This window comes from Oncorhynchus clarkii, chromosome 13, assembly GCF_045791955.1.
Source record: "Oncorhynchus clarkii lewisi isolate Uvic-CL-2024 chromosome 13, UVic_Ocla_1.0, whole genome shotgun sequence".
Taxonomy (NCBI): Eukaryota; Metazoa; Chordata; class Actinopteri; order Salmoniformes; family Salmonidae; genus Oncorhynchus; species Oncorhynchus clarkii.
Genome location: NC_092159.1, coordinates 29,304,505 through 29,592,862, shown reverse-complemented (window position 1 = coordinate 29,592,862; position 288,358 = coordinate 29,304,505). Strand labels below are relative to the sequence as shown.

General features: G+C 42.1%; 6 protein-coding genes and 1 pseudogene across 10 annotated transcripts; 3 read left to right on the top strand and 4 right to left on the bottom strand.

The window, feature by feature from the left end:
• Nucleotides 1-35,974: 35,974 nt before the first annotated feature.
• Nucleotides 35,975-45,184, bottom strand: LOC139424736 (zinc finger protein 271-like). Its single transcript, XM_071176844.1, has 2 exons — nucleotides 44,640-45,184; nucleotides 35,975-38,063 (listed from the first exon to the last, which is right to left on the bottom strand). The coding sequence occupies exons 1-2, from the start codon at nucleotides 44,998-45,000 to the stop codon at nucleotides 36,505-36,507; spliced, it is 1,920 nt and encodes a 639-aa protein (XP_071032945.1). The 5' UTR covers nucleotides 45,001-45,184; the 3' UTR covers nucleotides 35,975-36,504.
• Nucleotides 45,185-56,063: 10,879 nt separating this feature from the next.
• LOC139423539 (zinc finger protein ZFP2-like) lies at nucleotides 56,064-149,726 on the top strand. Its single transcript, XM_071175136.1, has 7 exons — nucleotides 56,064-56,190; nucleotides 56,277-56,356; nucleotides 56,489-56,628; nucleotides 58,309-58,426; nucleotides 66,814-67,081; nucleotides 128,401-129,459; nucleotides 149,563-149,726. The coding sequence occupies exons 1-7, from the start codon at nucleotides 56,064-56,066 to the stop codon at nucleotides 149,724-149,726; spliced, it is 1,956 nt and encodes a 651-aa protein (XP_071031237.1).
• Nucleotides 149,727-155,887: 6,161 nt separating this feature from the next.
• LOC139424742 (zinc finger protein ZFP2-like) lies at nucleotides 155,888-168,167 on the top strand. 2 transcript variants are annotated; one of them, XM_071176855.1, is made up of 3 exons: nucleotides 155,888-156,155; nucleotides 166,261-166,861; nucleotides 167,366-168,167. In XM_071176855.1, exons 1-3 carry the CDS (start codon nucleotides 155,888-155,890, stop codon nucleotides 167,640-167,642), a joined length of 1,146 nt encoding a protein of 381 aa, XP_071032956.1. In that variant the 3' UTR covers nucleotides 167,643-168,167. The 2 variants fall into 2 exon arrangements, with proteins under 2 accessions (XP_071032956.1, XP_071032955.1); XM_071176854.1 differs by having other exon boundaries at nucleotides 166,261-168,167.
• A 13,287-nt stretch (nucleotides 168,168-181,454) lies between these two features.
• On the top strand, nucleotides 181,455-205,242 carry LOC139424747 (zinc finger protein 271-like). Of its 4 annotated transcripts, none has more exons than XM_071176862.1 (3): nucleotides 181,455-181,883; nucleotides 185,121-186,114; nucleotides 205,223-205,242. In XM_071176862.1, the coding sequence occupies exons 1-2, from the start codon at nucleotides 181,502-181,504 to the stop codon at nucleotides 185,666-185,668; spliced, it is 930 nt and encodes a 309-aa protein (XP_071032963.1). In that variant the 5' UTR covers nucleotides 181,455-181,501; the 3' UTR covers nucleotides 185,669-186,114; nucleotides 205,223-205,242. The 4 variants fall into 4 exon arrangements, with proteins under 4 accessions (XP_071032963.1, XP_071032964.1, XP_071032962.1 ...); XM_071176863.1 differs by lacking the exon at nucleotides 205,223-205,242 and adding an exon at nucleotides 203,661-205,188 and having other exon boundaries at nucleotides 185,121-185,619; XM_071176861.1 differs by lacking the exons at nucleotides 181,455-181,883; nucleotides 185,121-186,114; nucleotides 205,223-205,242 and adding exons at nucleotides 201,031-201,261; nucleotides 201,304-201,367; nucleotides 203,504-205,188.
• A 6,044-nt stretch (nucleotides 205,243-211,286) lies between these two features.
• LOC139364512 (acidic leucine-rich nuclear phosphoprotein 32 family member B-like) lies at nucleotides 211,287-224,002 on the bottom strand. Its single transcript, XM_071101302.1, has 5 exons — nucleotides 223,512-224,002; nucleotides 213,176-213,240; nucleotides 212,948-213,078; nucleotides 211,639-211,804; nucleotides 211,287-211,409 (listed from the first exon to the last, which is right to left on the bottom strand). Exons 1-2 carry the CDS (start codon nucleotides 223,837-223,839, stop codon nucleotides 213,179-213,181), a joined length of 390 nt encoding a protein of 129 aa, XP_070957403.1. The 5' UTR covers nucleotides 223,840-224,002; the 3' UTR covers nucleotides 211,287-211,409; nucleotides 211,639-211,804; nucleotides 212,948-213,078; nucleotides 213,176-213,178.
• A 2,217-nt stretch (nucleotides 224,003-226,219) lies between these two features.
• On the bottom strand, nucleotides 226,220-228,884 carry LOC139364506 (zinc finger protein 436-like; annotated as a pseudogene).
• A 40,264-nt stretch (nucleotides 228,885-269,148) lies between these two features.
• Nucleotides 269,149-276,559, bottom strand: LOC139424738 (zinc finger protein ZFP2-like). Its single transcript, XM_071176848.1, has 2 exons — nucleotides 276,154-276,559; nucleotides 269,149-270,536 (listed from the first exon to the last, which is right to left on the bottom strand). Exons 1-2 carry the CDS (start codon nucleotides 276,557-276,559, stop codon nucleotides 269,149-269,151), a joined length of 1,794 nt encoding a protein of 597 aa, XP_071032949.1.
• Nucleotides 276,560-288,358: the final 11,799 nt, after the last annotated feature.

The following is a 288,358-nucleotide window of genomic DNA, read 5'->3' as shown; positions in this document are numbered from 1 at the left end:
GACATTCAAACGAGCCTTACAATTATAATCCAAAGAAGTGTGAAATGTACTCATAAGCAACCTGGAAATGGAGGTTACTCCCCTGAGTTTTCCCACATTCACATTCAGAATACATTGTAAAAAAGTAAAATCTTTGCTCACAATTTTTGCTCCATGAATGGATCAGTCAGTCAATAAAGTGGGACGTCCCTAGCCCATTGAAGTTGATTTTTTAAATGGTTATGGTAGGGGTTAAGGTCAGGGTTTAGGGTAGAGATTTCCCAAGGATCCCTGATAGCATTGACCATTGTGCATTATTCTGTCTCTTTTACATAGCAGGTGTAAAATAAACAGACACAGCAAGTAGACACGCAGTGCATTATGGTCATTGTAGTGTTAAAATAGCATCTAATTTTGCCAATTTGTTTGTGGGGTTTGAGAATAATGTGATTGTCAGCCCTAACAAACCATTCTAGCATCTCACCAGGCTCTGTAAATGGCTTCCTTTGATGAAGTGTTCCTTCTATTCCAGGGGACTGCAGAGGAACTTCATTGATTCCACTCCTTCATCAATACAAGCAGTGAACATCTGAAATTCACCCTCACCTTTGATGGCATGAAACAAGTTATCTGGACAATTGTATTAAAAGGGAGGGGGGTGGCTTTAGCACAGACCTATACAGGAAGCCGACGGGCATAAATTCCCTGTTACGCCGGGACAGCTTCCACCCTACACCCCTAAAAAAGATCCTCCCCATCAGCCAATACAGTCGCATACACAGGATTTGTAGTACACATAGTGACTATGACAAACAAGCCGACTGTCTGGATGAGTGTTTCAGTCAGTTGGGTTACCCAGAGGAACGGCTGGATGAGTGTTTCAGATAGCGGGGTTACCCAGAGGAATGGCTGGATGAGTGTTTCAGACAGCGGGGTTACCTAGAGGAATGTCTGGATGAGTGTTTCAGATAGCGGGGTTACCCAGAGGAATGGCTGGATGAGTGTTTCAGACAGTGGGGTTACCTAGAGGAATGGCTGGATGAGTGTTTCAGACAGCGGGGTTACCTAGAGGAATGGCTGGATGAGTGTTTCAGACAGCGGGGTTACCTAGAGGAATGGCTGAATGAGTGTTTCAGTCAGTTGGGTTACCCAGAGGAACGGCTGGATGAGTTTCAGACAGCGGGGTTACCCAGAGGAATGGCTGGATGAGTGTTTCAGACAGCAGGGTTACTCAGAGGAATGGCTGCATGACGCAAGTGATCGTTATAAAAATACAGTGGTGGAAAAAGTACCTAATTGTCATACTTGTCATTTTAATTTTGTAACTATTAAACAAAAACATAACTGTTTGTACTCATATGTAACCAAATCGTGGCTACGACTAAGTTAATAGGTCTTTACCCACACTGTGTTGTTACACTGGTGAGTAAAAACTCATGCTTCCTACACTTTAACTTTTTGTCTGAAAATAAAATATACATTTTACTCACCTGCGTCCAGTCAGCAGATGGACTTTTGGCCGCCCGTTGTGACTCTGTCAATAATTCAGCAGAGCAAGTTTGTATGAAGGTCTGGTTATTAAATGGGTACATAGTTCAATAGTACTATCCTCTAAAACGCTCTGGTGACAAACTTTGCTGCCCTGTTTCCAGTTGTCCACATTGCTGGGAGAACCTATTCAAGTAAGTAAGTAAATAGATTTTGGAAATGTAAAAAAAAAACGATGTATTATTAGCTAACTAGCTACAGTGCGGGCTAACTCAAATGAGCTGCTAAATGAGCTATCTAGACAACTTCACATACTGTATAGATAGATAGCTAGCTAAGTGAATTAAATATCAGCAACTACCTAACTTCAAATTAGCTAGCTATCTATTTATCACAGTAAAAAACAAACTCCAAATGCATTTGTAGGTCGCTAGCTAACAGCCATGGAGGAGGGTGAAAGGATAGCAGCCCCAACTGTCAGTGAGAGAGGAGGCTATTCTGGATAGGGCAGGTACTTTTGTTTCGTTCCTGTCCCTAGAAGTGAGAACGGAGATAATAGTAACATAATATTCAGTGTGGTGTAATTTGACTATAATGAAGTCTGTTTCTTGTGAGGTTTTCTGTCCTCAGATAAAGAGCGCTATGAATGCCAGTCAACATATGAAGAGGTCCCAATGAAGAGCAGAGGTTCTCAGTCCTGGGGACTCAGAGGCACATTGTTGTTTTTGCCTCAGCACTGCACAGCTGATTCAAATGATTAACTCATTATCAAGCTTCAAGAGGTATTTATGTACTTATTTGTGATGCCATCCTTGATATGATCCTGTTATTGTCAAATACTACACATGCATATATGTGTGCTCATGTGTCTATCAATCCAATGTCATGATTTGTTTGTACACCATAGACTACACTATGCACAACCAGAGGCTCTTTTAAGAGCAATTCACATTGCAATAAGAGTTTTCTTCCATTTACTTAACTATGTCAACTGCAGTTATTCAATTCCCAGTTTCTCTCGCTTTGATTTCTATGTCTCATGTGAGGTTGCTGTTTAGGTAAGGGTATTTTAAATCACCCATATAGAAAAAATGTAGAACAATTAGACACCCTATAACCCACACCTACACACTCATGTATCAATCTGATTGATGGATTGTGTTGTGCATTAAGCAGGTACAGTAAGCAGGGTTGTGTGGCCCCTTCCACCTTCAAAGAATAGGCAAGAGGGCCAACCATGGAGAATAGTAAGACACTTCATTATTTCTATAACTACGCTATATTGTTTGTCCGTTCATTTTTTTCAGCATAAAGTCCTCTGCAGCCACTTAGTGTGGTGTGGACACCAGGTGAGGCCACACACAGATTCCTGTTGAACACTGTCACTTTAACTACCTTATTTTCTCAATAACAGTCTCTCTTCTTCCCTTCATCCCTCTCTCCCCTTCTCCCTAAATCCTCTAGGTTACATCAGCTGTGTCGGTGAACCCCTCCTGCATCTGAACTGGCTACATAGAGGACACAGCATGATCAGAGGTGAGAGGTCACTTGGTCAGGTCAACAGGAAGTATTATTAAAGAGATGCTTTACATTGAAATACAGATAGATGCAGTAGTCCCAGAGTTAATGATCCCAGGTCAGTTTATATTATACAGGAAGTATGATTAAATAGATGCTTTACATTGAAATACAGATAGATGCAGTAGTCCCAGAGTTAATGATCCAAGGTCAGTTTTGCATTTCACCTCCTGATTAATGACTAACAATGTCAGAATAAAAAATAAAAACACATGCTCTCTCTCTCCATCTGCATCTGTTTTGATGTGTTTTGATGTGAGAGGATGCCAACCCCCAGTCCCATCATCACCACCTCATCTGCTTTTAAGATAACCTTTGGGCCGACTAGAGACACTATTATGTAATTGTGATGAACTGAGAGACTATTTAGGTAGCACTGTGATTCATTAATCATGTGCTGCCTTCCCTGCTCCTATGTGCTTACCTCTTTCCCTTTCTGTCTTTTACACCTCTCTCTCCACCTCTTTCTTCCTCTGTTTTTATAATGCACAACAGATGTGCATTGAAGGACATATTGAACTTGTATTTTTTTATATTTTTTTATATTTTTATTTTACCTTTATTTTACTAGGCAAGTCAGTTAAGAACAAATTTTTATTTTCAATGTCGGCCTAGGAACAGTGGGTTAACTGCCTGTTCAGGGGCAGAACGACAGATTTGTAGCTTGTCAGCTCGAGGATTCAAACTTGCAACCTTTCGGTTACTAGTCCAACGCTCTAACCACTAGGCTACCCTGCCACCCCACACTCGGATAATGAACTTTTAAAGCGAACAATAAAGCGTTTCACATTCTCTACTGGTTGAAATGAAGTGTAATTTGATGAAATACTCCACCTATCCTGTGTTTATCAGATCAATGCAGATGAAGGGCATTAGATGTTGCAATGAACCGGTGTTAGAGTATTTATATGATGCATAGGAAGTGTAGTGTTTTTTTAACATTATATTTCTGTATAAATGAATTAACTAGTTAAATCCTGTTTCTAGTCTATTAGTTACAATGTGTAACCATTGATGTCCCAGAACCAAGATTGGTAAAGTGTATAATTGTAATACATACATGCAGACACGGCGTCATTCAAAGACTGGAATTTGATGCTCCTGGTATTGGATATGACTGACAAATAATCTCAAAAGACATTCATACCTAAACTGCACATTAATTTGCCAAGGTAGAGTACATGATCAGTGAATATGTTAAATGTACAGGCTACAATGTGGGGATATCATGGTAATAACTCCATGTATATACGACTTGAATCCTTGGCACAACATGATATTATATTCTACTCAATCCATAGGTTTAATTAATGTAATTCAGGCTGTTTTGAAGTTGATACAACTGGCTATGATAGCTGAGGTTCATGGCTAGGTTCTGAACTAATATGTATACCAAACGTTTGGGTCCATACACAGATCGGCTAGATATCTAGCTACACATCCATGGGCATACAGGGATTTTAATCATCCACTCCACACAAAAAAGCAAGAACATAGCTAGCTACGTTATTTCATCTATCTGCATGGCAAATATCAGCAAGGCAAGCTTACAAAAATGTACATTTAATTTGCAGTAAATTCTTCAGGTAGCTAGATTCTATACATCCACTGTTTCACAAAATGACAGCCTGGTTTGCTGGTCGTTTCAGGAGTTCCTAAAACAACCAGAAGTACAATTTCATACTCATGTCACAACACCCATAATGCTAGCTGGCTAATGTTAGCTTGTCAGCTAGCTGGCTAATGTTATCTCGTCAGCTAGCTGGCTAATGTTAGCTAGTCAGCTAGCTGGCTAATGTTAGCTAGTCAGCTAGCTGGCTAATGTTAGCTAGTCAGCTAGCTGGCTAATGTTAGCTAGTCAGCTAGCTGGCTAATGTTAGCTAGTCAGCTAGCTGGCTAATGTTAGCTAGTCAGCTAGCTGGCTAATGTTAGCTAGTCAGCTAGCTGGCTAATGTTAGCTAGTCAGCTAGCTGGCTAATGTTAGCTAGTCAGCTAGCTGGCTAAGCATAATCGTTTGTCTCTACATTAACTAACATTCCTGTCAACTGTACATGTTTTTTTGCATGATTCGTTATGACGTTATAATCCCTTACATTTGCTTCCATCCTAGTATTTCTGTCCGCCATCTTTGGTTCAGTTCTGTGTAGGGGTACCCCTCTCTCCTAGTATTTCTGTCCACCATCTTTGATCCAGTTCAGTTCTGTGTAGGGGTACACTTCTGTCCTAGTATTTCTGTCCGCCATCTTTGATCCAGTTCAGTTCTGTGTAGGGGTACACTTCTCTCCTAGTATTTCTGTCCGCCATATTTGATCCAGTTCAGTTCTGTGTAGGGGTACCCCTCTCTCCTATTATTTCTGTCCGCCATCTTTGATCCAGTTCAGTTCTGTGAAGGGGTACCCCTCTCTCCTAGTATTTCTGTCCGCAATCTTTGATCCAGTTCAGTTCTGTGTCGGGGTACCCCTCTCAAAATATTGACTGGAATTTATTTATTTAGGGTTGCTAATGAATATTTTCGGCCTAGTGACGTCTCTGATTCGTCACCGAACCAATAAAGCTCTTTAAACGCTTTAGTGTATATTAGCCTCTGTGTTTTAAACCCACTTCTGTCGTCTAGTTTGTTATCCGATTTAATTTCATATTTACGATGTTGTTATTATTCAGCTAGCGGGCTGGTTAAGTTAGCATTAGCCTAGCTAGCTAGCTAACACCCCTGACTATGCGGTCACTAAGCTACTCTCCTTCTAAAGACGGAGGAAGAGGGTCTGTAGCTAAAGAGGGTCTATGGCTAAACGTTGTCGTGAAAGAGGAGGCAGAGAAGGATGTCCCAATACATAAACAAGTAGAGGATGAGACTGTTAGAGTGAAAGAAGAAGAGAAAGACGTTTCAGTGAAAGAAGAGGATGTTGTTACAGTAAAAGAAGAGGAGGAAAAGAAAGAGGAGGATGCTGTTTTTGGAGTGAAAGAGGAGGGGGAGATTACTGACACATTGGAAGAAGAGGAGGATGAAGAGGAGGAAACTGGATATCTGGACCCGGTTTCCCAAAGGCATGTTAAGGCATCCAATGGTTCTAATGATGAACGGGCCCTGGTTAACACTAGTAAGTACTGTCTTAAAAACAGAGGCACAAACTCTGCAGTTGTTGAACTGGTGTTTGGTGTTAAAGGGGAAATATGCAATAGCTACATCCATATTTAGACTTATTTATTTATAGCAATTGATTCTTGAAGAATATAACACATGTGAGCTTAGTTCAACTGTTGTACCCCATCAGAACCCCAAATAAGCTTTTTTTACTCCAATGTTTAGAAACAATGTAAACCAACACTGTATAGCCTCAACATGGTTAAAACTATAATTGATAGTTGATATCATGGATGGTCAGTCCTTTCATCCATAGGTCTGTCTATGAATTTGAAAGTAGTTACATTTCTCCATCCCCATCATCATCTTATTACCAAAACAGTGGTAGAATTACAGCTTTGTTATTGTTTGAACTGCAGATTGGTTGATTTGATTATGTGGCTTTTTTAAAGGGGCAACTTAGGATTTTAACAGCAACAAAATGGCTGCCCAGAGACTTGGTTTGGCGAACAGCTGAGGGATGGGTGAAGGAGAAATGTAACCACTCTCAAATTCATAGAGAAAGCTATTGTATCAACCGTAACCTAAAACCTAGCGACCTTGTCAAGAGGTTCAGACTTCTTGGCGTAACAGTTATAAGGTGTTGGCTTGACAGTCGCTGGACCCAGGTTTGAGTCCAGCTCAAGAATTCACTACACTAGGATACACTATGAATACAAGGACTGGCCATCCATTAGGTCAAAATGATAGTTTTACGCATATGTCAAGGCTATACAGTGCTTGTTTCTCAAACAGTGGCATAATACAAGCTTATTTTTTGGTTTCTGGTGGGGTAATACAGTTGAAACATTTGAGTCATTTATAAGTTATATTCTTCAATAATCAATGGTTATATAGCAAATGGGTCTTTCTGTAACTGCCAGTGTAGATTTCCTGTGGAGGTCAAAATTGTTAGAGCTGTTGATAAGTCATTAGTTGTGTTAGAATATTCATACTAACCGTACTATTTGCGACGTGAATTGAGTATATAGTATGCTTATTGGTCATAGTAGAGACAGTTAGTATGCCAAAAGTTCCCGGATGTCGTACTAAATTATCCACAATATGACGTAAACAGGCAGTACATTAGGGCCCATAATGCAATTCTTCCGGAAGTGGGCGTGACTTCACATCATTTTTCAGATTTGAAGAAAATGGCGGAAAATCTGCAGCCGAAGTCCGAGAGCCGATACAAATTCATTGCTTTAACTGATTATAACAAATATTAAGAAAATGTTGAGCAATGTAATAAAGTAATGACTTTTCAAATAAGTTACCATACACGTTATTTTGTCTGACAGTTTGTTAGCATGTTATTACAGCAGTATGTACTGGTATGTTAAGTAGCTACATAACGTTAGTTGGCTACTTATACATCAAACTTGCCAGTATATGAACTATATTCTAACTAACTACCCAACGTTTATTGACTTGATTATTCCCGTCAATCTTATCTAAGTTGTATAGTCGTTGTGCTTTCTCAATGGACATTCGGGTGCTTTCATAAATTCGCTCTGGCTATCTACTCCGATTTCAGAGCTCTCTCATCTGAGTACCAGAGAGCAGAATAATTCATTTACTAGCGCTCAACACCCGTTGAATATGTCCAGGTGTCGGTAAACGTAGGCATTGTTTTAAATCCTTCTCAAAATTGGTGCCTTGATGGATTTGTGATTTTTTTTATTTATCCTAAAACACTACTTGACGTTCCTTGTATTTATGGCAGTGTAGTTCCCTTAAGGGTCAGTCATCTTTGGTACAACATACTATGGGGAGTCACGACTTCGGTTGAATGATCTAAAATCACACCTGAAAAGGACAATGAAATCCGCGCCTGGCTGGAAGTCCCACCTTCCACAAGTGATGAGCGTCAGGCTCGGATTCATTCCTTCAATTATTCCGCTTTTCACCTCGGTGTGAACAGGAACGATTCATGCTACTGAAACATACAATTGGAACACGAGACAGTCTTACATTGCACCAACTAAACTGACCCCTAGTGGTAGAGCATGATCACCGCCTGGACTTTGTGTGGTTCTCATAGTTTCCTAATCACAAACAATGTCCTGGCTTTAGCAATGAGTAAGTTGGCTAAAAATGAGACCTAGACAATGAAAGTTAAGACCGAGGTAAAGTTGGATTTATATTCACACATTCAACAGACATTAGCAGACAGTTAAGTTGTGGAATTTCTTTCCTTAATGTGTTTGAGCCAATCAGTTGTGTTGTGACAAGGTAGGATTTTCTCACTTCCTAGTAGGCTTATATTGAAGTTATGGCAAATAGGAGTGGCAATGTCGTCCGCTATTATCCGCAGTCATTTTCCTTCCAAGTTGTCAGACCCCGGTGGCCTGAAAAGGAGAACCTCACACTCTAGGAGCTCAGATGCAATAATTGAATAACCTAATAACCAACGTTTTTCACAGACAGGCTGTCTTCATCAGGGTATAATGACAAACACTGCGGGTCTCTAGTTTATATTGTGTCAAAGGACACACACAGGTGTCTGTAATCATGTCCGAGTGTGGCCTTATATCATTGGTTAATTTACATATATAAATAGAACATATAAAAACATAACAGGAGAGCATACGGTCTGAGATACAATTTGGCTCCATAGACCTCCAAACATTTACAAGGAACAGCAATATTACAATAATGGCTACGTTGAGACTGATGGGGGCAAGGCTCTTTAAATTAAAGACCCAGGCAGCCTCTTGTTTTGAACAATAAATTGTCGAGGTCACCCCCTCTCCGAGGGAGGGTGACGTGTTCGATGCCGATATAATGTAGGGACGAAATCAAGGGGTTCGTTTCCATAAAGTTATAAGATAAATAACTGCCTAGTGGTGCACGTGATAACACCTTTGATTGGGATCTGTTTCCCTGTTTGGGGGTGTTTGAAGGATCTACATTTGTAAGTTCCATTGCATTGAGCGCAGCCATTACACTTGTATTTTCCATCCGGTAGAGTTGCAAATAGACGTTGTGCAGGAGTATTTTGGGGTGGTAAATCAGAGTTTACCAATTGATCTGGGATTTCTGCCCTGTGAGAGGGAGGATCCGAAAACACATGACCGATACTGTCATCGTATCTTTATGTGGCAATGTTTGTGAACGACTCCCTTCATTTGTTCACAGCACTTTGAATAGCAGGTAGTAAGAATGCAAGAATGCTTGGTTTTTGCGAGACTGTCCTTGAAAGAGATCATGTCTTGATTTTTGTACCCCCTCTCCTCTGTCGAAATCTTACTGTTTTTTGCTAATTATTTTGATTCGAGAGTGTGAGACTCCTTTTCTTTTTCAGGTGTTCTACTCCGCTAGCCAGCACCTCTCCTAAACAGGTGTTCGACTCCGCTAGCCAGCACCTCTCCTAAACAGGTGTTCGACTCCGCTAGCCAGCACCTCTCCTAAACAGGTGTTCTACTCCGCTAGCCAGCACCTCTCCTAAACAGGTGTTCTACTCTGCTAGCCAGCACCTCTCCTAAACAGGTGTTCTACTCTCCTAGCCAGCACCTCTCCTAAACAGGTGTTCGACTCCGCTAGCCAGCACCTCTCCTAAACAGGTGTTCTACTCCGCTAGCCAGCACCTCTCCTAAACAGGTGTTCTACTCTGCTAGCCAGCACCTCTCCTAAACAGGTGTTCTACTCCGCTAGCCAGCACCTCTCCTAAACAGGTGTTCTACTCTCCTAGCCAGCACCTCTCCTAAACAGGTGTTCTACTCTGCTGGCCAGCACCTCTCCTAAACAGGTGTTCGACTCCGCTAGCCAGCACCTCTCCTAAACAGGTGTTCTACTCTGCTAGCCAGCACCTCTCCTAAACAGGTGTTCTACTCTGAAGGAGGGAAACGAGGTACAACACCTGATTGGCCCCGCCCGTTCCTGGGCCGGTGAAGAGCGATATTAAATTGAAGGAATAAATCCAAGCCTCACGCTCATCACCTGGAGAAGGCGGGGCTTCTAGCGAGGCCTGGATTTAATAGTATGTTGTACCTAGTTTCCCTCCTCCAGGGAACAGTAGTTATAGTCATAACGTGTGGATTTAATAGTATGTTGTACCTAGTTTCCCTCCTTCAGGTAACAGTAGTTATAGTCATAACATTAAGCTTGTCATATGATGAACTTCAACTTAAATACTGGATCATGCCGTGGACCAGTTTTTTGTATTCAGATCTCCGAAATGCTCTCTAACTACGTATCAGTTAGTGTCTCCTTATGTTATGCTGGGAAAACAGTTTTCATGGGCAGAGAAATCCTAAATAATTTCAGAGTTTCCTAAATCTAATGGTTCTAACTGAGAGTCACCTTAACTTTATTGACAACACCCAAATGGATACTGTCATTGACGCGGTTCTTCAATAATTACACACAATACTTAATACTGTAGCTGTTTTGTTAGTCACATGTTCAACTATCATCAGCTGATACAGATACAGTCACATGACAAACATCACGACATGCAGCCACCACCAAAGTGCTTCTTCATTCATTACACCGGAAAAGACCGTTATGCCGTGCTCAAGTATGTCTGTAATTACTGTGGGTTGGTGAAGTTATGGGTCCTACAGTAGGTCTATGTTATTGTTAGGTGAAGTTATGGGTCCTACAGTAGGTCTATGTTGTTGTTAGGTGAAGTTATGGGTCCTACAGTAGGTCTGTTATTTTTAGGTGAAGTTATGGGTGAAGTTTAGGTGAAGTTATGGGTCAAAATATGACTATAGTTTCTGACTTGACTGTCAAATAATTTTAACATTCATTACAGATGTCAATTGTTTGTACAACATCATGTTTACGCTGTTGGCATCACCTTTTACAGTGGATTTCTGCTTATGTGGGCCTTACACCATCTGTGTGACTTGTTGTTCACACAGGAGAGAGAGGTGACTATCGTGGATCCTCAACAACATCATGATGCTGACGAGGCAGAGCAGAGTCTCTCCACATCAGAACACCTCAAGAAACACCAACAGAGACCCACAGGGGAGAAATCTATTTGCTGCTCTGACTGTGGGAAAGGTTGTAATCTTCAACAGAACTTAAAATACACCAGCAAGTACACACAGGAGAGAAACCGTACTGCTGCTCTGACTGCGGGAAACATTTCTCAAGATCAAATTCACTAAAAGTACACCTGAAAATTTACACTGGAGAGAAATCTCACCACTGTTTTGATTGTGGGAAGAGTTACTTAAGATTAAAATCACTAAAAGTACACATGAGAATTCACACTGGAAAGAAGCCTTATAGCTGTGATCAATGTGGGAAGAGTTTTACTATATCTAGCTGTCTGACTATACATCAGAGAACTCATACAGGAGAGAAACCATATAGCTGTACTCAATTTTGGAAGAGTTTCACTACATCGGAGCCAATGGATTGTACACCAGAGAACACATACGGGAAAGAAATCTCTTAGCTGTACTCAATGTGGGAAGAGTTTTAGTAAATCTAGCAGTCTTATTGTACACCAGAGAACACACACAGGAGAGAATCCTCATAGCTGTGATCAATGTGTCAAGAGATTGCTGATCAAACATCAGAAAATACATACATGAGTTGTTTCATGATATCAATGAAATAATTTTACAATGTAGAATGTTTTAACATTGTAGTAGGAGTATTTGAATAATGTCACAATGTTTAAACATTGTAGAAGTATTTTAATGATGTCACAATGTAGAATGTTTAAACATTGTAGTAGGAGTATTTTAATGATGTCACAATGTAGAATGTTTTAACATTGTAGAGGGAGTATTTTAATTATGTCAATGTAGACCCCTGAACGTTTCCCCCTGTTCTATTGATTTCAGAGTGATATGGATATGAGCTTCATCAGTAGAAACATCTTTGTACTTTGCTCTGTTCATCTTTCCCCCGATCTTGACTAGTCTGCCAGTCCCTGCCATTGAAACACATCCCCACAGCATGATGCTGCCACCACCATGGTTCACCGTAGGGATGGTGCCTGGTTCTCCAGACGTGATGCTTGGCATTCAGGCCAAAGAGTTCAATCTTGGTTTCATCAGACTAGAGAATCTTGTTTCTCATGGTCTGGAGTGACTTCCACCTGGCCACATAAAGGCCTGATTGGTGGAGTGCTGTATAGATGGTTGTCCTTCTTGAAGATTCTCCCATCTCCACAGAGGAACTCTGGAGCTCTGTCATTGTGACCAGGGAGTTCTTGGTCACATCCTTGAACAAGGCCCTTATCCCCTGATTGCTCTGTTTGAAGAGTCTTGGTGGTTCCAAACATCTTCCAGTTAAGAATGATGGAGGCCACTGTGTTCTTGTGGACCTTCAATACTTCAGCCATTTTTTGGTACTGACCTCTTTTTGGTACTACTTACTTTGTCAGCTCGAGATTCGATCCATCAACCTTTTGGTTTCTGGCCCAATGCTCTAACCACTAGGCTACCTGCCAGCCCATAGGTGTGTCCAATGCAGACATGATGGATTAGTATTGACCTCATAGACATGTCCAATGCACTTGTTCATGTGGTTTGTAATTTCGATACTGAAACAGGATTTGCTAATCCTCCCACATTGTTTCCATGTTGTTGATGTTTTCTCCATTTGAAATGATACTGTTAGAAATAGGGAAAGACCTCACACATCTGAGAACTTGTGTGTGCTAATCATTAGTTAATAACTTGAAAGAAAACAAAAGGCTGATTGATACTGATCAGTGTGTGGGTTTTCTTTTTCATCAGACAATTAATGAGGCTCATAATCAGGCTTATCTAGAAGAAAAAGAAACGCACACCTATTAATTAAAACGAGGTGCTGGCTAGCGGAATAGAAACTTGAAAATAAAAGAGAGCCGCACACTCTAGGAGCTCAGATGCAAAAATGTAATACCAACGTTTCGACAGCCAAGCTATCTTCATCAGGGTATAATCACAAACACTGCGGGATGACTTGTTTATATAGTGTCAAAAGACACAGGTGTCTGTAATCATGGCCAAGAGTGGCCTAATATCATTGGTTAATAATCAAGTATTAAAATGTCATACAAAGAACAGCATACAAACAAATGGATAGCATACGATCATAGATTAATTTGACTACACAAGTTTACAAACAATTACAATGGCAAAGTCACAATAATCACAAGAATGGATTAAGATCAAAGTCTACGTTGAGACCGAAGGGCTCAAGGGTCTTTAAATTAAAGATCCAGGCAGCCTCTCGTTTTAACAATAAATTATCAAGGTCACCCCCTCTCCTAGGGAGGGTGACATGTTCGATGCCAATATAACGCAGAGACGAAATCGAGTGGCCTGCCTCCAAGAAGTGGGCCGCAACTGGATAAGTAAAGTTTTTACACCCAATGGTGCTACGATGCTCTGAGATACATACTTTTATTTCGCGCTTTGTTTTACCTACATACTTTTTACCACAAGGACAAGTTCTAAGAAAAATAACTGCCTTAGTGGAGCACGTAATAACACCTTTTATTGGGATCGATTTCCCTGTTTGTGGGTGTTTGAAGGATCTACATTTATAAGTGCCATTGCATTGAGCACAGCCATTACATTTGTAATTTCCATCCAGTAGGGGCGCAAATAGACGTTGTTCAGGAATATCTTGGGGTGGTAAATCAGAGTTTACCAATTGGTCTCTGAGATTTCTGCCCCGCGAGAATACGACCAAGGGAAGGTCCGAAAACACATTGCCGAGACTATCATCGGATTTTAGGATGTGCCAATGTTTGTGAACAATTCCCTTAATTTGTTCAGAGCACTTTGAATAGCGGGTAGTTAGAACGCAAGAATGCGTCTTTTTGCGAGACTGACCTTGAAAAAGGTCATGTCTCGTTTTGTTTTAGGTGTGCGTTTCTTTTTCTTCTAGATCGTTCTGTTAACCAGTAAACAGCACCCTACCGACAAAAAAAGCTCTTAAACGATGCCGAATGATAATTATTTTCCTGACACTGGTCATAGACCCATACAAGATTACTTTGAATATAGCCAAAGGGAGCGTGATAAGATCATTATTTCGGAGTCCCTTTTTGACATGCCGGGAGGTAATTCTGACCTCTCGAAAGAACTGTTACATTTATCTAAGCGATTTTGATGTTAAGGTAGACATGTTTAAGTTTTTTAGAAACATCCGTTTAAGGGAATACTTTAGCTCCCCTAATTCTGACACTTCTATTGAACCAGTAGGTTGCTCTCCTGCACATACTTCGACTCCTTTTAGAAGCAAGAGTTATTTTATACCTCCAGCCAATCGCAATCACTCTATTGAGACATATTGCAGACTTGTGGAAAATGATGTTGGACTTCTCCTTATTAAGAATAAACAGGGATCCAAATCTTTCCATAATTTACCCAAGAATGAAAAACAAGCTTTGCTTGATTTACAATCTGATACGTCAGTCCTTATTCGTCCCGCTGATAAGGGTGGGTCGGTTGTACTCATGGATAGGACCGCTTATGTACATGAGTGTCATAGACAGCTGCTTGACAACACCTTTTACAAGAAACTCAGAAGTGACCCCACTTCCCAATTTCAGAATACTATCTTGACTGTCCTAGATGGGTATTTAAGTTCTGGTCAGATAACCAAAAAATAACATGCTTTTTTTGGCTATTCAACACCCTAAAATTGCCACTTTCTATACTTTGCCGAAATTACACAAGAATGTAACACAACCTCCAGGGCGCCCTATTGTAGCGGGCATTGATGCAGTAACGGCCCCTCTACTATCTACTTTTGTTGACTTTTTTATTAGACCACTCGCAGAACAGCTCCCCTCCATTGTAAAGGACACCAGCAGTATGATCTCTATCATTGAATCTCTTGATCCTCTCCCTGAGAATACCTTGTTAGTTACTTTTGATGTTGAGTCATTATACACTAATATTCCACACGAGGGCGGTATTGAAGCTATGGAACATTTTCTTCTGCAACGTGACCCTAATGAACTACCTTCCAGTGCATGCATTGTAACATTGGCTGAAATAGTACTCACGTATAACTATTTCATGTTTCTAAATGATTTCTTTATTCAGACGAAAGGTACTGCTATGGGATCCCCCATGTTTCCAAACTATGCTAATTTGTATGTGGGTTACATGGAGAAACAGTCTATTTTCAATCCTCTCAAAAATGTTTTCTTGCCTAACATCATTATTTGGAAACGGTATATTGATGATATTTTTGTTCTATGGAGGGGTGATGCAAAACAGCTCCAGGCGTTCCATGCTTTTCTTAACTCCTTTTCTGAGCATCTGAGATTTACTATACAATCTGATACACGTCAAATCAGTTTACTTGATCTTCTGATCTTGTGTGAAGATAATGTTCTATACACTGATCTTTACAGGAAGCCTACTGATCGTAACAGTTTGTTGAGGGCTGATAGTTGTCACCCACTTCCCTTGAAAAATAGTTTGCCCTACAGCCAATTCTGTCGAATCAAAAGAATTTTCAAAAAACAATACGATTTCGACAGAAATATGGCTGAGACGCAAAGAAAGTTCAAGGAGAGGGGCTACAAGAATGATCAGATTAATATTGCCATTGAGAAAATTCAAAACAAAACGAGACATGACCTTTTTCAAGGTCAGTCTCGCAAAAAGACGCATTATTGCGTTCTAACTACCCGCTATTCAAAGTGCTCTGAACAAATTAAGGGAATTGTTCACAAACATTGGCACATCCTAAAATCTGATGATAGTCTCGGTAATGTGTTTTCAGACCTTCCCTTGGTCGTATTCTCGCGGGGCAGAAATCTCAGAGACCAATTGGTAAACTCTGATTTACCACCCCAAGATATTCCTGAACAATGAGGCTCACCATGTTTAAGCAAACCCGATTAGACTCATAATGAGACTGACCATGTTGAAGGAGACCAGATTAGACTCATAATGAGGCTGACCATGTTGAAGGAGACCAGATTAGACTCATAATGAGGCTGACCATGTTGAAGGAGACCAGATTAGACTCATAATGAGGCTCACCATGTTGAAGGAGAGCAGATTAGACTCATAATGAGGCTGACCATGTTGAAGGAGACCAGATTAGATTCATAATGAGGCTGACCATGTTGAAGGAGACCAGATTAGACTCATAATGAGACTGACCATGTTGAAGGAGACCAGATTAGACTCATAATGAGACTGACCATGTTGGAGGAGACCAGATTAGACTCATAATGAGGCTGACCATGTTGAAGGAGACCAGATTAGATTCATAATGAGGCTGACCATGTTGAAGGAGACCAGATTAGACTCATAATGAGGCTGACCATGTTGAAGGAGAGCAGATTAGACTCATGTTGAGGCTCACCATGTTGAAGGAGACCAGATTAGACTCATAATGAGGCTGACCATGTTGAAGGAGAGCAGATTAGACTCATGTTGAGGCTAACCATGTTGAAGGAGAGCAGATTAGACTCATGTTGAGGCTCATCATGTTGATGGAGACCAGATTAGACTCATGATCAGTGGTGGAAAAAGTACCCAATTGTCATATTTGAGTAAAAGTATAGATACCTTAATAGAAAGTTACCCAGTAAAATACTACTTGAGTAAAAGTCAAAGTATTTGGTTTTAAATATACTTAAGAATCAAAAGTAAAAGTATGAATAAAATTCCTTATATTAAGCAAACCAGACGGAACCATTTTCTTGTTTTTTTATTTACGGATAGCCAGGGGCATACTGCAACACTCAGACATCATTTACAAACGAAGCATTTGTGTTTAGTGAGTCCGTCAGATCAGAGGCAGTAGGGACGACCAGGGATGTTCTCTGTTTAGTGAGTCTGTCAGGTCAGAGGCAGTAGGTACGACTAGGGATGTTCTCTGTTTCCATCAGACTCTATTCTAAAATATTATTTTATTTTTGGAATGTAGTGAAGTAAAAGTAAAAGTTGTCCAAAACAAAAATAGTAAAATAAAGTACAGATTCCACAAAACAACTATGTCAGTAGTTCTTTTACTTAAGTACTTTACACCACTGGTACTGTTACAGCTGCTCTCTCCTTCTCAATGCCATGAACTAAACCAGGTACTGTGTTACAGCTGCTCTCTCCTCCTCAATGCAAGGAACTAGGTCCAAATCCCTATCCTCCGTGGTTTCCCCAACCTAAACTCACTGAGATGAGGTCCAAAGCCCTCTCCTCCAAGGTTTCCCTAAACTCACTGAGATGAGGTCCAAGGAGGTGAAGTCTATTAGAGGTGGTTTGGTTAACCACATCAGTATCCTTGCCTGAAGACTTGTTAGGTTTCCAAGCACTTTAATTTGTTGTCCATGTTTCTTGGAAAGAGACAGCAAAGTTAAGCCCAGTGTGTACCAGGTGGACAATGGGTTTGATCCAGACCCTGTCAGTGTGCCAGGTGGACATTGAGTTTGATTCAGACCCTGCTAGTGTGCCAGGTGGACATTGAGTTTGATTCAGACCCTGCCAGTGTGCCAGGTGGACATTGAGTTTGATTCAGACCCTGCCAGTGTGCCAGGTGGACATTGGGTTTGATTCAGACCCTGTCAGTGTGCCAGGTGGACATTGGGTTTGATTCAGACCCTGCCAGTGTGCCAGGTGGACATTGGGTTAGATTCAGACCCTGTCAGTGTGCCAGGTGGACATTGGGTTTGATTCAGACCCTGTCAGTGTGCCAGGTGGACTTTGGGTTTGATTCAGACCCTGCCAGTGTGCCAGGTGGACATTGGGTTTGATTCAGACCCTGTCAGTGTGCCAGGTGCACATTGGGTTTGATTCAGACCCTGCCAGTGTGCCAGGTGGACATTGGGTTTGATTCAGACCCTGCCAGCATGGCCAGAAATGTATTCCAAGGTCAGTAACTTATAACCACAGAACCATCACAGACCTTTCATGCGTAACTAAAAACACCTAAGTATTAGATTTACTGCCATGGTCTAGTATGTCACCGCCTCAGATACCATTCACAATGCTGGCTGAGGTATGAGTAAAACATGACATATTATTTCCTAATCATTCACAATGCTGGCTGAGGTACCAGTAAAACATGATATATTATTTCCCAATTGTAAAAATTGGTTTTATCTCAGTGGGCTTTTCTATTGTTGTTTCTATTGTTGAGTAACATAACTGCCTGATATGTGGGGGAAGGGAAGCTGCTCACCGATTGGCTGTAGTGAAAAGGGTCCCTCCAAAAATCTATCACTATTCCAACTGACATATCAAATTCTCTCCCAAATCTACCACTACTATGCCAAGCCTCCACAGACCCTGTGAACAAATCATTTAACATTCAAATATGTCATTTTAAATATCTCAATTCAATCCAGCTGGGCCTTTTTAACACAGACAGCTGTTCCTGCTTTAAATGTCATGCCTTTGTACAGATCTAGGATCAGTTCTCCTCCACAATGCATATACAGTACCGGTCAATTGTTTGGACACACTGTCGTGGAAATTTCCTGTATTTACCAAATCATGAGAGCAAACCACACACAAGTCAGAGTTATCACAAAGTCCATCTTTAATTATATGAGCTCCATCACAACCCTGTGACTCTCAGATCAATTCAGTGTCTATAAATGAATTCTCTGAGAGTCCTTACACATTGCAACTGAGATCCTTTATAGCAAAGACACACATAGCCAGACAGCATTGGCCATAATTTATCGTTCAGCTTTGTCTCCTAAATTATGTTATTTTCTCAAACTCAGAACCATAAAACAAATCCTCATATCAACAGGCATATATCACATCCACCCTATCTTGACAAGATCACAGAGACACATTGACTGGCACACAGACATTGTGGAGCTAAGAGATACACGCTTGACCTCTCCCCTCTCTCCGGCCCAAGTAACTTAGTCCTGACAGAGAACAGATAACTGCAAACCCGGCCACAGTATTATACAAAAATAAACATTCTGATGAGAAGTAACTTACAAACATATGATGAATATAAAACATCTTACCTATATTACCAACTAATTCTGATTATTCCCCAACACCACCTACAAATTCAATATTTATTCTTTATTTTAACTATTTTCTACATTGTAGAATAATAGTGGAGACATCAAAACTATAAAATAACTCATATGGAATCATGTAGTAACCAAAAAAGTGTTAAACAAATCAAAACATGTTTTATATTCTTCAAGTTCATCATTTTAAAAGGCTAATTGATCATTAGAAAACCCTTTTGCAATTATGTTAGCACTGCTGAAAACTGTTGTTCTGATTAAAGAAGCAATAAAACTGGCCTTCTTTAGGCTAGTTGAGTATCTGGAGCATCAGCATTTGTGGGTTAGATAACAGGCTCAAAATGGCCAGAAACAAATAACTTACGTCTGAAACTCGTCAGTCTATTCTTGTTCTGAGAAATTAAGGCTATTCCATGCGAGAAATTGCCAAGAAACTGAAGATCTCGTACAACACTGTGTACTACCTTCACAGAACAGCGCAACCTGGCCCTAACCAGAATAGAAAGAGGAGTGGGAGGCCCCAGTGCACAACTGAGCAAGAGGACAAGTACATTAGTGTCTAATTTGAGAAACAGATGCCTCACAAGTTTTCAACTGGCAGCTTTATCAAATAGTACAACAACAACAGTCTCAACGTCAACAGTGAAGAGGCGACCCCGGGATGTTGGCCTTCTAGGCAGAGTTGCAAAGAAAAATCCATATCTCAGATTGTTTAAAAGAAATAGGATTAAGATGGGCAGAATAACACAGACATTGGGCAGAGGAAGATTTGAAGAAAGTGTTATGGACAGACGAATATAAGTTTGAGGTGTTCGGATCACAAACAAGAACATTCATGAGATGCAGAAAAAATTAAAAGATGCTGGAGGAGTGCTTGACGCCATCTGTCAAGCATGGTGGAGGCAATGTGATGGTCTGGGGGTGCTTTGGTGGTGGTAAAGTGGGGGATTTATACAGGGTAAAAGGGATCTTGAAGAAGGAAGGCTATCACTCCATTTTGTAACGCCATGCCATACCCTGTGGACGGCGCTGAATTGGAGCCAATTTCCTCCAACAACAGAACAATGACCCAAAGCACAGTTCCAAACTACGCGATAACTATTTAGGGAAGATGCAGTCAGCTGGTATTCTGTCTATAATGGAGTGTTCAGCACAGTTACCAGATCTCAACCCTATTCAGCTGTTGTGGGAGCAGCTTGACCTTATGATACGTTAGAAGTGCCCATCAAGCCAATCCAACTTGTGGGAGATGCTTCAGGAAGCATGGGGTGAAATCTCTTCAGATTACCTCAAGAAATTGACAACTAGAATGCCAAAGGTCTGCAAGGTTGTAATTGCTTTAAATGGAGCATTCTTTGACGAAAGCACAATTATTATTCCAATTATAAATTATTATTTATTACCTTGTCAACGTCTTGGCTATATTTCCTATTCATTTTGCAACTCATTTCATGTATGTTTTCATGGAAAACAAGGACATTTCTAATTGACCCCAAACTTTTGAACGGTAATGTAGGTTCAACAGGTTTGAGCAACACAGAATTTAGAACAGTCACATTATTATAGATGACGTCCCACGCGGCCTAGAGCGTGCGCAGCGTAGCCTTTATGTCATCTACTAAACCACTGGCCATGTTCGAGAGCATGAAATCCATGCTGAATTGTGGGTAAATGGTGACTGGCTTATAAATAATAATGAGTGGTTATTTATGATGTATAGTGATTTGTAGATCAGTCAGTTGGCAGTCGCCTGCAGTGTCGAACAAGCCCAATACCAAACCAATCAGATGGTTGTTCGATGAAATGAATCTCCAGAAGTCATTGATACAGGCATCAGCACACTGCTTTGAAGTTGACTGCTTAGCAATTTGGACGCACGCCTCGTAGCTCCGGTATCAAACGTAACATCCTACCGAAAAGTTGACCAAACAAAAAGGAGCAAGCAGGTGTGATTTTCTCATTTGTTTTGAGCCCACTGCAAGAAGGCACCAGAGCCTAACATGCTAATGCGTTCCCACTAGATAACACAACCACACAGTACATGGAAAGCATGAGGTGTGGCTGACATCTGCAAGCTTGAGCCAGCTACCGAGTTGGAAAACAAACTCTGTAGCACAGAGTAGATACTCAATATGACGTTGAGAAAAAGTGCATTGTGGGTAGTTTAGAAGATATCTGGAAATAAGTGAATGAATATGTAATGACGCAAAAACATAACTGTTTGTGCTTATAGGTAACCAGATCTTCAATACAACTAAGTTACTAAGGCTTCAACCACACTGTTTTGTTACACTGGTGAGTAAAAACTCATGCTTCCTACACTTTAACTTGTTGTCTGAAGATAAAAATGTACATTTTACTCAACTGCGTTACCCACTCCAGTCAGCAGATGGCGGTCTGCGACTTTAAGGTTATGCTGTTAGTGTGACGTATAATCTAGTGGACGGAACGCTTCTTTCAACAGCAGCAACAGTTAGTCAGACACCTCGGTAGCTTGCTCGACAAAATAGACAAACCAATAAAGCTCTTTAGACGCTTTAGTGTATATTAGCCACTGTGTTTTAAACCCACTTCTGTTGTCTAGTTAGATATTCGATTTAATTTCATATTTACGGTGTTGTTATTACTCAGCTAGCTGGCTGGTTAAGATGCGTTTGGGAAACCGGGCCCAGATATCCAGTTTCCTCCTCTTCTTCTTCCTCCTTTTTCGATGTAACAGTCATCTCATCCTCCTCCTCTTTAACTCCATAAACTGCATCCTCCTCTCCTTTTACTGTAACATCCTCCTCCTCTTTAACTCCATAAACTGCATCCTCCTCTCCTTTAACTGTAACATCCTCCTCCTCTTTCACTCTGAACGCGTCTTCCTCCTTTCACAGAAACGGCCCCACTCTCTACTTCTTGTTTTACTGTGATATCCTCCTCTCCTTTAGCAGGGGAGTTGCTTCGTGACCGCATGGTCGGGGATGTTAGCTAGGCTAATGCTAACTTAAGGCGTCCGATGGTTCTAACGGTGAACTTAGCAATAAGATGGTTTTGAGAAACCGTTTCCTGATTAACACTAGTTAGTACTGTCTTAAAAACAGAGGCACAAACTCTGCAGTTGTTGAACTGATGCTTGGTGTTAAACGGGAAATGTGCAATTGCTACATCCATTTTGTGACTTTTAAATAATTTATTTATAGCCATTGATTCTTGAAGAATATAACACATGCCTCATGAGCTTAGTTCAACTGTTGTACCCCATCAGAACCCCAAATAAGCTTTTTTTTACTCCAATGTTTAGAAACAATATAAATCAACACTGTATAGCCTCAACATGGTTAAAACTATAATGTTGTTATCATGGATGGTCAGTCCTTGCATCCATCCAGGTCTGTCTATGAATGTTGAAAGTAATTGCATTTCTCCAACCCCATCATCATCTTATTACCAAAACAGTGGTGGAATGACAGATTTGTTATTGTTTGAACTGCAGATTGCTGGGTTGTGTGGGTTTTTTAAACAGCAACAAAATGGCTGCCCAGAGGCTTGGTTTGGTCAACAGCTGAGGGATGGGGAAAGGAGAAATATAATCACTCTCAAATTCATAGAGAACGCTATTGTAGCAACCGTAACCCAACACCTAGCGACCTCGTCAAGAAGTTCAGAAATCTTGGCGTAGCACCCCTAAATTCACCACACTATGAATACAGGGACTGGCCATACATGAGGTCAAAATTATAGTTTTAAACAGATTTTGAGGCTGTATAGAAAATTCTAGAATTCATCCATGATTTCATAATGATAGTTTAACCAGGTTTCTAGGCTATATAGTATATTCTAGAATTGCCAATGTAGATTTCCTGTGTGGGTCAAATTATTAGAGCTGTTGATAAGTCATTGTATAATATTCAGCCAATTGTTTTTATGCCATTACATTAAAGACATACCTAGATTCAATTACTTTCATGAATTGGTTTGAAACCTTTGTTTTAAACCTTCCTCAAAGTTGGTGCCTTGACGGATTTGTAGAAAATGGTTTGTCATGAAACACTTTTTTATTTATTTAAATGTAACCATTATTTAACTAGGCAAGTCAGTTAAGAACAAATTGTTATTTACAATGTCTGCCTACCCTGGACGACGCTGGGCCAATTGTGCGCCGCCCTATGGGACTCCCAATCACGGTCGGTTGTGATACAGCCTGGATTTGATCCAGGGTGTCTGTAGTGACGCCTCAAGCCCTGAGATGCAGTGTCCGCTGCGCCACCTGGGAGCCCCAAAATCATGTTCCAGTGCTGTCCCCCACTAAAATACATCTTGGTCAACCAAGAGTCATCTGTTCTTTCTACCAATCGCCCCATGTGTTTTTATAAAATCAAATATACGTACTGAACTTGTCTGATGCTTTAACCTGTCTGGCACCAGTGGGACAGTAGCGTCCCACCTCGTCAACAGCAAGTGAAAATGCAAGGCACCAAATTCAAAACAACAACAATCCCATAATTAAAATTCCTCAAACATACAAGTATTATACACCATTTTAAAGATAAAATTCTCGTTAATCCAGCCACAGTTTCCACCATAAATGTTTGATTTGTTTGATAATGTCCATTTATGTCCAAATAACTTATTTTGTTGGGCCGTTTAGTACACAAATCCAAATGCGCGTTCAGGTCCAGCTGAACGTCGGACAAAAAGTTCAAAAAGTTGTATTACAGGTCGTAGAAACATTTCAAACTAAGTATAGAATCAATCTTTAGGATGTTTTTATCATAATTCTTCAATAACGTTCCAACTGGAGAATTCCTTTGTCTGAAGAAATGCAATGGAACTTAGGTCCCTCTCATGTGAAATGTGCGTGATCAGCGCGTGACTCTCTGCCAGACACCTGACTCATTCAACGCTCATTCAGTCCCACTTCACAGTAGAAGCCTCAAACCAGTTTCTAAAGACGGTTGACATCTAGTGGAAGCCTTAGGAAGTGCAACATAACCAATATCCCACCGTGTCTCCAATAGGCGCTGAGCTAAAAAAAAACTACAAGCCTCAGATTTCCCACTTCCTGTTTGGATTTTTTCTCAGATTTTTGCCTGCCATATGAGTTATGTTATACTCAGAGACCCCATTCAAACAGTTTTAGAAACTTCAGAGTGTCTTCAGAGTGTTTTCCAATAATACTAATAATATGCATATATTAGCATCTGGGACAGAGTAGCAGGCAGTTTACTCTGGGCACCCTATTCATCCAAGCTACTCAATACTGCCCTACTGTCAGTTTTAAAAAAATCATAACTTTATTGACAACACCCAAATGGATACTGTCATTAACGTGGTTCTTAATACTGTAGCAAACATTATATTAAGCAGGACATTCAAGTTAGCCTTACAATTATAATCCAAAGTATTGTGAAATGCAGTCATAAGCAACCTGGAAATGGAGGTTACTCCCCTGAGTGTTCCCCCATTCACATTCAGAATAGTTTGTGAAAATCAAAATCTTTGCTCACCATTTTTGCTCTAATCAGATATAGTACATCCTTAACTATCGGTTTCCTCATTAGCAGGGAGGAGTTTCTACAACAAGATATACTACATCCATAGCTAGTGGTTTCCTCATTATCAGATATACTACATCCATAACTAGTGGTTTCCTCATTAGCAGATATACTAGATCCATAACTAGTGGTTTCCTCATTACCAGATATACTACATCCATAACTAGTGGTTTCCTCATTACCAGATATACTACATCCATAACTAGTGGTTTCCTCATTACCAGATATACTACATCCATAACTAGTGGTTTCCTCATTACCAGATATACTACATCCATAACTAGTGGTTTCCTCATTACCAGATATACTACATCCATAACTAGTGGTTTCATCATTAGCAGATATACTTCATCCATAACTAGTGGTTTCCTATAACCAAATTGCCTGTGCATTGCCTTCGTGCCGCAATTTTAGGAAACACAGAAAGGGGCTTATATTGGAGACCAAAAGTCGTCTGGCACACTGCTTAGAGTTTCAACAACACGAATAACTTATTTCTAGCCTACAATCATCGATGTTACTACTAAAATATGACTATTCTCGCTCATTTTAAGACAATTGTAACTTTCATTACAGACTTCAATTGTTGTACAACATCATGGCTACACTGTTGGCATCACCTTTTACACTGGATTTCTATTGTTGTGGGACTTTAACCATTTGTCTGACTTTGTTGTTCACACAGGAGAGGGACGTGACTATCGTGGATCCTCTGGGGAGCCTCAACATCCTCATGATGCTGAAGAGGCAGAGAAGAGTCTCTCCAGATCAGAACACCTCAAGAAACACCTGCAGAGATGTTTTAACAGGACGTGCAACCTCATCTTCCTACTTTCGGCACAATTGATTTCAACATGATATCGATGAGTGATGACAAAAAAGTGGTGTGTTCCTTTGTTTAGCGACCCCTAAATTTAAATGCATCACTCCAAAATGTAGCTGACTGTCTTCTGCAGGTTGTCCTCTAACCAGTGAGGTAAAAGATATCTCCCATTTCCATATGTTTTTTTTAGTTGTGTTAATTTCAACAGCACGTACAACCTGATTTCCCCCCTAATCGATATCAGTGATTTATTGCTACTTGTTAAAACAACAGCATTTTTGGTGCTTGTGTCCATGGTGAAGACCATTTGGTTTCTGATTGTCTCAAGGTAGGGCAGGCAAAAAGATTTGTGTTTTGTGTTTAGCGAGTGCGTTCCATGGATCACAAATTATTTTGACTTTCCATTTTGGAGATGAGTTTTGTTTGGGCTCGTTCCAAGGGGACGAGAGTTCTAGAAGCTAGTGAGGTTTGGGAAGACCGATTTAAAATGAAAAATACACGTTATTCTTTCTTGTTTTTAATTATTGACAGCCAGTAGACACCATGTTTATATTGCAGTTGATTATAATGTGAAATGGAAGTTGTTTTCTGTTGGTGGCGCGCATTGGTGTTACAGTCTTTGCTTTTTCCATTTATGTTATAGGTTGGACTTTAGCACGTAGGACGCACTGATTGGTGTCACCTCGTTAGTATGTGTAACACCTGTGCTGGCTTGTCCATCTCGTTAGTGGGAAGGTGTTTCACCTGAGCTGGTCCGGGTTCAATTTAAGAGTGTCTGGCCCAGTGCTCCAGTTGTCTTGATAGATGTGGAATGTCAACACCTTTAGTTGATCCACTTTTTTGTTTTTTCTTTTGTTTGCCTCTTCTTGGGCAGATTTAGTGGGTCTCATGGTGGGTGTCTTATGTCCCAGTTGTTGTTACTAGTCAACTTTCAGTGGACACAGAGCAAAACTGCAACATTGTTATAATACTTTTATTTGATAAAATGGTTGTTTTTGCAACAGAATAGAGGGTTCTTAGAACCATCTGTGTGTTCTACTGAGGATGGGCCTCTGGGAGATAATACTGACAGGAGAATTACAATGTCTTTTGGGTGATAAAACCTAAAGAGACCACATTCCAGAGCATGAGTTAATGTTCTATATGGTACCAGAGAGAGATGACCCCAGGGCCAGAACCTGGTCTCTACACAAAGAGTACTGTTTTTACATGAGATACTGTCTGCTGTGAATTATAAATTACATTTATCATAGTGTACAATTTTCATTAAGCCAAGTTGGCTTTATGGAAACGATATACAATATATAGGAAAGAATATAGTTGAGGGAAATAATCCAAACCTAGTTGTGCCTAGTTAGGACATAACGTTATCTAGCTAGATAACGGTACTGTACTGTAGCTCATACAACCCCGACGGTCACCCGGCTTTCTAATATTTACGTTAATTAACTATAGTAACGTTATGGAAGATATTCACAGAAAACCATCATTGTCTTCGTTATTCATTATTAGTATGTTATATTATTATAATAAATTATTTTGAGACATATTCAGAGCCAAACATCAACCCAACTTAACCTTTTTAACTTGTTGTCGCATCCAAACTTGTCACCATCGTTTTCAGTTGTAATTGCGAAGTTCCCGGAAGAAGTCCAGCAACAACGGAGGTTCCTCGATGAACCCACCTTCTAACAAGTTCTTTGAAGAAACTTTTGGGGCTGTTTTTCATTGACCAAGAACCCTACGGTTCTTAGGGGATCTGAGAACAACTCCAGTTGAACCCTATATTTTTATAGTTGTAGTCGGATCCATTTACTCTCATATTCAAACATGATGATTAGCATCAACGATCAAGTCAGCTGCTGCTGATCCAATACAGTATGAGGTGAGACGGTGAACTGACGTTGAATCATAATAATTAAGTTAATTAAAATTAATTAATTATTGAAACTGTTAGTATATAGCATATTAAATATATTAGGCTATTGTTATCATATAGAAACATCATGGAATAATTGTACATCATATTTTTTTATTTTTTTTATTTATTTCACCTTTATTTAACCAGGTAGGCTAGTTGAGAACAAGTTCTCATTTACAACTGCGACCTGGCCAAGATAAAGCATAGCAGTGTGAACAGACAGCATAGAGTTACACATGGAGTAAACAATTAACAAATCAATAACACAGTAGAAAAAAAAGAGAGTCTATATACATTGTGTGCAAAAGGCATGAGGAGGTAGGCGAATAATTACAATTTTGCAGATTAACACTGGAGTGATAAATGATCAGATGGTCATGTACAGGAAGAGATACTGGTGTGCAAAAGAGCAGAAACGTAAATAAATATCAACAGTATGTGGATGAGGTAGGTAAAATTGGGTGGGCTATTTACCGATCGGTTAGCTGCTCAGATGGCAGATGTTTGAAGTTGGTGAGGGAGAAAAAGTCTCCAACTTCAGCGATTTTTGCAATTCGTTCTAGTCACAGGCAGCAGAGAACTGGAACGAAAGGCGGCCAAATGAGGTGTTGGCTAAAGGGATGATCAGTGAGATACACCTGCTGGAGCGCGTGCTACGGGTGGGTGTTGCCATCGTGACCATTGAACTGAGATAAGGCGGAGCTTTACCTAGCATGGACTTGTAGATGACCTGGAGCCAGTGGGTCTGGCGACGAATATGTAGCGAGGGCCAGCCGACTAGAGCATACAGGTCGCAGTGGTGGGTGGTATAAGGTGCTTTAGTAACAAAACGGATGGCACTGTGATAAACTGCATCCAGTTTGCTGAGTAGAGTATTGGAAGCTATTTTGTAGATGACATCGCCGAAGTCGAGGATCGGTAGGATAGTCAGTTTTACTAGGGTAAGTTTGGCGGCGTGAGTGAATGAGGCTTTGTTGCGGAATAGAAAGCCGACTCTAGATTTGATTTTAGATTGGAGATGTTTGATATGAGTCTGGAAGGAGAGTTTACAGTCTAGCCAGACACCTAGGTACTTATAGATGTCCACATATTCTAGGTCGGAACCATCCAGGGTGGTGATGCTAGTCGGGCGTGCGGGTGCAGGCAGCGAACGGTTGAAAAGCATGCATTTGGTTTTACTAGCGTTTATGAGCAGTTGGAGGCCACGGAAGGAGTGTTGTATGGCATTAAAGCTTGTTTGGAGGTTAGATAGCACAGTGTCCAAGGAAGGGCCGGAAGTATACAGAATGGTGTCGCCTGCGTAGAGGTGGATCAGGGAATCGCCCGCAGCAAGAGCAACATCATTGATATATACAGAGAAAAGAGTCGGCCCGAGAATTTAACCCTGTGGCACCCCCCATAGAGACTGCCAGAGGACCGGAAAACATGCCCTCCGATTTGACACACTGAACTCTGTCTGCAAAGTAGTTGGTGAACCAGGCAAGGCAGTCATTAGAAAAACCGAGGCTACTGAGTCTGCCAATAAGAATATGGTGATTGACAGAGTCAAAAGCCTTGGCCAGGTCGATGAAGACGGCTGCAAAGTACTGTCTTTTATCGATGGCGGTTATGATATCGTTTAGTACCTTGAGCGTGGCTGAGGTCACCCGTGACCGGCTCGGAAACCAGATTGCACAGCGGAGAAGGTACGGTGGGATTCGAGATGGTCAGTGACCTGTTTGTTGACTTGGCTTTCGAAGACCTTAGATAGGCAGGGCAGGATGGATATAGGTATGTAACAGTTTGGGTCCAGGGTATCTCCCCCTTTGAAGAGGGGGATGACTGTGGCAGCTTTCCAATCCTTGGGGATCTCAGAAGATATGAAAGAGAGGTTGAACAGGCTGGTAATAGGGGTTGCGACAATGGCGGCAGATAGTTTCAGAAATAGAGGGTCCAGATTGTCAAGCCCAGCTGATTTGTACGGGTCCAGGTTTTGCAGCTCTTTCAGAACATCTGCTATCTGGATTTGGGTAAAGGAGAACCTGGAGAGGCTTGGGCAAGTAGCTGCGGGCGGAGGGGGGGGGGGGGGGGGGGGGGGGGGGGCGGTGCTGTTGGCTGAGGTTGGTGTAGCCAGGAGGAAGGCATGGCCAGCCGTTGAGAAATGCTTGTTGAAGTTTTCGATAATCATGGATTTATCGGTGGTGACAGTATTACCTAGCCTCAGTGCAGTGGACAGCTGGGAGGAGGTGCTCTTGTTCTCCATGGACTTTACAGTGTCCCAGAATTTTTTGGAGTTAGAGCTACAGGATGCAAATTTCTGCCTGAAGAAGCTGGCCTTTGCTTTCCTGACTGACTGCGTGTATTGGTTCCTGACTTCCCTGAACAGTTGCATATCGCAGGGACTATTCGATGCTATTGCAGTCCGCCACAGGATGTTTTTGTGCTGGTCGAGGGCAGTCAGGAGTGAACCAATGGCTATATCTGTTCTTAGTTCTGCATTTTTTGAACGGAGCATACTTATCTAAAATTGTGAGGAAGTTACTTTAAAAGAAGGATCAAGCTTACGGGATGAGGTCAATATCCTTCCAGGATACCCGGGCCAGGTCGATTAGAAAGACATGGTCGCAGAAGTGTTTTAGGGAGCGTTTGACAGTGATGAGGGGTGGTCGTTTGACTGCGGATCTGTAGCGGATACAGGCAATGAGGCAGTGATCACTGAGATCCTGGTTGAAGACAGTGGAGGTGTATTTGGAGGGCCAGTTGGTCAGGATGACGTCTATGAGGGTGCCCTTGTTTACAGATTTAGGGTTGTACCTGGTGGGTTCCTTGATGATTTGTGTGAGATTGAGGGCATCTAGCTTAGATTGTAGGACTGCCGGGGTGTTAAGCATATCCCAGTTTAGGTCACCTAACAAAACAAACTCTGAAGCTAGATGGGGGGCGATAAATTCACAAATGGTGTCCAGGGCACAGCTGGGAGCTGAGGGGTGTCGGTAGCAGGCGGCAACAGTGAGAGACTTATTTCTGGAGAGAGTAATTTTTAAAATTAGTAGTTCGAACTGTTTGGGTATGGACCTGGAATGTATGACATTACTTTGCCGTTCTATCTTGATGGAAAATGTTATAGTTGGGTATAGAAATCTCAGAATTTTTGGTGGCCTTCCTAAGCCAGGATTCAGACACTGTAAGGACATCAGGGTTGGCAGAGTGTGCTATAGCAGTGAGTAAAACAAACTTCTGATGTTGACATGCATGAAACCAAGGCTTTTTCGATCACAGAAGTCCACAAATGAGGGTGCCTCGGGACATGCAGGGCCTAGGTTTACCTCCACATCACCTGCGGAACAGAGGAGGAGTAGTATGAGGGTGCGGCTAAAGGCTATCAAAACTGGTCGCCTAGAGCGTTGTGGACAAAGAATAAAAGGAGCAGATTTCTGGGCATGGTAGAATATATTCAGGGCATAATGCACAGACAAGGGTATGGTGGGGTGCGGGTACAGCGGAGGTAAGCCCAGGCACTGGGTGACAATAAGAGAGGTTGTATCTCTGGACATGCTGTTTGTAATGGGTGAGGTCACCGCATGTGTGGGAGGTGGGACAAAGGAGGTAGCACAACAACAGCAGGTAAAATGGCGTTGACTAGGCAGAGGGTCGGATTAACTACACACAGAGCCTGAGTGCGGCTGGGGCCGACAGATAAAAACATAAACAAACAGAATGGAGTACCGTGATTAATGGACAGTCCAGCAGGCATCAGCTATGTAGCCAAGTGATCACAGTGTCCAGCAGGCATCAGCTATGTAGTCAAGTGATCACAGCATCAACATACATTATTGTTTCATTCAATTTCACATAAGGATATTTCATATTTTCAAGTTCAGAAGTCAGAACCCATCACCTGCTATGTAAAAGAGACAGAAGAATGCACAATGGTCAATGCTATCCGGGATCCTTGGGAAATCCCTACAATAACCCCAAACCTTAACCATTTTAAATGTCAACTTCAATGGGCTAGGGACGTCCCAAGGATGTATCTATACCTGAAAATACATGATCTAAGTGATTGATAGTTGGTATTCAGCAGTCATTAAGCCTTAATTACTTTAATGAACTACTAAAATAGTGATTTTGTCAGAAAGCAGCTTTACACTTTATTGAGTGACTGATCCATTCATCCTTCCATCCCTCCTCAGCCTTCCTCTCCTCTGAAGACCCAGTGAGGGTGGAGCTCAGTCAGAGAGCTGTTGAGGGACTGGTTATGAAGAACACTTCTACAGCCAGAGAGGTGAGAGGTCGCAGATGGTAAATATTTATGTCCCCTTAGCGGTTCATCACGTAAGAAAAAGTTAATATGTTCCATCATCCATGTTTATTTACATTAGTCCAAATTGTTCACTGATATTGGTGTAATTTCTCACCCCTTTTGGCTGTATGAAAGTTAATTTCCCCTCAGACACAAACATTTGTTATTTGATATTTTGAAGGTAATTTGTGTACAATTTACTTTTCCCCACATCTCTTTACATTGCTTATGCATATTTGGTGGCCTGATTGCATCCAGACTATGTCAAAGGCCCATCCTGTTAGATCTTAACCTAATGGAGCTTAGTGATCAGATGACAGAAATCACATTTAGGTGCCAGGTGTAACTGAGGCCATAGATGCTCCATATCCATTACTTTGAGAGCTTTATATAATATGACTAAATATATTTCATTCTGTGTTGCAGGGGCAGTCAAGAAATGGAACGGCAAGGCCACAGAACATGACATAAGCAGAGCTGTGGGAGACCACCTCAAGCCCCTGGTAGAGCCGGGGGTGGTGTTTACCACTCCACCACTCCTTCAGCAGGCTGGAAAAGTGGGATTGATCCATTTGTTTGCTTCTGTTTTCAGTAGTTGAATCCTTTTACGTATTGTTGATTTCAAAATTTTTCATCTTCAACAAATGCACTGAATTTATACTGTTTTTCATACTAAGATGGAGCAAGAATCTGTTGATTGGTTGGTCATTGGGTTAATTTATTTTGCAATATGTTCAAACCAAGCTTTAATTAAACAGCACATTTCAGAAATGGATGCAATGCAATTCACAGAAGAAAAAAAACAAATAAAAACATACACAGCAAACAGAAGAATAACAACTGAAAGACTAATGAACATTTCAAGGAAATGCCTTTGATGAACAAGAACTGGATGCTAAAACCCAAAATATAAGCTTGTTTTACTACATTGTTTGTTGTTACGTTCCCCAGCAAGAAAACCAAAAATGTCCCTTTAACAGAAGAGGGAACTAACAAAGAGTCACTGACAACAACCACAACTAAACAGGTGGGTTTTAGGAGGGGTTCTGAATGACACTATGGTGTCCACTGGAAGTTGACTAGTAACAACAACTGGGACCTAAAAGACACCCACCATGAGACCCACTAAATCTGCCCAAGAAGAGGCAAACAAAAGAAAAACCCACACCAAACTTAAAGACAGGAAGCAAACCAAAAAGGTGGAGCAACTAAAGGTGTTGACTCTCCACATCTATCAAGACAACTGGAGCACTGGGCCAGACACTCTTAAATAGAACCTGGACCAGCTCAGTGAAACACCTTCCCACAACCGAGATGGACAAGCCAGCACAGGTGTAACACATTCTGATACCAATATGTGCACCCAAGACACATTTCAGTTGAATGCATTCAGTTGTACAATCAATCAATCAAATGTATTTATAAAGCCCTTCTTACATCAGCTGATGTCACAGAGTGCTGTACAGAAACCCAGCCTAAAACCCCAAACAGCAAGCAATGCAGGTGTAGAAGCACGGTGGCTAGGAAAAACTCCCTAGAAAGACGAGAACCTAGGAAGAAACCACGCTCTGAGGGGTGGCCAGTCCTCTTCTGGCTGTGCCGGGTGGGGATTATAACAGAACATGGCCAAGATGTTCATAGATGACCAGCAGGGTCAAATAATAATAAACACAGTGGCTGTCGAGGGTGTAACAGATCAGCACCTCAGGAGTAAATGTCAGTTGGCTTTTCATAGCCAACCATTCAGAGTATCTCTACAACTTCCATTTCACATAATCATCTACAATATAAACATGGTGTCTTCACATACATTTCATTCTGTAATTGGTTACATTTTTACAATACATGTCAACAATTAAAAACACGTATTTCTGAATAATAATATACAATCTATAATTTTTTAATGCTTTTTCTTTCCATAGAATCCTAAAACTCACTAGCTTCAAGAACTCTCGTCTTCCTAAAACTCACTAGCTTCTAGCCCAAACAAAACAAAACTTATTTTGTCACATGCGCCGTATACAACACTGGACGGCTTACACTACGAGCCTCTAACCAACAGTGCAGTTTCAAAAAATACAGAAAAGAATAAGAGATAAAACTAATCTCCAACACGGAAAAACGAGTCGAAAATAAATTGTGATCCATGGTGATCCACACTGGCTAAATGCAAAACACAAATCTTTTTGACTGCCAACCCTTGAGAAAATCAGCAACCAAGTTGTCCTTACCACACACGTCTGATTTCAAGAGGAAACACCTGCGAAATACGTAGTAACCTTTCACCTCACTGCGGAGCTTCTCTCTCTTTTCAGGGTTCACTCGATAGGTACAGTGGGGCAAAAAAGTATTTAGTCAGCCACCAATTGTGCAAGTTCTCCCACTTAAAAAGATGAGGCCTGTAATTTTCATCATAGGTACACTTCAACTATGACAGACAAAATGAGAAAAAACATCCAGAAAATCACATTTTAGGATTTTTAATGAATTTATTTGCAAATTTAGGTGGAAAATAAGTATTTGGTCACCTACAAACAAACAAGATTTCTGTCTCTCACAGACCTGTAACTTCTTCTTTAAGAGGCTCCTCTGTCCTCCACTCGTTACCTGTATTAATGGCACCTGTTTGGACTTGTTATCAGTATAAAAGACACCTGTCCACAACCTCAAACAGTCACACTCCAAACACCACTATGGCCAAGACCAAAGAGCTGTCAAAGGACACCAGAAACAAAATTGTAGACCTGCACCAGGCTGGGAAGACTGAATCTGCAATAGGTAAGCAGTTTGGTTTGAAGAAATCAACTGTGGGAGCAATTATTAGGAAATGGAAGACATACAAGACCACTGATAATCTCCCTCGATCTGGGGCTCCACGCAAGATCTCACCCCGTGGGGTCAAAATGATCACAAGAACGGTGAGCAAAAATCCCAGAACCACACGGGGGGGGGGGGGGGGGGGGGGCTAGTGAATGGCCTGCAGAGAGCTGGGACCAAAGTTACAAAGCCTACCATCAGTAACACACTACGCCGCCAGGGACACAAATCCTGCAGTGCCAGACGTGTCCCCCTGCTTAAGCCAGTACATGTCCAGGCCCATCTGAAGTTTGCTAGAGCATTTGGATGATCCAGAAGAAGATTGGGAGAATGTCATATGGTCAGATGAAACCAAAATATAACTTTTTGGTAAAAACTCATCTCGTCGTGTTTGGAGGACAAAGAATGCTGAGTTGCATCCAAAGAACACCATACCTACTGTGAAGCATGGGGGTGGAAACATCATGCTTTGGGGCTGTTTTTCTGCAAAGGGACCAGGACGACTGATCCGTGTAAAGGAAAGAATGAATGGGGCCATGTATCGTGAGATTTTGAGTGAAAACCTCCTTCCATCAGCAAGGGCATTGAAGATGAAACGTGGCTGGGTCTTTCAGCATGACAATGATCCCAAACACACCGCCCGGGCAACGGAGTGGCTTCGTAAGAAGCATTTCAAGGTCCTGGCGTGGCCTAGCCAGTCTCCAGATCTCAACCCCATAGAAAATATTTGGAGGGAGTTGAAAGTCTGTGTTGCCCAGCAACAGCCCCAAATCATCACTGCTCTAGAGGAGATCTGCATGGAGGAATGGGCCAAAATACCAGCAACAGTGTGTGAAAACCTTGTGAAGACTTACCGAAAACGTTTGACCTCTGTCATTGCCAACAAAGGGTATATAACAAAGTATTGAGAAACTTTTGTTATTGACCAAATACTTATTTTCCACCATAATTTGCAAATAAATTCATAAAAAATCCTACAATGTGATTTTCTGGATTTTTTTTCTCATTTTGTCTGTCATAGTTGAAGTGTACCTATGATGAAAATTACAGGCCTCTCTCATCTTTTTAAGTGGGAGAACTTGCACAATTGGTGGCTGACTAAATACATGTTTGCCCCACTGTATGTTGTTGGATATAAAAGCAGGGTAACAATGTTAATATAATTGTACCCAAAAATGTTAAGTTGGTTGCATGAATAACTATGATTACTAAATGTTACATAATTGTAAATATGAAATATCAAAACCAAATGTACACACCCCTTTGTTTATATGTATTGGCAATAATGAACTTAATGGTGAGGCATGGAATAATAAAACATGTATCTTTTGTCAGGCTGGATGTTTGAAATATGAGGTGATTTGAGTCATGCTTCTTCAGTAGTGGAATAAAGACAATGAGCACTTGAATGTTGTCAAGAAATTCTAGGGTGATGTAAGATTGTTAATAAAATTGATTATAGGTGTATAGGCTGCAAGTACGTTGAAATTAAGCTGTTTTCAAGTCATTGAAAAAACTACCCGGAAATACATCTTTTCAACTTTCACTTTCAACTACAACCGAACATATATTGGATGTCGGGCATAGTCTTATTTTCTACGTCTTTTGAATTACATTTTGCTAAATGGGAATAGAGCAATGTCAAAACACAGTTTTAACGTGTCCAAATCAATAACCAATATGCAGAAACAGTTTGGGATATATTGAAAACCTAAACATTTGAGTGTTTCATTGCGATTCCAGTGGGTCACCAACGTGGTAAACTGCTAGCTACATTGTGATTCATTTTGAAGTGTTGCATTTTGATTGAAGTGGGTCACCAACGTGGTAAGTGTAACAAACTCTTTTTTGTTAGTCACTTTTTGTTCAATCACATAAATAGTAACTCTTTCAATTCAGAGCCTGGATTGTTTCCATGAGGCTAAAATCAATTGAACAGGGGGCAAACATTTAGGGTTCTATGTTGACATTCATTAAAATACTACTGTTAAAATAAACTACATTGTGACATTATTTCATTGATATCATGAAACAACTCCTTCATGTATTTTCTGATGTTTGATCAGAGATCTTTTACCAGAGTATCTCTTCCCACATTTATCACAGCTATAAGATTTCTGCCCTGTGTGTGTTCTCTGGTATACAGTCAGTTGGCTAGATGTAGGAAAAGTCTTCCCACATTGATCAGAGCTAGAAGGTTTCTCTCCTGTGTGTCTTCTCTGGTGCACTGTCAGATTGCTAGATTGACCAAAACTCTTTCCACATTGAACACAGCTATAAGGTTTATCTCCTGTGTGTGTTCTCTGGTGTAAAGTCAGCTGGCTATATTGACCAAAACTCTTCCCACATTGATCACAGCTATAAGGTTTCTCTCCTGTGTGTGTTCTCTGGTGTACAGTCAGAGAGCCAGATGTAGTAAAACTCTTCCCACATTGATCACAGCTATAGGGTTTCTCTCCTGTGTGTATTCTCTGGTGTACTGTCAGCTGGTCAGATTTGACAAAACTCTTCCCACAATGATCACAACTATAGGATTTCTCTCCTGTGTGTCTTCTCTGGTGCACTGTCAGATTGCTAGATTGACAAAAACTCTTCCCACATTGACCACAGGTAAAAGGTTTCTCTCCTGTGTGTATTCTCTGGTGTAATGTCAGCTGGCTAGATTGACCAAAACTCTTCCCACATTGCCCACAGTTATAAGGTTTCTCTCCTGTGTGTGTTCTCCGGTGTAAAGTCAGAGAGCCAGATGTAGTAAAACTCTTCCCACATTGATCACAGCTATAAGGTTTCTCTCCTGTGTGTATTCTCTGGTGTAAAGTCAGCTGGTCAGATGTAACAAAACTCTTCCCACATTGATCACAACTGTAGGGTTTCTCTCCTGTGTGTCTTCTCTGGTGCACTTTCAGATTAATAGATTGACCAAAACTCTTCCCACATTGTCCACAGCTATAAGGTTTCTCTCCTGTGTGTGTTCTCTGGTGTAATGTCAGCTGGCTAGATTGACCAAAACTCTTCCCACATTGTCCACAGCTATAAGGTTTCTCTCCCGTGTGTGTTCTCCGGTGTAAAGTCAGATGACCAGATGTGGTAAAACTCTTCCCACATTGATCACAGCTATAAGGTTTCTCTCCTGTGTGTATTCTCTGGTGTATAGTCAGCTGGCAAGATGTAGTAAAACCCTTCCCACATTGATCACAGCTATAAGGTTTCTCTCCTGTGTGTGTTCTCTGGTGTAAAGTCAGAGAGCCAGATGTAGTAAAACTCTTCCCACATTGATCACAGCTATAAGGTTTCTCTCCTGTGTGTGTTCTCTGGTGTAAGGTCAGAGAGCCAGATGTAGTAAAACTCTTCCCACATTGATCACAGCTAATAGATTTCTCTCCTTTGTGTGTTCTCTGGTGTATTTGAAGTTTTACTGAAGAGTTGAATCTTTTCCCACAGTCAGAGCAGCAGTTAGATTTCGTCTCTGTGGGTCTCTGCTGGTGTTTCTTATGTTCTGATCTGAAGGGACTCTTCTCTGCCTCTTCAGCATCATGATGTTGTTGAGGCTCCACAGAGGATCCAGGATTGTCACATCTCTCACCTGTGTGAACGACAAAGTCAGACAGATGGTTAAAGTCCCACAACAGCAGAAATCCAGTTTATATGAGGTAAAAGGTGATGCCCAGAGCATACCCATGAAGTTGTACAACAACTGAAGTCTGTTAAATTTGACAATTAAGACAATCAAGTTAGCAACAAGTCATATTTTGTCTTGTTTTCACATTAGTGGTAACTAGAAATAAGTTATTCAAGTTGTTGAAATCCGAAGTAGTGTGCCAATATAGGCCCCTTTCGGTGTTTGATAAAATTGCGGCACAAGGTCAATTTGATTGCAGAAACTCCTCCATGCTAATGAGGAAACCGCTAGTTATGGATGTAGTATATCTGCCTGGAGCAAAAATGGTGAGCGAAGATTTTAGTTTTTCACAATGTATTCTGAATATTACAGAGGAAGATCAGGAGTGCTACTCAAGGAAACTCACATTAAGCTCTGTGTCTATTCACTAATTCACCACCGTGGGGGAAAACTCAGTGGAGTTCTCATAGGCTGACTGCAAATATAGCCTCCATTTACAGGTTGCTTATGAGTGCATTTCACATTACTTTTGGATTAAAATCGTAAGGCTCGTTTGAATCTCCTGCTTAATATGTTTGTGTTATCGGCCCAAATTAACAGCATACTTTAAAAACACTTCAACCAGTAAAATGCTCTTTGGCTAGCTTTGTACACTAAGTATTTAACAAATTGACCCATAACTTCACCTAACAACAACATAGACCTACTGTAGGACCCAAAACTTCACCGAACCACAATAACTACAGACATACTAGAGCACGGCATAATGGTGTAATGAATGAAGAAGCACTTTGGTTGCTGTTGCATGTCGTGATGTTTTTCATTTGACTGTCATTCAGAAAATGATTTCCTGGATCAGCTAAAGATAGTTAACATGTGACTAACTAAACAGCTACAGTATTTTGTGTATTTATTGAAGAACCATGTTAATGACAGTGTCCATTTAGGTGTTGTCTATAAAGTGAAGGTGACTCTCGGTTAGAACCATTGGATTTAGCAAACTCTGAAATTATTTAGGATTTCTGTGCCCACAAACTGTTTTCCCAGCTTAACATAAGGAGCCACTAACTGATACGTAGTTAGAGAGCATTTCAGAGATCTGAATACAAAAAAAACTGTCCCACAGCAAGATCCAGTATTTAAGTTGAAGTTCATCATATGACAAGCTTAACGTTAGGACTATAACTATTGTACTCTGAAGGAGGGAAACGAGGTACAACATAAAATTAAATCCACACGTTATGACTATAACTACTGTTCCCTTAAGGAGGGAAACTAGGTACAACATACTATTAAATCCACACGTTATGACTATAACTACTGTTCCCTGAAGGAAGGAAACGAGGTACAACAAAAAAAATAATTTGTGCCTCGCTGGAAGCCACGCCTTCCACAGGTGATGCGCGTGAGGCTTAGATTTATTCCTTAAATTTAATATTGTTCTTCACTGACCCAGAAAGGGGAGGGGGAAAACAGGTGTTGTACGTCATTTCCCTCCTTCAGGGAACAGTCATTTTAGTCATAAGGTTATGCTCCCTTTCAGTCGGTCAACTTCGGTACAACATACTATGGGGAAATTCAATCATTCCCCATGCCGACCCAAGCAGATACAAAATGAAATGGCCCATGGCAGACCACCCAGACCGTACCCCGCAAGATGCGTCAGTTTTGTCAATTTATTCATTGTCTTTTGTTTGAAACACTCCTGTCAATGTTGATTAAGGATGCACAGCTAATCACGCTTACAGAAGTAGGACTAGTCTACCTGACAACACATATAGTAGGACTAGTCTACCTGATTACACATATAGTAGTAGGACTTGTCTACCTGATTACACATATAGTAGTAGGACTAGTCTACCTGGTTACACATATGGAAGTAGGACTAGTCTACCTGGTTACACATATGGAAGTAGGACTAGTCTACCTGACTACACATATAGAAGTAGGACTTGTCTACCTGGTAACACATATAGAATTAGGACTAGTCTACCTGGTAACACATATAGATATTAGGACTAGTCTACCTGACTACGCATATAGATATTAGGACTAGTCTACCTGCCTACACATATAGTAGTAGGAGTAGTCTAACTGATTACACATATAGAAGTAGGACTCGTGTACCTGAAAACACATATAGTAGTAGGAGTAGTCTATCTGGTTACACATACAGTGGGGCAAAAAAGTATTTAGTCAGCCACCAATTATGCATGTTCTCCAGTTTAAAAAGATGAGGGGCCTGTAATTTTCATCATAGGTACACTTATTATTAGGAAATGGAAGACATACAAGACCACCGATAATCTCCCTTGATCTGGGGCTCCACGCAAGATCTCACCCCGTGGGGTCAAAATGATCACAAGAACGGTGAGCAAAAATCCCAGAACCACACGGGGGGACCTAATGAATGACCTGCAGAGAGCTGGGACCAAAGTAACAAAGCCTACCATCAGTAACACACTACGCCGCCAGGGACTCATATCCTGCAGTGCCTGACGTGTCCCCCTGCTTAAGCCAGTACATGTCCAGGCCCGTCTGAAGTTTGCTAGAGAGCATTTGGATGAACCAGAAGAAGATTGGGAGAATGTCATATGGTCAGATGAAACCAAAATATAACTTTTTGGTAAAAACTCATCTCGTCGTGTTTGGAGGACAAAGAATGCTGAGTTGCAATCAAAGAACACCATACCTACTGTGAAGCATGGGGGTGGAAACATCATGCTTTGGGGCTGTTTTTCTGCAAAGGGACCAGGACGAATGATCCGTGTAAAGGAAAGAATGAATGGGGCCATGTATCGTGAGATTTTGAGTGAAAACCTCCTTCCATCAGCAAGGGCATTGAAGATGAAACGTGCCTGGGTCTTTCAGCATGACAATGATCCCAAACACACCGCTTGGGCAACGAAGGAGTGGCTTTGTAAGATGCATTTCAAGGTCCTGGAGTGGCCTAGCCAGTCTCCAGATCTCAACCCCATAGAAAATCTTTGGATGGAGTTGAAAGTCTGTGTTGCCCAGCAACAGCCCCAAAACATCACTGCTCTAGAGGAGATCTGCATGGAGGAATGGGCCAAAATACCAGTAACAGTGTGTGAAACCTTGTGAAGACTTACAGAAAACGTTTGACCTCTGTCATTGCCAACAAAGGGTATATAACAAAGTATCGAGATAAACTTTTGTTATTGACCAAATACTTATTTTCCACCATAATTTGCAAATAAATTAATTAAAAATCCTACAATGTGATTTTCTGGATTTTTTTATTCTCATTTTGTCTGTCATAGTTGATGTGTACCTATGATGAAAATTACAGGCCTCTCATCTTTTTAAGTGGGAGAACTTGCACAATTGGTGGCTGACTAAATACTTTTTTGCCCCACTGTATAGTAGTAGGACTATTCTACCTGGTTACACATATAGTAGGACTAGTCTACCTGACAACACATATAGAAGTAGGACTAGTCTTCCTGACAACACATAGAAGTAGGACTAGTCTACCTGACCACACATATAGTAGTAGGACTAGTCTACCTGACATGCACACAAATGTGACTATAAATGTTCCCATTTGGGAATGTCTGATAGTATTTCTCATTGTCTTAACGCACCACCACTAATGAGTTCTGGAGTTTCTCAAAGTAATTTTTCTTCACCTCCACAAACAGCAAGTAAACAAAGTCTAATCAAAAGCAATTGCGAATGACAAGTTCCTCAAAGTATTTTCGTAAAATATTTCCATCCCTCACCCTTTCGATAACCACTCAGCAGAAAATGGAAAAATGTAATGCTCTGATCCAGTGGAAATGTCATAAAATACCTGATTACTGTCCAGAACTCACTGGAACAGGAAACTGAGGGCATAGAATTTTTTATACAATGTTGCAAGCTTGCTACCTGAGTTTCCTGACCCAGTTGATAGTTAATACCATGTTTAAAGTTTGTTGTAGACAGGCCATGTGCAGCCAATGTGATTTCTAGGATATTTATTTTCTACCTGCAGAATACGTTTTCATTTTTTGGCTTTATGTAGGCTATATTATTTAACATAGTTGGCAATGGCAATAAAATATACTTTTAGATATCTATAATTTTCATTTAGATTTAGATAGAACGTAGATGAATCACAGACAATGATTTTGAGATACTATTATAATTTAAATGAAACTGTTCCATGAAAATGTGCATTTGAAAATCATTACTGGCACACAGATTGGTAGAAATGGTCAGATAAATTGGCACTCCAACTGGAAAAGGTTGCAGACTGCTGGTGTAGTCTATTACTGAAAATTTCAGGAGCAAAACGGCAGAATTTACGAAGTCCAGCAGCAGAGGGGGGAGGCTCCCTCTGGTCAGGTGGTGTGTTGACGACCGGCTCCCTCTGGTCAGGTGGTGTGTTGACGACCGGCTCCCTCTGGTCAGGTTGTGTGTTGACGACCGGCTCCCTCTGGTCAGGTTGTGTGTTGACGACCGGCTCCCTCTGGTCAGGTTGTGTGTTGACGACCGGCTCCCTCTGGTCAGGTTGTGTGTTGACGACCGGCTCCCTCTGGTCAGGTTGTGTGTTGACGACCGGCTCCCTCTGGTCAGGTTGTGTGTTGACGACCGGCTCCCTCTGGTCAGGTTGTGTGCTGACGACCGGCTCCCTCTGGTCAGGTTGTGTCTTGACGACCGGCTCCCACTGGTCAAGTTGTGTGTTGACGACCGGCTCCCTCTGGTCAGGTTGTGTGTTGACGACCGGCTCCCTCTGGTCAGGTTGTGTGTTGACGACCGGCTCCCTCTGGTCAGGTTGTGTGTTGACGACCGGCTCCCTCTGGTCAGGTTGTGTGTTGACGACCGGCTCCCTCTGGTCAGGTTGTGTGTTGACGACCGGCTCCCTCTGGTCAGGTTGTGTGTTGACGACCGGCTCCCTCTGGTCAGGTTGTGTGTTGACGACCGGCTCCCTCTGGTCAGGTTGTGTGTTGACGACCGGCTCCCTCTGGTCAGGTTGTGTGTTGACGACCGGCTCCCTCTGGTCAGGTTGTGTGTTGACGACCGGCTCCCTCTGGTCAGGTTGTGTGTTGACGACCGGCTCCCTCTGGTCAGGTTGTGTGTTGACGACCGGCTCCCTCTGGTCAGGTTGTATCTTGACGACCGGCTCCCTCTGGTCAGGTTGTGTCTTGACGACCGGCTCCCACTGGTCAGGTTGTGTGTTGACGACCGGCTCCCTCTGGTCAGGTTGTGTGTTGACGACCGGCTCCCTCTGGTCAGGTTGTGTGTTGACGACCGGCTCCCTCTGGTCAGGTTGTGTGTTGACGACCGGCTCCCTCTGGTCAGGTTGTGTCTTGACGACCGGCTCCCACTGGTCAGGTTGTGTGTTGACGACCGGCTCCCTCTGGTCAGGTTGTGTGTTGACGACCGGCTCCCTCTGGTCAGGTTGTGTGTTGACGACCGGCTCCCTCTGGTCAAGTTGTGTGTTGACGACCGGCTCCCTCTGGTCAGGTTGTGTGTTGACGACCGGCTCCCTCTGGTCAGGTTGTGTGTTGACGACCGGCTCCCTCTGGTCAGGTTGTGTGTTGACGACCGGCTCCCTCTGGTCAGGTTGTGTGTTGACGACCGGCTCCCTCTGGTCAGGTTGTGTGTTGACGACCGGCTCCCTCTGGTCAGGTTGTGTGTTGACGACCGGCTCCCTTTGGTCAGGTTGTGTTGACGACCGGCTCCCTCTGGTCAGGTTGTGTTGTAGTGATTGTGATTCATGACAAACCATTTTTTACAAATCCGCCAAGGCACCAACTTTGAGAAGGGTTTAAAACAAAGGTTTCAAACCAATTCATGAATGTAATTGAATCTAGGTATGTCTTGCCTTTAATGTAAGGGCATGAAAAAAAATTGGCTGAATATTATACGATGACTTATCAACAGCTCTAATAATTTGACCCCCACAGGAAATCTACACTGGCAATTCTAGAATATACTTTATATCCTAGAAACCTGGTTAAACTATCATTATGACCTCATGGATGGCCAGGTGTTGTATTCATTGAATTCAGGGGGTAGCCCTGAGCTGAACTCAAACCTGGGTCCAGCGACTGTCAAGCCAACACCTTATAACTGTTACGTCTATACTTCTTGACGAGGTCGCTAGCTGTTGGGTTAAGGTTTCTACAATATCGTTCTTTATGAATTTGAGAGTGGTTACACTTTTCCTTCCCCCATCCCTTAGCTGTTTACCAAACCAAGTCTCTGGGCAGCCATTTTGTTTCTGTTTAAAAAAAAAAACACAACCCAGCAATCTGCAGTTCAAACAATAACAAATCTGTCATTCCACCACTGTCTTGGTAATAAAATGATTATGGGGTTGGAGAAATGTAACTACAGACAGACAGACCTATGGATGCAAGGACTGACCATCCATTATATCAACATTATAGTTTTAACCATGTTTTTACCATGTTGAGGCGATACAGTGTTGATTTACATTGTTACAATTGCAGATTTCCCCTTTAACACCAAACATCAGTTCAACAACTGCAGAGTTTGTGCCTCTGTTTGTAAGACAGTACTTACGAGTGTTTATCAGGGAACGGTTTCTCAAAACCATCTTATGGCTAAATTCATCATTAGAACCATTGGATGCCTTAAGATGCGTTTGGGAAACCGGGCCCAGATATCCAGTTTCCTCCTCTTCTTCCTCCTCTTTTTTCGATATAACAGTCATCTCTCCATCCTCCTCTTTCAATCCATAAACTGCATCCTCCTCTACTTTTACTGTAACATCCTCCTCCACTTTCACTCTGAACGCGTATTTTTCTTCTTTCACAGTAACAGCCTCACTCTCTACTTCTTGTTTTACTGTGATATCCTCCTCTTCCTCCATCCAGCAGACCTCATCTTCTATAGCAGGAGGAGAGAAGCTTAGTGACCGCATGGTCGGGGACGTTAGCTAGCTAGGCTAATGCTAACTTAACCAGACCGCTAGCTGACTAATAACAACAACACCGTAAATATTAAATTAAATCGGATAACTAACTAGACGACAGAAGTGGGTTTAAAACACAGTGGCTAATATGCACTAACGCGTCTAAAGAGCTTTATTGATTCAGCTATTTTGTCTGGCAAGGTACCGAGGTGTCTGACTAACTGCTGTTGCTGTTGAAAGAAGCGTTCCGTCCACTAGATTATACGTCACAGTAGCAGCATTGCCTTAAATTCCCAGTCCGCCCTCTGTTGCCTGGAGTGGGTAACGCAGTTGAGTAAAATGTATATTTGATTTTCAGACAACAAGCTAAAGTGTAGGAAGCGTGTAGGGATGTCACGTAGGGACGTTTGATTCCGGGACTACGAGGCATGCGTCCAAATCGCTAAGCAGTATACTTCAAAGCAGTGTGATGATGCCTGTATCATTTTATCAGCAGCACATCATCAATGACGTCTGAAGCTTCATTGCATCGAATAACCAACCACCTGATTGGTTTGGTTTTGGGCTGGTTCGTTTCGTTTTAAAATAATCTTTGTCTGAAAATAAAATATGATCCTCAACTGCGTTTCCCCTCCAGTCAGCAGACGGCGATGTGAGTCTTTCAGGCGACGCTTCCAGCGTGACGTATAATCTAGTGGACGGTTCTTCAGAAACAGCTCGTCAACCATTTTGGTAGCTTGCTAGCCAACATAGCCGAAAGATTCAAGCTATTTATACGCTTTCGGTGTATATTAACAACTGTGTTTTAGACACACTTCTGTCGTATCTACTTGTTAACCTATTTAATATTACGTTATTTTGTGATAGTCAGCTATAGTATCTGGCTGGTTTAGTTTGCACTAGCCTAGTCGCTAATGATAGCTAGCTAACATCCCCGACCATGAGTTCACTAAACTACTCCCCTCCTGTTAAAGAAGAGGAGGTCTGCTGGACGGAGAAAGTGTCTGTGGCAGAACATTGTTGTGAAAGAGGAGGAGTATGTTACAGTAAAACAAGTAGAAGGTGAGGCTGAAAGAGAAAGACGTTTCAGTGAAAGAAGAGGAAAACGCTTTCAGAGTGAAGGAGGAGGATGTTACAATAAAAGGAGAGGAGGATGCAGTTTTTGGTGTGAAAGAGGAGGAGGGGGAGATCACTGTCACATTGGAGGAAGAAGAGGAGGTTGGGGATCGTCTCTGCAGTCGTTGAACCAATATGCAGTAAAGGGGTTCTACACTTTAATGTTGTTCTGTAGGAATGGCTGAAGCTACACTGTAACATGTAGAACATCAAGAGTGGACCATCAACAAAACGTTAACAATTGATCAAATGCATCCAATGACAATGCCTGTAATACTGTAGTCCTCAATATCTCCTATTAGATTAGCCCAAGATGTAGTCTTAAAGGGGCAATCAGCAGTTGGTACATCCATTTAGGGACTTATACATTAATGATATGTACCCATTGATTCTTGAAGAAATCACTTAAATGCTTCATGAGCTTAGGTCAACTGTCGTACCCCATCAGAACCCAAAATATAAGCTTTTTTTACTCCAATGTTTTTCAGTAAATGTAAACAAACACTGTATATCCTCAACATGATTAATTGATTTAATTTAGTCTCAAGCATTTCTAAAACATTTTCATTTAATTCTTATAAAAAAATCTAATTTAGAATAAGTAACGTAACAAAATGTATAAAAAGGGAAGCGGTCTGAACTTAATGAATGCACTAGGGCCCCAACTAAAAACCATCATGGGTCAACCAAGAATCATCTTTTCTTTCTACCAACCGATTGGTAGAAATGTTATAACGTGTATTTTTCCATAAATAGACACACCCCATGTGTTTTAATTAAATCAACTATATGTACTGAACTGGTCTGATGCTTTAAGCACGCTGTTTGATTAAATAATTAAGACACACAAATGACTCGGGAGCCAGAGATCAAGATAGCCTAACCACCAGGAAAAAAAAAGCAATTTCGAGTCTCATAGCAAAGGGTCTGAATACTTATGTAAATAAGGTATTTCTGTTTATTATCTGTTGTCATTATGGGCTATTTGATGACACCCCTCTGAAACAAGATAGCCTAACCATCAGAAAAACCTCTTCCTTAGCCTACTCCTCCCGCTGTTGCTGGCCTTTTTTTTTTTTTTTTCTTCTTTTTTTCTGGAGGGTGGATCAGCTTAATATTGCGGAAAGAATGTTGCTTCCAATGTAATTGTCTGCATCATTTCCAATCCCCCATATTTTTTGGGTAAATATATATATCCATACACGCATGCATATATATATATACACATATATATACACATACCTGTATAGACATACATACTTTTTAAAAGAATATACCTTTATTATAATTCCCCGCAAACCCTTCCGCCGATCCCCCAATTGGAGTAAACTAATCAACACTTCTGCTTCTACCTTCAATCCATACATCTTATACACAATCTACAGACACAATCTACTTTACAATAGTTCTCTCTTGTTTGTTCTTAGTCCTTCCTCTATTTCTGATGTCCATCCAGTTTGATTTCTATTTGTAACTATGCTATTTCACAAAAGCTCCGAACCTATATACATTCTACAGATCCCTTATGCCATTGTTTATCAGCTGCTGCTGGCCTTTGTAAATTCTGATGTTATGCTCCTATAGTTTCTGGTAAAAGGCTACACCAGCAGTCGTTATACTCCTATAGTTTCTGGTAATAGGCTACACCAGCAGTCGTTATACTCCTATAGTTTCTGGTAATAGGCTACACCAGCAGTCGTTATACTCCTATAGTTTCTGGTAAAAGGCTACACCAGCAGTCGTTATACTCCTATAGTTTCTGGTAATAGGCTACACCAGCAGTCGTTATGCTCCTATAGTTTCTGGTAATAGGCTACACCAGCAGTCGTTATGCTCCTATAGTTTCTGGTAATAGGCTACACCAGCAGTCAGCAACCTTTTCCCTTTGGTGTGTCAATTTATCTGACCATTTCTACTGATCTGGTGCCAGTTATGATTTTCATATCCACATTTTATTGGAACAGTTTCCTTTCATTTATAATAGTAATAATAATTATTAGTCTTTATCTCAACATCATTCTCTTTAAATGAAATTATAAATATTTTTTTATTGCCATTGCTAAGTTTTTTTTATTTTATAACCTACATGAAGCTCAAAAATTAACATTGCAGCCTACAGGTAGAAAATATCCTGAAAAAATAAAAATCATATAAATCACATTGGCTGCACATGGCCTGTCTACAACAAACTTGAAAACATTGTATCAACTATCAACTGGGTTTGCCCAAAACTCAAGATGGCCCAGAAGCTTGCTCTCATTGTGAAAGGGATAAGAAGTAATCAGGTATTTTAACATTTCCACTGGATCAGCGCATTACGTTTTTCCCTTTCGTGCCAAGTGGTTATCGAAAGGGCGAGAGCTGGAAATATTTTTCAAATACTTTGAGGAACTATTCTCATTTGCAATTGATTCTGATTAGACTTTGTTTATTTGCTGTTTGAGGTGAATAAAGCATTACTTTAAGAAGCTCCAGAACTCATTAGTGGTGGTGCGTTAAGACAATCAGAAATACTATCAGACATCCCCAAATGGGCACATTTATAGGCCTACATTTGCGCTCAGGCCAGGTAGACTAGTCCTACTACTATATGCATCATCAGGTGGGCGTCCTTACTCAACATTGACAGGAGTGTTTCAAACAAAATACAATAAATAAATTGACAAAACTGACGCATCTTGCTGGGTCAGGTCTGGGTGGTCTGCCAGGGGCCGTTTCATTTAGTATTCGTTTAGGTCGGCATGGGGAATGATTGTATTTTCCCATAGTATGTTTTACCGAAGTTGACAGACTGAAAGGGAGTGTAACTTTATGACTATTGTTGGAATCGGGCTACACTTTGAACATTGAGATATTAAAGACATGATAGATCAGATACAGAGTATATAAAGGAGTGAGATCTGTAGAAAGACAGAGTGGCTGTGCTGGGTGGACGGGAGGAGATCACAGGATTGCTATAGGGGAAGCGGATGGACATCTGTGGATTAGGCGAAGGAGGGGTTGAGGTCAGGTCAGATCCCCTGAAGGGAGTTATAAGAGTTCCTTCCTGGGTCGGTGAAGAGTGGTATTACATTTAAGTAAGAAACCCGAGCCTCACGCTCATCACCTGTGGAAGGCGGGGCTTCCAGGGAGGCGTGAATTTAATATCATGTTCAAATCAAATTTATTTATATACAGTATATCACAAAAGTGAGTACACCCCTCACATTTCTTTAAATATTTGAGTATATCTTTTCATGTGACAACACTGAAGAAATGACACTTTGCTACAATGTAAAGTAGTGAGTGTACAGCTTGTATGACAGTATACATTTGCTGTCCCCTCAAAATAACTCAACACACAGCCGTTAATGTCTAAACCGCTGGCAACAAAAGTGAGTACACCCCTAAGTGAAAATGTCCAAATTGGCCCCAAAGTGTCAATATTTTGTGTGGTCACCATTATTTTCCAGCACTGCCTTAACCCTCTTGGGCATAGAGTTTACCAGAGTTTCACAGATTGCCACTGGAGTCCTCTTCCACTGGTGGATGTTAGAGACCTTGCACGCCTCCACCTTCCGTTTGAGGATGCCCCACATATGCTTAATAGGGGTTAGGTCTGGAGACATGCTTGGCCAGTCCATCACCTTTACCCTCAGCTTCTTTAGCAAGGCAGTTGTCGTCTTGGAGGTGTATTTGAGGTGGTTATCATGTTGGAATACTGCCCTGCGGCCCAGTCTCTGAAGGGAGGGGATCATGCTCTGCTTCAGTATGTCACAGTACATTTTGGCATTCATGGTTCCCTCAATGAACTGTAGCTCCCAAGTGCCGGCAGCACTCATGCAGCCCCAGACCATGACACTCCCACCACCATGCTTGACTGTAGGCAAGACACACTTGTCTTTGTACTCCTCACCTGGTTGCCGCCACACACGCTTGACACCATCTGAACCAAATAAGTTTATCTTGGTCTCGTCAGACCACAGGACATGGTTCCAGTAATCAGTAATTAGTCTGCTTGTCTTCAGCAAACTGTTTGCGGGCTTTCTTGTGCATCATCTTTAGAAGAGGCTTCCTTCTGGGACGACAGCCATGCAGACCAATTTGATGCAGTGTACGGCGTATGGTCTGAGCACTGACAGGCTGACCCCCCACCCCTTCAACCTCTGCAGCAATGCTGGCAGCACTCATACGTCTGTTTCCCAAAGACAACCTCTGGATATGACGCTGAGCACGTGCACTCAACTTCTTTGGTCGACCATGGCGAGGCCTGTTCTGAGTGGAACCTGTCCAGTTAAACCGCTGTATGGTCTTGGCCACCGTGCTGCAGCTCAGTTTCAGGGTCTTGGCAATCTTCTTATAGCCCAGGCCATCTTTATGTAAAGCAACAATTATTTTTTTCGGATCCTCAGAGTCCTTTGCCATGAGGTGCCATGTTGAACTTCCAGTGACCAGTCAGTATGAAGGAATGTGAGAGCGATGACACCAAATTTAACACACCTGCTCCCCATTCACACCTGAGACCTTGTAACACTAACGAGTCACATGACACCGGGGAGGGAAAATGGCTAATTGGACCCAATTTGGACATTTTCACTTAGGGGTGTACTCACTTTTGTTGCCAGCGGTTTAGACATTAATGGCTATGTGTTGAGTTATTTTGATGGGACAGCAAATTTACACTGTTATACAAGCTGTACACTCACTACTTTACATTGTAGCAAGTGTCATTTCTTCAGTGTTGTCACATGAAAAGATATACTCAAATATTTACAAAAATGTGAAGGGTGTACTCACTTTTGTGATATATTGTAGCCCTTTGTACATCAGCTGATATCTCAAAGTGCTGTACAGAAACCCAGCCTAAAACCCCAAACAGCAAGCAATGCAGGTGTAGAAGCACGGTGGCTAGGAAAAACTCCCTAGAAAGGCCAAAACCTAGGAAGAAACCTAGAGAGGAACCAGGCTATGTGGGGTGGCCAGTCCTCTTCTGGCTGTGCCGGGTGGAGATTATAACAGAACATGGCCAAGATGTTCAAATGTTCATAAATGACCAGCATGGTCAAATAATAATAATCACAGTAGTTGTTGTCGAGGGTGCAGCACCTCAGGAGTAAATGTCAGTTGGCTTTTCATAGCCGATCATTAAGAGTATCTCTACCGCTCCTGCTGTCTCTAGAAAGTTGAAAACAGCAGGTCTGGGACAGGTAGCACGTCCGGTGAACAGGTCACGGTTCCATAGCCGCAGGCAGAACAGTCGAAACTGGAGCAGCAGCACGGCCAGGTGGACTGGGGACAGCAAGGAGTCATCATGCCAGGTAGTCCTGAGGCATGGTCCTTGGGCTCAGGTCCTCCGAGAGAGAGAAAGAAAGAGAGAATTAGAGAGAGCATACTGACATTCACACAGGAAACCGGATAAGACAGGAGAAGTACTTCAGATATAACAAACTGACCCTAGCCCCCCAACACAAACTACTGCAGCATAAATACTTGAGGCTGAGACAGGAGGGGTCAGGAGACACTGTGGCGGGGCATCCGATGATACCCCCGGACAGGGCCAAACAGGAAGGATATAACCCCACCCACTTTGCCAAAGCACAGCCCCCACACCACTAGAGGGATATCTTCAACAACCAACTTACCATCCTGAGACGACGCCGAGTATAGCCCACAAAGATCTCCGCCATGCTACAACCCAAGGGAGGGCGCCAACCCAGACAGGAAGATCACGTCAGTGAGTCAACCCACTCAAGTGACGCACCCCCCTAGGGACGGCATGATAGAGCCAGTGACTTAGCCCCTGTAATAGGGTTAGATGCAGAGAATCCCAGTGGAGAGAGGGGAACCGGCCAGGCAGAGACAGCAATGGCGGTTCGTTGCTGGCCAGACTACACTCAATCATATGACCCACTGAAGAAATGTCTTCAGTAAACACTTAAAGGTTGAAACCGAGTCTGTGTCTCTCACATGGGTAGGCAGACCATTCCATAAAAATGGAGCTCTATAGGAGAAAGCCCTGCCTCCAGCTGTTTGCTTAGAAATTCTAGGGACAATTAGGAGGCCTGCATCTTGTGACCGTAGCGTATGTGTAGGTATGTATGGCAGGACCAAATCGGAAAGATAGGTAGGAGCAAGCCCATGTAATGCTTTGTAGGTTAGCAGTAAAACCTTGAAATCAGCCCTTGCCTTAACAGGAAGCCAGTGTAGGGAGGCTAGCACTGGAGTAATATCATCAACTATTTGGTTCTAGTCAGGATTCTAGCAGGCGTGTTTAGCACTAACTGAAGTTTATTTAGTGCTTTATCCGGGCAGCCAGAAAGTAGAGCATGTTGCAGTAGTCTAACATAGAAGTAACAAAAGCATGGATACATTTTTCTGCATCATTTTTGGACAGAAAGTTTCAGATTTTTGAAATGTTACATAGATGGAAAAAAGCTGTCCTTGAAACAGTCTTGATATGTTCGTCAAAAGAGAGATCAGGGTCCAGAGTAACGCCGAGATCCTTCACAGTTTTATTTAAGATGACTTTACAACCATCAAGATTAATTGTCAGATTCAACAGAAGATCTCTTTGTTTCTTGGGACCTAGAACAAGCATCTCTGTTTTGTCCGAGTTTAAAAGTAGAACGTTTTCAGCCATCCACTTACTTATGTCTGAAACACAGGCTTCTGGTGAGGGCAATTTTGGGGCTTCACCTTGTTTCATTGAAATGTACAGCTGTGTGTCATCCACATCATCCATCATCTGCATAGCAGTGAAAGTTAACATTTTGTTTTCGAATGACATCCCCAAGAGGTAACATATAGAGTGAAAACAGTAGTGGTCCTAAAACGGAACCTTGAGGAACTCCGAAATGTACAGTTGATTTGGCAGAGGACAAATCATTCAGAGACAAACTGATATCTTTCCAACAGATAAGATCTAAACCAGGCCAGAACTTGTCCGTATAGACCAATTTGGGTTTCCAATCTCTCCAAAAGAATGTGGTGATCGATGGTATCAAAAGCAACACTAAGGTCTAGGAGCACGAGGACAGATGCAGAGCCTCGGTCTGATACCATTAAAAGGTAATTTACCACCTTCACAAGTGCAGTCTCAGTGCTATGATGGGGTCTAAAACCAGACTGAAGCATTTCATATACATTGTTTGTCTTCAGGAAGGCAGTGAGTTGCTGCGCAGCAGCTTTTTCTAAAATGTTTGAGAGGAATGGAAGATTCGATATAGGCCGATAGTTTTTTATATTTTCTGGGTCAAGGTTTGGCTTTATTACTGCCACTTTTAGTGAGTTTGGTACACATCCGGTGGATAGAGAGCCGTTTATTATGTTCAACATAGGAGGGCCAAGCACAGGAAGCAGCTCTTTCAGTTTAGTTGGAATAGGGTCCAGTATGCAGCTTGAAGGTTTAGAGGCCATGATTATTTTCATCAGTGTCAAGAGATATAGTACTAAAACACTTAATTGTCTCTCTTGATCCTAAGTCCTGGCAGAGTTGTGCAGACACAGGACAGCTGAGTTTTGGAGGAATATGCAGATTTAAAGAGGAGTCCGTAATTTGCTTTCTAATGATCATGAGCTTTTCCTCAAAGAAGTTCATGAATTTTTACTGCTGAAGTGAAAGCCATTCTCACTTGGGGAATGCTGCTTTTTAGTTAGCTTTGAGACAGTATCAAAAATAACTTTCTAAGGTCCCTCTTAGAAAAACAGTATCACTTTTCAAGCCTGCTGAAGGCGTGGTGGAGTGGTAAACACCACCCCCGGCTCTACCAGGGGCTTGAGGTGGACTCCCACAGCTCTGCTTATGTCATGTTCTGTCGCCTTGCTGTTCCATTTCTTGACTGTCCCTGCAACACAGAAAGAAACATATTTAGTCATGTTATATATAACATTCAAAGTAATGGATATGGAGCATCTATGCCCTCAGTTACACCTGGCACCTAAATGTGACTTCTGTCAACTGATCACCCCAAGCTGCATTAGGTTCAGATCTACCAGGATGGGCATTGTGTTCGGAATTTGAGTCTGGCCACTGAATATAAATAAGCAATGTAAAGAGATGTGGGGAAAAGTACATTTGACACAAATTACCTTCATAATATCAAATAAATGTGTGCCTGAGGGGAAATTAACTTTCATACAGCCAATAGGGGTGAGAAATTACACCAATATCAGTGGACAATTTGTAAATAAACATAGATGATGGAACATTTTCCCTTTTGCTTACGTGATGAACCGCTAAGGGGACATAAATATTTACCATCTAAACCACGTGTGACATCTCACCTCTCTGGCTGTAGAAGTGTTCTTCCTAACCAGTCCCTCAACAGCTCTCTAACTGAGTTCCATCCTCACTGGGTCTTCAGAGGAGAGGAAGGCTGAGGAGGGATGGAAGGATGAATGGATCAGTCAGTCAATAAAGTGGAGAGCTGCTGTCTATGCTGTCTGACAAAATCACTATTTAGTTGTTCATTAAAGTAAATAAGGCTTTATGACTGCTGAATACCAACTATCAATCACTTAGGTTGTGTATTTTCAGGTAGAGACACATCCTTGGGACGTCCCCAGCCCATTTTAGTTGACATTTAAAATGGTTAAGGTTAGGGTAGGAATGACCCAAGGATCCCTGATTGCATTGACCATCGTGTATTCTTCTGTCTCTTTTTCATAGCAGGTGTAAAAGAAACACAGACAAGTCAAGTAGTTAATTACGTTTTATGCGCTAAACTATGTAGAATATTGGCCTGAGATATTGGCCTGAGACAAAAGGTTCTTCAAAGAACTTGTTAGAAGGTGGGTTCATCGAGAAACCTCCGTTGTTGCTGGACTTCTTCCGGGAACTTCGCAATTACAACTGAAAACGATGGTGACAAGTTTGGATGCGACAACAAGTTAAAAGGTTAAATTGGGTTGATGTTTGCCTCTGAATATGTCTTGAAATAATTTATATATAACAATATAATATAACATACTAATAATGAATAACGAAGACAATTATGGTTTTCTGTGAATATCTTCCATAACGTTACTATAGTTAATTACCGTAAATATTAGAAAGCCGGGTTTGACCGTCGGCCTTGTATGAGCTACAGTACAGTACCGTTATCTAGCAAGATACCGTTATGTCCTAACTAGTCACAACTAGGTTTGGATTATTTCCCTCAACTATATTATTTCCCATATATTGTATATCGTTTCCATAAAGCCAACATGGCTTTACACTCTCATTAACGTAAGTTTCCAATCTAGAGCAGTTCTCACTTTTGTGATAATGAACTAACTAACTAACTAGCTAACTAAGTAACGACGGTGACCTGTCCAGACGAGATGTTACAACGAACTGAATCGTCAATGGAGGTCTTCCTCTTTATATAGCCTGCTACAGCATGCGATACTATCAACTCACATGGGGGCATAACGTTACATGTACAATACTATCCCATTTTGGAAACGTTACATGGACAATACTATCCCATTTTGGAAACGTTACATGGACAATACTATCCCATTTTGGAAACGTTACATCTACGTCCCATATTGGAGGGAAATTAATAGCTTAGATGGTAGCTGTATGGGATTCAAATGCGTAATGGTATTAATAGTGTCTAGACTATCCTCTTTTGTATAAATGCCCTTCAGAATCCAAACACAGTATTGCCACACAGAAAAATATTGCATATAATCTTTCAAGTCAGCCTGTTAATATATTGAACAATGTGTGTACAAAGATATATTGAAATGTGATATTAGGCCTGTATGGCACTTCTGCTACTGTATGGCAGTACTGTATTGGCTAGTGCTTTCTCCAATATGTTCTTCTATTTTGCATTCAATTGGGATCAAGAAGAAGGTACAGATCTGTTGTAGGACAGCTGCATTTGAAGTGTACATTTAACCTACATTTAACCTAGCGGTCAATACAAACTGAAATCTATTGGCATACAAATGTGTGCAAATTATCTTTTCAGATCTTCTCAGAAATGAATCAAGTCCATGGAATGGATATAGACAAAAAGATAATTCAAGGACAATCAGAGGTAGAGAGGCGAGGCAGGGGTGAGGACATCATCCTGCTTTTGACAGTCCCTGAAGGACAACACAGAAGAGGTACTTGCTCTTATTCCTTCCCTTTCTCTAATGTATTTTGTAATAAAATTAGCAAGTGTAGTAAGATCATTGCTTTACTTTACTAGGACTGGAGACCACAGCAGCGATTCTGCTCTTGCCCAACCTCTTCAATGAGGACCCGAGTGGCCTTTATGTCCGTGACAAGGTATGCCTATGCACCAATCATCTGTTTCTTCATAAACATAAGTGTGTATGCTTATATATAACTACAGCTGAACATTTGTTCTGTTCTTTGTTAATTGTTTGTGTATTAATCTTTTCTTACTTTTGTTGACAGATTTCACCGCTCTTCACTCCTTTACTGCACATCGGCGGAAATCCATTTCACCACGAGAGTGAAATCCCGCTGGCCTTTGATGGGGAGAACATCCACGCCCTCGAGGACGTCTCCATGGGACTTGAGGCTCTGCTACGGCTGTATTTTTTATTTTCCCTTAAATTTCCCCAAAATGTCAGAAAAACACTTATGTTGTTAAGTTACTGTGTTCTGGGGAGAAGAGAAGTTGGGGTGAAGTTAGTCATAAAGACAAACTTCCTAACACAACTAAGTGAATATGATATACACACTAAAGCTGAAAAATCTGTATTTAGCATCAAGTCTACAATATTGTTAGTTTACCTATGATTCATTTTTAATGTATGTTTTATTGTACGTCATTATTATTTTTATTTTTTTAATGTCATGGAAGCACTATACAAAGTAAATGTATTATTTAATATGGTCTGACATGTCTGCAGAAATGTTGGTAAGTTGTTTTGTAAATATTAATTCACATTTGTGGTGCCACTAAATAAACAATTAATTATTTAAGACAGTGTTGTCAATATTATTATAATATGTTTTTATAATGGAGGGAGGGTGGACAAGGAGTAAAAAAATGAACCCCAAAAGGTTCTTTGAGGAACCATGATAAGGGGATCTTCAAAGAACTTATAGGGGTTCTCACAAAAGGTTCTTCAAATAACTTTTAGGGGTTCCCCCACAGTTTCAATTTGAAGAACCCCTACAGGATACTCCAGGAACCTTTACTTTTTAGAGTGTATATTGATAAAAGTCACCTTGTCTGAGAGACATTTACATGGTTATACACAGCCCAATTTGGGATGACTATTTTGGGGCGAAATAGCAGGCACAACCGACAGACCTGATATCGCCCATTAATTCGACCTCCTTGGACGTCGTGTGCTGAGTGAGTATGACCAAAGTTATTCTATTTAGCTACACTTTGTAGTACATTTTTTATGTTTCTGATGGCACATCGCCTGTTTTCAAAGGGAGTCGTTGTGTTTTAGGGGCAGTCGCTTTTTGTCTGAAAGTATTTTCTCAACTGCGATACCAACTCCAGTCAGCAGATGGCTTTCAGGTGATTCTGCCACTGTGATGTATAATCTAGTGGACGGGACCCTTCAACATCAACAGCTAGTCAGCCATTTTGGTTCACTCTAACTTTATGGAAAAAGGTTTATTCAATAAATATAGCAACTCCTCTCATCCTGGGAAGACCCCCCCCCCCCCCAGGACTTAAGGCAGTTTTATTTCAAATGTTGTACCCGGACGGATAAAAATCCAAGAAGCACTTTATAGTTACATCGTTAGGGTAATTTACCCTAAAGTGGACACACTCCCACCAGTTTGAGACAACTGCCCAGACTTTGTAGACTGTTTAATAATGCTTAAACCTCATCTTTATCAAATGATTGATTAAAGATACCAACTCAAAACCTACGTTCGTCTACATATGGGTTGTTTAAATTGTATCTAATTATATTCCCAGTATAACTTCAAATGTTTAGTAATAATTATACACACACATACAATTCATCATATTTTCATATATTCAAAGAATCCACATACGCTTCTTCAACAACAAGTCAGACACCTCAGTCAGTAGCTTGCTTGGTGAATGAGCTGCAAAACAGCCGAAACATTGACGTTCTTTGGACTGTGTCGGTGTATAGCCACTGTGTAATCAACATAATTATATCGTATCTACTTTTCAATTCATATTTAAGTTGTTAGTCAGCTAACTTAGTTGGCTTGATAAATTAGCCTAGCACCACACTAATGCTAGCTAACGTTAGCTATTATCCCTAAACTACCCTAAACTACTCTCCTCCTGTTAAAGATGCGGTCTGCTGGACGGAGAAAGAAGCTCTGGGGCTGAACATTGTTGTGAAAGAGGGGGAAGAGGAGGATGTCACTGTAAAGGAAGAAGTAGAGGGTGAGGCTGTTAGTGAAAGAAGAGAAAGACGTTTCAGTGAAAGAAGGAAGATTCGTTCAGAGTGAAAGAGGAGGAGGATGTTACAGTAAAAGAAAAGGAGGCAGAGAAAGAGGATGCAGTTTTTGGAGTGAAAGAGGAAGGAGAGGAGGAGACAGGTCAGATTAACACCAGTAAATACTCATTTAATAACGGGGCCACAAACCCTGCAGTTGTTGAACTGATGTTTTTATTTTATTTTATTTCACCTTTATTTAACCAGGTAGGCTAGTTGAGAACAAGTTCTCATTTGTGACTGCGACCTGTACACAAACGTGGTTTTAAAGCACCAATGGTTTTTATTTTGCATACATTTTAAAGTGAAATATCAGAGTGTGATTCGGTTACTGTGGAATTGTCCAGCTCCTAACTATACTGAACAAAAATATAAACGCAACAATTTCAAAGATTTTACTGATTTACAGTTCATAGAAGTCAATTGAAATAATTTAGGCCCCAATCCACAGATTTCAAGACTGGGCAGGTGTGCTGGCAGGCCCAGCCAATCGGACTGAGTTTTTCCCCACAAAAGGGCATTATTACAGACAGAAATTCTCTTCAGATATTTTTGTTCAGTATATAATCTCAGGAACACATGTCAACGTAGAGCTCTGAACTATGATAATACGTCAGCAGTTTATCTGGCAGGACAGTGTGGTGTGTAGTGATATGGAGGCACTTTGTTGATTCTTGATGTTCACTTGTACAACTGTTCATCATTACTATTGTATCTATGTTTTGGCCCGACAGTCTAGGGGAGATGGGAACGAGACCCGTAACATAACTCATGCAAATTATAATAGTGAAAAAGTAAAAGTGAGAACAAAATAACCACAGACAACTAAATTACCGTCAAACATGGTTTATTAGAAAACACACGGTAATGGGGGGGGGGGGGCTGGACCCAAGGAAAGAAATGATAAATATTCAAAAACACCCCTAAGGTTGAGGAGCCTATTTCAACAACAGCTAACTAACTAACCAAAAATACAGTGGGTGGTCCACCCAGTTCTAACTAGTGTTAACAAAGTTTACCTACAGGTAGTGTATGCCCATGGGTGACTTGTCTTGTTTCCCCATCATTAAACAAACACTCAAACACCATAACCAAAAACAATACTAACAGGTGAGGACAAGGTGATACAGAGGTGCTCAAACAAAAGAGAGCTCAATACATAAAGAGCACAAGATAGAGCGACATAGTAGGAGAGCGTGAACCATAGCGCTCTACAGACATGGCATTTACAGAGCAATTGAGCTCTAGAGCAAACAACTGACAGGGTTTTTAAACCAAGGGAAAGGAACTGTGATTGGGTAGGAAACAGGAGGAGGTGTGTCTTCTGATTGATGATTGATTGGTGACTGATTGGGGAGTGATGATTTTCACCTGTGAGGGGAGAAGGAGAGAAAAGAACATAGGATATACACACACACACACACACACAGGATACCTGTATCCGTAACAATCTAAATGTATTATTTTAACACATTGGTTAAAAGACTCGGGTCACAAAAATGTAATTACATTGAGCAATATACCACATGACTTCTTACTTACATTTCTTGTTTTACAAACATTGCCAAGCTGCTCATTCATTTCTTGTTGTTGTGATTTTTAATCATTCATGGCAAAACTATTTGGGCTGGTAAAAAATCAGTGGCATGTATTTTCTCTCATCTGCTTGCTACAGTGGCTGGTATTTTCTTTCATCTGCCTGCTACAGTGGCTGGTGGACCAAAATCAAACTAAAACAAGACTTAGAAGACGTTTGTCAAATTTTGTATATATGTATTTTTTAAAACATTCACTATATTGACTGTCTGACTTTGACATTCACACAGGAGAGAGACGGGACTATCGTGGATCCTCTGGGGAGCCTCGGCAACATCATGTAGCTGACAAGGCAGAGAAGAGTCTCTCCACATCAGGACACCTCAAGAAACGCCGTCAGAGACCCACAGGAAAGAAACCTCACTGCTGCTCTGACTGTGGGAAACTTTGCAAATCTTCATCAGATCTTAAAAAACACCAGCGAGAACACACAGGAGAGAAGCCTTATAGCTGTGATCAATGTGGGATGAGTTTTACTCATTCAAGTAGCCTGATATCACACCAGAGAACACACACAGGAGAGAAGCCATTTAGCTGTAATCAATGTGACAAGAGATACTCTCATTCAAGTGGTCTGACTAAACTTTTTTTTATCCTTCATTATATTATATATATTATCATATTAACTTTTTTTCTTCTTCAATTAATTATAATATTATAAAGCAGTTTAGGTAAACATTTTTTTCCTCTCCATTAAATATGAATGTTATAATAATATGAACAAAGAGCAACAAGTGTTGTTTGATTAGTTCAGATTTAGAAATAATTAGATATCAAAATAAGCACCTGCTTATTGATAGCCTTGATAGAGATTAGTGAAAATGAATGTATAAAATAAATAAATAAACTTTACCCACTACCAGAATATTTTAGCCCAAAACCTGGTTACCTCTCTGCTAGGAGGCTGAAACTTGGCCATAAGTGGATCTTCCAGCAAGACACATCAACATCCACAAAGAAATGGTTAATTGGGCACAAAATCAACATTTCCAATGTCCATCTCGGTCTTCGGACTTGAACTCCATTGAAAACCTGTGGTTTGAATTGAACAGGGCAGTCCACAAGCGCAGACTAAATAAATCAAGGACCTGGAGAGATCAAGTAAGGAGGAATGATCTAAGATCCAACCCAATGTGTTCTCTAATCTCATAAAACATTTCAGTGTCGTTATCCTCCCAAGGGGAGGGTGCTGAAGAATTGAAAACATGGGTGGCAATAATTCAGACCCCTACCTTTTGAGAATTACAAGTTAAACTAAATCTCTTTCTCTGAGCAATTGTATTCGTATAAAATCATATAATTTCCCTTTATTTTTTACATACAATATAGCTCAGTATTTGAATTCTTTATTTTATAGTCGTTTACCGCATCTTTATCAAGGGTGTCAACAATTTTGTCCCCCACTGTACCTCCATACTGCTGCTACATGGTGTAACAATACATCATGTAGATGTATATAATGAACAGACTTGGTCTATACTGCTCCTACGTGGTGTAACAATACATCATGTATTTTTTTATTTTTTATTTATTTAACTAGGCAAGTCAGTTAAGAACAAATTCTTATTTTCAATGACGGCCTGGGAACAGTGGGTTAACTGCCTGTTCAGGGGCAGAACGACAGATTTGTACCTTGTCAGCTCGGGGGTTTGAACTCGCAACCTTCCGGTTACTAGTCCAACACTCTAACCACTAGGCTACCCTGCCGCCCCGTATACATGTAGATGTATATAATGAACAGACTAGGTCTATACTGCTCCTACATGGTTTAACAATACACAGATGTACACTACCATTCAAAAGTTTGAGGTCACTTAGAAATGTCCTTGTTTTTGAAAGAAAATCTAATTGTTTTATTTATTTACCTGTTTTTGCTTTGTCATTATGGAGTATTGTGATGTCATTATGGGGTATTGTGATGTCATTATGGGGTATTGTGTAGATTGATGAGGGGTAAAAATGATTTAATACATTTTAAAATAAGGCTGTAACGTAACAAAATGTGGAAAAGGTGAAGGGGTCTGAATGCTTTCAGAATGCACTGTATATATAGGGGCAGTACTTAATGACATGACTTCATGAAACAGGAGGTACAAATATATAACATAGGTTCAAAATATCAACATTCAATGTATCAAAATATATGACCAAGCTGGAAGTGGAAACTCCAGCCCAGCCACAATCCTAGAGGTTCACTGATGATCAACATCCTCCTTCACATCTCACTCCTGATGATCAACCTCCTCCTCCACCTCTGACTCCTGATGATCAACCTCCTCCTTCACATCTGACTCCTGATGATCAACCTCCTCCTTCGCATCTGACTCCTGATGATCAACCTCCTCCTTCACATCTGACTCCTGATGATCAACCTCCTCCTTCACATCTGACTCCAGTGATCAATCCAGAGAGTCTTCTTTTTTGGGGAATCCCGATGGACGACATCATCCAATAGGCCGTCATCACCACCACCGCCCACAAGTTAATTGACACTTAGGTTATCAATAGGAAGAGCATCAGCAATATGTCCTGTCTGGTAACTTGTCTCATTTAATGGATTTAAATTGGCAGGTGCACAGGGTGAAACTCCATTAAATCACTTTTGGAATTCTTTAACTGTATCAAAGTCTGTGGCCTGTGATGTTGGGACAAATGATAGTCCCTTATTATACAAGAGACATAATTCACAAATTCTACAGCACAATGGTAGAATCATAGCTTAAGTGTAAAACTAACAATGACTCAATAATCCTTCTGGGAATGTTATGATGTCATAAAGTTATGGGAGGAGTTAGAACGTTGTATACAGTATTATAATGTAAAATGACTTTTAATCTGTCTGTCTGTATATTTCAAAACATGGCATATGAGGATGCAGTGAGATACCCAATGGTTGGATGATACTTTTCTAATCAGCCATATTATACTTAAAACCTGGAAATCAACCAATCTTCTGTTGTTAACACAATAGAAAGGTAAAATGCTTTATTATCTAAAAGTTGAAAGTGAGTGGGTGACGGAGAGAAATAAAATGGTGCTGATGCGGGCGCTTGAGATGGAGGTGTGTTCTAGTGGGTCTGGGCAGGTGTGATGTATTTAATGGAGATGGAGGTATGTTCTAGTGGGTCTGGGCAGGTGTGATGTAGTTAATGGCAATGGAGGTGTGTTCTCGTGGGTCTGGGCAGGTGTGATGAAGTTAATGGAGATGGAGGTGTGTTTAACGTTTGCAAGCTTGAGCTAGATATTGACCTAGTGTGACCTTCCTGGTCCCGTCTCTCAAGTCAGTGAGTCAACACAGGAAGGTGCAATGAATGGATAGTTCATTTATTTCCAAAGCTGCAATGATGGGACACACACAGTATGGATGAATGATCAGTAGTGACGGGATATAAATAGCACTCCCACAGCAATTCTACATAAATCTGCCCTATAATATACTAACAAAAAAACAGTTGAAATGTCTATCAAAGTTATTGTATAGTGGATTTAACCATTCCTACTAATTCCTAATTTACTATAATAAAAATAAATACACTATTTCCATGTGTCTCATATTCACAACATCAGAATAAACTGTCATCCATGTTAGTTTCAAAAATTATCAAATTAACCTGAAGGATTACTCAATGTCCCCTTCTAGTGGCGAATAAGTATAATACACCTAAACTAACAAAACTGGGCTAATAAACTCGCTGGTGTTCATGAGTTTATAAAACATGTACTTTATATATTTGTCATAAATTGCCTGCATTGATGAGACACACAGTGTGGGATGAATGATTAGTAGACGACAGGATAAAAATAGCAAACCTAAAGAAGATACATTTTCCAGTTTGCTACCAACTTGAAAGAAGGAACTTTAGCAAAAAAAACACATGGAAAACTGAGATTCGGCAAATAACATACAAAGAGAGGCTTATTTGACGCCAAACCCGCAACAGTAGTTATTAAACATGAATTGCTAATGTATGATTTAAAACGTGGATTTTATGATGTAATGTCAACTTTATACATTTCTATCCCAGGACCACTCAATTTTCAAATTCTCCAAAAATCTGCGGTGGATTACCCAGAATCACATACCTTTATCACTGAGTGTATTACACTGAGTGTCATGTAAACACACGAGCAGCGCAGCAGTCTAAGGTACGGAATCTCAGTGCTAGGGGCGTCACTACAGCCCCTTGTTCAAAACCAGGCTGTATCATAACAAGCCGTGATTTGGAGTCGCATAGGGCAGCGCACAATTGGCCCAGCATCGTCTGGGTTAGGGTTTGGCAGGGGCAGGCCGTCAATGTAAATAAGAATTTGTTCTTAACTGACTTGCCTAGTTAAATAAAGGTTAAAGGTTAAAAAATGTAACTTCATTACACCGTTACACTGGCATACAAACTCAGTAGCACAGAGTAGATCATCTATATGACGTTGTGAAATACTGCATTGTGGGTAGTTTAGAAGATTTACGGAAATAAGTTAATACATATGTAATAACGCAAAAACACAACTGTTTGTACTCATAGGTAACCATATCGTGACTACAGTTAGCATTGAAGAAATCAAGACTCACCTGAAAAAAACTAAAAAACAAAGCACCAGGAGATTGACAGCATCATCATACAAGCTACAGACCAATCAGCCATGTCGGGAAGCTATTTGAGAGAGTACTCACCCAAAGACTGAGCGGCCACACTGAGGAAATGGGCCTCCTTGGAATCCACCAAGCTGGCTTTTTTTTTTAATTATTATTATTTTTTTTACCTTTATTTAACGAGGCAAGTCAGTTAAGAAAAACATTATTTTCTGCCTGTTCAGGGGCATAACGACAGATTTGTCGTGACCTAGTCAGCTCGGGGATTTGAACTTGCAACCTTCTGGTTACTAACCCAACACACTAACCACTAGGCTACCCTGCCGCCCGAGCTGACAAGATGTGGCACAATGGACTGTGTTACCGGCTGGTAGACTCCAATCTCAAACTACCTCTCCATCAGAAACATCATCACTAGCTTCCTCCACAACTGTACAATTAAAGTGAAGGTCTCCACAGCAATATCCTCACCTTTCACCCCTGAAGCATGTGTCCCGCAGGGGGCAGTTCTAAGCCCTCTACTTTTTCTACTCTACATATTCGATATTTACTATCCTCCACCCACCATAGGTCAAGTCTCACAGTTTGCCGATAACCTCTGCTACTGGGCCAGCTCCGAATGTCCTCAACTTGCTGCAAAAAAAATCCAGAAGTCTATTGAAATGATCGAGACATGGTCTAACATGTGGCGAGTAAAATTGAAACCACAAAAGACCCAATGTGTCCTCTTCTCAAGAAGCACCAGCAAAAAAAACAGGAAACCCATAGATCTCAAACTCTACGGTGAAACTATAAAAGTAGAAAAAGAAGCAAAATTCCTTGGAGTCACCTTCCAGAAGAACATGCACTGGACAATCCATATAGCGAACATAGAGAGAGAGGGACGAAAAAGACTAAACCACCTAAAAACGATGTGCGGAAGAAAATATGGAGCCTCACCTCAGACAGTGCTGAAGGTCTATATCAGCTACATCCGATCCCTCTTTGAATACGCCCTACCAGCCTGGATAACAGCTTCACCGCAGCAGATGAATCGGCTACAGATAGTCCAAAACATGGCAATAAAAATGGCTTACAGACTACCAAGATACATCAGAAATCACTACGTTAACAGCATATCTGGACTGACATCAATCAACAATAGACAGTCAATCATTGGCCAGAAGTTCATCAACAGAGCCACTCACAACCCATCACTGAAGGAAGCCGTGGGACATAATGCTGAAACTGACCTAGAGGAGGAAAAATTATAATACTTATATATACAAAAATAATACGAACTAAAAATTAAATACAATCAATTATGTGTGTATGAAAATGTGTAGATATATGTGAATGCACTCCTTAGCGCCCCCACCCCTCTCCCCCTGCACAGTTGTGAGCTATAATTTTAATTAAGTTTTTTTTAATCTCATATTTTTTATTTCTTACTTCTATTTTAATTTTAAAGTCAACATCACAAACTCATGTCGGGAAAAGAAAAAAGGCGAAACTAATCTACGCCCGTTCTGATAAAAACCTTAGGGCATCTAGCCTCGGGGGATGCCTTGCTTGACCACACCCTCCTTCCTTGCTCCTGTCCTGCCATGCCTCTTCCACAAATGCAATTGGTTCTTATGGACAGAAAAGAGCAGAGGCTCTGAGCTGTCCGATCAGGTCCATTGTCTACTGTCCGGCTTACTACAACTAGTCTTTAACCACACTGTATTGTTACACTGGTGAGTAAAAACTCCTGCTTCCTACACTTTAACGTGTCTGTTAATAAAATTATAATTTTACTCAACAGCGTTACCCACTCCAGTCAGCAGATGGCGGTCTGGGAATTTAAGGCAATGCTGTTGGTGTGACGTATAATCTAGTAGACGGAACGCTTCTTTCAGCAGCAGCAACAGACACCTCGGTAGCTTGCGAGACAAAATAGACAAACCAATAAAGCTCTTTAGACGCGTTATTGTTTATTAGCCACTGTGTTTTAATCCCTTGTTGTCGTCGAGTTAGTTATCTGATTTAATTTCATATTTGCGGTGTTGTTATTAGTCAGTTAGCGTTAGCCTAGCTAGCTAACATCCCCGACCATGCGGTCACTAAGCTACTCTCCTCCTGCTGAAGAAGAGGTGGATATCACAGTAAAACAAGAAGTAGAGGGTGAGGCCGTTACTGTGAAAGAAGAGGAAGATGCGTTCAGAGTGAAAGAGCAGGAGGATGTTACAGTAAAAGGAGAGGAGGATGCAGTTTATGGCGTGAAAGAGGAGGAGGGGGAGATGACTGTTACATCAAAAAAGGAGGAGGAAGAAGACGAGGAAACTGGATATCTGGGCCCAGTTTCCCAAAGGCATCTTAAGGCATCAAATGGTTCTAACGGTGAACATAGCCATAAGATGGTTTTTAGAAACCGTTCCCAGATTAATACTAGTAAGTACTGTCTTATAAACAGAGGCACAAACTCTGCAGTTGTTGAACTGATGTGTGGTGTTAAAGGCGAAATCTGCAATTGTTACATCCATATTTGGACTCTTAAATTATTCATTTATAGCCATTGATTATTGAAGAGTATAACACATGCTTCATGAGCTTAGTTCAACTGTTGTACCCCATCAAATAAATAACACTTCAATGCAGAGTCTGTAGCTATCTGTCAGGACGGACGTCAGGTCCCTGCTAAGGCTTTCCAACCGCAATTTAATAACAACATATGTGTGGGAGAATTTTACAATCTATTCCTGGCTACCGGGAGGCATCTAAAAGATCTCTCTTTACCTATTGACAGAAATGATTTTGCAGAGGGTTACACATTGTATGGTTTCAATTTATCACCTGATGATGACACCTCAGGAAATCTTTCGGTGGTGTCCCAAGGTAACCTCAGGCTGGAAATACGTTTCCGTACACCTTTAGCCTGTGCCGTTAGCATGATTGTTTATGCATGCTCTGATTCAATCTTGGAAGTGAATACCCGAAGACAGGTCTTAGTGGATTATTATTAAGGATCGTTGAGCAAAGACATGAATACCCAAGAGTTGGAAGGGCTCATGAGCCAACTGATTGGAAAATGTTTTGTGTAGTGTTGGCTTGTGATGAATTACCTATTGAGAAATGGCCGGAGCGGCCTGTCATGTTTATTGTCAATACCCATCCTAAACACATGCCGGGTGAACATTGGCTAGCTGTGACATTAGAAGAGGAAGGAGGAAGAAAAATCTAAACTTTTTTTGATTCCTACGGCTTTCCCCCCGGTTTTTCACATTTCCCCAAATCTATTAAAGAATTTTTGACCAAAAACGGCTCAAAGATATACTACAGCATCAAACAAGTGCAAGATAACCTTTCCACTACATGCGGTCACCACTGTGTATTCTACCTATGCCAAAGAGCCCGTGGAGTTTCTTTTGGAGATGTTGTCTCTTTATAAGTATGATTTAAGAAGTAATGATAACGTTGTAGCTTGTTTTGTTAGAAAATATCAAAAGTGTTCAAATGTGTGTCCTTTAAGACCGTGTAATCAAGGCGTAAGCTCACGTCAAATGTTTCAAGAATGCCACAAATGTTAAATTGCTTAATTTTTCTAATAAAATGTATTCAATTTAATCATAGTCATTCAAAAGTCATTCAAAAGTCTAACCACCCAGAGAGATCGGGATTAGGAAAAGGTCTGGAGGCGTTCAGGGGGGTAAATGAGTTATCATCATTCATTTCATAGGGAGGCGGGGTTGTTGGGGCATCTTTAGGGGTGCTGTATCTTGTTGAAGGTTTTTGTTTTAAAGCGTGAATCTGTTGACGAAGCTTATAGTTGGGTACACCCGAGAGGATGAGGATGGCCAGGGCCTTAAGAAACTGAAGCCACCCTGGAGGTCTTCTGTCATCAGCAACCTTGTGGGCCGATGTGGTACTTTTAAGCAAGTCAAGCATATGTGAACCCCTGACAACAGAGCCCTGAAGGATAAACTCTCCTTTTTCGTTCCAAGTAGCGGCCCAATTTGAGTCTTGTTCATAATGTTTCTAACATTTTTCCTGTTACGTGCCGGAACATGGGTTAACAAGTCATGCATAACTTTATCTTCAACAGGCATTTGATCTTCAGACGGTAAGCTCGCAGGTACAGGCATTACAGGGGCTTGGCTCTCGATAGGCTCGTCATCTTTTAAAGGGTCCCGTAGGGAAATAGTTAAATGGCCGGTCTCTCTCCCCCCTTGTTTCACCAAGGCCAGATACCTCTGCAAGAGGTTTGTGTATTTTTGGACCTTATCATAGAGGTTCAATCCTTTTTGATTCAAAATATCCTTCATGGCCGTATCCAAATCATTTTCCGCTGTTTGTCTGATATTTTCAGGACCCTGCACTTGTTTTTTTTAAGTCTATCCAACTCTTGTTGTGGCACCAGATACATTTTATTGGCCATCACCCTCTGTGTTCAACCCCCACGTCTGGCAGCGATAAGGCTGGTGATGAAGGGCACGGCTATACTTAGTAAAGGTAGAAGAAAACCCCCAGACTGTTGTATGCTATGTCTTTTCTTTTGAAGACTGGCTCTTTTATTGGCAAAGAGTTTGATCGCGGTCTTTTGTCTCTTTAATTTTTTAAATTGGGTCAGGGTGAGTGGAATGCGTCCTTTGAGAAGATTCAAAGCAATCTCACATAGGGATAATATGAGATCTGAAGAACAGTGACCCAAGATGGCCTTCCGTTCATTAGCTGTAGCCCCAACTAGGCTTCTCATTAGGGGCAGGTTTCTTTTTAAACGCAGAGACATAGCAGTTACCTTTTAGGAATGTACGCAGCCGGCCACTCCCACGGGAACAGACCTGTTCGTAGCCTCAGGTGTTCTGGAGTATTTGCTTTTAAATCCACGATTAAATAAGAAAATGGTGCTTTGGTAGCGTCCTCATAGCTCCCCATGAAGTAGGATTTCCTTCCCGGGTACATCTGCTGAGCTAGAGTGTTTATTTGTAGTTTGTCTCTAGGATTTTTGAACAAAACCATGTAATTGGCGTTCAAACTGATGGTGCGGCTATTTTTACCTTGGTGAAACACATTCTGCACCAAGTAAAGCACGGACAGGTTTCTATGATGAGTATATTGGGTAAAAGCTCGGGCAATTCCGGGATGTTCGCTTCCTGCAAATAGCATATCGTCCAAAACCAGCAGATTGTTTTATGAGGAGGGAGAGGTTCATCATCAGACAGGGATTCAGGTATTCCTTCAACAAACTTGATTTTTATTGTCTTCAACAATTCATCATACAGAGGTTGATAACAAGAATAACACCACACAACATTATCAGGCTTTTGAGATGACACATGTTCAGAATTCTCTAAAATACTTTTTACCAAACAAGTTTTACCACTATTAGACGGCCCTGCGATTAAGGCCGAAAAGGGTAGTTGCAACCGGGGGTCAAAACCTTCTACAGCAGTCATTATATCTTAAGCTTTAAGACACACTGCGGCTTGTAGCATAAGTCAGTAGCCAAAGGGCAATGTGGTCCCGTCAGGCAAAAGCAGTCTCTTGTCATAGACTACGCTGAATATTTTAGTAAGTGGGGCATTCCTTAGATGGAAGCCCTTTTTGTCCCTAACAATTTTTTTGTAGGAGCTCGAAATCTCCAAGTCACTATTCCTGTCATTTATGAACCCCTCGACCAAGCGTGTGATTGAATCCAAGTTTACACGCGGGGCATTATCATAGTTTTGAGTCACGCCTTTGGCTTTCAACACCACGTGATTCTTTTTAGGAGGACCATTCTGTGATATGGTCACCCTCTTCAAGTTCACTCGTTAAGCCACCCAGATAGTTGCTGAGGGGGGGGCTCCAATCCCCCTGTTTGCTTACATAGACCACAGAGTCTGTGTCGCGGTAAAGAACCTGCCTGTGAAGCAGCTCCATGAGTGTGTACGGTTCAAGTCGGCCATAGGCCGTGGTAAATGCTACAAGAAACACATTTACATTACCCGGGGGTAAAACCCACTTCTTGTTACGTCGCCATTGCACCAGGGCAATGTCTTGACTCAAGAATGAAAAATTTGAAATTTCGTATTGGGCCGAAAAAACAAATTCCAAAAATTATTTGGGGTCTTTAATAATCGATGTTGTTAGCATATTACATCTCTGCGATAATTTGGCCCAAAGCGAATTTAAGTACAATTTCGACACATTACGTTTGGTTTTGTTGACCTCTATTCTGTCAGGGTCAAGAAGTATGCCTTCTCTGTCATGATAGTCTTGAATGTACCTGTCTTTGCTCTCTTGATCTGTGACCAATGCAGGATAGCCTGAAGCCATTTGCTTGCATCTCAAAAATGTCTTGATGTACTCTTTAAAAAGAGTGTCTGATTTCCTGGAAAAGTTCCACACTTCAAAGATTTTGGCCACACGATACCCCATCTCTAAAGCCTTAGAGAATTCAACTGTGACCCAAACCCCTGTCAGGGCTCTTTCTTGATCTGAGTGATCACATGGGGTTTGCTGGTTGTTGTTTTCACTGCAGGTGCGACAAAGGGGAAAGAAAAGTTTTCCTTGAGGGCCCCTGTAAGGCAACACTGGTATAAACAAACCCCTAGGAGGGTAGACAGTTGCTTTGATCAAACCAAAATAGTTTTGAGGTAAGTCAAAATCGCGATTAATAATTTCCGGATGCCCCATAGGATTGCATGAGGAACTCATTACATGAGGATAAAGGGATGTTAAATCTACATATCCTCTTGTCTCGTCGGGTTGCGCTACATACCGCATTGTCTAAGCATTGGTACGGCCTCCATACAAGGCCTGTCGTGGTTCCAGGGGTTCTGGTGTGTCATAGCTGGAAAGGAAGGCTTGACCATGAGGATCAGACTTTTTGAGGGCGGCCCATTTGTGCTCCCACAAAGCCTCCACTTTTAGCCCGTAAGTAACCTGTAAAGAATCCAATTGGTCTTGAAACTCTTGGTACATTTCCCCAAAAGTATTTTGGGTTAGAACACATAGGGCCTGGGGCACAAAGCAAGATTTACAACCGTGGAAGAAACAACCGTTGTACTCATACACGGTCTCAACCCCGTCAATCTGGGTGTATCCATCTACATGGTAAGAGCCAAACGCCTTCTCCCCCCAATTCAAAGCATGTTGAATAAAAATGTCTTTATCCTGGGCCAAGTACTCCAACCATTGAATGGACCCACTAGAGTATGACTTGAATTGGCGTCGGTAGTTGTCAGGCGAGGGGATAGCTATAGATGATGTAGGCAGAAAGTGTGTACGATAGGTTTTCATGCATGCCGATGCAATAGTTGTACAACTGCAAGGGTCAATACCTGCATCTTTGATTACCTCTTCTCTGAATCTGAGGCATCCTTCTCGAAGTATAACCACATCATTGTCACAGTATGATTCCATCTCTTTATGGAAATCAAAGGTGCCATGTCTTACTGTCTTGTACCACGTCATGAATCTCTCACGCTCTTTGGGAGACATTTGATCACACCCGTACATTTCTGGGCTGGGATATGATCCGATATAATGTAGATTCTCCTCAGATGTGAAGAAGTGGGGGAACCAGCCTTTCACAGAGTTTTCAAAACCCAAGGCCTCTGGCATTTGAGCCAATCTCATGAGTAAGAAGCTTAAACTGTCAATGTATCTCTGGTTGAAGGCTGGGTCTACAAAACACAAGATTTTACTACCTGGAGCTATGACACTGGGTGCCACGCCTTGCTGTATCAAGGGGTTCAGAAGAAAGTAAGAGTCATAGGCTCTAGCATTGTGCGCTACAAACGTGAAGTTTCTGTACTGAGGTTTTCTGAAGTGTTTTAGAAAGAGCAGTGCACAATTGGGTCCCTCTGCCGACCACTTTTCACCCTTGAAAGTCATGGTAGATACAAAAATAGGTAAACGAACCCCCGATTGCTGATTTGTCTCAAAATCATAGAACACATATTTCCCTGAATGTTCATCTTCAGCCAAGGGCTGAATATAACACTTGTGTGGCACTTCTTGAACCACTTCAGCGTCTCTGCTTTTCAAAGGCCCTTTACAGATTGGACAATGTATGATTCCACACACATGCGGTTTAGGGCTACCTATTTTAAGGTTGTAATTGCAATGGCATTTTGGGAATTTCTTGTTATTGTCACAACTGCTTACAGATTTACAGGCCTTGGGGTGCCATGTTTCAATTTTGTGTTTTTCGTAACAGTAGGTTGAACGACATGTGCGGTGGCAATCCGCACAGGGTGTCAAGTTTAAGGGTTGCATTTGGCAATTTGCATCCTGACATACTAAACAGTTATAACGGCACGAGTGCCCCCCCTTTCAGGTGTAGCCGGTATGGCAGGATGTACACATATGGTGCATCTAAGAACGGCGTGATGTTAGTAACGGCGTAGTAATGTTCGTTTTGCACATAAAAGTACAGAATCTGAGGATGCGGTTGGGGGTTGTTTTGGAACTTCAAGAGAGCTGCATTAGCTCTACTGTGGTACAAAACCACAATCTTAATATTCAGAAAGTTTTCAAATTTGGCTATGTCAGAGAAAGCCACAGCATCCTGTATTTTTTATTTTTTTTTACCTTTATTTAACTAGGCAAGTTAGTTAAGAACAAATTCTTATTTTCAATGACGGCCTAGGAACAGTGGGTTAACTGCCTGTTCAGGAGCAGAACGACAGATTTGTACCATGTCAGCTCGGGGATATGAACTTGCAACCTTTCGCTTAGTAGTCCAACGCTCTAACCACTACGCTACCCTGCCACTAGGTTACTGAGACTCTCGGCCGTTTGGAGCTCTCTAGCCTTTTGCAATGCCATCAGATCAGTACATCCAGGGTTGAGTAAATGCGCTAGGCCTATTGCAAAGCATAGCTTATTACCTGGATTGTGAACGTTTATGAGGTAGGGCCTTTTATTGCTTATGATTTCTGACTGCATTAGGCTATCAAGCTTCCTTCTCTGACCACCACCACCCTCGGGTTGCCGTATTATTTGCACTACAAGCTCGAGGGTCCGATCTGCTATGACGGCTAAATTTGACTGAACAAGGCGTTCAAGCAGTGCGATAAATTGTTCAAGATCTGCTTCGCCATTGGGTAAAATAAGAGATACCGTGTTTTTTTTAAACTATTTCTTACAGATAAAGGGGCTGGTTAGCCCTGACCATTATCCGTTTCCAATTCACCATCGCAAAGACGCTTGCCCGCTCCATCAAAGCTCCGTACGTTTTCACTCCAGGGAAAGATCCTCCCTCTGGTTTGTGAATCCTGTGTTTGTCTCATCGCCGTAATTGTTCACGATTTTGGAAAAGACTGGAAAAAGACTGTCCAGCTTATTCATCAGTGTTCTGAAAATATGATAATCGCGGCATTTAAAACTGAACACAGGCATAAAAAAGTTTACATCCTTGCATGCTTTGGAAAATACATATGAACTGACAGTTTTTGTCGCATTTGCACTATCAAATTGTTCACATGCTAAAATTGTCACTTTGGAGTCAAGGGTATATGCCATTGAAGCGATTCTTAGGGCCATCGGATCACTTTGTCCGCAGACCAGTTCTTCCAACGCATATCCGGGTAAACTTGAAGAGCTCAGGGCCTGTTCAATTTGACACAGCGCAAGTCTTATCTTAAGCCATTCTCTCATCCTTAGCGCTGGAGAAAAACTCCCGGGTTCTGCCCGATAAAGGGGATTGGGGCCGCGGTCTGTGAATATCTTAACCGTAGATTCCTCAGGTTGGTATATGTAAGACATATGTCCCTCACTCGTACCCAAAACTCCTATAAAACATTCTGGGGCCTCACGCAAAACATCCTCCAGGCTTTTGTCATTGGGTTCATGACATGAGCTGCATAGCACCCCGAGAATTGGCCTAGGAGACATATTTTTATGTTTAATATTCTGGGCTTTATTAAAAAAATCTTGTTTACTGTTCTGGGGTCGCATGTCTTGTTCTGGACTTATTTATAATGCGTCTGCCACAGCCAATACCCCGTACATTCCTGCTTCATAGATAGCAACCATAAGGGCAATACAACTGGGGGTGTGGGTCCATACTCTTAAAAAAGTTCAAACACCCCCCCCCCCCCCCCCCCCAGTTCAACCAGGTCCCTAGACATCAATCAGCATGACCTATTTATTGCCTTACCTCCTTACTCCATTTGCACACACTGTATATACATTTTCTGTTGTGTTATTGACTGTGCTTTTGTTTATCCCACGTGTAACCAACTATGTGTTGTTTTTGTCACACTGCTTTGCTTTATCTTGGCCAGGTCACAGTTGTAAATTAGAACTTGTTCTCAACTGGCCACCTGGTTAAATAAAGGTGAAATAAAATAACATTGTTTTTGAAATCAAATCAAGCTTTCTTTAGACAGCACATTTCAGGCATGAATGCAGCACAATGGCTTTACAGGAAAAAACAATGAAAATAAACATATTTAGTACACAACAAACAGAAGACTAACAATTGAAAGATTAATGAACATTAATGAAATTCCATTGATTCAAATATTAATCGGATGCAATATCCAATCCAAAATATAAGCTTGTTTTTTAGGAGGGGTTCTGAAAGACACTATGAACGTGTAACAACAACTGGACTTGTAACAACAACTGGGACCTAAAAACAAAACAAAAAAACAACTGGGACCTAAAAGACACCCACCATGAGACCCACTAAATCTGCCCAAGAAGAGGGAAACAGAAGAAAAACCCACAACAAACTTAGTTTGTTTTCAATATATCAACAAATGAACTGGGTTGGTTGAAAAGTGATACTAAACATACATACCAGCACTATTTTGACAGTGGAAGATATGAGTTTATACAGTTTTTCATACTAAGATGGACCAAGATATGTGTTGCTTTTGCACATATTTATTCATTGGTTTAGCAAGAGTCTGTTGATTGGTCAGTCATTGGGTTCATTTGTTTTACTATATGTTCAAATCAAGCTTTATTTATACAGTACATTTCAGACATGATGCAACACAATGGCTTCACAGGAAAAAATAAGGAGAAATATTTAGTACACAAACATAAGCGGATAAAAAACAAGAATAACCACTGAAAGACTAATGAGCATTGAAAGGAAAGGCCATTGATTAAAATATTAATAGGATGCAACATCCCACCCAAAATAAGCTGTTTTTTAGGAGAGGCTCTAAAAGACACCCACCATGAGACCCACTAAATCTGCCCAAGATGCAAACAAAAGAAAAACCCACACCAAACTTAAAGACAGGAAGAAAACCAAAAAGGTGTTGACTCTCCACATCTATCAAGACAATTGGAGCACTGGGCCAGACTCTCTTAAATAGAACCTGGACCAGCTCAGGTGAAACACCTTCCCACTAACGAGATGGACAAGCCAGCACAGGTGTAACACATACTGTCTAACGAGGTGACACCAATCAGTGCGTCCTACCTGCTAAGGAGCTAGACATGCGAAAGTCCAACCTCAAAACATAAATGGAAAAACCAAAGCCTGTAAAACCTTCCCCCTTAAGACAACACTGTCTTGGGGTTTTTGTAGATTTATGGGGTTGTGTTCATTCTAGGTGTTTATTTAAGTCTATGGTTGCCTAGATTGATTCTCAATCAGAGGCAGGTGTGTATCGTTGTCTCTGATTGGGAACCATATTTAGGCAGCCATGTTCTTTGGGTATTTTGTGGGTGATTGTTTCCTGTGTCTGTGCCACATGGGACTGTTTCGTTGCCAGTTCACTTTGTATATGTGTTCATGTTCAGTTTTTCACATTTAAAAACTGTTACGGAGTCTAGTTGATAGGTAATCGACTAGCCGGACTGTTCCCCGGATTCCAGGTGTAGGGATTTGTACAATGCACAAACAAGGCTATTGAACCTGACATAGGTGTCTGTCTTTATTCCTTTATCCAACATATCATACTGAAACATGGTATCAGAAGTGGCTCGGAAAACACACGTTTGTTATTTTTGTAGCTAAGTACAGTATAGGCGCAGTTACGTTCCATATGCGAACACACGCCGTTTCCTACTCACAACACTGATCAACTCGTTGTTAGCTGGCTAGCTAGTATCACTACCTACTTCGATGACTGAAGGCAAAGAAATCTCATATTCCATTGCTATGACAGCGAACATTCCGCCACCAAATCCCATGGTTCTCACAGGGGACTGGAACACTAATTGGGACAACTTCAGGGATGAATTCGAGGACTATGCGCTGGTCTACATGAGAAACACAACGAGGTACAAGCTGCAACTCTGAGGAGTTTAATAGGCAGCGAATGCAGGCATGTCTACCGGCACAATCTCACCCTCACAGCACGACAACAGTGTGATGCAAAGGCTATATTGGATGCATTTGAGAATTACTTCAAACCCGCCAGAAACGTAATTTACGAGCGGTTCGTTTTCGGAAGCTACAAACAGGAAGAGGGTGAGTCAGTACACAACTTTGTAACCCGTTTGAGAGAGAAATCCGCCACTTGTGAATACGGGGTATTGAAATATGAATTGATTCGTGACAAAATAGTGCTGGGAATTGCAAATGAGGATACACGCCGGCGTCTACTGAGAAAGAGAGACTTAACATTAGTAACTGCCATCGAAATGTGCCGCACTGCTGAAGTCACTGACATGAGAATGAGAGCAATGGAAATCGAAACCCCACGCCCCGACGTTGATACTGTTCACGCTGTTGCTAGGCAGACATTCAGACTAAACCAATCGAGGCAGAGCAATTCACCACGAACGGTGAACACAGAGAGCCCCGTAGCATGTAAATACTGTGGGAATACACACACACGTGGCAAAGAGCACTGCCCTGCCTATGGAAAACCATGCAGAGCTTGTGGAACTAATAATCATTTTGCAAAGTGTGTCTCAAAAGCAAAAGAAGGTTGAGTGAGGGCAAGATTCACTGTGTTGATGATGTCACTCAATGTTCAGAGCTGAACAGTGAAAGTGACATTTACATGCATGAATCCATTGGGGCTGTACACTCAAGAGGGAAGAAATGGTTTGTGACACTACGATTACACAACAAGCAACAACAATGTCAACTGGATTCTGGTGCTACATGCAACATAATGAGCTACAAAGACAAAATCAATCTGGCACCTGACACATCTATTGCCCAGCGATACTAGACTAAAGCTGTACTCAGGAGAGCTAATGAGCTCTATGGGCACCTTTGAGACCGAATGTGTTATTCGGGGACGCAAACACAAGCTGGAGTTTGAGATTGTAAAAACCAGTCAACATCCTCTCCTCTCAGGCTCTACATGCGAACGCCTGGGACTGATGCAGTTCACTGTACCAAATGACCTGCACATTGTGGATCATGTCCAGCATGGACCCCTGTCCAAAGAACAACTACTCAGCAGATATGACGATGTATTCAACATGCCCATTGAATCTGTGCCTGGGGAGGTACACTTTGAAGTGGATGAGAGCATCACTACAGTCCAATGTGCTCCTCGCAATGTGCCCATTGCAATGAAAGTGGCTGTGAAGGCCCAGCTGGACAAGTATGAGGCCGATGGCCACATGACATCTGTGACTGAAACAACTGACTGGATCAGCAACATGGTCATAGTGAAAAAAAACAGAAGCTGAGGGTCTGCATCGACCCAAAGCATCTGAACCAAGCACTGAAACGATCCCACTACATCATGCCGACACTAGAGGATGTCCTCTATAAGGTTCCCAAGGCCAGGATTTTCACCTTGGTGGATGCCCGAGATGCAATCCTTCAATGCAAGCTGGATGAAGAAAGCAGCTTCATGACTACCTTCTGGCGCCTGAGATATACCAACGTAAGCAGCACGAGTTACTGGCTGGGCTCAAGGGCATTGAACCCATCGCCGATGATGTCCTGATCGTAGGCTGTGGTGACACAGACGAAGAAGCAGAACGCGACCACGATGTGAAGCTCCTGGCACTGATGGAGCGCTGCCGATCAGTTAAGCTTCGCCTTGGCCTGAAGAAGCTGCAGTTCAAGGTGAAAGACGTCCACTTCCATGGCCACATTCTCTCGTCAAAAGGCCTGAAGCCGGACCCAGACAAGGTCAGAGCGATCCTCGACATGCTAAACCAGTCTGATGCAAAAGGAGTACAGCATCTCATCGGCTTTGCAAACTATCATGCAAAGTTCATGCCACACCTATCAGCAGTCTGTGAGCCTCTGCGCCGGTTGCTGGACAAAGACACACCATGGCACTGGCTACCCAAGCACGAGGCCGCAGTGCAGGAGATTAAATCTCTGGCTTCATCCATGCCAGTGTTGCGCTACTACGGCGTCATGAAGCCTGTCACAATCCAGAGCGACTCCAGCCAAAGGGGACTTGGATGCTGCCTTATGCAGGAAGGCCAGCCCGTTGCGTTTGCCACGAGAGCGCTCACCCCCACCGAACAAAACTATGCACAAATTGAGAAAGAGTGCCTCAGCATAGTCTTCTCCTGCCAGCGATTCCATCACTACTTATATGGGCGAGACCTGGTCACCGTTGAAACTGACCACAAACCACTCATTGCCATATACAGTAAACCTCTCCTCAACGCGCACAAGAGGCTTCAAAGCATGCTCCTGACTCTGCAAAACTACAGCCTGAAGGTAATTTACAAGCCAGGACCAGAGATGTCCATCAGCGACACACTGAGCAGGGCAACAACACAATGTACAGGCAGAGGCACTGTCTATCAGCGGCAGGCCATCTGTTCGCTACAGCAGGAACAACAAGATGTTCAACAGATTAATCAGGCAGACTACTTAAACGTAACAGATCACCACCTAGCCCAGATAAGGCAACACACTGACAAGGACGAACACCTACAGTGTCCATGGCTCTCGCAGGTTGGCCATACATGAAAGAGGAGACACCTTTCACAGTGAGAGAATACTGGACCTTTCGAGATGAGATCAGCATGCAAAATGGCGTCTTGTTCAGAGGTCAGATCACTACGTCCAGAGATGCTTACCCGCATACACTCCAGTCACGTTGGAGGTGACGCATGCTACCGCCAGGCTCCTGAAACATTATACTGGCCAAACATGCAAGCAGAAATTAAAGACTTTGTCAGCAACTGTACCACATGCAATGAGTACGCTCATGAACAGCAAAAGGAAACCATGATGTCACACGAACTGCCCACAAGGGCCTGGCAAATCGTCAGCATGGACTTATTCAGCCACAGACAAAAGGACTATCTTCTCATCGTTGATCACTACTCGGACTTTTAGGAAATTGAACTGCTCCCTGACTTGTCTGCAGAGACGGTCATAAAGCGCCGCAAGGCGCAGTTTGCAAGGCAAGGTCAGCCTGACAAGGTAATCACGGACAATGGCCCACAATTCACTGCACAGTTCAAGCGTTTTGCCTCATAATGGGAGTTTGACCACGTGACCTTCTCTCCAAGACACCCAAAAGCAAATGGCAAGGCAGAATCAGCTGTCAAGATTGCAAAAAAACTGTTAAGCGGGGCCTTGCGCGACAGCAACGACCCATGGAAAGCGATCTTACAGTGGAGGAACACACCCACCGAAAACATGGACAGCAGCCCAGCACAACGCCTTCTGTCCAGACGTCTGAAGACTACCATCCCCGTAGCTAACAAGCTACTTGAGCCCTGCGTCATGGTTGGCGTCACAGACAATCTGCGTCATAGAAAGCAGCTCGCTAAGTGCTTCTACGACCGGACTGCTCGAGACCTAACAGATCTGGAGGTGGGTGAAACGATAAGGATGAAACCGCTGCCGGGAGACCACACAGGACTTTGGAGGCTGGGCACATGCCTGCAGAGAGTTGCACCACATTCTTACCTGGTGGATGTTGGTGGCTCCCTCTATCGTCGCAATAGGGTGGATCTGCACGTAGCAGAGCAGACAAACCAGAACACGCCATACACTCACCTAGATGAGCTGGATCACAGTCCAGGCCTAAGGGTAATTATTGAATTACCCTTAGAATTGAGACATGGGCCAACTGAAGGTGAGGCTTCTACCCCACCAAGCTCTCCAGCTCGTGCCCCTAATCCTACCCCTGTCAGAGCCAATACTTACTCACGGGTGGGTCGGTTACCGGCCCAACGCTAACCACTCGGCTACTGAAAGTACGTTGAAATTACGTTGTTTTAAAGTAATTTTAAAAAATGACCCGAAAATAAATTGTCAACTAGAACCGAACAAATATTGGACGTCGGGCATTGTCTTCTTTTCAATTACATTTTGCTCGGTGGAATAGCCCCAATGTCAAAACACAGTTTTAACGTGTCTAAATCAATAACCAATATGCAGAAACAGTTTGTGATATATTGAAAACCTAAACATAAAATGTGCTATGTACACAAACTGCCACAATAATCATATTACTTGTATTTTTTAAACAAGCTCCTTATAAACTGCACAAGCACCAAAAACACTGTTGTTTTGACAAGTAGCAATAAATCACTGATATCGATTAGGGGGGAAATCTGGTTGTACGTGATGTTGAAACTAACACAACTAAAAAAACACATGGAAATGGGAGGTATCTTTCACCTCACTGGTTAGAGGACAACCTGCAGAAGACAGTTAGCTACATTTTGGAGTGATGCATTTAAATTTAGGGGTCGCTAAACAAAGGAACACAACACTTATTTGTCATCACTCAACAATATCATGTTGAAATCAATTGTGTGACAGAAGGGAGATGAGGTTGCACGTCCTGTTAAAACTAACAGCTCAAAAACCACACGGAATCTGGGAGTAATGTGTACATCCCTGGTTAGAGGACAATTTGTAGAAAACAGCCTGCCACATTTTGAAGTGTTGCCTTTTGATTCAAGTGCGTCACCAACGTGTTAAGTGTAACAACTATTTTCTTGTTAGTCAATTTTTATTGAATCTCATAAATAATACTCTCTCAATTCAGAGCCTGGATTTTTCCCCTGAGGCTAATATCCATATCATGCTGAAATAATTTGATAAGGGGGCAAATGTTTAGGCTTCTACAATGTGACATTATTAAAATACTCCCGCTACAATGTGTTAATATTCTACATTGTGACATTAATTCATTGATATCATGAAACAACTCCATGTATCTTCTGATGTTTAATCAGATATCTATTATCAGAGTATCTCTTCCCACATTGATAACAGCTATGAGGTTTTTCTCCTGTGTGTGTGTGTTCTTTGGCGTCTAGTCCGCACACTAGATATAGTAAAACTCTTCCCACATTGGTTACAGCTAAAAGGTTTCTCTCCGGTGTGTGTTCTCTGGTGTACAACAAGATAGCTAGAACAAGTAAAAATCTTCCCACATTCATCACAGATATAGGCTTTCTTTCCTGTGTGTGTTCTCTGGTGTGATGTCAGGCGGGTTGACAGAGTAAAACTCTTCCCACAGTAAGAGCAGCAGTAAGGTTTCTCTCCCGTGTGATTTCTCGGGTGTATTTTAAGTTCTGATGAAGATTTAAACATTTCCCACAATCAGAACAGCAGTGAGATCTCTTCCTTGTGGATCTTCGCAGGTGTTTCTTGTGGTGTTCTGATGTGGAGAGACTCTTCTCTGCCCTGTCAGCATCATGATGTTGTTGAGGCTCCCCAGAGGATCCACAGTAGTTCTGTCTCTCTCCTGTGTGAACAATAAAGTCAGACAAATGGTTAAAGGGCCACAACAGCAGAAATCCACTGTAAAAGGTGATGCGAACAGCGTAGCCATGATGTTGTACAAACAATGACATCTGTAATGAATGTTACAATTATTTTACATTTGTCTTAAGACAGTCAAGTAAGCAACAATAGTCATATTTTGTCTTGTTTTCACATTAGTAGTAACATCAAGGATTGTAGGCCCCTCCAATATAGGCCCCTTTCTGAAGGTCTATGTTATTGTTAGGTGAAGTTATGGGTCCTACAGTAGGTCTATGGCAAGACTTGAAAATGGATTTCTCGATCAACAACCAACTTGACAGAACATGAAGGATTTTAAAAAGAATAATGAATATTCACATGAAGATCAGTCGCCTATTGGATGACATCATGACTTCCCATCAAGCCAACTCCTTGAAGGCCTTACTATGACATCACTCACTCCTTCTAGTTTGCAGTTGTCTAAAAAAAACACTATTTTGCTCAAAACATTTATTTGTTTCCCTTTAGTGTGTTTATACTTTAGTGTATATATATTCACTTTTCAACAGGAAATTTTTTTTTTTTAATCACGGGAGGACGTCATGAACAATTCCGACAGTACAAAAACATTTTTAAGAGTAGAACGCCATTTTAAAAATCACACATTAGTTCAACAACTGCAGAGTTTGTGTCCCTGTTTTATAAGACAGTACTCACTGTATTTACTGGTGTTAATGAGATCAATGTCCCTGTTTTATAAGATAGCACTCACTATCTGCCAGCAGCATACCACCCTGCATACCACTGCTGGCTTGCTTCTGAAACTAAGCAGGGTTGGTACTGGTCAGTTCCTAGATGGGAGACCAGATGCTGCTGGAAGTCCAGTAGGGGGCACTCTTTCCTCTGGTCTCAAAATATCCCAATGCCCCAGGGCAGTGATTGGGGACACTGCCCTGTGTAGGGTGCTGTCTTTCGGATGGGACGTTAAATGGGTGTCCTGACTCTCTGAGGTCACTTAAGATTTATTTTTCTTCTAGATTATCAGGTATTTTATGAAATTTCCACTGGATCAGAGCATTACATTTTTCCCTTTTGTGCCGAGTGGTTATCGAAAGGGCGAGAGCTGAAAATATTTTTCAAATACTTTAAGGAACTATTCTCATTTGCAATTGATTTTGATTAGACTTTGTTTACTTGCTGTTTGAGGTGAAGAGAAATTTGCTTTGAGAAGCTCCACAACTCATTAGTGGTGGTGCGTTAAGACAATCAGAAATACTATCAGACATCCCCAAATGGGCACATTTATAGGCCTACATTTGTGTTCAGGTCAGGTAGATTAATCCTCCTTCTATATGTGTAATCAGGTGTGCGTCCTTACTCAACATTGACAGGAGTGTTTCAAATGAAAGACAATAAATAAATTGACAAAACTGACGCATCTTGTCTCCCCATGTTACACAGGGAAAACAGTTTTCATGGGCACAGAAATCCTAAATCATTTCAGAGTTTGCTAAATCCAATGGTTCTAACCGAGAGTCACCTTAACTTTATTGACAACACCCAAATGGATACTGTCATCAACGCGGTTCTTCAATAATTACACATAATACTTAATCCTGAAGCTATTGAATGCCAGTCAAATGTCAAACTTCACGACATGCAACAACAACCAGTTGTTCTTCATTCATTACTCAACAACAACCAAGTGCTTCTTCATTCATTACTCTGGTAAAGACAGTTATGCCGTGTTCCATGTTGGATCCAACATCCCTAACAAATTGGTGTTTATAATGTTATTGTCTGCTTGATTTAGAGTAGGGTGCCGTTATTCAGTTTGGGCATGGATATACTTAGCTCATAATTTTTAGAGAACTGTTCCTTGATGGATAGGCTATTTTCCTTTATTTATTTAGAATGACAACACATTACAGAGTAGCCTAGTGGGATTATTCACAAAATTATCTGGTGATCAGGTTATGAAATGTCATGACAAAGACATTTTAGTTTCCATGTTTCACCTGAAATATTAAATGATTTATAGTCCTCGGTCTATGTTATTGTTTGGGGAAGTTATGGGTCCTACAGTGATATGCAACTTTTCAGGGAAATTAGGAACCAATATACACAGGCAGTTAGGAAAACTAAGGCTAGCTTTTTCAAACAGAAATTTGCATTCCGTTGTACAAACTCAAAAAATGTTACGGGACACTGTAAAGTCCATGGAGAATAAGAGCACCTCCTCCCAGCTGCCCACTGCATTGAGGCTAGGAAACACTGTCACCACAGATAAATCCACTATAATTGAGAATTTCAATAAGCATTTTTCTACAGCTGGCCATGCTTTTCACCTGGCTACCCCTACCTGCCCGGCACCCGCCACAGCAACTCGCCCAAGCCCCCACCATTTCTCCTTCACCCAAATCCATATAGCAGATGTTCTGAAAGAGCTGTAAAATCTGGACCCCTACAAATCAGCGGGATAGACAATCTGGACCCTCACTTTCTAAAATGATCTGCCAAAATTGTTGCAACCCCTATTACTAGCCTGTTCAACCCCTCTTTCGTATCACATGAGATTCCCAAAGATTGGAAAGCTGCCGTGATCATCCCCATCTTCAAAGGGGGATACACTCTAGACCCAAACTGCTACAGACCTATATCTATCCTACCATGCCTTTCTAAGGTCTTCGAAAGCCAAGTTAACAAGCAGATTACCGACCATTTCGAATCCCACCGTACCTTCTCTGCTATGCAATCTGGTTTCAGAGCTGGTCATGGGTGCACCTCAGCCACGCTCAAGGTCCAAAACAATATCATAACCGCCATCGATAAGAGACATTACTGTGCAGCCGTATTCATCGACCTGGCCAAGGCCTTCGACTCTGTCAATCACCACATTCTTATTGGCAGACTAAACAGCCTTGGTTTCTCAAATGACTGCCTCACTTGGTTCACCAACTACCTCTCTGACAGAGTTCAGTGTGTCAAATCGGAGGGCCTGTTGTCCTGACCTCTCACAGTCTCTATGGGGGTTCCACAGGGTTCAATTCTCAGGCCGACTCTCTTCTCTGTATACATCAATGATGTCGCTCTTGCTGCTGGTGAGTCTCTGATCCACCTCTACTCAGACGACACCATTATGTATACATCTGGCCCTTCTTTGGACACTGTGTTAACTAACCTCCAGATGAGCTTCAATGCCATTCAACTCTCCTTCCGTGGCCTCCATCTGCTCTTAAATGCATGTAAAACTAAATGCATGCTCTTCAACCGATCGCTGCCCGCACCTGCCCTCCCGTCCAGCATCACTACTCTGGACGGTTCTGACTTATAATATGTGGACAACTACAAATACCTAGGTGTCTGGCTAGAGTGTAACCTCTCCTTCCAGACTCACATTAAGCATCTGCAATCCAAAATTAAATCTAGAATTGGCCTCCTATTTCGCAACAAAGCATCCTTCACTCATGCTGCCAAACATACCCTCGTAAAACTGACCATCCTACCGATCCTCGACTTCGGCGATGTCATTTACAAAATAGCCCCCGGCCTCCCGGGTGGCGCAGTGGTTAAGGGCGTTGTACTGCAGCGCCAGCTGTGCCATCAGAGTCCCTGGGTTCGCGCCCAGGCTCTGTCGTAACCGGTCGCGACCGGGAGGTCCGTGGGGCGACGCACAATTGGCCTAGCGTCGCCCGGGTTAGGGAGGGCTTGGTCGGTAGGGGTGTCCTTGTCTCATCGCGCACCAGCGACTCCTGTGGCGGGCTGGGCGCAGTGTGCGCTAACCAAGGTGGCCAAGTGCATGGTGTTTCCTCCGGCGCATTGGTGCGGCTGGCTTCCGGGTTGGATGCGTGCTGTGTTAAGAAGCAGTGCGGCTTGGTTGGGTTGTGTATCGGAGGAAGCATGACTTTCAACCTTCGTCTCTCCCGAGCCCGTACGGGAGTTGTAGCGATGAGACAAGATAGTAGCTACTACAACAATTGGATACCACGAAATTGGGGAGAAAAAGGGGGTAAAATTTAAAATAATAAAATTAAAAAATTAAAAAAAATAGCCCCCAACACTCTACTCAACCAATTGGATGCAGTCTATCACAGTGCCATCTGTTTTGTCACCAAAGCCCCATATACTACCCACCACTGTGACATGTATGTTCTCATTGGCTGGCTCTCGCTTCATACTAGTCACCAAACCCACTGGCTCCAGGTCATCTACAAGTCTCTGCTAGGTAAAGCCCTGCCTTATCTCAACTCACTGGTCACTATAGTAGCACCCACCCGTAGCATGCGCTCCAGCAGGTATATCTCACTAGTCACCCCAAAAGCCAATCATCCTTTGGCTGACTTTCCTTCCAGTTCTCTGCTGCCAATAACTGGAACAAACTGCAAAAATCACAGAAGCTGGAGACTCATATCTCCCTCACTAACTTTAAGCACCAGCTGTCTGAGCAGCTCACAGATCACTGCACGTGTACATAGCCCATCTGCCAAAAGCCCATCCAACTACCTCATCCCCATACTGTATTTATTTATTTCTTGCTCCTTTGCACCCCAGTATCTCTACTTGCACATTCATCTTCTGCACATCTATCATTCCAGTGTCTAATTGGTATATTGTAATTACTTCGCCACCATGGCCTATTTATTGCCTTACCTCCCTAATCTTACCTCATTTGCACACACTGTATATAGATTTTCTTCAACTTTATTGTTGACTGTATTTTTTGTTTATTCCATGTGTAACTCTGTGTTGTTGTATGTGTCGAACTGCTTTGCTTTATTCAACTCAATACATCAGAGAACACACACAGGAGAGAAATATTTTGGCTGTGATCAATGTGGGAAGGGTTTTACTGTGTCAAGCTCCTTGAAAGTGCACCAGAGAACACACACAGGAGAGAAGCTTCACCATTGTTCATTTTGTGGGAAAAGCTTTTCAACATCACACACCTTGAAGGTGCACCAGAGAACACACACAGGAGAGAAACCATATAGCTGTAATCAATGTGGGAAGAGTTTTGGTCATTCTGGAAATCTGAAGATACACCAGAGAACACATACAGGAGATAAAACTTATGTCTGTGATCAGTGTGGGAAGAGTTTTACTCAGTTAAACAGCCTGATTGTGCATCTGAGAACACACACAGGAGAGAAACTATTGTGCAGCCTGATTGTGCATCTGAGAACACACACAGGAGAGAAACTATTGTGCATCTGAGAACACACACAGGAGAGAAACGGTATAGCTGTAGTCAATGTGGGAAGAGTTTTAATTGGCTTAACAGCCTGGTAGAGCCTCCAGAGAACACACACAGGAGAGAAGCCTTATAGCTGTGATCAATGTGGGAAGAGATACTCTGGTAAAAGAGCTCTGATTAAACATCAGAAAATACATAGATGAAGGAGTTGTTTCATGGTGCCAATGTAATGTCACAATATGTTTTTAACATTGTTGTAGGAGTATTTTAATGTTGTTACAATGTGGAACCCTAAATGTTTGTTCAATTGATTTGAGATTTTCGTTGATACAGGTTTAAACACTGTTTCCCATGCTTGTTCAATGAACCATAAACAATTAATGAACATGCACCTGTGGAACGGTCCTTAAGACACTAACAGCTTACAGACGGCAGGCAATTAATGTCACAGTTATGAAAACTTAGGACACTAAAGCGGCCTTTCTACTGACTCTGAAAAACACCAAAAGAAAGATGCACAGGGTCCCTGCTCATCTGTGTGAACGTTCCTTAGGCATGCTGCAAGGATGCATGAGGACTGCAGATGGGGCCAGGGCAATAAATTGCGATGTCCGTACTGTGAGACACGGAGCTACAGGGAGATAGGATGGACAGCTGATCATCCTCCGGGTGGCAGTCCAGACTGTCCTCAATAGGCTGAGAGAGGCTGGACTGAGGGCTTGTAGGCCTGTGGTAAGGCAGGTTCTCACCAGACATCACCGGCAACAACGGCGCCTAAGGGCACAAACCCACCGTCGCAGGACTAGCAAAAAGTGCTCGGATTCGCGTTTATCGTCTAAGGAATGAGCATTTCACAGAGGCCTGTACTCTGGATCGATTTGGAGGTGGAGGGTCCGTCATGGTCTTGGGCGGTGTGTCACAGCATCATCGGACTGAGATTGTTGTCATTGCGGGGAAAACATCCTCCTCCCTCATGTGGTACCCTTCCTGCAGGCTCATCCTGACATGACCCTCCAGCATGACAATGCCACCAGTCACACTGCTCGTTCTGTGTGTGATTTTCTGCAAGACAGGAATGTTTGCTGCCATGGCCAGCGAAGAGCCCGGATCTCAATCCCATTGAGCACATCTGGGACCTGTTGGATTGGAGGGTGAGGGCTAGGGCCATTCCCCCAGAAATGTCCGGGAACTTGCTGGTGCCTTGGTGGAATAGTGGGGTAACATCACACAACAAGAACTGGCAAATCTGGTGAAGTCCATGAGGAGGAGATGCACTGCAGTACTTAATGCAGCTGGTGGCCACACCAGATACTGACTGTGGCTTTTGATTTTGACCCCCCTTTGTTCAGGGATACATTATTCCATTTCTGTTAATCACGTCTGTGGAACTTGTTCAGTTTGTATCAGTTGTTGAATCTTATGTTCATACACATGTTAAGTTTGCTGAAAATAAACGCAGTTGACAGTGAGAGGACTTTTATTTTTTTGTCCTGTGTACTCACTTTTGTAGCCAGCGGTTTAGACATTAATGGCTATGTGTTGAGTTATTTTGAGGGGACAGCAAATTTACACTGTTAATCAAGCTGTACACTCACTACTTTACATTGTAGCAAAGTGTCATTTCTTCAGTGTTGTCACATGAAAAGATATACTCAAATATTTACAAAAATGTGAGGGGTGTTCTCACTTTTGTGATATACTGTATATTTGAGAATGGTCTATCTGCTGACCGCAGACTGGGGGGCACGGCATGTAGTGATTTTCATGTAGTGATGTTTTACTACACACCAAGCCTCCCAATAGTGCCATGCGAGAGTTGTTTGGCTATACCAAAGATTATGGATATCCTGACAAGATGTCTCTCCGCCCTAACAAGGGGATTCGTTGTCCACAAAGCGGTACTGCGGGTTGTCTATCTCCCGCCTATCCTTTCTTTGGATTGGTGGATACATCTTATTTTTGTAATCTATTGTTTATGTTCTATGAGGGTTGTTGACGTCAACCGTCTGTATTCAATGGAGAGAGATGCTAAGCTACTAGCATGAATATGCATAGCGATCTGGAGACAAATCCTATAGTGTTTTTATCACAATTATTGGTATGTCACGTGTCCACTTAACAACTTAATCATTACGAAACTTCTGTTGATTCAAGTAAACCTCACGTAGCAAATAAGCCATTCATTTTGTTGTTGACCAAATTCGACACTTTCCACATTGTATAATTGTTTACACTTGGATACAACCTACTGTAACCTACTGGCATGACCTAGAGAGATACAACCTACTGTAACCTACTGGCATGACCTAGAGAGATACAACCACTTGGATACAACCTACTGTAACCTACTGTCATGACCTAGAGAGATACAACCTACTGTAACCTACTGGCATGACCTAGAGAGTTACAACCTACTGTAACCTACTGGCTTGACCTAGAGAGACACAACCTACTGTAACCTACTGGCATGACCTAGAGAGTTACAACCTACTGTAGCCTACTGGCATGACCTAGAGAGATACATCCTACTGTAACCTACTGGCATGACCTAGAGAAATACAACCTAATGTAACCTACTGGCATGACCTAGAGCGATACAACCTACTGTAGCCTACTGGCATGACCTAGAGAGATACAACCTATTGTAACCTACTGGCTTGACCTAGAGAGATACAACCACTTGGATACAACCTACTGTAACCTACTGGCATGACCTAGAGAGATACAACCTACTGTAACCTACTGGCATGACCTAGAGAGATTCAACCACTTGGATACAACCTACTGTAACCTACTGGCATGACCTAGAGAGACACAACCTACTGTAACCTACTGGCATGACCTAGAGAGTTACAACCTACTGTAGCCTACTGGCATGACCTAGAGAGATACAACCTACTGTAGCCTACTGGCATGACCTAGATAGTTACAACCTAATGTAACCTACTGGCATGACCTAGAGAGATACAACCTATTGTAACCTACTGGCTTGACCTAGAGAGATACAACCTATTGTAACCTACTGGCTTGACCTAGAGAGATACAACCTATTGTAACCTACTGGCATGACCTAGAGAGATACAAACACTTGGATACAACCTACTGTAACCTACTGTCATGACCTAGAGAGATACAACCTACTGTAACCTACTGGCATGACCTAGAGAGATACAACCTACTGTAACCTACTGGCATGACCTAGAGAGTTACAACCTACTGTAGCCTACTGGCATGACCTAGAGAGATACAACCTACTGTAACCTACTGGCATGACCTAGAGAGATACAACCTATTGTAACCTACTGGCTTGACCTAGAGAGATACAACCTATTGTAACCTACTGGCTTGACCTAGAGAGATACAACCACTTGGATACAACCTACTGTAACCTACTGGCATGACCTAGAGAGATACAAGCTACTGTAACCTACTGGCATGACCTAGAGAGATACAGCCACTTGGATACAACCTACTGTAACCTACTGGCATGACCTAGAGAGATACAACCTATTGTAACCTACTGGCTTGACCTAGAGAGATACAACCACTTGGATACAACCTACTGTAACCTACTGGCATGACCTAGAGAGATACAAACACTTGGATACAACCTACTGTAACCTACTGTCATGACCTAGAGAGATACAACCTACTGTAACCTACTGGCATGACCTAGAGAGACACAACCTACTGTAATCTACTGGCTTGACCTAGAAAGACACAACCTACTGTAACCTACTGGCATGACCTAGAGAGTTACAACCTACTGTAGCCTACTGGCATCACCTAGAGAGATACAACCTAGCCTACTGGCATGACCTAGAGAGATACATCCTACTGTAACCTACTGGCATGACCTAGAGAGTTACAACCTAATGTAACCTACTGGCATGACCTAGAGAGATACAACCTACTGTAACCTACTGGCATGACCTAGAGAGACACAACCTACTGTAACCTACTGACTTGACCTAGAGAGACACAACCTACTGTAACCTACTGGCATGACCTAGAGAGTTACAACCTACTGTAGCCTACTGGCATGACCTAGAGAGATACAACCTACTGCAGCCTACTGGCATGACCTAGAGAGATACAACCTACTGTAACCTACTGGCATGACCTAGAGAGTTACAAGCTACTGTAACCAACTGGCATGACCTAGAGAGACACAACCTACTGTAGCCTACTGGCATGACCTAGAGAGATACAACCTACTGCAGCCTACTGGCATGACCTAGAGAGATACAACCTATTGTAACCTACTGGCTTGACCTAGAGAGATACAACCTATTGTAACCTACTGGCTTGACCTAGAGAGATACAACCACTTGGATACAACCTACTGTAACCTACCGGCATGACCTAGAGAGTTACAAGCTACTATAGTCTACTGGCATGTCCTACAGAGATACAACCTATTGTAGCCTACTGGCATGACCTAGAGAGTTACAAGCTACTATAGTCTACTGGCATGTCCTACAGAGATACAACCTATTGTAGCCTACTGGCATGACCTAGAGAGATACAACCACTTGGATACAACCTACTGTAACCTACTGGCATGACCTAGAGAGATACAACCACTTGGATACAATCTACTGTAACCTACTGGCATGACCTAGAGAGATACAACCTACTGTAACCTACTGGCATGACCTAGAGAGATACAACCACTTGGATACAACCTACTGTAACCTACTGTCATGACCTAGAGAGATACAACCTACTGCAACCTACTGGCATGACCTAGAGAGACACAACCTACTGTAACCTACTGGCTTGACCTAGAGAGACACAACCTACTGTAACCTACTGGCATGACCTAGAGAGTTACAACCTACTGTAGCCTACTGGCATGACCTAGAGAGATACAACCTACTGTAGCCTACTGGCATGACCTAGAGAGATACAACCTACTGTAACCTACTGGCATGACCTAGAGAGTTACAACCTAATTTAACCTACTGGCATGACCTAGAGAGTTACAAGCTACTGTAGTCTACTGGCATGTCCTACAGAGATACAACCACTTGGATACAACCTACTGTAACCTACTGGCATGACCTAGAGAGATACAACCACTTGGATACAACCTACTGTAACCTACTGGCATGACCTATTAATATATGAACCTGGTGAAATTCACACAGTACTCTAACATGAAGGCTACCTGTGTCCTGCGTAACTTCATGAGGATGGACACGAGGACCAGGAGGGGATGTGCAGCTCGCCGCCGTGTCCCAGGGGAGGAGTCTGCTGCTCTGCAGGATGTTTCAAGGATGGGGTCCAACAATGCAACAAGAGAGGCAATCCGTGTGCAGGAGATATTCACCTCCTACTTCTTCAAAGCGGGTGCTGTTCCCTGGCAACACCATAGACTACACTATGCACAACCAAAGGCTCTTTTAAGAGCCATCCACATTGCAATAAGATCAATTTTCTTAGCTATGTCAACTGCAGTTATTCAATTCACAGTTTCTCTCCCTTTGATTTCCACTTCTCAGGTGAGGGTGCTGTTTAGGTAAGGGTGTCTGTAAGGGTCTGTGCAAAAACAAAACAGGCTATTTTAAAATCACCCATATTGAAAAAATGTAGAACAATTAGACACCCTATAACCCACACCTACACACTCATGTATCAATCCGATTGATCGATGGTGTTGTGCAGGTTCAGGTGTATAACTGTGTCTCCTTCCACCTTCAAAGAATAGGCAAGAGGGCCAACCATGGAGAATAGTAAGACACTTCGTTATGTCTATAACTACGCTATATTGTTTGCTCATTCATGTTTTTCAGCATAAAGTACTCTGCAGCCACTTAGTGTGGTGTGGACACCAGGTGAGGCCACACACATATTCCTGAATCACAGTGCTCCATGTGAGACACTGTTATGTAATTGTGATGAACTTGGAGAATATTTATGGAGCACTGTGATTCATTAATCGGCAGGGTTGCTTAGTGGTTAGAGCGTTGGACTGGTAATCGGAAGGTTGCAAGTTCAAATCCCCGAGCTGACAAGGCACAAATCTGTCGTTCTGCCCCTGGACAGGCAGTTAACCCACTGTTCCTAGGCCGTCATTGAAAATAAGAATTTGTCCTTAACTGACTTGTCTAGTCAAATAAATAAAAAAATTAATCATGTGCTGCCTTCCCTGCTCCTATGTGTTTACCTTTTTCCCCTTCTGTCTTTAACACCTCTCACACCACCTCCTCTTTCTTCCTCTGTTTTTATAATTCACAACAGATGTGCATTGAAGTACAGATTGAACTTGTATAATGGGCTTTTCAATAAAGCGTTTCACATTCTCTACTGGTTGAAATGAAGTGTAATGTGATGAAATACTCCACCTATCCTGTGTTTATCAGATCAATGCAGATGAAATACATTAGATATTGTGACGAACCGGTGTTAAGAGTATTTACATGATGCATAGGAAGTGTAGTGTACTGTTTTATAACATGATATTTCTGTATATATGAATTAACTAGTTAAATCCTGTTTCTAGTCTATTAGTTATAATGTGTAACCATTGATGTCCCAGGACCAAGATTGGTAAATACTGTTGAAGTGTATAATTGTAATACATACATGCAGACACAGCATCATTCAAAGACTGGAATTTGATACTCCTGGTATTGGAAATGACTGAAAAATAATCTCAAAGACATTCATACCTAAACTGCACATTTATTTGCCAAGGTAGAGTACATGATCAGTGAATATATTAAATGTACAGGCTACAATGTGGCGATCTCATGCATGGTAATAACTACATGTATATACGACTTGCATCCTTGGTACAACATATTCTACTCAATCCATAGGCTTCATTAATGTCATTCAGGCTGTTTTGAAGTTGATACAACTGGCCATGATAGCTAAGGTTCATAGATAGGCTCTTAACTAATATGTATACCAAACGTTTGGGTCCATACACAGATCGGCTTAATAGCTAGCTACACATCCATGGGCATACAGGGATTATAATCATCCACTGCACAATAAGCAAGAACATAGCAATCTACGCGATTTCATCTATCTGCATGGCAAATATCAGCAAGGCACATTTAAATTGTACATTCAATTTGCAGTCAATTCTTCAGCAAGCTCGACTCTATACATCCACTGTTTCACAAAACGACAGACTGGTTTGCTGGCCATCTTTGATCCAGTTCAGGTCTTTTTTTTTTTTCGATATCATTTTTTTAATTTTTTAATTACGGATAGCCAGGAGCACAGTTCAACACTCAGACAGAATTCACAAACGAAGCATGTTTAGTGAGTCTGCCAGATCAGAGGCTGTAGAGATGACCAGGGATGTTCTCTTGATAAGTGCGTGAATTATACAATTTTTCTGTCCTGCTTAGCGTTCAAAATGTAATGAGTACAAAGTGCAAGTAAAAGTTGTCAAAAATGTAAATAGTAAAGTAAAGATACCCCAAAAAAATATTTAAGTACTAGTTAAGTACTTTGCACCACTGCATATGACTGGGAAAAATCCATTTGAACGGCCCTCCAACTGATAATTACTAGTGTGAAACTCCTCTATCATCCTTGAACTCCAACTTTTTTTAATGTAATTTTTATATTTTTTTTTTTCATTAACAACAAATCAATACATAAAGCACATGAGGGAACACAAGCATACATAGATTACAAACAATCGAGCTAGGGGGTACAATATCACATTACAATTACACAAGGACCTTAAGGGACTTACAATTCTAACAGCTTTTTTTGTTAGTAGAGCATTTAACCGTCTTAAAATACAGTTCAATTTGTTTTTGTAGGGTACGAAAATGTGGTTTTCTGTTTGTAAATTTACATTTGTGTATATGAAATTTGGCCAAAAGAATAATGAAATTAATTACATAAAAATGTTTCCGCTTATTTCTATTGTATGTAAAGAATCCAAACAGTACATCGCTCCACAATAGTGTAAAATCTTCATAAATGTGTTCAATTATAAACCTACTGATGTCTTGCCACAGTTTTCTTACATGCATACAATGCCAAAAAAAGATGCACAACTGTTTCTGGGTGGTCATTACAAAAGTAGCAATTTGAGTTGATGTTTTCCTTAAACTTCTTCATATAGTGGTTGGCAGGATAATATTTATGAATAATTTTAAAGGAAACTTCCTTAATTTTGTTAACAACAATTTTGTAAACCAGCTCTTCTGGTCTTAGCAAGATTACTACCATATTTTCTAAGATATTTGGACACCTCAAATTTAAAGAGCTCCCAGTTCTTGCAATACGATTTTTCTTCACAAACCCTTTCCCAAAAGTGTGAGAGCAGATCTTTAACCTCAAATTTAACTATATCATTATTTAATAATGAGCTATTTAGCTTCCAGTAGGATGCTCTACCAAGGTTCGTATCGGGGGTAAAAATGTTGATATCAATGTAAATAGCCCTATGGTCTATGAGGGGAGTAGTACAAATATTTGTAGTAACACACTGACCATCAATACATTAGGATATAAGCCAAAAATCTATTCTGGATTGTCTGGAACCTGTTTTGTTACTCCAAGTGAATGATCTTTTGGCCGGAAACCTCTCTCTCCATATCCGTAAGATCAAACTTTTCCATAAAAAGTATTAAACCCAAATTCTGATTGGTTGGCCTACCTGGGGGCAATCTATCAGTTGAATTATCTATTGTAATGTTAAAGTCCCCTCCTATCAGTAATAACGAATTGGGAAATTTAGATAACCAATGAAGTATATGTTTCTCTATAGATTCAAGCAACTGATCATTCTCATGTTTGGTGTTGTACCCGTAGAAGTTTACAGTAATGAGCGTAATGTCATTGTAACGGATCACAAGACAAATAAAGTGACCAAAGGGGTCACATTCCGAGTGTAGAATATTACCACCAAAGGTATTTTTCATTGTAGTGACACCAGCAGAGTGTTCAGATCCATGGGAGAGCCAAATATCGTTGCCCCACTGTGACCTCCAGAAGTTGGCATCAGCCAAAATTGAAAAAAGCAAAAATCTGTTCGAAATTGTTTAGCAAATAAAAATAAGGCCTTGCGCTTCACATTGTTTCGTAACCCCCTAGCATTAAGAGATAATATAGAGAAAGACAAAACAACAAAGATTATATAAAAGTATAAACTGTAGTAGGATGAGTCAAAGAAGTAGGAGCAGTGAACGTAAACGATAAGGAACCGAGATCTGCACCATTTAAGTCAATTTAAAGTGAAAATAGCTTATTCCATAACCTTTGAGCTAGACGTTATCTGGCTTTGAAATTCAACTCAACTGGAAATTATGTTCAAGACCAAACCAAGGGTTATTGTAGTAAGAGAGACTAAAAACCCTCTTTAGTGTAATCAGGAACTATTCTGACAAAATAAAACAACAAATAATAATTTAAATAAAAGGGTACCTACTATTTTAAGTACATATGAAAACTGATCATAAAATAATTGAATAACAGTTTTTTTTTTTACATATAAACATTCCTAAGACCTTTTTTGGAAATAAGTATTAATAACTAAATAGAACAATAACCATGTAAAGTCAGAGCAGACCTGTATGCCCTTTAAAACAGTATCTTAGTTACTGTATACATAAAACATAAATTCAGCTTTCAATCTTCTTCATAAGTTTGTAAACAAAATAGGTCTTCTGGTCATACAAGAACAAACTAATAAATTGAAATACCTGAGTATTCCTGAAAAAGAGTCACCTGATTCTTGTTAGGTAAACAACATAAGGAAAATGAGAATACCATGGCTGAAACCATCAACCTGTTCCTTCTGGTGAGATTTTAGGAAGGAATATGGATTTCTGAACCGTTGATGAAACCTCGTCCTCCGACGAAGTAAGCAGCCTTCCCCTCACTTCGTGCTATCTTGATCGTTGGCCACAACTTGTTCCTTCTTTCTAGGTCTTCCGGGCTGAGATGCTCGGCGAAACGCATACCATGGCTCTGAAGGAAGGCGTTCTTCCTAGCAGCTTTCCAGACAGCATCCCTGTAGAATCTGGTAGTGAATAGGATGATGATACCCCTGGGTCTTGAATCGTTTTGCTGTTTCTTCTTGCCGAGGCGATGCACAACGTTGATGGTATCACCAACTTTGTTCTTCTCTGCAGGAAAAACTTCTTGGCAGATACGGATAGCCTCTCCTCGCACATCTTCATTCTCCAACTCTGGCAAGCCGTAGTCTCAGGTTCCATTTTCTTGTGTATTGTTCCAGATCAGTGAGACGTCTATGGTAAACATTGTTATTCTTTTCCACCCTTTCCACATTTATTTCAACTTTTGCCACTCTCGTTTTCAAATCCTTAATTTCACCACATCCAAACTCCACAGTCTTTTTCAAGCCTTCGATAACCATGGTGTTCGCGTCTACCATTTTCTCAATGGTGTCACACCTGGAGTTGATGAGTAAGGAGAGGGTAGCCACTATGTCAGAGTTCATGTTGGGTTTTTTGGAGGGTGGAGGTTTGCACGGAGTAACGGGGTAAAGAGGGAAATTCGTCATCTTCAACAGCATTCGAAAGCATGATATTATCCATAGGCAAAGCGTAGTTATGGCAGTTGTCTATAAGCACGTTTCTCTCTTGTTGATTAGCAATAAAACGGCTAACTTCTTCCTTTCTTTTTTTGTCACGACTTTGCATGGACATGCTGAAATAAATGATCCAATTATCATTCCAGTCACAGGAAAGGTCTTATATCTTGAACAAATAAAAATAGTAATGACTGTAAAAAAAAAAAAAAAATTCACAATCGTTCTGAAGTTTGGTACGGAGTCGGTAAAAAAAGTGTCTGTTCAAGCAGCCATCTTGGCATCTTCCCTTGATCCAGTTCAGGTCTGTGTAGGGGTACCCCTCTCTCCTAGTATTTATGTCCGCCATCTTTGATTCAGTTCAGTTCTGTGTAGGGGTACCCCTCTCTCCGCCACCTTTGCTGAAGAATGTCAAACAGTCACTAGTGCAGCAGCAGCCTCCCCCTGTCCGAGTGCCGGACCGGTAGGATGTTTAAGATGCGATGGAACGGTTGACGAAAATAAGAAATTACATATAAAATATATTGACTGATATTGATTTATTTAGGGGGGCTAATATATATTTTATGTCCCTGATTCCTAACCTTTAACTTTTTGTCTGATAATAAAATATACATTTTACTCAACTGCGTTACCCACTCCAGTCAGCAGATGGCGGTCTTGGAATTTAAGGTTATGCTGCTGGTGTGACGTATATTCTAGTGGACGGAACGCTTCTTTCAACAGCAACAGTAAGTCAGCCACCTCGGTAGCTTGCTAGACAAAAAAGCTGAACCAATAAAGCTCTTTAGACGCTTTAGTGTTTATTAGCCACGGTGTTTTAAACTCACTTCTGTCGTCTAGTTAGTTATCCGATTTAATTTCATATTTACGGTGTTGTTTTTATTAGTCAGCTAGCGGTCTGGTTAAGTTAGCATTGGCATAGCTAACATCCACGACCATGCGGTCACTAAGCTACTCTCCTCCTGCTAAAGAAGAGGAGGATATCACAGTAAAACAAGAAGTAGAGGGTGAGGCCGTTACTGTGAAAGAAGAGGAAGACGCGTTCAGAGTGAAAGAGGAGGAGGATGCAGTTTATGGCGTGAAAGAGGAGGAGGAGGAGATGACTGTTACATCGAAAAAGGAGGGGGAAGAAGAGGAGGAACCTGAATATCTGGGCCCGGTTTCCCAAACGCATCCAATGGTTCTAAGGATGAATTTAGACGGTTTTGAGATACCGTTCGGTGATTAACACTAGTAAGTACTGTCTGTTTTTAAGAGGGACAAACTCTGCAGTTGTAGAACTGATGTTTGGTGTTAAAGTGGAAATCTGTATTTGCTTCATCTATATTGTGACTTTTAAATGATTTATTTATAGCCATTGATTCTTGAAGAATATAACACATGCTTCATGAGCTTAGTTCAACTGTTGTACCCCATCAGAACCCAGAATACGTTTTTTTTGCTCTGTTTAGAAACAATGTAAATCAACACTGTATCGCCTCAACAAATTCTCATTCACCCCTTTAGATTTGTGTGTATTAGGTAGTTGTTGGGGAATTGTTAGATTACTTGTTAGATATTACGGCACTGTCAGAACTAGAAGCACAAGCATTTCGCTACACTCGTTTTAACATCTGCTAACCATCTATACGTGACCAATAACATTTGGTTTGATTAGATTTTCCAGTTAGCTACCAACTTGAAAGAGGGAACTTTAGCATAAAACCCACATGGAAAACTGACATTCGGCAAATAACATATAAAGAGAGGCTTATTTGACAGCAAACCAACAAATGTAGTTACTAAAACATAAATTGCTAATGTACGATGTAAAAGGTTGATTTTATAATGTCAACTTTATACATTTCTATCCCCGGGACCAAAAACTCATGCTTCCTACATTGAACTTGTCTGCACATTTTAAATACTGTATATGTTTTATTCAACTACGTTACCCACTCCAGTCAGCAGATGGCGGTGTGGGAATTTAAGGCGATGCTGCTGGTGTGACGTATAATCAAGTGGATGGAACGCTTCTTTCAGCAGCAGCAACAGCTAGTCAGACACCTCGGTAGCTTGCTAGACAAAAAAACCTAAACAATTAAGCTCTTTAGACGCTTTAGTGTATATTATCCACTGTGTTTTAAACCCACTTCTGTCGTCTAGTTAGTTATCTGATTTAATTTCATATTTACGGTGTTGTTATTATTCAGCTAGCGGCTAGTTAGCATTAGCCTAGCTAGCTAACATCTCCGACCATGAGGTCACTGAGCTACTCTCCAAAAGAAGTGAAAGAGGAGGAGGAAGAGGAGGTTGTTACAATACAAAAACAAGTAGAGGGTGAGGCTGTTAACGTGAAAGAAGAGAAAGGCGTTTCAGTGAAAGAAGAGGAAGACGTGTTCAGAGTGAAAGAGGAGGAGGATGTTACAGTAAAAGAAGAGGAGGAAGAGAAAGAGAAGAGTGTAGTTTTTGGAGGGGTAGATGACTGTCACATCGAGAAAGGAGGAGGATACTGGATATCTGGTCCCGGTTTCCAAAAGTAATCTTATGGCATCCAATGGTTCTAATGGTAAGTACTAGTAAGTACTGTGTAAGTACTGTGTTAAATACACAGACTCTGCAGTTGTTGAACTGATGTTTGGTGTTAAAGGGGAAATCTGCAATTGCTACATCCATATTTGGACTTTTAAATTATTTATTTATAGCCATTGATTCTTGAAGAATATAATGCATGCCTCATGAACTTAGTTCAACTGTTGTACCCCATCAGAACCACAAATAAGCTTTTTTTTACTCCAATGTTTAGAAGCAATGTAAACCGACACTGTATCGCCTCAACATGGTTAAAACTATAATGTTGATACCATGGATGGTCAGTCCTTGCATCCATAGGTCTGTCTGTCTGTACATTACATTTCTCCAGCCCCATAATCATTTTATTACCAAAACAGTGGTGGAATTGTTATTGTTTGAACTACAGATTGCTGGGTTGTGTGGGTTTTTTAACCTTTTTTGACTCCCAAACTCGCATACGGGAGCGTAATCATCGCCTGAAACGAATTAGCATAACGCAACGGACATAAATATCCCTAGAAAATATTCCTATTCATGAAAATCACAAATGAAATATATTGAGACACAGCTTAGTCTTTTGTTAATCACCGTGTCATCTCAGATTTTCAAAATATGCTTTACAGCCAACGCTAGACAAGCATTTGTGTAAGTTTATCGATAGCCTAGCATAGCATTATGCCTTGCTAGCAGCAGGCAACCTTGTCACGGAAATCAGAAAAGCAATCAAATTAAATTGTTTACCTTTGATGAACTTCAGATGTTTTCACTCATGAGACTCCCAGGTAGATACCCAAAATAAAACATTTCCCAAAATATTATTTTTGTAGGCGAAACAGCTCCGTTTGTTCTTCACGTTTGGCTGAGAAATCCCCCGGAAATTGCGGTCACCACAACGCCGAAAAATATTCAAAATTAGCTCCATAATATCGACAGAAACATGACAAACGTTGTTTAGAATCCATCCTCAAGGTGTTTTTCTAATATCTATTCGATAATATATCCGTCGGGACAATTCGTTTTTCTCTAGGACCGATTAGAGTAATGGCTACCTCTGTATTTTAAGCGAGAATCTCTCTCGGAGCCACCATGTGACCACAGAAATGCGTAAAACTACATCACAATGCTGTAGACACCTTGGGGAATACGTAGAAAGCGTAAGCTCGTTGATGGTACATTCACAGCCAAATAGGGAGTCATTGGAACGCAGCGCTTTCAAAACCTGGTGCACTTCTGGATTGGATTTTTCTCAGGCTTTCGCCTGCAACATCAGTTCTGTTATACTCACAGACAATATCTTTACAGTTTTGGAAACGTTAGTGTTTTCTAGCGAAAGCTGTCAATTCTATGTCAATTCTATGCATAAACGGGAACGTTTTTTTTCTCCAAAAATGAAAATACTGCCCCTAGAGTTCCAAGAGTTAAACAGCAACTAAATGGCTGCCCAGAGACTTGGTTTGGTAAACAGCTGAGGGATGGGGGAAGGAGAAGTGCAACCACGCTCAAATTCATAGAGAATGATATTGTAGAAACCATAACCCAACACCTAGCGACCTCGTCAGGAAGTTCAGACATCTTGGCGCAACAGTTATAAGATGTTGACTTGACATTCGCTGGACAAAGGTTTGAGTTCAGCTCAGGGCTACCCCCTGAATTCACTACACTATGAATACAAGGACTGGCCATCCATGATATCATAATGATAGTTTAACCAGGTTTCTAGCTATATAGTGTATTCTAGAATTCATCCATGATGTCATAATTATAGTTGGGTTAGGGTTAGTATATTATATAGTATATTCTATAATTGCCCGTGTAGATTTCCTGTGAGGGTCAAATTATTAGAGCTGTTGATAAGTCATTGTATAATATTCAGTCAATTTTTTTTCATGCCCTTATATTAAAGGCAAGACATACCTAGATTCAATTACATTCATGAATTGGTTTAAAACCTTTGCTTTAAACCCTTCTCAAAGTTGGTGCCTTGGCGGATTTGTACAAAATGGTTTGTCATGAAACACCATTTAAAAAAAAAATGTATTTAAATGTAACCTTTATTTAACTAGGCAAGTCAGTCAAGAACAAATTCTTATTTACAATGACTGCCTACCCCGGACGACGCTGGGCCAATTGTGCGCCGCCCTATGGGACTCCCAATCACGGTCGGTTGTGATACAGCCTGGATTTGATGTCTGTAGTGGCGCCTCAAGCCCTGAGATGCAGTGTCCGCTGCGCCACCTGGGAGCCCCAAAATCATGTTCTAGTGTTGTCCCCAACTAAAATACATCTTGGTCAACCAAGAGTCATCTGTTCTTTCTACCAATCGCCCCATATATTTTTATAAAATCAAATATATGTAATGAAATTGTCTGATGCTTTAACCTGTCTGGCACCAGTGGGACGGTAGCGTCCCACCTCGACAACAGCAAGTGAAATTGCAAGGTGCCAAATTCAAAGCAACAGAAATCCCATAAAATTCCTCAAACAAGTATTATACATCGTTTAAAGATAAACTTCTTGTAAATCCAACCACAGTGTCCGATTTCAAAAAGGCTTTACGGCGAAAGCACACCATCTGATTATGTTAGGTCAGTGCCTTGTCACAGAAAACCATGCAGCCATTTTCCAGCCAAGGAGAGGGCTCACAAAAGTCAGAAATAGCACTAATCACTAACCTTTGATCTTCATCAGATGGCACTCACAGGACTTCATGTTACAAAATAAATGTGTTTTTTGTTCGATAATGTCCCTCTTTATGTACAAAAACCCCAGTGTAAATTGACGTGTTATGTACAGTAATCATTGTTTAAAACAAACATCCTGTGAAATTTCAGAGAGCCAAATCAAATTACAGATATACTCATCATAAACATTGATGAAAAATAAAGATAAACGTCTTGTCCCAGGTCTTCATGTTAGACAATAAATGTTTGTTTTGTTCGATAATGTCCCTCTTTATGTCCAAAAACCTCAGTTTTGTTGGTGCGTTTAGTTCAGTAATCAAAAGTCACAATGCGCGCTCTCAACATCAGACTAAATTTTTTTTTAAGTACGATAAAAGTTTGAAGAAACATGTCAAACGATGGAGGTGTGAAAGAACATCATTACCAGATATACTACATCCATAACTAGTGGTTTCCTCATTACCAGATATACTACATCCATAACTAGTGGTTTCCTCATTACCAGATATACTACATCCATAACTAGTGGTTTCCTCGTTACCAGATATACTACATCCATAACTAGTGGTTTCCTCATTACTAGATATACTACATCCATAACTAGTGGTTTCTTCATTAGCATGGAGGAGTTTCAGCAATCAAATTGCCCTCGTGCCGCAATTTTATTAAACACAGAAAGGGGCCTGTATTGGAGACCAAAAGTCTTCTGGCACACTGCTTAGAGTTTCAACAACATGAATAACGTATTTCTAGTCTACAATCTTAGATGTTACTACTAATGTGAAAACAAGACAAAATATGACTTCTTGCTCATTTTAAGACTATTGTCAAATAATTTTAACATTCATTACAGACATCAATTGTTGTACAACATCATGGCTATGCTTTTGGCATCACCTTTTACACTGGATTACTGCTGTTGTGGGCCTTTAATCATCTGTCTGACTTTGTTGTTCACACAGGAGAGATACGGGACTATCGTGGATCCTCTGGGGAGCCTCAACAACCTCATGATGCTGAAGAGACAGAGAAGAGTCTCTCCAGACCAGAACACCTCAAGAAACACCCGCAGAGATCCACAGGGAAGAAATCTCACTGCTGCTCTGACTGTGGGAAGAGATTCACCTCATCAGGCATTATAATTCATCAGAGAATCCACACAGGAGAGAAACCTTACAGCTGTGATCAATGTGGGAAGAGTTTTGTTTAATCTGGCCATCTGACTCACACCAGAGAACACACACAGGAGAGAAATCTTATAGCTGTGATCAATGTGGGAAGAGTTTTACTAAGTCTAGCAATCTGACACGACACCTCAATAAACACCTGCAGAGATCCACAGGGAAGCGAACTCACTGCTGCTCTGACTGTGGGAAGAGATTCACCTCCTCAGCAGGCATTAAAATTCATCAGAGAATCCACACAGGAGATAAATCTTATAGCTGTGGTCAATGTGGGAAGAGTTTTGGTCAATATGGCCAGCTGACATTACACCAGAGAATACACACAGGAGAGAGATCTTATTGTTGTGGTCAATGTGGGAAGAGTTTTGGTTGATTTGGCCACCTGACATTACACCAGAGAACACACACAGGAGAGAAACCGTATAGCTGTGTTCAGTGTGACAATAGATACTCTGATAAAAGATATCTGATCAAACATCAGAAAATACATACATGAAGGAGTTGTTTCGTGATATCAATGAAATTATGTCACAATGTAGAATGTTTTAACATTGTAGTAGGAGGATTTTAAGGAATTTCACAATGGAGAAGCCAATGTAAATGCCCAATTCAATTGATTTCAGAGTGATATGGATATTAGCCTCAGTGGAAAAATCCAGGCTCTGAATTGAAATAGTACTATTTATGAGATTTAACAAAAAGTAACTCACACAAAAACAGCTGTCTTACACTTACCATGTTGGTAACCCACTTGAATCAAAATGCAACACTTCAAAATGTTTCTGTCCGTTTTCTCCTAATTGTCCTCTAACCAGTGATGTACACATTATTCCCAGATTCTGTGTATTTTTTGAGCTGTTAGTTTTAACAGGACGTGCAACCTCATCTCCATCCTCTCGGCACAATTGATTTCAACATAATATCGATGGGTTATGACGAATACGTGTTGTGTTCATTTGTTTTGCGACCCCTAAATTTAAAAGCAACACTCCAAAATGTAGCTGACTCTCTTCTGCAGGTTGTCCTCTAACCAGTGAGGTAAAATATATCTCCCATTTCCATGTGTATTTTTTAGTTGTGTTAGTTTCAACAGCACGTACAACCTGATTTCCCCCCTAATCGACATCAGTGATTTATTGCTATTTGTCAAAACAAGTGTTTCTGGTGCTTGTGCAGTTTATAGGGAGCTTGTTTAAATAAATACAAGTAATAAGATTATTGTGGCAGATGTTTGTGTATATAGTACATTTTATGTTTAGGTTTTCAATTTATCACAAACTGTTTCTGCATTTGGACTATTGATTTGGACAGGTTTAAACTGTGACATTGGGGATATCCCACCTAGCAAAATGTTGTTAAAAATAAGACTATGCCCGACATACAATATACATTTTTGGTTTTAGTTGAAAGTTGAAAAGAAAACGATTTCATTTCAAAGTACTTGCAGCTTATACACATGGACGCAGTATAATAAATTGGTCTATAATCAATTTTATTAACAATCCTAATAAATTGAGCCATAAATATATTTGTTGTCCTAAGGGGAAGGAGTTAGTCTTTGGTTTTTCCATTTATGTTTTGAGGTTGGACTTTAGCTCGTTAGCATGTCTAGCACGTCTAGCTCGTTAGAACGTAGGACGCACTGATTGGTGTCACCTCGTTAGTCAGTATATGTTACACTTGTGCTGGCTTGTCCATCTCGTTAGTGGGAAGGTGTTTCACCTGAGCTGGTCCAGGTTCTATTTAAGAGTGTCTGGCCCAGTGCTCCAGTTGTCTTGATAGATAGTCAACACCTTTAGTGGCTCCACCTTTTTGGTTTAAGATGTTTTCATTTCAGGTTGAAGCTTCTTTCTGAAGAGAGCTTTTTTTTGAAGAAGAAAAATGAATACAAACAAGCAAACCTGGTCGGTTCCGGGGATTGGTATAGCAAATACCGTAAGATTTTCATGGACTGAAAAGGAGATGGAACCTTGGGGCAGGGGAACTTTTGGAAGGACCATATTGATGGGATGCCTCAGGATAGAGGTGAAGGAAGTACTCTGCCTTCAAGGCAACCCAAATGAAAAGGGTTTTGATGTGACGTTTCACAAGCAAGAGAAACATGATGATGTATTGAAGATGGCAAAGGAAGCGGAAAGAAAAGGACCCCTGTGCCATTATGCGGTGACCAGCCTGGTAAAGAACAACTTCAGGGTGGTCACCGTAAACATGTACAATCCGCACGTGAAGGATGAAGAAGTGAGGGCCTTTCTGGGGAGATACATGGACAATGTCTCCTCAGCGAGGTACCTCAGGGACTCCCTGGGTTTCTGGAACGGGAGGAGAGGGTTCCCGAAGAGTGTGGATGGCTACCCCCATCCTCCGGCGATGTTCTCCCTGGGGGCTGACAGGGGAACACTCTACTATGCACGTCAGCCCCCGTTCTGCAGGCGTTGTATGGCCTACGGCCATATCCTGGCCTCGTGCAGCGCCAAGAAATGTCGTTTTTGTGGGTCGGAAGAGCACGAGGCCAAGGAGTGTGACGAGCCCAAGGCTTGCCACGGGTGTGGCTCAAGAGCACACCTGTGGCGTGATTGCCCGGCTCGTCACAGGTCATACGCGTCTGCAGCTGGGGGGGGAGCGGGGGATGGGGGGAGGAAAGAAAGGACGCGTGCGGATTGCATGGATGGCACAGGGGAAAAGACGGCGCAGGAAGAAGATGGGAAGAAGGATGAGGTGGGAAGAAAGAGGCGAGGAGAAGAAAAGAATGGAACAGAAGGAGAGAAGAAAAAGGGGACGGAAGAAGGTGGAGGAGCTGAGAAGAGGGAGAAGGGGACAGTGGTACGAGAAGGAGTGGAAGAGGGAACGGGGACAGTGACGGAGAAGGAGGGAGGAGTGGAGGTGGGAGGGGAGGGGGTGGGAGGGGGGGAGATGGGGGGAAGGAGTGGGGGGACAGCCTGCCAGGCTTCCTCGAGGTCGAAATGAGGGATTTGGTGGAGGAGTTAGCGGGGATGGGACGTTGTGTCTCCCCGCTACCTCCTTCACCAAAGAAGAAAGGGATAAAGAGGGGGAGCTTGGCAGGAAGTGAGAGGGAGGGGGGTGTGGAGGGGGAGGGGGGGTTAAGAGAGTGGCAGGGGGGGGGGGTAATTTGTCCTCCCGGTTTGCCTCAGCCCCTTGCATTTTAGTGAATGACTCCAGTGAGGGGTCGGTGGGTTGTTTGCTAGAGGGATCCCAACTCCTGTTTGGGGAGATGGGGTCCCCTACATGCAGCCCCGAGGCGAACAGGGAGGGGGGGATGGTGGGTGGGGAGGGAGGACCCAACACACTGCCTGGATCATGGGTTGGGATGGAGGACGGGGGGGGCGTCAGGAGAGGAGAGGACGTCCCCGCCGGTGGAGATGGACCAGGGGAGCATCGGGTGAGTCTCTTGGTTTTTCTTTGGGTTTTGGGGTTTTTATTTGTTGTAAATAATTAAATGAATAGTTCTGTTTCTTTTTTTAGTCTAAATGTTAGGGGGTTAAGGGATAATGTTAAAAGGAGGGTGGCGTTTTGTTATTTAGAGGGTGTGGGGTTTGATTTCTGTTTTTTACAGGAGGTTCACCTGAGGGATGGTGGGGATGTGTGTAGATTTAAGAGGGAGTGGGATAAGGGGGAATCTTTTTGGGGCATAGGAGGGGTGCACTCAACAGGAGTAGGGATTTTGTGTGGGCATAGAGAGGTTAAAATAGAGAACACTTTTGTAATAATGCAGGGTAGAGTTTTGGGGATAGATGTTAAGTTTAGAGAAGCTAGATATAGGTTAATTGGGGTGTATGGGCCACAGGTGGCGGCAGACAGGCGGGAGATGGTGGACTGTCTGGCGCCCCTGTGTGTTACAAACAGGCACTTGGTGATAGGAGGAGACTTTAATATAGATTTAGGGGTAGGCGGTGATAGCAGTGCAGGTGCCATCTCTGGGCTAATGGCTTGCCATGGTCTGGTTGATGGTGGCCTGCACACTACTCCGGCAATGGTCGGTCCTACATGACGCAACTCCAGGGGGGTTGCGCGGAGGCTCGACTACATTTTTGTATCCAGGTCTTTGGGTCAGTTGTCTGGGCGGCTGTTGCCTGTTTTCTTCACGGATCACGACGGGGTGTTCCTGCAGGTGGGGTCGCCAGTCTGCCTCTTCGGTAGGGGGTACTAGAAGTTAGATCGGGATATACTGGAGGAGCAGGCTTTCGTTGATGCATTTTTTTGTTTCTTTCGGAGGCTTGACGGCCTCCGGTCCATGTGCGAGGGGGTGTTAGAGTGGTGGGATTTAGTCAAGGGGAGGATAAGGGCTTTTATAATAGGATATTGTAGAAGGAAAAAAAGGGAGGAAAGGAGGGAGGTGGATCGTATCCAAAGGTTAATTGAACTCGAGTACGAGGCAGGCAACCTCGGCGGGTCGATTGACTGGGAGAGATTCGCAGCCCTAAAGGCGCAGCTCAGGGAGCTGCAGGAGCAGAAGGCTCGAGCTTTCCTGGAGCGTGCGCATAGTGGCTTTCTAGAACATAATGAGACTTGTTCCGCTATGTTCTTTAAGTCGGTTAGGGCCAGACAGAGTAGGAAGGTAATGCAGGGAGTTAGGGAAGAAAATGGTAGTATAGTAAGTAAACCAGAGGAAATGGTCAGGGTGACAACTGATCATTTCCAAGGTTTATTTAAGGAAAGGGAAATAGATGTAGAGCAGGGAAACGTGTTTTTAGAACACTTGTCCCGGCGGTTGCCAGAGGACATTAGAGACGTGATGGAGGCCCAGATCTCACTAGAAGAGGTTGAGAGCGCTCTTAGGAGGATGGGAAAAGGGAAGGTGCCTGGGATGGATGGGCTGCCGGCTGAGTTTTTACCTCAAGTTTTGGGGTATACTTGGACCAGTGGTTCTCGAAGTCTTGAAGGCCATCCTTGAGATGGGGGTCCCGGGGGGATCAATGGCTGTTGGTGTGCTGTCACTTCTTTATAAGAAGGGGGAAGCAACTGACCTTGGCAACTGGCGGCCATTGACCATGCTGTGCGTAGATTACAAGATTCTTGCAAAGGTTTTAGCAGACCGGTTGCGCACAGCCCTTCCCTACGTCGTCCACGAGGATCAGAAGTGCGGGGTAGAGGGCCGCTATATAAGATGGAACCTACAGTTGATCAGGGATTCCATCGCTTGGGTTGAAGATAGAGGGCTGCCTTTAATGGTAGCAGCGCTAGATCAGGCGAAAGCTTTTGATCGCGTGAATAGATATTTTCTATTCAGGGTGTTAGGTAGATTAGGATTTGGGGAGAAGTTTATAGGATGGATCCGTACTTTATATGTCGGAGCGGGGTGTCGAGTTAGTGTAAATAGTCACTTAGGTGACGTTTTTGACCTCTCGTCTGGGGTCAGGCAGGGATGCCCACTCTCGGCTCTCCTCTTCGTTCTGTACATGGAGCCTCTGGGGGCTGCCATTAGGGCAGACACAGGGGTGGAAGGCTTGTTGATCCCTGGAAGCGGTGGGCTGCGTGTTAAGATGACGCAGTACGCCGACGACACTTCCTTGCTGTTGTGCAAGGACTCGTGCCTGACAAGGTCCCTTGCCATCTTTGGAGATTTCACCCGAGCGTCGGGAGCGGTTCTGAACCATGCAAAGTCTTCCGTCAAGTTTTTCGGAAGATGGCGCGGTAGAACGGATGTGCCTGGGGGGTTATCTCTCTGTGAAGGGGCCCTGAGGATTCTCGGGGTTCATTTTGAGACCTCCGGCTCAGCGACGCTAAACTGGAACATGCGTATTGCAGTGGTACAGAGGAAGCTAACAATGTGGAAGGCTAGGCATTTGTCTTTTATGGGCAAAGTCCTGGTCCTAAAGGTGGATGTGTTGCCGTCTCTTTTGTATGTGGCATACATCTACCCATTGCCGGCTTGTCTGAGGAGGCCTCTAGTGAGGCTTGTGTTTCAGTTTATGTGGAGTGGCAGGTGCGAGTGGGTCGCCAGGGCACGCATGATCTGTCCCATCGGGGAGGGAGGTAGGGGGGTACCACATTTCCCCCTCAAGCTGGACGCCATTTTTGTTTCTTTCTTGTTGACGGAGCTTGCTCGTCCGGTTATACACCCGTCCGGTTACCTCCTGCGGGTGTTCTTCTCGTATAAGGCGAGAAGCGTAATGGTGTGGTCTAACGCGGGTCCTCGGGCGGAACAGCTGCCGTGGCATTTTGGCCATGCGGCCAAGTGGCTGCGTGCGCACCCCGAGGTTGAAGTTGCCCGAGTAGGTTTAGACCACAGGCACCTGTACGAGGAGGTCAGGCAGGCAGGGAGTCCTGCGCCTGTAGCGGGCATCTCGTCAGTGGTCTCGGAGGGAGTGCAGGCGCGGGGCCTGGACAACAGGCTCAAGGACCTGAATTGGTTGGGCCTCCATAAGTGCTTGCCGGTACGTGCCATCTTGTACCGGTATAGTTTGGTGCAATCCCCCACCTGTCCAAGATCCTCTTGTGGCAGGGAGGAGACTGTGCGCCATGCCTTCTGGGACTGTGCCTTTGCCGGACTAGTCTGGGCTAGGGCACGGGTAATGCTAGGTGTGGTTAGGAGTGATTTTGTTTTGACATGGACTAGGCTAGAGAGAGGCGTAGGGAGAGCAAAGGGAACGGATAGGGACAGGTTTCTGCTGTGGCTTCTCATGAGTCTCTTTAAAAAGGGACTGTGGGAAGCCAGGCAGAATTTAGTCAAGACAGGGAGAGATTGGGGGGTGGAAGGGATAGTGAGAAGGGTGGAAGGTGATTTGAGGGGGAAGATGAAGAGGGAGGAGAGGAAGTGGGGGAAGCATGCGGCACGGGAGAGGTGGAAAGGGGGTTTAGGGCTGGGAGTGTTAGAGTGAGTTTGGTAAGGGGATAGATTAGGGAAGGGGAAATAGGGAAAGGGTTAGGTATTGGTTAGGTATGACGGGGAGGGACGATGCTCCCCTGAGGTTTGTTTTTGTTTGATGTTTTTGTAAATAGAATTAATTAAGAATGAATGAGAATTATGATTTTGTAATAGTATGAATGGTATTGATTGTAATAAATTATTTTAACCACCTTTTTGGTTTGCTTCCTGTCTTGTTTGGTGTGGGTTTTTCCTTTGTTTGTCGCTTCTTGGGCAGAGTTAGTGGGTCTCATGGTGGGTGTCTTTCAGAGCCCCTCCTATAAAACAAGCTTATATTTTGGTTTGGTTATTGCATCCAATTATTAATATTTTAATCAATGGCATTTTCATAGGGTGCTCATTAGTCTTTCAGTTGTTATTCTTCTGTTTTCTATCCTCTTATGTTTGTTGTGTACTAAATATTTGTTTATTTTCAATTTTTTATGTTTTTACCTGTGAAGCCATTGTGTTGCATCCATGTCTGAAATGTGCTGTATAAATAAAGCTTGATTTGACTTGAACATATTGCAAAACAAATGAACCCAATGACCGACCAATCAACAGACTCGTGGTCCCTCTTAGTATCCCCCTTGTCCCTTTGAACTAGACCAGGTACTGTGTTACAGCTGCTCTCTCCTCCCCAATGCCATGAACTAGGTCCAAAGCCCTCTCCTCCGTGGTTTCCCCAACCTAAACTCACTGAGATGAGGTCCAAGGAGGTGAAGTCTATTGGAGATGGTTTGGTTAACCACATCAGTATCCCTGCCTGAAGACTTGTTAGGTTCCCAAGCACTTTAATTTGTTGTCCATGTTTCATGGAAAGAGACAGCAAAGTTAAGCCCAGTGTGTAGCAGGTGGACATTGGGTTTGATTCAGACCCTGCCAGTGTGCCAGGTGGACATTGGGTTTGATTCAGACCCTGCCAGCATGGCCAGAAATGTATTCCAAGATCAGTAACTTATAACAACAGAACCACCCCAGACCTTTCATGACTGACTAAAAACACCTTAGTATTAGATTTACTGCCATGGTCTAGTATGTCACTGCCTCAGACACCATTCACAATGCTGGCTGAGGTACGAGTAAAACATGACATATTATTTGCTAACCATTCACAATGCTGGCTGAGGTACGAGTAAAACATGAAATATTATTTCCTAATTGTAAAAATTGTTGATGAAAGCAGGGGAAGTGTTGTGAGTAACATAACTGCTTGAGATGTGGGGGAAGGGAAGCTGCTCACTGATTGGCTGTAGTGACAAGGGTCCCTCCAAAAATCTATCATTATTCCAACTGACATGTCAAATTCTCACCCAAATCTACCACTAATAGGCCAAGCCTCTACAGACCCTGTCTTGTACTGACAAACAGAACAAATCATTTGACATTCAAATATGTCATTTTAAATAGTTCAGTTCAAGCCAGCTGGGCCTTTTTAACACAGCCAGTTGTTCCTGCTGTAGATGTTATGTCTTTGTACAGATCTAGGATCAGTTTGTTTTATATGCTCTCTATCATCGACAATTGTTCCTGCTGTAGATGTTATGCCTTCACACAGATCTAGGATCAGTTCGTTTTTATGCTCTCTAACACAGCCAGTTCTTCCTGCTGTAGATGTTATGCCTTAATGAGAGCCAGCTTCATCGTAGCGATTGACAGTTTTTGCGACTGCACTTGAAGAATCTTTCAAAGTTCTTGAAAGTTTCCGCATTGACTGACCTTCATGTGTTAAAGTAATGATGAACTGTCATTTCGTTTTGCTTATTTGAGCTGCTCTTGACATAATATAGACTTGGTCTTTCAGCAAATAGGGCTATCTTCTGTATACCACCCCTACCTTGTCACAACACAACTGATTGGCTCAAATGCATTAAGAAAGAAAGAAATTCAGCAAATTAACATTTAACAAGGCACACCTGTAAATCGAAATGCATTCCAGGTGACTACCTCATGATAGATAGATGATAGGAGATAGAATGATAGTCAAAAGATAAAAGTCAAACAAACAAAAAAATTAAAATAAAACATAATAAATAGTACATTTGAATGACACTAAGTGGCAGTGTTTTTACAACTAATGCCGGTTTGCCTAAAGCTGATGCTGTGCAGGTGTTGGTACACATGCATATACACACACTCACTCAGATAAACACATTCAAGAACACACACATACATGTAATAGTGCCAGACATGCACACAAACATATACAGTTGGCATTGCTGTTATGATTTTAGTTGTCATTGATGTCCTTTGTTTTAAATGTATTTTTTGCATTGTTGTTTGCTGTTTTCTTCTGTCTTTTCCTTTTTTCTCTTTAGTTCATTATTTTGGTTGTTGGTACATTGGGGGGTTCTTGGGGGTGGGGAATGGAATTAATTGTTTTTTCTTCATGAGGGGGGACAGTGGGAGGGGTCTCGAATGATTGAGGGACTTTTTTGGGGATCTTGGAGGGTTCAGGTTCACGTTTTTTGGCCTGGTGGTAGATTGGTTGACATGGCCTTGAGCAGGGCATTGACCCTGGATGCTTCTGTGTGTCGCTCTGAATGGGAGTCTGTTGGGTGACTGGTGTGATGTAGTTGTTGAGCGGCTTCACTGCAAGTATATTGTATGTTTAGAATATTCAATAAATAAAAAATATAACAAATAATTTAAAAAAAACGTTTGCAAGCTTGAGCCAGATATCGAGCTAGTGATATCTATATACCTTCCTAGATATGGAGCTAGTGATATCTATATACCTTCCTAGATATGGAGCTAGTGATATCTATATACCTTCCTAGATATGGCTAGTGATATCTATATACCTTCCTAGATATGGAGCTAGTGATATCTATATACCTTCCTAGATATCGAGCTAGTGATATCTATATACCTTCCTAGATATGGAGCTAGTGATATCTATATACCTTCCTATATATGGAGCTAGTGATATCTATATACCTTCCTAGATATAGAGCTAGTGATATCTATATACCTTCCTAGATATCGAGAAAGTGTGACCTTCCTGGTCCCTCAAGTCAGTGAGTCAACACAGGAAGGAGCAATGAATGGATAATTCATTTATTTCCAAAGCTGCAATGATGGGACACACACAGTATGGATGAATGATCAGTGTTGACGTGATATAAATAGCACTCCCACAGCAATTCTCCATAAATCTGCCCTAAAATATTACTAACAAAAAACTATCGAAATGTCTGTCAAAGTTATTGTGATCATATAGTGGATTTAACAATTCCTAATAATTCTTAATTGACTATAATAAAATGAATACATTGTTTCCATGTGTCTCATATTCACTACATCAGAATAAACTAACATCTATTTTAGTATTCAAAATATAGCAAATTAACCTGCAGCATTACTCAATGTCCCCCTCTGGTGGAGAAGAATATATAACACACCTAAACTAACAAAACCGGGCTAAGAAACTGGCTGGTGTTCATGAGTTTATAAAACATATAGTTTTTACATTTGTCATAAATTACCTGCAATGACGAGACACACAGTGTGGATGAACGATCAGTAGTCGACCGGATAAACATCGCACTCCTAAAGAAGATGCAGTGTGGTGTCAGGAAAACAACCTCTTACTCAACGTCAACAAAACAAAGGAGATGATCGTGGATTTCCGGAAACAGCAGAAGGAGCACCTCCCCTATCCACATCGAAGGAACAGCAGTGGAGAAGGTGGAAAGTTTTAAGTTCCTCGGCGTACACATCACGGACAAACTGAAATGATCCACCCACACAGACAGCGTGGTGAAGAATGCGAAACAGTGCCTCTTCAACCTCAGGAGGCTGAAGAAATTGTCCTGTCACCCAAAACCCTGACAAACATTTACAGATGCACAACCGAGAGCATCCTGTCGGGCTGTATCACGGCCTGTGTACGGCAACTGCACCGCCCTCAACCACAAGGCTCTCCAGACCCAATCACTGGACACTTCAATAAATGGATCACTAGTCACTTTAAACAATGCCACTTTATATAATGCCACTTTAATAATGTTTACATATCTTACATTACTCATATCACGTGTATATACCGCATTTTATACCATCATCTGCACCTTGCCTATGCCGCTCGGCAGGGGCGGACTGAAACAATTATTCAGGCCGGGAATTTGACTCCATCCCAGGCCACCCTGTTCAGGCAAACCACCAGACCGCTACATTTGTGGGCTAACCCTATTTGTTGATGTAACGGGTACCAAACTAGTTATACTTTTATCCACTATGTTCATTTGGTTAGAAAGTTATTCACATTACAGAATACAAACAATTAGGACTGACCTTCAAGTAGCCTCTCTGAACACTGAGTTTTCAAGGTATGCTATGGCTATGGGTGCACCCTCAAAAACTCACTAGGAATACACCAATCATAGCACATACAAATGAACAAGGTTGGACACACAAAACTATTAGCCTGCACTTTTTAAAAAGAGAATGAGATATAAAGAGTTAGCTCAAATGATTATCTTTATTTTCCAGCATCAAGCATATCAAAAGTATCAAAAACCTTCACACACATTCACTGAACTTAAACATAAGCTACAACAATGTAAATAAGTATAATACAAAAGTCGAAAAAGCACTCCTCTACAAAACCTCTCTCTATATATATATATATCATATATATATATATATATCACAGACACAACTGCAACGCCCTCAACTGCAAGGCTCTCCAGACGCACATCACTGGACACTTTAATAAATCACTAGTTACTTCAAACAATGCCACTTTTAATAATGCCTCTTTAAGCATGTTTACGTATGTTACATTACTCATAACACATGTATATACTGTACTGAGACCCACTGAACACTTTAATAAATGGATAGAACTTCACACACTGAACTTGAACATAAGCTACAACAATGTAGTACAAAAATCCTCTACAAAAAAATGTAGATTACAATGTTTCCTCACTGGTCTCCATAAAGCAAACAGCACAACAATAAACACATCTATACACTGAGTCAATGAAATTGAACATAGGCTACATAACTGCAAGTATAATACGAAAGTCCCAAAAACATGCCTCTGTACAAAAGCTATAACTCACAGCAAATGTTCTTTCCCCCATGTCAGCATGTTGAGGAAGAGTCATAGATAGCATAGCTACTTCAGTGTAACCAGGAAGTAATTACCACTAGTAAACCAGTAGGCGGCGCAGTAACTCACTGCTCTCTGACATCTTGTCAATGATATCATCTTTGTCAAGTCCCATAAGAATCTCCTTCTCTGTTGCCATCCAAAGGGACGCTTCAAGGTTCTCTTGAGTGAGGGAGGTTATTATGCGGTTCTTCACAAATTTCATGGTGGAGACTGACCTCTCACAAGCCACCTGAGTGAGGGATAGGGTGAGGAGGAACTTGTAGCCCAAATCAATGATGTGATACGCATCCGTGAGCAGATTGTACTGAGACAGGAGAAGATAGCAGCATATCGGACAGTTTTTACATGTGGAACAAATTCTGCTCACCAACCCCACCCTTTTCATCAGGATCCTCAAAGCCTTCCCCTGATTCATCACTAGCGGTTGTGTTGTACTCCTCCAATGCTGACTGTTTCAGTCTTTCCTCCTGTTGTGCTGATCAGTTCCGCCTGCAATGCCTCAATAGTGGCATGTTCATCAAATAACAGTAAACATTTCTGAGCTCCTTCATGGCTGTCTTTGGAAGGCTCTTTTCTCTGATCTCAGGAAATGGATTGGGATTCATGCAGGAGACATCTACACACAGTACTGCATTTGCTGCATATCGGCGGTGAATACTTTCAACAACAGTGTCCAGTACCACATTGGGGATCTTGATTTTGTAGCCCATGTCTGCATTAGCAATGGGTTCGTCTTCTGCCAACTCACCTGGTTTTCTCTTTTTTTTCTGTTGTTGTTAGCTTCTCTGGGAGAGCAGTCTAAGCTTCTGCATCACAGCCCTGCTGCTCCTCCAGAATGCCATCTTCACACCCTCAAAGTCTCCAGCACACTTTCTCAGGTTATCCTATGTTCCCGTCACCAAGTGATGTGCTGTTACGATATCTATGCCACTTGTTTACAATAATTTAAAGAGATGGGGACTTCTGCTCAAAAAATCCTGAGAAAAACCTCAGCTGTAAGTATGGTTTCATACTTTAGGAAAGCATCCTTGTACCTTGCTTCGGATGATAGGTTTTATGACCACATCCTGTTCAAGTCTTTCCATAGTGATGACCACATCCATGTAAAGTGCACGGTCAGGCTTCGCAAAGCTTCCAAATACTTTCCTCAAGGCCTCGTCTTTGGCCCACTAGCGTGTTTCAACAATTACATCAAACAGTCTGTGTCTCCTGTCCTCACTGGTTTCCTCCCATAGCTTCATGCACTTGTTGGAATCTTTGAACGAACACTGCAATGTCATTCAGTAGTGAGAAAAGGGATTTGCTTGCCACAACAACCCCAGTGGTGTCAGTTAGCACAAGGTTGAGGACATGTGAGTGACACCATATTGTCACACCCTGATCTGTTTCACCTGTCCTTGTGATTGTCTCCGCACCCCCAGGTGTCGCTTGCCCCAGTGTATTTATCCCTGTGTTTCCTGAACATTCTCTTGCCTACTCCCTTTTTGGATCAATAAACATCTAAGACTCCAACCATCTGCCTCCTGTGTCTGCATCTGGTTCTCGCCTTGTGCCCTGATACATACAGTGCCTTGCGAAAGTATTCGGCCCCCTTGAACTTTGAGACCTTTTGCCACATTTCAGGCTTCAAACATAAATATATAAAACTGTATTTTTTTGTGAAGAATCAACAACAAGTGGGACACAATCATAAAGTGGAACGACATTTATTGGATATTTCAAACTTTTTTAACAAATCAAAAACTGAAAAATTGGGCGTGCAAAATTATTCAGCCCCCTTAAGTTAATACTTTGTAGCGCCACCTTTTGCTGCGATTACAGCTGTAAGTCGCTTGGGGTATGTCTCTATCAGTTTTGCACATCGAGAGACTGACATTTTTTCCCATTCCTCCTTGCAAAACAGCTCGAGCTCAGTGAGGTTGGATGGAGAGCATTTGTGAACAGCAGTTTTCAGATCTTTCCACAGATTCTCGATTGGATTCAGGTCTGGACTTTGACTTGGCCATTCTAACACCTGGATATGTTTATTTTTGAACCATTCCATTGTAGATTTTGCTTTATGTTTCGGATCATTGTCTTGTTGGAAGACAAATCTCCGTCCCAGTCTCAGGTCTTTTGCAGACTCCATCAGGTTTTCTTCCAGAATGGTCCTGTATTTGGATCCATCCATCTTCCCATCAATTTTAACCATCTTCCCTGTCCCTGCTGAAGAAAAGCAGGCCCAAACCATGATGTTTGACAGTGGGGATGGTGTGTTCAGGGTGATGAGCTGTGTTGCTTTTACGCCAAACATAACGTTTTGCATTGTTGCCAAAAAGTTCAATTTTGGTTTCATCTGACCAGAGCACCTTCTTCCACATGTTTGGTGTGTCTCCCAGGTGGCTTGTGGCAAACTTTAAACAACACTTTTTATGGATATCTTTAATAAATGGCTTTCTTCTTGCCACTCTTCCATAAAGGCCAGATTTGTGCAATATACGACTGATTGTTGTCCTATGGACAGAGTCTCCCACCTCAGCTGTAGATCTCTGCAGTTCATCCAGAGTGATCATGGGCCTCTTGGCTGCATCTCTGATCAGTCTTCCCCTTGTATGAGCTGAAAGTTTAGAGGGACAGCCAGGTCTTGGTAGATTTGCAGTGGTCTGATACTCCTTCCATTTCAATATTATCGTTGCACAGTGCTCCTTGGGATGTTTAAAGCTTGGGAAATCTTTTTGTATCCAAATCCGGCTTTAAACTTCTTCACAACAGTATCTCGGACCTGCCTGGTGTGTTCCGTGTTCTTCATGATGCTCTCTGCGCTTTTAACGGACCTCTGAGACTATCACAGTGCAGGTGCATTTATACGGAGACTTGATTACACACAGGTGGATTGTATTTATCATCATTAGTCATTTAGGTCAACATTGGATCATTCAGAGATCCTCACTGAACTTCTGGAGAGAGTTTGCTGCACTGAAAGTAAAGGGGCTGAATAATTTTGCACGCCCAATTTTTCAGTTTTTGATTTGTTAAAAAAGTTTGAAATATCCAATAAATGTCGTTCCACTTCATGATTGTGTCCCACTTGTTGTTGATTCTTCACAAAAAAATAAAGTTTTATATCTTTATGTTTGAAGCCTGAAATGTGGCAAAAGGTCGCAAAGTTCAAGGGGGCCGAATACTTTCGCAAGGCACTGTATGTGTACTTGGTTACGAGACTCTCCTGTGAGCAACGCAGAGAAGCCCCTGTATTGTCCCTGAATATTCACTGCTCCGTCTGTTGCATTACCAACACACTGTTTGATATCTATGTCCATCTTCTCAAGGGTCTGTTTCACCAGGTCCACAAAGTACTGTCCAATCGATGATTCACAGTCAATGACGGCAATGAATCTCTTGTGGACAACATCAGTGACATATCGCAGAACTACTGCACACTGGTCTTTGGATGTTAAATCCTGTGTTGTGTCCATTCCTATTGAGAACATCCCTGCCTTTCTCACTTCAACAGCAATTGTCTGCTGAATAAACATTCTGATGACGTCAATTACTTTATTTGTTGTTGTTTTACCCGCTTCCTTTACTTCCCATCTCCTTCTTGTTCTTCTCAATGCTCCACCAACACGCTCTTGTAGGCAGACATCATATTTGCTTAGCAACAATATAAGCTCAAGAAACGTGTCATGATTGACGGCCATGTTTTCCAAGTTATATGCAGCTTCGTGTCTGTGTCCTCTGTAGCTGAGCCCACATTTACCAAGAACTTTAAAGACATCATTCACACGTTCCATGACCTGACTCCTCATTCTGACCTGGTCACTCAGAAGGGTACGGATGTCTGCTTTGCTGGCTCTGAGGAAAAAGGCTTCTGCACTTTCTCTATGGGTCTTGCTTCTCTCATGTTCCTGTACTCTCTGATGGGCATGTTTCCAGACCTGCATGCCTCCTTTGACAAATGCACTATCACTGGCTGAAGGTTTTGCAAATGACAAGACATACTGAGCAGAACAAGGAGGGAGTTACTTAAAAGTATGTCAGTCATTTTCTGTTTGCGCCATCTTTGGAGTGGAGTACATTGGAAATGACTCTTTGAGGGGTTTGTTTTGGGTGATACTGAAAAAATAAGTAAAAATCCTTGGACTGGGGACAGGCAAAATAATCAAATGGATTTTCATTGCTTTCAATGTCCCTTTCTATTTTCCCTATACTGGGCTTTGATCCCCTCTCTCTCTAACTCTGCACATCTAGTTGCTCTGCAGAATTGTAAGAACCGATGCCGGACGGGAGAAGCAGGTACGGGGGTCAAACATTTATTCTGGAACGGACAAAGAACACGACAGGAACAGTGTCAGCACACGGATAAACAAGGCCATATGACAAACAATCCCGAAGCAGGGAACAGAGCCAGGAAACAGGAGCGCTGATGTGCGTGACGGGGAAAGGCAGGTGTGCGTACTGAAAGTGGCTTGAGTGTGTAAAGTTGGCGAGGAAGAGCGGGAGCAGGCGTGACAAGAATGAGATTAATATTGTAAATAACCTACATTTAAACTTGTATTACATGTGCAGTCATCGATTGTATGCCCCCCGATTACAGTCCCACTGATTATCTCATAAATAAAGCTCATATTAATCTAAAATCATAGCCTATATGTTTAGGTTTGTGCTCTTAAGTTGTACCTGAAGGTTCCTGCTCTGAGTCAGACTCTGAACTGACCACCATCTCCAGTTCTGCAGGAGCACCTGAAGCTCTAGTGCTGCTGCTGCTTCCTTCTGCACCTTGTAATGCTGGTACTAATGGTGCTAATGATCTTTGTCATTTCCTGTGCTGTGTCCCACTTGTTGTTGATTCTTCACAAAAAAATACAGTTTTATATCTTTATGTTTGAAGCCTGAAATGTGGCAAAAGGTCGCAAAGTTCAAGGGGGCCGAATACTTTCGCAAAGCACTGTACATATTCTCATTCACCCCTTTAGATTTGTGTGTATTAGGTAGTTGTTGGGGAATTGTTAGATTACTTGTTAGATATTACTGCACTGTCAGAACTTATATTACTGCACTGTAACATCTGCTAAACATGTGTACGTGACCAATAACATTTGATTTTATTCGATTTTCCAGTTAACTACCAACTTGAAAGAGGGAACTTTAGCATAAAACCCACATGGAAAACTGAGATTCGGCAAATAACATTTAAAGAGAGGCTTATTTGACACCAAACCAACAACAGTACATACTAAAACATAAATTGCTAATGTATGATTTAATAAGATTTGATTTTTGATTAGATTTTCCAGTTAGCTACCAACTTGAAAGAGGGAACTTTAGCATACAACCCACATGGAAAACTGAGATTCGGCAAATAACATATTATAACGATCCCTGGGTTTATAAGCGCGGAAATCGACTCGAGCGTGCATGCTTTTGCTGCACAGTCTATAGCGCGCCCGACCACGGGCTCGAAGGTCGAGGGTTCGAGACCTGCTCCCTGCCTGTTTCATTAAAATATAAAGTGAGGCTTACTTGACACCAAACCAACAACAGTAGTTACTAAAACATAAATGTACGATGTTAAAGGTGGATTTTATGATGTAATGTCAACTTTATACATTTCTATCCCCGGGACCAAAAACTCATGCTTCCTACATTGAACTTGTCTGAACATTTTCAATATACGTTTTACTCAACTGCGTTACCCACTCCAGTTAGCAGATTGCGGTCTGCGACTTTAAGGCAATGCTGCTGGTGTGACGTATATTCTAGTGGACGGAACGCTTCTTTCAACCGCAGCAACAGTTTGTCCGCCACCTCGGTAGCTTGCTCGACAAAATAGCCGAACCAATAAAGCTCTTTAGACGCTTTAGTGTATATTAGCCACTGTGTTTTAAACCCATTTCTCCCCTCTAGTTAGTTATTCGATTTAATTTCATATTTACTGTGTTGTTGTTATTAGTCAGCTAGCGGGCTGGTTAAGTTAGCATTAGCCTAGCTAGCTAACATCTCCGACCATGAGGTCACTTAGCTACTCTCCTGATAAAAAGGTGAAAGAGGAGGAGGAAGAGAAGGATGTTACAATACAAAAACAAGTAGAGGGAGAGGCCATTACCGTGAAAGAAGAGAAAGACGTTTCAGTGAAAGAAGAGGAAGACGTGTTCAGAGTAAAAGAAGAGGAAGACTTGTTCAGAGTAAAAGAAGAGGAAGACTTGTTCAGAGTAAAAGAAGAGGAGGATGCAGTTGTTGAAGTGAAAGAGGGGGAGATGATTGTCACATCGAAAAAGGAGGGGGAAGAAGAGGAGGAAACGGGATATCTGGGCCCGGTTTCCCAAAGGCATCTTAAGGCATCCAATGGTTCTAACGATGAACGTTCCCTGATTAACACTAGTAAGTACTGTCTTAAAAACAGAGGCACAAACTCTGCAGTTGTTGAACTGATGTTTGGTGTTAAAGGGGAAATCTGCAATTGCTACATCCATATTGTAACTTTTAAATTATTTATTTATAGCCATTGATTCTTGAAGAATATAACACATGAGCTTAGTTCAACTGTTGTACGCCATCAGAACCCCAAATAAGCTTTTTTTTACTCCAATGTTTAGAAACAATGTAAACCAACACTGTATAGCCTCAACATGGTTAAAATTATAACGTTGATATAATGGATGTTAAGTTGTTGCATCCATAGGTCTGTCTATGAATTTGAGAGTAGTTACATTTCTCCATTTCTCTTATTAGCAAAACAGTGGTGGCATTACAGCTTTGTTATTGTTTCAACTGCAAGTTGGTTGATTGATTTATGTGGCTTTTTTAAAGGGACAACCTAGGTTTTAAACAGAAACAAAATGGCTGCCCAGAGACTTGGTTTGGTAAACAGCTGAGGGATGGGGGCTGGAGAAATGTAACCACTCTCGTGCCGAGTGGATTTCATTAAGACTTTGTTTACTTGCTGTTTGAGTTGAAGAAGAAAAAATACTTTGAGAAACTCCAGAACTCATTAGTGGTGCAGTGTTAAGACAATCAGAAATACTATCAGACATCCCCAAATGGGCACATTTATAGGCCTACATTTGTGTGCAGGCCAGGTAGACTAGTTTTACTTCTATATGTGTAATCAGGTGTGCATCCTTACTCAACATTGACAGGAGTGTTTCAAATGAAAGACAATGAATAAATTGATAAAACTGACGCATCTTGTGGGGTCAGGTCATGGGCCGTTTCATTTAGTATCCCTCCTTCAGGGAACAGTAGTTACTGTCAACGTTAAGCTTGTCATATGATGAACTTAAATACTGGATCTTGCTGTCGGACAATTTTTTGGACAGTCAAATGACAAACATCACAATATGCAACAACAACCAAAGTACTTCATTACTCTGGTAAAGACAGTTATGCCGTGCTCCACTTTGGATCCAACATCCCTAACAAATTGATGTTTATAATGTGTTATTGTCTGCTTGATTTACAGTAGGTTCTCGTTAGTCTGTTTGTCTCGTTAGTCGTTAGTCTGATACTTTGCTCATAATGTGTAGAGAACTGTTCCTTGATGGATAGGCTATTGTTTAACACACAGAGCTATTTTCCTTTTTTCAGGACATTTAGAATGACAACACATTACAGAGTAGCCTAGTGGGATTATTCACAAAATTATCTGGTGATCAGGTTATGAAATTTCATGACAAAGACATTTTAGTTTCCATGTTTCACCTGAAATACTAAATGATTTATAGTCCTCGGTCTATGTTGTTGTTAGGTGAATTTATGGGTCCTACAATAGGTCTATGTTATTGTTAGGTGAAGTTATGGGCCAATTTGACATACACTTAGTGTATAACCTCATTGTCAGTCTGATGTTAAAGCCAGAGCATTTTACTGGTTGAAGTGTTTTTTAAGTATAAAGCAGTTGATTTCTGACAGTAACACAAACAGAAGATTCAAGCGATCCTTACAATTATAATCTAAAAGTACTGTGAAGTGCAGTCATAAGCAACCTGTAAATAGAGGTTATTTTTGCTGTCAGCCCATGAGAACCCCTCTGAGTTTACCCCCACGGTGGTGAATTAGTGAATAGACATAGAGCTTAATGTGAGTTTCATTGAGTAGCACTCCTGATCTTGCGCTGATAGTGAGCTGTAATATTCAGAATAGATTGTTAAAAACTAAAATCTTTGCTCACCATTTTTGCTCCAGGCAGATATACTACAACCATAACTAGCGGTTTCCTCATCAGTATGGAGGATTTTCTGCAACCAGATTGTGTGAGCATCGCCCTCGTGCCGCAATTTCAGCAAACCGAAAGTCGTCTGGCACACTTTCTAGCCTACAATCATCGATGTTACTACTAATGTGAAAACAAGACAAAGTGTGATTGTTGCTCACTTGACTGTCTTAATTGTCAAATAATTTAACAGATGTCAATTGTTGTACAACATCATGGGTATGCTCTGGGCGTCACCTTTTACCTCACGCTCATCCTGTGGCGTTCTGCATTGGCATCGAAACGTGTCTGAATCCTGCCTTTGGAAGGCCACCAAAAATTCTGATATTTCCATCCCCTACTACAACATTTTCTGTCAAGATAGAACTGCCAAAGGGGGAGGAGTTGCAATCTTCTGCAGAGATGGCCTGAAAAGTTCTGTCATACTTTCCAGATCCATGACCAAACAATTCGAGCTTCTAATTTTAAAAATGAATCTCCCCAGAAATGAGTCTCTCACTGTTGCCGCCTCTTATAGACCCCCCCGCCCCCCAGCTCCCAGCTGTGCCCTGGAGACCAACTTGCCCTCCAAATACACCTCTGCTGTTTTCAGTCAGAATCTCAGCGATCACTGCCTCATTGCCTGAATCTGTTATGGGTTTGCAGTCAAACGACCACCCCTCATCACTGTCAAACGCTCCAAAAAACACTTCTGCGAGCAGGCCTTTCTAATCTACCTGGCCCGGGTATCCTGGAAGGATACTGACCTCATCCCATTTGTAGAGGATGTCTGGTTGTTATTTAAAAGTAATTTCCTCACCATCTTAAATAAGCATGTCCCTTTCAAAAAATGTAGAACTAAGAACAGATATAGCCCTTGGTTCACTCCAGACCTGACTGCCCTCGACCAGCACAAAAACATCCTGTGACGTACTGCACTAGTATCAAATAGTCCCCGCAATGTGCAATTTTTCTGTGAAGTCAGGAACCATTAAACACAGTCAGTTAGGAAAGCAAAGGCTAGCTTTTTCATACAGAAATTTGCATCCTGTAGCTCTATCTCCAAAAAGTTTTGGGACACTGTAAAGTCCATGGAGAAGAAGAGCACCTCCTCCCAGCTGCTCGCTGCACTGAGGCTAGGAAACACTGTCACCACCGATTAAATCCACGATAATCGAGAATTTCAAGAAGCATTTCTCTACGGCTGGCCAGGCTTTCCTCCTGGCTACCCCAACCCCAAATCCAGATAGCTGATGTTCTGAAAGACCTGCAAAACCTGGACTCGTACAAATCAGCTGGGCTAGAAAATCGGGACCCTCTCTTTCTAAAATTATCAGCCGCCATTGTTGCCACCCCTATTACTAGACGGTTCAACCTCTCTTTTGTATCGTCCGAGATTCCTTAAGATTGGAAAGCTTCCGCGGTCATCCCCCTCTTCAAAGGGGGTGACACACTAGACCCAAACTGTTACAGACCTATATCCATCCTGTCCTGCCTTTCTAAAGTCTTCGAAAGCCAAGTTAATAAACAAGATCACTGATCATTTCAAATCCAACCGTACCTTCTCCGCTGTGCAATCCGGTTTCCGAGCTGGTCATGGGTGCACCTCAGCCATGCTCAAGGTACTAAATGTTATCATATCCGCCATCGATAAAAGACAGTACTGTGCAGTCGTCTTCATCAACCTGGCCTGTTGTCCGAACCTCTGGCAGTCTCTATGGGGGTACCACAGGGTTCAATTCTCGGGCCGACTCTTTTCTCTGTATATATATATTTGTATTTATTTTACCTTTATTTAACTAGGCAAGTCAGTTAAGAACACATTTTTATTTTCAATGGCGGCCTAGGAACAGTGGGTTAACTGCCTGTTCAGGGGCAAAACGACAGATTTGTACCTTGTCAGCTCGGGTTTGAACTTGCAACCTTCCGGTTACTAGTCCAACGCTCTAACCACTAGGCTACCCTGCCGCCCCAGCGATCTCGCTCTTGCTGCGGGTGATTCCTTGATCCACCTCTACGCAGACTACATCATTCTGAAAACATCTTGCCCTTCTTTGGACACTGTGTTAAATTAACAAACATCCAAACGAGCTTCAATGCCATACAACACTCCTTCGGTGGCCTCCAACTGCTCTTAAACGCTACTAAAACTAAATGCATGCTCTTCAACCGATCGCTGCCCGCACCCGCCCGCCCGACTAGCATCACTACTCTGGACGGTTCTGAAATAGAATATGTGGACAACTACAAATACCTAGGTGTCTGGTTAGACTGTTAACTCTCCTTCCAGACTCATATTAAGCATCTCCAATCCAAAATTAAATCTAGAATCGGCTTCCTGTTTCGCAACAAAGCCTCCTTCACTTACACTGCCTAACACCCTCGTAAAACTGACTGTCCTACCGATCCATGACTTCGGCGATGTCATTTACAAAATAGCCTCCAACACTCTACTTAGCAAACTGGATGCAGTCTATCACAGTTCCATCCGTTTTGTCACCAATGCCTCATATACCACCCACCACTGCGACCTGTATGCTCTTGTCGCCTGGCCCCCGCGACATATTCGTTGCCAAACCCATTGTCTCTAGGTCATCTAAAAGTCTTTAATAGGCTGGCTTAACTCGGCTCACTGGTCACCATAGCAACACCCACCCATAGCACGCGCTCCAGCAGGTATATCTCATTGGTCATCCCCAAAGCCAACACCTCGTTTAGCCGCCTTTCCTTCCAGTTATCTGCTGCCAATGACTGGAACAAATTGCAAAAATCGCTGAAGTTGGAGACATTTATCTCCCATACTAACTTTAAGCATTGGGTATCTGAGCAGCTTACCGATCGCTGCAGCTGTACACAGCCCATCTGTAAACAGCCCATCCAACTGCCTACCTCATCCCCATGTTTTATTTACTTTTTTTTGCTCTTTTGCACACCCGTATTTCTACTTGCACATCATCATCTGCACATCCATCACTCCAGTGTACTTTGCTACTATGGCCTATTTATTGCCTTACCTCCTTACTCCATTTGCACACACTGTATAAACACTTTCTATTGTGTTATTGACTGTACGTTTGTTTATCCCACGTGTATGTAACTCTGTTGTTTTTTTGTCGCACTGCTTTGCTTTATCTTGGCCAGGTCGCAGTTGTAAATGAGAACTTGTTCTCGACTGGCCTACCTGGTTAAATAAAGGTGAAATACAAAATACAATCTTAACTTTATTAGCAAAACCCAAATGTATACTGTCATTAACTCAGTTCTTCAACAAATACACACAATTCTTAATACTATAGCAAACATTATATTAAACAGAACATTCAAACTAGCCTTACAATTATAATCCAAACTAGTGTAAAATGTACTCATAAGCAACCTGGAAATGGAGGTTAGTCCCCTGGGTTTTCCCCCATTCACATTCAGAATACATTGTGAAAAACGAAAATCTTTGCTCACCATTTTTACTCCAGAGAGATATACTACATCCATAACTATCGGTTTTCTCATTAGCAGGGAGGAGTTTCTGCAACCAAATTGTTTGTGCATCGCCCTTGCACCGCAATTTTATTAAACACAGAAAGGGGTCTATATTGGAAACCAAAAGTCGTCTGGCACACTGCTTAGAGTTTCAACAAAATGAATAACTAATCTACAATCATCAATGTTACTACTAATGTGAAAACAAGGCAAATATGACTATTCTTGCTCATTTAAAGAGGATTGTCAAATAATTTTTACATTCGTTACAGACATCAATTGTTTTACAACATCATTGGCTACTTTGTTGGCCTCAACTTTCTTTTACAGTGGTTTTCCGCTGTTGTGGGCCTTTAATCATCTGACTTTGTTGTTCACACAGGAGAGAGTGGGGACTATTGTGGATCCTCTGGGGATCCTCAACAACCTCATGATGCTGAAGAGGCAGAGAAGAGTCTCTCCAGATCAAAACACCTCAAGAAACACCTGCAGAGATCCACAGGGAAGAGAACTCACTTCTGCTCTGACTGTGGGAAGAGATTCACCTCATCAGGCATTAAAATTCATCAGAGAACACACACAGGAGAGAAACCTTATAGCTGTGGTCAATGTGGGAAGAGTTTTCCTCAATCTGGCTCTCTGACAGTACACCAGAGAACACACTCAGGAGAGAAACCTTATAGCTGTGATCAATGTGGGCAGAGTTTTGTTCAAGCTAACAATCTGACTCGACACAAGAGAACACACACAGGAGAGAAACCTTATAGCTGTGGTCAATGTGGGAGGAGTTTTACAACATCTAGCTCTCTGACAGTACACCAGAGAACACACACAGGAGAGAAACCTTATAGCTGTGGTCAATGTGGGAAGAGTTTTGGTCAATCTGGAGAGCTGACAGTGCACCAGAGAACACACACAGGAGAGAAACCTTATAGCTGTGATCAATGTGGGAGCAGTTTTCCTTCATCTAGCTATCTGACAGTACACCAGAGAACACACACAGGAGAGAAGCGTTATAGCTGTGATCAATGTGGGAAGAGATTTACTTTCTCTGGCACTCTGACTCAACACCAGAGAACACACACAGGAGAGAAACCTTATAGCTGTGATCAATGTGGGAGGAGTTTTACTACATCTAGCTCTCTGACAGTACACCAGAGAAAACACACAGGAGAGAAACCTTATAGCTGTGGTCAATGTGGGAGGAGTTTTACTACATCTAGCTATCTGACAGTACACCAGAGAAAACACACAGGAGAGAAACCTTATAGCTGTGGTCAATGTGGGAGGAGTTTTACTACATCTAGCTATCTGACAGTACACCAGAGAAAACACACAGGAGAGAAACCTTATAGCTGTGGTCAATGTGGGAGGAGTTTTACTACATCTGGCCATCTGACAGTACACCAGAGAAGACACACAGGAGAAAAATCTCATAGCTGTGACCAGAGATAATCTGTTAAAAGATCTCTGATCAAATATTAGAAAATACATACATGAAGGAGTTGTTTCATGTTTTCAATTAATTAATGTCACAATGTAGAATGTTTTAACATTGTAGTAGGAGTATTTTAATGATGTCACAATGTAGAAGCCTAAACGTTTTCCCCCCTTTATGATTTGATTTCATAATGATATGGATATTAGCCTCACGGGAAAATGGAAGAGTACTATTTATGTGATTTAATAAAAATTGACAAAGAAAAAATAGTTCAAATCAAATGTATTTATATAGGGCTTCTTACATCAGCTGATATCTCAAAGTGCTGTACAGAAACCCAGCCTAAAACCCCAAACAGCAAGCGATACAGGTGTAGAAGCATGGTGGCTAGGAAAAACTCCCTAGAAAGGCCAAAACCTAGGAAGAAACCTAGAGAGGAACCAGGCTATGAGGGGTGGCCAGTCCTCTTCTGGCTGTGCCGGGTGGAGATTAAAACAGAACGTGGCCAAGATGTTCAAATGTTCATAAATGACCAGCATGGTCAAATAATAATAATCACAGTAGTTGTCGAGGGTGCGTCAGGTCAGCACATCAGGAGTAAATGTCAGTTGGCTTTTCATAGCCGACCATTAAGAGTATCTATACCGCTCCTGCTGTCTCTAGAGAGTTGAAAACAGCAGGTCTGGGACAGGTAGCACGCCCGGTAAACAGGTCAGGGTTCCATAGCCGCAGGCAGAACAGTTGAAGCTGGAGCAGCAGCACGGCCAGGTGGACTGGGGACAGCAAGGAGCCATCATGCCAGGTAGTCCTGAGGCATGGTCCTCGGGCTCCGGTCCTCTGAGAGAAAGAAAGATAGAGAGAATTAGAGAGAGCATACTTAAATTCACACAGGACACCGGATAAGACAGGGGAAGTACTCCAGATATTTCAAACTGACCCTAGCCCCCGACACACAAACTACTGCAGCATAAATACTGGAGGCTGAGACAGGAGGGGTCAGGAGACACTGTGGCGGGGCATCCGATGATACCCCCGGACAGGGCCAAACAGGAAGGATATAACCCCACCCACTGTGCCAAAGCACAGCCCCCACACCACTAGAGGGATATCTTCAACCACCAATTTACCATCCTGAGACAAGGCCGAGTATAGCCCACAAGGATCTCCGCCACGGCACAACCCAAGGGGGGGGGCCCCAACCCAGACAGGAAGATCACATCAGTGACTCAACCCACTCAAGTGACGCACCCCTCCTACGGACGGCATGAAAGAGCACCAGTTTGCCAGTGACTCAGCCCCTGTAATAGGGTTAGAGGCAGAGAATCCCAGTGGAGAGAGGGGAACCGGCCAGGCAGAGACAGCAAGGGCAGTTCGTTGCTCCAGAGCCTTTCCGTTCACCTTCACACTCCTGGGCCAGACTACACTCAATCATATGACATACTGAAGAGATGAGTCTTCAGTAAAGACTTAAAGGTTGAGACAGAGTCTGCGTCTCTCACATGGATAGGCAGACCATTCCATTAAAATGGAGATCTATAGGAGAAAGCCCTGCCTCCAGCTGTTTGCTTAGAAATTCTAGGGACAATTAGGAGTTGTGTTACACTTATCACGTTGGTGACCCACTTGAATCAAAATGCAACACTTCAAAATGTGGCCAACTGTTTTCGACAAATTGTCCTCTAACCAGTGATGTACACATTACTTCCAGATTCCGTGTGGTTTTTGAGCTGTTAATTTTAACAGGACGTGCAACCTCATCTCTCTCCTCTCGCACAAATGATTTTAGCATGATATCGATGAGTGATGACAAATAAGTGTTGCATTCCCTTGTTTAGCGACCCCTAAATTTAAATGCATCACTCCAAAATGTAGCTGACTGTCTTCTGCAGGTTGTCCTCTAACCAGTGAGGTAAAATATATCTCCCATTTCCATTTGTTTTTTTTGTTGTGTCAGTTTGAAATTACAACCTAATTTCCCCCCTAATCGATATCAGTGATTTATTGCTACTTGTCAAAACAGCAGCATTTTTGGTGCTTGTGCATTTTAAAAGCTGCTTGTTTAAACAAATTAAAGTAATATGATTATTGTAGCAGATGTTTGTGTACATAGAACATTTTATGTTTAGGTTTTCAATTTATCCCAAACTGTTTCTGCATATTGGTTATTGATTTGGACACATTAAAACTGTGTTTTGACATTGGGCTATCCCACGTAAGACTATGCAACCAAATATTTCATATTTACATTTCATGTAACATTTAGTATTCATAATTATTTATACGACCAACTGACAATTTTTGGTACAATTATATTGACATTGTTTCCCTGCTTTTAGAATATCAGGGTTCATTCTCAGATGTGTCAACCCAAATGTACTAGAGCATGACATTGGGGACTGGGCCCCGATCCAACATCATACCTATCTAGTGAACCCTGAAAAAAGAGAGAAACCCCGCTCTGCAGTGAGGTGGAAAGTTACTACCGATATTGCAGGAGTTTCCTCTTGAAATCAGACATGTCCATGGTAAGGACAACTTGGTTGCTGATTTTCTCAAGGATGGGCAGTCAAAAAGATGTGTGTTTTGCGTTTAGCCAGTGTGTTACCATGGATCACAATTTATTTTGACCACATGTTTTTCCGTATTGGAGATGAGTTTTGTTTGGGCTCGTTCCAAGGGGATTGATATTGTAGTTGATTATAATGTGAAATTGAAATTGTTTTCTGTTAGTGGTCAGCAAACTTGTCCAACAAAATTATAAGATATATTTGTTGTCTTAAGGGGGAAGGAAGGTTTTACAGGCTTTGGTTTTTTCACTTATGTTTTGAGGTTGGACTTGGCCTTATAGCTTGTTAGCATGTAGGGAGAACCGATTGGTGTCAGTATGTGTTACACCTGTGCTGTCTTGTCCATCTCGTTAGTGGGAAGGTGTTTCACCTGAGCTGGTCCAGGTTCTATTTAAGAGTGTCTGGCCCAGTGCTCCAGTCATCTTGATAGATGTGGAATGTCAACACATTTAGTTGCTCCACTTTTTTGGTTTGCTTCCTGTCTTTAAGTTTGGTGTGGGTTTTTCTTTTGTTTGCCTCTTCTTGGGCAGATTTAGTGGGTCTCATGGTGGGTGTCTTTTAGAGCCTCTCCTAAAAAAACAGCTTATATTTGGGTGGGATGTTGCATCCTATTAATATTTTAATCAATGGCATTTCCTTTCAATGCTCATTAGTCTTTCAGTGGTTATTCTTGTTTTTTATCCGCTTATGTTTTTTTCCTGTGAAGCCATTGTGTTATCATGTCTGAAATGTACTGTATAAGTAAAACTTGATTTGAACATATAGCAAAATAAATGAACCCAATGACTGACCAATCAACAGACTCTTGCTAAACCAATGAATAAATATGTGCAAAAGCAACACATTTCTTGGTCCATCTTAGTATGAAAAACTGTATAAACTCATATCTTCCTCTGTCAAAATAGTGCTGGTATGTATGTTTAGTATCACTTTTCAACCAACCCAGTTCATTTGTTGATATATTGAAAACAAACTAAGTTTGTTGTGGGTTTTTCTTTTGTTTCCCTCTTCTTGGGCAGATTTAGTGGGTCTCATGGTGGGTGTCTTTTAGGTCCCAGTTGTTGTTACTAGTCAACTTCCAGTGGACACCCCCATAGTGTCATTCAGAACCCCTCCTAAAAACCCACCTGTTTAGTTGTGGTTGTTGTCAATGACTCTTGGTTAGTTCCCTCTTCTGTTTAAGTGACGTTTCTGGTTTTCTTGCTGGGAAACGTAACAACAATGTAGTAAAACAAGCTTATATTTTGGGTTGTAGCCTCCAGTTCTTGTTCATCAAAGGCATTTCCTTGAAATGTTAATTCGTCTTTCAGTTGTTATTCTTCTGTTTGCTGTGTATGTTTTTATTTGTATTTTTTCTGTGAAGTGCATTGCGTTGCATCCATGTCTGAAATGTGCTGGTTTGGTTTGAACATATTGCAAAATAAATGACCAACCAATCAACAGACTCTTGCTCCATCTTAGTATGAAAAACAGTATAAATTCAGTGCATTTGTTGAAGATGAAAAAATGTTGAAATCAACAATATGTCAAAGGATTCAACTACTGAAAACTGAAACAAACAAATGGATCAACCAGATCAATCTCACTTTTCACGCCTGTTGAAGGCGTGGTGGAGTGGTAAACACCACCCCCGGCTCTACCAGGGGTTTGAGGTGGTCTCCCACAGCTCTGCTTATGTCATGTTCTGTGGCCTTGCCATTCTATTTCTTGACTGCCCCTGCAACACAGAAAGAAACACATTTAGTCATATTATTTAAAACTCTCAAAGTAATGGATATGGAGCATCTATGGCCTCAGTTACACCTGACACCTAAATGTGACTTCTGTCATCCAATCACTCTAAGCTGCATTAGGTTCAGATCTACCAGGATGGGCCCTTGACATAGTCTGGACGCAGTCAGGCCAAACAAATATGCATCAGCAATGTAAAGAGATGGGGTAAAGTAAATTCTACACAAATTACCTTCATAATATTAAAGACCAAATGTGTGCCTGAGAGGAAATTAACTTTCATACAGCCAAAGGGGGTGAGAAATTACAATATCAGTGGCCAACTTGCACGAATGTAAATAAACATAGATGATGGAACATTTTCCCTTTTGCTTACGTGATGAACCACTAAGGGTACATACATATTTACCATCTAAACCACGTGTGACCTCTCAGCTCTCTGGCTGTAGAAGTGTTCTTCCTAACCAGTCCCTCAACAGCTCTCTGACTGAGCTCCACCCTCACTGGGTCTTCAGAGGAGAGGAAGGCTGATGAGGGATGGAAGGATGAATGGGTCAGTCAATAAAGTGTCGAGCTGCTGTCTATGCTGTCTGACAAAATCACTATTTTAGTAGTTCATTAAAGGAAATAAGGCTTTATGACTGCTGAATACCAACTATCAATCACTTAGATTGTGTATTTTCAGGGAGCGATACATTCTTGGGACTTCCCTAGCCCATTGAAGTTGACATTTAAAAGGGTTACGGTAGGGTTTAGGGTAGGGATGTCCCAAGGATCCCAGGTAGCATTGACAATTGTGCATTCTTCGGTCTCTTTTACGTAGCAGGTGTAAAATAAACAGACAAGACAAGTAGACATGCAGTGCATTATGGTCATTGTAGTTTTAAAAATAGCATCTAATTATGCCAATCTGTATGTGGGGTTGTTAGAGAAGAATGTGATTGTCAGCCCTAACAATCCATTCTAGCACCTCATCAGGTTCTGCAAAAGGCTTCATTGATGACGTGTTCCTTCTATTCCAGGGGACAGCAGAGGAACTTCATCGATTCCACTCCATCATCAATACAAGCAGTGAACATCTGAAATTCACCCTCACCTTTGATGCGCATGAAACAAGTTATCTGGACATTTTGATTAAGAGGGAGGGGTGTGGCTTTAACACAGACCTATACAGGAAGCAGACGGAGAGGAAATCCCTGTTACGCCGAGACAGCTTCCACCCTACACCCCTAAAAAAGAGCCTCCCCATTACCCAATACAGTCGCATACACGGGATTTGTAGGACACAGAGTGACTATGACAAACAAGCCGACTGTCTGGATGACAGCGGGGTTACCCAGAGGAGTGGCTGGATGAGTGTTTCAGACAGCAGGGTTACCCAGAGGAATGGCTGGATGAGTGTTTCAGACAGCGCGGTTACCCAGAGAAATGGCTGGATGAGTGTTTCAGACAGCGGGGTTACTCAGAGGAATGGCTGGATGAGTGTTTCAGACAGCGGGTTACCCAGAGGAATGGCTGGATGAGTGTTTCAGACAGTGGGGTTACCCAGTGGAATGGCTGGATGAGTGTTTCAGACAGCGGGGTTACCCAGAGGAATGGCTGGATGAGTGTTTCAGACAGCGGTGTTACCCAGAGGAATGGCTGGATGAGTGTTTCAGACAGCAGGGTTACCCAGAGGAATGTCTGGATGAGTGTTTCAGACAGCAGGGTTACCCAGAGGAATGGCTGGATGAGTGTTTCAGACAGCAGGGTTACGCAGAGGAATGGCTGGATGAGTGTTTCAGACAGCAGGGTTACCCAGAGGAATGGCTGGATGAGTGTTTCAGACAGCAGGGTTACCCAGAGGAATGTCTGGATGAGTGTTTCAGACAGCAGGGTTACCCAGAGGAATGGCTGGATGAGTGTTTCAGACAGCAGGGTTACCCAGAGGAATGTCTGGATGAGTGTTTCAGACAGCAGGGTTACCCAGAGGAATGTCTGGATGAGTGTTTCAGACAGCAGAGTTACCCAGAGGAATGGCTGGATGAGTGTTTCAGACAGCAGGGTTACCCAGAGGAATGTCTGGAGGAGTGTTTCAGACAGCAGGGTTACCCAGAGGAATGGCTGCATGACGCAAAGGATCGTTATAAAAATACAGTGGTGGAAAAAGTATCCAGCTGTCATACTTGAGTAAAGAAAACATTTAAAATGTAATTATAATTTTTGTAAATTTAAAACAAAAACATAACTGTTTGTACTCATATGTAACCAAATCGTGGCTGCAACTAAGTTACTAAGTCTTTAACCAGACTGTATTGTTACACTGGTGAGTAAAAACTCATGCTCCCTACACTTGAACTTTTTTGTCTGAAAATAAAATGTACATTTTCCTCAACTGCGTCCAGTCAGCAGATGGACGAGATGCCACTTAGGCCGCCCGTTGTGACTCTGTCAAGATGTCAGCAGAGCAAGTTTGTATGAAGGTCTGGTTATTAAATGGGTACATAGTTCAATAGTAATATCCTGTAACACCCTCTGGTGATGAACTTTGCTGCCCTGTTTCCAGTTGTCCACATGGCTGGGAGAACCTATTCAAGTAAGTAAGTAAATAGATTTTGGAAATGAAAAAAAAACAATGTAGTATTATCTAACTAGCTACAGTCCCTGCTAACTCAAATGAGCTGCTAAATGAGCTAACTAGACAACTTCACATTCTGTATAGATAGATAGCTAAGTTAATTAAATATCACCAGCTACCTGACTTCATATTAGCTAGCTATTTATTTATCACTGTAAAATACAAACTCCAAATGCATTTGTAGGTAGCTAGCTAACAGCCATGGAGGAGGGTGAAAGGATAGCAGCCCCAACTGTCAGTGAGAGAGGAGGCTATTCTGGATAGGGAAGGTACTTTTGTGTTGTTCCTGTCCCTAGAAGTGAGGACGGAGATAATAGTAACATAATATTCAGTGTGAGTTCATTTGACCATAATGAAGTCTGTTTCTTGTGAAATGCTAATTAATTACTTAAAAATCATACAATGTGATTTTCTGGAATTTTGTTTTAGATTCCGTCTCTCACAGTTGAAGTGTACCTATGATAAAAATTACAGACCTCTACATGTTTTGTAAGTAGAAAAACCTGCAAAATTGTCAGTGTATCAAATACTTGTTCTCCCCACTGTATGTAAATAAGGTATTCCTGTTTTGTCATTATGGGGTATTATGTCATTATGGTGTATGGTGTGTAGATTAATGAGGATCACAATATTATTTAATACATTTTAGAATAAGGGTGTAACATAAAAAAAATTCAAAAAAGTCCAGGGGTCTGAATACTTTCTAAATGCTCTGAATATGCTGTTGGTTTACTGTTATAATACGTTGTATGACCACCAATACTGTTCCACGATTCACAGACCTAGAAAATACATGGCCAACCTTGCTGCTAGAGATCTAGCTACTGGGTGTGCAGGCTTCTGTTCCAGCCCTGCACTAACAGTTGACATTGTGCTGATTATTTGGATTAGACACTATTCAATCATGTCTTGATTTGGAGTCAGATGGATGTCTATACCCACTGCCCATTTCCACAGGTGTTCTTCATGATAGGAAATAAAGTGGTGATTCACAGAATGAAGTGTAGTGTCTTTTTGGGTCATTGAACATAACCTGTTTGTCTGGTTTTTTGGGTTGTTACTCTAATTTAGTCTGATATTGCACAATCATTACTTAATTCTGCTACATTTTAAAATGATTTGTTTCATTTAATCTTTATTTAACTAGGCTCATGTGGTTTGTAATTTCGATACTGAAACAGGATTTGCTAATCTTCCCACATTGTTTCCATTGTTTCCATGTTGCTGAGAGGTTTTCTCCATTTGAAATTATACTGTTAGAAATAGGTAAAGCACTCACACATCTGAGAACTTGTGTGTGTCCCTCATTAGTTAATAACTTGAAAGAAAACAAAAGGCTGATTGATACTGATCAGTGTGTGGGTTTTCTTTTTCATCAGACAATTAATGAGGCTCATAATGATGCTGACCATGTTGAAGCAGACCAGTTTAGACTCATAATGAGGCTCACCATGTTGAAGGAGAGCAGATTAGACTCATAATGATGCTGACCATGTTGAAGGAGAGCAGATTAGACTCATAATGATGCTGACGATGTTGAAGGAGAGCAGATTAGACTCATAATGAGCCTCACCATGTTGACGCAGACCAGATTAGACTCATAATGATGCTGACCATGTTGAAGGAGAGCAGATTAGACTCATAATGATGCTGACCATGTTGAAGGAGACCAGATTAGACTCATAATCAGTGGTGGTGAAAGTACCCAATTGTCATACTTGAGTAAAAGTATAGATACCTTAATAGAAAGTTACCCAGTAAAATACTACTTGAGTAAAAGTCAAAGTATTTGGTTTTAAATATACTTAAGTATCAAAAGTAAAAGTATGAATAATTTAAAATTCCTTATATTAAGCAAACTAGACAGAACCTTTGTCTTGTTTTTATTTATTTACGGATAGCCAGGGGCATACTGCAACACTCAGACATCATTTACAAACGAAGCATTTGTGTTTAGTGAGTCCGTCCGAGCAGAGGCAGTAGGGACGACCAGGGATGTTCTCTGTTTAGTGAGTCCATCAGATCAGAGGCAGTGCGGATGACCAGGGATGTTCTCTGTTTAGTGAGTCTGTCAGGAAGGAGCAATGAATGGATAGTTCATTTATTTCCAAAGCTGCAATGATGGGACACACACAGTATGGATGAATGATCAGAGGTGATGGGATATAAATAGCACACCCACAGCAATTCTCCATAAATCTGCCCTATAATATACTAACAAAAAAACAATTGATATGTCATTCAAAGTTATTGTGATCGTTTAGTGGATTTAACTATTCCTACTAATTCTTAATTGACTGTAATAAATTAATACATTGTTTCCATGTGTCTCATATTCACAACATCAGAATAAACTCATCCATTTTAGTATCAAAATATATCAAATTAACCTGAAAAACTGAAGAAGTATAATACACCTAAACTAACAAAACCGGGCTGATAAACTGGCTGGTGTTCATGAGTTTATAAAACATATACATTTGTCATAAATTACCTGCATTGATGAGACACAGTGTGGATGAATGATCAGTAGTCAACAGTGTAAAAATAGCACTCCTAAAGAAGATGCATTTTCCAGTTAGATACCAAGAGGGAACTTTAGCATAAAACCCACATGGAAAACTGAGATTTGGCAAATAACATATAAAGAGAGGCTTATTTGACACCAAACCAATAACAGAAGTTACTAAAACATAAATTGCTAATGTAGGATTTAAAAGGTGGATTTTATGATGTAATGTCAACTTTATACATTTCTATCCCAGGACCACTCAATTTTCAAATTCTCCATAAATCTGCTGTGGATTACCCAGAATCCCGAAATAAATTAATACATATGTGATAATTCAAAAACACATCTGTTTGTGCTTATAGGGAACCAGATCTTCAATACAACTCAGTTACTAAGTCTTTAACCACACTGTATTGTTACACTGGTGAGTACAATCTCAGGCGTCCTACACTTTAACTTGTTATCTGAAGATGAAATATACATTTTACTCAACTGCGTTACCCACTCCAGTCAGCAGATGGCGATCTGCGACTTTAAGGTTATGCTGCTGGTGTGACGTATAATCTAGTGGACAGAACGCTTCTTTCAGCAGCAGCAACAGTTTGTCAGACACCTTGGTAGCTTGCTAGACAAAATAGCCGAACCAATAAAGCTCTTTAGACGCTTTAGTGTATATTAGCCACTGTGTTTTAAACCCATTTATGTCATCCACTTAGTTATCAGATTTAATTTCATATTTACGGTGTTGTTGTTATTATTCAGCTAGCGGGCTGGTTAAGTTAATATTAGCCTAGCTAGCTAACATCCCTGACCATGCGGTCACTAAGCTACTCTCCTTCTAAAGAAGATGAGAATATCACAGTACAATAAGAAGTAGAGGGTGAGGCTGTTACTGTGAAAGAAGAGGAAGACGCGTTCAGAGTGAAAGAAGAGGAGGATGCAGTTTATGGAGTGAAAGAGGAGGAGGGGGAGATGACTTACATCGAAAAAGGAGGAGGAAGAAGGAGGAAACTGGATATCTGGGCCCGGTTTCCCAAACGCATCTTAAGGCATCCAATGGTTCTAATGATGAATTTAGCCATAAGATGGTTTTGAGAAACCGTTCCCTGATTAACACTAGTAAGTACTGTCTTAAAAACAGAGGCACAAACTCTGCAGTTGTTGAACTAATGTTTGGTGTTAAAGCGGAAATCTGCAATTGCTACATCCATATTATGACTTTTAAATTATTTATTTATAGCCATTGATTCCTGAAGAATATAACACATTTCTCATGAGCGTGGTTCAACTGTTGTACCCCATTAGAACCCCAAATACTCCAATGTTTAGAAACAATGTAAATCAACACTGTATAGCCTCAACATGGTTAAAACTATAATATTGATATAATGGAAGGTCAGTCCTTGCATCCATAGGTCTGTCTGTAGTTACATTTCTCCAACCCCATCATCATCTTATTACCAAAACAGTGGTGGAATTACAGCTTTGTTATTGGTTGAACTGCAGATTGCAGGGTTGTTTTTTTTTAAACAGCAACAAAATGGCTGCCCAGAGACTTGGTTTGGTCAACAGCTGAGGATGGGGGTAGGAGAAGTGTAACCACCATCAAATTCATAGAGAAAGCTATTGTAGCAACCGTAACCCAACACCTAACGACTTCGTCAAGAAGTTCAGACATCTTGGCGTAACAGTTATAAGGTGTTGGCTTGACAGTCGCTGGACCCAGGTTTGAGTTCAGCTCAGGGCTACCCCCAGAATTCACTACACTATGAATACAAGGACTGGCCATCCATGATGTCATAATGATAGTTTTAACCAGGTTTCTAGGATATATTGTATATTCTAGAATTTGTCCATGATGTCATAATGATAGTTTAACCAGGTTTCTATGATATATAGTATATTCTAGAATTTGTCCGTGATGTCATAATGATAGTTTAACCAGGTTTCTAGGCTATATAGTATATTCTATAATTGCCAGTGTAGATTTCCTGTGGGGGTCAAATTATTAGAGCTGTTGATAAATCATTGTATAATATTCAGCCAAGTTGTTTCATGCCTTTACATTAAAAGGCAAAACATACCTAGATTGAATTACATTCATGAATTGGTTTGAAACCTTTGTTTTAAAACGTACTCAATGTTGGTGCCTTTGTAACAGTACTCTGCTTGCGTTGTGTACAATCAGTCATCGACATGGAACTCCAACGTGTAGCACCAGTCATGGAGATTTATTCTGATAGGAACAGCACAACATTGCACGTCATGCAATGCACGGCTCACCATCCAACTCTGCACTCACACACTGTACAAAATATATGAACCCCCCCATCAGACACAGTAAGTTGCTAGCTAGTACTGGCGGGAATTCTTTACAACAAAATGCACAACAAATATCCAAACAAGGCTGCATCTTATGTGTGATGTTCCGAAGAACATTTACAAACAAATTGATATAAATTGTACATTGAAATCATCACTTGGGAGTATAAAAATCACTTTTGACGTACAGTGCTTTGCAACCAACAACTTACCGCTGGTTTGGTGGTTGTTCACTGGGACGATTCTAACTGGAACATTCCCCCTCGTAAGCAAGCTACTGTTGGAATTATTATGAATAAATGAATAAACAATATCCCAATTTTAAATAGAATTGTAACTAAGTAAACTTATACTCTGTTTTATTATATCTGATTAACTATATGAGTTCATAAGGTGGGATTGTGTGACACGGACAAGGAGTAATTAAAATTAATGAACACCATTCCAACTAGGAAGAAACGAATGGGTTGGGGACTGTGTAAACACATAAGGTCGTTAACCTAGCGTTGAACCTACAGAAACTTAGCTCTGGGGTTTTTAGATAAGACAGTGAGTGCATTCCTAGGTTTTCTGTTAATTAGAACTGTCAGCTCAGTGGTGATCGATAATGTTGAGGGGTCAAAAGTTACCTGGGAGTGTGTTAGTAAGTTAGAATGAACTTTTCACCTCACTTTGTCCCGGTCGAGAGGAGGAGATTCTGTGCAAAATTATTCAGCTCCTTTACTTTCAGTGCAGCAAACTCTCTCCAGAAGTTCAGTGAGGATCTCTGAATGATCCAATGTTGACCTAAATGACTAATGATGATAAATACAATCCACCTGTGTGTAATCAAGTCTCCGTATAAATGCACCTGCACTGTGATAGTCTCAGAGGTCCGTTAAAAGCGCAGAGAGCATCATGAAGAACAAGGAACACACCAGGCAGGTCCGAGATACTGTTGTGAAGAAGTTTAAAGCCGGATTTGGATACAAAAAGATTTCCCAAGCTTTAAACATCCCAAGGAGCACTGTGCAAGCGACAATATTGAAATGGACGGAGTATCAGACCACTGCAAATCTACCAAGACCTGGCCTCTAAACTTTCAGCTCATACAAGGAGAAGACTGATCAGAGATGCAGCCAAGAGGCCCATGATCACTCTGGATGAACTGCAGAGATCTACAGCTGAGGTGGGAGACTCTGTCCATAGGACAACAATCAGTCGTATATTGCACAAATCTGGCCTTTATGGAAGAGTGGCAAGAAGAAAGCCATTTCTTAAAGATATCCATAAAAAGTGTCGTTTAAAGTTTGCCACAAGCCACCTGGGAGACACACCAAACATGTGGAAGAAGGTGCTCTGGTCAGATGAAACCAAAATTGAACTTTTTGGCAACAATGCAAAACGTTATGTTTGGCGTAAAAGCAACACAGCTCATCACCCTGAACACACCATCCCCACTGTCAAACATGGTGGTGGCAGAATCATGGTTTGGGCCTGCTTTTCTTCAGCAGGGACAGGGAAGATGGTTAAAATTGATGGGAAGATGGATGGAGCCAAATACAGGACCATTCTGGAAGAAAACCTGATGGAGTCTGCAAAAGACCTGAGACTGGGACGGAGATTTGTCTTCCAACAAGACAATGATCCAAAACATAAAGCAAAATCTACAATAGAATGGTTCAAAAATAAACATATCCAGGTGTTAGAATGGCCAAGTCAAAGTCCAGACCTGAATCCAATCGAGAATCTGTGGAAAGAACTGAAAACTGCTGTTCACAAATGCTCTCCATCCAACCTCACTGAGCTCGAGCTGTTTTGCAAGGAGGAATGGTAAAAAAATTCAGTCTCTCGATGTGCAAAACTGATAGAGACATACCCCAAGCGACTTACAGCTGTAATCGCAGCAAAAGGTGGCGCTACAAAGTATTAACTTAAGGGGGCTGAATAGTTTAGCACGCCCAATTTTTCAGTTTTTGAATTGTTAAAAAAGTTTGAAATATCCAATAAATGTCGTTCCACTTCATGATTGTGTCCCACTTGTTGTTGATTCTTCACAAAAAATACAGTTTTATATCTTTATGTTTGAAGACTGAAATGTGGCAAAAGGTCGCAAAGTTCAAGGGGGCCGAATACTTTCGCAAGGCACTGTACATGTTAAGTACACTCAGTGACTTTAAAACATCCAAGTAATAAAATAAACTACCATAAGAGAGTTGATCATATCTGTCACATTACCATCCTGCAACCTCTAATCATGGTCACAATGATGTAAAAACAAAACAAATAAAACATGTCAATACCATTGACCCTCTATTCATATATTAACCTTCAAGAGCTACCTTTCTGCTTATTCATAATCTCAATCAGTCTTGACACTGGTTTAAATAGCCTTCCTGCCCTTTACCTAATACGACCCCGACTACCTTCAACTGGATAAGGGTTAACAGTGTTGTGTACTGTTGCAATAGTGTGTCCGTCAACACAGTCCGTGCGTAACTGATCAGGTAAGGAATGGTCTGCGTTTGGTAGGTCAGTACAGATATCGTAAACAGACTGGTCAATTAGCTCACTCACTACACTGTTACAGTCTCGGTCAGATTCTTGAAGACTCTCTGATTGAGGCAGACCTTCCAGCTGCAGTATATCATCCACAGAATCCAAAGGTGGAATATCCTGAGCATCCAAGGATCGCACATCACCCTCCAGGCTTGTGTCACCTGTTCCTTCAGAAGACAATTCTGACACCCACACTCTGGTACTGTATTCAGCACCATCATCCACTGCAGTGTCCATGGCAGCTGAGACCACAAGGCTGTCATTCATGTCCTCAGACTCTGTTAATCCAGACGTGTCTGTTCCCTCATCAACGGCAGCATGGGGAAGAGGAAGAAAGTTGACTGGCATTATCAGGTTGCGATGTACCGTCTTCTCCCATCCAGTGGAGCTGTTCTTAAAAGTGTGACTGTCAGCATTCAATCCAGTGACAAGGTAGACAGTATCCTCCCAACGGTCAGCGAGCTTCCGCTTTCCCCGCTCCCCCTTTTTAGCCAGCAATACTCGATCCCTAATCTCCACTGGTGCTCCTCTGACTCTTCTGTCATAAAGGTCAGCATGCCTCTTCAACTGCTTCACTGCAGATGCCTGTGCTGCATTCATGGCTTCTTTCAGATATCTCCTCAAAGACTGAACAAACTGGTCATAGTCGACAACTTCTGGGTTCTCTATGACAGAGCCAAAGACTATGTCAACAGGCAGTATTGGCGTCCTCCCAAACATTAGCAGGAAAGGGGCAAAGCCTGTGGTCTCTTGGATTGTACAATTGTCCTCAAACGTGAGGGACTTCAGCGCCTGAGGCCATCTGTGCTTTGCTCTCGTTGGCAGGGCCCGGATCATGTTTCCCAAAGTCCTATTCATCCTTTCACAGGACCCATTCCCCATCGGATGGTACGGAGTGGTGTGAGACTTCTGAACGCCTGCAACACTCAACAGTTCGGTTATTAAAGCGCTCTCAAAGTTGGCTCCCTGGTCTGAGTGTATACGGTGAGGCATCCCGTAGACACAGAAATAGTTGTTCCACAACTGATGAGCTACTGATTTAGCAGACTGGTTCGGACACAAGAAGGCATGAGCCAATTTGGTAAAGTGGTCAGTAACAACGAGCACATCCAAGGACTTGTTTGAAGAATCTTCTGCTAACCAGAAGTCTATGCACACTAGTTCAAGAGGCTCAGTTGTTATTATGCTCTCAAGAGGAGCTCTTGCTTCCGGATCAGGAGTCTTGCTCACTGCGCATCTCCTGCAGCACTTCACATAAGCTTTTACCTCCCTCTCCAGTCCATGCCAGAAGAACCTCTGTCTTGTCAGGTAGACTGTTCTCTGTTGGCCCTGGTGGCCAGCTTCATCATGGACACCCTTCAACACCATTGCTTTCATGGAGGCTGGAACCACATACAGATACATTTTCCTCTTTGTAACCACATTCTTTGAAACACGATACAGTACACCCATCTTCATGGTCAACTTGTCCCAACTTCTGAGAAGACACAACACCTCAACACTCTCATGGGCACGCTCTCTCCGGGATGGTCTTCTCCCCCTCTCCACAAAGAAGATGACTCTGCTGATCATGTTGTCATCACGCTGCTTACTCATCAGTAGGTCGTGTGGCAGAACATCGACATCAGTCTGCTCTGATGGCATAACAGCATGTGGAAGCTGTGGCAACAGCAGTGAATGTGAGCCCACTTCACCCACCCAGCACCTGTGTGAATGAAGAACAGCTGCAACTTCATGTCTTGATAAAGCACCAGATTGGGGGTCAACAGTAGCCGGACAGCTAATGACCACTTTGTTGGAGTCAGAGGCTTTGTCAAAGGGGTGGCTGGACCAGCGAAACACATCTTGCACTCTGTCTGTGCGCACAGCGTCGGCTTCAGCTAGTAAGATCTTGTACGGGACCCTTGTCAGGCGATGGAGTGCACTGGGTCGTACGAAGGGCTCTCTGCTCAAAGCATCTGCAACAACATTCATTTTTCCAGGGATGTACTTCATGATAAACTTGTACGGTGCCAGCTTGGCGAACCATCTCTGTTCACAAGCATCAAGCTTTGCTTTGGTCAGAATGTATGTCAAGGGATTATTATCCGTCCATACCGTGAACTGCTGTCCCTGTAACCAGTGGTGGAACTTGTCACAGATAGCCCATTTCATGGCAAAGAACTCGAGCCTGTGCGCAGGATACCTCGACTGTGCGAGACTTGCTCGCGAAGGCTATAGGTCTCGCTGTAGCTCCCGGTTCCTGCACCTGAGACAGCACAGCACCTAAGCCATTGCTGGATACATCCACCGAGAGTAGTAAGGGTTTTTCGAAGTTGGGGTGGGCCAACAAAACCTGGTCCAGTAAGGCTTGCTTTAGCTGGAATAAGGCCTGTCTGCATTCTGTTGTCCAGTCGGCAGCCGTCAACTTCCTGACAGGTGAGCTTCGCTTCTTTTTCCAGCATGGAGCCTTGTGTCCAGTAGTCAATCCAAAGAGAGGCTTTGCAATGGTCGAGCAACCTTCAATGAACTGTTGATAATACACCACCATCCCAAGGAATGACCTCAATTTCTTCTGAGATGGAATGTCAGTGCCATCTTTCATCAGATCAGCTTCTGTTACTCCTGTAATGGCCCTCACCTTCTCATGATCTGTAGCTACACCATCCGCACTAATGATATGCCCCAGAAACTTCACAGACCTCTGCAGAAAGTTACACTTTTTTGGCGCCAACTTCAGGTTGTGAGCCTTGAGACGCTCAAAACCATTTCCAGGCGCTGTATAGCCAGATCTACAGTGGGCGCATAGACCAAGACATCTTCAAGGTAACACAGCAGGCTAAGAAAGTTCTGATCCCCAAAGATGTTTAGCATCATCCTCATAAAGGTTGCAGGACTATTACGTAACCCCTGTGGCATACGATTGTATTCGTACAATCCAAATGGCGACGTAAAAGCTGTGAATCTCCGGTCATCCTCATGCACTTCCACATTTTAGTAGCCAGAGGTAAGGTCCATTGTCGAGAAAAAGGCATTTCCACCTAACGCAGCCAGCGCATCAGCCTGGTGAGGGAGTGGGTGGGCGTCTTTGATGGTGCGAGCATTGAACAAACTAAAATCAGTACAGAGTCTCAGATCTCCAGACTTCTTCCATACAAGGACAAGGGGAGAGGCGAACTCACTACTAGACTTCCTTATGCTATCACGTTCTTCCATCTCATTCAATGCTTGTTTGAGCTTCTCATAATGATTTGGTGAAAGGCGTCGGTAGGGCATCCGAAAGGGTTTCTCATCACTCAGTTGAATGCGGTGAAGACATCCGGAAGCTTTTCCACAATCCAACTTGTGCCTGGAAAAAATAGACTGGTACTCAGCTATGAGCTGGGTGAGTTTCTTCTTACCAGCAGGAGACGCTTGACAGGAGGAGACATCAATATCAGTAAAACCTAAGTCACGTAAGACCTCAGGATCGCTTGAACTGTCAGGTCCATCAGTATCGTGAAGTTGGCTGGAACCGTCATCAGTCAGTGTCAAGTCATCTTGGCAGTCAGTGAGTATATCAGCCGTTCTCTGCACTTGCTGCTGTAAAGCTGCTGATAAATCATCATTCACACAGGAACAGTCAGTCTTCTAGAGCCATGCAAGGAAAGACATTGGCTAGAGTGGCGTTTCGTCTCAATGTCACTGTCTTCTGAGAAGGGTTTATCACTCTAACAGGGAGCCACCCATCCCCCCACAATAGAGCTACTGTCCTCCCTACCAGTATTGACCTTGGTGTTGACCTTGAACTGCTGGGCTCAATGACAACAGCACTGCCAGCTGATAGATTCTGAGTGTTTCGTAGTCTGCCCCAGACTAAGTGCTCCTGCATAAGCTCTAGAGTCACAGCCCCTTTTAGTCTCACAGTTCCAACTTTGTCAGGTACTTCACTGTCTCTCCATCTCTCCACATTAGCCATCATATCGATTAGCTTGCTCTCCTCACCCACGTCACACACAGGAGTATAAACCCTCTTCCAGAGATCTCCATCCGTCTTCAGGTGGCGAATCAAGTGCTTTAGGAGATTGCTGCCCAAGATGAGGTCATCACTCTGGCCTTCAACCACCAGTGTAGGCACAGCAACTCTACATCCGTACACCTCCATCTCCAGCTCACATACTCCCAAAGACCTCGTCTTCAACCCACCACAACCAACCAAGACTACCTCTGTAGGACTCAATGATGGACTTTTCAACACTCCTGCATGCAACAGTTCAGGTAAGACCCTAGAGCTCAAGGTACAAGCCATGGATCCACTGTCAAGCATAGCTCTCACTTCTACTTCTCCTCCTATTAACACCTTGGCATTGAATAAATCATCATACGGGGAAAGTCTCTGTGTGTTCTGCATTATGATACTCTTCTCAGTCTCCATTTCGTCACAAACACTTTTATATACAGACTCCAAATCAACAGCTCTCACTGATGGGGACTCTACAAAAGGCCCAACACTCTCCCCTTCTACATGCAGGCCTACTAGTTTTCCGGGAGCTGAGCAGTGATTACTGTAGGGACTCCACCAGCTGTGTTCAGAGCTGCGGCCTTGGGGCACTGAGAGCGTGCGTGGCCAGCTACATGACAAAGAAAGCAGAGGTGATTGGCCCTGCAGTGAAAGTAAGTATCATGTCCAGCATCCCCGCACACGTTATATGGCCCATTAGACTTCACTTTGCTCCTATTCCCTTTTTGGAACTTATGGTCAGACTGTTGTGGCCTCTGCTCCAGCACATGCTCTAGCATTGCTCAGCTGAGCCCTGAATAGTCTGGGCTGGGTAAGGCAACGTATTGGGTACTTTCATGTGGGGCCTCACAGCAGGCATGGTGATCGGCATGACAGCACCAACTTCCTGCTTCATTGTTGCGATGGCTGGGGTCACCTTAGATAAGTGAGAGTACCTCTGCTCCCTCCTGTATTCATCCAACCTCTCATGAACATCTGCAGCGGTCCACTACTGTAATGGCTTGCACTTAAAGATAAGGGACAGTTCAGCGTTAGGGCAATGTCTGATGAACATGACTGTGAGCTCACGAGATGGGTCTTCAACACTTTTTTTCTGTCTCTTTAGACAATCTTCAGCAACCTCCATAGCCCTGTTCCGTCTGAGACAATATTCAAATGGTTGTTCATCAGTCAGAGGTAATGTGGCATAAAAGTCAGCAAGGGGCATGCTTGAAAAAACAGTGTCACTAAAATCTTGTTTCAGTATGTCAAAGATGGGACTCGGGCCTTTAGATAAATCAATGGAGGGATTGCTGCGTATGCCAACATGAACAACATCGTGGCCAATAAGATGCCAGCCAATAAGATGCCATGTTGAGTACCTGAAGGCAAGACAAAACTCAAACCAAAAACCCATTGGCTTAACAATAAAGTGGCAAGGGGAATCAACAATATAACCCTGTTACACCTTGACGGATTTGTAAATAATGGTTTGTCATGAAACACCATTTTTTTTTATTGAAATGTAACCTTTATTTTACTAGGCAAGTCAGTTAAGAACAAATTCTTATTTACAATGACTGCCTACCCTGGACGACGCTAGGCCAATTGTGCGCCACCCTATGGGACTCCCAACCACGGCCGGTTGTGATACAGCCTGGATTTGATCCAGGTGTCTGTAGTGGCGCCTCAAGTGCTGAGATGCAGTGTCCTCTACGCCACCTGGGAGCCCCAAAATCATGTTCTAGTGCTGTCCCCAACTAAAATACATCTTGGTCAACAAAGAGTCATCTGTTCTTTCTACCAATCGCCCCATGTGTTTTAAAAAAAATCAAATATACGTACTGAACTTATAGCAGTGATCAATGTGGGAAGAGTTTTACGACATCTAGCTCTCTGACTATACACCAGAGAACACACACAGGAGAGAAATCTTATAGCTGTGATCAATGTGGGATGAGATACTCTGATAAAAGATCTCTGATCAAACATCAGAAAATACACGAAGGAGTTGTTTCATGATATCAATGAAATAATGTCACAATGTAGAATTTATTAACATTTTAGTAGGAGTATTTAATGGTGTCACAATGTAGAATGTTTTAACATTGTAGTAGGAGTATTTTAATGATGTCACAATGTAGAATGTTTTAACATTGTAGTATGAGTATTTTAGTGATGTTCTACCTTATTGTTTGCCCTGTTCAATTGATTGCAGCATGATATGGATATTAGCCTCAGGGGAAAATCCAGGCTCTGAATTGAAAGAGTTTTATTTAGCAAAAAGTGACTAACAAAAAAAGAGCTGTGCTACACTTACTGTGTTGGTGACCCACTTTAATCAAAATGCAGGACTTCAAAATGTAGCTAGCTGTTTTCTACAAGTTGAAAAAGCTGCTTGTTTAAAAAAATACATGTAATATGATAATTGTTGCAGATGTTTGTGTATATACACACATGAAAGCACTATAATAAATTGGACTATAATCAATTTTATTAACAATCTGACATCACTCCAGTATTTCTTTACAACATTCAAGTGCTAATTGTCTTTATTCCACTACTGAAGAAGCATGTCTCAAATCACCTACTCATATTTCAAACAGTCAGCCTGACAAAAGACATGTTTTATTATTCCATGCCTCACCATTAAGTGAAGTATTGCCAATACATATTAACAAAGGGGTGTACATTTGGTTTTGATTTCCATATTTACAATTTGTAACATTTAGTAATCATAATTATTTATGCAACCAGCTGACCATTTTTGCGTACAATTATATTGACGTTGTTGCCCTGCTTTTAGATATAATTATATTGGTGTTGTTACCCTTCTTTTGGAATATCAGGATTCATTCTCAGATGTGACAACCCAAATGCATGACATTGGGGACATGGCCCCGATCCAACAGCATGCCTATCGAGTGAACCCTGAAAAGAGAGAGTTGCTCCGCAGTGAGGTGGAAAGTTACGACGGATATTGCAGTTGTTGGTTGCTGATTGTCTCAAGGGTGGGCAGTCAGCAAGTTCTGCGTTTAGCCAGTGCTTTGCCAGGGATCACAATTTATTTTGTTCCAAGTGGACGAGAGTTCTAGAAGCTTGTGGGGGAAAAATATAAAAAAATTGAAGTTTTCTGTTGGTGGTGAGCAAACTTGTCCAACAGAAATATGGGATATATTTTTCTTAAGGGGGAAGTTGTTACAGGCTTTGGTTTTTCCATTTATGTTGTGAGGTTGGACTTTATCACGTATAGCTTGTTAGCGCGTAGGACGCACTGATTGGTGTCACCTCCTTAGTCAGTATGTGTTACACCTGTGCTGGCTTGTCCATCTCGTTAGTGGGAAGGTGTTTCACCTGTGCTGGTCCAGGTTCTATTTAAGAGTGTCTGGCCCAGTGCTCCAGTTGTCTTGATAGATGTGGAGAGTCAACACCTTTAGTTGTTCCATGTTTTTGGTTTGCTTCCTGTCTTTAAGTTTGTTGCAGGTTTTTCTTTTGTTTGCCTCTTCTTGGTCAGATTTAGTGGGTCTCATGGTGGGTGTCTTTTAGGTCCCAGTTGTTACCAGTCAATTTTTAATCGTAGTGTCTTTCAGAGCCCCTCCTAAAAAAAAGTTATGTTTTGGGTGGGTGTAGCATCATATTTTTTATATTTTAATCAATGGCATTTCCTTTGCAATGCTCATTAGTCTTTCAGTTTTTTTTATCCTCAATATTTCTGTTTATTTTCATTGTTTTTTTTTCCTGTGAAGCCATTGCGTTGCATCCATGTCTGAAATGTGCTGTATAAATAAATCTGGATTTGATTTGAACATATTGTAAAACAAATTAACCCAATGACTGACCAGTCAACAGACTCTTGGTCCATCTTAGTATGAAAATCCGTATCAATCCCACTTTCCCAGCCTGCTGAAGGCGTGGTGGAGTGGTAAACACCACCCCTGGCTCTACCAGGGGCTTGAGGTGGTCTCCCACAGCTCTGCTTATGTCATGTTCTATGGCCTTGCTGTTCCATTTCTTGACTGCCCCTGCAACACGGAAACACATTTAGTCATATTATATAAAACACTCAAAGTAATGGATATGGAGCATCTATGACCTCAGTTACACCTGGCACCTAAATGGGACTTCCGTCATCTGATCACTCAGATTCAGATCTACCAGGATGAGCCTTTGACATAGTCTGGACACAGACAGGCCACTGAAAATGCATAAGTAATGTAAAGAGACGGGGTGTTTCTAACTAAATGCTTGTGTTTCTAGCTCCAACAGTGCAGTAATATCTAACTAAATGCTTGTGTTTCTAGCTCCAACAGTGCAGTAATATCAAACTAAATGCTTGTGTTTCTAGCTCCAACAGTGCAGTAATATCTAACTAAATGCTTGTGTTTCTAGCTCCAACAGTGCAATAACATCAAACTAAATGCTTGTGTTCATAGCTCCAACAATGCAGTAATATCAAACTAAATGCTTGTGTTTCTAGCTCCAACAGTGCAGTAATATCTAACTAAATGCTTGTGTTTCTAGCTCCAACAGTGCAGTAATATCTAACAATTTCACAACAAATACCTAATACACACAAATCTAAGTAAAGGAATAAGAATATACACATCCTAGATCTGAATGAATGAAATATTCTTATTAAATACTTTTTTTCTTCACATAGTTGAATGTGCTGACAACAAAATCACACAAAAAGTATCAATGGAAATCAAATTTATCAACCCATGGAGGTCTGGATTTGGAGTCACACTCAAAATTAAAGTGGAAAACCACACTATAGGCTGATCCAACTTTGATGTAATGTCCTTAAAACAAGTCAAAATTAGGCTCAGTAGTGTGTGTGGCCTCCACATGCCTGTATGACCTCCCTACAACGCCTGGGCATGCTCCTGATGAGGTGGCAGATGGTCCCCCAAAGAAATGCCACCCCACACCATGACTGACCCACCGCCAAACCGGTCATGCTGGAGGATGTTGCAGGCAGCAGAACGTTCTCCACGGCGTCTCCAGACTTTCACGTCTGTCACGTGCTCAGTGTGAACCTGCTTTCATCTGTGAAGAGCACAGGGCGCCAGTGGCAAATTTGCCAATCTTGGTGTTCTCTGGCAAATGAAAAACGTCCTGCACGGTGTTGGGCTGTAAGCACAACCCCCACCTGTGGACGTCGGGCCCTCATACCACCCTGATGGAGTCTGTTTCTGACCGTTTGAGCAGACACATGCACATTTGTGGCCTGCTGGAGGTCATTTTGCAGGGCTCTGGCAGTGTTCCTCCTGCTCCTCCTTGCACAAAGGCGGAGGTAGCGGTCCTGCTGCTGGGTTGTTGCCCTCCTACGGCCTCCTCCACGTCTCCTGATGTACTGGCCTGTCTCCTTGTAGCGCCTCCATGCTCTGGACACTACCCTGACAGACACAGCAAACCTTCTTGCCACAGCTCGCATTGATGTGCCATCCTGGATGACTCCATCTCATGCTACCACTAGAGTGAAAGCACCGCCAGCATTCAAAAGTGACCAAAACATCAGCCAGGAAGCATAGGAACTGAGAAGTGGTCTGTGGTCCCCACCTGCAGAACCACTCCTTTATTGGGGGTGTCTTGCTAATTGCCTATAATTTCCACCTGTTGTCTATTCCATTTGCACAACAGCATGTGAAATGTATTGTCAATCAGTGTTGCTTCCTAAGTGGACAGTTTGATTTCACAGAAGTGTGATTGACTTGGAGTTACATTGTTTTGTTTAAGTGTTCCCTTTATTTTTTTGATCAGTGTATAAATATATGGACGAGCGATGTCAGAGCGGCATAGACAGATACAGTAGAATAGGATAGAATACGGTATATACATATGAGATGAGTAATACATAGACTAAGATACAGTAGAATAGGATAGAATACATATATACATATGAGATGAGTAATGAGTATGTAAACATGCAGGAGATCCATGAAGGAAAGATAGTGATGGTGCTCAGTGATGTTGTTGCAAATGGTGGGGAACAACCAATTCCGGCAATTTTTAAATATTTTACCCTAGTTTTTTCTCCACAATTTCGATACTGTGATGTCTACAGTGCTGTTGGCTGTTCGTCATTGACCTTGTGTAGGCTTAAACACTAGTATACACTGATTTTTAAGGCCATATTGGGTAAAATTTCATTTTATCTCTGTTCTTTTTTAGTCAGGTCGGTAAATAAATATAAATTACGGTCCCCTTCTCATTTGCTTCTAAACAGTACCTAAAATTTGAACAGGTCATGGCAGAAATTGTTTTAGTTACTCAGCTCCGTGGTCCTGGAATCCTCTCCTGAACATTTAAAAATTTGATGATCTAGTTTCGTTGGTGGAGCTTAAACACTTGATCGATGTATATATCATAGAAGAGTGTAATTGTTTTTAGGACAGCTGTTTTTAGTCAAGACTTTCGTGTTTTTAACGTAAAATGTTATTGTTGTACTGTGTGTGTGTTTATAGCTTTGTTTAATGTTGTGTTAGTGTACGTAAGTTGTTTTGTCTGAAACGTTGTTTCCCCTGCTGCTATTGGACCAGGTCTCTCTTGGAAAAGAGATGTTATCTCAATGAGAAAAACCTGTATAAATAAAGGTAAAATAAAAAAATACAAATATTGTCTCATTGCTGCAACTCCCCAAAGGGCTCAGGATTCGAAGGTCGAGTCATGCGTCCTCTGAAACATGACCAGCCAAACCGCGCTTCTTAACAGCTGCCCGCTTAACCCGGAAGCCAGATGCACCAATATGTCGGAGGAAACACTGTTCACCTGACGACCGAGGTCAGCCTGCAGGGGCCACAAGGAGTCGCTAGAGTAGTAAACGCCCCCCCCCCCCCCCCCCCCCCCCCCAGCCAAACCCTCCCCTAACCTGGGCAACGCTTGGCCTATAGTGTGCTGCCCTATGAGACTCCCGATCACAGCAGGTTGTGGTACACCCCGGGATCAAACCCGGGTTTGTAGTGATTCCTCTAGCCCTTCGATGCAGTACCTTCGACCACTGCACTACTCGGGTATAAAAAAAATGTTTTAATTGCCAATTACCAATTTAATTACCAATTGCGATGGTTGCTAAAAGTGGGATTTTGACGTTATTACCGTTATATCAACACACTTGACACTCCCAACTATCAATGTCTTTGGCACCGTAGACATCAAGTCACTTGACAATAACGTTGCATTCCATGTTTGAAAGGTCTATCATTTTCATTGAAGACAATCAAAGTTAACATTCCATAACATTTTAATTCAAGGCTGAGTCTCAAATAGTCGCCTGTCCATTTTAATAGCCGGGCAATGGCACACATTATAGCAAATACATTTTGGGTCTGAATTAAAGGAGCTACAATCATAATTGAATTACATGTTTTAAATAAAATGTCCATAATATCTGCATTAATAGTGGAATGATCGTGTTTCACAATATTCCTAAACATAATAATATATTCTTTATCTTCTATTGTGTTGTTGACTGAATGTTTGTTCATGTGTAACTCTGTGCTTTGCTTTATCTTGGCCAGGTCGCAGTTGTGAATGAGAACTTGTTCTAAACTGCCTACTTGGTTAAATAAAGGTGAAATAAATAACACATAATAATACATAAAAATGTAGGAGCAGTAGAGAGTCTGTTCATTATATACATCTACCTGATGTATTGTTACACCATGTAGGAGCACTAGACCTACAGTAGCTCGCTACTTATTTAGATTTAGAAACTGCCTTAAATGTGCTGTAGAAAACATTGTTTTATTCGCACTAATCAATCCACACATTCAAGTATTTTGTATGTCTCAATATAATAGTATTATTTAATTAAATCCATTTACAAATAATCTTTGTCTGAAAATAAAATATGATCCTTAGCTGCGTTTCCCCTCCAGTCAGCAGACGGCGATGTGCGTCTTTCATGCGACGCTGCCAGCGTGACGTATAATCTAGTGGACGGTTCTTCAGAAACAGCTCGTCAACCACCTCCGTAGCTTGCTAGCCAACATAGCCGAAAGATTCAAGCTATTTATACCTATTCGGTCTATATTAGCTACTGTTTTTTAGACACACTTCTGTCGTATCTACTTGTTAACCTATTTAATTTAATATTACGTTATTTTCTATTAGTCAGCTATAGTAGCTGGCTGGTTAAGTTAGCTCTAGTCGCTAAGGATAGCTAGCTAACATCCCAGACCATGAGCTCCCTAAACTACTCCCCTCCTGTTAAAGAAGAGGGGAAATGCTGGACGGAGAAAGAGGGTCTTTGGTTGAACATTGTCGTGAAAGAGGAGGAGGAAGAGGAGGATGTCACAGTAAAACAAGTGGAGGGTGAGGCTGTTTCAGTGGAAGAAGAGAAAGACGTTTCAGTGAAAGAAGAGGAAGATGCTGTTTTTGGAGTGAAGGATGGGGAGATTACTGTCACATTGAAAGATGAAGAGGTGGAGATAGATCTGATTCACACCAGTAAGTATCGCCTTAAATTGGTTTTTAACTTTGTATTTTCGGAGTTGGCTCGTCAATACCTCTTCAACGGAGGGCCCTGGGATGATGACTGATATGTCTAAAATCAGACGACGTAGAGGGCAAGCTACCCCTTGTTTTCTCCGTTCTGTTTCCAAAAAAGTGGCTTAACATATATATTTGAGAAGGGCCTATCTGCTGACCGCAGACTGGGGGGCACGGCATGTAGTGATGATTTAATACACACCGAGCCCCCCAGTAGTGCCATTTGAGAGTTGGGTTGACTACACCAAAGATTATGGATATACTGACAAGATGTCTCTCCTCTCTAACAAGGGGAGTCGTTGTCCACAAAGCGGCACTGCGGGTTGTCTAGCTCCCGCTTATCCTTTCTTTGGATTGGTGAATACATCTTATTATTGTAAACTATTGTTTATATTCCTTAAGGGTTGTTGACGTCCACCGCCTGTGTTCAATTGAGAGATGCTAAGCTACTATCATGAATATGCATAGCGATCTGGAGACAACTCCTGTAGTGTTTTTATCAAAGTTGTCGGTATGTCACGTGTCCACTTAACAACTTAATCATTACGAAACTTCTGTTAGATCAAGTAAACCTCGCGTAGCAAATAAGCCATTAATTTTGTTGTTGACCAAATTCAACATTTTCCAAGTTGGGTTGATAATTGTTTGCACTTGGATACAACCTACTGGCATGGATACAACCTACTGGCATGGATACAACCTACTGGCATGTCCTAGAAAGCTAAAGTTGTTAAATTCCTGGATTTTAAATGAATATTTTCCATAATAATGGTAATTTGTGTCTCCCTATCCACATGTGGGATATGTAATATCGGTGCATCACATTATTATAAAATGTATTATATTATACTTTTTCCCCCTCATCAATCTACACACAATACCCCATAATGCCAAAGTAAAAACAGGTTTTAGATTTTTTGCAAATGTATTAAAACTATTCCCCATGATAACTAGTCTTCAAATCAAATCTATTTATATAGCCCTTTGTACATCAGCTGATATCTCAAAGTGCTGTACAGAAACCCAGCCTAAAACCCCAAACAGCAAGCAATGCAGGTGTAGAAGCACGGTGGCTAGGAAAAACTCCCTAGAAAGGCCAAACCCTAGGAAGAAACCTAGAGAGGAACCAGGCTATGTGGGGTGGCCAGTCCTCTTCTGTCTGTGCCGGGTGGAGATTATAACAGAACATGGCCAAGATGTTCAAATGTTCATAAATGACCAGCATGGTCAAATAATAATAAGGCAGAACAGTTGGAGCAGCAGCACGGCCAGGTGGACTGGGGACAGCAAGGAGTCATCATGCCAGGTAGTCCTGAGGCATGGTCCTAGGGCTCAGGTCCTCCTCCGAGAGCCCTTAGTAATGTAAGATGTACGATCCCAGGATAACTAGCCTCAGAGTAATGTAAGTCTCAGATAGTTTTAACCCATTACAGTCTAAAGCCCTGTCTGAGGGGGAGGTTCTTCTAAGCTATATGGAATTGTTTTAAGAAGGTTTAAACAACATGAAGGGCTTCCCCTGTATTGTACTGTTTTAAGAAGGTTATACTAAGGATCATTTTGCTATTTGATTTTGTACTGTAAGACCCATGGAATTATCAACAAAAAATATTTGTCCATACTTCTATAACTCAGTAAAAGGCACCTGACAGCCCGCTTGGAGTTTGCCAAAAAGGCACCTAAAGGACTCTCAGACCACGAGAAACAAGATTGTCTGGTCTGATGAAACCAAGATTGAACTCTTTGGCCTGAATGCCTTTTGGCAACCTCCAAGCTGGCTGTCATGTGCCTTTTACTGTGGGGTGGATTCCGTCTGCCCACTCTTCCATAAAGACCTGATCGGTGGAGTGTTGCAGAGATGGTTGTCCTTCCGGAAGGTTCTCTCATCTCCACAGAGGAAATCTGTAGCTCTGTCAGAGTGACCATCGGGTTCTTGTTCCCTTCCCCGATGAAGGCCCTTCTCCACCGATTGCTCAGTTCTGCTGGACGGCCAGCTCTTGGAAGAGTTTTGGTGGCTCCAAACATCATCCATTTAAGAATGATGGAGGCCACTGTGTTCTTAGGGACCTTCAATGCTGCAGATTTGTTTTTGTTTTTTCGTAACCCTTCCCCAGATTGTGCCTCGACACAATCTTGTCTCAGAGCTCTAAGGACAATTCCTTCGACCTCATTGCTTGGTTTTTGCTCTGACACCTGTGGGACCTTATATAGACACGTGTGTGCCTTTCCAAATCATGTCCAATCAATTGAATGTACCACAGGTGGACTCCAAACAAGTTGTAGATACATCTCAAGGATGATTAATGAAAACAAGATGCACCTGAAAGCAATTTTGAGTCTCATAGCAAAGGGTCTGAATACTTATGTAAATAAGGTATTTCTGTTTTTTTAACCTATTTTCACTTTGTCATTATGGTCTATTGATGACACCCCTCTGAAACAAGGTAGCCATCAGAAAAAAAACTCTTCCTTAGCCTACTCCTCCCGCTGCTGCTGGCCTTTGTAAATTCTGATGTTATGCCTCTAAAGTTTCTGGTAATAGGCTACACCAGCAGTCGTTATGCTCCAAAAGTTTCTGGTAATAGGCTACACCAGCAGTCGTTATGCTCCTATAGTTTCTGGTAATAGGCTACACCAGCAGTCGTTATGCTCCTATAGTTTCTGGTAATAGACTACACCAGCAGCCAGCAGTCAGCAACCTGACAGCTGACACCTATAGCTGTAGGCTATTTGTGAAAGGGATAAGAAGTAAGTCAGGTATTTTGACATTTCCACTGGATCCGCGTATTACGTTTTTCCCTTTTGTGCCGAGTGGATATCGAAAGTGCGAGAGCTGGAAATATTTTTCAAATACTTTGAGGAACTATTCTCATTTGCAATTGATTCTGATTAGACTTTGTTTTTTTGCTGTTTGAGGTGAATAAAGCATTACTTTGAGAAGCTCCAGAACTCATTAGTGGTGGTGCGTTAAGACAATGAGAAATACTATCAGACATCCCCAAAATGGGCACATTTATAGGCCTACATTTGCGTGCAGGCCAGGTAGACCAGTCCTACTACTATATGTGTAATTAGATGTGCATCTTAACTCAACATTGACAGGAGTGTTTCAAACAAAACACAATTAATAAATTGACAAAACTGACGCATCTTGCCGGGTCAGGTCTGGGTGGTCTGCCAGGGGCCGTTTCATTTAGTATTCGTTTAGGTCGGCATGGGGAATGATTGTATTTTCCCATAGTATGTTTTACCGAAGTTGACTGACTGAAAGGGAGTGTAACTTTATGACTATTGTTGGATTCTAAACTTTGAACATTGAGATATTAAAGACATGATAGATCAGACGTAGAGTATATAAATGAGTGAGATCTGTAGAAAGACAGAGTGGCTGTGGAATGTGCTGGGTGGACGGGAGGAGATCACAGGATTGGTTTAGGGGAAGAGGATGGACATCTGTGGATTAGGCGAAGGAGGGTTTGAGGTCAGGTCAGATCCCCTGAAGGGAGTAATAAGGGTTTAGTGTCCTGTTACCCTCTTCCTGTCGACCCAGAAGATGTAAGGATTGGAGAGAAGGAGGAGTGTCCAAAGTGGGGTATATATACTTGTGATGGTGAGAACATGTTTTTGTCTGAATTACAGCTGTAACAACCCTTTGGGAAGAATTGAACTTGGTTAATCTTCTCTAGTGTCCATGAGTTATTTACTCTGAAAGATTAGAACCCAACACTATAATTACTGTTCCCTGAAGGAGGGAAACGAGGTGCAACACCTGTTTGGCCCCGCCCCTTCCTGGGTCGGTGAAGAGCCGTATTACTTTTAAGGAATAAACCCGAGCGAGGCGTGAATTTAATAGAATGTTGTACCTAGTTTCCCTGCTTCAGTGAACAGTAGTTATAGTCATAACGTTACGCTTGTCATATGATGAACTTCAACTTAAATACGGATCTTGCTGTTGGACATTTTTTTTGTATTCTGAAATGCACTTAAACTATGTATCATTTAGTGGCTCCTTATGTTACGCTGGGAAAACAGTTTGTGGGGACATAAATACTAAATCATTTTAGTGTTTGCTAAATCCAAGTTGGCGTAGCAGTAAGACGTGTTTGTTGTTGTAAATGTTGTTTTTTTTGTTGTCATTTTTTGTATATATTGCAAAATATTTAAATCTCTTTTTCCATGTTTAAATTAATTATACCTTCCGGCAACCCGCCTCACCCAATGTGATACGAATCTGCAATTTTCCGACCTCATAGCTAGAACCTCCAACAGAAGCTAGCCATCAGAAGCTAACCAGCTACTAGCTATTTAGTCATTGTTAGCCACTGCTAGCGGCCTTTACATTTTTAGCTCAGACACCAGCCTCTTTTAGCCTGGATAATACATGCCAGTCTACACAGCGCGATATGACCCTATGATCACTTGGCTACATAGCTGATGCCTGCTGGACTGTTCATTAATCACGGTACTCCATTTAGTTCATTTTGTTTATCTGTCGGCCCCAGCCTCAAACTCAGGCCCTGTGTGTAGTTAACTGACCCTCTCTGCCCATTCATTGCCATTTTACCTGTTGTTGTCTTAGCTGATTTACTGTTGTCTTAGCTAGCTCTCCCAATCAACACCTGTCATTGCTTTATGCCTCTCTAATGTCAATATGCCTTGTATACTGTTGTTTAGGGTAGTTATCATTGTTTTATTTTACTGTGGAGCCCCTAGTTTCACTCATCATGCCTCAGAGAACTCTTTTGCCCCACTTCCCCCACATGCGGTGACCTCACCTAGCATAACTAGTGCCTCCAGAGATGCAACCTCTCTTATCGTCACTCAATGCCTAGGTTTACCTCCACTGTACCCGCAACCTACCATACCCCTGTCTGTACATTATGCCTTGAATCTATCCTACCACGCCCAGAAATCTGCTCCTTTTATTCTTTGTTCCCAACGCACTAGACGACCAGTTCCGATAGCCTTTAGCCGTACCCTCATCCTACTCCTCTGTTCCTCTGGTGATATAGAGGTTAACCCAGGCCCTGCGTGTCCCCAGGCTCTCTCCTTTGTTGACTTCTGTAACCGTAAAAGTCTTGGTTTCATGCATGTTAACATCAGAAGCCTCCTCCCTAAGTTTGTTTTACTCACTGCTTTAGCACACTCCACCAACCTTGATGTCCTTGACGTGTCTGAATCCTGGCTTTGGAAGGTCACCAAAAATTCTGAAATTTCCATCCCCAACTACAACATTTTCCATCAAGGTAGAACTGCCAAAGGGGGAGGAGTTGCTATCTAATGCAGAGATGGCCTGCATAGTTCTATAATAGTTTCCAGGTCTAAGCCTAAACAGTTCGAGCTTCTAATTAAAAAAATGAATCTCTCCAGAAATAAGTATTGCACTGTTGCCGCCTGTTTACAGAACCCCCTCAGCTCCCAGCTGTGCCCTGGACACCATATGAACCTCCCCAATACACAGTCAGTTAGGTAAGCAAAAGCTAGCTTTTTCAAACAGAAATTTAGCTCCAACTCCAAAAAGTTTTGGGACACTGTAAAGTCCATGGAGAATAAGAGCACCTCATCCCAGCTGCCCACTGCACTGAGGCTATGAAACACTGTTACCACCGATAACTCCATGATAATTGAGAATTTCAACAAGCATTTCTATATGGCTGGCCATGTTTCCTCCTGGCTGCCACAGCTCCCCAACCCCCGCAGCTACTTGCCCCAGCTTCTCCTTCACCCAAATCCAGATAGCTGATGTTCTGAAAGAGTTGCAAAACCTGTACCCGTACAAATCCGCTGGGCTAGACAATCTGGACCCTCTCTTTCTAAAATTATCCGCCGCCATTGTGGCAACCCCTATTACTAGTCTGTTCAACCTCTCTTTCTTATCGTCTGAGATTCCTAAAGATTGGAACACTTCCGCGGTCATCCCCCTCTTCAAAGGGGGTGACACTCTAGACCCAAACTGTTACAGACCTATATCCATCCTGCCCTGCCTTTCTAAAGTCTTCAAAAGCCAAGTTAACAAACAGATCACTGACCATTTTGAATCCCACCGTACCTTCTCCGCTGTGCAATCCTGTTTCCGAGCTGGTCACGGGTGCACCTCAGCCACGCTCAAGGTCCTAAACGATATCATAACCGCCATCGATCAGAGACAATACTGTGTCGCTGTCTTCATCGACCTGGCCAAGGCTTTCGACTCTGTCAATCACCGTATTCTTATCGGCAGACTCAACAGCCTTGGTTTCTCAAATGACTGACTCGTCTGGTTCACCAACTACTTCTCAGAAAGAGTGTGTCAAATCGGAGGTCTTGTTGTACGGACCTCTGGCAGTCTCTATGGGGGTACCACAGGGTTCAATTCTCGGGCCGACTCTTTTCTCTGTATATACCAACGATGTTGCTGCGGGTGATTCCTTGATCCACCTTTACGCAGATGACACCATTCTGTATACATCTGGCCCTTCTTTGGACACTGTTAACTTCTTGGTGACAGGGGGGCAGCATTGAGTAGCTTGGATGAATAAGGTGCCCAGAGTAAACTGCCTGCTACTCTGTAGCAGTAGAAGCCTCATTCAAGTTTCTAAAGACGGTTGACATCTAGTGGAAGCCGTAGGAAGTGCAACTTTATCCATATCTCGACTACAGCTCGGCATTCAACACCATAGTACCCTCCAAGCTCGTCATCAAGCTCGAGACCCTGGGTCTCGACCCCGCCCTGTGCAACTGGGTACTGGACTTCCTGACGGGCCGCCCCCAGGTGGTGAGGGTAGGCAACAACATCTCCTCCCCGCTGATCCTCAACACTGGGGCCCCACAAGGGTGCGTTCTGAGCCCTCTCCTGTACTCCCTGTTCACCCACGACTGCGTGGTCCACGCACGCCTCCAACTCAATCATCAAGTTTGCGGACGACACAACAGTGGTAGGCTTGATTACCAACAACGACGAGACGGCCTACAGGGAGGAGGTGAGGGCCCTCGGAGTGTGGTGTCAGGAAAATAACCTCACACTCAACGTCAACAAAACTAAGGAGATGATTGTGGACTTCAGGAAACAGCAGAGGGAACACCCCCCTATCCACATCGATGGAACAGTAGTGGAGAGGGTAGCAAGTTTTAAGTTCCTCGGCATACACATCACAGACAAACTGAATTGGTCCACTCACACAGACAGCATTGTGAAGAAGGCGCAGCAGCGCCTCTTCAACCTCAGGAGGCTGAAGAAATTCGGCTTGTCACCAAAAGCACTCACAAACTTCTACAGATGCACAATCGAGAGCATCCTGGCGGGCTGTATCACCGCCTGGTACGGCAACTGCTCCGCCCTCAACCGTAAGGCTCTCCAGAGGGTAGTGAGGTCTGCACAACGCATCACCGGGGGAAAACTACCTGCCCTCCAGGACACCTATACCACCCGATGTCACAGGAAGGCCATAAAGATCATCAAGGACATCAACCACCCGAGCCACTGCCTGTTTACCCCGCTATCATCCAGAAGGCGAGGTCAGTACAGGTGCATCAAAGCTGGGACCGAGAGACTATCTCAAGGCCATCAGACTGTTAAACAGCCACCACTAACATTGAGTGGCTGCTGCCAACACACTGACACTGACTCAACTCCAGCCACTTTAATAATGGGAATTGATGGGAAATGATGTAAATATATCACTAGCCACTTTAAACAATGCTACCTTATATAATGTTACTTACCCTACATTATTCATCTCATATGCATACGTATATACTGTACTCTATATCATCGACTGTATCCTTATGTAATACATGTATCACTAGCCACTTTAACTATGCCACTTTGTTTACATACTCATCTCATATGTATATACTGTACTCGATACCATCTACTGTATCTTGCCTATGCTGCTCTGTACCATCACTCATTCATATATCCTTATGTACATATTCTTTATCCCCTTACACTGTGTACAAGACAGTAGTTTTGGAATTGTTAGTTAGATTACTTGTTATTACTGCATTGTCGGAACTAGAAGCACAAGCATTTCGCTACACTCGCATTAACATCTGCTAACCATGTGTATGTGACAAATAAAATTTGATTTGATTTGAATGTGTATTGAGGTTTGTAAAACTACAAACCTCAGATGTCCCACTTCCTGGTTGGATTTTTCTCAGGTTTTTGCTATACTCACAGACATATTTCAAACAGTTTTAGAAACTTCAATGTTTTTTCTATCCAATACTAATAGTAATATGCATATATTAGCATCTGGGACAGAGTAGGAGGCAGTTCACTCTGAGCACGCTATTCATCCAAAAGTGAAAATGCTGCCCCCTATCCCAAAAAGGTTAACAAACCTCCAAACGAGCTTCAATGCCATTACAACACTCCTTCCGTGGCCTCCAACTGCTCTTAAACGCTAGTAAATCTAAATGTATCCTTTTCAACCAATCTTTGCCCGTACAGCATCACTACTCTGGACGGTTCTGACTTAGAATATGTGGACAACTATAAATACCTAGGTGTCTTGCTAGACTGTAAACTCTCCTTCCAGACTAATATTAGGCATTTCCAATCTAGAATTGGCTTCCTATTTTGCAACAAAGCCTCCTTCACTCACGCTGCCGAACATACCCTCGCAAAACTGACTATCCTACCGATCCTTGACTTCAGTGATGTCATTTTCAAAATAGCCTCCAACACTATACACAGCAAACTGGATGCAGTTTATCACAGTGCCATCCGTTTTGTCACCAAAGCTTCATGTACCACTTCTCTCGTCGGCTGGCCCTCGCTACATATTCGTCTCCAAACCCACTGGCTCCAGGTGATCTATAAGTCTTTGCTAGGCCACCTTAACTCAGCTCAATGGTCACCATAGCAACACCCACCCATAGCACGTGCTCCAGGATGTATCTCTCACTGGTCATCCCCAAAGCCAACACCTACTTTGGTCGCCTTTCCTTCCAGTTTTCTGCTGCCAATGAACGGAACGAATTGTAAAAATCACTGAAGCTGGAGATTCTCCCTCACTAACTTTAAGCATCAGCTATCTGAGCAGCTTACCGATCGCTGCAGCTGTGCACAGCCCATCTGTAAATAGCCCATCCAACTGCCTACCTCATCCATGTTTTTGACTTTTTTTGCTCTTTTGCACACCAGTATTTCTACTTGCACATCATCTTCTGTACCTCCATCACTCCAGTGTTAATTTGTAATTACTTCACTACTATGGCCTATTTATTGCCTTACCTTCTTACTCTATTTGCACACACTGTATATAGCCTTTCTATTGTGTTATTGACTGTACGTTTGTTTATCCCAAGTGTAACTGTTGTTTTTTTGTCGCACTGCTTTGCTTTTTCTTGGCCAGGTTGCAGTTGTAAATGAGAACTTGTTCTCGACTGGCCTACCTGGTTAAATGAAGGTGAAATACAAAAAAAGTCTTAATTTTATTAGCAACACCCAAATGTATACTGTCATTAATGCGGTTCTTCAATAATTACACATAATTCTTAATACTGTAGCAAACATTATATTAAGCAGGACATTCAAACGAGCCTCACAATTATAATCCAAAGTAGTGTGAAATGTACTCATAAGCAACCTGGAAATGGAGGTTACTCCCCTGCATTTTCCCCCATTCACATTCAGAATACATTGTGAAAAACTATAATCTTTGCTCACCATTTTTGCTCCTGGCAGCTTTACTACATCCATAACTATCGGTTTCCTCATTAGCAGGGAGGTGTTTCTGCAATCAACTTGTGTGCTCATCGCCCTCGTCTTGCAATTTTATTAACCACAGAAAGGGGCCTATATTGGAGACCAAAAGTCGTCTGGCACACTGCTTAGGATTTCAACAACATGAATAACTTATTTCTAGTCTACAATCATCAATGTTACTACTAATGGGAAAACAAGACAAAATGTTACTATTCTTGCTCATTTTAAGACAATTGTCAAATAATTTTAACATTAATTACAGACGTCAATTGTTGTACAACATCATGACTACGCTGTTGGTATCACCTTTTACCGTGGATTACCGCTGTTTGTGGGCCTTTAACCATCTGTCTGACTTTGTTGTTCACACAGGAGATAGACGGGACTATCGTGGATCCTCTGAGGAGCCTCAACAACCTCATGATGCTGACAAGGTAGAGAAGAGTCTCTCCAGATCAGAACACCTCAAGAAACACCAGCAGAGACCCACAGGGAGGAGAATTCACTGCTGCTCTGACTGTGGGAAGAGATTCACCTCCCCATCAGGCATTAAAATTCATCAGAGAACACACACAGGAGAGAAATCTTATAGCTGTGGTCAATGTGGGAAGAGTTTTAGACAATCTGGAAGTCTGACAGTGCACCAGAGAATACACACAGGAGAGAAACCTTATAGTTGTGATCAATGTGGGAAGAGTTTTACGACATCTGGCTCTCTGACTCTCCATCAGAGAACACACACAGGAGAGAAACCTTATAGCTGTGGTCAATGTGGGAAGAGTTTTGTTAAATCTAGCAAGCTGACTCAACACCAGAGAACACACACAGGAGAGAAACCTTATAGCTGTGATCAATGTGAGAAGAGTTTTACTACATCTGGCTATCTGACTCTACATCAGAGAATACACACAGGAGATAAACCTTATAGCTGTGGTCAATGTGGGAAGAGTTTTGTTCGATCTGACCAGCTGACATTACACCAGAGAACACACACAGGAGAGAAACCTTATAGCTGTGGTCAATGTGGGAAGAGTTTTTTTACATCTAGCTCTCTGACATTACACCAGAGAACACACACAGGAGAGAAATCTTATAGCTGTGATCAATGTGGGAAGAGTTTTGTTACATCTAGCTCTCTGACATTACACCAGAGAACACACACAGGAGAGAAATCTTATAGCTGTGATCAATGTGGGAAGAGTTTTACCACATCTGGCTATCTGACTCTACATCAGAGAATACACACAGGAGAGAAACCATATATCTGTGATCAATGTGGCAAGAGTTTTGTTACATCTAGCTGTCTGACATTACACCAGAGAACACACACAGGAGAGAAACCTTATAGTTGTGGTCAATGTGGGAAGAGTTTTAGTAATTCTGGTGATCTGACAGTGCACCAGAGAACACACACAGGAGAGAAACCTTATAGCTGTGGTCAATGTGGGAAGAGTTGCAGTAATTCTGGTGATCTGACAGTGCACCAGAGAATACACACAGGAGAGAAACCTTATAGCTGTGATCAATGTGGGAAGAGTTTTGTTTCATCTAGCAAGCTGACTCAACACCAGAGAACACACACAGGAGAAAAACCTTATAGCTGTGATCAATGTGGGAAGAGTTTTGGTCAATCTGGCACTCTTACTCTACACAAGAGAACACACACAGGAGAGAAACCTTATAGCTGTGGTCAATGTGGGAAGAGTTTTGTTTCATCTAGCAAGCTGACTCAACACCAGAGAACACACACATGAGAGACATCTTATAGCTGTGATCAATGTGGGAAGAGTTTTGGTCAATCTGGCAGTACACAAGAGAACACATACATTAGAAAAACCTCTTAGCTGTAACCAGAGATAATCTGATAAAAAATCTCTGATCAAATATCAGAAAATACATACATGGAGTTGTTTCATGATATTAATGTCACAATGTAGAATGTATTGACATTGCAGTAGGAGTATTTTAATGTCACAATGTAGAACCCAAAACGCTATTTCACCAGGAGAGTGAAATCCTGCTGGCCTTTGATGGGGAGAACATCCACGTCCTCGAGGACGTCACCATGGGACATGGGGCTCTGCATTTATTTATTTTTCTTAAATTTCTCAAAAATGTCAGAAAAACACTTATGTTCCTAAGTTACTGTGTTTTGGGGTGAAGTTACCAGGGTCGGTCATAAAGATGGCAAACTTCCTAACATAACTAAGTGGATATGATATACACACAAGCTGAAAAATCTGCATTTAGCATCAAGTCTACAATATTGTTAGTTTACCTATGATTCTTTTTAAATTTGTTTTTATTGTACATCATTATTTCAAAAATGTTTAAATGTCATTAAAAGCACTATACAAAGTAAATGTATTATTTATTATGGTCTGACATGTCTGCAGAAATGTTGTAATGTGTTTTGTTTGGTCAATTGCTTTGTAAATATCAATTCACATTTGTTGTGCCACTAAATAAACTTTTTTTAAAGTCAATATTGTTATAATGGAGGGAGGGTGGACAGGGAGTTTAAAAAAATTAACCCCAAAAGGTTCTTTGAGGAACCATTTTAATGGGTTCCCCCACAGTTTCAATTTGAAGAACCCCTAAAGGATACACCAGTAACCTTTTCTTTTTAGAGTCACCTTGTCCAAGAGACATTTACATAGTTATACACAGCCCAATTTGGGATGACTATTTTGGGGCGAAATGGCAGCCACAACAGACAGACCTGATATCGCCCATAATTCGACATCACGGGCTGAGTGGGTATGACCAAAGTTATTCTCTTTAGCTACACTTTGTAGTACATTTTTACACGTTAATAAATGTTTCTGATTCCAAATTGCCCGTTTTCAAAGGGAGTCATTGGTTTTTAGGGGCAGTCGCTTTGTAGCTATTTGTCTGAAAGTATTTTCTCAGCTGCGATACCAACTCCAGTCAGCAGATGGCGATGTGCGTCTTTCAGGTGATTCTGCCACTGTGACGTATAATCTAGTGGACAAAACGCTTCTTCAACATCAACAGCTAGTCAGCCATCTTGCTTCACTCTAAAATTGTGTCTAATTATTTACTAAATAACTAACTAATCACACAGAATTCACATACACACAATTAATCATAACTTGATTACAAATTACGTCATAAAGGAAAACGTCCCTAGCGGACGGAACAGATATGACAGCTGGTTACACAAAGAAAAGGGGATTGAGTTTGAGTGAAAGAGCGGGAAGACGGAGAAACGATGTCTCTATCGAGAAGTAGGCAGCTACTCTATCGTAAATACAGTATCTTATGCATTCTTAATTACCCCGCCCATTTGGAAAAGGAAAATGCAATAAATATTTACTCTGAGCTGCGCTTTGATGGGTTGGTTGTAGATGGATGGCCGTGTTGCCCAACAGAGTCATTTGTCCTTTGAAGAGTGTCTCTGGTGGTGAACGGGAAACGTTGTAGTGTCGTCGTTGGGTGGTAGACGGAATACTCTGTCTGTTCTTTCCTAGCCCACGTTTTTAGCTGCTGTTGCTAACTCAATGGCTAACAGGTATCACTTCTGTAGTGAATAAAAAAGTTCATACCATTCACAACCAAAGCTCACACTGAGTTGGGCTTCATTCTGTAGTTATCTGAACCATTCTGACATCGGACAGTCGTCCTAATGTACCCGGAACAGGAAGTTCTGTTGTCGTCAAGGTTTTATATAGGAAGGGAGAAGTTGTACAGCCCATTTCCCTTCACAGAGGTGGGCCACTGAGTGATGAAAACCCACTTTTCAAATTTTAGAAGCTAAAATCACATTTCATCCCGTCACAAATAATTTCATATTCAAACATTTAAATTGAACAACAATTCCATGTGAATCCGATAACTCTGATGTGTAGACTTTCCACTGTAGAGTTTGCCATCTTATCATTGATGAGAATGTCTTAGATGACAACCGAACTGACATCATATTCATTAAGTGCCATTGCATATGTTCAATTGTTCGGATTACCAGAATATAGTTAATTTCCCCCAACATTCTGACGTTCCCAGAATGTCTATGTTAACCAAGTTTTTAAAAAAAAATGTAACCTCAGTAGGTTAGAGAGAGGAAAATGGGGGGGGGGGGGTAAACCTAACCCCCAGGCCAACGTCATGACACTAGTAATCATTATACACACATACAATTCATCATATTTTCATAGAATCCATATAAAGCGTAAGAAATTCTCAGCTACTCACGACAACCATTCCATTTGCTTTTTCAAGGACTCTCCGCAGCTACAAAGCAGCTCTCCAAACATTCTCCCAGCAGAACAAAAGAATAAACTTTTGTTTCCCGGACAATGACCAACGGTTCACTAACTTCCCAGGGACCACTGGAAAATCAAGCCTCCCAGGAACTATAGACCTTCCGCTGCTTTCTAAAATATCATCCCGCTTATTATCCAAATTTCAATCATCTGATTAAGCATATTTCTAAATGTTACTATCCAAACGTCAGATTAAGACTCCTTTCCACATTCACACAACTCTCATATCACAGTCACACAATGCTATTTTCAAACATACCTAGTCAATTAGTTGTTTTACAACAATATTTTTATCTGCAGGAATATTTTCACATTTCTATGTCATGGTTAGTTCCTAGGATAATGTAACTCATACATTCACATCTTTCAATACTTCTAAAATGGGGTGCAGGTTTAAAACAATTACAGGTGCACCTTAGTATCTTCTACTATGTCATAAATGGTCTTAACTAGTAAACACAGATTCTAGTTTTCATCCAGTTCACACAGATAGCTGACTGGGTCCTGTTTACACTTCCACACAGGAATACACACTCAGAGCCTACAAGGCTTTTCTAAAAACTCCACTTTACGTGTTTCGCTCACCTCTTTCTTTTTTAAAAACTACGTTCGAGATGTGGTATCCACTCGGCTCGCTGCCTCTCAGATCAAAGGTGGGACCATCTGCTCCGCTCCCAAAGTGTGGTCTCCCTGAGATCCCATGTTTGAGGGATCCCTCGTGCATAATTTACCTGGGTCGTCAGGAGCGGTCACCAAGTGAAAATTAACATCCCCATCGCCAAATGTGGTTAATTTCTTTAATATCAAATGAGGAAACAAACTTATCACACAAGTCAGATTTATTCTTAAACTAAATCTTTATTCACCTATAAGGGAGCAGGTCAATACAACACACACATATAAAGTGAATCAATTGAGTCTCTACGATAATGATGGCTGGTCGATGAATCACCCCCAGATGTACAAAAGTACAAAGGTCTTTTACAGCCAAGATACACTCCTTTCAACCTACATGACCAACAATAGATGTATAGAATGGGTCACAAGGTTCAGATTTGTATGAAAGATACTGTCTGCTGAGAATTATAAGTATCTGCTTTAAAAACAGTACTCTTTGTGTAGAGACCAGGGTCTGGACCTGAGGTCATCCCTCCCTGGTAACATACAGTACAGAAACATTAACTCATGCTCTGGAATGTGGTCTCTTTAGGTTTTATCACCCAAAAGACAATGTAAATCTCCTGTCAGTGTTTCCTCGAAGAAGCCCATCCTCAGTAGAACACACAGACACAATATTTATAAGAACCCTCTATTCTGTTGCATAAAACAACCATGATACAATAAAAGTATAATAACATAATCTTCCAATTTTGCTCACAGTGTCCACTGAAAGTTGACTAGTATCAACAACTGGGACCTAAAAGACACCCACCATGAGACCCACTAAATCTGCCCAAGAAGCGGCAAACAAAAGAAAAACCCACAACAAACTTAAAGACAGGAAGTACACCAAAAAGGTGGTTAAAATAATTTATTACAATCAATACCATTCATACTATTGCAAAATCATAATTCTCATTCATTCTTAATTCTATTTACAAAAACATCAAACAAAAACAAACCTCAGGGGAGCATCGTCCCTCCCCGTCATACCTAACCAATACCTAACCCTTTCCCTATCTCTCCTTCCCTAATCTATCCCCTTACCAAACTCACTCTAACACTCCCAGCTCTAAACCCCCTTTCCACCTCTCCCGTGCCGCATGCTTCCCCCACTTCCTCTCCTCCCTCTTCATCTTCCCCCTCAAATCACCTTCCACCCTTCTCACTATCCCTTCCACCCCCCAATCTCTCCCTGTCTTGACTAAATTCTGCCTGGCTTCCCACAGTCCCTTTTTAAAGAGACTCATGAGAAGCCACAGCAGAAACCTGTCCCTATCCGTTCCCTTTGCTCTCCCTACGCCTCTCTCTAGCCTAGCCCATGTCAAAACAAAATCACTCCTAACCACACCTAGCATTACCCGTGCCCTAGCCCAGACTAGTCCGGCAATAGCACAGTCCCAAAAGGCATGGCGCACAGTCTCCTCCCTGCCACAAGAGGATCTTGGACAGGTGGGGGATTGCACCAAACTATACCGGTACAAGATGGCACGTACCGGCAAGCACTTATGGAGGCCCAACCAATTCAGGTCCTTGAGCCTGTTGTCCAGGCCCCGCGCCTGCACTCCCTCCCAGACCACTGACGAGATGCCCGCTACAGGCGCAGGACTCCCTGCCTGCCTGACCTCATCGTACAGGTGCCTGTGGTCTAAACCTACTCGGGCAACTTCAACCTCGGGGTGCGCACGCAGCCACTTGGCCGCATGGCCAAAATGCCACGGCAGCTGTTCCGCCCGAGGACCCGCGTTAGACCACACCATTACGCTTCTCGCCTTATACGAGAAGAACACCCGCAGGAGGTAACCGGACGGGTGTATAACCGGACGAGCAAGCTCCGTCAACAAGAAAGAAACAAAAATGGCGTCCAACTTGAGGGGGAAATGTGGTACCCCCCTACCTCCCTCCCCGATGGGACAGATCATGCGTGCCCTGGCGACCCACTCGCACCTGCCACTCCACATAAACTGAAACACAAGCCTCACTAGAGGCCTCCTCAGACAAGCCGGCAATGGATAGATGTATGCCACATACAAAAGAGACGGCAACACATCCACCTTTAGGACCAGGACTTTGCCCATAAAAGACAAATACCTAGCCTTCCACATTGCTAGCTTCCTCTGTACCACTGCGATACGCATGTTCCAGTTTAGCGTCGCTGAGCCGGAGGTCTCAAAATGAACCCCGAGAATCCTCAGGGCCCCTTCACAGAGAGATAACCCCCCAGGCACATCCGTTCTACCGCGCCATCTTCCGAAAAACTTGACGGAAGACTTTGCATGGTTCAGAACTGCTCCCGACGCTCGGGTGAAATCCCCAAAGATGGCAAGGGACCTTGTCAGGCACGAGTCCTTGCACAACAGCAAGGAAGTGTCGTCGGCGTACTGCGTCATCTTAACACGCAGCCCACCGCTTCCAGGGATCAACAAGCCTTCCACCCCTGTGTCTGCCCTAATGGCAGCCCCCAGAGGCTCCATGTACAGAACGAAGAGGAGAGCCGAGAGTGGGCATCCCTGCCTGACCCCAGACGAGAGGTCAAAAACGTCACCTAAGTGACTATTTACACTAACTCGACACCCCGCTCCGACATATAAAGTACGGATCCATCCTATAAACTTCTCCCCAAATCCTAATCTACCTAACACCCTGAATAGAAAAGATCTATTCACGCGATCAAAAGCTTTCGCCTGATCTAGCGCTGCTACCATTAAAGGCAGCCCTCTATCTTCAACCCAAGCGATGGAATCCCTGATCAACTGTAGGTTCCATCTTATAGAGCGGCCCTCTACCCCGCACGTCTGATCCTCGTGGACGACGTAGGGAAGGGCTGTGCGCAACCGGTCTGCTAAAACCTTTGCAAGAATCTTGTAATCTACGCACAGCATGGTCAATGGCCGCCAGTTGCCAAGGTCAGTTGCTTCCCCCTTCTTATAAAGAAGTGACAGCACACCAACAGCCATTGATCCCCCCGGGACCCCCGTCTCAAGGATGGCCTTCAAGACTTCGAGAACCACTGGTCCAAGTATACCCCAAAACTTGAGGTAAAACTCAGCCGGCAGCCCATCCATCCCAGGCACCTTCCCTTTTCCCATCCTCCTAAGAGCGCTCTCAACCTCTTCTAGTGAAATCTGGGCCTCCATCACGTCTCTAATGTCCTCTGGCAACCGCCGGGACAAGTGTTCTAAAAACACGTTTCCCTGCTCTACATCTATTTCCCTTTCCTTAAATAAACCTTGGAAATGATCAGTTGTCACCCTGACCATTTCCTCTGGTTTACTTACTATACTACCATTTTCTTCCCTAACTCCCTTCATTACCTTCCTACTCTGTCTGGCCCTAACCGACTTAAAGAACATAGCGGAACAAGTCTCATTATGTTCTAGAAAGCCACTATGCGCACGCTCCAGGAAAGCTCGAGCCTTCTGCTCCTGCAGCTCCCTGAGCTGCGCCTTTAGGGCTGCGAATCTCTCCCAGTCAATCGACCCGCCGAGGTTGCCTGCCTCGTACTCGAGTTCAATTAACCTTTGGATACGATCCACCTCCCTCCTTTCCTCCCTTTTTTTCCTTCTACAATATCCTATTATAAAAACCCTTATCCTCCCCTTGACTAAATCCCACCACTCTAACACCCCCTCGCACATGGACCGGAGGCCGTCAAGCCTCCGAAAGAAACAAAAAAATGCATCAACGAAAGCCTGCTCCTCCAGTATATCCCGATCTAACTTCCAGTACCCCCTACCGAAGAGGCAGACTGGCGACCCCACCTGCAGGAACACCCCGTCGTGATCCGTGAAGAAAACAGGCAACAGCCTCCCAGACAACTGACCCAAAGACCTGGATACAAAAATGTAGTCGAGCCTCCGCGCAACCCCCCTGGAGTTGCGCCATGTAGGACCGACCATTGCCGGAGTAGTGTGCAGGCCACCATCAACCAGACCATGGCAAGCCATTAGCCCAGAGATGGCACCTGCACTGCTATCACCGCCTAACCCTAAATCTATATTAAAGTCTCCTCCTATCACCAAGTGCCTGTTTGTAACACACAGGGGCGCCAGACAGTCCACCATCTCCCTCCTGTCTGCCGCCACCTGTGGCCCATACACCCCAATTAACCTATATCTAGCTTCTCTAAACTTAACATCTATCCCCAAAACTCTACCCTGCATTATTACAAAAGTGTTCTCTATTTTAACCTCTCTATGCCCACACAAAATCCCTACTCCTGTTGAGTGCACCCCTCCTATGCCCCAAAAAGATTCCCCCTTATCCCACTCCCTCTTAAATCTACACACATCCCCACCATCCCTCAGGTGAGCCTCCTGTAAAAAACAGAAATCAAACCCCACACCCTCTAAATAACAAAAAACCGCCCTCCTTTTAACATTATCCCTTAAGCCCCTAACATTTAGACTAAAAAAAGAAACAGAACTATTCATTTAAATATTTACAACAAATAAAAACCCCAAAACCCAAAGAAAAACCAGGAGACTCACCCGATGCTCCCCTGGTCCATCTCCACCGGCGGGGACGTCCTCTCCTCTCCTGACGCCCCCCCGTCCTCCATCCCAACCCATGATCCAGGCAGTGTGTTGGGTCCTCCCTCCCCACCCACCATCCCCCCCTCCCTGTTTGCCTCGGGGCTGCATATAGGGGACCCCATCTCCCCAAACAGGAGTTGGGATCCCTCTAGCAAACAACCCACCGACCCCTCACTGGAGTCATCCACTAAAATGCAAGGGGCTGAGGCAAACCGGGAGGACAAATTACCCTCCCCTCCCCCCCCCGCCACTCTCTTAACCCCCCCCTCCCCCTCCACACCCCCCTCCCTCTCACTTCCTGCCAAGCTCCCCCTCTTTATCCCTTTCTTCTTTGGTGAAGGAGGTAGCGGGGAGACACAACGTCCCATCCCCACTAACCCCTCCACCAAATCCCTCATTTCGACCTCGAGGAAGCCTGGCAGGCTGTCCCCCCACTCCTTCCCCCCATCTCCCCCCCTCCCACCCCCTCCCCTCCCACATCCACTCCTCCCTCCTTCTCCGTCACTGTCCCCCTTCCCTCTTCCACTCCTTCCACTCCTTCTCGTCCCACTGTCCCCTTCTCCTTCTTCTCTGCTCCTCCACGTTCTTCCACCTTCTTTTTAATCTCTCCTTCTTTTTCCTTCTTTCCATCTTCTCTCCTCTTTCTTTTCGCCTCTTCCTTCTTCCCTTCTTCGTCCTTCTCCGTCCACTCCCCTGTGCCATCCGTACAATCCGCATGCGTCCTCTCTTTCCTCCCCCCATCCCCCGCTCCCCCCCCAGCTGCAGACGCGTATGACCTGTGACGAGCCGGGCAATCACGCCACAGGTGTGCTCTTGAGCCACACCCGTGGCAAGCCTTGGGCTCGTCACACTCCTTGGCCTCGTGCTCTTCCGACCCACAAAAACGACATTTCTTGGCGCTGCACGAGGCCAGGATATGGCCGTAGGCCATACAACGCCTGCAGAACGGGGGCTGACGTGCATAGTAGAGTGTTCCCCTGTCAGCCCCCAGGGAGAACATCGCCGGAGGATGGAGGTAGCCATCCACACTCTTCGGGGACTCCCTGAGTAACGCCTGGAACCCTCTTCTCCCGTTCCAGAAACCCAGGGAGTCCCTGAGGTACCTCGCTGAGGAGACATTGTCCATGTACCTCCCCAGAAAGGCCCTCACCTCTTCATCTTTCACGTGCGGATTGTACATGGTTACGGTGACCACCCTGAAGTTGTTCTTCGCCAGGCTGGTCACCGCATAATGGCACAGGGGTCCCGTTTTCTCCGCTTCCTTTGCCATCTTCATTACTTCGTCGTGTTTTTCTTCTTTGTGAAACGTCACATCGAAAGCCTTCTCATTCGGGTTCCCTTGAAGGCAGAGCACTTCCTTCACCTCTATCCTGAGGCATCCCATCAAAATAGTCCTTCCAAATGTCTCTCTACTCCACGGCTCCATCTCATTTTCAGTCCAGGCAAATCGTAAGGTATTTGCCATACCAATCCCCGGAACCGATCTTGTTTGCTTGTATTGATTCATTTTAAAAAATAAGCTCTCTTCAGAAAGAAGCTTCAACTTGGAATGAAAACATATTTTAACCCAAAAAGGTGGAGCAACTAAAGGTGTTGACTCTCCACATCTATCAAGACAACTGGAGCACTGGGCCAGACACTTTTAAATAGAACCTGGACCAGCTCAGGTGAAACACCTTCCCACTAACGAGAAGGACAAGCCAGCACAGGTGTAACACATACTGACAAACGAGGTGACACCAATCAGTGCGTCCTACGTGCTGACGTGCTAAAGTCCAACCTCAAAACATAAATGGAAAAACCAAAGCCTGTAACACCTTCCCCCTTAAAACAACAAATATATCCTATATTTCTGTTGGACAAGTTTGCTCACCACCAGAAAACAACTTCCATTTTACCTTATAATCAACTACAATGCTTCACCTTCACCAATATAAACACAGTGTCTACTGGCTGTCAACAATTACAAACAAGAAAAAAACACGTATTTCTAAATAATAATATCCAATCGTATCTTTTCTCATTTTTCTTTCTTTCTATAGAATCCTAAAACTCACTAGCTTCTAGAACTCTGGTCCCCTTGGAATGAGCCCAAACAAAACTCATCTCCAAAACGGAAAAACATGCAGTCAAAATAAATTGTGATCCATGGCAACTCACTGACGAAACGCAAATATTTTTGACTGCCCACCCTTGAGACTATCAGCAACCAAGTTGTCCTTAACACGGACATGTCTGATTTCAAGAGGAAACTCCTGCAATATCCGTAGTAACTTTCCACCTCACTGCGGAGCTTCTCTCTCTTTTCAGGGTTCACTCGATAGGCATGTTGTTTGATCGGGGCCCAGTCCCCAATGTCATGAATCTTGATATTCTAAAAGAAGGGTAACAACTTCAATATAATTATATCTAAAAGCAGAGTAACAATGTCAATATAATTGTACCCAAAAATGGTCAACTGGTTGCAAAAATAATTATTATTACTAAATGTTACATAACTTGTAAATATGAAAATCAAAACCAAATGTACACCCCTTTGTTAATATGTATTGGCAATTCTTCACTTAATGGTGAGGCATGGAATAATAAAACATCTTTCTTCAGGCTGAATGTTTGAAAGAGCCTAGATTTTCCCCTGAGGCTAATATCCATATCATGCTGCAATCAATTGAACAGGGCAAACAATAAGGTAGAACATCATTAAAATACTCATACTACAATGTTAAAACATTCTACATTGTGACACCATTAAAATACTCATACTACAATGTTAAAACATTCTACATTGTGACATTATTTCATTGATATCATGAAACAACTCCTTCATGTATTTTCTGATGTTTGATCAGAGATCTTTTATCAGAGTATCTCGTCACATTGATCACAGCTATAAGGTTTCTCTCCTGTGTGTGTTCTCTGGTGTATTTTAAGTTCTGATGAAGATCTGCTCTGACTGTGGGAAAGGTTGCACAAGTGAGATTTCTTCCCTGTGGGTCTTTGCTGGTGTTTCTTGAAGTGTTTTGATGTGGAGAGACTCTTCTCTGCCTCGTCAGCCTCATGAGGTTGTTTAGGCCCCCCAGACGATCCACAATAGTCACGTCTCTCTCCTGTGTGAACAAAAAGTCGGACAGGTGGTTTAAGGCCCACAACAGCAAAAATCTACTGTAAAAAGGTGATGCCATCAGCGTAGCCATTATGTTTTACTCCTTGTCCGTGTCACACAATCCCTTATTATGTACTCATATTGTTAATCAGATATAATAAAACAGAGTATAAGTTTACTTAGTTACAGTTCTATTTGAAATGGGGATATTGTTTATTCATAATATTTCTAACAGAGCAGGAGGAGCACTGCCAGAGCCCTGCAAAATGACCTCCAGCAGGCCACAAATGTGCATGTGTCTGCTCAAATGGTCAGAAACAGACTCCATGAGGGTGGTATGAGGGCCCGACGTCCACAGATGGGGGTTGTGCTTTCAGCCCAACACCGTGCAGGACGTTTGGCATTTGCCAGAGAACACCAAGATTGGCAACTTCCACACTGGCACCCTGTGCTCTTCACAGATGAAAGCAGGTTCACACAGAGTACGTGACAGAGTCTGGAGACGCCATGGAGAACGTTCTGCTGCCTGCAACATCCTCCAGCATGACCGGTTTGGCGGTGGGTCAGTCATGGTGTGGGGTGGCATTTCTTTGGGGGGCCGCACTGCCCTCCATGTGCTCACCAGATGTAGCCTGACTGCCATTAGGTACCAAGATGAGATCATCAGACCCCTTGTGAGACCATATACTGGTGCGGTTGGCCCTGGGTTCCTTCTAATGCAAGACAATGCTAGACCTCATGTGGCTGGAGTGTGTCAGCAGTTCCTGCAAGAGGAAGGCATTGATGCTATGGACTGGCCTGCCCGTTCCCCAGACCTGAATCCAATTGAGCACATCTGGGACATCATGTCTCGCTCCATCCACCAACGCCACGTTGCACCACAGACTGTCCAGGAGTTGGCGGATGCTTTAGTCCAGGTCTGGGAGGAGATCCCTCAGGAGACCATCCGCCACCTCATCAGGAGCATGCCCAGGCGTTGTAAGGAGGTCATACAGGCACGTGGAGGCCACACACACTACTGAGCCTGATTTTGACTTGTTTTAAGGGCAGTACATCAAAGTTGGATCAGCCTGTAGTGTGGTTTTCCACTTTAATTTTGAGTGTGACTCCAAATCCAGACCTCCATGGGTTGATAAATTTGATTTCCATTGATAATTTGTGTGATTTTGTTGTCAGCACATTCAACTATGTAAAGAAAAAAATATTTAATAAGAATGTCATTCATTCAGATCTAGGATGTTATTTTAGTGTTCCCTTTATTTTTTTGAGCAGTGTAGATGGAATGAGAACAATATAGATAGAATAACAACAATATGGATGCTACTTTGAGAACACAAACTCTCATATATTTCATAGCACAGAGCGAGGGAGTCCAGGGGATGACTGGAGGAGCAATGGAGGAAGCATCGTGGGATTCTCTTGGCATGAGTACAGTTGTTGAGACTGAGTGGACGATGGTGAAGAACAGTGGAGTGAAAAGGGCTAAAGTTGGTAATGAACAGCAGTTTAGGGTCAGAGTGGGAATCATCAGCAAGGATGTTTTTGTGGGTGACCTGTTAACGGCCTCAAAGATGGTGAAGGATGAATTGGGTAAAGTGGAATCGGTTCAAGTGACCAGGAGTGGTATGATACCGATTGTGTGTCAACAGCGCAAAAGGAGAAAGCTGTATGTGGTTTAGGTTAAACATTTCAGGTGAAGGGGGCTGAATAATTTTGCACGCCCAATTTTTCAGTTTTTGATTTGTTAAAAAAGTTTGAAATATCCAATAAATGTCGTTCCACTTCATGATTGTGTCCCACTTGTTGTTGATTCTTCACAAAAAAATACAGTTTTATATCTTTATGTTTGAAGCCTGAAATGTGGCAAAAGGTCGCAAAGTTCAAGGGGGCCGAATACTTTCGCAAGGCACTGTACATGATGTATTGTTACACCATGTAGGAGCAGTTAAGACCTAGTCTGTTCATTATATACATCTACGTGATGTATTGTTACACCACGTAGGAGCAGTATAGACATAGTCTGTTCATTATATACAACTACATGTTGTATTGTTACACCATCAATAAAAGGGAAATTATATGATTGTATTCTGATACAATTGAAAAAGATAATGACATTAAAATGTTTTATGAGATTAGAGAACACATTGGGTGGGATCTTAGACCATTCCTCCATACAGAATATCTCCAGGAGCTTTGATTTATTTAGTCTGCGCTTATGGACTGCCCTGTTCAATTCAAACCACGGGATTTCAATGGAGTTCAAGTCCGACGACTGAGATGGCCATTGAAAATGTTGACTTTGTGCCCAATTAACTATCGCTCTTTGTGGGTGTTGAAGTGTCTTGCTGGAAGATCCACTTATGGCCAAGTTTCAGCCTCCTAGCAGAGAGTTAACCAGGTTTTGGGCTAAAATATCCTGGTAGTGGGTAAAGTTTAGTTATTTATTTCATAGAGTAATTTTTGCTAATCTTTATCAAGGGTATCAATAACTAGGTGCTTATTTTGAAAACTTGACTGAATCAGAAATATAGATGTGGAGTTGATTTAGAGTTTGTTTTAAAATCTCATAAAAAATCTGAACTAATCAAACAACATTTGTTGCTCTTTGTACGTGTTGATATTATATTCTTATTTAATGGAGAGGAAAAAAACGTCTAAACTGCTTTATAATATAATTCAATGAAGAAGAAAAAAAGTTTTCCCTCCTCAACTGCGTTTCCTCCCTCCAGACAGCAGATGGCGAGATGTGTCTTTCAGGCGATGTTTCTACTGTGACGTATAATCTAGTGGACGGAACGCTTCTTCAACAACTGCAGCCACCTCGGTAGCTCGCCAGACAACAAAGTCGGAACATTCAAGCTCTTTAGACAATTTACTGGTTTATTTGCCACTATGATTTAAACATACTTACGTGTAAACAACTAGCTACCTCATTTAATTTCATATTTACGTTGTAAGTCAATTAGCTGGCTGGTTAAATTAGCACTAGTCTAGTCGCTAATGCTAACTAGCTGTTATCCCCGACCATGAGTACACTAAGCTACTCTCCTCCTGATAAGGAAGAGGAGGTCTGCTGGACGGAGAAGGAAGCTCTCGTCAAAGAGGAGGCTGTTCCAATACAAGAACAAGTAGAGGGTGGGGCTGTTACTGTGAAAGAGGAGGAGGAAGACGTTTCATTGAAGGACGAGGAAGACGCGTTCAGAGTGAAAGAGGAGGAGGATTTTACAGTAAAAGAAGAGGAGGAAGAGAAAGAGGAGGATGCAGGTTTTGGAGAGAAGGAGGTTACTGTGACAGAGAAAGAAGATGAAGACGTTTTTTTAATGAAGGATGAAGAGGGGGAGATTACTGTCACATTAGAGGAGGACGAAGAAGAGAAGACTGGAGAACTGATTAACACCAGTAAATACAGTGAGTACTATCTTATAAAACAGGGACATTGATCTGATTAACACCAGTAAATACAGCGAGTACTATCTTATAAAACAGGGACATTGATCTGATTAACACCAGTAAATACAGTGAGTACTAATCTTATAAAACAGGGACATTGATGTGATTAACACCAGTAAATACAGTGAGTAGTATCTTATAAAACAGGGGCACAAACTCTGCAGTTGTTGAACTAATGTGTGATTTTTAAAAGGGCATTCTACACTTGAATATGTTTTTGTACTGTCTTAATTGTTCATGACGTCCTCCAGTGATTTTCTCCATTATTCTTTTAAAAATCCTTCCTGTTCTGTCAAGTCGGGTTTTGATCTAGAAAGCCATTTTCAAGTCTTACAAGAGACTTTCAATACGATTTAAGTCCAACCTGTAACTAGGCCACCCAGGAACATTCAATGTCATCTTGGTAAACTCCTCCAGTGTAGATTTGGCCTTGTGGTTTAGGTTATTGTCCTGTTAGTACATTTTTTGGATTCAGATTTCTGAAATGCACTCTACCTATGTAACATTTAGTTTCCTATTCATGGGCACAGAAATTATTCCATTTTTTACCTTTATTTAACTAGGCAAGTCAGTTAAGAACAAATTCTTATTTTTAATGACGGCCTAGGAACAGTGGGTTAACTGCCTGTTCAGGGGCAGAACGACAGATTTGTACCTTGTCAGCTCGGGGATTTGAACTTGCAACCTTCCGGTTACTAGTCCAACGCTCTAACCGCTAGGCTACCCTGCCGCCCCAGTGACAACATCCAAATCAATACTGTCATTAACGCGGTTCTTCAATAATTACACATCATTCTTAATACTGTTGCTGTTTAGTTACAGTCACATGTGCAACTATCATCAGCTGATCCAGTAAATAATTTTCTGAATGACAGTCAAATGACAAGCATCACGACATGCAACAACAACCAAAGTGCTTCTTTATTCATTACTCTGGTACAGACAGTTATGCTCCTTGATGGATAGGCTTTTGTACAACACAGAGAGCTATTTTCCTTTATTCAGGACATTTAGAATGACAACACATTACAGAGTAGCCTAGTGGGATTATTCACAAAATTATCTGGTTATGAAATGTCATGACAAAGACATTTTAGAGACCATGTATCACCTGAAATATGAAATGATTTATAGTCCTAGGTCTATGCTGTTGTTACGTGAAGTTATGGGTCCTACAGTAGGTCTATGTTATTGTTAGGTGAAGTTATGGGTCCTACAGTTATGGGTCCTATGTTATAGGTCGACCGATTAATCTGAATGGCCGATTAATTAGGGCCGATTTCAAGTTTTCATAACAATCGGAAATCGGTATTTTTGGACACCGATTTTGCATATATATATATATATATTTTTTTTTTTACACCTTTATTTAATCTTTATTTAACTAGGCAAGTCAGTTAAGAACACATTCTTATTTTCAATGACGCCCTAGGAAAGGTGGGTTAACTGCCTTGTTCAGGGGCAGAACGACAGTTAACGACAGTTAAGAATTTGTTCTTAACTGACTTGCCTAGTTAAATAAAGGTTAAAAAAATCTTTAAAAAATCATATATCTTATAAAAAACAATCAATCAATCATAGTCACTAGTTATAACTACACATGGTTGATGATATTACTAGTTTATCTAGCGTGTCCTGCGTTGCATATAATCTGACTGAGCGGTGGTAGGCAGAAGCAGGAGCATAAACATTCATTCATACAGCACTTTCGGGCGTTTTGCTATAAACTTGAAAGTCTGGTGTTTTGCCAGACTTCAAGTCTATCAACTCCCGAGATGAGGCTGGTGTAACCGATGTGAAATGGCTAGCTAGTTAGTGCGTGCTAATAGCGTTTCAAACGTCACTCGCTCTGAGCCTTGAAGTGGTTGTTCCCCTTGCGCTGCATGGGTAAAGCTGCTTCGAGGGTGGCTGTTGTCGTTGTGTTCCTGGTTTGAGCCCAGGGAGGAGCGAGGAACGGGACGGAAGCTATACTGTTATAGAACTATAAGAACATCCAATAGTCAAAGGTTAATGAAATACAAATGGTATAGAGGGAAATAGTCATATAATTCCTATAATAACTACAAACTAAAACTTCTTACCTAGGAATATTGAAGACTCATGTTAAAAGGAACCACCAGCTTTCATATGTTCTGAGCAAGGAACTTAAACGTTAGCTTTCTTACATAGCACATATTGCACTTTTACTTTCTTCTCCAACACTTTGTTTTTGCATTATTTAAACCAAATTGAACACGTTTCATTATTTATTTTAGGCTAAATTGATTTTATTGATGTATTATATTAAGTTAAAATAAGTGTTCATTCAGTATTGTTGTAATTGTCATTATTACAAATAAATAATAAATAATAAAAAAAATTCTGATTAATCGGTGTCGGCTTTTTTGGCCCTCCAATAATCGGTATGGGTATGGGCGTTGAAAAATCATAATCGGTCGACCTCTAGTCTATGTTATTGCTTGGTGAAGTTATGGGCCAATTTCTTAAACACTTAGTGTACAAACCCTCATTGTCAGGCTGATGGCAAAGCTAGCCAAAGAACATTTTACTGGTTGAAGTATTTTTTAAAGTATAAATCAGTTGATTTGCAACAATAAAACACACATTTTATTAAGCAGGACATTCAATCAAGCCTTACATTTATAATCCAAAAATAGTGTGACATGCACTCATTGGTGAATTAGTGAATAGACACAGAGCTTAATGTGAGTTTCCTTGAGTAGCACTCCTGATCTAGCACTGATGGTGCTAATATTCAGAATACAAAGTGAAAATGAAAAATCTTTACTCACCATTTTTACTCCAGGCAGATATACTACATCCATAACAATTGGTTTTCTCATTAGCAGGGAGGGTTTCTGCAACCAAATTGAGTGTACATCGCCCTCGTGCCGCAATTTTAGCAAACACAGAAATGGGCCTATATTGAAGACCAAAAGTCGTCTGGCACACCGCTTAGGGTTTCAGAAACTTTCATAACTTTCTTCTAGCGTACATCGCTAGAACACTCATCGATGTTACTACTAATGTGAAAACAAGACAAAATGTGACTATTGTTGCTCACTTGACTGTCTTAAAACAATTGTCAAATAATTTTCATTAAAGACTTCAGTTGTTATACACCATCGTGGATTTGCAGTGGATTTCTGTTGTTGTGGGCCTTTAACCATCTGTCTGACTTTGTTGTTCGCACAGGAGAGAGACTGGACTATCGTGGATCCTCTGGGGAGCCTCAACAACATCATGATGCTGACAAGGCAGAGAATAGTCTCTCCACATCAAAACACCTCAAGAAACACCAGAGGAGACCCACAGGGAAGAAATCTCACCGCTGCTCTGACTGTGGGAAGAGATTCACCTCCTCAGCAGGCATTAAAATTCATCAGAGAATCCACACAGGAGAGAAATCATATAGCTGTGATCTATGTGGGAAGAGTTTTACTACATCTAGCCATCTGACTGTACACCAGAGAACACACACAGGAGAGAAACCTTATAGCTGTGATCAATGCGAGAAGAGTTTTACTACATCTAGCCATCTGACTGTACACCAGAGAACACATACAGGAGAGAAATCTTATAGCTGTGCTCAATGCGGGAAGAGTTTTACTACATCTAGTCATCTGGCTGTACACCAGAGAACACACACAGGAGAGAAACCTTTTAACTGTAGTCAGTGTGGGAAGAGATACTCTGATAAAAGAAATCTGATTACACATCAGAAAATACATGGTCAGAACTGAAATGACAAGATGATGCTATAATTTATTGCATCATAATTGGGGGTTCTTAGAACTCTCATCTGTGTGTGTTTTAATATATTTAACAGGAGATTTAACACAGTGGATTTCAACTTTTTTTTTTTTAATTTACAAAAAGTGACAAACAAGACTTGTTACACTTATCGCGTTGGCGACCCACTGGAATCAAGATGTAGCTAGCTGTTTTCTACAAATTGTCCTCTAACCAGTGATGTAGACATTATTCCCAGATTTCGTGTGGTTTTTGAGTTGTTAGTTTTAATAGGATGTGCAACCTCATCTCCCTCCTCTCAGCACAATTGATTTCAACATGATATCGATGAGTGATGACAAATAAGTGTTGTGTTCCTTTGTTTAGCGACCCCTACATTTAAATGCATCACCCCAAAATGTAGCTGACTGTCTTCTGCAGGTTGTCCTCTAACTAGGTAAAATATATCTCCCATTAGGTAAAATATATTTCCCAACTAGGTAAAATATATCTCCCATTTCCATGTGTTTTTTTGTTGTTGTGTTCGTTTCAACAGCATGTAGAACTGATTTCCCCCCTAATCGATATTAGTGATGTATTGCTACTTGTCAAAACAACAGCGTTTTTGGTGCTTGTGCAGTTTATAAGGTCCACAAGTAATATGGTTATTGTGGCAGATGTTTGTGTGAACTGTACATTTTATGTTTAGGTTTTCAATATATTGGTTATTGATTTGGACACGTTAAAACTGTGTTTTGACATTGGGGCTATCCCACCTAGCAAAATGTAATTGAAAATAATAATATGTTTCCTCTTGAAGTCAGACATGTCCTTGGTAAGGACAACTTGATTGCTGATTGTCTCAAGGGTTGGCAGTCAAAAAGATTTGTGTTTTGCCACGTTTTTATTTTATTTTAACACGTTTTTCTGTTTTGGAGATGAGTTTTGTTTGGACTCGTTCTAAGGGGACGAGAGTTCTATAAGCTAGTGAGTTGTAGGAAGACGAGAGTTCTAGAAGCTAGTGAGTTTTAGGAAAACGAGAGTTCTAGAAGCTAGTGCGTTTTTTGGAAGACGAGAGTTCTAGAAGCTTGTGGGGGAAAAAATGTTTTTTTTCTTGTTTTTAATTGTTGACAGCCAGTAGACACCATGTTTATATTGTAGTTGATTATTATGTGAAATGGAAGTTGTTTGCTTTTGGTAGTAAGCAAACTTGTCCAACAAAATGATAGGACATAAACTCAGCAAAAAAAGAAACATCCTCTCACTATCAACTGCATTTATTTTCAGCAAACTTAACATGTGTAAATATTTGTTTGAACATAAGATTCAACAACTGATACAAACTGAACAAGATCCTCAGACATGTGACTAACAGAAATGGAATAATATGTCCATGAACAAAGAGGGGGTCAAAATCAAAAGTAACAGTCAGTATCTGGTGTGGCCACCAGCTGCATTAAGTACTGCAGCGCATCTCCTCCTCATGGATTGCACCAGATTTGCCAGTTCTTGCTGTGAGATGTTACCCCACTCTTCCACCAAGGCACCTGCAAGTTCCCAGACATTTCTGGGGGGAATGGCCCTAGCCCTCACCCTCCAATCCAAAAGGTCCCAGACGTGCTCAATGGGATTGAGATCCGGGCCCTTCGCTGGTCAGAACACTGACATTCCTGTCTTGCAGGAAATCAGGCACAGAACGAGCAGTATGGCTGGTGGCATTGTCATGTCAGGATGACTGGCAGAGATGCAAGGAAAAAGCCATATCTCAGACTGGCCAGTAAAGAGAAAAGTTTAAGATGGGCAAAATAACAAACACTGGGCAGAGGAACTCTGCCTAGATGGCCAGCATCCCGGAGTCGCCTCTTCACTGTGACGTTGAGACTGGTGTTTTGAGGGTACTATTTCATGAAGCTGCCAGTTGAGGACTTGTCTGTTTCTCAAAAAAAGTGAACGGGTCTGAATACTTTCCAAAATATAAGACCAAGCTGGAAGTGGAAACGCCAGCCCAGCCACAACAATCCTAGAGGTTCACTGATGATCAACCTTCTCCTACACATCTGACTCCTGATGATCAACCTCCTCCTTCACATCTGACTCCTGATGATCAACCTCCTCCTTCACATCTGACTCTTGATGATCAACCTCCTTCATATCTGACTCCAGTAATCAATCCAGAGGGTCTTCTTTTTTGGGGAATCCCGATGGACGACGTCATCCAATAGGATGTCATCACGACCACCGCCCACAAGTTATTTGTCATTCAGGTTATCAATAGGAAGAGCATCAGCAATATGTCCTGTCTGGTAACTTGTCTCGTTTAATGGATTTAAATTGGCAGGTGCACAGGGAGAACCCCCCGTTAAAACACTTTTGGAAGTCTAACTGTATCAAAGTCTGTGGCCTGTGATGTTGGGCAAATGATAGTCCCTTATTATACAAGAGACCAAATTCTACAGCACTACTACAGCACTACGGGCAGAGTCATGTCTTAAGTGTAAAACTAACAATGACTCAATAATCCTTCTGGGAATGTTATGACGTCATAAAGTTATGGGCGGAGTTAGAAAGTTGGCTGTCAGAAGGAGTACAATGTAAATGTACTTTTAATCCGTCTGTCTGCATATTTCAAGCCGTGGCATATGGGGGTGCAGTGAGCTCCCCGATGGTTTTCTCTTCAATCATCTTAAATACTGTACTTAAAAACTGGAAGTCAACCTATCCTCCTTGAGCTAGCTACCGAGCTAGCATACAAACTCTGTAGCACAGAGTTGATCATCGATATGACGTTGAGAAATAGTGCATTGTGGGTAGCTTAGAAGAAATAAATTAAGAAATATGTAACAACGCAAAAACATAACTGTTTGTACTCATAGGTAACCAGATCGTGACTACAAGTTACAAAGTCTAACCACACTATGTTGTTACACTGGTGAGTAAAAACTCATGCTTCCTACACTTTAACTTGTTGTCTGAAAACAAAATAAACATTTAACTCAACTGCGTTACCCACTCTAGTCAGCAGAGGGCGGTCTGGGAATTTAAGGTTATGCTGCTGGTGTGACGTATAATGTAGTGGACGGCAACAGTAAGTCAGCAACCTCGGTAGCTTGCTAGACAAAATAGCCGAACCAATAAAGCTCTTTAGACGCTTTAGTGTTTATTAGCCACTGTGTTTTAAACCCACTTCTGTCGTCTAGTTAGTTAACCGATTTAATTTCATATCTACGGTGTTGTTATTAGTCAGCTAGTGGGCTGGTTAAGTTAGCATAGCTAACATCCACGACCATGAGGTCACGAAGCTACTCTCCTGCTGAAGAAGAGGTCTGCTGGACGGATAAAGAAGCTCTGGGGATGAAGATTGTTGTGAAAGAGGAGAAGGAAGAGGAGGATGTAAAACAAGAAGTAGAGGGTGAGGCTGTTACAGTGAAAGAAGAAGAGAAAGAAGTTTCAGTGAAAGAAGAGGAAGACGCGTTCAGAGTGAAAGAGGAGGAGGTTGTTACAGTTAAAAAAGAGGAAGAGAAAGAGGAGGATGCCGTTTTTGACGTGAAAGAGGAGGAGGAGGAGATGACTATCACATCGAAAAAGGAGGAGGAAGAAGAAGAGGAAACTGGATATCTGGGCCCAGTTTCCCAAACGCATCCAATAGTTCTAATGATGAACTTAGCCATAAGATGGTTTTGAGAAACCGGGCCCTGATTAACACTAGTAAGTACTGTCTTAAATACAGAGGCACAAACTCTGCAGTTGTTGAACTGATGTTTGGTGTTAAAGGGGAAATCTGCAATTGCTACATCCATATTTTGACTCTTAAATGATTTATTTATAGCCATTGATTCTTGAAGAATATAACACATGCCGCTTAGTTCAACTGTTGTACCCCATCAGAACCCCAAATAAACATTTTTACTCCAATGTTTAGAAACAATGTAAACCAACATGTTTTTTAAATATTTTATTTTACCAAATCAAATCAAATTTTATTTGTCACATACACATGGTTAACAGATGTTAATGCGAGTGTAGCGAAATGCTTGTGCTTCTAGTTCCGACAATGCAGTAATAACCAACGAGTAATCTAGCTAACAATTCCAAAACTACTACCTTATAGACACAAGTGTAAGGGGATAAAGAATATGTACATAAAGATATATGAATGAGTGATGGTACAGAGCGGCATAGGCAAGATACAGTAGATGGTATTGAGTGCAGTATATACATATGAGATGAGTATGTAAACAAAGTGGCATAGTTAAAGTGGCTAGTGATACATGTATTACATAAAGATGCAGTAGATGATATAGAGTACAGTATATGCATATACATATGAGATGAATAATGTAGGGTATGTAACATTATATTAAGTAGCATTGTTTAAAGTGACTAGTGATATATTTTACATCATTTCCCATCAATTCCCATTATTAAAGTTGCTGGAGTTTAGTCAGTGTGTTGGCAGCAGCCACTCAATGTTAGTGGTGGCTGTTTAACAGTCTGATGGCCTTGAGATGGAAGCTGTTTTTCAGTCTCTCGGTCCCAGCTTTGATGCACCTGTACTGACCTCGCCTTCTGGATGATAGCGGGGTGAACAGGCAGTGGCTCGGGTGGTTGTTGTCCTTGATGATCTTTATGGCCTTCCTGTGACATCGGGTGGTGTAGGTGTCCTGGAGGGCAGGTAGTTTGCCCCCGGTGATGCGTTGTGCAGACCTCACCACCCTCTGGAGAGCCTTACGATTGTGGGCGGAGCAGTTGCCGTACCAGGCGGTGATACAGCCCGACAGGATGCTCTCGATTGTGCATCTGTAGAAGTTTGTGAGTGCTTTAGGTGACAAGCCGAATTTCTTCAGCCTCCTGAGGTTGAAGAGGCGCTGCTGCGCCTTCTTCACGATGCTGTCTGTGTGGGTGGACCAATTCAGTTTGTCTGTGATGTGTACGCCGAGGAACTTAAAACTACTACCCTCTCCACTACTTTTCCATCGATGTGGATAGGGGGGTGTTCCCTCTGCTGTTTCCTGAAGTCCACAATCATCTCCTTAGTTTTGTTGACGTTGAGTGTGAGGTTATTTTCCTGACACCACACTCCGAGGGCCCTCACCTCCTCCCTGTAGGCCGTCTCGTCGTTGTTGGTAATCAAGCCTACCACTGTTGTGTCGTCCGCAAACTAGATGATTGAGTTGGAGGCGTGCGTGGCCACGCAGTCGTGGGTGAACAGGGAGTACAGGAGAGGGCTCAGAACGCACCCTTGTGGGGCCCCAGTGTTGAGGATCAGCGGGGTGGAAATGTTGTTGCCTACCCTCACCATCTGGGGGCGGCCCGTCAGGAAGTCCAGTACCCAGTTGCACAGGGCGGGGTCGAGACCCAGGGTCTCGAGCTTGATGACGAGCTTGGAGGGCACTATGGTGTTAAATGCCGAGCTGTAGTCGATGAACAGCATTCTCACATAGGTATTCCTCTTGTCCAGATGGGTTAGGGCAGTGTGCAGTGTGGTTGAAATTGCATCGTCTGTGGACCTATTTGGGCGGTAAGCAAATTGGAGTGGGTCTAGGGTGTCAGGTAGGGTGGAGGTGATATGGTCCTTGACTAGTCTCTCAAAGCACTTCACGATGACGGAAGTGAGTGCTACAGTTTAGCTCGTTTAGCTCAGTTACCTTAGCTTTCTTGGGAACAGGAACAATGGTGGCCCTCTTGAAGCATGTGGGAACAACAGACTGGGATAGGGATTGATTGAATATGTCCGTAAACACACCAGCCAGCTGGTCTGCGCATGCTCTGAGGGCGCGGCTGGGGATGCCGTCTGGGCCTGCAGCCTTGCGAGGGTTGACACGTTTAAATGTTTTCCTCACTTCGGCTGCAGTGAAGGAGAGTCCGCATGTTTTAGTTGCGGGCCGTGTCAGTGGCACTGTATTGTCCTCAAAGCGGGCAAAAAAGTAATTCGTGATTGACTGTAGACCCTGCCACATACCTCTTGTGTCTGAGCCGTTGAATTGAGATTCTACTTTGTCTCTATACTGACGCTTAGCTTGTTTGATTGCCTTGCGGAGGGAATAGTTACACTGTTTGTATTCGGTCATGTTTCCGGTCACCTTGCCCTGATTAAAAGCAGTGGTTCGGGCTTTCAGTTTCACGCGAATGCTGCCATCAATCCACGGTTTCTGGTTTGGGAATGTTTTAATCGTTGCTATGGGAACGACATCTTCAACGCACGTTCTAATGAACTCGCTCACCGAATCAGCGTATTCGTCAATGTTGTTGTCTGACGCAATACGAAACATATCCCAGTCCACGTGATGGAAGCCGTCTTGGAGTGTGGAATCAGATTGGTCGGACCAGCGTTGAACAGACCTCATCGCGGGAGCTTCTTGTTTTAGTTTCTGTCTGTAGGCAGGGATCAACAAAATAGAGTCGTGGTCAGCTTTTCCAAAAGGAGGGCGGGGCAGGGCCTTATATGCGTCGTGGAAGTTAGAATAGCAGTGATCCAAGCTTTTTCCAGCCCTGGTTGCGCAATCGATATGCTGATAAAATTTAGGGAGTCTTGTTTTCAGATTAGCCTTGTTAAAATGCCCAGCTACAATGAATGCAGCCTCCGGATAAATGGATTCCAGTTTGCAAAGAGTCAAATAAAGTTCGTTCAGAGCCATCGATGTGTCTGCTTGGGGGGGGACTATATACGGCTGTGATTATAATCGAAGAGAATTCCCTTGGTAGATAATGCGGTCGACATTTGATTGTGAGGAATTCTAAATCAGGCGAACAGAAGGACTTGAGTACCTGTATGTTGTTATGATCACACCACGTCACGTTAACCATGAAGCATACGCCCCCGCCCCTCTTCTTACCAGAAAGATGTTTGTTTCTGTCTGCGCGATGCGTGGAGAAACCAGCTGGCTGCACCGATTCCGATAGCGTCTCTCCAGTGAGCCATGTTTCCGTGAAGCAAATAACGTTACAGTCTCTGATGTCCCTCTGGAATGCTACCCTTGATCGGATTTCATCAACCTTGTTGTCAAGAGACTGGACATTGGCGAGAAGAATGCTAGGGAGTGGTGCACGATGTGCCCGTCTCCGGAGTCTGACCAGAAGACCGCTCCGTTTCCCCCTTTTACGAAGTCGCTTTTTTGGGTCGCCGGCTGGGATCCATTCCGTTGTCCTGGGTGAAAGGCAGAACACAGGATCCGCTTCGCGAAAGTCATATTCTTGGTCCTACTGATGGTGAGTTGACGCTGCTCTTATGTTCAGTAGTTCTTCTCGACTGTATGTAATGAAACCTAAGATGACCTGGGGTACCAATGTAAGAAATAACAGGTAAAAAAAACTAAAAACTGCATAGTTTCCTAGGAACGCGAAGCGAGGCGGCCATCTCTGTCGGCGCCGGAAGTGGACCTTTATTTATACAGTTTTATTTCTCCTTGAGACAACATCTCTTTTCCAAGAGAGACCTGGTCCAATAGCAATGTTGACAAAAACAAACACTGTATCCTATATCCTAAAAACAGGGTAAAACAATGTAAACCAACACTGTATAGCCTCAACATGGTTAAAACTATAATGTTGATATCATGGATGGTCAGTCCTTGCATCCATAGGTCTGTCTATGGATTTGAGAGCAGTTACATTTCTCCAGACCCATCATTACATCGTTATTGTTTGAACTGCAGATTGGTTGATTGATTGATTGTGTGGCTTTTTTTTAAAGGGACAACCTAGGATTTAAACAGAAACAAAATGGCTCCCCAGAGATTTGGTTTGGTAAACAGCTGAGGGATTGGGGAAGGAGAAATGTAACTACTCTCAAATTCATAGAGAAAGCTACTGTATCAACCTTAACACAAAACCTAGGGACCTCGTCAAGAAGTTCAGACATCTTGGTGTTACAGTTATACAGTGTTGGCTTGACAGTCGCCGGACCCAGGTTTGAGTTCAGCTCAGGGCTACCCCCAGAATTCACTACACTATGAATACAAGGACTGACCATCCATGAGGTCATAATGATAGTTTAACCAGGTTTCTAGGCTATATAGTATATTCTAGAATTACCAGTGTAGATTTCTGGTGGGGTTCAAATTGTTAGAGCTGTTGATAAGTCATTGTATAATATTCAGCCAATTAATTGTCATGCCATTATATCAATAACGCCCAACCAGAAGAGAAGAAACTCTTCCTGAACCACCACCTCCTGCTGTCCTTCATAAATTCTTACATTGCTGGTAATAGGCTACACAAGCAGTCGGCAACCTACATTTGGAGTGCAAATTTATCTGACCATTTCTACTGATCTGGTGCCAGTTATGATTTTCATATGTTCATTTTACTGGAACAGTTTCATTTAATTGATAATAGTATCTCAAAATCATTGTCTGTGATTAATCTACATTCTAAGTGAAAATTATACAAATGTAAAAGTAACTTTAATAACCATCTACATAAAGCCAACACATAAAAACATTGCATTCTGCATTTACAAAATATCCTGATAAAAATAAATATCCTAGAAATATTCTGGTCTCTCAGTTTCCTGCGCCAGTGAGTTTGGGACAGACACTACTGTCGGCTATTTGTGCAAAGGATAAGAACTAATCAGGTATTTTATGAAATTTCCACTGGATCAGAGCATTACATTTTTCCCTTTCATGTCGAGTGGTTATCGAAAGGGCCAGAGCTGGAAATATTTTTCAAATACTTTAAGGAACTATTCTCATTTGCAATTGATTTTGATTAGACTTTGTTTACATGCTGTTAGAGGTGAAGAGAAATTTGCTTTGAGAAGCTCCACAACTCATTAGTGGTGGTGCGTTAAGACAATCAGAAATGCTATCAGACATCCCCAAATAGGCACATTTATAGGCCTTCATTTGCGCGCAGGACAGGTAGACTAGTCCTACTTCTATATGCGTAATCAGGTGTGCGTCCTTACTCAACATTGACAGGAGTGTTTCAAATGAAAGACAATGAATAAATTGACAAAACTGATGCATCTTGTGTCTCCTTATGATGGGAAAACAGTTTTCATGGGCACAGAAATCCTACATAATTTCAGAGTTTGCTAAATCCAATGGTTCTAACCGAGAGTCACCTTAACTTTATTGACAACACCCAAATGGATACTGTCATTAATGTGGTTCTATAATAATTACACATTCTTAATACTGAAGCTTTTTAGTCACGTGTTCAACTATCATCAGCTGACCCGGGAAATCATTTTTTGAATGCCTATCAAATGACAAACAGCACGAGATGCAACAACAATCAATGTGCTTCTTCATTCATTACTCTGGTAAAGACAGTTATGCCATGCTTCACGTTAGATCCAACATCCCTAACAAATTGATGTTTATAATGTGTTATTGTCTGCTTGATTTGCAGTAGCGTCTTGTTTGTCTGTTTGGACACAGATACTTTCCTCATAATGTGTAGAGAACTGTTCCTTGATGGATAGGCTATTGTACAACACACAGAGCTATTTTCCTTTATTCAGGACATTTAGAATGATAACACATTACAGAATAGCCTAGTGGGATTATTCACAAAATTATCTGGTGATCAGGTTATGAAATGTCATGACAAAGACATTTTAGTTTCCATGTTTCACCTGAAATATTACATTATTAATACTCCTAGGTCTATGTTGTTGTTACAGTGGGGCAAAAAAAGTATTTTGTCAGCCACAAATTGTGCAAGTTCTCCCACTTAAAAAGATGAGAGGCCTGTAATTTTCATCATAGGTACACTTCAACTATGACAGACAAAATTAGAAGAAAAATCCAGAAAATCACATTGTAGGATTTTTAATGAATTTATTTGCAAATTATGGTGGAAAATAAGTATTTGGTAATCTACAGACAAGCAAGATTTCTGGCTCTCACAGTCCTGTAACTTCTTCTTTAAGAGGCTCCTCTGTCCTCCACTCGTTACCTGTATTAATGGCACCTGTTTGAACTTGTTATCAGTATAAAAGACACCTGTCCACAACCTCAAACAGTCACACTCCAAACTCCACTATGGCCAAGACCAAAGATCTGTCAAAGGACACCAGAAACAAAATTGTAGACCTGCACCAGGCTGGGAAGACTGAATCTACAATAGGTAAGCAGCCTGGTTTGAAGAAATCAACTGTGGGAGCAATTATTAGGAAATGGAAGACATACAAGACCACTGATAATCTCCCTCGATCTGGGGCTCCACGCAAGATCTCACCCCGTGGGGTCAAAATGATCACAAGAACGGTGAGCAAAAATCACAGAACCACACGGGGGGGACCTAGTGAATGACCTGCAGAGAGCTGGGACCAAAGTAACGAAGCCTACCATCGGTAACACACTATGCCGCCAAGGACTCAAATTCTGCAGTGCCAGACGTGTCCCCCTGCTTAAGCCAGTACATGTCCAGGCCTGTCTGAAGTGTTCTAGAGAGCATTTGGATGATCCAGAAGAAGATTGGGAGAATGTCATATGGTCAGATGAAACCAAAATATAACTTTTTGGTAAAAACTATACTCGTCGTGTTTGGAGGACAAAGAATGCTGAGTTGCATCCAAAGAACACCATACCTACTGTGAAGCATGGGGGTGGAAACATCATGCTTTGGGGCTGTTTTTCTGCAAAGGGACCAGGAAGACTGATCCTTGTAAAGGAAAGAATGAATGGGGCCATGTATCGTGAGATTTTGAGTGAAAACCTCCTTCCATCAGCAAGGGCATTGAAGATGAAACGTGGCTGGGTCTTTCAGCATGACAATGATCCCAAACACACCGCCCGGGCAACGAAGGAGTGGCTTCGTAAGAAGAATTTCAAGGTCCTGGAGTGGTCTAGCCAGTCTTCAGATCTCAACCCCATAGAAAATCTTTGGAGGGAGTTGAATGTCCGTGTTGCCCAGCAACAGCCCCAAAACATCACTGCTCTATAGGAGATCTGCATGGAGGAATGGGCCAAAATACCAGCAACAGTGTGTGAAAACCTTGTAAAGACTTACAGAAAACGTTTGACCTCTGTCATTGCCAACAAAGGGTATATAACAAAGTATTGAGAAACTTTTGTTATTGACCAAATACTTATTTTCCACCATAATTTGCAAATAAATTCATTAAAAATCCTACAATGTGATTTTCTGGATTTTTTTTCTCATTTTGTCTGTCATAGTTGAAGTGTACCTATGATGAAAATTACAGGCCTCTCTCATATTTTTAAGTGGGAGAACAATTGGTGGCTGACTAAATACTTTTTTGCCCCACTGTATATCGTATATTCTAGAATTGCCAGTGTAGATTTCCTGTGGTGGTCAAATTATTAGAGCTGTTGATAAGTCTTGTATAATATTCAATTTTTTTTCATGCCCTTACATTAAAGGCAAGACATACCTAGATTCAATTACATTCATGAATTGGTTTGAAACCTTTGTTTTAAACCATTCTCAAAGTTGGTGCCTTGGCGGATTTGTGAAAAATGGTTTGTCATGAATCACTATTTTTTATTTAATATAAATGTAACCTTTATTTAACTAGGCAAGTCAGTTAAACACAAATTCTTATTTACAATGACTGCCTACCCCGGCCAAACCCTGTGTGTCCGGTTGTGTGGCGCCCTATGATACTCACCAATCACTGCCTGTTATGATACAGCCTGGATTTGAACCAGGGTCTGTAGTGACACCTCCAGCACTGAGATGCAGTGCCCTAGACCGCTGCGCCGCTCGTGTGATAAAGGTATGGGATTCTGGGTAATCCACAGCAGATTTATGGAGAACTTTAACATTTAGTGGTCCTGGGATAGAAATGTATAAAATTGACATTACATCATAAAATCCACGTTTTAAATCATACATTAGCAATTTTATGTTTAGTAATTACTGTTGTTGATTTGGTGTCAAGTAAGCCTCTCTTTATATGTTATTTGCCAAATCTCAGTTTTCCATGTGGGTTTTATGCTAAAGATCCCTCTTGGTATCTAACTGTAAAATGCAGCTTCTTTAGGAGTGCTATTTTTACCCTGTTGACTACTGATCGTTCATCCACACTGTGTTTCTCATCAATGCAGCTAATTTATGACAAATGTATAAAGTATGTGTTTTATAAACACATGAACACCAGCCGGTTTATTAGCCCGGTTTTGTTAGTAGTAGTTGTTAGTAGTATTATACTTCTTCGCCACCAGAGGGGGACATTGAGTACATTTCCAGGTTAATTTGATATATTTTTGATACTAAAATGGATGACAGGTTATTCTGATGTAGTGAATGGAAATAATGTATTTATTTTTATTATAGTAAATTAGGAATTAGTAGGAATTGTTAAATCCACTATACGATCACAATAACTTTGATAGACATTTCAACTGTTTTTTTGTTAGTATATTATAGGGCAGATTTATTTAGAATTGCTGTGTGTGTCCCATCATTGCAGCTTTGGAAATAAATGAACTATCCATTCATTGCACCTTCCTGTGTTGACTCACTAACTTGAGAGACGGGACCAGGAAGGTCACACTAGGTCGATATCTAGCTCAAGCTTGCAAACGTTAAACACACCTCCATTAACTACATCACACCTGCACAGACCCACTAGAACACATCTCCATGAACTACATCACACCTGCCCAGACCCACAAGAACACACCCCCATCTCCATTAACTACATCACACCTGCCCAGACCCACTAGAACACACCCCCATCTCCATTAACTACATCAAACCTGCCCAGACCCACTAGGACACAGCCCCATCTCCATTAACTACATCACACCTGCACAGACCCACTAGAACACAGCCCCATTAACTACATCACACCTGCACAGACCCACTAGAACACACCTCCATCTCCAGCGCCCGCATCAGCACCATTTTATTTCTCTCCATCGCCCACTCACTTTCAACTTTTAGATAATAAAGCATTTTACCATTCTATTGAATTAACAACAGAGGACTGGCTGATTTCCAGGTTTTAACTATAATATTTAAGATGACTGATTAGAAAAGTATCATCCAAACATCGGGTATCTCATTGCATCCTCATATGCCATGTTTTGAAATATACAGACAGACGGATTAAAAGTAATTTTACATTATAATACTGTATACAACGTTCTAACTCCTCCCATAACTTTATGACATCATAACATTCCCAGAAGGATTATTGAGTCATTGTTAGTTTTACACTTAAGACATGACTCTGCCGTTGTGCTGTAGAATTTGTGAATTTTGTCTCTTGTATAATAAGGGACTATCATTTGTTCCAACATCACAGGCCACTGACATTGATACAGTTAAAGACTTCCAAAAGTGTTTTAATGGGGTTTCTCCCTGTGCACCTGCCAATTTAAATCCATTAAATAAGACAAGTTACCAGACAGGACATATTGCTGATGCTCTTCCCATTGATAACCTGAATGACAATTAACTTGTGGTCGTGACGACGGCCTATTCGATGACGTCGTCCATCGGGATTCTGCCCAAAAAAGAAGACGCTCTGGATTGATCACTGGAGTCAGATGTGAAGGAGGAGGTTGATCATCAGTAGTCAGATGTGAAGGAGGTTGATCATCAGGAGTCTGATGTGAAGGAGGAGGTTGATCATCAGGAGTCAGATGTGAAGGAGGAGGTTGATCATCAGGAGTCAGATGTGAAGGAGGAGGTTGATCATCAGGAGTCAGATGTGAAGGAGGAGGTTGATCATCAGTGAACCTCTAGGATTGTGGCTGGGCTGGCGTTTCCACTTCCAGCTTGGTCATATATTTTGAACCTATGTTATATATTTGTACCTCCTGTTTCATGAAGTGATGTCACTGAGTACTGCCCCTATATATTCAGTGCATTCGGAAAGTATTCAGAACCCTTCACTTTTTCTACATTTTGTTACGTTACAGCCTTATTCTGACATGGATTAAATAATTTTTTCCCCCTCATCAATCTACACACAATACCCAATAATGACATCACAATACCCCATAATGACATCACAATACCCCATAATGAAAAAGCAAAAACAGGTTTTTATAAATGAAAAAAATATGATTTTCTTTCAAAAACAAGGACATTTCTAAGTGACCCCAAACTTTTGAACGGTAGTGTACCTCTACATGATGTATTGTTACACCATGTAGGAGCTGTATAGACCAAGTCTGTTCATCATATACATCTACATGATGTATTGTTACACCATGTAGTAGCAGTATAGACCTAGTCTGTTCATTATATACATCTACATTATGTATTGTTAAACCATGTAGGAGCAGTATAGAGGTAGTGGGGGACACCCTTGATAAAGATGAGAAACTCTATAAAATAAAGAATTAAAATACTGAGCTATATTGTATGTAAAAAATAAGGGGGAATTATATATGTTTACTGATACAATTGCTCAGAGGAAGAGATTAAGTTGAACATGTCATTCTCAAAAGGTAGGGGTCTGAATTATTGCTACCAATGTTTTCAATACTCCAGCACCCTCCCATTGGGAGGATAATGACACTGAAATGTTTTATGAGATTAGAGAACACATTTGGTGGGATCTTAGACCATTCCTCCAAACAGAATCTCTCCAGTTCCTTGATTTATTTTGTCTGCGCTTGTGGACTGCCCTGTTCAATTCAAACCACAGGTTTTCAATGGAGTTCAAGTCTGACGACTGAGATGGCCATTGAAAATGTTGATTTTGTGCCCAATTAACCATTTCTTTGTGGATTTTGATGTGTCTTGCTGGAAGATCCACTTATGGCCAAGTTTCAGCCTCCTAGCAGAGAGGTAACCAGGTTTTGGGCTAAAATATCCTAATGGGTAAAGATGATTTATTTACTTTATACATACATTTTTGCTCATCTTTATCAAGGGTATCAATAACTAGGTGCTTATTTTGATATCTAGTTATTTTACTGAATCAGAAATACAGATGTGAAGTAGATGTAGAGTTTGTTTTAAATTCTCATAAAAACTCTGAACTAATCAAACAACACTTGCTGCTCTTTGTACGTGTTGATATAATATTCTTATTTAATGGGGAGGGAAAAAAATGTTTCCCTAAACTGCTTTATAATATTATAATTCAATGAAGAAGATAAATAGTTTTCCCTCATCAACTGCGTTTCCCCCCTCCAGACAGCAGATGGCGATATGTTTATTTCAGGCGATGTTTCTACTGTGACGTATAATCTAGTGTACGGAACGCTTCTTCAACAACTGCAGCCACCTCCGTAGCTCGCTAGACAATAAAGTCGGACCATTCACGTTCTTTAGGACAATTTAGTGGTTTATTTGCCACTATGATTTAAACATACTTATGTGGAAACAAGTAGCTACCCCATTTAATTTAATATTTACGTTGTAAGTCAACTAGCTGGCTGGTTAAGTTAGCACTAGTCTAGTCACTAATGCTAACTAGCTATTATCTCCGACCATGAGTTCACTAAGCTACTCTCCTCCCGCTGAAGAAGAGGAGGTCTGCTGGACGGAGAAGGAAGCTCTCGTCAAAGAGGAGGCGGAAGAGAAAGATGTTACAATACAAAAACAAGTAGAGGGTGAGGCTGTTACCGTGAAAGAGGAGGAAGACGCCTTCAGAGTGAAAGAGGAGGAGGATGTTACTGTAAAAGAAAAGGAGGAAGATGCAGTTTTTAGAGTGGAGGATGAAGTGAAAGAAGATGAAGACGTTTTTGGAATGAAGGCTGAAGAGGAGGAGAGTACTGTCACATTAGAGGACGACGAAGAAGAGAAGACTGGAGAACTGATTAACACCAGTAAATACAGTGAGTACTACCTTATAAAACAGGGACATTGATCTGATTAACACCAGTAAATACAGTGAGAACTATCTTACAAAACAGGGACACAAAACTCTGCAATTGTTAAACTAATGTGTGATTTTAAAAGGGCATTCTACACATATGTTTTTGTACTGTTGGAATTGTTGATGACGTCCTCCAGTGATTTAAAAAAAACTTTTCCTGTTGAAAAGTGATATATAAATACAGTAAAGTATAAACACACTAAAGGGAAAGAAATATAAATGTTGTGTTTTTTGAGAGAACTGAAAACTAGAAGGAGTGAGTGATGTCATAGTAAGGCATTCAAGGAGTTGGATTGATAGGAAGTCGTGATGTCATCCAATAGAGACTGATCTTCATGTGAATATTCATTATTATTTTAAAAAACTTTCTTGTTCTGTCAAGTTGGTTGTTGATCATTGCTAGAAAGCTATTTTTAAAGCCTTGCTATAGACTTTCAAGACAATTTATGTCCAAACTGTAAATAGGCCACTCAGGAACATTCAATGTCATCTTGGTAAGCTCCTCCAGTGTAGATTTGACCTTCTGGTTTAGATTATTGTCCTATTAGTACAGTTTTTTTATATTCAGTTCTCTGAAATGCACTCTACCTACGTAACATTTGGTGCCTCCTTTATATTACACTGAGAAAACAGTTTTCATGGGTACAGAAATCCTAAATCATTTCAGAGTTTGCAAAATCCAATGGTTCTAACCGAGAGTCACATTAACTTTATCGACAACACCCAAATCGATACTGTCATTAACATGGTTCTTCAATAATTACATATAATACTTAATACTGTAGCTGTTTAGATACAGTCACATGTTCAACTATCATCAGCTGATCCAGGAAATCATTTTGGAGAACTGTTCCTTGATGGATAGGGTATTGTATAACACACAGAGCTATTTTCCTTTATTCGGGACATTTAGAATGACAACACATTACAGAGTAGCCTAGTGGGATTATTCACAAAATTATCTGGTGATCAGGTTATGAAATGTCACGACAAATACATTTTAGATTCCATGTTTCACCTGAAATATTAAATGATTTATAGTCCTACATCTAGGTAGGCCTATGTTGTTGTTAGCTGACGTTATGGGTCCTACAGTAGGTGTATGTTATTGTTAGGTGAAGTTAGGGGTCCTACAGTAGGTCTGTTATTGTTTGGTGAAGTTATGGGTCCTACAGTAGGTGTATGTTATTGTTAGGTGAAGTTAGGGGTCCTACAGTCGGTCTATGTTGTTGTTAGGTGAAGTTATGGGCCAATTTGTTAAACAGTGTACAAAACCTCATTGTCCGGCTGACGGCAAAGCTAGCCAAAGATAATTTTACAGGTTGAAGTGTTTTTTAAGTATAAAGCAGTTAATTTGTGACAATAACACAAACATATTAAGCAGGACATTCAAACAAGCCTTACAATTATAATCCAAAAGTAGTGTGAAATTCACTCATATTCAACTTTGAAATGGAGGCTATTTTTGCTCTCAGCCTATGAGTTTTCCCCCACGGTGGTGAATTAGTGAATATACAGAGCTTTATGTGAGTTTCCTTGAGTACCACTCCTGATCTTGCGCTGTAATATTCAGAATACATTGTGAAAAACTAAAATGTTTGCTCACCATTTTTGTTCCAGGCAGATATATTACATCCATAACTAGTGGTTTCCTCATTAGCAGATATACTACATCCATAACTAGTGGTTTCCTCATTACCAGATATACTACATCCATAACTAGCGATTTCCTCATTACCAGATATACTACATCCATAACTAGTGGTTTCCTCATTAGCAGGGAGGAGTTTCTGCAATCAAATTGTGTGCACTTTGCCCTCGTGTCGCAATTTTAGCGAACACAGAAAGGGGCCTATATTGGAGACAAAAAAAATATTTCTGGTTACTACTAATGTGAAAACAAGACAAAATATGATTGTTGCTCACTTGACTGTCTTAATTGTCAAATAATTTAACAGGCGTCAATCGTTGTACAACTTCATGGGTATGCTCTGGGCATCACCTTGTACCTCAAAAGAACAGTGGATTTCTGCTGTTGTGGGCCTTAAGGGCCTTAACCGTCTGTCTGAATTTGTCATTCACACAGGAGAGAGACGGGACAATCGTGAATTCTTTGTGGAGCCTCAACATGATGCTGACGAGGCAGAGAAAAGTCTCTCCGCATCAGAACAACTCAAGAAACACCAGCAGAGACCCACCAGGAAGAAATCTCACTGCTTCTCTGACTGTGGGAAAATATTAAACTCTTCAGTAAAACTTAAAATACATCAAATAATTCACACTGGAGAGAAACCATTTGGCTGTACTCAATGTGGGAAGAGTTTTTTTCGGCTACAAACCCTGAAATCACACCAGAGAATACACACTGGGGATAAACCTTATAGCTGTGATCAATGTGGGAAGAGTTTTACTCAGCTAAACAGCCTGATTGTACACCAGCGGACACACACAGGAGAAAAATCTTATAGCTGTAGTCAATGTGGTAAGAGTTTTTCTACATCTAGCTATCTAACTATACACCAGAGAACACACACAGGAGAGAAACCATATAGCTGTAATCAATGTAGGAAGAGTTTTACTCAGCTAAACAGCCTGATAGTACACAAGCGGACACACACAGGAGAGAAACCTTTTGGCTGTGATCAATGTGGAAAGAGTTTTGGTACATCTGGTTGCCTGAATACACACCAGAGAACACACACAGGAGAGAAACCGTATACCTGTGATCAATGTGGGAAGAGTTTTGGTACATCTGGCTCCCTGAATACACACCAGAGAACACACACAGGAGAGAAATCGTATAGCTGTATTCAGTGTGGGAAGAGTTTTACTCAGCTAAACAGCCTGATAGTACACCAGCGGACACACACAGGAGAGAAACCTTATAGCTGTGAACAATGTGGGAAGGGTTTTACTACATCTAGCCAGCTGACTTTACACCAGAGAATACATACAGGAGAGAAACCTTATAGCTGTGATCAATGTGGGAAGAGTTTTACTACATCTAGCCAGCTAACTATACACCAGAGAACACACACAGGACATACTCTTTATAGCTGTACTCAATGTGGGAAGAGTTTTTCTACATCTAGTTATCTAACTATACACCAGAGAACACACACAGGAGAGAAACCATTTAGCTGTAATCAATGTGGGAGGAATTTTACTTGGCTCAACAGCCTGGTATCACACCAGAGAACACACACAGGAGAAAAACCTCATAGCTGTAATCAATGTGGGAAGAGATACTCTGATAAGAGATCTCTGACTAAACATCAGAAAATACATGTTGTTGTTTCATGATATCAATTAAATGTCACAATGTAGAATGTTTTAACATTGTAGGAGCACTATTGTAATGAATGTCAGAATATAGAACCGTTAACATTTGCCCCCTGGGTTCAATGATTTTAGACTCCGGGGAAAAATTCAAGCTCTGAATTGAAAGAGTACTAAATATGAGATTTGACAAAAAGTGACTAACAAAGAAAGAGTTGTGTTACACTTAACACGTTGGTGACCCACTTGAACCAAAATGCAACACTTCAAAATGTAGCAGGCTGTTTTCTACAAATTGCCCTCTAACCAGTGATGTACACAATACTTCCAGATTCCGTGTGGTTTCTGAGCTGTCAGTTTTAACAGGATGTGCAGCCTCATCTCCCTCCTGTCAAACAATTGATTTTAACATGATATTGATGAGTGATGACATAAGTGTTGCGTTTCTTTGTTTAGAGACCCCTAAATTTAAATGCATCACTCCAAAATGTAGCTGACTGTCTTCTGCAAGTTATCCTCTAATCAGTGAGGTAAAATATATCTCCCATTTCCATATGTTTTTTTTAGCTGTGTTAGTTTCAACATCATGTACAACCTGATTCCCCCCCCCCAATCGATATCAGTGATTTATTGCTACTTGTCAAAACAACAGCGTTTTTGGTGCTTGTGCAGTTTGTAAGGAGCTTGTTTAACAATATTTAATTATAAGCTGATTGTTTAAAAAAAATACAAGTAATGTATTATTGCAGATGTTTGTGTATATAGCACATTTTATGTCTAGGATTTCAATTAATAACAAACTTCTTCTGCATGTTATTGATTGGACACGTTAAAACTGTGACATTGGGGATATCCTACCCAGCAAAATGTCACTGAAATTAAGACTATGCCCAATATAAGTTTGGTTTTGGTTGAAAGTTGAAAATAAATGTTTTTTATTTCAACATACTTGCAGCCTATACACTTGGACGCAGTATAATAAATTGGTCTATAAGCAATTTTATTAACAATCCTAATAAATTGAGTCAAATTCCTAAGGGGAAGGTGTTAAAGGCTTTGGTTTTTCCATTTATGTTGAGGTTGGACTTTAGCACGTATAGCTCGTTAGCACGTAGGACGCACTGATTGGTGTCAGTATGTGTTACACCTGTGCTGGCTTGTCTATCTCTTTAGTGGGAAGGTGTTTCACCTGTGCTGGTCCAGGTTCTATTTAAGAGTGTCTGGCCCAGTGCTCCAGTTGTCTTGATAGATATGGAGAGTCAGCACCTTTAGTTGCTCCACCTTTTTGGTTTAAAGATGTTTTCACTTCAGGTTGTAGCTTCTTTCTGAAGAGAGCTTTTTTTCTTCAAAAAAAAAAAGAAAAAAAAAAAAAAAAGGAATACAAACAAGCAAACCTGGTCGGTTCCGGGGATTGGTATAGCAAATACCGTAAGATTTTCATGGACTGAAAAGGAGATGGAACCTTGGGGCAGGGAAACTTTTGGAAGGACCATATTGATGGGATGCCTCAGGATAGAGGTGAAGGAAGTGCTCTGCCTTCAAGGGAACCCGAATGAGAAGGCTTTCGATGTGACGTTTCACAAAGAAGAAAAACATGATGAAGTAATGAAGATGGCAAAGGAAGCGGAGAAAACGGGACCCCTGTGCCATTATGCGGTGACCAGCCTGGCGAAGAACAACTTCAGGGTGGTCACCGTAACCATGTACAATCCGCATGTGAAAGATGAAGAGGTGAGGGCCTTTCTGGGGAGGTACATGGACAATGTCTCCTCAGCGAGGTACCTCAGGGACTCCCTGGGTTTCTGGAACGGGAGGAGAGGATTCCAGGCGTTACTCAGGGAGTCCCCGAAGAGTGTGGATGGCTACCTCCATCCTCCGGCGATGTTCTCCCTGGGGGCTGACAGGGGAACACTCTACTATGCACGTCAGCCCCCGTTCTGCAGGCGTTGTATGGCCTACGGCCATATCCTGGCCTCGTGCAGCGCCAAGAAATGTTGTTTTTGTGGGTCGGAAGAGCACGAGGCCAAGGAGTGTGACGAGCCCAAGGCTTGCCACGGGTGTGGCTCAAGAGCACACCTGTGGCGTGATTGCCCGGCTCGTCACAGGTCATACGCGTCTGCAGCTGGGGGGGGAGCGGGGGATGGGGGGAGGAAAGAGAGGACGCATGCGGATTGTACGGATGGCACAGGGGAAAGGACGGAGAAGGACGAAGAAGGGAAGAAGGAAGAGGCGAAAAGAAAGAGGAGAGAAGATGGAAAGAAGGAAAAAGAAGGAGAGATTAAAAAGGTGGAAGAACGTGGAGGAGCAGAGAAGAGGGAGAAGGGGACAGTGGTACGAGAAGGAGTGGAAGAGGGAACGGGGACAGTGGTACGAGAAGGAGTGGAAGAGGGAACGGGGACAGTGACGGAGAAGGTGGGAGGAGTGGATGTGGGAGGGGGGGGGGTGGGGGGAAGGAGTGGGGGGACAGCCTGCCAGGCTTCCTCGAGGTCGAAATGAGGGATTTGGTGGAGGGGTTAGTGGGGATGGGACGTTGTGTCTCCCCGCTACCTCCTTCACCAAAGAAGAAAGGGATAAAGAGGGGGAGCTTGGCAGGAAGTGAGAGGGAGGGGGGTGTGGAGGGGGAGGGGGGGGGGGTTAAGAGAGTGGCGGGGGGGGAGGGGAGGGTAATTTGTCCTCCCGGTTTGCCTCAGCCCCTTGCATTTTAGTGGATGACTCCAGTGAGGGGTCGGTGGGTTGTTTGCTAGAGGGATCCCAACTCCTGTTTGGGGAGATGGGGTCCCCTATATGCAGCCCCGAGGCAAACAGGGAGGGGGGGATGGTGGGTGGGGAGGGAGGACCCAACACACTGCCTGGATCATGGGTTGGGATGGAGGACGGGGGGGCGTCAGGAGAGGAGAGGATGTCCCCGCCGGTGGAGATGGACCAGGGGAGCATCGGGTGAGTCTCCTGGTTTTTCTTTGGGTTTTGGGGTTTTTATTTGTTGTAAATAATTAAATGAATTGTTCTGTTTCTTTTTTTAGTCTAAATGTTAGGGGGTTAAGGGATAATGTTAAAAGGAGGGCGGTTTTTTGTTATTTAGAGGGTGTGGGGTTTGATTTCTGTTTTTTACAGGAGGCTCACCTGAGGGATGGTGGGGATGTGTGTAGATTTAAGAGGGAGTGGGATAAGGGGGAATCTTTTTGGGGCATAGGAGGGGTGCACTCAACAGGAGTAGGGATTTTGTGTGGGCATAGAGAGGTTAAAATAGAGAACACTTTTGTAATAATGCAGGGTAGAGTTTTGGGGATAGATGTTAAGTTTAGAGAAGCTAGATATAGGTTAATTGGGGTGTATGGGCCACAGGTGGCGGCAGACAGGAGGGAGATGGTGGACTGTCTGGTGCCCCTGTGTGTTACAAACAGGCACTTGGTGATAGGAAGAGACTTTAATATAGATTTAGGGTTAGGCGGTGATAGCAGTGCAGGTGCCATCTCTGGGCTAATGGCTTGCCATGGTCTGGTTGATGGTGGCCTGCACACTACTCCGGCAATGGTCGGTCCTACATGGCGCAACTCCAGGGGGGTTGCGCGGAGGCTCGACTACATTTTTGTATCCAGGTCTTTGGGTCAGTTGTCTGGGCGGCTGTTGCCTGTTTTCTTCACGGATCACGACGGGGTGTTCCTGCAGGTGGGGTCGCCAGTCTGCCTCTTCGGTAGGGGGTACTGGAAGTTAGATCGGGATATACTGGAGGAGCAGGCTTTCGTTGATGCATTTTTATGTTACTTTCGGAGGCTTGACGGCCTCCGGTCCATGTGCGAGGGGGTGTTAGAGTGGTGGGATTTAGTCAAGGGGAGGATAAGGGCTTTTATAATAGGATATTGTAGAAGAAAAAAAAGGGAGGAAAGGAGGGAGGTGGATCGTATCCAAAGGTTAATTGAACTCGAGTACGAGGCAGGCAACCTCGGCGGGTCGATTGACTGGGAGAGATTCGCAGCCCTAAAGGCGCAGCTCAGGGAGCTGCAGGAGCAGAAGGCTCAAACTTTCCTGGAGCGTGCGCATAGTGGCTTTCTAGAACATAATGAGACTTGTTCCGCTATGTTCTTTAAGTCGGTTAGGGCCAGACAGAGTAGGAAGGTAATGAAGGGAGTTAGGGAAGAAAATGGTAGTATAGTAAGTAAACCAGAGGAAATGGTCAGGGTGACAACTGATCATTTCCAAGGTTTATTTAAGGAAAGGGAAATAGATGTAGAGCAGGGAAACGTGTTTTTAGAACACTTGTCCCGGCGGTTGCCAGAGGACATTAGAGACGTGATGGAGGCCCAGATCTCACTAGAAGAGGTTGAGAGCGCTCTTAGGAGGATGGGAAAAGGGAAGGTGCCTGGGATGGATGGGCTGCCGGCTGAGTTTTACCTCAAGTTTTGGGGTATACTTGGACCAGTGGTTCTCGAAGTCTTGAAGGCCATCCTTGAGACGGGGGTCCCGGGGGGATCAATGGCTGTTGGTGTGCTGTCACTTCTTTATAAGAAGGGGGAAGCAACTGACCTTGGCAACTGGCGGCCATTGACCATGCTGTGCGTAGATTACAAGATTCTTGCAAAGGTTTTAGCAGACCGGTTGCGCACAGCCCTTCCCTACGTCGTCCACGAGGATCAGACGTGCGGGGTAGAGGGCCGCTCTATAAGATGGAACCTACAGTTGATCAGGGATTCCATCGCTTGGGTTGAAGATAGAGGGCTGCCTTTAATGGTAGCAGCGCTAGATCAGGCGAAAGCTTTTGATCGCGTGAATAGATCTTTTCTATTCAGGGTGTTAGGTAGATTAGGATTTGGGGAGAAGTTTATAGGATGGATCCGTACTTTATATGTCGGAGCGGGGTGTCGAGTTAGTGTAAATAGTCACTTAGGTGACGTTTTTGACCTCTCGTCTGGGGTCAGGCAGGGATGCCCACTCTCGGCTCTCCTCTTCGTTCTGTACATGGAGCCTCTGGGGGCTGCCATTAGGGCAGACACAGGGGTGGAAGGCTTGTTGATCCCTGGAAGCGGTGGGCTGCGTGTTAAGATGACGCAGTACGCCGACGACACTTCCTTGCTGTTGTGCAAGGACTCGTGCCTGACAAGGTCCCTTGCCATCTTTGGGGATTTCACCCGAGCGTCGGGAGCGGTTCTGAACCATGCAAAGTCTTCCGTCAAGTTTTTCGGAAGATGGCGCGATAGAACGGATGTGCCTGGGGGGTTATCTCTCTGTGAAGGGGCCCTGAGGATTCTCAGGGTTCATTTTGAGACCTCCGGCTCAGCGACGCTAAACTGGAACATGCGTATCGCAGTGGTACAGAGGAAGCTAGCAATGTGGAAGGCTAGGTATTTGTCTTTTATGGGCAAAGTCCTGGTCCTAAAGGTGGATGTGTTGCCGTCTCTTTTGTATGTGGCATACATCTATCCATTGCCGGCTTGTCTGAGGAGGCCTCTAGTGAGGCTTGTGTTTCAGTTTATGTGGAGTGGCAGGTGCGAGTGGGTCGCCAGGGCACGCATGATCTGTCCCATCGGGGAGGGAGGTAGGGGGGTACCACATTTCCCCCTCAAGCTGGACGCCATTTTTGTTTCTTTCTTGTTGACGGAGCTTGCTCGTCCGGTTATACACCCGTCCGGTTACCTCCTGCGGGTGTTCTTCTCGTATAAGGCGAGAAGCGTAATGGTGTGGTCTAACGCGGGTCCTCGGGTGGAACAGCTGCCGTGGCATTTTGGCCATGCGGCCAAGTGGCTGCGTGCGCAACCCGAGGTTGAAGTTGCCCGAGTAGGTTTAGACCACAGGCACCTGTACGAGGAGGTCAGGCAGGCAGGGAGTCCTGCGCCTGTAGCGGGCATCTCGTCAGTGGTCTGGGAGGGAGTGCAGGCGCGGGGCCTGGACAATAGGCTCAAGGACCTGAATTGGTTGGGCCTCCATAAGTGCTTGCCGGTACGTGCCATCTTGTACCGGTATAGTTTGGTGCAATCCCCCACCTGTCCAAGATCCTCTTGTGGCAGGGAGGAGACTGTGCGCCATGCCTTCTGGGACTGTGCCTTTGCCGGACTAGTCTGGGCTAGGGCACGGGTAATGCTAGGTGTGGTTAGGAGTGATTTTGTTTTGACATGGGCTAGGCTAGAGAGAGGCGTAGGGAGAGCAAAGGGAACGGATAGGGACAGGTTTCTGCTGTGGCTTCTCATGAGTCTCTTTAAAAAGGGACTGTGGGAAGCCAGGCAGAATTTAGTCAAGACAGGGAGAGATTGGGGGGTGGAAGGGATAGTGAGAAGGGTGGAAGGTGATTTGAGGGGGAAGATGAAGAGGGAGGAGAGGAAGTGGGGGAAGCATGCGGCACGGGAGAGGTGGAAAGGGGGTTTAGGGCTGGGAGTGTTAGAGTGAGTTTGGTAAGGGGATATATTAGGGAAGGGGAGATAGGGAAAGGGTTAGGTATTGGTTAGGTATGACGGGGAGGGACGATGCTCCCCTGAGGTTTGTTTTTGTTTGATGTTTTTGTAAATAGAATTAATTAAGAATGAATGAGAATTATGATTTTGTAATAGTATGAATGGTATTGATTGTAATAAATTATTTTAACCACCTTTTTGGTTTACTTCCTGTCTTTAAGTTTGGTGTGGGTTTTTCTTTTGTTTGCATCTTCTTGGGCAGATTTAGTGGGTCTCATGGTGGGTGTCTTTTATGTCCCAGTTGTTGTTACTAGTCAACTTCCAGTGCCCCTCCTAAAAAAACAAGCTTATATTTTGGGTTGGATATTGCATCCAAGTAATATTTTAATCAATGGAATTATCTTAGAATGTTCATTAGTCTTTCAGTTGTTAGTCTTCTGTTTGTTGTGTACTACATATTTCTGTTTTCTTTTCTGTGAAGCCATTGTGTTGCATCCATGTCTGAAATGTGCTGTATAAATAAAGCTTGATTTGATTTCAACAAATGAGCCCAATGACTGACCAATCAACAGACTCTTGGTCCCTCTTAGTATGAAAAACAGTATAACTTTTCTGGCGTGGTGGAGTGGTAAACACCACCCCCGGCTCTACCAGGGGCTTGAGGTGGTCTCCCACAGCTCTGCTTATGTCATGTTCTGTGACCTTGCTGTTCCATTTGATGACTGCCCCTGCAACACAGAAAGAAACACATTTAGTCATATATAAAACACTCAAAGTAATGGATATGGAGCATCTACAGCTTCAGCTACACCTGGCACCTAAATGTGACTTATTTCATCCGATCACTCCAAGCTGCATTAGGTTCAGATCTACCAGGATGGGCATTTGACAGAGTCAGGCCACTGAATATAAAAAAGCAATGTAAAGAGGTGGGGTGAATGAGTGGGGAAAGTACATTCTACACAAATGACAAATGAACAAATGTGTGTCTGAGGGGAAAATAACTGTCATACAGGTGGAAGGGGTGAGAAATTACACCAATATCAGTGGTCAATTTGTACTAATGTAAATAAACATAGATGATGGAACATATTCCCTTTAGCTGACATGATGAACCACTAAGGGGAAGAGAGAATAAAGTAGACGGCACGGGCCAAAATTTTGATTTATGACCCTGTGTCCATGATGACGTATACATGTCCAAATATGGGCCTTCGGCCAGGACATCCTGTTCCTGTGGTCACGTGTTAGAGGGTGTGTTATTTTATATCTATATTGCATCCTTTGAAGTTGTCATGCTGATTGATGTCTAGGGACCTGCTTGAACTGGGGGGGTTCTGTGTTTGAACTTTTGAAAGAGTATGGCCCCACACCCCCCAGTTTTATTGTCCTTATGGTTGCTAATCTATGAATGTGTGTGCGTGTGTGTGTGTTAGAAACAAGGAATGTGTGTGTGTGTGTGTGTTAGAAACAAGGTCCCTTGGCATTGTGTCCATTTCAAGCATTCAACAACAATTAAACAGCCACCTAAATAATGTTTCTCAGCCTAGTTTCCTATTTAGTTCTCTTTATATGTACATGCACAGAGCTTCCAGGTGGCCCCAGCCTATGGATGTTCGGTGCATGTACACCGGGGAGATTAGAACCCCCCAAAGAAAAGATCCTAAAGGTAATTTCAGATTCAGGTTTAGGGTGTAATAACTTTAGGGAAACCACATTTCACAATATGTACAGACATAGAGAGCCTTAGGTAACAAGCAATATGTGTTAAATATGTGTCACAGTCAATCAAGACAGCCTCTTTATGAAAGGCCTTTACTTATGGCTAAAACAGTTTCTACCAAGCTTATTAATTAATGCTGTGGGCATACCCAGGACTCACAAGGCCGAAGGAGGATCTTTCCCTGGAGTGAAAACGTCCGGAGCTTCAATGGAGCGGGCAAGCGACTTTGCGATGGTGAATTGGAAACGGATAATGGTCAGGGCTAACCGGACCCTTTATCTGTAACAAATAGTAAAAATTTTGAATTATAACGTGTGTTAAAATGTATGTACTAAATATTTTGAATTAAATCATTGGTTTTAAAAATGTATCTCACCCTTTAACGAAAGGGGAAGCTGTCTTTTCTCTCACGCCAGTGTCTGTCGCAGAGAAATGTAATGTCTGAAAAAAAACATGTATTATTTTATAGTCTTTCCTACAATGGTATGTTATAAACATTGTAGGCCTCCAACTGCAGGCCTCCAATGTTTTTACATAAAACACTAATGATTATTGTAGATGTTTACAACTGAGGGAGTTGACAGTAGGTCAATGAGATGTATAAAGGCAAATTGACATAACTGACCTCAAAGACCAACAGCCTACTTTATAATATAGAATGCAGGGGTGTGTACTGAACATGTACCCTTTATAAAACAAAATGGTCTAACCCTAACCCTTTCCCTTGTTTCCACAGTAGTAACATCGATGATTGTAGACTAGAAATAAATAATAACCATGAAGTTGTACAACAATTGACATCTGTTATTAATTAATTATTTCACAATTAAGACAGTCAAGTTAGCAACAAGTCATATTTAGTCTTGTTTTCACATTAGTGGTAACTAGAAATAAGTTACTGTTAAGGGAATTTTTATCAATAATGACTAATTATATATACATTTCAATCAGGACTGACTAATCAGAATACTATTATGTTACTGTATATGTACTAATCAGAATACTATTATGTTACTGTATATGTATGAATTTTCTTTTTAATCCTAGAACTGAATATAATGTGTGTAAATATAATCAAGAATTAGTACAATGACTGTCTGTACCATGGTAGAAATGAATGAACTTATAGCCAGACTGGCTAGAAGGCTTATCTACACAAGCTGGCCTTGGCTCGGTCATACATTATCTTAATAGGGAGAGACGATGTGAGAACCATACAGCCATTGTACTGGAGCGGAGATGACACGGGCTAGTACTAAAACTAATGACGTCATTTTCAGTTTATAACCTGTGGTAAAATGTTTAATGGGCAGTACTCTCTTGAATAAACGCTGCTGGTTGACTTTAAGACTCGGCTCTGTCCATTTGATACAAATAAGAGTCATACAAATTCTTATGAATTGACAGAGTGTTTAATTTTAATTGGGTATTAAAACAGAGGAATTTAATTCCTGCAACAGTTACTCAAGTTGTTGAAATCCTAAGCAGTGTGCCAGACAACTTTTGGTCTCCAAAATAGGCCCCTTTCTGTGTTTGCTAAAATTGCACCATGAGGGCGATGCACACACAATTTGGTTGCAGAAACTCCTCCCTGCTAATGAGGAAGCTAGTTATGGATGTAGTATATCTGGGAATGAGGAAACCACTAGTTATGGATGTAGTATATCTGCCAGGAGCAAAAATGGTGAGCGGAGATTTCAGTTTTCCACAATGTAATCTGAATATTACAGCACAAGATCAGGATTGCTACTCAAGGAAACTCACATTAAGTTCTGTGTCTATTCACTAATTCACCACCGTGCAGGAAAACTCAGGGGAGTTCTCATAGGCTGACAGCAAAAATAGCCTCCATTTACAGGTTGCTTATGAGTGCATTTCACATTACTTTGGATTATAAGTGTAAGGCTCACTTGAATGTCCTGCTTAATATAATCTTTGTGTTATTGTTGAAAATCACTGCTTTATACTATTTTTAAAAACACTTAAAATAATCTTTGGCTAGCTTTGCCATCAGCCTGACAATGAGGGTTTGTACACTAAGTGTTTAACATAACTTTTCCTAACAACAACATAGACCTACTGTAGGACCATTACTTCACCTAACAACAATATAGACCTAGGACTATACAGTGGGGAGAACAAGTATTTGATCACTGCCGATTTTGCAGGTTTTCCTACTTACAAAGCATGTAGAGGTCAGTAATTTTTATCATAGGTACACTTCAACTGTGAGAGACGGAATCTAAAACAAAAATCCAGAAAATCACATTGTATAATTTTTAAGTAATTAATTTGCATTTTATTGCATGACATAAGTATTTGATCACCTACCAACCAGTAAGAATTCCGGCTCTCACAGACCTGTTAGTTTTTCTTAAAGAATCCCTCCTGTTCTCCACTCATTACCTGTATTAACTGCACCTGTTTGAACTCGTTACCTGTATAAAAGACACCTGTTCACACACTCAAACAGACTCCAACCTCTCCACAATGGCCAAAGACCAGAGAGGGTGTAAGGACATCAGGGATAAAATTGTAGACCTGCACAAGGCTGGGATGGGCTACAGGACAATAGGCAAGCAGCTTGGTGAGAAGGCAACAACTGATGGCGCAATTATTAGAAAATGGAAGAAGTTCAAGATGACAGTCAATCACCCTCGGTCTGGGGCTCCATGCAAGATCTCACCTCGTGGGGCATCAATGGACATGAGGAAGGTGAGGGATCAGCCCAGAACTACACGGCAGGACCTGGTCAATGATCTGAAGAGAGCTGGGACCACAGTCTCAAAGAAAACCATTAGTAACACACTACGCCGTCATGGATTAAATTCCTGCAGCGCACGCAAGGTCCCCCTGCTCAAGCCAGTGCATGTCCAGGCCCGTCTGAAGTTTGCCAATGACCATCTGGATGATCCAGAGGAGGAATGGGAGAAGGTCATGTGGTCTGATGAGACAAAAATATAGCTTTTTGGTCTAAAGTCCACTCGCCGTGTTTGGAGGAAGAAGAAGGATGAGTACAACCCCAAGAACACCATCCCAACCGTGAAGCATGGAGGTGGAAACATCATTCTTTGGGGATACTTTTCTGCTAAGGGGACAGGACGACTGCACCATATTGAGGGGAGGATGGATGGGGCCATGTATCGCGAGATCTTGGCCAACAAACTCGTTCCCTCAGCAAGAGCATTGAAGATGGGTCTTGTCTGGGTCTTCCAGCATGACAACGACCCGAAACACACAGCCAGGGCAACTAAGGAGTGGCTCCGTAAGAAGCATCTCAAGGTCCTGGAGTGGCCTAGCAGGTCTCCAGACCTGAACCCAATAGAAAATCTTTGGAGGGAGCTGAAAGTCCGTATTGCCCAGCGACAGCCCCGAAACCTGAAGGATCTGGAGAAGGTCTGTATGGAGGAGTGGGCCAAAATCCCTGCTGCAGTCTGTGCAAACCTGGTCAAGAACTACAGGAAACGTATGATTTCTGTAATTGCAAACAAAGGTTTCTGTACCAAATATTAAGTTATGCTTTTCTGATGTATCAAATACTTATGTCACGCAATAAAATGCAAATGAATTACTTAAAAATCATACAATGTGATTTTCTGGATTTTTGTTTTAGATTCCGTCTCTCACAGTTGAAGTGTACCTAGGATAAAAATTGCAGACCTCTACATGCTTTGTAAGTAGGAAAACCTGCAAAATCGGCAGTGTATAAAATACTTGTTCTCCCCACTGTATATTATTTAATATTTCAGGTGAAACATGGATACTAAAATATCTTTGTCATGACATTTCATAACCTGATCACCAGATAATTTTGTCATTAATCCCACTAGACTACTCGGAGGAGATGATTGTGGACTACAGGAAAAGGAACACCGAGCACGGCCCCATTCTCATCGATGGGGCTGTAGTGGAGCAGGTTGAGAGCTTCCTTGGTGTCCACATTCCTTGGTGTCCACATCAACAACAAACTAGATTGGTTCAAACACTAAGACAGTCGTGAAGAGGGCACGACAAAGCCTATTCCCCCTCAGGAGACTGAAAATATTTGGCATGGGTCCTGAGATCCTCAAAAGGTTCTACAGCTGCAACATTGAAAGCATCCTGACTGGTTGCATCACTGCCTGGTACGGCAATTGCTCGGCCTCCGACCGTACATCACTGGGGCAAAGCTGCCTGCCATCCAGGACCTCTACACCAGGCGGTGTCAGAGGAAGGACCGTAAAATTGTCAAAGACCCCAGCCACCCCAGTCATAGACTGTTCTCTCTACTACCGCATAGCAAGTGGTACCGGAGTGCCAAGTCTAGGACAAAAAGGCTTATAAACAGTTTTTACCCACAAGCCATAAGACTCCTGAACAGGTAACCAAATGGTTACCCGGACTATTTGCATTGTGTGCCTCCACCAACCCCTCTTTTACGCTGCTGCTACTCTCTGTTTATCTTATAGGCATAGTCACTTTGACGATACCTACATGTACATACTACCTCAATAAGCCTGACTAACAGGTGTCTGTATATAGCCTTGCTACTCTTTTTTCAAATGTCTTTCTACTGTTGTTTAATTTCTTTACTTACCTTAACACACACACACACCTTTTCTTTTGGCACCATTGGTTAGAGCCTGTAAGTAAGCATTTCACTAAGGTTGTTACTACCTGTTGTATTCGGCACACGTGACAAATGAACTTTGATTTGATTAATGTGTTGTCATTCTAAATGTCCTGAATAAAGGAAAATAGCTCTGTGTGTTGTACAATACCCTATCCATCAAGGAACAGTTCTCTACACATTATGAGGTAAGAATCTCTGTGTCCAAACAGACTAACGAGACGCTACTGTAAATCAAGCAGACAATAACACATTATAAACATCAATTTGTTAGGGATGTTGGATCCAACGTGGAGCACGGCATAACTGTCTTTACCAGACCAATGAATGAAGAAGCACTTTGGTTGTTGTTGCAATATACAGAAAATCCGACAATGGTGTTCACTATTACTGTGAACAAAGAACTCATGCTGTAAATACGACAATCTCAATTCCATTAAAAGGCAAAAAATACAAATAAAATGTTTTAAAAGAACTCCATCATAGAAGTATATGTTCCACTGTTCCTAGGCCGTCATTGAAAATAAGAATTTGTTCTTAACTGACTTGTCTGGCAAAATAAAAAAATAAAAAATAAAGAGCAACCAGACGCTGCACGCATTTATGAAATTGCTTATTCCAGTTACTAATAAGCATGCATCCATTAAGAAAATGACTAAAAGCTGTTAAATCCCAGTGGATTGATGAGGAATTTGAGAAGGATGAGGGAAAAGGAATGGAAAATAAGTCTGGCTGTACAACCGATTGGCAAACATCCTGCAAATTGAGAAATCATGTGACAAACTGAATAAAAATTTAAAAATGACACAATGAAACAAAGATAAATGACAAAGAATGTTGGTAAAAAGCTTTGGAGAATCTTGCATACAATTTTGGGAAATATTTGACTGAATCAGATTCATCACAAAGCCCACTACTTTTATGATTTTTTCATTGGCAAGATTAGCAAACTTAGGCATGACATACCAGCAGCAAACGCTGACACTACACATCCAAGTATATCTGACCAAATTATGAAAGACAAGCATTGTAATTTAAAATTCCATAAAGTCAATGTGGAAGAGGTGAAAAAAGAATTGTTGTCTATCAACAATGACAAGCCACCGGGGTCTGACAATCTAGATGGAAAATTACTGAGGATAATAGCAGACTATATTGCCACTCCTATTTTCTGTATCTTTAATTTAAGCCTAGTAGAGAGCGTGTGCCCTCAGGCCTGGAGGGAAGCTATAATCATTTGACATGTGCTATGCTCTGCATAGTTAGCTCCAGGTAAAATGTTGCACTTATTCAGCCATTCTGTGACAAAAAACAAGCTACATATGGACAGTACCAAAATAAACTGACTCTGGAAATGACGAAGCGCCTCGTAACCTAGCTGGAAATGGGACAAACAGACTGGGACGATTTGTAATCAAATCTAATTCCCAGGAACGGGGTTCAAATGAACCACAGAGACTGTGTGGGATAATAACATGGCCGTGTCCAACCCTGCTTGTTCCCTCGACTCCACTACCAACCACCAATCTCCAACAGGGCCCTTAACCTGTATCACTAGACACTTCATAGTGAGCTATAGGTAGGAATCAGCAATGAATCCCAATAATGAGCCACCTATGGGAGGGGTAACCCTTTGTGGACAAATCTCTCAACGTTTACTGCTACCCTGGGGAGATTGATATACCCCTTGAACATCGGCTCCAACCCTCATCGGATGTGGCAGGGCTTGTAAACTATTACAGACTACAAAGGGAAGCACAGCCGATAGCTGCCCAGTGACATGAGCCTACCAGATGAGCTAAATTACTTTCCTCAAAGCGAGCATAGAAGTAACACTGAGCTCATCACTAAGCTAAGTACTAAACACTGAGCAAACCCCCATTCTCATCGAAGGGGTTGTAGTGGAGCAGTTGAAAGCTTCAAGTTCCTTGGTATCCACATCCTTGGTGTCCACATTATAGGCTTAGTTAACTGGTGAACTGTTGAAATTATGGAAACATAATGACGACTCTAATTCTAGATTTGGAATAGAATGTGCAGCACCTTGAATATATTGTTGTTTGACTACCAATTAATAAACCAGGGAGGAATTACTGACAGAGTAGGAGCATGGTGGAGACATCCAAGAGAGGAAAATCAGGAAGGGAAATGACAGCAAGTACTGCAGACGAAAGGGATAACAAGTTGGTGAAGCAACAGATGTGCTGGAATGAGAACAATAGAGATGGAATAAGAACAATACAGATGGAATGAGAACAATATAGATGGAATGAGAACAATAGACGGAATGAGAACAATATAGACGGAATGAGAACAATATAGACGCTACTTTGAGAACACAAACTCTCACATCTTTCACAGCACAGAGCGAGGGAGTCCAGGGGATGACTGGTGGAGCAATGGAGGAAGCATTGTGGGATTCTCTTGGCGCGAGTACAGTTGTTGAGACTGTGTGGAGGATGGTGAAGAACAGTCACTTTAACTCTACCTACATGTACATATTACTTCAACTAACCGGTGCCCCCCGCACATTGACTCTGTACAGTTGTTGAGATTGAATGGACGATGGTGAAGAACAGTGGAGTGAAAAGGGCTAAAGTTGGTAATGAACAGCAGCTTAGGGTCAGAGTGGGAATCAGCAGCAAGGATGTTATTTTGGGTGACCTGTTAACGGTCTCAAAGATGGTGAAGGATGAATTGGGTAAAGTGGAATCAGTTCAAGTGACCAGGAGTGGTATGATGCTGATTTTGTATGTCAACAGCACAAAAGTAGAAAGACTTTTGTGGTTTAGGGATAACATTTCAGGTAGATGCACGTTGATTAAAACGAATGATAGACGGAAGGTTATACTGTGGTTTTGTGAAGTGGTTTTCCCATCTTATGTAAAATCTGGGTGAGATATACAGAAGCCGCTGCAGTGTTACAATTGTAAAAAGTTTGGACACGTGGCAAGTGTTTGCCGAAGGAATAAATATGTCGTAGTCAGATGAAGCATGTTGTAATTGTGATGGGAATCACGCTCCCGAGTTCACAGAGTGCTCTGTACGAATGAAGAATGTCACAGTAGCTAGGATGATCAGGCCCATCCAGCGGGTGTCCTTTGTGGAGGCAGTGAAATAGCTGAAGGAAGAGGAGAAGGTAGTGGATGTCCCACAGTCTGTAGTGAAGCCATGCAGGAGAAGGATCCCAACACACTAATAGTGAAGAAGGTGGACTTTGTTGTGTTTATAGCTCAAGTGAGAAATTGCACTAGTCAAACTGTTTATTTTTTATTATATATTTTAATTAGTATGATTTGTTCTTTCCAAAAAAAAATGTTTTGGGGGTATTTTTTACAACCCTGTACAGAAGGTGGCAGCAATACACCTGATGAGTGTAGTCTGACAATAAACCTCAGAGAAGATGACGTGATAGGAACCAAAGTGTTGGTCAGTGTTTCCAGGTGACCCTAATTAGATGTTACATTACATGCTTTCTTACTTCATGTAGCCAGCTAGCTAGCCAACATATTCATACTTGGCCTATTCCAAGCATGCTTATCTAGGCCTACAACAGCACTGGTACCAGGCAGTATTAGCTAGCTATGTTTGCACTGACACTTAATACACTTATCCTGCTAACTAGCGATTAGCAGCTAACATTATTTTAGCAACACCTTGCTAAGAAAATACTAAATTGCCAGAATATTATACAATGACTTATCAACAGCTCTAACAATTTGACCCCAACAGGAAATCTACACTGGTAGTTATAGAAAGACCCATTTACTATATAACCATTGATTCTTGAAGAATATAACTTATAAATGCCTGAAATGTTTCAACCGTATTACCCCACCAGAAACCAAAACATAAGCTTGTATAACACCACTGTTTGTAAACTAATACTATATGGCTGAGGAGTAGGGTCGATCCAAGAGTTCTGACCTTGTTATGACAGTAAAGCACCCAAGCTAACTGGCTAACGTTGGATAGTTTGCTAGACACAAATGAGAGAACCTCACTCTGACCATTTTACTTTCCCTAGCAGAGCTGGTTAGGCTGTTTCATGTTATCCAGAGTGTTGGTCACTAACGGCTGCTGGCAACAATTTAATTTGAGCTTTTTCTGCCTACGTTTACTGACACCTGGACATATTCAATGGGTGTTGAGCGCTAGTAAATTCATTATTCTGAGCTCTGGTACACTCAGACGAGAAATCGGACTAGAGAGCCAGAGCGAATTTACAAACGCCCTCGAATGAACAATGTCCATTGAGAACGCAAAAGACCCCTTGGCTAAGAATGATGTGAATAATCAGGTCAATAAACATTGGGTAGTTAGTTAGAATGTAGTTAGACTACTGGCAAGTTTGATGTATAAGTAGCCAATTAACGTTAGGTACCTAGCTGACATACTGGTACATACGGCTGTAAAGATATGCTATGCTAAGGATAGTGTAGTTAACATAACGTGTAACATATTTGAAAAGTCATTACATTAATCAACATGTGCTTAACATTTGTCATAATTATTTAAAGCAGTTCATTTGTATCCGCTCTCTCGTCGGACTTCAGCTGCATAGTTTTCTTCAAATCTGAAAATGGTTGAAGCCACGCCCATTTCCTGAGGAATTGCATTTTGGGCCCTAAAAACACAGAAAGTGTCCTCTGCATGTATACTTTGTATTTTGGTGACTGTAGTACGACATCCGGGAACTTTTGGCATACTAACTACATCATACTATGACCAAAGCTCTAACCACTAGGCTACCTGCCGCCTTAATAAGCATACATACTCAATTCACGTCACAAATAGTAAGGTTAGTATGAGTATTCAAACACAGCTCAGGTCTCTGGGCTTCCATTTTGTTTCTGTTTAAATACTAGGTTGTCCCTTTAAAAAGCCACACAACAATCAACCAACCAATCTGCAGTTCAAACAATAACAAAGCTGTAATTCCACCACTGTTTTGGTAATAAGATGATGATGGGGCTGGAGGTATGTAACTACTCTCAAATTCATAGACATACCTATGGATACAAGGACTGACCATCCATGATACCAACATAGTTTTAACCATGTTGAGGCTATACAGTGTTGATTTACATTGTTTCTAAACATTGGAGTAAAAAAAAGCTTATTTTGGGTTCTGATGGGGTACAACAGTTGAACTAAGCTCATGGGGCATGTGTTATATTCTTCAATAATCAATGCCTATAAATAAATAATTTAAATGTAGCAATTGCATATTTCCCCTTTAACACCACACATCAGTCCCACAACTGTCTCTGTTTTTAAGACAGTACTTATCAGTGTTAATCAGGGCCAGGTTTCCCAAAACCATCTTACGGCTAAGTTCACTGTTAGAACAATTGGATGCCTTAAGATGCGTTTGGGAAACTGGGCCCAGATATCCAGTTTCCTCCTCCTCCTTTTTTGATGTGACAGTCATCTCCCCCTCCTCCTCTTTCACTCCAAAAACTGCATCCTCCTCTTTCTCTGCCTCCTCTTCTTTTACTGTAACATCCTCCTCCTCTTTCACTCTGAACGTGTCTTCCTCTTCTTTCACTGCAACAACTTTCTCTTCTTCTTTCACTGTAACAGCCTCCTTTTCCTCAATACCTTCTTTCTCCGTCCAGCAGCCCTCCACTTCTTTAGCAAGAAGAGAGTAGCTTAGTGACCTCATGGTCAGAGATGTTAGCTAGCTATGCTAGTTCTAACTTAACCAGCACGCTAGCTGATTGATAACAGAAAAAAGCTTATATTTGGGGTTCTGATGGGGTACAGCAGCTGAACTAAGCTCATGAGGCATTTATAAGTGAATTATTCAAGAAACAGATGGGTACATATCATTAATGTATACGTCCCAAAATGGATGTAACAACTGCTGATTGCCCCTTTAAGACAACATATTGGGCTAATCTAATAGGAGATATTGAGGACTACAGTATTTCAGGCATTGTCATTGGATGCATTTGATCAATTGTTAACGTTTTGTTGATGGTCCACTCTTGATGTTCTACACGTTACAGTGTAGCTTCAGCCATTCCTACAGAACAACATTAAAGTGTAGAACCCCTTTACTGCATATTGGTTCAACGACTGCAGAGACGGTACTTACTGGTGTTAACTAGATCTCCAACATCCTCTTCTTCCTCCAATGTGACAGTCATCTCCTCCTCCTCCTCTGTCACTCCAAAAACTGCACCCTCTTTCTCTTCCTCCTCTTCGTTTACTGTAACATCCTCCTCCTCTTTCACTCTGAACGCGTCTTCCTCTTCTTTCACTGAAACGTCTTTCTCTTCTTCTTTCACAGTAACAGCCTCACCCTCTACTTGTTTTTGTATTGTAACATCCTTCTCTTCCTCCTCCTCTTTCACAAGACCTTCATTCTCCGTCCAGTAGACCTCCTCTTCTTTATCAGGAGGAGAGTAGCTTAGTGAACTCATGTTCGGGGATGTTAGCGACTAGCCTAGTCCTAAACTAATTTAGCAAACCAGCTAGCTGACAAACAACGTAAATATATAATTAAATGGGCCAACAAGTACATACGACAGAAGTGTGTTGAATACACAGCGACTAATATACACCAAAACAGTGTAAAGAGCGTGAATGTTGTAGCTGTGTTTGCTAGAATCTACCGAGGTGTCTGACTAGCTGTTGTTGTTGAAGGAGCGTCCCGTCCACTAGATTATTCGTCACACTGGCAGCGTCGCCTGAACCTAGAAGACTCACATCGCATCTACTGACTAGAGTGGACAACGCAGTATAATGAAATGTTTATTTTATTTCCTTACAAAAAGGGGTATTTAAAAAAAATGTATTTAATTAAATAATAATATTATATTGATACGTCCAAAGGAAAGCATTTGTTGATTGATTAGTGAAGATTTGTAATGAATGAGAATTTAAACTTTACATCTAATGTTGCATTTAAGGCAATGTCATATTCATTCAGTCAAACAAACGCTCTGCAACCTAGTTTAACAGTGATCTATGTTCTATGAAAGCTGCTGGGAGCAAACTGAAGAATGGCTAGAGGAAAACAAAGCTAGCTGTGCATCCCCAGGCCCTGGTATATCACCAGACTGCATACAAACCTAACTGCATCCCCAGTCCCTGGTATATCACCAGACTGCATACAAATCTAACTACATCCCCAGGCCCTGGTATATCAACAGACTGTATACAAACCTAACTGCATTCTCAGTCCCTGATATATCATCAGACTGAATACAAATCTAACTGCATCCCCAGGCCCTGGTATATCAACAGACTAGATACAACTACAGAACTACCTCTCTACCAACAATCTACATGAACCCTTCCAGTCTGGCTGTATACAACTACAGAACTACCTCTTAACTATAGGCGGCTGGTGGAACCTTAAATGGGGAGCCACCGTGCTTCTACATATGCATTGCTGTTTGGGTTTTTAGGCTGAGGTTCTGTATATCACTTTGTGACATCGGTTCATGTAAAAAGGGCTTTATAAAGATACATTTCATTGCAAGGTGTGGAGACCATCATAGTATAGTAGTGGTATTAGTACAATAACAAGGTGTGGAGACCATCATAGTATAGTAGTGGAACTAGTACAATAACAAGGTGTGGAGACCATCATAGTATAGTAGTGGTGCTACTAGTGGAGCTAGTATAATAACAAGGTGTGGAGACCATCATAGTATAGTAGTGGAGCTAGTACAATAACAAGGTGGAGACCATCATAGTATAGTAGTGGAGCTAGTAGTGGTACTAGTAGTGGACCAAGTAGTGGAGCTAGTACAATAACAAGGTGTGGAGACCATCATAGTATAGTAGCGGAGCTAGTACAATAACAAGGTGTGGAGACCATCATAGTATAGTAGTGGAGCTAGTACAATAACAAGGTGTGGAGACCATCATAGTATAGTAGTGGTACTAGTACAATAACAAGGTGTGGAGACCATCATAGTATAGTAGTGGTACTAGTACAATAACAAGGTGTGGAGACCATCATAGTATAGTAGTGGTACTAGTACAATAACAAGGTGTGGAGACCATCATAGTATAGTAGTGGTACTAGACCACCATCAATTTCAACTGATTTGAGAAGAAATAGGAAATTATTTCTAAGTGTAAGGGTGCCAATATATTTGGCTGCAGCTGTATCCAATCAAAGTAATTTAGCAATATCCAAATCATATATCACATCAAATTCAAGGTTGGAGTGAAGAATAGCAAAATTCAATATATATAATAACTTAATAGACTAGAGTCCTGTCCTGAGGAAGTTCTTGTACATCAAGCTGCCACACATTACAGAAACAGCTACAAGCCAAGGCTACTTCCTTATATAATAATTTACATTTAGCAATATCCAAATCATATCATGAACAGAGGGTTTATACTTGTATACAATCAATCAAAGTTCATAATGAAAACGAAATACACATTTTAAAATATTTAATTTGATTTTAGACATGATCCAGATGAAAAAACAAATACAGGCCTATTTTTTTGGTCAGATTTTCATTTAAACAATATGATTTAGTGTGACAAACAAAAACACAAATTCTCAGTCAAAAACACAAGTCAGAACAGAGTCTCTCTTTTCTCTCATGTGATTTCAGGTCCTCTGACTGGGAAAATATCTTTCCACATTGAGAGCAGTGGTATGTCTTCTCCTCCTGTGTGTATATTCTTTCATGCTTATTTAGATTCCTTAACCGGTTAAATCTCTTTCCACACAGGGAGCAGTGGTAGGGCTTATCCCCTCCTGTGTGTGTCCTCTCATGCCTTGTCAGACCCCCTAACTTGGTAAAACTCTTTCCACACAGGGAGCAGTGGTAGGGCTTATCCCCTCCTGTGTGTGTCCTCTCATGCCTAGTCAGGCCCTCTAACTTGGTAAAACTCTTTCCACACAGGGAGCATTGGTAGGGCTTTTCTTGTGGGTGTGTCCTCTCATGCTGTTTCAGGTTCACTAAATCCCTAAAATTCTTTCCACGCTGGGAACATTGATAAGGCTTCTCTCCTGTATGTATTCCTCCATGTAATTTCATGGACTTTAACTGGGTAAATTTCTTTCCACGTATGGTGCATTGGTAAGGCTTATTTTCCGTGTGTGTCCTCTCATGCTTTTTCAGGCTCACTAAACCCCTAAAACTCTATCCACACTGGGAACAGTGGTAAGGCTTCTCTCCAGAGTGTATTCTCTTATGTATTAATAGGTACCCTAATTTGTTAAAACTCTTTCCACACTGGGAGCATTGGAAAGGTTTTTCTCTTGTGTGTGTCCTCTCATGCCTATTCAGGTTCCCTAACTGGGTAAAACTCTTTCCACAGTGGGAGCAGTGATGTCCTCCTTTTGCTTTGGGCGTCTCTGGGTCTGATTCCCCTGAAGGACTCTTTACGTTGTCAGAGGGAGAGTCTGGTTTCTCTCCTGTCAAAGACAAACAGATTATCTAGTTACTTAGTTGTCTACTGTGCTGTGTGGCCAAACTTGTGAAACATATAAGTCTATGATTGGTTCAGATTTGGTCTTGTTTGGGGGAGTTCATTAAAATAATAGCCAGTGTAAAAAACAGTGGTCACCAAGATATTCCTAGTCAATCATCAAATATTTCTGTAAAAACCCAATGTGTTTTCCGTTTGCTCCAGCAGTATTCTTAAAGTGTATGTGAATTTAGTAGTAAAAAAATATATATTTTTAAACCCAATGTGTTTTCCGTTTGCTCCAGCAGTATTCTTAAAGTGTATGTGAATTTAGCAGTAAAAATATATATATATTTAAATATTAGTTTGATGAGCCCGGCCTACAAGACCCAGTTTCATCACCGCCCTCTCCTGAGACTGAAAGCCCAGAGAATTCCACTTTGCCTGGGTGTGCGGTTTTGTCTGGGGGGCGCTAAAATTAACATGAGGCCATCAAGCTACTATCCTGAGACCGATATTACATTTTTGGCCGATACCGATTACCAATATTTTCCTTGCTCCAAAAAACGATACCGATAACCGATATTTACAATTTTAGCGGCCTTTAAAGCATTCTAGTACAGTTAAATAGTTAACACCCCCCCGGATGCAGCAGTCTAAGCCACTGCATCTCAGTGCAAGAGGCGTCACTACAGTCCCTGGTTCAAATCCAGGCTGTATGATTGGGAGTCCCACAGTAGTTGTCTGTTATTGGTGTAGAGTGGACGACAAAGGAGAGAGATCCCACATGTAGATAGGAAGATACAAAAAAATCATTATTACTGGAAAATATTAACGTTTTAAAATTCCTGGATTTTAAATTATCTCTCTAGGTCAAGCCAGTAGGCTACAGTAGGTTGTATCTCTCTAGGTCATGCCAGTAGGTTACAGTAGGTTGTATCTCTTTAGGTCATGCCAGTAGGATACAGTAGGTTGTATCCAAGTGGAAACAATTATCAACCCAGTGTGAAAAGTGTCGAATTTGGTCAACAACAAAATGAATGGCTTATTTGCTGGTGAGGATTACTTGACCCAACAGAAGTTTCGTAATGCTTAAGTTGTTATGTGACACACCGACAACTTTGATAAAAACACTATAGGAGTTGTCTCCAGATCGCTATGCATATTCATGCTAGTAGCTTAGCATCTCTCTCCATTGAATACAAGCGGTGGACATCAACAACCCTCATAGAATATAAACAATAGATTACAATAATAAGATGAATCCACCAATCTAAAAAAAGGATAGGTGGGAGCTAGACAACCCACAGTGCCGCTTTGTGGACAATGACTCACTCCCCTTGTTAGGGAGGACAGACATCTTGTCAGTATATCCATAATCTTTGGTGTGGTCAACCCAACTCTCACATGGCACTATTGGGGGACACGGTGTGTAGTAAAACATCACTACACGAAAATCACAACATGCCGTGCCCCCCAGTCTGCGGTCAGCAGATAGACGCTTCTCAAATATATATGTTAAGTCACTTTTTGGAAACGGAACGGAGAAAACAAGGGGTAGCTTGCTCTCTACGTCGTCTGATTCTAGACATATCAGTCATCATCCCAGGGTCCTCCGTTGGAAGAGGTATTGACGAGCCAACTCCGAATATCGAAAGTAAAAAACGATTTTAATCAGATCTCCTATCTCCACCTCTTCATCTTTCAATGTGACAGCAATCTCCCCTTCCTTCTTCAATCCAAAAACTGCATCCTCCTCTTCTTTTACTGTAACATCCTCCTCCTCTTTCACTCTGAACGCGTCTTCCTCCTCTTTCACTTAAACGTTTTTATCTTCTTCTTTGACAGTAACAGCCTCACCCTCTACTTCTTGTTTTACTGTAACATCTCCTCTTCCTTCTCCTCTTTCACGACAATGTTCAGCCCCAGAGCTTCTTTCTCCGTCCAGCAGACCACCTCTTCTTTAGCATGAGGGGAGTAGTTTAGAGAGCTCATGGTCGGGGGTGTTAGCTAGCTATCATTAGCGACTAGGCTAGTGCTAACTTAACCAGCCAGCTACTATAGCTGACTAATACAAAATAACGTAATATTACATTAAATAGGTTAACAAGTAGATACAACAGAAGTGTGTCTAAAACACAGTAGCTAATATACATCGAAAGCATCTAAATAGCTTGAATCTTTCGGCTGTATTGGCTAGCAAGCTCCTAAGGTTAAAATAATTTATTACAATCAATACCATTCATACTATTACAAAATCATAATTCTCATTCATTCTTAATTAATTGTATTTACAAAAACATCAAACAAAAACAAACCTCAGGGGAGCATCGTCCCTCCCCGTCATACCTAACCAATACCTAACCCTTTCCATATCTCCCCTTCCCTAATCTATCCCCTTACCAAACTCACTCTAACACTCCCAGCCCTAAACCCCCTTTCCACCTCTCCCGTGCCGCATGCTTCCCCCACTTCCTCTCCTCCCTCTTCATCTTCCCCCTCAAATCACCTTCCACCCTTCTCACTATCCCTTCCACCCCCCAATCTCTCCCTGTCTTGACTAAATTCTGCCTGGCTTCCCACAGTCCCTTTTTAAAGAGACTCATAAGAAGCCAGAGCAGAAACCTGTCCCTATCCGTTCCCTTTGCTCTCCCTACGCCTCTCTCTAGCCTAGCCCATGTCACAACAAAATCACTCCTAACCACACCTAGCATTACCCGTGCCCTAGCCCAGACTAGTCCTGCAAAGGCACAGTCCCAAAAGGCATGGCGCACAGTCTCCTCCCTGCCACAAGAGGATCTTGGACAGGTGGGGGATTGCACCAAACTATACCGGTACAAGATGGCACGTACCGGCAAGCACTTATGGAGGCCCAACCAATTCAGGTCCTTGAGCCTATTGTCCAGGCCCCGCGCCTGCACTCCCTCCCAGACCACTGACGAGATGCCCGCTACAGGCGCAGGACTCCCTGCCTGCCTGACCTCCTCGTACAGGTGCCTGTGATCTAAACCTACTCGGGCAACTTCAACCTCGGGGTGCACACGCAGCCACTTGGCCGCATGGCCAAAATGCCACGGCAGCTGTTCCGCCCGAGGACCCGCGTTAGACCACACCATTACGCTTCTCGCCTTATACGAGAAGAACACCCGCAGGAGGTAACCGAACGGGTGTATTTTTTTTTTGGTTAAAATAATTTATTACAATCAATACCATTCATACTATTACAAAATCATAATTCTCATTCATTCTTAATTAATTCTATTTACAAAAATATCAAACAAAAACAAACCTCAGGGGAGCATCGTCCCTCCCCGTCATACCTAACCAATACCTAACCCTTTCCCTATCTCCCCTTCCCTAATCTATCCCCTTACCAAACTCACTCTAACACTCCCAGCCCTAAACCCCCTTTCCACCTCTCCCGTGCCGCATGCTTCCCCCACTTCCTCTCCTCCCTCTTCATCTTCCCCCTCAAATCACCTTCCACCCTTCTCACTATCCCTTCCACCCCCCAATCTCTCCCTGTCTTGACTAAATTCTGCCTGGCTTCCCACAGTCCCTTTTTAAAGAGACTCATGAGAAGCCAGAGCAGAAACCTGTCCCTATCCGTTCCCTTTGCTCTCCCTACGCCTCTCTCTAGCCTAGCCCATGTCAAAACAAAATCACTCCTAACCACACCTAGCAGTACCCGTGCCCTAGCCCAGACTAGTCCGGCAAAATTCACAGTCCCAGAAGGCATGGCGCACAGTCTCCTCCCTGCCACAAGAGGATCTTGGACAGGTGGGAGATTGCACCAAACTATACCGGTACAAGATGGCACGTACCGGCAAGCACTTATGGAGGCCCAACCAATTCAGGTCCTTGAGCCTGTTGTCCAGGCCCCGCGCCTGCACTCCCTCCCAGACCACCGACGAGATGCCCGCTACAGGCGCAGGACTCCCTGCCTGCCTGACCTCCTCGTACAGGTGCCTGTGGTCTAAACCTACTCCGGCAACTTCAACCTCGGGGTGCGCACGCAGCCACTTGGCCGCATGGCCAAAATGCCACGGCAGCTGTTCCGCCCGAGGACCCGCGTTAGACCACACCATTACGCTTCTCGCCTTATACGAGAAGAACACCCGCAGGAGGTAACCGGACGGGTGTATAACCGGACGAGCAAGCTCCTAAGGTGGTTGACGAGCTGTTTCTGAAGAACCGTCCACTAGATTATACGTCACGCTGGCAGCGTCGCCTGAAAGACGCACATCGCCGTCTGCTGATTGGAGGGGAAACGCAGTTGAGGATCATATTTTATTTTCAGACAAAGATTATTTTAAATGGATTTAATTAAATAATACTATTATATTGAGACATACAAAGACCTGAATGTGTTGATTGATTAGTGCGAATAAAAAAAAAATACTACAGAAAATTTAAGGCAGTTTCATTAAGTCATACTAAATCTAAATTAGCAGCTAGCTACTGTCGGTCTATACTGCTCCTACATGGTGTAACAATAGATCATGTAGATGTATATAATGAACAGACTAGGTCTATACTGCTCCTACATGGAGTATCAATACATCATGGGGTATTGTGATGTTATTATGGTGAATTGTGTGTAGATGGTGAGGGGAAAAAATAATTACATACATTTTAGAATAAGGCTGTAACGTAACAAAATGTGTAAAAAGTTAAGGGGTCTGAATACTTTCCGAATGCACTGTATGTGTAGGGGCAGTACTCAGTGACATCACTTCATGAAACAGGAGGTACAAATATATAAATAGGTTCACAATATCAACATTCAATGTATCAAAATATATGACCAAGCTGGAAGTGGAAACGCCAGCCCAGCCACAATCCTAGAGGTTCACTGATGATCAACCTCCTCCTTCACATCTGACTCCTGATGATCAACCTCCTCCTTCACATCTGACTCCTGATGATCAACCTCCTCCTTCACATCTGACTCCTGATGATCAACCTCCTCCTCCACCTCTGACTCCTGATGATCAACCTCCTCCTTCACATCTGACTCCTGATGATCAACCTCCTCCTTCACATCTGACTCCTGATGATCATTCTCCTCCTTCACATCTGACTCCTGATGATCAACCTCCTCCTTCACATCTGACTCCAGTCATCAATCCAGAGCGTCTTCTTTCTTGGGGGAATCCCGATGAATGACGTCATCCAATAGGCCGTCATCACCACCACCGCCCACAAGTTAATAGTCATTCAGGTTATCAATAGGAAGAACATTAGCAATATGTCCTGTCTGGTAACTTGTCTCCTTCAATGGATTTACATTGGCAGGTGTAAAAAAAAACTCACTTGAATTCAAACAGAGGAAAAACTTTTGGAAGTCTTTAACTGCATCAAAGTCTGTGACCTGTGATGTTGGGACAAATAATAGTCCCTTATTATACAAGAGACATAATTCACAAATTTTACAGCACAACGGCAGAGTCATGTCTTAAGTGTAAAACTAGCAATGACTCAATAATGTTATGACATCATAAAGTTATGCGAGGAGTTAGAACGTTGGCTGTCAAAAGTACAGTATTGTAATGTAAAATGACTTTTAATCCGTCTGTCTGTATATTTCAAAACATGGCATATGAGGATGCAATGAGATACCCGATGGTTGGATGATACTTTTCTAATCAGCCATCTTAAATATTATACTTAATTAAAACCTGGAAATCAACCAATCCTCTGTTGTTAATTCAATAGAAAGGTAAAATGCTTTATTATCTAAAAGTTGAAAATGAGTGTGCAACGGAGAGAAATAAAATGGTGCTGATGCGGGCACTGGCGATGGGTGTGTGTTCTAGTGGGTCTGGGCAGGTGTGATGTAGTTAATGGAATGTAGTTAATTTAAAGAGTACTATTTATGAGATTTATCAAAAAGTGACTAACAAAAAAAGAGTTCTGTTACATTTAACATGTTGGTGACCCACTTGAATCAAAATGCAACACTTCAAAATGTTTAGGTTTTCAATATATCCCAAACTGTTTCTACATATTGGTTATTGATTTGGAAATGTTAAATCTGTGTTTTGTTTTGACATTGACAATCCTACATCACTCCAGCATTTCTTGACAACATTCAAGTGCTAATTGTCTTTATTCCACTACTGGAGAAGCACGTTTCAAATCACCTCATATTTCAAACATTCAGCCTGACAAAAGATACATGTTTTATTATTCCATGCCTCACCATTAAGTTAATTGGTGGTGAGCAGGTCCAGGTTCTATTTAAGAGTGTCTGGCCCAGTGCTCCAGTTGTCTTGATAGATGTGGAGAGTCAACACCTTTAGTTGATCCACCTTTTTGGTTTGCTTCCTGTCTTTTAGTTTGGTGTGGGTTTTTCTTTTGTTTGCCTCTTCTTGGGCAGATTTAGTGGGTCTCATGGTGGGTGTATTTTAGGTCCCAGTTGTTGTTACTAGTCAACATTCAGTGGACACCCCCATAGTGTCTTTCAGAGCTCCTCCTAAAAAACATCTGTTTAGTTGTTTTAATTTTTTATTTCACCTTTATTTATTTAACCATTGGCAGCAGAGAACTGGAAGAAAAAGTGAAGTAATTACAATTTAACAAATTAACACTGGAGTGATAGATGAGCAGATGATGTGCAAGTAGAAATACTGGTGTGCAAAAGAGCAAAACAAGTAAATAAAAACATGGGGATGAGGTAGGCAGGTGGATGGGCTATTTACAGATGGGCTGTGTACAGCTGCAGCGATCGGTAAGCTGCTCAGATAGCTGATGCTTAAAGTTAGTGAGGGAGATATAGGTCTCCAACTTCAGCGATTTTTGCAATTCGTTCCAGTCATTGGCAGCAGAGAACTGGAAGGAAATGCGGCCAACGTAGGTGTTGGCTTTGGGGATGACCAGTGAGATATACCTCCTGGAGCGTGTGCTATGGCTGGGTGTTGCTATGGTGACCAGTGAGCTGAGTTAAGGGGGCCTAGCAAAGACTTATAGATGACCTGGAACCAGTGGGTTTGGTGCCGAATATGTAGCGAGGGCCAGCCAACGAGAGCATACAGGTTGCAGTGGTGGGTGGTATATGGGGCTTTGGTGACAACTGTGAAAGACTACATCCAATTTGCTGAGTAGAGTGTTAGAGGCTATTTTGTAAATGACATCACCAAAGTCAAGGATCGGTAGGATAGTCAGTTTTACGAGGGTATGTTTGGCAGCGTGAGTGAAGGAGGCTTTGCTGCGAAATATGAAGCAGATTCTAGATTTAATTTTGGATTGGAGATGTTTAATATGAGTCTGGAAGGAGAGTTTACAGTCTAACCAGACACCTAGGTCAGAACCGTCCAGGGTAGTGATGCTAGTCGGGCGGATGAAAGCAGTGAACGGTTGAAAAGCTTTTGGTTTTTGTCAATGACTCTTTGCTAGATCCCTCTTCTATGTAAGGGACATTTCTGGTTTCCATAGCAACAAACAATGGAGTTAAATAAGCTGATATTTTAGGTTGGATATTGCATCCTATTCTTAATATTTTAATCAATGACATTTCCTTAGAATTAGAATGCTCATTAGTTTTTCAGTTGTTGTGTTGTTTATCCTCTTATGTTTGTTGTGTACTAAATATTACTGTTTATTTTAATTGTTTTTTAATGTGAAGCCATTGTGTTGCATCCATGTCTGAAATATGCCAGATAAATGAAGCTTGATTTGATATTGCAAAACAAATTATCCCAATGACCAACCATTTAACAGACTCTCTTCAAACCAATGAACAAATATGTGCAAAAGCAACACATATCTTATTATGAAAAACAGTTTAGTATCACTTTTCAAACAACCCAACAATACGTCAAAGGATTCAACTACTGAAAACTGAAACACAAATGGATCAATCCCACTTTTCCAGCCTGCTGAAGGTGTGGTGGAGTGGTAAACACCACCCCCAGCTCTACCAGGGGCTTGAGGTGGTCTCCCACAGCTCTGCTTATGTCATGTTCTGTGGTCTTGCTGTTCCATTTCTTGACTGCCCCTGCAACACAGAAATAAATATATTTAGTCATGTTATATAAAACTCTCAAAGTAATGGATGTGGAGCATCTATGGCCTCAGTTACACCTGGCACCTAAATGTGATTTCTTACATCCGATCACTGTAAGCTCCATTAGGTTCAGATCTAACAGGATGGGCCTTTGACGCAGTCAGGCCACCAAATATGCATAAGCAATGTAAAGAGATGCGGGGAAAAGTACATTCTACACAAATTACCTTCATAATATCAAAGATCAAATGTGTGTGCCTGAGGGGAAATTAACTTTCATACAGCCAAAAGGGGTGAGAAATTACACCAATATCAGTGATCAATTTGCACTAATGTAAATAAGCATAGATGATGGAACATATTACTTTTTGCTTACGTGATGAACCGCTAAGGGGACATAAATATTTACCATCTAAACCATCTGTGACCTTTCAGCTCTCTGGCTGTAGAAGTGTTCTTCCTAACCAGTCCCTCAACAGCTCTCTGACTGAGCTCCACCCTCACTGGGTCTTCGGAGGAGAGGAAGGCTGAGGAGGGTTGGAAGGATGAATGGATCAGTCAGTCAAAGTGTAGAGCTGCTGTCTATGCTGTCTGACAAATTGACTAGTTTAGTAGTAAATTAAAGTAATTAAGGCTTTCTGACTGCTGAATACCAACTATTAATCACTTAGATGATGTATTTTCAGGTAGAGATAGATCCTTGGGAGGTCACTAGCCCGTTGAAGTTGACATTTAAAATGGTAATGTTTTAGGATACCTGATGTCCCAAGGAACCCGGATAGCATTGTCCATTGTGCATTTTTCTGTCTCTTTTACATAGCAGGTGATGGGTTCTGACTTCTGAACTTGAAAATATGAAACATCCTTATTATGTGAAATTGAATGAAACAATAATGTATGTTGATGCTAATATGATGTACAATATTCAATGATGTTTCTGTATGATAACAATAGCCTAATATATTTAATATGCCATATACTATTTTTTTAACAGTTTCACTAATTAATTTTAACTCTCACCTCAAACTGTATTGGAGCAGCAGCAGCTGACTGCCCAGTTCAACATCAGTTCACGTCTCACCTCATGCTGTATTGGAGCAGCAGCAGCTGACTTGTTCGTTGATGCTAATCATCATGTTTGAATATGAGAGTAAATAGAGCCGACTACAACTATAAGAATGAAGGGTTCAACTGGAGTTGTTCTCAGATCCCTAAGAACCGTATTGTTCTTGGTAAATGAAAAACAGCCCCAAAAGGTTCTTCAAAGAACTTGTTAGAAGGTGGGTTCATCAAGGAACCTCCGTTGTTGCTGGACTTCTTCCGGGAACTTCGCAATTACAACTGAAAACGATGGTGACAAGTTTGGATGCGACAACAGTTAAAAAGGTTAAATTGGGTTGCTGTTTGGCTCTGAATATGTCTAGAAATAATTTATATAACATACTAATAATGAATAACGAAGACAAAGATGGTTTTCTGTGAATATCTTCCATAACGTTACTATAGTTAATTACCGTAAATATTAGAAAGCCGGGTTTGACCGTCGGCGTTGTATGAGCTACAGTACAGTACCGTTATCTAGCTAGATAACGTTATGTCCTAACTAGGCACAACTAGGTTTGGATTATTTCCCTCAACTATATTATTTCCTATATATTGTATATCGTTTCCATAAAGCCAACTTGGCTTTAGACTCATTAACGTAAGTTTCCAATGTAGAGCAGTTCTCACTTTTGTGAGAATGAACTAGCTAATGTAAACCGACTAACTAACTAACTAACTAAGTGTAACGGATGTGAAACGGCTAGCTAGCTTAGTTAGCGGTGGTGCGCAATCGGTGACGTCACTGAGACCTTGAAGTAGTGGTTCCCCTTGCTCTGCAAGGGCCGTGGCTTTTGTGGAGCGATGGGTAACGATGCTTCGTGGGTGTCAGTTTGCAGTTTGTGTGCAGAGGGTCCCTGGTTCGCGCCCAGGTATGGGTGAGGGGACGGTCTACAGATATACTGTTACCGACGGTGACCTGTCCAGACGAGATGTTACAACGAACTGAATCGTCAATGGAGGTCTTCCTCTTTATATAGCCATGCAATACTATTAACTCACAAGGGGACATAACGTTTCATGTACAATACTATCCCATTTTGGAAACGTTACATGGACAATACTATCCCATTTTGGAAACGTTACATGTACGTCCCCTTGTGCAGGAAAATTAATATCTTAGATGGAAGCTCTCAAATGCATAATGGTATTAATACAGTGTCTAGACTACCTCTTTTGTATAAATGCCCTTCAGAATCCAAACACAGTATTGCCACACAGCAAAATGTTGTGTATAATCTTTCAAGTCAGCCTGATAAAATATTGAACAATTTGTGTACAAAGATATCTTGAAATGTGATATTAGGCCTGTATGGCAGTACTGTTACTGTATGGCAGTACTGTATTGTCTAGTGCTTTCTCCAATATGTTCTTCTATTTTACATTCAATTGTATGTCGATGCCATTTATCTTTCAATATTTATGTTTTTTATATATATATCAAATCAAATGTATTCATATAGTCCTTCGTACATCAGCTGATATCTCAAAGTGCTGTACAGAAACCCAGCCTAAAACCCCAAACAGCAAGCAATGCAGGTGTAGATATATATGTATATATATATATATGCTTGTAAGACTATTCTTTGACACATTTTCTCTTCCTTTGAAATTCGTATAGGACAGAACATGGACACAATGCAATTGGGATCAAGAAGAAGGTACAGATCTGTTGTAGGACAGCTGCATTTGAAGTGTACATTTAACCTACATAACAGTCAATACAAACTGACATCTATTAGCATACAAATGTGTGCAAATGATCTTTTCAGATCTTCTCAGAAATGAATCAATACTTTTGTTGACACTGATTTCATCGCTCTTCACTCCTTTACTGCACATCGGTGGAAATCCATTTCACCATGAGAGTGAAATCCCACTGGCCTTTGATGGGGAGAACATCCACGCCCTCGAGGACGTCCCCATGGACTTGGGGCTCTGCTAGGGCTGAATTTATTTATTTTCCTTAAATTTCCCCAAAATGTCAGAAAAACACTTATGTTGTTAATTTACTGTGTTCTGGGGATAAGAAAAGTTGGGGTGAAGTTACCAGGGCCGGTCGTAAAGATGACAAACTTCCTAACATAACTAAGTGGATACGATATACACACTAAAGCTGAACAATCTGTATAATATTGCTAGTTTACCTATGATTAATTTTTAATGTATGTTGTTTTATTGTACACCATTATTTATATATATGTATATATATATATATATATATATATATTTTTTTTTTTTTTAATTTTTTTTTTTTTTTAAATGTCATGAAAAGCACTATACAAAGTAAATTTATTATTTTTTATGGTCTGACATGTCTGCAGAAGTGTTGCAATTTGGTAATGTGTTTTATTTGGTAAATTATTTTGTAAACATGTCACGCCCTGGCCTTAGTTATCTGTGTTTTCTTTATTATTTTGGTTAGGCCAGGGTGTGACATAGGTGATTTATTGTGTTTCTGCTTGTCTAGGGGTTTATTAGATTTTTGGGGTTGTGTTCAGTGTAGTTGTCTAGGTGAGTCTATGGTTGCCTAGAGTGGTTCTCAATCAGAGGCAGGTGTTTATCGTTGTCTCTGATTGAGAACCATATTTAGGCAGCCATATTCTTTGGGTATTTTGTGGGTGGTTGTCTCCTGTGTCTGTGCCACACGGGGCTGTTTTCGGGTTTTCACGTTTCTTGTTTTGTATTCTGTTCATGTATAGTTTCTCTGATTAAAGTACCATGAACTTTAACCATGCTTCATATTGGTCCTCCGATCCTTCTCGCCTCTCCTCTTCGGAAGAAGAGGAGGAAATCCCTTACAAAATATTAATTCACATTGGTGGTGCCACTAAATAAACAATGAATTATTTAAATCAATATTGTCAATATTGAAATTATTATTATTAAAATATTTTTTTATAATGCAGGGAGGGTGGACAACGAGTTAAAAAAATGAAACACAAAAGGTTATTTGAGGAACCATGATAAGGGGTTCTTCAAATAACTTAAAGGGGTTCCCACAAAAGGTTCTTCAAATAACTTTTAGGGGTTCCCCCACAGTTTCAATTTGAAGAACCCCTAAAGGATACTCCAGGAACCTTTACTTTTTAGAGTGTATATTGATAAAAGTCACTGATAAAAGTCACAAATGTCCGAGAGACATTTACATAGTTATACACAACCCAATTTGGGATGACTATTTTGGGGTGAAGTAGCGGCCACAACAGACAGACCTGATATCACCCATAATTCGACGTCATTGGACGTCACATGCTGACTGGGTATGACCAAAGTTATTCTATTTAGCTACACTTTGTAGTACATTTTTACACGATAATAAATGTTTCTGATGCCACATCGCCCATTTTCAAAGGGAGTCGTTGGTTTTTAGGGGCAGTCGTTTTTTAGCTTTTTGTCTGAAAGTATTTTCTCAACTGCGATACCAACTCCAGTCAGCAGATGGCGATGTGCGTCTTTCAGGTGATTCTGCCACTGTGACGTATAATCTAGTGGACGGGACGCTTCTTCAACATCAACAGCTAGTCAGCCACCTTGGTTCACTCTAAATTTATGGAAAAAGGTTTATACAATAAATATAGTGTAACCGATGTGAAATGGCTAGCTAGTCAGCGGGGTGCGCGCTAATAGCTTTACAATCGGTGACGTCACTCGCTCTGAGACCTTGAAGTAGTTGCTCTGCAAGGGCCGCGGCTTTTGTGGAACGGTGGGTAACGATGCTTCGAGGGTGGCTGTTGTAGATGTGTGCAGAGGGTCCCTGGTTCGAGGAGAGGGACGGAAGGTAAACTGTTACAATAGCAACTGCTCTCATACTGGGAAGACCCCCACCCCCCGAATTTTCAGGTGTTAAGGGCAGTTTTATTTCAAATGTAGTACCCAGACGGAGAAAATCCAGTAAGCGTTTTATAGTTTCATCCTTAGGGTAACTTACTTTAAAGTGGACACACTCCCATCAGTTTCTGAGACAACTGCCCAGACATTGTAGACTGTTTAATAATGCTTAAACCTCAGAGAGAATAAAGTAGACGGCACGGGTCAAAATGTTGATTTATGACCCTATGTCCAGATGACGCGTACATGCCCAAATATGGGCATCCGGCCAGGACATCCTGTTCCTGTTGTCACGTGTTAGAGGGTGTGTTATTTATATATTTTTTGCATCTATTCCTTTGAATTTTCATGCTGATTGATGTCTAGGGACCTCTTTGAACTGAAAAAAGTTTGTACTAAATATTTTGGAATTAAATAAAAGGAATTTAAAACAGTATCTCACCCTTTAACGATAGGAAAATGTATTTTACATCATCACCCCGGTCTGTCGCGTAGAAAAATACACGGAAAATCAGGGTGGGTGCGTGAGTGTGCATGTGACGGGCCAGCAGGAGTGTGTGTGTTTCAAAAACATGAGGGGGTGGGTGTGTTTCAACAATGCCCAGGCATCTACACTCAAGGCCCTTTCTCTCTGTAGGGGATCGTTTGAAACCAAGGTTTGCACTATCATGCATACAGTATGTCCAGATATCTGCCTACCCCCCATCAAAAAGTGTGACGGCGTCTCATAAAATGGGCACTTTCCATTCATTAACACACAGGTCTTTCAAATCCGAATTTTATCTCACCCCAGAGGATGTGGTTCAAACACCCCAGAAAGAATCCAAGACCCCGGGGTTAAACAATGTTATTTCTAATCAGCGGCGGGTGCCCCCACCCCGGTCTATAAATTTACATCGGACACCCCACCAAGGTGCTAACCCTGAGGATGCAGGAAATCAAAAAAAGCAATGCATGCAGACGAAATGTCTCGACATCCCCTCCTGTTGTTTGAATTCACTGCCTTTTGTTCTCTAAAACATTCTGGGGATATTCCAACCCCATTTTATGACATACAGGATATTGCCCGGAAAAATGCCACCACGGCATGTAAACTCATTCCTTACTATCTCTAGTTAGGGACACGACCGTGGAGCGAGTCTAGTGAAGCATTTACTTTCCCACTCTGTTAGCACAGCTTTAGCGCAAACCCACAGGCCAACAGCCCCGAATATTTATCGGCCAGGACAGATAAAAAAAGATAGTCTGTGAATCCCTCCTAATGGATCTTTCTGAAGGTGAGTTCGTGAAAAAATATATTTTAAGATTTGGACTCGCTAAGTTGTCTGAATAGTATGGATATTATTGTAATATTAAACAGGAGTGATATGTGTTTTAAACGGGGGAACAGCGATTTTTTAGGTATGTATTTCAGACCAAATGCACATATAAGTTAAAGTGTATATATTTTGTATAAATACATGTTAATATTATCTAACGTTTGTAGGGTCCCCATCATTTACGCAGCTTTTAAGAGGCTTAAATGATCTGGAACAGAACACGGTAGACGGTGATTCTCAGACGCAAAACCCATGCAGCCAATCCCCATCAACCTATTTTCGACGTAAGTCCAAATAATCACATACCCAAGAATATTTAGAAATTAAAAAACAAATAGTGTGCACCCTATATTAAAAGCTATTTTTGTATTTACAGCCGACATACAGCCAAGAAGGATAATGGCCTCCTTTTGGACCCTGAACGACTTCGTTGGAGCAGATGACACATCCGATGACACAGATGCAATTCTCCCGTTCTGCACAAACGTTTTTTCCAGCACACCGAGAACAGAGAATTTAAATGTCCCGCCAACTCCCCCGGGAACCTCCACCCACTCGCTACATATTCCAGGCCCCAACAAGCAACGCATAACGAGGGCTCTTGTACATTGCTCTGAATCAACCCCTCCAGAGAAGTACTACTGTGCCGGGAACTTGCGGCTTCACGATCAGGCGCTCCATGGCCACGGTATGAAGACATTATATATAATAATATTATTAGTTATACATAGTTTTATTATTTATACATTTTTTTTAGGCTTGAATATGTTAAAACAAGGACAAATAATGTTTTTTCAGACTCCCACGAGACCGGCCCCCCGGTTTCTGCGATTTGTCAGAACAGCCTGCGCCAAAAAAGCCGAGGTATTTTAACTATGTATTGTTAATATATAGTATTATACCTGAAATGTATTTGACATTTTATGTATCTAACATATTTTTATATTTAATAACCTATTTTGTATGTATTATTTTATATCAGACTCCTCCCCTGCGAAAAACGGCACAGAAGGCCACATACATCTAGAGCTGGGGGATTCCGGCTCACCGAACATTCCCAATGAAACAAACAAAGCGGAGGATATCCCTGTTTTAAATGACATTTCAGAGGTAGACGATCGGCTATTCTGTGATGCAGCCAACCTCCTAGACCCCGACAATTCTGTGGTGGCAACATCCGGATCTGAAATAGAACAAGCAAGGTTTTTCACAGTCTTTTCCAGGGCTTTGAAATCGAGGAAGGTTTTGCTACACAAACGACTGGGGGTTTTACTTGAGAGACAGTACCGAGACGATCTCTCATTCTGGCATAGAACAATTCCACACATGTTAAACAGCAAACCGATTAAAAAACGCAAATACGGGCGCTAAAATCATATATGTAACACGGATCATTCCAGAAATATCCAAGAACGCACATCCTTAATTATCCAAATCGCAGAACCACAGGAACAAGTTGAGACAGTTGAAAGCCTCTTATCACAGATACCGCCAGAACTCCTAGAACTTATTAATCGTATGAACGAGTCAGGGACGCCCGATGAAAACCTGTTATCACAGATTCCCAAAGCCCTCATATCCCTAATTAATCGGATGAACGAGAGCCAGACATCTTCGGCACCCCCCCACACCATCATCGACATCCCAACCGTTAACGCCCGTCTCCGTAGAGTCTGAAACGCAACACAATGTTTTGGGGGAATTGGAAAATTGTCTAATAAATCTGGAGGGAGATGGTATTGATAGAAGTGTCCGGGTTGTGTACCGAAATAAATTCAACAATACAGATTCGACAGTTTTTCAATTTCATATGGGTGAATCAGAATCTTGACTATGCTGTGTTTTACGTAATGATATTGGACACTCTGAACGATCTGTTAGACAGGGCAAGAGATAATGGCGAACCACGTGATGTCTTACAGTTGGAAATTTGTGGAGATAGCCAGCATAACACGGTATCTCTTATTTTACCCAATGGCAAAGCAGATCTTGAACAATTTATAGCACTGCTAGAACGCCTTGTTCAGTCAAATTTAGCCGTCATAGCAGATCGGACCCTCGAGCTTGTAGTGCAAATAATACGGCAACCCCAGGGTGGTGGGGGTCAGAGAAGGATGCTTGATATCCTAATGCAGTCAGAAACCATAAGCAATAAAAGGCCCTACCTCATAAACGTTCACAATCCAGGTAATAAGCTATGCTTTGCAATACGGCTATCCCATTTACTCAACCCTGGATATACTGATCTAGCGGCATTACAAAAGGCTAGAGAGCTCCAAACGGCCGTGGGTCACGGTATACAGGAAGCTGTGGCTTTCTCTGACATTTCTGAATATCAAGATTGTGGTTTTGTACCCCAGTAGAGCTAATGCAGCTCTCTTGAAGTTCCAAAACAACCCCCAACCTCATCCTCAGATTCTGTACTTTTATGTGCAAAACGAACATTACTATGCCGTTACTAACATCACTGTGTTTGTAGGCGCACCATATGTGTGTCCATCCTGCCATACCAGCTACACCCGAAAGGGGGGAGGGCACTCGTGCCGTTATAATTGTTCAGTATGTCAGGATGCAAATTGCCCAATGCAACCCTTAAACTTGACACCCTGTGTGGATTGCCACCGCACATGTCGTTCGACCTACTGTTACGAAAAACACAAAATTGAAACATGGCACCCCAAGGCCTGTAAATCTGTAAGCAGTTGTGACATTAACAAGAAATGCCATTGCAATTACAACCTTAAAATAGATAGCCCTAAACCGCATGTGTGTGGAATCATACATTGTCCAATCTGTAAAGGGCCTTTGAAAAGCAGAGACGCAGAAGTGGTTCAAGAAGTGCCTCACGAGTGTTATATTCAGCCCTTGGCTGAAGATGAACATTCAGAGAAATATGTGTTCTATGATTTTGAGACAAATCAGCAATCGGGGGTTCATTTGCCTATTTTTGTATCTACCATGACTTTCAAGGGTAAAAAGTGGTCGGCAGAGGGACCCAATTGTGCACTGCTCTTTCTAAAACACTTTAGAAAACCCCAGTACAGAAACTTCACGTTTGTAGCGCACAATGCTAGAGCCTATGACTCTTACCTTCTTCTGAACCCCTTGATACAGCAAGGCGTGGCACCCAGTGTCATAGCTCCAGGTAGTAAAATCTTGTGTTTTGTAGACCCAGCCTTCAACCAGAGATACATTGACAGTTTAAGCTTCTTACCCATGAGATTGGCTCAAATGCCAGAGGCCTTGGGTTTTGAAAATTCTGTGAAAGGCTGGTTCCCCCACTTCTTCACATCTGAGGAGAATCTACATTATATTGGATCATATCCCAGCCCAGAAATGTACGGGTGTGATCAAATGTCTCCCAAAGAGCGTGAGAGATTCATGACGTGGAACAAGACAGTAAGACATGGCACCTTTGATTTCCATAAAGAGATGGAATCATACTGTGACAATGATGTGGTTATACTTCGTGAAGGATGCCTCAGATTCAGAGAAGAGGTAATCAAAGATGCAGGCATTGACCCTTGGAGTTGTACAACTATTGCATCGGCATGCATGAAAACCTATCGTACACACTTTCTGCCTACATCATATATAGCTATCCCCTCGCCTGACAACTACCGACGCCAATTCAAGTCATACTCTAGTGGGTCCATTCAATGGTTGGAGTACTTGGCCCAGGATAAAGACATTTTTATTCAACATGCTTTGAATTGGGGGGAGAAGGCGTTTGGCTCTTACCATGTAGATGGATACACCCAGATTGACGGGGTTGAGACCGTGTATGAGTACAACGGTTGTTTCTTCCACGGTTGTAAATCTTGCTTTGTGCCCCAGGCCCTATGTGTCCTAACCCAAAATACTTTTGGGGAAATGTACCAAGAGTTTCAAGACCAATTGGATTCTTTACAGGCTACTTACGGGCTAAAAGTGGAGGCTTTGTGGGAGCACGAATGGGCCGCCCTCAAAAAGTCTGATCCTCATGGTCAAGCCTTCCTTTCCAGCTATGACACACCAGAACCCCTGGAACCACGACAGGCCTTGTATGGAGGCCGTACCAATGCTTTGACCTTGCGGTATGTAGCGCAACCCGACGAGACAATAGGATATGTAGATTTAACATCCCTTTATCCTCATGTAATGAGTTCCTCATGCAATCCTATGGGGTATCCGTAAATGATTAATCGCGATTTTGACTTACCTCAAAACTATTTTGGTTTGATCAAAGCAACTGTCTATACCAGTGTTATCTTACAGGGGTCCTCAAGGAAAACTTTTCTTTCCCCTTTGTCGCACCTGCAGTGAAAACAACAACCAGCAAACCCCATGTGATCACTCAGATCAAGAAAGAGCCCTGACAGGGGTTTGGGTCACAGTTGAATTCTCTAAGGCTTTAGAGATGGGGTATCGTGTGGCCAAAACTTTGAAGTGTGGAACTTTTCCAGGAAATCAGACACTCTTTTTAAAGAGTACATCAAGACCTTTTTGAGATGCAAGCAAATGGCTTCAGGCTATCCTGCATTGGTCACAGATCAAGAGAGCAAAGACAGGTACATTCAAGACTATCACGACAGAGAAGGCATACTTCTTGACCCTGACAGAATAGAGGTCAACAAAACCAAACGAAATGTGTCGAAATTGTACTTGAACTCGCTTTGGGGCAAAATATCGCAGAGATGTAATATGCTAACAACGTCGATTATTAAAGACCCCAAAGAATTTTTGGAATTAGTTTTTTCGGACCAACACGAAATTTCAAATGTTTCATTCTTGAGTCAAGACATTGCCCTGGTGCAATGGCGACGTAACAAGAAGTGGGTTCTACCCCCGGGTAATGTACATGTGTTTCTTGCAGCATTTACCACAGCCTATGGCCGACTTGAACTGTACACGCTCATGGAGCAGCTTCAGAGGCAGGTTCTTTACCACGACACAGACTCTGTGGTCTATGTAAGCAAACAGGGGGATTGGAGCCCCCCACTCAGCAACTATCTGTGTGGCTTAACAAGTGAACTCGAAGAGGGTGACCATATCACAGAATGGTCCTCCTGTGGTCCCAAAAGCTATGCTTTTAGGACTAAAAAGAATCACGTGGTGTTGAAAGCCAAAGGCGTGACTCAAAACGATGAAAATGCCCGCGTGTAAACTTGAAATCAATCACACGCTTGGTCGAGGGGTTCATAAATGACAGGAATAGTGACTTGGAGATTTTGAGCTCATACAAAAAAATTGTTAGGGATAAAAAGGGCTTCCATCTAAGGAATGCCCCACTTACTAAAATATTCAGGGTAGTCTATGACAAGAGACTGCTTTTGCCTGACGGGACCACATTGCCCTTTGGCTACTGACTTATGCTACAAGCCGCAGTGTGTCTTAAAGCTTAAGATATAATGACTGCTGTAGAAGGTTTTGACCCCGGGTTGCAACTACCATTTTAGGCCTTAATCTCAGGGCCATCTAATAGTGGTAAAACTTGTTTTGTAAAAAGTGTTTTAGAGAATTCTGAACATGTGTTATCTCAAAAACCTGATAATGTTGTGTGGTGTTATTCGTGTTATCAACCTCTGTATGATGAATTATTGAAGACAATAAAAATCAAGTTTGTTGAAGGAATACCTGAATCCCTGTCTGATGACGAACTTCTCCCTCCTCATAAAAACAATCTGCTGGTTTTGGACGATATGCTATTTGCAGGAAGCGAACATCCCGAAATTGCACGAGCTTTTACCCAATACACTCATCATAGAAACCTGTCTGTGCTTTACTTGGTGCAGAATGTCTTTCACCAAGGTAAAAATAGCCGCACCATCAGTTTGAACGCCAATTACATGGTTTTGTTCAAAAATCCTAGAGACAAACTACAAATTAACACTCTAGCTCAGCAGATCCTAAATCCTACTTTATGGAGAGCTATGAGGACGCTACCAAGCACCATTTTCTTATTTAATTGTGGATTTAAAAGCAAATACTCCAGAACACCTGAGGCTACGAACAGGTCTGTTCCCGTGGGAGTGGCCGGCTGCGTACGTTCCTAAAAGGTAACTGCTATGTCTCTGCGTTTAAAAAGAAACCTGCCCTTAATGAGAAGCCTAGTTGGGGCTACAGCTAATGAACGGAAGGCCATCTTGGGTCACTGTTCTTCAGATCTCATATTATCCCTATGTGAGATTGCTTTGAATCTTCTCAAAGGACGCATTCCACTCACCCTGACCCAATTGAAAAAATTAAAGAGACAAAAGACCGCGATCAAACTCTTTGCCAATAAAAGAGCCAGTCTTCAAAAGAAAAGACAAAGCATACAACAGTCTGGGGGTTTTCTTCTACCTTTACTAAGTATAGCCGTGCCCTTCATCACCAGCCTTATCGCTGCCAGACGTGGGGGTTGAACACAGAGGGTGATGGCCAATAAAATGTATCTGGTGCCACAACAAGAGTTGGATAGACTTAAAAAACAAGTGCAGGGTCCTGAAAATATCAGACAAACAGCGGAAAATGATTTGGATGCGGCCATGAAGGATTGAACCCCTATGGTAAGGTCCAAAAATACACAAACCTCTTGCAAAGGTATTTGGCCTTGGTGAAACAAGGGGAGAGAGAGACCGGCCATTTAACTATTTCCCTACCGGACCCTTTAAAAGATGACGAGCCTAGCGAGAGCCAAGCCCCTGTAATGCCTGTACCTGCGCGCTTACCGTCTGAAGATCAAATGCTTGTTGAAGATAAAGTTATGCATGACATGTTAACCCATGTTCCGGCACGTAACAGGAAAAATGTTAGAAACATTATGAACAAGATAAAAGACTCAAATGGGGCCGCTACTTGGAACGACAAAGGAGAGTTTATCCTTCAGGGCTCTGTTGTCAGGTGTTCACATATGCTTGACTTGCTTAAAAGTACCACTTCTGCCCACAAGGTTGCTGATGACAGAAGACCTCCAGGGTGGCTTCAGTTTCTTAAGGTCCTGGCAATCCTCAACATTCCCCTCTCGGGTGTACCCAACTATAAGCTTCGTCAACAGATTCACGCTTTAAAACAAAAACCTTCAACAAGATACAGCACCCCTAAAGATGCCCCAACCACCCCGCCTCCTTATGAAATGAATGATGATAACTCATTTACCCCCCTGAACGCCTCCGGACCTTTTCCTAATCCCGATCTCTCTGGGTGGTTAGACTTTTGAATGACTTTTGACTATGATTAAATTCAATACATTTTATTTGAAAAATTAAGCAATTTAACATTTGTGGCATTCTTGAAACATTTGACGTGAGCATACGCCTTGATTACACGGTCTTAAAGGACACATATTTGAACACTTCTGATATTTTCTAACAAAACAAGCTACAACGTTATCATTACTTCTTAAATCATTCTTATAAAGAGACATAACATCTTCAAAAGAAACTCCGCGGGCTCTTTGGCATAGGTAGAATACACAGTGGTGACCGCATGTAGTTGAAAGGTTATCTTGCACTTGTTTGATGCTGTAGTATATCTTTGAGCTGTTTTTGGTCAAAAATTCTTTAATAGATTTGGGGAAATGTGAAAAACCGGGGGGAAAGCCGTAGGAATCAAAAAAAGTTGAGATTTTTCTTCCTCCTTCCTCTTCTAATGTCACAACTAGCCAATGTTCACCCAGCATGTGTTTAGGATGGGTATTGACAATAAACATGGCAGGCCGCTCCGGCCATTTCTCAGTAGGTAATTCATCACAAGCCAACACTACACAAAATTGTTTTCCAATCAGTCGGCTCATGAGCCCTTCTCACTCTTGGGTATTCATATCTTTGCTCAACGATCCTTAATAATAATCCACTAAGACCTGTCTTCGGGTATTCACTTCCAAGATTGAATCAGAGCATGCATAAACAATCATGCTAACGGTACAGGCTAAAGGTGTACGGAAACGCATTTCCAGCCTGAGGTTACCTTGGGACACCACCGAAAGATTTCCTGAGCTGTCATCATCAGGTGATAAATTGAAAGCATACAATGTGTAACCCTCTGCAAAATCATTTCTGTCAATAGGTAAAGAGAGATCTTTTAGATGCCTCCCGGTAGCCAGGAATAGATTGTAAAATTCTCGCACAGATATGTTGTTATTAAATTGCGGTTGGAAAGCCTTAGCAGGGACCTGACGTCAGTCCTGACAGAGAGCTACATACTCTGCATTGAAGTGTTGAAAATTAAATGGGTTTTTATTTAAGCTGCCCGTATTAGAGGCATGATCAACCAAACCTATAACCATGTATCGTGGTAAAGGGCCTAGAAATAGGTTTTCTTGACTGCAGATTCTACTGCCCACAGGTATGCTAAAGGTTTTCATGGTAATTCTTTGGAGAGGGAAAATGGCATTTCCTTTCATCAAAGCCTGTGAGTGACCCAGACGAACTGCCGGAGATAGACACTTTTTTAATAAAAAGCGTGGCCCCCAACACTTTTAAACTAAAGTCCCCATCCTGGGCAGACATTAGGCAAAACTCATCCTTGGCCCTGTTTAATTTTAGTCTTAAATCAAGTGAATTTAAGAGTAAACATTCTTAAAAGAAAATGTCAGAGTGTATAGGGCCTAGCAGATGAAACTCTCGAGATTCTGCACAGTAGCGAGCGCGTGCCTCCAGTACTTTGTTTGCACCGGTGGATGGGTCTGTCGATTCCATAGAGACTCCTGCAGTATCCTTGCTAAACAGCCCAGCGCTGAATTGTGTCTTGACAGTGTCTTCGGAGTAGTTGAGTAAACACTCCATGATGGCCATATAAGGGTATGTGGCACTGCTTTGACTGATTAGACGTTCACCCAAAGTCACATCCACTTGGGAGAAGATGGTGGCCACTGGGTAATTAATGAGACTCACTTTGGCATAGTTTGCAATATTAGTACCATCTCTTTTGGTCACTTTTAGACGCAAATGCACCAAGGTGTTGTTGAGGTCCAGATAGTTGTCACCGTGGCCTGGTATGAAAAATTCTATGAGGCCGTTGTCTGGAATGGCAGAGAGTGGGGCTATCTCCACATAACTGGACCTCTCTATTGAATGTTGAGTTAATTGAGCCGTGAAAAGATCGAGCTCTGTCTTTATAGCTTCAGAGGACATGCGATGTAAAAGAGCCATGGTGCCTGTTCTTTTAGAAAATACTTCAGAGTATTCTTTTTACAGTTTTTGGTCCAGAACTCCTCACTTTACCCCGTCTTTGACTTACTGAGTTTCTTTTAACTGTTAACTTCCGCTTTTTAGGGGCAAGCCTGCGCCTTATGCCCGGAGGTCTCTTTTTTGGTCTTCGAGACAACATCATCAGCCCCGAGCCTTCTTGACGCTCGACATCTGGTGATGCCCTTCTGGTCATAGCATTGGCTACAACCTCACTTACTATATTTTTTGCTGCTGATTTTAAATGCGGTTTGGCTATGCTGAGGCCTCTCTTCATAAACGGTAAAACCATCCTAAAGAGGTTACGAAATATACCTCCTATCCCCGAAACGTACATGGTTGGGGATCCATAATAGCCGGGTAACCCATTACCCACTTGATCAACATAGTATGAGACATAACGGTTAGGGTCGAGATGTCGGTGTTCCATAACCCTTTTAAATGTATTTGTATTATGTATATAAAATATATAATACTAATATTATATATGTAGAGAGGTTTTGGTGGGTCTAAAGTGGAGTTTTACAATCGTTTTACCATAAGTAAATTCGATGTTTTCGTTCTGATCCGTTTACAGGTACGTAGTGTGGCTTGTCGTGGGTGACAGTGACTATGTCCCCATCCTTTCCGTCTATATGAACTGTTCTCAGGAGTGGCACACAGCTGTCTCCGACCCTTTGATAGGATATGATGTCGGTATACACAAATATGTTGTAAAATCCTGCATGTATATCCGCAGGGAATGGGATTCATTTATCTTTCACAAACGTCCATTTATTGGGACCCATCCCCAACATGTAGGCTAAATTACCGCTGGTCTTTATTCCCCCGGCAGCATCTCCTGAGATTTGTACACGTTTATGTATAGGCTTGTAGATCAGGAATATTTCCATATTGTTCAGTGTTAGGAGTTCATTCAACATGGAGACGATCCTGTCGACGGTTCTATAGAACCCTTTTTTAACCTTAATAAGTTTTGCAGGTTCCGATAACTTTTTGCAATAAAAATCACGGTCCTTATCTTTGATATTATACCAACTATGGGGGTACGTGATCTCGCTGAGACCTACTTCCCAGGTCTCTGATAACTCTATAGGCTTTGGAAAATTGGTTGTATAATTCGAACTCTGATTATTACAATATACACTGCTCAAAAAAATAAAGGGAACACTTAAACAACACAATGTAACTCCAAGTAAATCACATTTCTGTGAAATCAAACTGTCCACTTGGGAAGCAACACTGATTGACAATACATTTCACATTCTGTTGTGCAAATGGAATAGACAACAGGTGGAAATTATAGGCAATTAGCAAGACACTCCCAATAAAGTGTGGTTACCACAGACCACTTCTCAGTTCCTATGCTTCCCGGCTGATGTTTTGGTCACTTTTGAATGCTGGCGGTGCTTTCACTCTAGTGGTAGCATGAGACGGAGTCTAGAACCCACACAAGTGGCTCAGGTAGTGCAGCTCATCCAGGATGGTACATCAATGCGAGCTGTGGCAAGAAGGTTTGCTGTGTCTGTCAGCGTAGTGTCCAGAGCATGGAGGCGCTACCAGGAGACAGGCCGGTTCATCAGGAGACGTGGAGGAGGCTGTAGCAGGACCGCTACCTCCGCCTTTGTGCAAGGAGGAGCAGGAGGAGCACTGCCAGAACCCTGCAAAATGACCTCCAGCAGGCCACAAATGTGCATGTGTCTGCTCAAACGGTCAGAAACAGACTCCCTGAGGGTGGTATGAGGGCCCGATGTCCACAGGTGGGGGTTGTGCTTACAGCCCAACACCATGCAAGACGTTTGGCATTTGCAAGAGAACACCAAGATTGGCAAATTCGCCACTGGCGCCCTGTGGTCTTCACAGATGAAAGCAGGTTCACACTGAGCACATGTGACAGACGTGACAGAGTCTGGAGACGCAGTGGAGAACGTTCTGCTGCCTGCAACATCCTCCAGCATGACTGGTTTGGCGGTGGGTCAGTCATGGTGTGGGGTGGCATTTATTTGGGTGGCCGCACAACCCTCCATGTGCTCTCCAGAGGTAGCCTGACTGCCATTAGGTACCGAGATGAGATCCTCAGACCCCTTGTGAGACCATATGCTGGTGCGGTTGGCCCTGGGTTCCTCCTAATGCAAGACAATGCTAGACCTCATGTGGCTGGAGTGTGTCAGCAGTTCCTGCAAGAGGAAGGCATTGATGCCATGGACTGGCCCGCCCGTTCCCCAGACCTGAATCCAATTGAGCACATCTGGGACATCATGTCTCGCTCCATCCACCAACGCCATGTTGCACCACAGACTGTCCAGGAGTTGGCGGATGCTTTAGTCCAGGTCTGGGAGGAGATCCCTCAGGAGACCATCCGCCACCTCATCAGGAGCATGCCCAGGCGTTGTGGGGAGGTCATACAGGCACGTGGAGGCCACACACACTACTGAGCCTCATTTTGACTTGTTTAAGGACATTACATCAAAGTTGGATCAGCCTGTAGTGTGGTTTTCCACTTTAATTTTGAGTGTGACTCCAAATCCAGACCTCCATGGGTTGATAAATTTGATTTCCATTGATAATTTTTGTGTGATTTTGTTGTCAGCACATTTAACTATGTAAAGAAAAAAGTATTTAATAAGAATATTTCATTCATTCAGATCTAGGATGTTATTTTAGTATTCCCTTTATTTTTTTGAGCAGTGTATATATTGACACATTTCTTCACATATCTTTTTATATATTTTATTTTCCAAAACTCAACTTCAAAACACTCTCCTGCAACCTGTCTCACCAATTTTTTTAAAAAAGTATTATTTACCTCAAATCTGAAATCCACAATAGAAGCTAGCCAGAAGCTTCCCTTTATTTTTTTGAGCAGTGTATATGTGCAGACGTATTACTGGGGAGAGTCAGGTAGAAGCCGTCGTGTTCCATGATGCACTCCTGTGTACACTCAAATGATGGTGTATTTATCATGCATGAGGGTTTAAATTAACCCCTGATGCCTCCACCACATTGTGCTCTAAAACCCAACTTTTGGGGCCAGTTTTTCCAGCGGACCAGCACCCATTTTTTTTTTACCCTTTTCTCTCTTTTGATCTAGAATCTCCTCCACGTGAAAGACTTTGTCTTTACCCAACTGTACCTTCTGTAATTCCTTCTCATAAAAAGATCCCTCTATAAATTCCCCATCATAATCTATTAATTTGTAGACCGGGGCTTTGCGCGGCAGACATTCGGTAACCGTGAACAACTCATCCGTAGCCTTGCTCATTTTTATTGTCGAAAACACCCCTCAACTTGGATATACGCACCAAGTCCCCCACAATGAATTTACATTTAGTTTTTTCTTACGGCGAAGGGGGAACAAACCATACAGATTTTTTAGAAAAGACCTCGGAGGGTTTCATACGTATACTCTTATGGTAGCTGTTGTTGTACCCCATTACTAAATCTTGAACTATATCGATATATCTATGCGTGTTGTGAGCTGTAAAATAGCGCCACATCCGCTCCTTCAGAGTTATGTTAAAGCGTTCAACAACTGAAGCTTTCAAATCCGAGCCTGTAGCAAAATGTACTATATTGTGCTTCTTCATGCGTTTCTGAAAGGTATTATTAAAAACGTATTTTCTGCCATCAGTCTGCACTTTCTTGTGTGCTCCTCCTTCCTTCAAGATAGAGTCAAAGGCCCGGGTCACCTCTGCCCCACTCTTATTTTTTAAGACCCTGACAAAAGCTATTTTAGAGAAAATATCTATAACCGTTAGCATGTAGCGATTTCCATCATTTTTATCTGCAAGGGCCTGCATGTCACATAGATCCGCCTGAAATTGGGACAAGGGTTGGGTAGAAAAAACTCAATTTCTTGGAAATTGTTTTCTTACCGGTTCATGTAGAGCAGGGGTGTCAAAGTCAAATGGACGGAGGGCCAAATAAAAAAATCAGCTACAAGACGAGGGCCGGACTGTTCGAATGTTCATTGAAAATTTTTTAAATGACGCATATAGTCTAGTGAACCTAATTGAACCTACTGAAAACCTAACAAATATATTACAATATGATCAGATAAATAAAGCAATATTTTCTTATGGCTCTGTCAGTAATCTTTAATTTTCAACAGACACAAAAGACAAATTTCCTTTATATAAATATCCCCATAACATGAACATTAAATGAAAGAAACCGGTATTCAAGGCACCATCAGTAGACTATATTTTCTATTTTAGCAAAAGTGGGCTAAATTTACTTCAAAGAAAAAACAATAATAGCAATTTTCTATCATCCACTCAACTGAAATATTTTTAAAATATAATTGGATTGAAATACAAAAAAATAAAGTGCAAAAATCTATTAATCAAAAACAACACTTTGTTTAAGGAGAAGTAACATGCAGTGAAAACAAATATTAAATTTTAACTTTTAAACTTGAACTGAGTAAAAACTCTAAATATGTGATTGCACAGTAATGTTCACTTGTTTGAGGTTGAGGGTGATACTTGGTGGTGTCCCATCTTTTCCACAAGTTCATCAATGTTCGGGGTAAGGCTCTGAGCTGAAGAAATCCTCAGAATTGAGTGGAGGTGTTCAGCAGTAAGTCGACTTCTGTGTGATGTTTTGTTCAGGTTCATCAAAGAAAACAGTTGTTCACACAGGTATGTGCTGCCAAACATAGACAACGTTTGAGCAGCCTGGATGCGCAGCTGGGGCATTGTGCCGGGGAGGAAACAGGCGAACTCCGCAGCACCCACTGCCGCATATTTTGCCCTCAGTGCATCATTGCATTGGAGGTCAATCAACTCCATTTGGAGGTTTGGTGGTGAGCTTTCCACGTCAACAGCAAATGGGTTACCGAGCAGTTCCAACCTGCTTTTTTGTGCTTCAAAGTCAGCAAATCGGCGTCGAAAGTCAGCGGCAAGCATACCTATTTTATCAGCCAACTGTGTGCTCGGGAACGCACTGGTAGAGAGCTTCTCTTTCATGGTCTGGCAGCTGGGAAAGTGGCTCAAATTTTCTTTCCGCATCTGCGTCTCCCACAGAGTCAGTTTGGTTTTAAATGCCTTCACTGTACTGTACATATCAGAGATGACACGATCCCGACCCTGCAGCTGCAAGTTTATTGCATTCAGATGACTCGTAATGTCACACAGAAAAGCCATTTCACACAGAAACATTTCGTCTCGGAGTTGTGTTGTGTCTTTCCCTTTGCTGTCCAAGAACAGACAAATCTCCTCACGAAGCTCGAAACATCTTTGAAGCACCTTTCCCTGGCTTAGCCATCGCACCTCTGTGTGATAAGGCAAATCACCATGCTCCGTTTCTAACTCCGTCAGAAATGCCTTGAACTGGCGGTGATTCAAACCTTTGGCTCTGATAAAGTTAACTGTGCGCGTGATGATGCTCATTACATGCTCCATTTTCAAGGCTTTACCGCACAACGCTTCCTGGTGTATGATACAATGATAAGCTGTCAGCTCACCTGTCGCGTTTTCCTCTTGCATCTTTTCCCGTATCTTCGCCACCAGTCCGCTCCTGTGTCCACACATCGCAGGTGCTCCGTCGGTTGTCAAACCCACAAGTTTTTCCCAAGGCAGCTCCATCTCATTTACACATCTTGACACCTCTTCATACAAATCATGCCCCGTAGTTGTGCCATGCATAGGACGTAAAGCCAAAAACTCCTCTGTCACGCTTAGGTTGGAGTCCACTCCGCGGATGAAAATTGACAACTGGGCAATGTCAGAAATGTCGGTGCTCTCATCCACAGCCAAGGAATATGCAATAAAATCTTTTCCCTTTTTCACAAGCTGCTCTTTTAGATTGATGGACAACTGGTCTACTCTCTCGGCAATGGTGTTTCTGCTCAGACTCACATTTAAAAAGAGTTGCCTTTTTTCTGGGCAAACTTCGTCACAAACTTTAATCATGCAGTTTTTGATGAAATCCCCCTCCGTAAATGGCCGGGCTGATTTAGCGATCTCTTCTGCCAAAATAAAACTGGCCTTGACAGCAGCCTGGCCTTGTGATTTGGCTTTTTTGAACAGAGCCTGTCGAGATTTGAGGCCTCGTTTTAATTCCTCTGCCTTTTGTAGCCTTTGTTCCATGTCCATATTCTTGTTTTTGTCCGCGTGTTTCGTTTCATAATGTCGTCTCAGATTATACTCTTTCAGTACCGCCACACTTTCTCCACACAGAAGACACACAGGTTTTCCAGCTACCTTCGTGAACATATACTCCGACTCCCACCTTGTTTGAAACCCCCGGTTCTCAGTATCCACCTTCCGTTTTGCCATTTTTGATGGGTATCTGAAAGTTAATTTTACTGTGATGCTGACGACTGCTGTGCCAATAAATATTGAAATGAAGCAGCCTACTGCTCGGTGCGTCACCTTTGCATTGTGGGAAATGTAGTATTGGTGCGTGTAAAAGATCTGCGGGCTGCCGGCTTGCTGCGGGCCGGTTCTAATAATAAATCAAGATCATCCCAGGGGCCGTAAAAAACCTTCTTGCGGGCCGGATGTGGCCCGCGGGCCTTGACTCTGACATATGTGATGTAGAGTATGTGCATCCTACTCTGATAACCACTCATTCACTTTAGCATCGCTTAACCGGCTACCTGTTTCTTCGGCTATAGCTCTCTGTAAACGTTCCTTACGTAAGAGCCAGGGTTAGAGGGATTATAATAAATGTTTTTCAACATCTGCTCCGCCATCCTTCTTGCCTCTCTGAGGTACAATAACGTTAATGAGCCACTTTCAAATAACGACAACATTTAATTTACATTTTTTCTTTTTTATTTTAAAGAAAACATTATGTATATACAGACAATTCAGAATTCGTTGCAGGATACATGTCCCCGTTTTCTCAATGATCACAGCATGCAATACCCTGTATATTTGGTTTAGATTAACAGGCTTGTGTCGCTGAATTTTTAAAACACACACATCCGCTATATAAGTATATAAACAACAAATATGACACATGTTACAATTAAATGGTGTTTCAAACAAATAAAGTAAAATCTTAGACAAAGTTGTTTCTAATTCTTCAGAATCATCCACAAGACGGGATACCAATTGTGTCCATTGTAGACTCTCGCCCGCATGTCGTACATGATTCATGATTTGTACCATTTTCAGCACACGCTCTACATTAGTCCAGGAATTGTGGGTTGTGTAGAACGATACATTGTTCACTTTATTTTCAATAATTTGATGCATAACATTTGTAAATTCTCTCAAAAGAAAAAATGTATTTAATCTCTCTAACTTCGCATACACATAGTTACCCATTGCTTTACATCTAAATAACACTCGGTCTCTTGGGGTTTATTGAGCCAGAAAGTCATCACATCAGCCACCACAGGTTCCCTGTATTTGTTGTCGTCCACCAGGGTGTGTCGGATTTCTTTGAGTTTCTCGTGGATGTAGATCGCCTCCTTCAGTTAATGTAGGAAAGCCTCGGTTACCCCGTAAACTCTGGGAATAGACGGCACAAGACCCATAGACTCCAGGGCTCTGACCAGCGATGGTATAAACCTGCAGGACCAAAGTATTTTCACCAGCGCCTCAAAATGGTTGAAGAAGTAGTATCTTGGGGGGTCGTATAGGCAAGGATGCCTGAGCTGGCTGGGGTGATTGATCTCACAACCGATGCATTTTTCTCGTATATACTCTCCAATCACCACGTCTAAAAGCGTGGCTACAGAGGCCTTGATGGTGTCCACAAAAATAGTACTGACCATCCCATCAAACACGTCCTCAGGATGTGTACATGTAGGGGGTGTTGCGGGTCTTGCCAGGGGGGAGTAGAATGTTGGGCTGCGAGGCATAGAGTCCTTAGGGTCTGGCCCCCATGACGTTTCGGAGTCCTGGTATGTGGTAGGAATATCCATGGTATATGCGTAAATGAAGAACTGTAGATTTTAAGGACCCTCCTTTTACTGTTGAACCAGTCCTCTGGGTATCAGGGCGTGGTTAACGCAGCCGCGTACTTTTCTTCGGGGGATAACCCTTCTGACGATGTACCTTCTTGGGGCTCTTTTGAATCATAACCCCCGGGATTCGTATATATTATGCACTTCATTATCCGAACAATGCTTTGTCGCTGCTGGCTCTGTACAAACAGAGCGTCCAACAACTAACATTTTCAATTCCATTAAATCCCAACTTTTAAAAGGAATAAGCATGCGCAACCTAAAATCCCCAGTCACAAATCACAAATGTTTTGGTTGAGGGTTTCCTCGTTGCTGATGTAGAACTCCACACAGCCACATGGAAGTCCATTCTTTCTTTGTATTTCACCCTGTGAAATACTCTTCCTGATGAGTCAGGGGTACCTTCCCATCGGGTCTCGTAGCCTGTGAACAAGCTATACCCCTTGGTGATAAGTCTCAGTTCGGGACACAAAACCTTGCAAAAAACCGTCCAGTCTTCAAGCCCATAGTCCACTCCTAATGTCTGGTCGGTATATTCTTCTCCTTCGGCTACCGTATAGAGGTTCACTCTACAGGCCAGATAATCAAAATTGCTGTCCATTAGACATCAGCACTTGATCTTTCAGCGCAGTTGCGGGCGGTATCTGGGTTCTACACACACTTAGAAACCGCTTTTTTTGGTACATCGTATATTGTGGCTTTATACTTGGCCCTTTCTCTGTTTCAGCCGCTGTCCTGCTTCCGTTGTTACAGTCATCATAGCTTTGCCACTGATCACAAAACCCATGTTTATTTTAAAAATCTTGTTTACTGTTCTGGGGTCGCATGTCTTGTTCTGGACTTTATTTATAATGCGTCTGCCACAGCCAATACCCCGGACATTCCTGTTTCATAGACAACAGCCCTAAGGTCAATAAAACAGGGGGGCGGGGGGGCCATACTCTTTGAAATGTTCAAACACATCCCGCAGTTCAAAGAGGTCCCTAGACATCAATCAGCATGACAACTTCAAAGGAATAGATGCAATATAGATATAAAATAACACACCCTCTAACACGTGACAACAGGAACAGGATGTCCTGGCCAGATATCCATATTTGGGCATGTACGCGTCATCTGGACATAGGGTCATGAATCAACATTTTGACCTGTGCCGTCTACTTTATTCTCTCTAACCTCATCTTTATCAAATTATCCATTAAAACCTGTTGTGACTAGGGGGCAGTATTTTCATTTTGGGAAAAAAAACGTTCCCGTAGTAAACGGGATATTTTGTCAGGACAAGATGCTAGAATATGCATATAATTGACAGCTTAGGATAGAAAACACTAAAGTTTCCAAAACTGTAAAAATATTGTCTGTGAGTATAACAGAACTGATGTTGCAGGCGAAAGCCTGAGAAAAATCCAATCCGGAAGTGCCTCATGTTTTGAAAGCGCTGCGTTCCTATGCGTCCCTATTGAGCAGTGAATGGGCTATCAACCAGATTACTCTTTCTCCTATTCCCGAAGGTGTCTACAGCATTGTGACATAGTTTTACGCATTTATGTTGAAGAATACCCGTAAGCGGCTGATGCTGATGTAAGTCGCATGATGCTCCCAGAGAGATTCTCGCGTAAAATACAGAGGTAGCCATTACTGCAATCGGTCCTACTGAAAATCTAATTGTCCCGATGGATATATTATCGAATAGATATTTGAAAAACACCTTGAGGATTGATTATAAACAACGTTTGCCATGTTTCTGTGGATATTATGAAGCTAATTTGGAATATTTTTCGCAGTTTTCATGACTGCAATTTCCGGGTGATTTCTCAGCCAAACGTGAAGAACAAACGGAGCTATTTCGCCTACAAAAATAATATTTTTGGAAAAAATGAACATTTGCTATCTAACTGGGAGTCTCGTGAGTGAAAACATCCGAAGCTCATCAAAGGTAAACAATTTAATTTGATTGCTTTTCTGATTTCCGTGACCAAGTTACCTGCTGCTAGCTGGACAAAATGCTATGCTAGGCTATCAATAAACTTACACAAATGCTTGTCTAGCTTTGGCTGTAAAGCATATTTTGAAAATCTGAGATGATAGGGTGATTAACAAAAGGCTAAGCTGTGTCTCAATATATTTCATTTGTGATTTTCATGAATAGGAATATTTTCTGGGAATATTTATGTCCGTTGCGTTATGCTAATTAGTGTCAGCCGATGATTACGCTCCCTCATGCGGGATGGGGAGTCAGAGGTTAAAGATACCAACTCAAAACCTACGTTTGTCTTCATATGGGTTGTTTAAATTGTATGTAATTATATTCCCAATATTACTTCATCAAATCTCTAGTAATCGATTATACACACATACAATTCATCATATTTTCATATATTAACAGAATCCATATAAAACGTAAGAAATTCTCAGGTACTCACGACAACTATTCCATTTGCTTTTTCAAGGACTCTCCATAGCTACGAAACAGCTCTCCAAACATACTCCCAACAGAACCAAAAATAAACTTTTGTTTCCCGGACAATGACCATGGGATCCCCAACGGTTCTCTAACCTCCCAGAGACCACTGGAAAAATCAAGCCTCCCAGGAACAATAGACCTTCCGCTGCTTTCTAAAATATCATCCCATTTATTATCCAAATTTCAAACATCTGATTACGCATATTTGTATATGTTACTATCCAAACGTCAGATTAAGACTAATTTCCACAGTCACGCAACTCTCATATCACAGTCACACAATGTTATTCCCAAACATACCAAAGCAATTAGTTGTTTTTCAACAATATTTTAACCTGCAGGAATATTTTCACATTTCTATCTCATGGTTAGTTCCTAGGATAATGCAACTCATACATTTACATATTTTAATACTTCTAAAATGGGTACAGGTTTAAAAAGAGTAAATGTTAAAAATAATTACAGATAGCTGACTGGGCCTCAGAGCCTCCTGACTGGGCCTACACCACACAGGAATACACACTCAGAGCCTATGAGGATTTTCTAAAAACTACACTTTGCGTGTTTCACTCACCTCTTTCTTTTTTAAAAACTAGGTTCGAGCTGTGGTATCCACTCAGATCAAAGGTGGGTTCATCTGCTCCGTTCCCGAAGTGTGGTCTCCCTGAGATCCCAAGTTAGAGGGATCTCTCGTGCACCATTTAGCCAGGTCGTCAGTCACCAAGTCAAGATTCACGCCCCATCGCCAAATGTGGTTGTTGATTTCTTTCATATCAAATGAGCTGACAAACGTATCACACAAGTCAGAGTTATACTTGAACTACATCTTTATTCGCCTTATAATAAGGGAGCAGGTCAAGACAACATACACATATAAAGTGAATCAATTGAGTGCTATACGATAATGATGGCTGGTCGACGAATCACCCCCAGATGATTTGTTGAGAGCCCCGATACAAAAGTACAAATGTCTTTAATAGCCAAGATGCACCCCTTTCAACCTACATGACAAACAACAGATGTATAGAACGGGTCACAAGGTCAAGATTTGTATGAAAGATAGTTATAATTCTCAGCAGACAGTATCTGATGTAAAAACAGTACTCTTTGTGTAGAGACCAGGGTCTGGCCCTGGGGTCATCTCTCCCTGGTACCATATAGAACAGAAACATTAACTCATACTCTGGAATGCGGTCTCTTTAGGTTTTATCACCCAAAAGACATTGTAAATCTCTGTCATTGTTTTCTCCCAGAGGCCCATCCTCAGTAGAACACAGACAAAATAGTTATAAGAACCCTCTAATCTGCTGCATAAAACCACCATTTGATCCAATAAAAGTATTATAACATAATGTTGCAGTTTTGCTCTCAGTGTCCACTAAAAGTTGACTAGTAACAACAACTGGGACATACAAGACACCAACCATGAGACCCACTAAATCTGCCCAAGAAGAGGAAAACAAAAGAGAAACCCACAACAAAAGTAAAAAAGGGACGCAAACCAAAAAGGTGGTTAAAATAATTTATTACAATCAATACCATTCATACTATTACAAAATCATAATTCTCATTCATTCTTAATTAATTCCATTTACAAAAACATCAAACAAAAACAAACCTCAGGGGAGCATCGTCCCTCCCCGTCATACCTAACCAATACCTAACCCTTTCCCTATCTCCCCTTCCCTAATCTATCCCCTTACCAAACTCACTCTAACACTCACAGCCATAAACCTCCTTTCCACCTCTCCCGTGCCACATGCTTCCCCCACTTCCTCTCCTCCCTCTTCATCTTCCCCCTCAAATCACCTTCCACCCTTCTCACTATCCCTTCTACCCCCCAATCTCTCCCTGTCTTGACTAAATTCTGCCTGGCTTCCCACAGTCCCTTTTTAAAGAGACTCATGAGAAGCCACAGCAGAAACCTGTCCCTATCCGTTCCCTTTGCTCTCCCTACGCCTCTCTCTAGCCTAGTCCATGTCAAAACAAAATCACTCCTAACCACACCTAGCATTACCCGTGCCCTAGCCCAGACTAGTCCGGCAAAGGCACAGTCCCAAAAGGCATGGCGCACAGTCTCCTCCCTGCCACAAGAGGATCTTGGACAGGTGGGGGATTGCACCAAACTATACCGGTACAAGATGGCACGTACCGGCAAGCACTTATGGAGGCCCAACCAATTCAGGTCCTTGAGCCTATTGTCCAGGCCCCGCGCCTGCACTCCCTCCCAGACCACTGACGAGATGCCCGCTACAGGCGCAGGACTCCCTGCCTGCCTGACCTCCTCGTACAGGTGCCTGTGGTCTAAACCTACTCGGGAAACTTCAACCTCGGGGTGCGCACGCAGCCACTTGGCCGCATGGCCAAAATGCCACGGCAGCTGTTCCGCCCGAGGACCCGCGTTAGACCACACCATTACGCTTCTCGCCTTATACGAGAAGAACACCCGCAGGAGGTAACCGGACGGGTGTATAACCGGACGAGCAAGCTCCGTCAACAAAAAAGAAACAAAAATGGCGTCCAGCTTGAGGGGGAAATGTGGTACCCCCCTACCTCCCTCCCCGATGGGACAGATCATGCGTGCCCTGGCGACCCACTCGCACCTGCCACTCCACATAAACTGAAACACAAGCCTCACTAGAGGCCTCCTCAGACAAGCCGGCAATGGATAGATGTATGCCACATACAAAAGAGACGGCAACACATCCACCTTTAGGACCAGGACTTTGCCCATAAAAGACAAATACCTAGCCTTCCACATTGCTAGCTTCCTCTGTACCACTGCGATACGCATGTTCCAGTTTAGCGTCGCTGAGCCGGAGGTCTCAAAATGAACCCAGAGAATCCTCAGGGCCCCTTCACAGAGAGATAACCCCCCAGGCACATCCGTTCTACCGCGCCATCTTCCGAAAAACTTGACGGAAGACTTTGCATGGTTCAGAACTGCTCCCGACGCTCGGGTGAAATCCCCAAAGATGGCAAGGGACCTTGTCAGGCACGAGTCCTTGCACAACAGCAAGGAAGTGTCGTCGGCGTACTGCGTCATCTTAACACGCAGCCCACCGCTTCCAGGGATCAACAAGCCTTCCACCCCTGTGTCTGCCCTAATGGCAGCCCCCAGAGGCTCCATGTACAGAACGAAGAGGAGAGCCGAGAGTGGGCATCCCTGCCTGACCCCAGACGAGAGGTCAAAAACGTCACCTAAGTGACTATTTACACTAACTCGACACCCCGCTCCGACATATAAAGTACGGATCCATCCTATAAACTTCTCCCCAAATCCTAATCTACCTAACACCCTGAATAGAAAATATCTATTCACGCGATCAAAAGCTTTCGCCTGATCTAGTGCTGCTACCATTAAAGGCAGCCCTCTATCTTCAACCCAAGCGATGGAATCCCTGATCAACTGTAGGTTCCATCTTATAGAGCGGCCCTCTACCCCGCACGTCTGATCCTCGTGGACGACGTAGGGAAGGGATGTGCGCAACCGGTCTGCTATAACCTTTGCAAGAATCTTGTAATCTACGCACAGCATGGTCAATGGCCGCCAGTTGCCAAGGTCAGTTGCTTCCCCCTTCTTATAAAGAAGTGACAGCACACCAACAGCCATTGATCCCCCCGGGACCCCCGTCTCAAGGATGGCCTTCAAGACTTCGAGAACCACTGGTCCAAGTATACCCCAAAACTTGAGGTAAAACTCAGCCGGCAGCCCATCCATCCCAGGCACCTTCCCTTTTCCCATCCTCCTAAGAGCGCTCTCAACCTCTTCTAGTGAGATCTGGGCCTCCATCACGTCTCTAATGTCCTCTGGCAACCGCCGGGACAAGTGTTCTAAAAACACGTTTCCCTGCTCTACATCTATTTCCCTTTCCTTAAATAAACCTTGAAAATGATCAGTTGTCACCCTGACCATTTCCTCTGGTTTACTTACTATACTACCATTTTCTTCCCTAACTCCCTTCATTACCTTCCTACTCTGTCTGGCCCTAACCGACTTAAAGAACATAGCGGAACAAGTCTCATTATGTTCTAGAAAGCCACTATGCGCACGCTCCAGGAAAGCTCGAGCCTTCTGCTCCTGCAGCTCCCTGAGCTGCGCCTTTAGGGCTGCGAATCTCTCCCAGTCAAACGACCCGCCGAGGTTGCCTGCCTCATACTCGAGTTCAATTAACCTTTGGATACGATCCACCTCCCTCCTTTCCTCCCTTCTACAATATCCTATTATAAAAGCCCTTATCCTCCCCTTGACTAAATCCCACCACTCTAACACCCCCTCGCACATGGACCGGAGGCCGTCAAGCCTCCGAAAGAAACAAAAAAATGCATCAACGAAAGCCTGCTCCTCCAGTATATCCCGATCTAACTTCCAGTACCCCCTACCGAAGAGGCAGACTGGCGACCCCACCTGCAGGAACACCCCGTCGTGATCCGTGAAGAACACAGGCAACAGCCGCCCAGACAACTGACCCAAAGACCTGGATACAAAAATGTAGTCGAGCCTCCGCGCAACCCCCCTGGAGTTGCGCCATGTAGGACCGACCATTGCCGGAGTAGTGTGCAGGCCACCATCAACCAGACCATGGCAAGCCATTAGCCCAGAGATGGCACCTGCACTGCTATCACCGCCTACCCCTAAATCTATATTAAAGTCTCCTCCTATCACCAAGTGCCTGTTTGTAACACACAGGGGCGCCAGACAGTCCACCATCTCCCTCCTGTCTGCCGCCACCTGTGGCCCATACACCCCAATTAACCTATATCTAGCTTCTCTAAACTTAACATCTATCCCCAAAACTCTACCCTGCATTATTACAAAAGTGTTCTCTATTTTAACCTCTCTATGCCCACACAAAATCCCTACTCCTGTTGAGTGCACCCCTCCTATGCCCCCAAAAAGATTCCCCCTTATCCCACTCCCTCTTAAATCTACACACATCCCCACCATCCCTCAGGTGAGCCTCCTGTAAAAAACAGAAATCAAACCCCACACCCTCTAAATAACAAAAAACCGCCCTCCTTTTAACATTATCCCTTAACCCCCTAACATTTAGACTAAAAAAAGAAACAGAACGATTCATTTAATTATTTACAACAAATAAAAACCCCAAAACCCAAAGAAAAACCAGGAGACTCACCCGATGCTCCCCTGGTCCATCTCGACCGGCGGGGACGTCCTCTCCTCTCCTGACGCCCCCCCGTCCTCCATCCCAACCCATGATCCAGGCAGTGTGTTGGGTCCTCCCTCCCCACCCACCATCCCCCCCTCCCTGTTTGCCTCGGGCTGCATATAGGGGACCCCATCTCCCCAAACAGGAGTTGGGATCCCTCTAGCAAACAACCCACCGACCCCTCACTGGAGTCATCCACTAAAATGCAAGGGGCTGAGGCAAACCGGGAGGACAAACCCCCCCCCCCCCCCCCCCCCCCGCCACTCTCTTAACCCCCCCTCCCCCTCCACCCCCCCCTCCCTCTCACTTCCTGCCAAGCTCCCCCTCTTTATCCCTTTCTTCTTTGGTGAAGGAGGTAGCGGGGAGACACAACGTCCCATCCCCGCTAACCCTCCACCAAATCCCTCATTTCGACCTTGAGGAAGCCTGGCAGGCTGTCCCCCCACTCCTTCCCCCCATCTCCCCCCCCTCCCACATCCACTCCTCCCTCCTTCTCCGTCACTGTCCCCCTTCCCTCTTCCACTCCTTCTCGTACCACTGTCCCCTTCTCCCTCTTCTCTGCTCCTCCACCTTCTTCCGTCCCCTTTTTCTTCTCTCCTTCTGTTCCATTCTTTTCTTCTCCTCGCCTCTTTCTTTCCACCTCATCCTTCTTCCCATCTTCTTCCTGCACCGTCTTTTCCCCTGTGCCATCCATGAAATCCGCATGCGTCCTTTCTTTCCTCCCCCCATCCCCCTCTCCCCCCCCAGCTGCAGACGCGTATGACCTGTGACGAGCCGGGCAATCACGCCACAGGTGTGCTCTTGAGCCACACCCGTGGCAAGCCTTGGGCTCGTCACACTCCTTGGCCTTGTGCTCTTCCGACCCACAAAAACAACATTTCTTGGCGCTGCACGAGGCCAGGATATGGCCGTAGGCCATACAACGCCTGCAGAATGGGGGCTGACGTGCATAGTAGAGTGTTCCCATGTCAGCCCCCAGGGAGAACATCGCCGGAGGATGGAGGTAGCCATCCACACTCTTCGGGGACTCCCTGAGTAAAGCCTGGAACCCTCTCCTCCCGTTCCAGAAACCCAGGGAGTCCCTGAGGTACCTTGCTGAGGAGACATTGTCCATGTATCTCCCCAGAAAGGCCCTCACTTCTTCATCCTTCATGTGCGGATTGTACATGTTTACGGTGACCACCCTGAAGTTGTTCTTTGCCAGGCTGGTCACCGCATAATGGCACAGGGGTCCTTTTCTTTCCGCTTCCTTTGCCATCTTCAATACATCATCATGTTTCTCTTGCTTGTGAAACGTCACATCAAAACCCTTTTCATTTGGGTTGCCTTGAAGGCAGAGTACCTCCTTCACCTCTATCCTGAGGCATCCCATCAATATGGTCCTTCCAAAAGTTTCCCTGCCCCAAGGTTCCATCTCCTTTTCAGTCCATGAAAATCTTACGGTATTTGCTATACCAATCCCCGGAACCGACCAGGTTTGCTTGTTTGTATTCATTTTTCTTCTTCAAAAAAAAAGCTCTCTTCAGAAAGAAGCTTCAACCTAAAATGAAAACATCTTAAACCAAAAAGGTGGAGCAACTAAAGGTGTTTGCTCTCCACATCTATCAAGACAACTGGAGCACTGGGCCAGACATTCTTAAATAGAACCTAGACCAGCTCAGGTGAAACACCTGACTAATGAGATGGACAAGCCAGCACAGGTGTAACACATACTGACTAACGAGGTGACCCCAATCGGTGCCCCCTACGTGCTAATGATCTCTACGGGCGAAAGTTCAACCTCAAAACATAAATGGAAAAACTAAAGACTAATACCTTCCCCCTTAAGAGAATGCTTACCACCAACATAAAACAACTTCAATTACACATTATAATCAATCACAATGCTTCACCTTCACCAATATAAACATGGTGTCTACTGGCTGTCAACAATTAGCCTCTAGAACTCTCGTCTTCCTAAAACTCACTAGCTTCTAGAACTCTCGTCCCCTTGGAACGAGCCCAAACAAAAATAATTTCCAATACGGAAAAACGTGCAGTCAAAATAAATTGTGATCCATGGCAACTCACTGGCTAAGCGCAAAACACAACACTTTTTGACTGCCCACCCTTGAGACAATCAACAACCAAGTTGTCGTTACCACGGACATGCCTGATTTCAAAAGGAAACTCCTGCAATATCCGTAGTAACTTTCCATCTCACCGCAGAGCTTCTCTCTCTTTTCAGGGTTCACTAGATAGGCATGTTGTTGGATCGGGGCCCAGTCCCCAATGTCATGCTATAGTACATGCTCATGCTCTGGGTTGGCACATCTGAGAATGAACCCTGATATTCTGAAGGCAGGGAAACAATGTCAATATAATTGTAGCCAAAAAAATTGTAATTTGGTTACATAAATAATTATGATTACTAAATGTTACACGAATTGTAAATATAAAATATTGGTTGCATAGTTTTATTTTCAACGTCTTTTCAATTACATTTTGCTAGGTGGGATATCTCCAATGTCAAAGCACAGTTTTAACGTGTCCAAGTCAATAATCAATATGCAGAAACAGATTGGGATAAATTGAAAACCTAAACATAACATGTGCTATATACACAAACACCTGCCACAATAATCATATTACTTGTATTGGTTTAAACAAGCAGCTAATAAACTGCACAAGCACCAAAAACGCTGTTGTTTTGACAAGTAGCAATAAATCACTGATATCAATTAGGGGGAAATCAGGTTGTACGGGCTGTTGAAACAAACACAACTAAAAAAAACACATGGAAATGGGAGATATCTTTTACCTCACTGGTTAGAGGACAACCTGCAGAAGACAGTCAGCTACATTTTGGAGTGATGCATTTAAATTTAGGGGTCGCTAAACAAAGGAATGCAACACTTATTTGTCATCACTCATCGATATCATGTTAAAATCAATTGTGCCGAGAGGAGGGAGATGAGGTTGCATGTCCTGTTAAAACGAACATCTCAAAAACCACACGGAATCTGGGAATAATGTGTACATCACTGGTTAGAGGACAATTTGTAGAAAACAACTAGCTACATTTTGAAGTGTTGCATTTTGATTCAAGTGGGTCACCAACGTGGTAAGTGTAACGACTCTTTTTTTGTTAGTCACTTTTTGTTAAATCATATAAATAGTACTCTTCCATTTCAGAGCCGGGATTTTCCCCGAGGCTAATGTCCATATCATGTTGAAATCAATAGAACAGTGGACAAATGTTTAGGGTTCAACATTGTGACATTATCAAAATACTCCTACTACAATGTTAAAACATTCTACATTGTGACATTAATATCATGAAACAACTCCTTCATGTATGCATTTTCTGATATTGAAATCAGAGCTCTTTTATCAGATTATCTCCTGGCACAGATATGAGATTTCTCTCCTGTGTGTGATCTCTTGTGTACAATCAGCTGTCCAGATCGACAAAAACTCTTCCCACATTGATCACAGCTATAAGGTTTCTCTCCTGTGTGTGTTCTCTGGTGTACAGTCAGATGCCCAGATCTACCAAAACTCTTCCCACATTGATCACAGATAAAAGGCTTCTCTCCTGTGTGTGTTCTCTGGTGTTGAGTCAGAATGCTAGATGTAATAAAACTCTTCCCACATTGACCACAGCTATAAGGTTTCTCTCCTGTGTGTGATCTCTTGTGTACAGTCAGCTGTCCAGATCCACAAAAACTCTTACCACATTCATCACAGCTATAAGGTTTCTCTCCTGTGTGTGTTCTCTGGTGTACAGTCAGCTGCCCAGATCTACCAAAACTCTTCCCACATTGATCACAGACATAAGGTTTCTCTCCTGTGTGTGTTCTCTGGTGCTCTGTCAGAACGCTAGAATGTCCAAAACTCTTCCCACATTGATCACAGCTAAAATATTTCTCTCCTGTGTGTGTTCTCTGGTGTACATTCAGCTGTCCAGATCTACCAAAACTCTTCCCACATTGATCACAGATATAAGATTTCTCTCCTGTGTGTATTCTCTGGTGCGATATCAGGCTGGTTGACCGAGTAAAACTCATCCCACATTGAGTACAGCTATAGGGTTTCTCTCCTGTGTGTATTCTCTGGTGCACTGTCAGAGCAAAAGATTGACCAAAACCCTTCCCACATTGAGCACAGCTATAAGGCTTCTCTCCTGTGTGTGTTCTCTGGTGTCGAGTCAGAATGTTATATGTAATAAAACTCTTCCCACATTGATCACAGCTATAGGGTTTCTCTCCTGTGTGTATTCTTTGGTGCACTGTCAGAGCAAAAGATTGTCCAAAACCCTTCCCACATTGAGCACAGCTATAAGGCTTCTCTCCTGTGTGTGTTCTATGGTGTACAGTCAGAATGTTATTTGTAATAAAACTCTTCCCACATTGATCACAGCTAAAAGGTTTCTCTCCTGTGTGTATTCTCTGGTGCACTGTCAGAACACTAGATTGACTAAAACGCTTCCCACATTGAGCACAGATATACAATTTCTTTCCTGTGTGTGTTCTCTGGTGTGATATCAGGCTGGTTGACCGAGTAAAATTCATCCTGATTCTCTGATGCATTCTCTGATGAATTTTAATGCCTGATGAGCAGGTGAATCTCTTCCCACAGTCAGAGCAGGAATGAGATTTCTTCCCTGTGGATCTCTGCAGGTGTTTGTTGAGGTGTTCTGATCTGGAGAGACTCTTCTCTGCCTCTTCAACATCATGAGGTTGTTGAGGACCCCCAGAGGATCCACGATATTCACGTCTCTCTCCTGTGTGAACAACAAAGTCAGACAGATGGTTAAAGGCCCACAACAGCGGAAATCCACTGTAAAAGGTGATGCCAACAGCATAGCCATGATGTTGTAAAACAATTGACGTGTGTAAAGAATGCAATTTTTTTTGCCAATTGTCTTAAAATGTGCAAGAATAGTCATATTTTGTCTTGTTTTCACATTAGTAGTAAAATCAATGATTGTAGGCTAGAAATAAGTTACTCATGTTGTTGAAATCCTAAGCAGTGTGCCAGACGACTTTTGGTCTCCAATATAGGCCCCTTTCTGTGTTTAATAAAATTGCGGCATGAGGGCGATGCACACACAATTTGATTGCAGAAACACCTCCCTGCTAATGAGGAAACCGATAGTTATGGATGTAGTATATCTGCCTGGAACAAAAATGGTGAGCAAAGATTTTAGTTTTTCACAATGTATTCTGAATGTGAATGAGGGAAAACTCAGGGAGTAACCTCCATTTCCAGGTTGCTTATGAGTGCATTTCACACTACTTTGGATTATAATTCTAAGGCTCGTTTGAATGTCCTGCTGAATGTCCTTAACCTCTCTAGGGTAGGGGGCAGCATTTGGAATTTTGGATGAAAAGCATGCCCAAATAAAACTGCCTGCTTCTCGGGCCCAGAAGATATGATATGCATATAACTGGTAGATTTGAATAGAAAACACTCTAAAGTTTCCAAAACTGTTAAAATAGTGTCTGAGTATAACAGAACTGATTTGGCAAGCAAAAACCTGAGAAAAATCAATTCAGGAAGTATATATACATATATATATATTTTTTTTTGTAGTTTTCTATTCAATGCCATTACAGGATCCATTGATTTAGGACTCAAATTGCAGTTCCTATGCCGTCCACTAGATGTCAACAGTCTTTAGAAATAGTTTCAGGCTTGTATTCTGAAAAATGAGGGAATAAGAGCATTCGGAATGACTAAAGTGTCGCAGAGCTTTTTCATGCGTGCGAAAGAGAGATAGCAATTCTTGTTTACCTTTTAAATTGACGACGTTATTGTCGGGTTGAAATATTAGCGATTATTTAGGCTAAAAACAACCTGAGGGTTGAATATAAACATCGTTTGACATGTTTCTATGAACTTTACAGATACAATTTGGACTTTTTTGTCTTCCTGTTTTGACTGCATTTGAGCCTGTGGATTACTGAAGAAAACACACGAACAAAACTGAGGTTTTTGTATATAAAGAGACTTTTTCATTTATTGAGTAAATGAATGTCTGCTGAGTGCAACCATATGAAGATCATCAAAGGTAAGGGATTCATTTTTATCTCTATTTCTGACTGTTCTACTTGGCTGGTTACTGTTTGTAATGAATTGTCTAGTGGCTATGTTCTCAAATAACCGTACGGTATGCTTTCGCCATAAAGCATTTTTTAAATCTGACACCGTGGTTGGATTCACAAGACGTTCATCTTTAAACCTAAGTAAAATAAGTTTTGTTTTCTGAATTTTTATAATGAGTATTTCTGTATTTGAATTTGGCGCCGAGCAGTTTCACTGGCTGTTGAAGAGGTGGGACGCTAACGTCCCACATAGCCTAGTGAAGTTAGTGACAGTATCCGTTTTATTTTAAATTTAAAAAAATTATTTAACCTTTATTTAACCAGGTAGGCCAGTTGAGAACAAGTTCTCATTTACAACTGCGACCTGGGCAAGATAAAGCAAAGCAGTGCGACAAAAACAACAGAGTTACACGTGGGATAAACAAACGTACAATCAATAACACAATAGAAAAATCTATATCCAGCGTGTGCAAATGGAGTAAGGAGGCACGGCAATAAATAGGCCATAGTAGCGAAGTAATTCAAATTTAGCAAATTAACACTGGAGTGATAGATGTGCAGATGATGATGTGCAAGTAGAAATACTGGTGTGAAAAAGAGCAAAAAAAGCCAATTAAAAAATAAATGGGAATGAGGTAGCTAGTTGGATGGGCTATTTACAGATGGGCTGTGTACAGCTTCAGCGATTGGTAAGCTTCTCAGATAGCCGATGCTTAAAAGTTAGAGAGGGAGATAAGTCTCCAGCTTCAGTGATTTTTGCAATTCCTTACAGTCATTGGCAGCAGAGAACTGGAAGGAAAGGCGGCCAAAAAGGTGCTGGCTTTGGGGATGACCAGTGAGATATACCTCCTAGAGTGCGTGCTATGGGTGGGTGTTGCTATGGTGACCAGTGAGCTGAGTTAAGGTGGCCTAGCAAAGACTTATAGATTACCTGGAGCCAGTGGGTTTGGTGACGAATATGTAGCTAGAGCCAGCAGACGAGAGCATACTGGTCGCAGTGGTGTGTAGTATATGGGGCATTGGTGACAAAACGGATGGCACTGTGATAGACTGCATCCAGTTTGCTGAGTAGAGTGTTGGAGGCTATTTTGTAAATGACATCGCCGAAGTCAAGGATCGGTAGGATATTCAGTTTTACGAGGGTATGTTTGGCAGCGTGAGTGAAGGAGGCTTTGTTCCTAAATAGGAAGCCGATTCTAGATTTAATGTTGGATTGAATATGCTTAAAATGAGTCTGGAAGGAGAGTTTACAGTCTAACCAGACACCTAGGTATTTGTAGTTGTCCACATATTCTAAGTCAGAACCGTCCAGAGTAGTGATGCTAGTCGGGCTGGCGGGTGCAGAAAGCGATCGGTTGAAGAGCATGCATTTAGTTTTACTAGCGTTTAAGAGCAGTTGAAGGCCACAGGAGGAATGTTGTATGGCATTGAAGCTCGTTTGGAGGGTTGTTAACTTCTGTATTGAGCAGCTTGGATGAATAAGGTGCCCAGAGTAAATTGCCTGCTACTCTGTCCTCGATGCGAATATATGCATATTATTACTAGTATTGGATAGAAAACACTCTGAAGTTTCTAAAGCTGTTCGAATGATGTCTGTGAATAAAACATAACTCACATGGCAGGCAAAAATCCAACCAGGAAGTGGGAAATCTGAGGCTTGTAGTTTTCTTTAACTCAGCCCCTATTGTAAATACAGTGGGATATTGGTTATGTTGCACTTCCTAAGGCTTCCACTAGATGTCAACCGTCTTTAGAAACTCGTTTGAGGATTCTACTATAAAGGAGGGGCTCGTGCGAGCTGTTTGAGTAAGTGGTGTGGCAGAGTGACTTGGGCTTTTGATGGGCGGTCACGAGAGAGTTAGCTCTCATTCCATTGCTTTTCTACAGACAAAGGAATTCTCCGGTTGGAACATTATTGAACATTTATGTTTAAAACATCCTAAAGATTGATTCTATACTTAGTTTGACAAGTTTCTACGGGCCGTAATGGAACTTTTTAAACTTTTCATCCGACATTCGGCGCGACCTGAATGCGCTTTTGGATTTGTTTACCAAACTCCCTAACAAAAGAAGATATTTGGACATAACTGATGGACATTATCAAACAAACCAAACATTTATGGTGGAATTGGGATTCCTGGGAGGGCATTCTGATGAAGATCATCAAAGGTAAGTGAATATTTATAACGCTATTTCTGACTAATGTTGACTATCCAATATGGCGGATATCTTTTTGGCTGCTTTGTTGTCTGAACGCTGTACTCAGATTATTGCATGGTTTGCTTTTTCCGTAAAGTTTTTTAAAAATCTGACACCGTGGTTGCATTACGGAGAAGTATATCTATAATTCCATGTTTAACACTTGTATTTGTCAACATTTATGATGAGTATTTCTGTAACTTGATGTGGCTCTCTGCAAAATCACTGCATGTTTGAGAACTACAGAACATAACGCGCCAATGTAAAATGAGATTTTTTGATATATGCACTTTAGCGAACAAAACATACATGTATTGTGTAACATGAAGTCCAAGAGTGTCATCTGATGAAAATCATCAAAGGTTAGTGATTCATTTTCATCTCTATTTGTGCTTTTTGTGACTCCTCTCTTTGGCTGGAAAAATGGCTGTGTTTTTCTGTGACTTGGTGGTGACCTAACAATCATTTGTGGTGCTTTCGCTGTAAAGCCTTTTTGAAATCAGGCACTGTGGCTGGATTAACGAGAATTTTATCTTTAAAATGGTGTATAATACTTGTATGTTTGGGGAATTTTAATTATGGGATTTCTGTTGTTTTGAATTTGGTGCCCTGCACTTTCACTTGCTGTTGCCAGACAGGTTAAAGCATCAGACAAGTTCAGTGCGCATATTTGATTTTATAAAAACACATGGGGCGATTGGTAGAAAGAACAGATGACTCTTGGTTGACCAAGATGTATTTTAGTTGGGGACAGCACTAGAACATGATTTTGGGGCTCCCAGGTGGCGCAGAGGACACTGCATCTCAGTGCTTGAGGCACCACTACAGACACCCTGATACAGCCTGGATCAAATCCAGGCTGTATCACAACCGACCGTGATTTTGAATCCCATAGGGCGGCGCACAATTGGCCCAGCGTCGTCCGGGGTAGGCAGTCATTGTAAATAAGAATTTGTTCTTAACTGACTTGCCAAGTTAAATAAAGGTTACTTTTAAATAGATAGAAATAGAAATATAGTGTTTCATGACAAGCCATTTCTTACAAATCCGTCAAGGCAGCAACCTTGAGAAGGGTTTAAACATAGGTTTCAAACCAATTCATGAATGTAACTGAATCTAGGTATGTCTTGCCTTTAATGTAAGGGCATGAAAAAAAATTGGCAGAATATTATACAATGACCTATCAACAGCTCTAATAATTTGGCCCCCCAACAGGAAATCTTCACTGGCAATTCTAGAATATACTATATATCCTAGAAACCTGGTTAAACGATCACTATGACATCATGGACGAATTCTAGAATATACTATATAGAAACTTGGTTAAACTTTCATTATGACATCATGGATGAATTCTAGAATATACTATATAGCCTAGAAACCTGGTTAAACTATCATTATGACCTCATGGATGGCCAGTCCTTGTATTCATAGTGTAGTGAATTCAGGGGGTAGCCCTGAGCTGAACTCAAACCTGGGTCCAGCGACTGTCAAGCCAACACCTTATAACTGTTACGCCAAAATGTCTTAACTTCTTGACGAGGTCGCTAGGTGTTGTGTTACGCTTTCTACAATAGCTTTCTCTATGAATTTGAGAGTGGTTACACTTCTCCTTCCCCAATCCCTCAGCTGCTCACCAAACCAAGTCTCTGGGCAGCCATTTTGTTGATGTTTAAAAAAACACAACCCAGCAATCTGCAGTTCAAACAATAACAAATCTGTCATTCCACCACTGTTATGGTAATAAGATGATTATGGGGTTGGAGAAATGAAACTACAGACAGACAGACCTATGGATGCAAGGACTGACCATCCCATGATACCAACATTATAGTTTTAACCATGTTGAGGCTGGCAGTGTTGATTTACATTGTTTCTAAACAGAGTAAAAAAAAGCTTATTTGGGGATCTGATGGGGAAAACAGTTGAACTAAGCTCATGAGGCATGTGTTATATTCTTCAAGAATCAATGGCTATAAATAAATAATTTAAACGTCACAATATGGATGTAGCAATTGCAGATTTCCGCTTTAACACCAAACATCAGTTCAACAACTGCAGAGTTTGTGCCTCTGTTTTTAAGACAGTACTTACTAGTGTTAATAAGGGAACGGTTTCTCAAAACCATCTTTTGGCTACATTCATCGTTAGAACCATTGGATTCTTTAAGATGCGTTTGGGAAACCGGGCCCAGATATCCAGGTCCCTCCTCTTCTTCCTCCTCCTTTTTCGATGTAACAGTCATCTCTCCCTTCTCCTCTTTCACTCCAAAAACTGCATCCTCCTCTCCTTTTACTGTAACATCCTTCTCTCCTTTTACTGTAACATCCTTCTCTCCTTTTACTGTAACATCCTCCTCTCCCTTTACTGTAACATCCTCCTCCTCTTTCACTCTGAACGCGTCTTCCTCTTCTTTCACAGTAACGGCCTCACCCTCTACTTCTTGTTTTACTGTGTTATCCGTCTCTTCTTTAACAGGAGAGTAGCTTAGTGAGCTCATGGTCGGAGATGTTAGCTAGTTAGGCTAATGCTAACTTAACCAGTCCGGTAGCTGACTAATAACAACACCGTAAATATGAAATTAAATCGGATAACTAACTAGAAGACAGAAGTGGGTTTAAAACACAGTGGCTAATATACACTAAAGCGTCTAAAGAGCTTTATTGGTTCGTCGATTTTGGCTAGCAAGCTACCGAAGTGTATCGCGAACTGTTGCTGCTGTTGAAATAAGCGTTCCGTCCACTAGATTATACGTCACACTAGCAGCATCGCCTTAAAGTCGCAGACCGCCATTTGTTGACTGGAGTGGGTAACGCAGTTGAGTAAAATGTTTATTTTATTTTCAGACAAGTTAAAGTGTAGGAAGCATTAGATTTACTCACCAGCGTTACACTACAGTGTGGTTAAAAACTTACTAAGCTAGTTGTAGTCACGATTTGGTTACCTATAAGTACAAACAGTTATGTTTTTGCGTTATTACATATTTATTAACTTATTTCAGGAAATCTTCTAAACTACCCACAATGCAGTATTTCTCAACGTCATATGGATGATCTCTGTGCTACTGAGTTTGTATACCAGTGTAACGGTGTAATGAAGTTACATGTTTTATATATATTTAACCTTTATTTAACTAGGCAAGTCAATTAAGAACAAATTCTTATTTACATTGACGGCCTACCCCGGCTAAACCCTAACCCAGACCAGACGATGCTGGGCCAATTGTGCGCTGCCCTATGGGACTCTCAATCACGGCCTGTTATGATACAGCCTGTAATGACCCCTCTAGCACTGAGGTGCAGTACCTTAGGGCTAAACCCTAACCCAGACGATGCTGGGCCAATTGTGCGCTGCCCTATGGGACTCTCAATCACGGCCTGTTATGATACAGCCTGTAATGACCCCTCTAGCACTGAGGTGCAGTACCTTAGACCGTTGCTCATGTTGTTTACATTACACTCAGTAATACACTCAGTGATAAAGGAATGGAACTCTGGGTAATCCACAGCAGATTTTTGGAGAATTTGACAATTGAGTGGTTCTGGGATGGAAATGTATAAAGTTGACATTACATCATACATTAGCAATTTATGTTTCAGTAACTACTGTTGTTGGTTTGTCGTCAAATAAGCCTCTTTATATGTTATCACTGTAGGCAATTTGTAGCTGTGCTATCTAACCTCCAAACGAGCTTCAATGCCATACAACACTCCTTCCGTGGCCTCCAACTGCTCTTAAACGCTAGTAAAATCAAATGCATGCTTTTCAACCGTTCGCTGCCTGCACCCGCACCGCTGACTAGCATCACCACCCTGGATGGTTCCGACCTTGAATATGTGGACATCTATAAGTACCTAGGTGTCTGGCTAGACTGTAAACTCTCCTTCCAGACTCATATCAAACATCTCCAATCGAAAATCAAATCTAGAGTCGGCTTTCTATTCCGCAACAAAGCCTCCTTCACTCACGCCGCCAAACTTACCCTAGTAAAACTGACTATCCTACCGATCCTCGACTTCGGCGATGTCATCTACAAAATTGCTTCCAACACTCTACTCAGCAAACTGGATGCAGTTTATCACAGTGCCATCCGTTTTGTCACTAAAGCACCTTATACCACCCACCACTGCGACCTGTATGCTCTAGTCGGCTGGCCCTCGCTACATATTCGTCGCCAGACCCACTGGCTCCAGGTCATCTACAAGTCCATGCTAGGTAAAGCTCCGCCTTATCTCAGTTCACTGGTCATGATGGCAACACCCACCCGTAATACGCGCTCCAGCAGGTGTACAGTGCCTTGCGAAAGTATTCGGCCCCCTTGAACTTTGCGACCTTTTGCCACATTTCAGGCTTCAAACATAAAGATATAAAACTGTATTTTTTGTGAAGAATCAACAACAAGTGGGACACAATCATGAAGTGGAACGACATTTATTGGATATTTCAAACTTTTTTAACAAATCAAAAACTGAAAAATTGGGCGTGCAAAATTATTCAGCCCCTTCACTTTCAGTGCAGCAAACTCTCTCCAGAAGTTCAGTGAGGATCTCTGAATGATCCAATGTTGACCTAAATGACTAATGATGATAAATACAATCCACCTGTGTGTAATCAAGTCTCCGTATAAATGCACCTGCACTGTGATAGTCTCAGAGGTCCGTTAAAAGCGCAGAGAGCATCATGAAGAACAAGGAACACACCAGGCAGGTCCGAGATACTGTTGTGAGGAAGTTTAAATCCGGATTTGGATACAGAAAGATTTCCCAAGCTTTAAACATTCCAAGGAGCACTGTGCAAGCGATAATATTGAAATGGAAGGAGTATCAGACCACTGCAAATCTACCAAGACCTGGCCGTCCCTCTAAACTTTCAGCTCATACAAGGAGAAGACTGATCAGAGATGCAGCCAAGAGGCCCATGATCACTCTGGATGAACTGCAGAGATCTACAGCTGAGGTGGGAGACTCTGTCCATAGGACAACAATCAGTCGTATATTGCACAAATCTGGCCTTTATGGAAGAGTGGCAAGAAGAAAGCCATTTCTTAAAGATATCCATAAAAAGTGTTGTTTAAAGTTTGCCACAAGCCACCTGGGAGACACACCAAACATGTGGAAGAAGGTGCTCTGGTCAGATGAAACCAAAATTGAACTTTTTGGCAACAATGCAAAACGTTATGTTTGGCGTAAAAGCAACACAGCTGAACACACCATCCCCACTGTCAAACATGGTGGTGGCAGTATCATGGTTTGGGCCTGCTTTTCTTCAGCAGGGACAGGGAGATGGTTAAAATTGATGGGAAGATGGATGGAGCCAAATACTGGACCATTCTGGAAGAAAACCTGATGGAGTCTGCAAAAGACCTGAGACTGGGATGGAGATTTGTCTTCCAACAAGACAATGATCCAAAACATAAAGCAAAATCTACAATGGAATGGTTCAAAAATAAACATATCCAGGTGTTAGAATGGCCAAGTCAAAGTCCAGACCTGAATCCAATCGAGAATCTGTGGAAAGAACTGAAAACTGCTGTTCACAAATGCTCTCCATCCAACCTCACTGAGCTCGAGCTGTTTTGCAAGGAGGAATGGGAAAAAATGTCAGTCTCTCGATGTGCAAAACTGATAGAGACATACCCCAAGCGACTTACAGCTGTAATCGCAGCAAAAGGTGGCGCTACAAAGTATTAACTTAAGGGGGCTGAATAATTTTGCACGCCCAATTTTTCAGTTTTTGATTTGTTAAAAAAAGTTTGAAATATCCAATAAATGTCGTTCCACTTCATGATTCTGTCCCACTTGTTGTTGATTCTTCACAAAAAAATACAGTTTTATATCTTTATGTTTGAAGCCTGAAATGTGGCAAAAGGTCGCAAAGTTCAAGGGGGCCGAATACTTTCGCAAGGCACTGTATCTCACTGATCATCCCTAAAGCCAACACCTCATTTGGCCGCCTTTCGTTCCAGTTCTCTGCTGCCTGTGACTGGAACGATGGAGACTTTTATCTCCCTCACCAACTTCAAACATCTGCTATCTGAGCAGCTAACCGATTGCTGCAGCTGTACATAGTCTATCGGTAAATAGCCCACCCATTTTTACCTACCTCATCCCCATACTGTTTTTATTTATTTACTTTTCTGTTCTTTTGCACACCAGTATCTCTTCCTGTACATGACCATCTGATCATTTATCACTCCAGTGTTAATCTGCAAAATTGTAATTATTCGCCTACCTCCTCATGCCTTTTGCACACAATGTATATAGACTCTATTGACTTGTTAATTGTTTACTCCATGTGTAACTCTGTGTTGTCTGTTCACACTGCTATGCTTTATCTTGGCCAGGTCACAGTTGCAAATGAGAACTTGTTCTCAACTAGCCTACCTGGTTAAATAAAGGTGAAAAAATAAATAAATAAAAATGAACACCAGCTAGTTTATTAGCCCGGTATTGTTAGTTTAGGTGTATTATACTTCTTCGCCACCAGACATTAAGTAATTTTCAGGTTAATTTGATATATTTTGACACTAAAATGGATGACAGTTTATTCTGATGTAGTGAATATGAGACACATGGAAACAATTGATTAATTTATTATAGTAAAGTAGGAATTAGTATTAATTGTTAAATCCACTATACGATCACAATGACTTTGATAGACATTTCAATTGTTTTTTTTGTCAGTATATTATATGGCAGATTAATGGAGAATTGCTGTGGGAGTGCTATTTATATCCCGTCACTACTGATCATTCTTCCATACTGTGTGTGTCCCATCATTGCAGCTTTGGAAATAAATGAACTATCCATCCATTGCTCCTTCCTGTGTTGACTCACTGACTTGAGGGAAGGGACTAGGAACTTGCTCGATATCTAGGAAGGTCATGCTAGGTTGATATCTAGCTCAAGCTTCACCTCATGCTTTTCATGAACTGTGTGGTTGTGTTATCTAGTGGGAACCTGTTAGCACGGTGGGCTCTGGTGCCTTCTTGCCATGGGTTCAAATCAAAAGAGAAAATCAACCTGCTTGCTCCTTTATGTTGTGTCAACTTGTCGATATGTTACGTTTGATACCGGAGCTACGAGCCATGCGTCCAAATCACTAAACAGTGTGCTGATGCCTGTATCACTTTATCAGCAGCACGTGAAGCTTCATTTCGTCGAACAACCACCTGATTAGTTTGGTATTGGGCTTGTTTGACACTGCAGGCGACTGATTGATCTACAAATCACCACTACATCAATAACTACATCACACCTGCCCAGACCCACTAGAACACACCTCCATCTCCATTAACTACATCACACCTGCCCAGACCCACTAGAACACACCTCCATCTCCATTAACTACATCACACCTGTCCAGACCCACTAGACCACACCTTCATCTCCATTAACTACATCACACCTGTCCAGACCGACTAGAACACACCTTCATCTCCATTAACTACATCACACCTGCCCAGACCCACTAGAAAACACCTTCATTTTCATTAACCACATCACACCTGCCCAGACCCACTAGAACACACCTCCATCTCCATGAACTACATCACACCTTCACAGACCCACTAGAATCCACCTCCATCTCCATGAACTACATCACACCAGCCCAGACCCACTAGAACACACCTTCATCTCCATTAACTACATCACACCAGCCCAGACCCACTAGAACCCACCTCCATCTCCATTAACTACATCACACCAGCCCAGACCCACCAGAACACACCTCCATCTCCATTAACTACATCACACCTGCCCAGACCCACTAGAACCCACCTCCATCTCCATTAACTACATCACACCAGCCCAGACCCACCAGAACACACCTCCATCTCCATTAACTACATCACACCTGTCCAGACCCACTGGAACACACCTCCATCTCCATTAACTACATCACACCTGCCCAGACCCACTAGAACACACCTCCATCTCCATGAACTACATAAAACCTGCCCAGACCCGTAGAACACACCTCCATCTCCATTAACTACATCACAATACTTTGATACAGTTAAAGACTTACAAAACGTTTTTCTGCAGTTTGAGATCGACTGAGTTTTGTTTTTTTACACCTGCCAATGTAAATCCTTTGAACGAGACAAGTTACCAAACAGGACATATTGCTAATGCTCTTCCCAATGATAACCTGAATGACAATTAACTTGTGGTGGTGATGACGTCCTATTCGATAACGTCGTCCATCGGGATTCAGCCCAAAAAAGAAGACACTCTGGATTGATCACTGGAGTCAGATGTGAAGGAGGAGGTTGATCATCAGGAGTCAGATGTGAAGGAGGAGGTTGATCATCAGGAGTCAGATGTGAAGGAGGAGGTTGATCATCAGTGAACCTCTAGGATTATGGCTGGGCTGGCGTTTCCACTTCCAGCTTGGTCATATATTTTGACACATTGAATGTTTATATTGCAAACCTATGTTATATATTTGTGCCTCTTGTTTCAGGAAGTGATGTGACTAAGTGCTGCCTATATATACAATGCATTCGGAAATTAATCAGACCCCTTCACCATTTCCACATTTTGTTACGTTACAGCCTTATTCTAAAATGGATTAAATCATTTTTTCCCTCATCAATCTACACACAATACCCAATAATGACATCATAATATCCCACAAGACATCACATTGCCCCATAATGACATCACAATAACCCACAATGACATCACAATACCCCATAATGTCAAAGCAAAAACAGGTAAATAAATGAAAACATTTGATTTTCTTTCAAAAACAAGGACATTTCTAATTGATTCCAAACTTTTGAATGGCAGTGTACATGATGTATTGTTACACCACGTAGGAGCAGTATAGACCTAGTCTGTTCATTATATACATCTACATGATGTATTGTTACACCATGTAGAAGCAGTATAGACCTACAGTAGCTGGCTACTTACTTAGATTTAGTATGAGTTAATAAAACTGCCTTAAATGTGCTGTAGTAAACATGTTTTATTCTCACTAATCAATCAACACTTTCCTGTCTTTGTATGTCTCAATATAATGGTATTATTTAATTAAATCCATTTAAAATAATTTTTGTCTGAAAATAAAATATGATCCACCTGCGTTTCCCCTCCAGTCAGCAGACGGCGATGTGGGTCTTTCAGGCGACGCTGCCAGCTTGATGTATAATCTAGTGGACGGTTCTTCATAAACAGCTCGTCAACCACCTCAGCTTGCTAGCCAACATAGCCGAAAGATTCAAGCTATTTATACGCTTTCGATGTATATTAGCTACTGTGTTTTAGACACACATCTGTCGTATCTACTTGTTAACCTATTTAATTTAATATTACATTATTTTGTATTAGTCAGCTATAGTAGCTGGCTGGTTAAATTAGCACTAGTCTAGTCGCTAATGATTGCTAGCTAACATCCCCGACCATGAGCTCCCTAAACTACTCTCCTAAATTTGTCTCATTTGATATTAAAGAAATTAACCACATTTGGCGATGGGGATGTTAATCTTCACTTGGTGACCGTTCCTGAAGACCTGGGTAAATCGTGCACGAGGGATCCCTCAAACATGGGATCTCAGGGAGACCACACTTTGGGAATGGAGCAGATGGTCCAACCTTTGATCTGAGAGGCAGCGAGCCGAGTTGATACCACATCTCAAACGTAGTTTAAAAAAAGAAAGACGAGCGAAACACGTAAAGAGGAGTTTTTAGAAAATCCTCGTAGGCTCTGAGTGTGTATTTCTGTGTGAGGGGGGCACCTTGGAGGTGTAAACAGGGCCGAGGCAGCTATCTGTGTGAACTGGATGAAAACTAGAATCTGTGTTTACTAGTTACGACCATTTATGATATAGTAGAAGATAGTAAGGTGCACCTGTAATTTTTTAAAACCTGGACCCCATTTTAGAAGTATTGAAAGATGTACATGTATGAGTTACATTATCCTCGGAGCTAACCATGAGATAGAAATGTGAACATATTTCTACAGGTTAAAATATTGTTGAAAAACAACTAATTGATTAGGTATGTTTGGGAATAACATTGTGTGACTGATATGAGAGTTGTGTGAATGTGTAAATGAGTCTTAATCTGACGTTTGGATAGTAACATATAGAAATATGCTAACTCAGATTATTGAAATTTGGATAATAAACAGGATGATATTTTAGAAAGCAGCGGAAGGTCTATAGTTCCTGGGAGGCTTGATTTTCCAGTGGTCTCTGAGAGGATAGAAAACCGTTGACGATCCCATGGTCATTGTCTGGGAAACAAAAGTTATTTTTTTTAATTCTGCTGGGAGTACGTTTGGAGAGCTGCTTCTTAGCTATGGAGAGTCCTTGAAAAAGCTAATTGAATGGTTTTCATGAGTACCAAATAATTTCTTACGTTTTATATGGATTCTGTGAATATATGAAAATATGATGAATTGTTATTGTGTATAATGATTACTATAGATTTGATAAAGTAAAACTGGAAATATAATTAAATACAATTTAAACAACCCATATGTAAACAAACGTAGGTTTTAAATTGGTATCTTTAATGGATAATTTGATAAAGATGAGGTTTAAGCGTTATTAAACAGTCTACAAAGTCTGGGCAGTTGTCTCAGAAACTGATGGGAGTGTGTCCACTTTAGGGTAAATTACCCTAAGGATGAAACTATAAAAGGCTTATTGGATTTTCTCCATCCGGGTACTACATTTGAAATAAAACTACCTTTAATGCCTGTGGGGGTCTTCCCAGTATGAGAGGAACTGCTAGATTTATTGAATAAACCTTTTTTTCCATCAAGTTCGAGTGAACCAAAGTGTCTGACAAACTGTTGATGTTGAAGGAGCGTCCCGTCCACTAGAATACACCTCACAGTGGCAGAATCACCTGAAAGACGCACATCGCCATCTGCTGACTGGAGTTGGTATCGCAGTTGAGAAAATACTTTCAGACAAAAAGTTATTTGAAGAACCTTTTGTGGGAACCCCTATAAGTTATTTGAAGAACCCCTTATCATGGTTCCTCAAAGAACCTTTTGGGGTTAATTTTTTAACTCCCTGTCCACCCTCCCTCCATTATAAAAACATATAATAATATTGACAATATTGACTTAAATAATGAATTGTTTATTTAGTGGCACCACAAATGTGAATGAATATTTACACTACAATTTACCAAACAAAACACATTACAAATTGCAACATTTCTGCAGACATGTCAGACCATATTAAATAATAACATTACTTTGTAAAGTGCTTTTCATGACATTTAAAATAATAATAATGATGTACAATAAAAACAACATGCATTAAAAATGAATCATAGGTAAACTAACAATATTGTGGACTTGATGCTAAATAAAGATTTTTCAGCTTTAGTGTGTATATCATATTCACTTAGTTATGTTAGGAAGTTTGCCATCTTTATGACCGGCCCTGGTAACTTCACCCAACTTCTCTTTTCCCCAGAACACAGTAACTTAACAACATAAGTGTTTTTCTGACATTTTTGGGAAATTTAAGGGAAAATAAAAAATACAGCCCTAGCAGAGCCCCAAGTCCCATGGAGACGTTCTCGATGTTGTGGATGTTCTCCCCATCAAAGGCCAGTGGGATTTCACTCTCATGGTGAAATGGATTTCCGCCGATGTGCAGTAAAGGAGTGAAGAGCGGTGAAATCTGTGTCAACAAAAGTAAGAAAAGATTAATACACATACAATTAACAAAGAACATAACAAATGTTCAGCTGTAGTTTTATATAAGCATGCACACTTATGTTTATGAAGAAACAGATGATTGGTGCATAGGCATACCTTGTCACGGACATAAAGGCCACTCGGGTCCTCATTGAAGAGGTTGGGCAAGAGCAGAATCGCTGCTGTGGTCTCCAGTCCTAGTAAAGCATTGATCTTACTACACAATTTTATTACAAAATACATCAGAGAAAGGGAAGGAATAAGAGCAAATCCCTCTTCTGTATTGTCCTTCGGGGACTGTCAAAATACCAGGATGATGTCCTCACCCCTGCCTCTCTACCTCTGCTAGTCCTTGATATCTCGTTTTGGGGAGAGCTGACGACAACGAGGCGGCAGATCAAAGACCCGTGGAGCCGGAGGTAAAGAGAATGGCTAGCATCGGGAAAATAGATGTGTTTGATGACACGCAAGAAAACTGGGCAAGTTACATTGAATGACTGGAACAGTACTTCATTGCAAACGACATTGCTGATAAAAGAGTACCAGCGTTGTTGAGTTTAATTGGCCCAAAAACATACAGTTTGCTAAGAGATCTGACTGCCCCTCTGAAGCCCTCAAATAAAACATTCACAGAGATTGTGGAGATATTGCAAAATCACCTATCACCTAAACCACTCCTCATCGCTGAACGTTTTCGTTTCCACAAGAGAGATCAGAATGAGGGTGTTAGTACATATGTAGCAGAGTTGAAGAAACTGTCTGAACATTGCCAGTTTGGAGAGAACCTAAATGACACATTAAGGGATAGATTTGTTTGTGGACTGAAACATGAACACATTCAAAAACGTTTGCTCACAGAATCAGAGCTCACGTTTGCAAAGGCTGTTGAAATGGCTGTGGCTATGGAAATCGCGACTAAAGATGCATTTGAGTTGCAAAGTAAAAGAAGTACTGACCTGTCACAAATTTCCCTGCACAAGTTTTCACGCAGTCGACAGCGCCCCGTGTGGCCGAAAAATGCAACAGGTGTGACAGAGATGGTCACAGAGCAGAGGACTGCCGTTTCAAAGACGAAATTTGTCACAAATGCAGTAGAAGGGGGCACATTCAAAGAGCATGCAAAGCAAAATTCAGTCACAACAGGAAAACTGAGAAAATTAAAGGGTCTGTGAATGCACTAGCAGAGAACAGTGGCAGTGATTCAGATGAACGATTAATTGGTACAATGGAGTTAAACACAGTGACTTCTCCCAGCAGTAGCATAATATGGGTGACACCAGATATCGACCTGCGTTGCAGGTCAGAGTGCATTATGGGGGGCAAACACAGCAGTTACAGCTGTATGTGGTGCCTGGAACTGGCCCCCCATTATTTGGCAGGGAATGGCTTTCAAAAATAAAGCTGAATTGGTGTGACTTGAAAATGCTCCACACGTTCCAGTCCAAAGAGAAAGGCACAGACCAAACACTGGAACACTTGCGGAAGAAATACAACACCGTGTTCAGTGATCAGATGGGAACAGTAAAAGGCTTCACAGCAAAACTTGTACTAAGAGATGACGCAACCCCAAAATTCTGAAAAGCCAGATCTGTTCCATACTCCTTGAGACCAAAGGTGGAAGCAGAAATCGATCGCTTGCAGGATACAGGGATCCTGACGAAAGTGGACAGAAGCGAATGGGCCACACCCATAGTTCCTATTGTGAAGAAAGACGGGTCTGTTAGAATGTGTGGGGACTTCAAGGTAACTGTGAATTCAATGTTGCATGTGGACCAATACCCCCTACCACGTCTGGATGACATCTTTGCTGCACTAGCTGGTGGGAAACACTTCAGTAAAATCGATCTGAAACAGGCTTACCTGCAGCTACCGGTTGAAGAGAGTTCCAAACAGTACCTGACAATAAACACACACAAAAGTCTATACAGGTATAACCGCCTGGTTTTTGGCATTGCATCAGCCCCAGCCATTTGGCAACGAACTATTGACCAGATTTTGCAAGGAATCCCAGGAACCCAGTGTATCCTGGATGACATGATCATAACAGGACGCACCGACAAAGAGCACCTGGCTAACCTGGAAGAGGTCCTGAAAAGACTGAAAGAGTATGGTCTACATGCAAACTTACAGAAGTGTGAGTTCTTCAAAGACAAGATTGTCTTCTGTGGACATGAGACTGACTGCAATGGATTGCACAAAACACAGGACAAAATTGAGGCAGTGGTACAGGCACCACGACCACAAAATATCACAGAAGTGAGATCTTTCACGGGACTGATCAATTACTACAGAAGATTCCTCCCAAACCTTTCAGCAGTACTCCAGCCTCTAAATCAGCTCCTGGAAAAGAATAGGACATGGCGGTGGACAGAGCAGTGTAAAAATGCATTTCTGGAGGCAAAACGGCTCATAACATCAGAACAGGTCCTGATGCATTACGACCCTGAAATGCCAGTGAAGTTGGCTTGTGATGCGTCCCCTTATGGATTAGGGGCAATCCTTTCACACACACTGAAAGATGGGTCAGAGAGGCCAGTTGCATTTGCGTCACGAACATTGAATAATGCAGAGAAAAACTACTCACAAATCGACAAAGAAGCACTGGCACTGGCACTAGTGTGGG

Coding starts and splice junctions, on each gene's coding strand:
- LOC139424736 (XM_071176844.1), bottom strand. CDS start 45,000: ATGCGGTCACTAAGCTTCTCTCCTCCTGCTATAGAAGATGAGGTCTGC. Junction 38,064..44,639: donor CCGTTCCCTGATAAACACTC/GTAAGTACTGTC, acceptor TCGTTCACACAG/GTGAGAGATGTGACAATCCT.
- LOC139423539 (XM_071175136.1), top strand. CDS start 56,064: ATGAATCAAGTCCATGGAATGGATATAGACAAAAAGATAATTCAAGGA. Junction 56,191..56,276: donor TGAAGGACAACACAGAAGAG/GTACTTGCTCTT, acceptor TTACTTTACTAG/GACTGGAGACCACAGCAGCG. Junction 129,460..149,562: donor AGGAGAAAAATCTCATAGCT/GTGACCAGAGAT, acceptor GAACTTATAGCA/GTGATCAATGTGGGAAGAGT.
- LOC139424742 (XM_071176854.1), top strand. CDS start 155,888: ATGAGCTCCCTAAACTACTCCCCTCCTGTTAAAGAAGAGGGGAAATGC. Junction 156,156..166,260: donor GATAGATCTGATTCACACCA/GTAAGTATCGCC, acceptor TTGTTCACACAG/GAGATAGACGGGACTATCGT.
- LOC139424747 (XM_071176863.1), top strand. CDS start 181,502: ATGAGTACACTAAGCTACTCTCCTCCTGATAAGGAAGAGGAGGTCTGC. Junction 181,884..185,120: donor GATTAACACCAGTAAATACA/GTGAGTACTATC, acceptor TTGTTCGCACAG/GAGAGAGACTGGACTATCGT. Junction 185,620..203,660: donor CAGTGTGGGAAGAGATACTC/TGATAAAAGAAA, acceptor GAAAATATTAAA/CTCTTCAGTAAAACTTAAAA.
- LOC139364512 (XM_071101302.1), bottom strand. CDS start 223,839: ATGAGTTCACTAAGCTACTCTCCTCCTGATAAAGAAGAGGAGGTCTAC. Junction 213,241..223,511: donor TGGAGATCTAGTTAACACCA/GTAAGTACCGTC, acceptor GTTTTTTTTCAG/ACATTACATTTCTCTGCGAC.
- LOC139424738 (XM_071176848.1), bottom strand. CDS start 276,559: ATGAGCTCACTAAGCTACTCTCCTGTTAAAGAAGAGACGGATAACACA. Junction 270,537..276,153: donor CCGTTCCCTTATTAACACTA/GTAAGTACTGTC, acceptor TTGTTCACACAG/GAGAGAGACGTGAATATCGT.